This window comes from Coffea arabica, chromosome 1e (assembly GCF_036785885.1).
Source record: "Coffea arabica cultivar ET-39 chromosome 1e, Coffea Arabica ET-39 HiFi, whole genome shotgun sequence".
In the NCBI taxonomy this organism is placed as follows: domain Eukaryota; kingdom Viridiplantae; phylum Streptophyta; class Magnoliopsida; order Gentianales; family Rubiaceae; genus Coffea; species Coffea arabica.
The window spans coordinates 3,466,403-3,754,760 of record NC_092311.1 but is presented as its reverse complement, the minus strand read 5'-3'; the positions used below and the strand labels follow the sequence as shown (position 1 = coordinate 3,754,760).

The 288,358-nt window shown below is 36.7% G+C and overlaps 16 protein-coding genes, 5 long non-coding RNA genes and 8 pseudogenes across 26 annotated transcripts; 14 read left to right on the top strand and 15 right to left on the bottom strand.

Moving 5' to 3' along the window:
* The window catches only part of LOC140015564 (butanoate--CoA ligase AAE1-like), a 5,146-nt pseudogene extending 4,029 nt beyond the window's left edge, over window positions 1-1,117 (bottom strand).
* A 104-nt stretch (window positions 1,118-1,221) lies between these two features.
* LOC140007919 (disease resistance protein RGA2-like) lies at window positions 1,222-2,879 on the top strand. Its single transcript, XM_072051595.1, has 3 exons — window positions 1,222-2,600; window positions 2,671-2,710; window positions 2,809-2,879. Exon 1 carries the CDS (start codon window positions 1,474-1,476, stop codon window positions 2,302-2,304), a length of 831 nt encoding a protein of 276 aa, XP_071907696.1. The 5' UTR covers window positions 1,222-1,473; the 3' UTR covers window positions 2,305-2,600; window positions 2,671-2,710; window positions 2,809-2,879.
* A 5,220-nt stretch (window positions 2,880-8,099) lies between these two features.
* LOC140007914 (disease resistance protein RGA2-like) lies at window positions 8,100-16,697 on the bottom strand. Its single transcript, XM_072051594.1, has 4 exons — window positions 15,324-16,697; window positions 15,214-15,253; window positions 15,033-15,115; window positions 8,100-8,152 (listed from the first exon to the last, which is right to left on the bottom strand). Exon 1 carries the CDS (start codon window positions 16,448-16,450, stop codon window positions 15,620-15,622), a length of 831 nt encoding a protein of 276 aa, XP_071907695.1. The 5' UTR covers window positions 16,451-16,697; the 3' UTR covers window positions 8,100-8,152; window positions 15,033-15,115; window positions 15,214-15,253; window positions 15,324-15,619.
* Window positions 16,698-16,798: 101 nt separating this feature from the next.
* Window positions 16,799-21,952, top strand: LOC140015561 (butanoate--CoA ligase AAE1-like; annotated as a pseudogene).
* Window positions 21,953-23,319: 1,367 nt separating this feature from the next.
* On the top strand, window positions 23,320-24,187 carry LOC140007911 (uncharacterized). Its single transcript, XR_011815359.1, has 2 exons — window positions 23,320-23,649; window positions 23,752-24,187. It is a non-coding gene; the product is annotated as an uncharacterized lncRNA (long non-coding RNA).
* A 9,830-nt stretch (window positions 24,188-34,017) lies between these two features.
* On the bottom strand, window positions 34,018-34,836 carry LOC140021109 (uncharacterized). Its single transcript, XR_011825083.1, has 2 exons — window positions 34,619-34,836; window positions 34,018-34,457 (listed from the first exon to the last, which is right to left on the bottom strand). It is a non-coding gene; the product is annotated as an uncharacterized lncRNA (long non-coding RNA).
* An 11,076-nt stretch (window positions 34,837-45,912) lies between these two features.
* Window positions 45,913-46,701, top strand: LOC140015549 (F-box protein At5g07610-like). The gene is made up of 2 exons (XM_072068220.1): window positions 45,913-46,319; window positions 46,407-46,701. Exons 1-2 carry the CDS (start codon window positions 45,913-45,915, stop codon window positions 46,699-46,701), a joined length of 702 nt encoding a protein of 233 aa, XP_071924321.1.
* A 5,377-nt stretch (window positions 46,702-52,078) lies between these two features.
* Window positions 52,079-56,116, bottom strand: LOC140007909 (uncharacterized). Its single transcript, XM_072051593.1, has 2 exons — window positions 55,589-56,116; window positions 52,079-52,987 (listed from the first exon to the last, which is right to left on the bottom strand). Exons 1-2 carry the CDS (start codon window positions 56,114-56,116, stop codon window positions 52,343-52,345), a joined length of 1,173 nt encoding a protein of 390 aa, XP_071907694.1. The 3' UTR covers window positions 52,079-52,342.
* A 1,108-nt stretch (window positions 56,117-57,224) lies between these two features.
* LOC113697876 (butanoate--CoA ligase AAE1-like) lies at window positions 57,225-63,000 on the bottom strand (annotated as a pseudogene).
* Window positions 63,001-70,916: 7,916 nt separating this feature from the next.
* On the bottom strand, window positions 70,917-76,062 carry LOC140015544 (butanoate--CoA ligase AAE1-like; annotated as a pseudogene).
* Window positions 76,063-77,319: 1,257 nt separating this feature from the next.
* On the top strand, window positions 77,320-87,553 carry LOC140007907 (uncharacterized). 2 transcript variants are annotated; one of them, XM_072051592.1, is made up of 7 exons: window positions 77,320-77,545; window positions 77,616-77,655; window positions 77,754-77,836; window positions 84,717-84,794; window positions 84,908-84,961; window positions 85,181-85,315; window positions 85,454-87,553. In XM_072051592.1, exons 4-7 carry the CDS (start codon window positions 84,741-84,743, stop codon window positions 87,158-87,160), a joined length of 1,950 nt encoding a protein of 649 aa, XP_071907693.1. In that variant the 5' UTR covers window positions 77,320-77,545; window positions 77,616-77,655; window positions 77,754-77,836; window positions 84,717-84,740; the 3' UTR covers window positions 87,161-87,553. The 2 variants fall into 2 exon arrangements, with proteins under 2 accessions (XP_071907693.1, XP_071907692.1); XM_072051591.1 differs by having other exon boundaries at window positions 77,322-77,545; window positions 85,445-87,553.
* Window positions 87,554-95,273: 7,720 nt separating this feature from the next.
* LOC113688039 (F-box protein At5g07610-like) lies at window positions 95,274-96,062 on the bottom strand. The gene is made up of 2 exons (XM_072056673.1): window positions 95,656-96,062; window positions 95,274-95,568 (listed from the first exon to the last, which is right to left on the bottom strand). The coding sequence occupies exons 1-2, from the start codon at window positions 96,060-96,062 to the stop codon at window positions 95,274-95,276; spliced, it is 702 nt and encodes a 233-aa protein (XP_071912774.1).
* An 11,075-nt stretch (window positions 96,063-107,137) lies between these two features.
* Window positions 107,138-107,956, top strand: LOC140021108 (uncharacterized). Its single transcript, XR_011825082.1, has 2 exons — window positions 107,138-107,355; window positions 107,517-107,956. It is a non-coding gene; the product is annotated as an uncharacterized lncRNA (long non-coding RNA).
* A 2,516-nt stretch (window positions 107,957-110,472) lies between these two features.
* Window positions 110,473-111,570, bottom strand: LOC140021105 (uncharacterized). Its single transcript, XM_072071841.1, has one exon. It carries the CDS (start codon window positions 111,568-111,570, stop codon window positions 110,698-110,700), a length of 873 nt encoding a protein of 290 aa, XP_071927942.1. The 3' UTR covers window positions 110,473-110,697.
* A 4,154-nt stretch (window positions 111,571-115,724) lies between these two features.
* LOC140007903 (uncharacterized) lies at window positions 115,725-125,963 on the bottom strand. Of its 2 annotated transcripts, none has more exons than XM_072051586.1 (7): window positions 125,733-125,963; window positions 125,623-125,662; window positions 125,442-125,524; window positions 118,484-118,561; window positions 118,317-118,370; window positions 117,963-118,097; window positions 115,725-117,824 (listed from the first exon to the last, which is right to left on the bottom strand). In XM_072051586.1, the coding sequence occupies exons 4-7, from the start codon at window positions 118,535-118,537 to the stop codon at window positions 116,118-116,120; spliced, it is 1,950 nt and encodes a 649-aa protein (XP_071907687.1). In that variant the 5' UTR covers window positions 118,538-118,561; window positions 125,442-125,524; window positions 125,623-125,662; window positions 125,733-125,963; the 3' UTR covers window positions 115,725-116,117. The 2 variants fall into 2 exon arrangements, with proteins under 2 accessions (XP_071907687.1, XP_071907681.1); XM_072051580.1 differs by having other exon boundaries at window positions 115,725-117,833; window positions 125,733-125,960.
* A 1,244-nt stretch (window positions 125,964-127,207) lies between these two features.
* Window positions 127,208-132,361, top strand: LOC140009700 (butanoate--CoA ligase AAE1-like; annotated as a pseudogene).
* Window positions 132,362-142,884: 10,523 nt separating this feature from the next.
* LOC140009695 (F-box protein At5g07610-like) lies at window positions 142,885-143,673 on the bottom strand. The gene is made up of 2 exons (XM_072055912.1): window positions 143,267-143,673; window positions 142,885-143,179 (listed from the first exon to the last, which is right to left on the bottom strand). Exons 1-2 carry the CDS (start codon window positions 143,671-143,673, stop codon window positions 142,885-142,887), a joined length of 702 nt encoding a protein of 233 aa, XP_071912013.1.
* Window positions 143,674-154,748: 11,075 nt separating this feature from the next.
* LOC140021104 (uncharacterized) lies at window positions 154,749-155,567 on the top strand. The gene is made up of 2 exons (XR_011825074.1): window positions 154,749-154,966; window positions 155,128-155,567. It is a non-coding gene; the product is annotated as an uncharacterized lncRNA (long non-coding RNA).
* A 2,516-nt stretch (window positions 155,568-158,083) lies between these two features.
* LOC140021100 (uncharacterized) lies at window positions 158,084-159,213 on the bottom strand. Its single transcript, XM_072071835.1, has one exon. It carries the CDS (start codon window positions 159,179-159,181, stop codon window positions 158,309-158,311), a length of 873 nt encoding a protein of 290 aa, XP_071927936.1. The 5' UTR covers window positions 159,182-159,213; the 3' UTR covers window positions 158,084-158,308.
* Window positions 159,214-163,336: 4,123 nt separating this feature from the next.
* On the bottom strand, window positions 163,337-173,568 carry LOC140007900 (uncharacterized). Of its 2 annotated transcripts, none has more exons than XM_072051567.1 (7): window positions 173,345-173,568; window positions 173,235-173,274; window positions 173,054-173,136; window positions 166,096-166,173; window positions 165,929-165,982; window positions 165,575-165,709; window positions 163,337-165,436 (listed from the first exon to the last, which is right to left on the bottom strand). In XM_072051567.1, exons 4-7 carry the CDS (start codon window positions 166,147-166,149, stop codon window positions 163,730-163,732), a joined length of 1,950 nt encoding a protein of 649 aa, XP_071907668.1. In that variant the 5' UTR covers window positions 166,150-166,173; window positions 173,054-173,136; window positions 173,235-173,274; window positions 173,345-173,568; the 3' UTR covers window positions 163,337-163,729. The 2 variants fall into 2 exon arrangements, with proteins under 2 accessions (XP_071907668.1, XP_071907662.1); XM_072051561.1 differs by having other exon boundaries at window positions 163,337-165,445; window positions 173,345-173,565.
* Window positions 173,569-174,819: 1,251 nt separating this feature from the next.
* LOC140009426 (butanoate--CoA ligase AAE1-like) lies at window positions 174,820-179,973 on the top strand (annotated as a pseudogene).
* Window positions 179,974-189,587: 9,614 nt separating this feature from the next.
* On the top strand, window positions 189,588-193,818 carry LOC140009408 (butanoate--CoA ligase AAE1-like; annotated as a pseudogene).
* Window positions 193,819-202,497: 8,679 nt separating this feature from the next.
* On the bottom strand, window positions 202,498-203,595 carry LOC140021098 (uncharacterized). The gene has a single exon (XM_072071830.1). The coding sequence runs from the start codon at window positions 203,593-203,595 to the stop codon at window positions 202,723-202,725; it is 873 nt and encodes a 290-aa protein (XP_071927931.1). The 3' UTR covers window positions 202,498-202,722.
* Window positions 203,596-207,749: 4,154 nt separating this feature from the next.
* On the bottom strand, window positions 207,750-218,948 carry LOC140007887 (uncharacterized). 2 transcript variants are annotated; one of them, XM_072051526.1, is made up of 7 exons: window positions 218,372-218,948; window positions 217,648-217,687; window positions 217,467-217,549; window positions 210,509-210,586; window positions 210,342-210,395; window positions 209,988-210,122; window positions 207,750-209,849 (listed from the first exon to the last, which is right to left on the bottom strand). In XM_072051526.1, the coding sequence occupies exons 1-7, from the start codon at window positions 218,672-218,674 to the stop codon at window positions 208,143-208,145; spliced, it is 2,400 nt and encodes a 799-aa protein (XP_071907627.1). In that variant the 5' UTR covers window positions 218,675-218,948; the 3' UTR covers window positions 207,750-208,142. The 2 variants fall into 2 exon arrangements, with proteins under 2 accessions (XP_071907627.1, XP_071907620.1); XM_072051519.1 differs by having other exon boundaries at window positions 207,750-209,858; window positions 218,372-218,947.
* Window positions 218,949-224,613: 5,665 nt separating this feature from the next.
* Window positions 224,614-225,308, top strand: LOC140021096 (uncharacterized). Its single transcript, XR_011825067.1, has 2 exons — window positions 224,614-224,815; window positions 224,917-225,308. It is a non-coding gene; the product is annotated as an uncharacterized lncRNA (long non-coding RNA).
* Window positions 225,309-249,260: 23,952 nt separating this feature from the next.
* LOC140008944 (F-box protein At5g07610-like) lies at window positions 249,261-250,049 on the top strand. Its single transcript, XM_072054005.1, has 2 exons — window positions 249,261-249,667; window positions 249,755-250,049. Exons 1-2 carry the CDS (start codon window positions 249,261-249,263, stop codon window positions 250,047-250,049), a joined length of 702 nt encoding a protein of 233 aa, XP_071910106.1.
* A 10,524-nt stretch (window positions 250,050-260,573) lies between these two features.
* LOC140008941 (butanoate--CoA ligase AAE1-like) lies at window positions 260,574-265,719 on the bottom strand (annotated as a pseudogene).
* Window positions 265,720-266,976: 1,257 nt separating this feature from the next.
* On the top strand, window positions 266,977-277,210 carry LOC140007879 (uncharacterized). Of its 2 annotated transcripts, none has more exons than XM_072051489.1 (7): window positions 266,977-267,202; window positions 267,273-267,312; window positions 267,411-267,493; window positions 274,374-274,451; window positions 274,565-274,618; window positions 274,838-274,972; window positions 275,111-277,210. In XM_072051489.1, the coding sequence occupies exons 4-7, from the start codon at window positions 274,398-274,400 to the stop codon at window positions 276,815-276,817; spliced, it is 1,950 nt and encodes a 649-aa protein (XP_071907590.1). In that variant the 5' UTR covers window positions 266,977-267,202; window positions 267,273-267,312; window positions 267,411-267,493; window positions 274,374-274,397; the 3' UTR covers window positions 276,818-277,210. The 2 variants fall into 2 exon arrangements, with proteins under 2 accessions (XP_071907590.1, XP_071907587.1); XM_072051486.1 differs by having other exon boundaries at window positions 266,979-267,202; window positions 275,102-277,210.
* Window positions 277,211-281,364: 4,154 nt separating this feature from the next.
* LOC140021094 (uncharacterized) lies at window positions 281,365-282,462 on the top strand. Its single transcript, XM_072071826.1, has one exon. The coding sequence runs from the start codon at window positions 281,365-281,367 to the stop codon at window positions 282,235-282,237; it is 873 nt and encodes a 290-aa protein (XP_071927927.1). The 3' UTR covers window positions 282,238-282,462.
* The last annotated feature ends 5,896 nt before the right edge of the window (window positions 282,463-288,358 follow it).

The following is a 288,358-nucleotide window of genomic DNA, read 5'->3' as shown; positions in this document are numbered from 1 at the left end:
TTTTGTAGCGTACTTGCTAGGAAAGTAGTGTTCGACAAACTCTGTCGTAAATGGCTGCTGAGAAACCAAAATTGACCCTCAAATGCACAATTCCATAAGTTAGCAATTTCATAGTGATATCTTTACTATAATGCTCCAGACACTCAAAAGCTTCTTGATAGGTTAGCATGTCTTTTACAGGTTTCAAGTAATCTGGTTCCATTAGGTGCCAAATTCCCCTTCCCCCACCATATCCATGCGACCTTTCTTTTTTTTTTTTTAACAAAATAAAAAAGAAAAAGGTTGAAAGAATTTAGAGTTGGGTAACAGCAATAAATTGCATAATTAAACCTCCGACTACTACAAAGTCACTGAATTGAGGCATGAAAATGACCCACCAAAAAAATATATATAAGGGGCAGTTGGTCCCTTGTGGGCTCATTGAAATGGAATCAATCTATAGTAATGATGTCAATGCATGTCTATTCAACAACCCGTGCAATGATTGATAGAGACAAAAAATACCCAGATGATATCATTCCAAACAAAGGCAGAAATCATTTTTAACATTCCAACTAGCTCCCAACAACCAAGTAATCAGAAGAAAATTACAATCCAAAAAAAAAAAGATTCAATCGTGATAATTAACCAACAACAGAACAAATTGAAGGACTTTTAATTACAGAACAAATTGAAGCATAGAAATTAAAGAAAACAAAACGAACTGGACAAGAAGAAAATGCAGGTAAATTGTGAATAACAAAGAAAGCCCAGAAAATTCAAGGATTAAATGGGAACTTACAACATCATGACGGGAGATTCCGAGGGAGTGAAGAGCAGAAGCGAGTCTGGCGCACCTGCCACGAGTTTCTGCCCAAGTGAACTTTAAATCGCCATACACTACTGAAATCCTGTCTCTGTATACAATTGCCGAACGCTCCAAGAAACTTATGGGCGTCAGAGGTACATAATTTGCTGAGCATTTGACAGTACCCTCCATTGATGATTCTATCCTTTTATCTGAAAATCCAAAAGAGCGCTTCTACTATCAACAGGAAAGTAGATAAGAGAGGTTGTTTTCCTGTTGAAACTTGGGCGATGGATTGTGCAGTATCGTTGAAGTATGCTACAAATAAATGGACCCTTCCTTGCGTGGGGTGTGAATTTACCGAATGAGGCCTTTGTTGACTCAGCTGCAAATTGAAGGTTGGCTATATGCTGCAGATGTGACAACTTGTCGGCAACAAGGTGTGGCTACGAATTGTTGGCAACTTCCAGGAAGTCTCCTCTTTAGAGTGTAGCTTTGCAAAAAGTGGAAAAATTTGGAAGCGCAAAAAGTTGTGTGGAAAAATTTCATTCCCGCAAGTTTTAGCCTCCTTGCTGCCCTTAGTTGCCAAAGTTGAACCATATCCTTCCTTGTCTCATCGCAGAAAGCATCCCCCCATCACCATTGCAGAACACTTTCATCCTAATTCCAATCCCAAGCGAGAAAAAATGGCTGATACTGCTGTTAGTGCTACTATTCAGGTTGCATTGCAGTCGGTTGTTTCCCTTGCCGCTGATCATGTTAATCTGGTTCGTGAATTCCCAACGGAGCTGGAGAGACTCAACAAATCTGCTGAAATGATTCGAGGCTTCTTGGCTGGTGCCGACGAGCAAATGCATAGCTCAGACGTGAAAATTTGGCTCAAGCAGCTGGAAGAAGAGGTTTTCAAAGCTGACAATGTGCTGGACGAGCTCAACTGTGAAAATCTTCGTCGGAAGGTGAAGTATCGAAATCAACTCACGAAAAAGAAGGTATTCTTCTGCTTTTCATTCTTTAATAAAATTGGTTTTCGTTGGAGGTTGGGTTCAATGATCAGGGAGATCAACACGAACCTTCAAAGGATCCATCGGGATGCAGAAGGTTTGGGACTGGCCTACAAGCACCAAGTTGAAGATGCATTCCCTACTATTGCTTCTGGAGCCACAACAAGCCGACAGACCGACTCTACTATCGTTCGAGGAGATGTCCTAGGAAGAGACGAGGATGAATCAGAAATAGTTAAGAAGTTGTTGACCGAATCTGAAAGTGTTATTTCAGTTATTCCCATAACTGGCATGGGTGGATTAGGCAAAACAACTCTAGCTAAAGCCGTTTACAAAAATGAACAAATTGTTGGACATTTTGACAAAAAAATTTGGGTTTGTGTGGCTGAAGAAGTAGATAAAATCGAGAAGGTCTTCAAAATGATTCTTGAATCGTTAACAGGAGGAAAGGTTGAAGGGGATCGTAGGGAGGTTATAGTTCAAAAAATTCTAGAAATAGGTTGGAGGCATTTATAGACCAAATTTGGAAGCAATTTATTATTGCTGGGAGGCAATTGAAAATCTACCAGCATCCCTTGTGGTGCTAAACTGTCATTCTATTCTCTGCGAATGGTTTGCAATCACTTCTCATGCTCGGTCTGACTAAGTGATATTGCTGCCTGTGTGGCGACACAAATTTTGGGCAGACTCGGGTGGACCAAATAGCACAACAGCTGAGACTTGGAAAGTTGGAGACTGAGGAAAACCAAGATTTATCGTCACCATTTCAAACTGAGGAGCACAAATTTTCAGATCGTCAGCTTGAAGCTCAGGTAAACTTTGAAGTACACTATCTGACCTGGGTAGCTTGGGTTGCACTTACACCATTATATTTCTCTGTAGGAATTGGAGCTATTGGAGCTTGAAAGGCGCGATGCTACTGGTACCATCAACATGAATCTTTTAGATAATTCTTCCTGTATCTGTATTATGTGTGTGTGTGTGTATATATATATTTACTGTATTCTTGATGGTTTTTAGGTGAAATACTGAAGTTAAATCCGAGCTACAAGGTTCCTGCTGATTATAAACCTGTGCTGAAAGAGGCAAAAGTTCCGATCCCTGTAAGTCAGTAGAGTTTACTGATGTGATGGTTTTAGCACTTTGTTGCCTGTTTATGCATTATAACTAGAACACAATCTGGCTTTCTAGGGAAAGAAAAAGAGAAATAAGAAATAAAGATTGAAAATAGCCTTTCTCTGAATTGCGGCTATATTTGAATGTTTCAATTATTCACTGGAAACATTTGAGGTAGCAGGCAAGGAGTTAAAATTAGTAGTTGTCATGCTAGAATATAGTTGGCCTCCATATCATCTATAACTATTGCCAGGTTGATCACAATTTAATTTTGTCAGATTGGGCATTGTGGTATGAAATAGAGAATAGAAGTCTGAATCACAAAAGTGATTCTGAAGCATTAAAGTAGTGCACATCAAAGTCTTATTGTGTGATGAAAACATAATTGAAGCAATTCAAACTGGAGGTGATTTGAGGACAATAGGACCCTGGAAATATGGCTTTGTATTATGGTAATATGTTATATGTTTATTAGCTTAATTTTCTATCTATCTATCTATCTATGTTTATTCTTTGAGGTGGATGCTTCCCCTTCTGCCCCCTCGTTCCCTCTAATTGTGAGTGGATGGGACATTTTGGCTGGGGCTGTATTAATATAATTATGCTTAATCTGCTCATCTCATTCCATTAGGCTACAGACTTAGTTTATCTTTCGGAGATGGGATGCATTTCACAGTAACTGTCCTTTTGCTTCGATATCTTGGTCTCATCGAGTCATGTACTGCTACTGATTTCTTCTTGTGGTCTAATTGATGGTAAGTGGATGCTGAAAGAACAAAAAATGTGGAGAGCTAGCCTTTATGGAGTTCAGAATTTCTAAGAAGAGTATGGCTTGTCTACATTTTGGCATATAGTTGGTGAAGATAACAGCAAACTTACCATATTTGCATGATTGCAAGATTGGAAATTGTAAAAAAAAAAAAAGGAAATAAACAGAACTCTGCTTTTTTTATTTTCCCACACTCAGAATATGCTTATAAGGTAGACATTTATAGGGTAACCCTATCACAATTCTGCCACAACTTAAGGTAATAGAACCATGATTTTAGGGATTACGTAATCAACTCATAGCCTATCTTTTATTTTAGTTAATCTATTCAAACTTGATTGATCTTAAGCAATAAAATCCCATAATCATGGGAGATAATATCTTCGACACTCCCCCTCAAGTTAGTGCGTATATATTTATCATGCCCAACTTGCTTGTAAGAAGTTCAAAATTTGGTCTAGAGAGCCCTTTTGGTGAGAATGTCAGCTATCTGCTGAGCTGATGGAATGAATGACATGCAGATAATTCCTCCTTCAAGTTTCTCTTTTATAAAGTGGCGGTCAATCTTAATATGTTTGGTTCTATCATGTTGCATGGGATTATGAGCTATGCTAATTGCTGCCTAGTTATCACAATAGAGCCTCATTGGAAGTTCAATAGGTCTTTTCAGCTCCTCTAAAACTCTCTTTAGCCGTAACACCTGAGACACACCATGAGCCATAGCCGGTACTCTACCTCTGCACTAGTACGAGCTACAACACTTGGTTTCTTACTTCTCCAAGTAACCAAATTGCCCCATACAAATTTACAATACCCCGAGGTTGATCTTTTATCAATGACTGATCCTGCCCAATCAGTATCTGTATAAGCTTCAATGGTTCTTCGATCTCTCCTTTTAAAGAACAATCCCTTTCCTGGAGTGCTTTTTAAGTACCTCAGAATTCGATATACTGCATCAAGGTGCTCTTCACACAAAGAGTGCATAAACTGGCTCACAACACTCACTGAAAAGGCTATATCAGGACGAGTGTGAGCCAAGTAAATTAGCTTGCCCACTAACTTTTGGTATCGAGCAGTATCAACTGGTGTTCCATCTTTTAGATCTACTAACTTGTGATTCGGATCCATAGGAGTGTCTGCAAGTCGACATCCACTTATCCCTGTTTCCTTAAAAGATCCAAAACATACTTACCTTGGGACACAACCATGCCCTTTCTGGACCGAGTTACCTCCATTCCTAAGAAATATCGTAGTGTTCCCAAATTTTTGATTTCAAAACTAGAAGCAAGACTTTTCTTCAACCGCTCCATCTCAGTTAAGTCATATCTTGTGAAAATGATATCATCCAAGTACACAATGAGTACTGCTATCTTCCTGTCTTTGGAGTGTTTAACAAACATGGTGTGATTACTCTGAACTTGGGTATAGCCATGATCCTTTACTGACCTAGTAAATTCAAACCAGGCCCTAGGAGATTGTTTGAGACCATATATCGATTTTTTTAGCTTGCAAATTCTAAACTGAAACTTCCCTTCAAATCCAGGGGGAGAATTCATGTACACCTCTTCCTCCAGATCTCCATTTAAAAATGCATTCTTTACATCAAGTTATTGTAGTGGCCAATCAAGGTTTACTACCATTGAGAGAAGCTCCCTGATAGTGTATAATTTTGCCACTGGAGCAAAGGTTTCAAGATAGTTGATCCTGTAGGTTTGAGTAAACCCTTTAGCCACGAATTGAGCTTTGTACCATTCCAATGTCTCATCGAAATTATACTTGATGGTAGAGACCCATTTACACCCTATTGTTTTTTTTTACCTTGTGACAGGTTTGTTACTTCCCATGTTTGATTCTTCTCAAGAGCATGCATCTCCTCTTCAATAGCCTTTCTCCACTCTGGAACTTGTAATGCTTCCTGTACATTCTTTGGAATTTCCACAGAAGAAAGTTGTGAAGTAAATGTCAAGAAAGTAGGGGATCTCTTTTCATAAGAGACATAGTTAGTTATGGGGTGTTTCGTACAAGAACGCACTCCCTTTTGGAGTGCAATAGGAAGATCCAAATGAGCAATCTTTGAATCAGAGGAAACTTTATCTGAGGACTCAAACACATCAAATTCTACCCTAGGTTTGGATTCCTTGTTGTGAAGAGATGGGGGATCTTTTTCTTTTCCTCAATAATTTTTCCTGACATAGGGTTCAGGTTTTTTCCAGTTACGTTCCCATGTCTTTCACTAAAAGAATTTGACTCTATTATTGGCACTAAAGACAAGGGACCCTCTTTTAATCCTTGATCAATTTTTTCAAGTTTTTCAAAATCCTTTTGACAGGTAAATTGAAGAGTCATTTGATTTTTCAGGATTGTTATCTTGAAAAGATTTTTGTCGAGGAAATTGTGCTGTAGATTTTTCTAAAAAATTAGTAAAATCAATTCCCCCTATCAACAAAATTTGATTAGGAATTTGATTTTCAGTACAAAAAACATCATCATCTTCTCTAAGTTCTTCTATATGCCGAATCCCTGCCTGAAGAGGATCTGCAATAAGGGTTTATCTTTAAAAATTGTTACATCTATGGTTACAAACATTTTTTTGTGAAATAGGATCAAAGCATTTATGCCCATTTTGCGTGGGTGCATATCCAACAAAAATGCGTTTTCTTGCTCGAATATCTAACTTACTTTGACCCTGTTCATGATTGTGAACAAAGGCTATGCACCCAAACACCTTTTGTGAGATTTCATATGTTAATCAAGAAATGGGATAAAGTGTTTTGAAAAAATTCAAAGGAGTTTGTAAATTCAATGTTCTTGAGGGCATTTTGTTTATGAGATATGTAGCAGTTAAAATTGCTTCATCCCATAGATATTTAGGAACATTTCTTGAAAAAAGTAATGCCCTTGCCACTTCTAAAAGATGTTTATTTTTTCTTTCAATTACCCCATTCTGTTGTGGAGCATCATTGCAGGAGCTTTAATGCACAATCCCTTTTTCAAGAAAGAAACTTCCGAAAATTTTATTGAAATATTCTTTTCCATTGTCAATCTGTGCAATTTTGACTTTTTCTTGAAATTGGGTCAGAACCATGCAGTAGAAATTTTGAAACACACTTGCAACCTCTGATTTCTCTCTTAATAAATACACCCAACAAACTCTCATGTGATCAACAATGAATGTAACAAACCATTTTTTTCCAAACTGAGTTGAAATTCTAGAGGGACCCCAAACATCAGTATGTAATAGAAAAAATGGTTTTGAGGGTTGATAAGGTTGTATAGAAGATGTAGACCGATGATGTTTAGCCAATTCGTAGATTTCACATTGAAAGGAAGATGAATCCTTATTCTTAAACAAAGCTGACAATAAATATTTCAAGTAATAAAAACTAGGATGTTCTAGTCTAAAGTGCCATATCGTAATCTCTTTATTACTAGTAATAGACACAGACTTGTAACATGTGTTTTTGATTGGTATTGTCACATTTGATCCATCTTCAAGGAAGTAAAGTCCCCCATTTTCTCTAGCGCATCCAATCATTCTTCCCGTGGTCTGTTCCTGAAACTCATAGAAAGAAGGGAAAAAAATTAATCCGACACTTGAGATCCCTAGTTAATTTACTTATGGACAGCAAATTGCAAGATAAATTTGGAACATGAAGAACTCTATGAAGTGTTTGAGTAGGAGAGATGACAACGGAACCTATGCCAGCTCTAATGGATAATGATCCATTAGCAATCTTGACCCTCTTATTGCCTGCACATGGACTGTAAGTTGAAAATAATTGTGACGAATTGGTCATATGATCAGTGGCCCCAAAATCAATAACCCATAAAACTCGTGCACAAGATGCATTTGATGTTTTACATGAAAGAGGAACAATAAAATGATTACCATTTTTAGCAAAAGAGCAGAAGGGAGTGAAGCTTTTTTGCTCAGTGGTTGAAAATTGTGGAGACTTAAAGAGTTTGTACAATTGGCTTAATTGTTCCTTTGTGAAGGTCAGTGTCTCAGAGTCGGTTTGTTGCTTTTGAGAATCCTCGTTCACAGTCTGCAACGCCTTGCTATCACCTCCATTTTCTTCTTGAAATTCGAAGGTTTCCCATGTAATTCCTAGCACGTGTCCTTTGTGTGCCACGACTTTTTACAGTGTTCACACCAAGGCTTCTATCTCCGTCCAAATCTGTCCCCTTAGAAACCAATGCTGAACTCTCAACTTCACACTCTACCTTGGACTTTAGCATCACCTTATGCCTTGATTCTTCTCTCCTGACCTCAAAAAATACTTCACGAATGGAGGGAAGAGACTTCTTGCCCAAAATACGACCTCGCACCTCATCAAGTTCTTGATTTAGTTCGGCCAGGAAGACATAGACTCTGTCGTTCTCCTCCCATTTCTTATATCAAACACTGTCTCGCTTTTGAGTGTCATTTGCTGGCCCAAAAATTAAACCAACCATATTATATGCAGCATTCTCTTTAATCTGCACATAGACAGAGCAAAAACCAATACGAGGAATGTCATCAGCAAATCCCAGAAGTGTCCAATATTAGTTCTGCATGCAAGAAATTAAAAACAACTGTGACATTAGAAAAAGTGTGGCCTCTTTCTTTCTCTAGTTTCTCAAGCAAGAGTGGGATGGAGGAGACCCAAGAGTACAGTGTGTCTCTTCTTGTATCAATAAAGATTTGAAATCCAAACCAATAGGTAGGCACATGACTACATGTGTATGATCCACAAGAATGTCCATGGTCATCCTACTGCAAAATAAGTGTAAGCTTTATTCCTATTAATTTGTGAAACGAATAGACCCAACAAAACTTCAAAGGAACTCAGTAGTCAGTGATGTACTAGTTTCAAACCATCTTCACCACTCAGCAAGGCTAGAAAGTAAACAATTTCGATATCCAACATATCCACCTTTCCATATGAATGAAATCCTTATCTCTCAGCACACATAATATTAACAAATCATCTTTCTTGGAAGTCTAACTTCTTAATGATCTCACTCTAGATCCTCCAAAAAATTAAGATGTCCGCATAGATAATGTATTTCACCTAAGAGGTAACATTCAGTGTCCTTGTTAAGGTCTTGTTAAATAAAATAATAACTCAAACAGGAATTTGACCAACGGTAAACAAAGTTCTCATTTGATTATACCTCTACCCAGTATAAGAAAAGCTTTGTCACTTAAGCCCTGCTTTGAGAACCAACCATATAACTGAAGAAAATAAGTTGAAAGACTACTGCCAGACAACATATGAACAAATAGGCAAACACCAAAAAAAATTATAGAAAATTTCTGTCGAAAATATTATCCCCCATGATTATGGGAGATATTATCGCCCATGATTATGGGATTTTATTGCTTATGATCAATCAAGTTTGAATAGATTAACTAAAATAAAAGATAGGATGTGAGTTGATTACGTAATCCCTAAAATCATGATTCTGTTACCTTAAGTTGTGGCAGAATTGTGAAAGGGTTGCCCTATAAATGTCTACCTTGTAAGCATATTCCGAGTGTGGGAAAATAAAAAAAGCAGAGTTTTGTTTATTTCCTTTTCGTTTTTAAAGTTTACATAGTATCAGAGCTCCGGCTCTGTACCAATTCCTGTCCATGAATTACTGAGCAGCCATGACTGGATCCAAGGAGTCTACTGCTCACACAAGAGAAGACTCATTCTCATCTTCAGTAATTACCCAAACTACGGATTACACTGCTTCAAATTCTCCTTCCCTGCAAATAACCGTTCATAAATTAAATGGTTCCAATTATCTGGAATGGGCTCAATCCGTAAAACTTGCTATTGATGGCAGAGGTAAACTCGGCCACATTACTGGAGAAATTCAACAACCAGCTGCTGAAGATCCCAATTTGAAGAGATGGTGGTATTCAGAGAACTCTCTAGTTATTGCTTGGTTGATAAACTCTATGGAATTAGCGATAGGAAAGCTACATTTATTTTTGCCCACAGCCAAAGATGTGTGGGACGCTGTCTGGGATATGTATTCCGATGTAAAGAATTCGTCTCAAATTTTCAATCTCAAAGACGAAATTGTGGAAATTAAGAAAAGAAGACAGAGATGTTACAACCTATTACAATCCGATGGTAACTTTATGGCAGGAATTGGATCTTTGTTATGAGGACGAATCGGACTGCCCTGCAGACAGTGTTTGATATAAGAAATGGGAGGAGAACGACAGAGTCTATGTCTTCCTGGCCGAACTAAATCAAGAACTTGATGAGGTGCGAGGTCGTATTTTGGGCAAGAAGTCTCTTCCCTCCATTCGTGAAGTATTTTTTGAGGTCAGGAGAGAAGAATCAAGGCATAAGGTGATGCTAAAGTCCAAGGTAGAGTGTGAAGTTGAGAGTTCAGCATTGGTTTCTAAGGGGACAGATTTGGACGGAGATAGAAGCCTTGGTGTGAACACTGTAAAAAGTCGTGGCACACAAAGGACACGTGCTAGGAATTACATGGGAAACCTTCGAATTTCAAGAAGAAAATGGAGGTGATAGCAAGGCGTTGCAGACTGTGAACGAGGATTCTCAAAAGCAACAAACCGACTCTGAGACACTGACCTTCACAAAGGAACAATTAAGCCAATTGTACAAACTCTTTAAGTCTCCACAATTTTCAACCACTGAGCAAAAAAGCTTCACTCCCTTCTGCTCTTTTGCTAAAAATGGTAATCATTTTATTGTTCCTCTTTCATGTAAAACATCAAATGCATCTTGTGCACGAGTTTTATGGGTTATTGATTTTGGGGCCACTGATCATATGACCAATTCGTCACAATTATTTTCAACTTACAGTCCATGTGCAGGCAATAAGAGGGTCAAGATTGCTAATGGATCATTATCCATTAGAGCTGGCATAGGTTCCGTTGTCATCTCTCCTACTCAAACACTTCATAGAGTTCTTCATGTTCCAAATTTATCTTGCAATTTGCTGTCCATAAGTAAATTAACTAGGGATCTCAAGTGTCGGATTAATTTTTTTCCCTTCTTTCTATGAGTTTCAGGAACAGACCACGGGAAGAATGATTGGATGCGCTAGAGAAAATGGGGGACTTTACTTCCTTGAAGATGGATCAAATGTGACAATACCAATCAAAAACACATGTTACAAGTCTGTGTCTATTACTAGTAATAAAGAGATTACGATATGGCACTTTAGACTAGAACATCCTAGTTTTTATTACTTGAAATATTTATTGTCAGCTTTGTTTAAGAATAAGGATTCATCTTCCTTTCAATGTGAAATCTACGAATTGGCTAAACATCATCGGTCTACATCTTCTATACAACCTTATCAACCCTCAAAACCATTTTTTCTATTACATACTGATGTTTGGGGTCCCTCTAGAATTTCAACTCAGTTTGGAAAAAAATGGTTTGTTACATTCATTGTTGATCACATGAGAGTTTGTTGGGTGTATTTATTAAGAGAGAAATCAGAGGTTGCAAGTGTGTTTCAAAATTTCTACTGCATGGTTCTGACCCAATTTCAAGAAAAAGTCAAAATTGCACAGATTGACAATGGAAAAGAATATTTCAATAAAATTTTCGGAAGTTTCTTTCTTGAAAAAGGGATTGTGCATTAAAGCTCCTGCAATGATGCTCCACAACAGAATGGGGTAATTGAAAGAAAAAATAAACATCTTTTAGAAGTGGCAAGGGCATTACTTTTTTCAAGAAATGTTCCTAAATATCTATGGGATGAAGCAATTTTAACTGCTACATATCTCATAAACAAAATGCCCTCAAGAACATTGAATTTACAAACTCCTTTGAATTTTTTCAAAACACTTTATCCCATTTCTTGATTAACATATGAAATCTCACAAAAGGTGTTTGGGTGCATAGCCTTTGTTCACAATCATGAACAGGGTCAAAGTAAGTTAGATATTCGAGCAAGAAAACGCATTTTTGTTGGATATGCACCCACGCAAAATGGGCATAAATGCTTTGATCCTATTTCACAAAAAAATGTTTGTAACCATAGATGTAACAATTTTTAAAGATAAACCCTTATTGCAGATCCTCTTCAGGCAGGGATTCGGCATATAGAAGAACTTAGAGAAGATGATGATGTTTTTTGTACTGAAAATCAAATTCCTAATCAAATTTTGTTGATAGGGGGAATTGATTTTACTAATTTTTTAGAAAAATCTACAGCACAATTTCCTCGACAAAAATCTTTTCAAGATAACAATCCTGAAAAATCAAATGACTCTTCAATTTACCTGTCAAAAGGATTTTGAAAAACTTGAAAAAATTGATCAAGGATTAAAAGAGGGTCCCTTGTCTTTAGTGCCAATAATAGAGTCAAATTCTTTTAGTGAAAGACATGGGAACGTAACTGGAAAAAACCTGAACCCTATGTCAGGAAAAATTATTGAGGAAAAGAAAAAGATCCCCCATCTCTTCACAACAAGGAATCCAAACCTAGGGTAGAATTTGATGTGTTTGAGTCCTCAGATAAAGTTTCCTCTGATTCAAAGATTGCTCATTTGGATCTTCCTATTGCACTCCAAAAGGGAGTGCGTTCTTGTACCAAACACCCCATAACTAACTATGTCTCTTATGAAAAGAGATCCCCTACTTTCTTGACATTTACTTCACAACTTTCTTCTGTGGAAATTCCAAAGAATGTACAGGAAGCATTACAAGTTCCAGAGTGGAGAAAGGCTATTGAAGAGGAGATGCATGCTCTTGAGAAGAATCAAACATGGGAAGTAACAAACCTGTCACAAGGTAAAAAAAAACAATAGGGTGTAAATGGGTCTCTACCATCAAGTATAATTTCGATGAGACATTGGAATGGTACAAAGCTCAATTCGTGGCTAAAGGGTTTACTCAAACCTACAGGATCAACTATCTTGAAACCTTTGCTCCAGTGGCAAAATTATACACTATCAGGGAGCTTCTCTCAATGGTAGTAAACCTTGATTGGCCACTACAATAACTTGATGTAAAGAATGCATTTTTAAATGGAGATCTGGAGGAAGAGGTGTACATGAATTCTCCCCCTGGATTTGAAGGGAAGTTTCAGTTTAGAATTTGCAAGCTAAAAAAATCGATATATGGTCTCAAACAATCTCCTAGGGCCTGGTTTGAATTTACTAGGTCAGTAAAGGATCATGGCTATACCCAAGTTCAGAGTAATCACACCATGTTTGTTAAACACTCCAAAGACAGGAAGATAGCAGTACTCATTGTGTACTTGGATGATATCATTTTCACAAGATATGACTTAACTGAGATGGAGCGGTTGAAGAAAAGTCTTGCTTCTAGTTTTGAAATCAAAAATTTGGGAACACTACGATATTTCTTAGGAATGGAGGTAACTCGGTCCAGAAAGGGCATGGTTGTGTCCCAAGGTAAGTATGTTTTGGATCTTTTAAGGAAACAGGGATAAGTGGATGTCGACTTGCAGACACTCCTATGGATCCGAATCACAAGTTAGTAGATCTAAAAGATGGAACACCAGTTGATACTGCTCGATACCAAAAGTTAGTGGGCAAGCTAATTTACTTGGCTCACACTCGTCCTGATATAGCCTTTTCAGTGAGTGTTGTGAGCCAGTTTATGCACTCTTTGTGTGAAGAGCACCTTGATGCAGTATATCGAATTCTGAGGTACTTAAAAAGCACTCCAGGAAAGGGATTGTTCTTTAAAAGGAGAGATCGAAGAACCATTGAAGCTTATACAGATACTGATTGGGCAGGATCAGTCATTGATAAAAGATCAACCTCGGGGTATTGTAAATTTGTATGGGGCAATTTGGTTACTTGGAGAAGTAAGAAACCAAGTGTTGTAGCTCGTACTAGTGCAGAGGTAGAGTACCGGCTATGGCTCATGGTGTGTCTCAGGTGTTACGGCTAAAGAGAGTTTTAGAGGAGCTGAAAAGACCTATTGAACTTCCAATGAGGCTCTATTGTGATAACTAGGCAGCAATTAGCATAGCTCATAATCCCATGCAACATGATAGAACCAAACATATTAAGATTGACCGCCACTTTATAAAAGAGAAACTTGAAGGAGGAATTATCTGCATGTCATTCATTCCATCAGCTCAGCAGATAGCTGACATTCTCACCAAAAGGGCTCTCTAGACCAAATTTTGAACTTCTTACAAGCAAGTTGGGCATGATAAATATATACGCACTAACTTGAGGGGGAGTGTCGAAGATATTATCTCCCATGATTATGGGATTTTATTGCTTAAGATCAATCAAGTTTGAATAGATTAACTAAAATAAAAGATAGGCTATGAGTTGATTACGTAATCCCTAAAATCATGGTTCTATTACCTTAAGTTGTGGCAGAATTGTGATAGGGTTACCCTATAAATGTCTACCTTATAAGCATATTCTGAGTGTGGGAAAATAAAAAAAGCAGAGTTCTGTTTATTTCCTTTTTTTTTTTTTACAATTTCCAATCTTGCAATCATGCAAATATGGTAAGTTTGCTGTTATCTTCACCAACTATATGCCAAAATGTAGACAAGCCATACTCTTCTTAGAAATTCTGAACTCCATAAAGGCTAGCTCTCCACATTTTTTGTTCTTTCAGCATCCACTTACCATCAATTAGACCACAAGAAGAAATCAGTAGCAGTACATGACTCGATGAGACCAAGATATCGAAGCAAAAGGACAGTTACTGTGAAATGCATCCCATCTCCGAAAGATAAACTAAGTCTGTAGCCTAATGGAATGAGATGAGCAGATTAAGCATAATTATATTAATACAGCCCCAGCCAAAATGTCCCATCCACTCACAATTAGAGGGAACGAGGGGGCAGAAGGGGAAGCATCCACCTCAAAGAATAAACATAGATAGATAGATAGATAGAAAATTAAGCTAATAAACATATAACATATTACCATAATACAAAGCCATATTTCCAGGGTCCTATTGTCCTCAAATCACCTCCAGTTTGAATTGCTTCAATTATGTTTTCATCACACAATAAGACTTTGATGTGCACTACTTTAATGCTTCAGAATCACTTTTGTGATTCAGACTTCTATTCTCTATTTCATACCACAATGCCCAATCTGACAAAATTAAATTGTGATCAACCTGGCAATAGTTATAGATGATATGGAGGCCAACTATATTCTAGCATGACAACTACTAATTTTAACTCCTTGCCTGCTACCTCAAATGTTTCCAGTGAATAATTGAAACATTCAAATATAGCCGCAATTCAGAGAAAGGCTATTTTCAATCTTTATTTCTTATTTCTCTTTTTCTTTCCCTAGAAAGCCAGATTGTGTTCTAGTTATAATGCATAAACAGGCAACAAAGTGCTAAAACCATCACATCAGTAAACTCTACTGACTTACAGGGATCGGAACTTTTGCCTCTTTCAGCACAGGTTTATAATCAGCAGGAACCTTGTAGCTCGGATTTAACTTCAGTATTTCACCTAAAAACCATCAAGAATACAGTAAATATATATATACACACACACACACATAATACAGATACAGGAAGAATTATCTAAAAGATTCATGTTGATGGTACCAGTAGCATCGCGCCTTTCAAGCTCCAATAGCTCCAATTCCTACAGAGAAATATAATGGTGTAAGTGCAACCCAAGCTACCCAGGTCAGATAGTGTACTTCAAAGTTTACCTGAGCTTCAAGCTGACGATCTGAAAATTTGTGCTCCTCAGTTTGAAATGGTGACGATAAATCTTGGTTTTCCTCAGTCTCCAACTTTCCAAGTCTCAGCTGTTGTGCTATTTGGTCCACCCGAGTCTGCCCAAAATTTGTGTCGCCACACAGGCAGCAATATCACTTAGTCAGACCGAGCATGAGAAGTGATTGCAAACCATTCGCAGAGAATAGAATGACAGTTTAGCACCACAAGGGATGCTGGTAGATTTTCAATTGCCTCCCAGCAATAATAAATTGCTTCCAAATTTGGTCTATAAATGCCTCCAACCTATTTCTAGAATTTTTTGAACTATAACCTCCCTACGATCCCCTTCAACCTTTCCTCCTGTTAACGATTCAAGAATCATTTTGAAGACCTTCTCGATTTTATCTACTTCTTCAGCCACACAAACCCAAATTTTTTTGTCAAAATGTCCAACAATTTGTTCATTTTTGTAAACGGCTTTAGCTAGAGTTGTTTTGCCTAATCCACCCATGCCAGTTATGGGAATAACTGAAATAACACTTTCAGATTCGGTCAACAACTTCTTAACTATTTCTGATTCATCCTCGTCTCTTCCTAGGACATCTCCTCGAACGATAGTAGAGTCGGTCTGTCGGCTTGTTGTGGCTCCAGAAGCAATAGTAGGGAATGCATCTTCAACTTGGTGCTTGTAGGCCAGTCCCAAACCTTCTGCATCCCGATGGATCCTTTGAAGGTTCGTGTTGATCTCCCTGATCATTGAACCCAACCTCCAACGAAAACCAATTTTATTAAAGAATGAAAAGCAGAAGAATACCTTCTTTTTCGTGAGTTGATTTCGATACTTCACCTTCCGACGAAGATTTTCACAGTTGAGCTCGTCCAGCACATTGTCAGCTTTGAAAACCTCTTCTTCCAGCTGCTTGAGCCAAATTTTCACGTCTGAGCTATGCATTTGCTCGTCGGCACCAGCCAAGAAGCCTCGAATCATTTCAGCAGATTTGTTGAGTCTCTCCAGCTCCGTTGGGAATTCACGAACCAGATTAACATGATCAGCGGCAAGGGAAACAACCGACTGCAATGCAACCTGAATAGTAGCACTAACAGCAGTATCAGCCATTTTTTCTCGCTTGGGATTGGAATTAGGATGAAAGTGTTCTGCAATGGTGATGGGGGGATGCTTTCTGCGATGAGACAAGGAAGGATATGGTTCAACTTTGGCAACTAAGGGCAGCAAGGAGGCTAAAACTTGCGGGAATGAAATTTTTCCACACAACTTTTTGCGCTTCCAAATTTTTCCACTTTTTGCAAAGCTACACTCTAAAGAGGAGACTTCCTGGAAGTTGCCAACAATTCGTAGCCACACCTTGTTGCCGACAAGTTGTCACATCTGCAGCATATAGCCAACCTTCAATTTGCAGCTGAGTCAACAAAGGCCTCATTCGGTAAATTCACACCCCACGCAAGGAAGGGTCCATTTATTTGTAGCATACTTCAACGATACTGCACAATCCATCGCCCAAGTTTCAACAGGAAAACAACCTCTCTTATCTACTTTCCTGTTGATAGTAGAAGCGCTCTTTTGGATTTTCAGATAAAAGGATAGAATCATCAATGGAGGGTACTGTCAAATGCTCAGCAAATTATGTACCTCTGACGCCCATAAGTTTCTTGGAGCGTTCGGCAATTGTATACAGAGACAGGATTTCAGTAGTGTATGGCGATTTAAAGTTCACTTGGGCAGAAACTCGTGGCAGGTGCGCCAGACTCGCTTCTGCTCTTCACTCCCTCGGAATCTCCCGTCATGATGTTGTAAGTTCCCATTTAATCCTTGAATTTTCTGGGCTTTCTTTGTTATTCACAATTTACCTGCATTTTCTTCTTGTCCAGTTCGTTTTGTTTTCTTTAATTTCTATGCTTCAATTTGTTCTGTAATTAAAAGTCCTTCAATTTGTTCTGTTGTTGGTTAATTATCACGATTGAATCTTTTTTTTTTTGGATTGTAATTTTCTTCTGATTACTTGGTTGTTGGGAGCTAGTTGGAATGTTAAAAATGATTTCTGCCTTTGTTTGGAATGATATCATCTGGGTATTTTTTGTCTCTATCAATCATTGCACGGGTTGTTGAATAGACATGCATTGACATCATTACTATAGATTGATTCCATTTCAATGAGCCCACAAGGGACCAACTGCCCCTTATATATATTTTTTTGGTGGGTCATTTTCATGCCTCAATTCAGTGACTTTGTAGTAGTCGGAGGTTTAATTATGCAATTTATTGCTGTTACCCAACTCTAAATTCTTTCAACCTTTTTCTTTTTTATTTTGTTAAAAAAAAAAAAAGAAAGGTCGCATGGATATGGTGGGGGAAGGGGAATTTGGCACCTAATGGAACCAGATTACTTGAAACCTGTAAAAGACATGCTAACCTATCAAGAAGCTTTTGAGTGTCTGGAGCATTATAGTAAAGATATCACTATGAAATTGCTAACTTATGGAATTGTGCATTTGAGGGTCAATTTTGGTTTCTCAGCAGCCATTTACGACAGAGTTTGTCGAACACTACTTTCCTAGCAAGTACGCTACAAAAATGTTGACCTTTTGTATTTGAATAGGTCTAATCTTGATATCTGAACTTCAGGTGCTTTTTCAAGTTTGAATGTAGCTTCAAGCATCTCTGGTGCTAATATCTGTGTGCTTTAACCATTGGAATGTTTTGGCAAAGTTCTTTGAATCCTGCAGTCTAGCTATGTCTTGCTGTTCAGTTATGGTACAATGATGAGGTTCCTTTCTTGATAAGTATACCAGAAATTCCATCTGCTGGTTAATGATACTTCTGATAGAGGACTTGATGAGCTGGAAGTAATACTTCTGCTGGCTGAAAATATTTCTGCTGGTTTGTGATGAGGCTAAAAGTAAACGTTTTGTTATAGAACATTGAGTGCCTAGAAGATCTTCTAAATCAAGTCTTGTCACATGCTTAAATTTGAAAGTAAGGTTGAGTTTCCTAAGATATAGGTACACTGAATTAGCTAGACCTGAGGGCTTGAGCTTTATGAAAAGCTTGAAACTTTGAATTCAACTTGTCCATGGCCTATTGAATGGACTCCTCCACATTTCTCCCTAAAATATTGTCAAGTTATACACAGAGCACACTAGAACTCGTCAAGTGTAGCTGAAAACATGAACTACCTCAGAACCTTAAAACTTTTCTTTCCTTTCTTAGATTTCCCTGTATTTCATGGATTACAAGTCAAACAGTTTGCGTGCATATGCAACAGAAGACTGTGTTCTCTTGTCTAAACCACCTGATGTGGTGTGTCTAGGGATGGCAACGGGGCGGAGTTGGAGCGGGGGACCCCTCCCCCTCCCCCACCCCTTGCCCCGTTGCCTATTAATTCCCCCCGACCCCCGCCCCATCCCCCGCCTCCCACTCGCCCCGCTTCCACCTGCGGGGTTAATAAAATTGTCGTCGCGGGGTTAATAAAATTTTATTATAGTTAAATTTTAATAAATTATCAAATACTAAAATATCAATACATCATCAAGTTATTATTCATTGTAATTTTACAATTGAAACTCATAAAAACAATCAAACAAAAGTTATTTGAATACAATCCAACATGATGAAATAAATACAACTAAAATAGTCAAGTTTTCACTTTTTGTACAAATACAATCACTAATTCATTATTGTGTTTGTGCTTTTTTTCGAGAAAAAAGTGTTATTCTATTAAGTGTAATTAGAAATTTAGTATAAATGTATTAGTAAATTTAGTATAACTAATTAATAAATTATATTAGTAGACATGTCTAATTATTCATATAACTGATAATATCAATTATATTGCATACATTAATATATATTATATAATATATCTAACTAATAATATCATTATCATAAGTTTATAACTAATTAAATTACATATTATATATATTTATTTATATATATATACTTTTTTTTTGCAGGTGGCGGGGCAGGGGATGGGGCGGGGGCGGGGGGAATTTTTTCCCCTCTCAATATACGTCATGATTCAGCAATGGTGTCGACATTGCTAAAACACTCAGGTGCAAAAGCCATTTTTGTTGATTATCAGTTACTTCATATTGCAGAAGGGGCATTAGGAATTCTACTAAAGACAAGCAGCAAGACGCCTAAATTAGTTGTGATTCCTGACCAAGCTAGCTCATCTTCCAGGGTTAGTGACATGTATTTCAATAATGACAATTTAGAGTACGAATCTTTCTTGGCATCAGGAAGACCAGACTTTGAGGTTATAAGGCCACATGATGAGTGGGATCCTATTGCTTTGAATTACACTTCAGGTACAACATCAAGCCCCAAAGGTGTTGTCTACAGTAGAAGTGGCAATTTGGATTGAGATCCATTTATCCATCCATATAATCCATAATTAAATGGATAATGGATTATCCATTTATAGTATTGGTTTTAAATGGTTGATCAAAGTAAAACCATTAAATTAAATGGATTTATATGGATTATCCACAAAAATCATATATATCCATTTACTTAAAAACCAAATAAAAGAGAGGGAAAGGAAATGACTAAAAAAGGAGCCATCCTAAAATTGCTGTTGGGGTGTGAAAAAGCCGTTCCCGTGAATGGTAACCAACCCTGAAACTGAATGTTGGGGTTTACTGCTGAACTAATTAATTATTCCTTTGTTTCTTCTTCTAAACTCCACAGTACGTGGGATTTCGATTGGCTTTGAAGAGGTCAGGACAAAGGGAACATGGCCTGCTTGGTACACCCATGCACCTGATTACTAGATGTTGAGCTCAAAAGTCATCCGTGGCTTTAGTAGTAGACATTGCAAGTGTTGTGTGAGTACGAATAAAAGCCAGTGTTGGTATTTTTGTAGATACCCTACAAACGGTCTATGCAGGACTTCTATTGTTTGGGCTAGTTTGCAATATATGGCTACTCTGTAATATGTAATATATATATACATATATATATAATAATAATAATAATAATAATTTCAGATAGTTTTTTAGTGAAATGAAGGTTCATTTTGCTTGAATTTACATCCGTGGTATTTTGTGGCTTGAATTTACAAGAAATGGTAATACAAAAAAAAAAGTAACAAAAATATTTAAATGGATTATAAATGGATAATTGGTTTTTATTTAATCCATTTAGATCCATCCATTTAGATCCATTTATTAAATGGATCTAAATGGATTGGATAAATTTCATCCACCATCCATTAAGTCAAAACCAATTATGAACCATTTATCCATATTGCCACCTCTAGTCTACAGTCACAGAGGAGCCTACCTCAATTCTCTGGCAGCTGCTCTTTTAAACGAAATGCCATCCATGCCTGTTTATTTGTGTACTGTTCTGATGTTCCATTGCAATGGCTGGTGCCTTACTTGGGCCGTTGCAGCACAGGGCGGCACAAATGTTTGTCTAAGAAATGTAACTGCAAAAGGGATTTTTGAGTGCATAGCTAAGCACCAAGTGAGCCACATGGGTGGTGCACCTACAGTATTAAATATGATAATTAATGCACCGTCTGTTGATCGGAGACTGCTTCTAGGAAAAGTGATAGTGATGACAGGCGCTGCCCCCCTCCTCCTCATGTACTTTTTAAGATGGAGGAGCTGGGATTCAATGTTACTCATTCCTATGGCTTGACCGAAACATAGGATCCTGGAACAGTTTGCACTTGGAAACCTGAGTGGAATTCACTACCACCTGATGCAAAGGCCAAGGTCAAGGCTCGTCAAGGGTTGCACCACCTTGGCATGGAAGAACTCGATATCAAAGATCCAGAAACAATGCAAAGCGTACCACCGGACACAAAAACAAGGGGTGAGGTGATGTTCAGAGGCAACACCATCATGAATGGATACTTTAAGGATAGTAAAGCAACAGCTGATGCTTTTAAAGGTGGATGGTTTCGAAGTGGGGACGTGGGGGTGAGACACCCTGATGGATACATAGAATTAAAAGATCGATCCAAAGACATTATCATCTCAGGAGGGGAGAATATTAGCTCGATTGAGGTGGAATCAGTGATTTATAGCCATCCCGCAGTTCTGGAAGCTGCAGTTGTTGGAAGACCAGATGATTATTGGGGTGAAACACCTTGTGCATTTGTCAAATTGAAGGATGATTGTAATGCAAATGCAGATGAAATTATCAAGTATTGCCGTGATCATTTGCCACATTATATGGCTCCACGAACTGTTGTTTTTGAGGAATTGCCAAAAACTTCAACAGGAAAAATACAAAAATTTGTTCTCCGCCAGAAAGCCAAAGACATGGGAAGTCTTTCAAGGACCAGCAGATTATAGCATTTCCGTCATCTGCAAACTAACAATGTAAACTTCCACCACCTGGTTCTGTTTTTAATTAAGACTGTTGTCACATCACAATTGATCCCTCACCAAGAACTTGATCCTGTTGGCTTTTTGGAGTGAAGGTGGAATATTGAGGATTTGATCCGGTACAAGGAAGTGAAAGGCATTTAATATCTTCTTAATCTATTCCAAGGCGAGATTATAATGAGTTAAATGTCAAGACTTGAGTTGTATTTGATCAACCATATAATGTGCTTTAGTTTAATATGAGATCAGCATTCCATCATAGGAGAAATGTACGACTGTATTAAGGCAAACTTGTCTAACATAGTTTTGATGCAAGCTTGGGGCATATTAAAGGATTAAATTCGTCAATCAGTCTGAATGAGCAAATCTTGTTTATTCTTTGACAACATCTACTACGAAGACTTCAACTAAAAAGTGTTAGTGTTAAAATGAAGTTGTCTCAGGTAATTTAAGATTGGAGACTTGCTGCAGCAGCTTTGCCAATGATTTGCTAGTCAGTAAATCAAGAATCGAGGAGACAATGGTCCAATCACGTCTCAAAGGACTTCAGCTTGTTTGAATTACAAATGACCTAAAACATATAGGAGATTCTTTCAGTTTTACAAGTAGTTATTGAACAAACGTGCAGCGCTCTTCACATTTTCCAGCTAGTTTAGTCGCATATCATGACCATGGTTCGCCGTCGCGGGTCGCGGTCACGTCGCGGTCTCGATTGTTCCACATCCGTCGCGGCATATCGGTTAAATATCGGGTGATACGCACATTATAGTGTATAAAATTTTTTTCAAAATCTGAAAAATTGACTAAAAATAGAAAATACCATTAAAAACACAATTATCAAATTAAATTTACTAAATACCTACATTATCATATATAGTTACTGATTATTAAATAAAATAATACTGTCATTACCATAAGGGCCTATAGCATTAGTAATAAATGATTTTAGAATCAAATGTACATTCTAATTCTATTTTATATGAGATAAATAATTATATATAAGAATAAAATTATCATATCTTACATAATACAATACAAATCTCTATACACAAAGAAAATAACGGTATTTATTTAATACAATAAAAAAAATATTTATCAAATAATATTATGAAATGCAAAGATATAAAGAAACAAGCATTTTCACTTAATTACTTGGGCCAAACTTGAACTTCAGGTGCTTCCAATTTTTCCTTCTATATTTTTCCCTGATCCGGTACAAAAGCCCCAGCTTCTCTTAGCATAATAAAGCATGATACGTTAATTGCATGTTACTTCGAAGACAAAACATGCTACAACAGCTTTTTTGCACTATCCAATTGTCCTTTTTTCAAATCTTTCCAGCTTTTCTACAAAGCAGGGACCCATAAATGAGAAAGGACAAGAGAGAAAAGACATCCCAAGGAGTAGCAACAGATGATGCAGAATCCAACTCAGCAACGCTGTCTTCCACTTCTTCAGCAGCCAAGGAGAGCATACGATCATTGCAACTAGTGTTGTTCCTCTCAGATTTGGCCGTCCCTTTCTTCATTTTTTTTCCAATTTCCCTTTCGCCCTTTTTCTCCTCCTTCACGGCCAGATTGAAGACCCCTTCGCCCGGTACAGATGACGAAGAAATTGAAGCTAAATTGATTACCAGTTTTGACAGAAGTTCATAGATATAGGAACCGCTTAACTACAGAGATTGTTCAGCGACTGGAACATATCATATATCATTGTTGAACAACTCAAAAGAAGAAGGGTACAGTAATGTCAAGTTTCATCTATTAAACAACAAAACAAGGCTAACAATTTCATTAGGTTGCGAACTCTTTTAGCTTTTGATTTGAGTGGTTTATATTTCAACTGCTGGAATGCTATTCCTCTGTTGATTGTTGCTCTCTTTTTCTGCTTGCAGTTCCAAATTCTAGTATTGCATACGTTCAATGTGGGTTGGGTTGTTCTCATTTATCTTCAATGGTATGTTCAGATATGTACCATTTTATTCTGTAGTTCAAGTTTTTGCCTCTCTATTTCATTCTGAACCTCCCGTTTCTCCAATTCTTTCTTACGCTCAATCAGCTTTTGTTTCCATGCCTCTGGCTGCATGCTCTGAAGATACCTTTTCAACTGATTAGCATGGTGTCCTGCATCTTTCGTATCTCTGATTCATGTGAACGGAAGAAAGTGAGGGAAAATCAATGCAGATATTGTCACTAGTGAAAAGGGTGAAAGCGAAATAACACTGCATCAAATCATTAACAACTAAAGATATCATTCTCTGGATGTGAGGAATGAGTACACACTTTCATTATGGAATCGACCCATCTCATCATTTCGAGTCATCAAATCGAATGAGAGTATAATAGTTTCATTGTATTTACGCTCACAAACCCTGAGGGACCTGCAGTTATCTTGTATTTCCTTGGTAAAATTGTCAATAAGCCGTGAAGTTATTTGCTTCACTTCACTTCTGCTTCAATATCAGCAATAGTCGTCAAATCTGCCTTCTCTTGAAGATATTCTCCAATTAATTCTGATGAATGATAATCATCAGCACAGGCAACCCATCTATACCACTTATCACCCGGAAGCATGGTTCAAAGTCTCTGCCGAGACCGAGACAACTCGGCTAAGTTGTCACCGGAACGAACCCTCTGATATGATATCGAAATGAGATGACTCCGAGATACTTGATTCACCGAGAACTCGTCTGAAAAGTCTCCGATACTGATAGTCTCGGCCGAATTGGTCCGAGTCAACTCACAAATTTACATTTGACAAATTTTCTTTTGTTAATTTTGTTAATTATTTTTGTTCAGCATATTTTTGAATATTATTTACAATTTTTAGAATATTAAATGATTCAAAATTTGCGTCTCACCGTGACCGATATGCCAAGACTGGCGTGGAACGGTCCAGGCCGTGACCGCGACTTTGAACCATGCTTATCACCCGTTATATGCTTCATAGTAATCCCTCCTACCAAGATTCTCTGCTTCAAAATTCTCTTCAAACGCCATTGCCTGAAGACAATCCTGTCTAGTTCTTGTTGAACTCAACTATTGCATACCCTGATAATGTTGCACAGTTCCAGAATGGTTGCACAGTCATTGGATTAAACCCTTTCATAGTCAGATCATTCTTAACCTCAGAGCCACAGCTTCCAACATCTTATCCATTTCTATTGTCATCAGGAACATTTGCAACAAATCCCATCCAAGGATATACAAATTCTGCATTTACATCTGGTGTAGCAATTGAATGCAAATTCATGGTGTAGCACCTACGATTGACCTTACGTGTACCAAAACATTGGCAAAATATAATGCATTTGCTATAGTTTCTGCTATCTAACATGATTGTTGTAAAATATATAGTATTTCAAAAATATTCTTTGTCCCAGATCGAAAAAATGAGAAGTATTATTTTCTCTGTCCCACATTGAGAAGTGAGAAGGGTTGCAGTCTTTGTCCCACATCGGAAGTGAGAAGGGTTGCACCTCACTCTGAAGTCTATAAATAGGATCCACTTCTCCCTCAGAAAATCACCCCAGCAGCTTCAGTTAATATCTTTTGATAGCTGCTCTATCCCTCTCTCTCTCTCTCTTTTATTTTTTTTTTTGTTAGTTGATATCTTCCTGATAATTCTGTTCTCATCCTTTTTATATATATATCTGCTGGTTTTAATTTGCTAGTTCTGGTCCTTCTAGTTTGCAACAAGAAGAAAGTTTGTCTTTCTTGTTCGCAATAAATAGAAGAAGGCTTGTTTAATCCTGGGGAAACATTTCAATTTCATGAAATAGTTTCTTAGGACAGTGCTACGCACGACTCAAGCAGATAGTGTTAACATTGTTGTAGCCAATTATCCAACAATCTAAGAAACTAAGGCATCTGACAATGTTAGCACCCCGCAGCCTTCATCAGCAACTGTTGCAGTGGCACTACCATTCGCCAAGCCCTTTCCAGATGTATCCAAAATTGAAATTTTCGCCAATGAAAATTTCAAAAGGTGGCAAGAACGAGTACACTCACGACTCGACATCCATGGAGTGGTCTATGCACTAACGGAGTCCCAACCTGCTTCAACCACAGATGTCAAAATACAAGAATCGTGGCAATATGCCAATAAGGTATGTAGGCATACTATTTTACAAACACTCTTAAATGAATTATTTGACGTGTATTGTAGCTATATGCAAGCCAATAAGTCCCAGTATAATAGACTAAAAAATTCCAATTACAAGCCTAATATTCCCAACTTTAAGAAAAAGAAAGGCAATTGCCATTATTGTAGAAAATCAGAACATTATGTTGCCCTGTATAGATACAATAAAGGTGACAAAGCAAATGGTAATCCTCCTAAGGTTAATTTAACCGAAGGAGATGAAATAATTGCTGCAGTCATCTCTCAAGTGAACATTGCAGCTAATGTTAAAGAATGGGTGGTAGACTCTGGGGCTACTCGGCACATATGTGCAAATCGAGAAGCGTTTTCCTCCTATACTTCAATAGGGGATGATGAAAAAAATAGTCTACCTTGCAGACTCACGAACTACTAAAGTTCTGGGTAAGGGCAAAGTACTATTGAAACTCACTTCAGGAAATACTTTGGCTCTTAATGATGTGCTGCATGTTCCAAATATTCGGGCAAATCTTGTTTCTGTGGCTTTGCTTGGAAAAGTTGGGGTGAAAGTATCATTCGAATCTGAAAAGATTGTAATGACAAGAAATAATGTGTTTGTAGGGAAAGGCTATTGTAATCAGGGACTTTTTGTACTTAATATTTCCAATGTGATAAATGAAAATGCATCTTCTTCTGCTTATATTGTTGATTCCATTTCTTTATGGCATGCTAGATTAGGACATGTTAATATTGGTTATATAAAGAAAATGCAATCATGTGGTCTAATTTCTGGTATTAATGATAATATGGACAAATGTGAAATATGTGCAGAAGCTAAAATAACAAAGAAAAGTTGTATAACTGTCCATAGAGAAACTGAGTTATTAAATTTAATTCATACTGATTTAGGTGATTTAAAACAAACAATGACTAGAGGTGGGAAAAGGTATTATGTCACCTTTATAGATGACTATTCTAGATATACCAAAGTTTATTTACTTAGAAATAAAGATGATACTTATAATGCCTTTTTATCCTATAAGTCTGAAGTAGAAAATCAACTTAATAAAAGGATAAAAAGAATTAGATCAGATAGGGGTGGAGAATATTTAACTTTAGATAACCTTTGTGAACAGGAAGACATAATACATGAAATAACTCCACCTTATTCTCCAGAATCTAATGGAGTAGCTGAAAGGAAAAATAGAACATTAAAAGAAATGATGAACTCTATGTTAATTAGTTCTCATGCTCCAGATAATTTATGGGGAGAAGCTATATTATCTGCATGTCACTTACAAAATAGAATCCCACATAAAAAGACTGGCAAAACACCTTATGAGTTATGGAAAAATTATAAACCAAATTTGAAATATTTAAAAGTTTGGGGGTGTCTTGCTAAAGTCTTGTTGCCTGAACCTAAGAAAAGGAAAATAGGTTCTAAAACTTCTGATTGTATGTTTATTGGATATGCTGAACATAGTGCTGCATATAGATTTCTTGTGTTAAGAAGTGATATACTTGATTGTAATACAATTATTGAGACAAAGAATGCTGAATTTTTTGAACATATTTTTCCACTGTCTAGTAAAATTTCTCATGCACCTGTTGAAATAAATAAGGAAATTATTCCAATTGAGGAATTAAGAAGGAGCAAAAGGCCAAGAAAAGAATTTTCATTTGGAAATGAATTCCAAACCTTTCTTGTTGATAATGATCCTTTAACATACTCCGATGCTATTTCTTCTCCTGAGTGTAAATTTTGGAAAGAAGCAATTAAATCTGAAATAGATTCTATCTTGTCAAATAAAACTTGGATTTTGGTAGACTTACCTCCTGGTGCAAAACCTATTGGTTGCAAATGGATTTTTAAAAGAAAATATAACTCTGATGGCTCTATAGAAAAGTACAAAGCTCGTTTAGTAGCAAAAGGATTTTCTCAAAAATAAAATATTGATTATTTTGATACATTTGCACCAGTAACTAGAATTGCGTCTATTCGAGTTTTATTTGCTTTAGCTTCTATCCATAAACTTGTTATTCATCAAATGGATGTCAAAACAGCCTTTTTAAATGGTGATTTAGAAAAAGAAATTTATATGTTTCAACCTGAGGGATGTATTGTATCTGGACAAGAAAATAAGGTTTGTAAACTAATTAAATCTCTTTATGGCCTAAAACAAGCTCCTAAACAGTGGCATGAGAAATTTGATCAAGTATTGATGAAAGATGGTTTCTCGTCTGTAGAAGTGGATAAATGTGTATATGTCAAAATTATAAATGATCAATATGTGATAATCAGTTTATATGTGGATGACATGCTTATATTTGGTACTAGTCTAGATATTGTAAATAGTACTAAATATTTTTTGTCTTCTAATTTTGATATGAAAGATTTGGGTGAAGCCAAAATAATATTGGGTGTTAAAATCATAAGGAAATGTGATGGTATAATGTTGTCACAAGAACATTATACAGAAAGACTTCTTAGGAAGTTTGAAAATTATGATGTGACACCTGTGAGTACTCCTTATGATGCTAACACTCAATTAAAGAAAAATAATGGTGACCCAATTGCTCAGTCTAGATATGCTCAGATTATTGGGAGTCTGATGCATCTGATGAATTTTACTAGACCTGATATAGCTTATGCTGTATGTCGACTGAGTAGATATACTCATAATCCCAACCGTGAGCATTGGTTTGCATTAGTCAGACTAATGAAATATTTGAGAGGTACCATGAATTTTGGTATCCTGTATAGTGGATTTCCCACTGTATTAGAAGGTTACAGTGATGCTAATTGGATCTCTGATTCAAATGATACGAAATCCACTAGTGGTTATGTGTTCACCCTTGGTGGTGGTGCAATAGCATGGAAATCTGCTAGACAGACAATCATTGCTAGATCAACAATGGAGTCAGAGTTTGTAGCTCTGGAACTGACAGGGACTGAGGCCGAGTGGTTGAGAAATTTCTTAGCTAATATTCCTTCAACTAAGGATTTGTTGCCTCCTGTGTCCATACATTGTGACTGTCAAGCAGCGATTGCCATAGCTAAAAATAAATCGTATAATTGTAAAAGTCGACACATGAGATTGAGACATGATGTCGTAAAGCAGCTGCTTAGAGATGGAATTATTTCCATTGATTATGTAAAGTCAGAGTTGAATTTGGCCGATCCTCTGACTAAACCCGTAGGAAGAAAATTGATTCTTCAAACTACAAAAGAAATGGGACTTCGACCAACAAGTTGTCAATAGAGACAGTAACCCAACCTATGTGATTGGTGATCCCATGAAGTAGGTTCATATGGGTAATAACAAGTCAATATTGATGGTAAAGCACTTCAATTTAAGTCTCTCTAGAGATAAGTGCTTTGAGTAATTGTGAGGATGAGTTAAAACTCTTAATGAATTCATATCCCATTAGGGAGGTGTAGTTAAAGCAATATACACTTGATGAATTCACCTATATGAGAGTGGAGTGGGGCCGCTCCTATAAGAGTCATTGGTCAAATCTTTAGAGCTCTCATGAATAACCAGGCAGGCGCACGGCCAAAAAGCGCAAAATCGCGTTAACAGCAAATTATGGGTTGTAATGTGATTGATAAAATCTCTGTCATACATCAAGAGTTATTGGTTCATAGAAATTTATATTTCACCAATAATTCTGTAGATCATATTTTATCAATCTATGTTTGGTTCATAGTCCAAAAGACACCAATCTAATTACATTTCAACCAAATCCAGCAGAGTACTTTTAAAATTCTTCCTTTATTCAAAGAATTTTTTTGAAATAGGTGGGAGATTGTTGTAAAATATATAGTATTTCAAAAATATTCTTTGTCCCACATCGAAAAAATGAGAAGTATTATTTTCTCTGTCCCACATTGAGAAGTGAGAAGGGTTGCAGTCTTTGTCCCACATCGGAAGTGAGAAGGGTTGCACCTCACTCTGAAGTCTATAAATAGGATCCACTTCTCCCTCAGAAAATCACCCCAGCAGCTTCAGTTAATATCTTTTGATAGCTGCTCTATCCCTCTCTCTCTCTCTCTTTTTTTTTTTTTTTTTGTTAGTTGATATCTTCCTGATAATTCTGTTCTCATCCTTTTTATATATATATCTGCTGGTTTTAATTTGCTAGTTCTGGTCCTTCTAGTTTGCAACAAGAAGAAAGTTTGTCTTTCTTGTTCGCAATAAATAGAAGAAGGCTTGTTTAATCCTGGGGAAATATTTCAATTTCATGAAATAGTTTCTTAGGACAGTGCTACGCACGACTCAAGCAGATAGTGTTAACATTGTTGTAGCCAATTATCCAACAAGAGGATGACAAAAAATTAGCCGCTCAGTCTGAAGAAAAAGGTACAGACCAATGAATACAACCAAAATCCAAAAAGAACAATGTTCTACTTGCTGGGGTTTTAAAAATCCCAATATGAGAAAATCAAGCACATACTTGCATATCACACCAAATAATTAATCGGGAAAAATTTGTACCCAAAATGTGGTTGAGACAAATCTAGGCCGCGGTGGATCATATATAGTAGTATTATTATGGTGGTGGGCTTTATCAATTCTTATTTAGCCTTGTATTTTTGAAAAAACAAAGTTAATCAATGCCAATAAAATTACAAAATAATCTAATACTTTAATCAAAAAAGAAAAGAGGAGAAAAAAAAAACCAAGACCATTGAAAGTTGATATGGAACTGCAAGCATGAGCTGACTCAACTTGCTAAACTCACTTTACCAGGCAAGTTGACTGTGATCCAAAAAAGATTGCCAAACTGATTTTTGTACATAAGTTTACGCAGGCAATGAAGGAGTAAATGATACTTTTCTAACTCCGCTTGAACAAAGTCCATGCCAAGACGCAATTCATTTCCAGTTTGAGTTGATTTATTCTGCACATGGCTTTCAATTGAAAATGATAGAAATCTCGTAAAATGTGGTAACTGGTTTAGGCCAAGAGACACTGGAAATGAAAATGATGCTGCCTTTTCATGTACTTTGATCTTATTCCTTGATCAATTTTAAGTTGGAGCAACTCCCAAGACTCCATGCAAAAACAGTAGTATGTGGTGGGGTTGTGCATGCCCATCTGAGGTTGGTTCCCTAAACTTGGGACCAAAAGCTACTTCCATCTCTTCACTTTGTAAAACTTTGATTGGTTTTATTTTGGAAAACTATACCTGAAATTCAACTTCAAGAAATCCTGCAGCTGAGTTCAATCGAAGATACTGCAGAAATCTATTCCAATTCCTGATATATTGACTGATATACTATATATACCGACGGAAAGTAAGATCGAAACCATAAACCATGTTCAGCATCTTGCTCAGACCATTTCCTTCTAAATCATGCATCTCTTTTCATGAGATAGTACCTGTTTGCATCTCAAGTTCCTGTCCCAAACTAGCTGATCATCCTAGTCGTAAAGATGTACCTATTGAGAGATTTACAGAATTTACTAGAACAAACACTTAAACATATCCCAAAAAAGGAGTATGGATTAATCAATGTTTGCATGTAGAGTTCAATCGATACACATAGCACCTGTATAATCTTATCTTTGGAACCAGGAAAGGTGAATGTCAGGTTTGACATAATACATGAATTGCAAGATCCTTCACTAAATAAACTTCTGATAGCTTTACTTTTGCCGGCATCGATCAAACAGCTGTGAGGGTCATGATATGAGGGTCGCATCTGTACCACTTGAATTGTGTCATGATTCATGAAACCCTGGTCAGGTTCACAAGGAGACCTTACCCTATCAAAATGTTTTGAATTATGAGAGAGTTGCACCAGTCGCGTGAGCAGTCGATATTACGAGGCAGAATCTGTGAGGTTCATTCTCCAGCGGAAAATAATACCGTATGCAGTTCATACGACAGAAATCCAAAGCAGTGCGTATTCTAGTTAACTGACTAAAATTAACACTGTACCTCAGAAGAACCCATTCTTAGTAGTCCCTCTTCATCTCCAAGAAGTATGCCAAAGCAGTGTTTGACCTCCGCAATTCAATCAGATGCAGGTGCCCCTTTGAAGACCGAAAGTGCAGAATCAACCTTTTTTCACTTTCCCATATGTATTGGAGTTGCCGGCATCATTTGAACGCACTCTTTATCCGTATCAAAATGCAAAAAAGGCCCCAACTTGCTAATCCAATGCACAGAATTATTACAGAAAACACCTCTTTTAAGATAATGATCCTCATTGGTTATGTCCAAAGCATTACCAGCTTCTCTCCAGATTTTGGTTTCAGATGAGTAGATAGAGAAGCGATATTGCATTCCGACAATTGAAACACAAACAGCTTTATAGTACTGCGACACGTAAGGATCAAATGCTATAGTCATGGACAATATTCTTGATGCCAGAGGACTCTCAAGATCAGGCAGTTTGATAGATTTATTTGTGGTGGGGTTACAAATGTACTATTCACAACAACAGTACTTCCCACCAGTAAAAACGCATAAACACAGCAAGCCATTGCAAGACCATATTCTGTGTATGTCAGGATTTGCACAGCCCTTGCCAGAGCTAAATCATTGGTGAACATTCAATTTAGCTGGTATCTAGTTGGAGTTACAGTTTTTGGTATGTGTCTTTACTTGGGACTCTACAAAGTGTTCCCTGGAAAAGCTGAGTATCAATCTTTAACAAAATTGGAGGATGATGATGATTTTAGGTTCAGAAAAGAAACAAAGACGCTTTTCTAGTTAAGCCTACAATGATGCTAGCTCAGCAAAAACCAAAGGTGTCAGGGGCAAAAATTTGGAATTTGTGTTGGGATATTGTTTGTTTGTTTTGATGGCATTTGGATTGCAGTTCTTCCGTTTGTTGTAATGTATGAAGAAGAAAAAGGTTGTTTAAAAGAGGAATGTACTTTAATCTTTTGTTAAAAATTCTTCACATATTAATATTTATTCAGTATTTGGTTCAAATTCGGGAATGTATTTTTTCAAAATAGAATTTTTGATTTCAAATTCACAATTCGAAATAAAAAATCGAATACCTAATTCGATTTCAAATTCGTATGTTATATATATATATATTATATGTAATATAAAATTTATAATATATAATAATACATCTAACTAATAATTATATTATATAACAATACAATAATAAGTTTTATTAAGTTAGTTGTACACTATGTTATAAATTTAAACATATATTATACAAAAGTTAGCATTTAGTTTAGCAAAACTTATATATAATTATAATATAAAAATTAGAATTCGGTGAAATCGATTACTACCGAATTCTGAATTGACGAATTCGAATTCAAAATTTGTGAAATCGAATTTGAAATCAGCCGAATTTTCTAATGTCCAAATTTCCAAAAATTTCGAATTCAAAATTCAAAATTACCGAATTCGATTTCGATGTACATCCCTAGCCAGTACACACATAATAATGTGTTGTTTGGCTCAAGAAACACTCAAAAGATGGTGATAAGGCTAAATAAAACGTACACGTATACTTTTCAACTTGTGAGGCTCAGAATTTTGTGGATAAATCAGAAATAGCACAGCCTTCATGCGTATCATGATCGTTTCTTGGGGGCCTAGAAGACAACCAGACAATATTGATTGAAACAAAAGCGGAAGGACATGACACAATCACCGGTCTGTGGTAGACCACACCTCATTTATCCAATGTTTTGAAACTCGAACCGTTAATTAAACCGGTAAGGTGAGAGGGTCGAGGTTCGACCGGTCGAACCGGTTCAATCCTGATTCAATGATTTATATATATATATATAAATATATATATGTATTACACACATACATGTGCACAGAATAAGAAATCTCATAGACTAATTCAAGACATCACTTGATAAAAAGTTAAATATTTCAAACCACTTGACTTTCATAGATTAATTTTTTAAATTGTAAAATCAAGCAAATAATTCATCTCAGTTATACCTATCAAAAAAATAATTTTTTTTTAGCAAAATAGAAAGAACTTCATTAATGATTTGCAATGTAGCACATACACGAGGAAATCCTCAAACTACATCAGCAAAATAACACTAAGCATCGCAAACCAACAAATTGCTTAAAATCTAAGCCCCACTCTACAAGTAGAATCCAATTTTCATGAGTTCTAGGAATTTTTCCCCAACTCAGAACACCGCATTTCCTCAAATCCAGCGTACTAAGTCTTTGTTACATACCAAACACAATATAAAAACATGTCTAGGAATGTGATTTTCATACCATACTAAACTACTTCAATGTACAGCGGTACCTCGGGCCGGAATGTTTTCATAGCATCCTTTACGGTAAACATCCCTGAAGAATTTTCAAGCCACGCAATTTGATCATCATGCTCTGGAATAGGCACAAAAATTGCAAGTGTAGCCTGTTGCAATATTTTGGAAAATCCACTAAATAGTGTCCCTAACATCGTTTGTCGGCCTAGTATAAAGATTATGTTCTTGAGTATTCCTAATGGATAAGAGCAGCCAAAATAAATTATATATTTTAGTGCAAAGTACTTCAAGAATTTTCCAGTACATAATCAACAAAAATGAAGTACATATACAATACCAAAACTAGGAATTGAATCCTGAGTTTTGTGACATAATAGTTGATCAAGTAAATTAGCTTTCTGCACTGGTTTTCTCTCATGGCATTCAAATTCTTACCTACAAAAGAAAAAGAAAAAAAACTGAAATAGACAAATTGCTCTTCAAAGAAAAATCGAACAATAAAAATAAAACTACCAAAAATTGCAGACCTCAAGAATCATACAATCTGTCAAACGCCAAGTAATAAACAAATAAATGAAAAAAAAAATGAAACTAACCTGGACGATGTCTTGAGAGTTAAGATTTGTGAGATTAATCCAATCTTTTGCAAGAAAAAATAGAGAATTGAAGTTGAGAAACCCCATATTTAAGAAGCCGATACCATTGAAAATTTGGATTCTTAATTTGAAACAAGAAGAAAGAGAACTGGAGAAGAGATTAAGAATGAGAGAGAGTGTGCGGCAGCCGTCATTAGAAATTAGGGTTAGAAAGAAAAGTTGGGAAGATGCGTTTTCACCTTTCAAGACTTTTAAATTTGATTTAAAAAATTAGGAAAAAATAAAAAACCGTGGTTCAATGGGTCAATCCGGATTGAACGGTTCTAACGGTTTTGACCGGTTCTTATAACAAGTCAACTTTAGTAGTGAACCGGACCGGAGACATGACCGGTTCGTGATTCGATCGATTGAACCGGCCGGTCCAGTCCGGTTTTCAAAACATTGCATTGATAGCATAGCATGGGATAGGGTCCTAATGCATATATTTTTCCAAATATGGAATCAATGTCCCCTTGTGCTGGCGAATTACTCAGATTATGGTCGAGGAAAAAAAAATTCGGACATGTACCGATCTGACAAGGTTGTAGTACAAATCTATGGGTACCGGGCCGAGGTTGTAGTACAAATCTATGGGTACCGGGCCGTGTCAGCCCGGCACCCAAACTTCATCCAATTTTTTTTTTTTTTGACTTCTGACATCGCTGCCGGGCTATGTCAAATTTTTTTTTAAAAAAAGCTGTCGACAAGGTCTGATGGCTGCCAGGCAGAGCGGTTGAACAAAGCTGTCAAATTGTTTAAAAAGCTGTCAAATTGTTTTTTTTTAAAAAGCTGTCAAATTGTTTTTTTAAAAAAATGCAAAGCGGTTTAACAAAGGCAACTTATTAACAAGATGTCTATTTTGACATCTATATTGGGGATGCATTGAAATAATCGACTTATGCAAAGCGGTCCATCAATTAGTTGTATATAATTAGTTATGCATTTTTTTCTTTTTTTTGCCTATTTTGTTTTTATATTGCACAACAAATTTTTTTAAAAAATTAAAATTTGCTAACGCTCCACTATCTAAATTGAACAATAGGTTACGTCTACGGTGGAAAGTTCACTTTTTTGCGCATAAGAAGCAGAAGCAATGCAAGAAGGCCAACTCTACTATGTGGAGACGGACGAAGAAGTATATTCGGATACCGGAGAAAGCGAATTATGCATGGGTGAAAATATTATATATTTTAAAATCACAATAAAAGTTCTCTTAAAAATTTATTCATCATCTAATGTCCAATACTTATATTTGATAAATTAAAATAGTTAATTAAATATTCTATTATAATATAAGTAACTATATGACATTGAGTCGAATGAATAATATTTTTTTCTTTTTTTGGCATTTTAACTAGTTGTCTATTAAGTTTCAATTGAAATAAAGATTTTATAAATATTTAAATTATTCAATAAAATTATCAATTTAAGATGAACATAAATATAAATACATTAAATTGTATTATTGAAATATTTAATTTAATATGAAGGAAAGACAAGATGAAATGGCAAGAAATTTTTTTAAAATTCATATAAGTACTTTATATTAGTAATCACCTTTATTTATTATTATAATTATAATACCTGATCATAACCGATTGAAACTCATATCCTAATACTATTTACAACTAAAGTTACTGTATACTCAAATTAAAATTTTCTTTTTTGCACTAAATTTTCTTTTATATTTACGCCTCAATTATTTCAAATATGAAATTCAATTAAAAAATAAAATGTACCACAATATTTGTTTTGACATATACAAAATTCACTAAATAATTTTGAAAATTTCATCCATTTTCCAATACAACAATTTCGCCCTTATTTTTTATCCAAAATTTACGCCGCCTAACGTACTAAATCCGACTATTTTTGGAGTTAATTAAATTATATTTCAAAATTCGAACAATAGAACTAGATGAAAATAGATTTGTTAAATCAATAATTACTTCTATACGATGTTAAACTAAACAAAGGCTGTTTTAAACAAAAAAATCTCATTCATTTTACAATAAGATGCAGGTATCAAATTGTTGAGAAATTATTTGTTAAAATTGTTATATAATTTTTAATAGACTACATAATTTTATAAATATAAATTTGTTGTGCAATATAAAAACAAAATAGGCAAAAAAATGAAAAGAAGAAAAAATGCATAACATGACATTGTCAAATTGTGAATACACCCAATAGCGATAAGCATTATAATAATAAAAGATGAAAATAGCGCTAAATCCCCATATTCAAATATTTGAAATTGTAAAACATGCACTGGAAATGATCTGCTACGTACTAACTTTTTCTTTTCGTTCAGTTTTTTTGCTTCACGGGAGCTGCCAGCCAATTTTTTTTTTTTGGTCCACAAGCCTGCTGACCACTTTGCATTTTTTTTTTAGGGAAAATGACCTGTTTCATCCCTCACATTTCGTAAAAATATTCTTTTTGTCCCTCACATTTAAAACGAAGCAAATTGGTCCTTCACATTTAAAAACTGAAGCTTTTACATCCTAGAAATAAACTCTCAGTTGTGAATCAAACCATCTAACAACCCGGTTACAAATTTTGGGGGTAGAATTGGTAGATTACTCGCAAAAACATATTTCTAACAAATAAATTAAAGTAATTAAAAAATCTTAATTAAAACTCATTTGTTTCTTCAAAAGAACGAAATTGTGCTAAAGCTCTCAAGCACTAAACCCTTAGTGCAACAAAACTGAGGAATTTGTCTAAGGGTTTAGTGCTTGAGAGCTTTAGCACTATTTTGTTCTTTTGAAAAAGCAAATGGGTTTTAATTAAGATTTTTTAATTATTTTAATTTATTTGTTGGAAATATGTTTTGTGAGTGATCTACCAATTCTACCTCTAGAATTTGTAACCGGGTTGCTAGATGGTTTGATTCACAACTGAGAGTTTATTTCTAGGATGTAAAAGTTTCGGTTTTTAAATGTGAAGGACCAATTTGCTTCGTTTTAAATGTGAGGGACAAAAAGAATATTTTTACGAAATGTGAGGGATGAAACAGGTCATTTTCTCTTTTTTTTTTTAAAACAATTTGACTGGCTGCCGGGCTCCATCAGACCTTGTCGGCTACCGGGCATTGTCAGCCCGGTTGCCGACAGCCTTTTTGAAAATTTTTTTTTTTGCTGCCGGGTTGTGAGCTCGGCAGCGGTGTCAGAAGTAAAAAAAAAATTGGATGAAGTTTGGGTGCCGGGCTGACATGGCCCGGTACCCATAGATTTATACCACGACCTTGTCAGATCGGTACATGTCCGAACTTTTTTTTTTCTCGACTATAATCTGAGTAATTAGCCCCTTGTGTCGAGAAATTTGATTTTATTTGACAAAACAATTTGGAAAATAGTTTTTTTTTCTAGATATTTATCAAGAAAGAGCATAACATACTATGCACTGATTTTGAGTTTTCAACATCATTCGTATCTTAATATGAAGCTTCATATATAAGGTAAATATGCAAATCCACCTCTGGAGAGAATTCGACATGCTACTTTCTTGGTCAATCTTGTTTTCTTTCTGTGAATGAGAGTATATAGCCATGAGAAGTGAAACATAAGATGTTCCAATGTTGTCTCCAAAGAGGTGATCTATGCGGATGACTAAGCACCTTTCTTTAGAAGTACATTTTCATCCCTATTTGAAAGGTGAGTTTTTTAGAAGTCTGTCTAAAACTTTACTGTAACTTATTGTAAAAGTTTTTTTTTTAATTTTTTGAAATGTGTAAATTTTTGAATATTTTGAGAAATTTTTTAAGGTTACTGTAGTTAATGTTTTTAAAAAACTTATAGCAGACAAACTTGATAAAAAACTTGGGTTCCAAACAATACCCAATAAAGCCATATATTTGAAATTGTCTCTGAAGCACTATTGAGTAGGCCTATTTGTGAGCAGCTGTTGAGTGATTCCTAAAACATGCCAAAATTGCCTCTTCAACTATTTTGTACTTGAGTAGGTGATGCTGTTCATTTGACAATTCTAAGATCTTTTCCTTTTGCTGCTTTTTCTTTTTCTTCATATTTTCAACTTTTTGACGTCTTTTGATTTTTCTAAAAGACAGAGCTATAAATTTACCACAGACCTGCATGGACAATATCTCAGTCTCTCTTTCTCTTGCAGTGTCTATATTTTTTATTATGAACATTTATATTTAGAGCCTGGTTCGTCATCATAATCCCTTCAGTAAGTAATTGAACCTCAATAAGATTTTAAGGTCACCAGACATATTTTTAAAGTAAAACTTGTTCTTTAGCTTCCCTAATGCAGCAGAAAAAGAAGACAAATTTGGCATGGTTCAATTGGTTCATCCAGGAATTTTCAGATGTTCGATCTGGTCGAATGCAAACTCAGAGGAGACTAAAAGTCTATGAAACTTGGTGAAAACCAGCGAAGAAATTGACTAGAAACTGTCAGGAACAACGATCATACGTCGTCGTTTTAGTGAGTCTAGTTAAATGAAGCAGTTGCAAGAGAAACGGTGTCGCTTTACTATAAAATGTTAGTTAGTCGGTTGCATCAGGTTATAAATAAGGAGCTCTGTGATTGGTCAGGATATCTGATTGTAATAACAAATTTCTGTTACATTTCTCTCATTCTTGATTCTCTCTTTTCCCCTTTCCCTCCAATTTCCAAATCTGATTCACCGACCCTGACAAAGTGGTATCAGAGCTACCGATCCTTGGTAGCTCCTATGGCGGAAGGAACTGGCCTAAAATCCTTGGAGGAACACGTGAAGAAGCAGGAAGCAAGATTGCAAGAGGCTATGGAGGCATTTCACTTTTCTCAGCAGCAATTTCGAGCTGAATTTGGTAGTGAGGTTAGAGCAGAATTGGAGAATTCCAACATGAAGTTGGAGAAATTGGAGGCGGCGATGAGCGGATTAGAGCTGAAATTCAACTCCTTCCTACAGATGATGATGAACAGAGAAAAGAGCACTGCGGAGGAAGTGAGAGAAGGACCACTGCTACCTACTCCACCACCTCAACATAGGATCAACAAGGGAGGCGAAAGCAATGGTGACTTCAACCGAAGAGATGAAGGTAGGATCTATGCACCTCTTCCTCCTAGACTTGAGTTGCCTCTTTTTCATGGAGAAAATCCACAGGAATGGCTAAGAAAATGTAATAAGTATTTTCTGAACTATCATATTCCTGAGAATCAGAAGGTAGGGGTAATTGAGATGTTTTTTAGAAGGGAGGGCAGATAGATGGTTTCAAGGCCTTAAGATGGAACAGACAAGCCTAGGTTGGGCAGAATTTGAGGAATTTTTGTGCAAGAGGTTTGGTAACAAAATTTGTAAGGATATAGTGGAAGAATTTAACAAGATCCAGCAGGTTGGGAGTGTGGAGGAGTATCAAGAAAAGTTTGAGGAGCTCAAGCCATTAATGTTGATGAAAATCCCCAATTAGACGAAGGATAATTTGTGTCTAGCTTTATTAGTGGACTTAAAGAAGAAATTAAACCAATCATCAGAATGGTTAAGCCTACAGAGCTGTCTGCTGCCTATGAAATGGCTCAAGTACAGGAGTACTCCTTGCAGTTGCAGAATAGACAAGGAAGGGAAGTGCAGAAAAATCTAGTAGAAAATAAGTTCGGCTTGCATAAAAGTCAGCCTCCAAGTACCAACTCAGGCAATCTATATAGGATTCCCCCTGTTAACCAGCACAAGTTTTCCAATGCAAGAAGGACAGTTCCAGATAATAATTCCACTAGGAAAATTTCACCACAGGAAATTCAATACAGAAGGAACAATGGACTGTGTTTTAAGTGTGGAGAGAAGTATGGGGCAGGACATCAGTGTAAAATGGGACATCTAAACTTCTTCCTTGGGGATGAAGAAGAGGACACGGAATTTGAGGATGCAATGGGGGAACAAGATGAGCACACTGGTAATCCAGGAACTGTTATGGAAATGTCCTTACACACACTGTCAGAATCCCTCAAAAGAAACACTATCACAATCACAGGACATCTAGATGGAGAGGAGGTGCTAATCCTAGTGGATACATGGAGTTCTGACAGCTACATTGACAGTGAGTTGGTCATTGCTCTAGACATTTCTTACAGAATGGTTTCCCCCTTCTCTGTTATTGTGGGGAATGGAACATGTGTAACCAGCAAGGCCATCTGCCCAAGGGTCAGATGGGAAATCAATCAACATCAATTTGGTTTTGATTTGAAGGTGATGCAACTGAGTGGCTGGCATATTGTGCTAGGAGTGGATTGGATGACTCATTTTAGCCCCATCACGTTTGATTTTCATAACCTCAGGATCTCTATGGAGTATCAAGGGGAAACAGTTCACCTACAAGGGAGTTCAGAGGATTGTGAATTGGATTTAATCAGGGGTAAGGACCTTAGGCATTTCATAGAATATAAGAAGAGATGCTTTGCTATCAGAAACATGGAAGCAGAAATGGCCCCAGCAGGAGCCTCAGAAGGGACAAGAGAGGAGCAGCAGCCTCAGGAAATCAAAGATTTGCTAGAAGAATTTTCAGAAGTTTTTCAGCAGCTCGTGTCCTTACCACCTATCAGGACATGTGACCATGCAATTCCCTTGAAGTCAGGGGCTCAACCATTCAAGCTTAAGCCCTATAGATACCCCCATTCTCAGAAGGATGAAATTGAGAAGCAGGTTACAGTGATGTTACAACAGGGAATTGCAAGGCACAGCAACAGTCCATTTGCATCACCAGTTTTACTGGTTAAGAAGAAGGAAGGCTCTTGGCGATTCTATGTGGACTACAGGAAGCTGAATGAAATCACCATCAAAGATTGCTATCCCATTCCAAATGTGGACGAGCTGCTGAATGAGCTGGCTGGATCCAAGTATAAGTCTAAGCTGGACTTGACTGCAGGTTTCCATCAGATCAGGGTCAAACCTCAAGATGTGTACAAGACAGCATTTCAAACTCATTGTGGCCATTATGAGTTTTTAGTCATGCCTTTTGGGCTGACTAATGCTCTTGTAACTTTTCAGTCCTTAATGAACCAAGTTTTTCAACCTTATTTGAGAAAATTTGTTTTAGTCTTCTTCGATGACATCCTGACCTATAGTAAGACGTGGGAACTACACTTGCAGCACCTAAGGCTTGTGTTGACTGTGCTAAGGGAGAATCAGTTGTTTGCTAAAAGCTCAAAGTGTTCATTTGCACAGACTAGAGTGGATTATTTGGGACATACCATCTCAGAGAAAAGAGTTAGCATGGATTCTTCCAAGGTGAGCAGTATGCTGACCTGGCCTACACCCAAATCAGTGAAGGAGTTAAGAGGATTTCTTGGACTCACAGGGTACTACAGACGATTCATTAAAGGTTATGGGATCCTGTGTAGACCACTGACTGAACTACTGAGGAAGGATGCATTTTTTTGGACTGACACAACTCAGGAGGCCTTTGACTTGCTCAAAAGAGTCATGACCACAGCTCCAGTACTCAGGTTGCCTGACTTTAAGCAGCCATTTGTGGTAGAAACTGATGCGGGTGGAGGGGGAATTCGAGCTGTGCTTATGCAGGAGGGACATCCTATTGCATTTCTCAGTAAATCATTGAGTCCAAAGAATTTAGGGCTGTCTGCCTATGAAAAAGAATTGCTGGCATTAGTAATGGCGGTAACAAAATGGAGACACTACCTAGTAGGCTACCACTTCATCATCAGGACTGGCCATCAATCTCTAAAATACTTACTGGATCAGAAGTTGACAACAGCGATACAGCACAAATGGTTAACCAAGCTTCTGGGACTGGATTATGAAATTCAGTACAAAAGGGGCAGTGAGAATTTGGTAGCTGATGCACTTTCTGGGAGAGCTGCAATGGAAGGTAGGAAGAAGAACGAGGCAGGCACTTGCCTGGCTTTAACTACTGTTAAACCAGTGTGGATGACAGAAATAGTCAAAAGCTATGAGCATGACTCTCACTGTCAAGAGTTAATTGCCAAGATGATATTGGAACCTGAATTTCCAGACCAGTATCAACTAAGTGATGGCATCATCAGGTACAGAGGGAAGCTCTATGTGGGGTCAAGTAATGGAGTCAGGGAGCAAATCATGGAAGCGTTGCACTCTTCTTCCATTGGAGGCCATTCAGGGCAGAGAGTGAGTTGGCACAGGATCAGTAGTATATTTTATTGGCCTGAATTGAAACAGGATGTTAGGAGATTTGTGCAGGCATGTGATAACTGTCAGAGGAATAAGGCTGAGCACATTCAGCATCCGGGACTTCTACAACCTCTTCCTATACCCAGTCAAGCGTGGACACACATCTCTATGGACTTCATAGAGAAACTACCACCCTCACAAAACTTTGATACTATTCTGGTGGTTGTGGATCGATTCACCAAGTACAGTCACTTCTTGTTGCTGGTTCATCCCTTTTTAGCCAGGCAGGTGGCACAAGTTTTCATTGATCAGGTGTATAAGCTTCATGGATTGCCTGAAACTATAGTTACAGATAGAGACAAAATCTTTACTAGCCACTTCTGGAGGAAGTTATTTCGATTGGTGGGGGTGAAATTGTGTTACAGTTCTGCATACCATCCAGAGACAGACGGTCAAACTGAAAGAGTTAACCAGTGTGTAGAAGCTTATTTGAGGTGCATGACTGGAGAATTTCCCAGTCAGTGGAGTAAGTGGCTTCCCCTGGCTGAATGGTGGTACAATTCTGCTTATCACTCAAGCTTGAATGTGACTTCCTTTGAAGCCCTCTATGGCTACAAGGCATTACCCTTACCAATGGGTCCCTACTGTGACTCTACCATTCCTGCAGCAGCTCAAGCACTCCAGGACAGGATGAGGATCTCAGCCAGTATCAAGGAGCATCTGCTCAAGGCTCAGCAACGAACGAAATATTTTACAGACAGGCATAGAACCGAGAGGAGTTTCGAAGTTGGGGATTTAGTGTTTCTCAAGCTGCAACCAAATAGGCAGCAAACCATGGCCATTCGAAAGAACCTCAAGCTGTCAGCAAAATTCTATGGGCCTTTTGAAGTGGAAGAGAAGATAGGAGAGGTCGCTTATAAGCTCAAATTACCCCCTGCAGCTAGAATACACCCAGTGTTCCATGTTTCTCTATTGAAGAAGAGAATTGGTCCACCACAGCAGGTCTCCACTACCTTGCCAGAGTTCGATTTGCAGGATCAATGCCTCTTGATGCCAGAAATGATTCTGAAGAGACGAGCTATTCTGAGGAAGGGGCTGCCTGTGGTACAATATCTGATCAAATGGCAACAATTGGAGTATGAGGAAGCATCCTGGGAAGATAAGGATTTCATGGAGCAACAATTTCCTGAATTCAAGACTTGCGGACAAGTCTAAACTGAAGGAGGAGGCAATGTCAAGAACAACGATCATACGTCGTCGTTTTAGTGAGTCTAGTTAAATGAAGCAGTTGCAAGAGAAACGGTGTCGCTTTACTATAAAATGTTAGTTAGTCGGTTGCATTAGGTTATAAATAAGGAGCTCTGTGATTGGTAAGGATATCTGATTGTAATAACAAATTTCTGTTACATTTCTCTCTTTCTCTCATTCTTGATTCTCTCTCTTTTCCCATTTCCCTCCAATTTCCAAATCTGATTCACCGACCCTGACAGAAACCAGACTAGTTTGACCGAGGTTTTCTATTGGTGCTCTCGATTATATTTGTTCTCTTTTGATGGAGCCCTTGATTTATTTGACTTCTTTTTGTGTTTCTTTTGCATACTAGTTGTTTGTCAGGGGGTCTGGAACTAAGGCATGGGCAAAAAGAGTGATAGACTGGTGTTTGCAAGGCTTCTGGAAATAGATCTAAGGCTTTCATTAGTCCAATCTATGGGATTTATTCATAATTTGGGCACTAACATTTTGATTCCCCCACTAGGGTTATCTCTATTTATACAGCCCAAACCAAAGGCATATCCCGGACTCCATTTTCTTATTGCCTGATATCTGTTCCTTTTGATGCTTTCCTCGCCCACCTTCCTTTCCGCCTTCTGCCTCTCCTGTTCTTGCTCTGTCTTTTCCCTCCTATAGGAACATGTTGATTGCTGGTGGCCATCCACAGTTTTCTTGATTGAAAGATAGGTTTATAAATTTGGCATACTGAATTTGGCCTCTTGAAATTGTATTTTAATTTGTTTTAGAGTTTTTGCTTGAAAATCAGAAAAGGCATCAGGGGTTATGGTTGAGTTTGGGCTTTTGTTAGCTGCTAGAGAATTTTCAATATGTTATGTCAAATCAAATTTCAGCTCTCTTTGGTTTCCTGATCATAGAAGCTATTCTTCAATTGAACTATTGTGTTCTCTCATTATTAACCTTTTTATTGTTTGGGCCTAATGAAGATGGGATGAGAAACTGACAGAGTGGTGATACCATGCGTTAATGGATAGATTAGGTAATAGGTCATGCATCAGTAACAGTTCAGGCAACAAATCAAAGATCAAGGGTAGTTCAGCCATAGAGTTGCTATCATATAGAGAAATGCTATCTAGGCTCTCACTCTTTTTGTTTTTTTCCTTTTTAATAGATTAAGGTAAAACATAGAGAAATGCAGAAATATGGAAGAGATGCAGAAACATAACCACACAATAGGATGCACTTGGGCAATGTAATGTTATTTCTGCAAAATTTTTTTAAACACTCACCATCTATTATCTTGAATGAACCTATCAAGTCCAATCATGTAATTGGAAACAAAGAGGTAATAATCTCTATAGAATTTTCTATTCAGTTAGTATCAGTGAATATTTCACGCTTGCAGAAATAAAGGACAGATGGTTGACATGCGTGCTAACATCAGAATTCTCTCTTTCTGAGCTTGTTCCTTTCTCTCTCCATAGAATTTTCTATCTCCGGGGTTGTTCCCAGCTATACCTTTATCAGAATCCAATTCCTTTTTTTTTTTTTTTTGTCTGTTTTTCAATCTACGTGACTTAGCATGTGAATCTTATTTTGCCGAAGCAAGCTAAGTATTTTAACTCTTTCTATTTTGTTTGAAGCTCCTTTATGGTTTCAAATACTTACCCTGAGAATCTAGACGTTGCTATGTCAGAATATTCTGTGTGAGAATGACATTTTAGCTGTTGCTGTAAATCATTGTGTAATGTGTCATCCAATGAGTAGTTTTTCTAACCAGTCATAGAGAAATTGGAAAAAGAAAACGTCTTTTGATACATTGATTTTGCCAAGAAAGCTTCTGCCCGTATTAATTTTGTTTTGCATGGATTCAATCCAGATTTGATTTCCTTAACTCAGGACTTCTATCTTGACAATGTTGTCAGCTGAAAGCACTAAGATTTTCTTTGACTTGCTGAAGACAAGTGCACAGTCCATGTCAATCCCCGACATTGACCAAGTTTTGGAGGAAGTATTACTGAAGCTGCCAGTCGATGTTCTACTCACTTTCAAATGTGTATCCAAGCAATGGCTCTCTATCATCTCCCATCCAGCATTTGGCTATCTACATTTCCGAGGCAACCCTGGCATGTATTTCGTTGCTGGCTTCCTTTTCTATCATTTGTCTGAGCCTCGTAATCCCAGAAGTGCCTTCATTTACCTTGAAGGTTACAAAAAAGCATATCCATTGCGCTCGTTGAATTTTATTGGTGCAAATCCTGACATACACAGAATATGGTCTTGCAATGGCTTGCTGTGTTTATGCGTTTTTACTGGTGGGAAGTACTGTTGTTGTGAATAGTACATTTGTAACCCCACCACAAATAAATCTATCAAACTGCCTGATCTTGAGAGTCCTCTGGCATCAAGAATATTGTCCATGACTATAGCATTTGATCCTTACGTGTCGCAGTACTATAAAGCTGTTTGTGTTTCAATTGTCGGAATGCAATATCGCTTCTCTATCTACTCATCTGAAACCAAAATCTGGAGAGAAGCTGGTAATGCTTTGGACATAACCAATGAGGATCATTATCTTAAAAGAGGTGTTTTCTGTAATAATTCTGTGCATTGGATTAGCAAGTTGGGGCCTTTTTTGCATTTTGATACGGATAAAGAGTGCGTTCAAATGATGCCGGCAACTCCAATACATATGGGAAAGTGAAAAAAGGTTGATTCTGCACTTTCGGTCTTCAAAGGGGCACCTGCATCTGATTGAATTGCGGAGGTCAAACACTGCTTTGGCATACTTCTTGGAGATGAAGAGGGACTACTAAGAATGGGTTCTTCTGAGGTACAGTGTTAATTTTAGTCAGTTAACTAGAATACGCACTGCTTTGGATTTCTGTCGTATGAACTGCATACGGTATTATTTTCCGCTGGAGAATGAACCTCACAGATTCTGCCTCGTAATATCGACTGCTCACGCGACTGGTGCAACTCTCTCATAATTCAAAACATTTTGATAGGGTAAGGTCTCCTTGTGAACCTGACCAGGGTTTCATGAATCATGACACAATTCAAGTGGTACAGATGCGACCCTCATATCATGACCCTCACAGCTGTTTGATCGATGCCGGCAAAAGTAAAGCTATCAGAAGTTTATTTAGTGAAGGATCTTGCAATTCATGTATTATGTCAAACCTGACATTCACCTTTCCTGGTTCCAAAGATAAGATTATACAGGTGCTATGTGTATCGATTGAACTCTACATGCAAACATTGATTAATCCATACTCCTTTTTTGGGATATGTTTAAGTGTTTGTTCTAGTAAATTCTGTAAATCTCTCAATAGGTACATCTTTACGACTAGGATGATCAGCTAGTTTGGGACAGGAACTTGAGATGCAAACAGGTACTATCTCATGAAAAGAGATGCATGATTTAGAAGGAAATGGTCTGAGCAAGATGCTGAACATGGTTTATGGTTTCGATCTTACTTTCCGTCGGTATATATAGTATATCAGTCAATATATCAGGAATTGGAATAGATTTCTGCAGTATCTTCGATTGAACTCAGCTGCAGGATTTCTTGAAGTTGAATTTCAGGTATAGTTTTCCAAAATAAAACCAATCAAAGTTTTACAAAGTGAAGAGATGGAAGTAGCTTTTGGTCCCAAGTTTAGGGAACCAACCTCAGATGGGCATGCACAACCCCACCACATACTACTGTTTTTGCATGGAGTCTTGGGAGTTGCTCCAACTTAAAATTGATCAAGGAATAAGATCAAAGTACATGAAAAGGCAGCATCATTTTCATTTCCAGTGTCTCTTGGCCTAAACCAGTTACCACATTTTACGAGATTTCTATCATTTTCAATTGAAAGCCATGTGCAGAATAAATCAACTCAAACTGGAAATGAATTGCGTCTTGGCATGGACTTTGTTCAAGCGGAGTTAGAAAAGTATCATTTACTCCTTCATTGCCTGCGTAAACTTATGTACAAAAATCAGTTTGGCAATCTTTTTTGGATCACAGTCAACTTGCCTGGTAAAGTGAGTTTAGCAAGTTGAGTCAGCTCATGCTTGCAGTTCCATATCAACTTTCAATGGTCTTGGTTTTTTTTTTCTCCTCTTTTCTTTTTTGATTAAAGTATTAGATTATTTTGTAATTTTATTGGCATTGATTAACTTTGTTTTTTCAAAAATACAAGGCTAAATAAGAATTGATAAAGCCCACCACCATAATAATACTACTATATATGATCCACCGCGGCCTAGATTTGTCTCAACCACATTTTGGGTACAAATTTTTCCCGATTAATTATTTGGTGTGATATGCAAGTATGTGCTTGATTTTCTCATATTGGGATTTTTAAAACCCCAGCAAGTAGAACATTGTTCTTTTTGGATTTTGGTTGTATTCATTGGTCTGTACCTTTTTCTTCAGACTGAGCGGCTAATTTTTTGTCATCCTCTTGTTGGATAATTGGCTACAACAATGTTAACACTATCTGCTTGAGTCGTGCGTAGCACTGTCCTAAGAAACTATTTCATGAAATTGAAATATTTCCCCAGGATTAAACAAGCCTTCTTCTATTTATTGCGAACAAGAAAGACAAACTTTCTTCTTGTTGCAAACTAGAAGGACCAGAACTAGCAAATTAAAACCAGCAGATATATATATAAAAAGGATGAGAACAGAATTATCAGGAAGATATCAACTAACAAAAAAAAAAAAAAAAGAGAGAGAGAGAGAGGGATAGAGCAGCTATCAAAAGATATTAACTGAAGCTGCTGGGGTGATTTTCTGAGGGAGAAGTGGATCCTATTTATAGACTTCAGAGTGAGGTGCAACCCTTCTCACTTCCGATGTGGGACAAAGACTGCAACCCTTCTCACTTCTCAATGTGGGACAGAGAAAATAATACTTCTCATTTTTTCGATGTGGGACAAAGAATATTTTTGAAATACTATATATTTTACAACAATCTCCCACCTATTTCAAAAAAATTCTTTGAATAAAGGAAGAATTTTAAAAGTACTCTGCTGGATTTGGTTGAAATGTAATTAGATTGGTGTCTTTTGGACTATGAACCAAACATAGATTGATAAAATATGATCTACAGAATTATTGGTGAAATATAAATTTCTATGAACCAATAACTCTTGATGTATGACAGAGATTTTATCAATCACATTACAACCCATAATTTGCTGTTAACGCGATTTTGCGCTTTTTGGCCGTGCGCCTGCCTGGTTATTCATGAGAGCTCTAAAGATTTGACCAATGACTCTTATAGGAGCGGCCCCACTCCACTCTCATATAGGTGAATTCATCAAGTGTATATTGCTTTAACTACACCTCCCTAATGGGATATGAATTCATTAAGAGTTTTAACTCATCCTCACAATTACTCAAAGCACTTATCTCTAGAGAGACTTAAATTGAAGTGCTTTACCATCAATATTGACTTGTTATTACCCATATGAACCTACTTCATGGGATCACCAATCACATAGGTTGGGTTACTGTCTCTATTGACAACTTGTTGGTCGAAGTCCCATTTCTTTTGTAGTTTGAAGAATCAATTTTCTTCCTACGGGTTTAGTCAGAGGATCGGCCAAATTCAACTCTGACTTTACATAATCAATGGAAATAATTCCATCTCTAAGCAGCTGCTTTACGACATCATGTCTCAATCTCATGTGTCGACTTTTACAATTATACGATTTATTTTTAGCTATGGCAATCGCTGCTTGACAGTCACAATGTATGGACACAGGAGGCAACAAATCCTTAGTTGAAGGAATATTAGCTAAGAAATTTCTCAACCACTCGGCCTCAGTCCCTGTCAGTTCCAGAGCTACAAACTCTGACTCCATTGTTGATCTAGCAATGATTGTCTGTCTAGCAGATTTCCATGCTATTGCACCACCACCAAGGGTGAACACATAACCACTAGTGGATTTCGTATCATTTGAATCAGAGATCCAATTAGCATCACTGTAACCTTCTAATACAGTGGGAAATCCACTATACAGGATACCAAAATTCATGGTACCTCTCAAATATTTCATTAGTCTGACTAATGCAAACCAATGCTCACGGTTGGGATTATGAGTATATCTACTCAGTCGACATACAGCATAAGCTATATCAGGTCTAGTAAAATTCATCAGATGCATCAGACTCCCAATAATCTGAGCATATCTAGACTGAGCAATTGGGTCACCATTATTTTTCTTTAATTGAGTGTTAGCATCATAAGGAGTACTCACAGGTGTCACATCATAATTTTCAAACTTCCTAAGAAGTCTTTCTGTATAATGTTCTTGTGACAACATTATACCATCACATTTCCTTATGATTTTAACACCCAATATTATTTTGGCTTCACCCAAATCTTTCATATCAAAATTAGAAGACAAAAAATATTTAGTACTATTTACAATATCTAGACTAGTACCAAATATAAGCATGTCATCCACATATAAACTGATTATCACATATTGATCATTTATAATTTTGACATATACACATTTATCCACTTCTACAGACGAGAAACCATCTTTCATCAATACTTGATCAAATTTCTCATGCCACTGTTTAGGAGCTTGTTTTAGGCCATAAAGAGATTTAATTAGTTTACAAACCTTATTTTCTTGTCCAGATACAATACATCCCTCAGGTTGAAACATATAAATTTCTTTTTCTAAATCACCATTTAAAAAGGCTGTTTTGACATCCATTTGATGAATAACAAGTTTATGGATAGAAGCTAAAGCAAATAAAACTCGAATAGACGCAATTCTAGTTACTGGTGCAAATGTATCAAAATAATCAATATTTTATTTTTGAGAAAATCCTTTTGCTACTAAACGAGCTTTGTACTTTTCTATAGAGCCATCAGAGTTATATTTTCTTTTAAAAATCCATTTGCAACCAATAGGTTTTGCACCAGGAGGTAAGTCTACCAAAATCCAAGTTTTATTTGACAAGATAGAATCTATTTCAGATTTAATTGCTTCTTTCCAAAATTTACACTCAGGAGAAGAAATAGCATCGGAGTATGTTAAAGGATCATTATCAACAAGAAAGGTTTGGAATTCATTTCCAAATGAAAATTCTTTTCTTGGCCTTTTGCTCCTTCTTAATTCCTCAATTGGAATAATTTCCTTATTTATTTCAACAGGTGCATGAGAAATTTTACTAGACAGTGGAAAAATATGTTCAAAAAATTCAGCATTCTTTGTCTCAATAATTGTATTACAATCAAGTATATCACTTCTTAACACAAGAAATCTATATGCAGCACTATGTTCAGCATATCCAATAAACATACAATCAGAAGTTTTAGAACCTATTTTCCTTTTCTTAGGTTCAGGCAACAAGACTTTAGCAAGACACCCCCAAACTTTTAAATATTTCAAATTTGGTTTATAATTTTTCCATAACTCATAAGGTGTTTTGCCAGTCTTTTTATGTGGGATTCTATTTTGTAAGTGACATGCAGATAATATAGCTTCTCCCCATAAATTATCTGGAGCATGAGAACTAATTAACATAGAGTTCATCATTTCTTTTAATGTTCTATTTTTCCTTTCAGCTACTCCATTAGATTCTGGAGAATAAGGTGGAGTTATTTCATGTATTATGTCTTCCTGTTCACAAAGGTTATCTAAAGTTAAATATTCTCCACCCCTATCTGATCTAATTCTTTTTATCCTTTTATTAAGTTGATTTTCTACTTCAGACTTATAGGATAAAAAGGCATTATAAGTATCATCTTTATTTCTAAGTAAATAAACTTTGGTATATCTAGAATAGTCATCTATAAAGGTGACATAATACCTTTTCCCACCTCTAGTCATTGTTTGTTTTAAATCACCTAAATCAGTATGAATTAAATTTAATAACTCAGTTTCTCTATGGACAGTTATACAACTTTTCTTTGTTATTTTAGCTTCTGCACATATTTCACATTTGTCCATATTATCATTAATACCAGAAATTAGACCACATGATTGCATTTTCTTTATATAACCAATATTAACATGTCCTAATCTAGCATGCCATAAAGAAATGGAATCAACAATATAAGCAGAAGAAGATGCATTTTCATTTATCACATTGGAAATATTAAGTACAAAAAGTCCCTGATTACAATAGCCTTTCCCTACAAACACATTATTTCTTGTCATTACAATCTTTTCAGATTCGAATGATACTTTCACCCCAACTTTTCCAAGCAAAGCCACAGAAACAAGATTTGCCCGAATATTTGGAACATGCAGCACATCATTAAGAGCCAAAGTATTTCCTGAAGTGAGTTTCAATAGTACTTTGCCCTTACCCAGAACTTTAGTAGTTCGTGAGTCTGCAAGGTAGACTATTTTTTTCATCATCCCCTATTGAAGTATAGGAGGAAAACGCTTCTCGATTTGCACATATGTGCCGAGTAGCCCCAGAGTCTACCACCCATTCTTTAACATTAGCTGCAATGTTCACTTGAGAGATGACTGCAGCAATTATTTCATCTCCTTCGGTTAAATTAACCTTAGGAGGATTACCATTTGCTTTGTCACCTTTATTGTATCTATACAGGGCAACATAATGTTCTGATTTTCTACAATAATGGCAATTGCCTTTCTTTTTCTTAAAGTTGGGAATATTAGGCTTGTAATTGGAATTTTTTAGTCTATTATACTGGGACTTATTGGCTTGCATATAGCTACAATACACGTCAAATAATTCATTTAAGAGTGTTTGTAAAATAGTATGCCTACATACCTTATTGGCATATTGCCACGATTCTTGTATTTTGACATCTGTGGTTGAAGCAGGTTGGGACTCCGTTAGTGCATAGACCACTCCATGGATGTCGAGTCGTGAGTGTACTCGTTCTTGCCACCTTTTGAAATTTTCATTGGCGAAAATTTCAATTTTGGATACATCTGGAAAGGGCTTGGCGAATGGTAGTGCCACTGCAACAGTTGCTGATGAAGGCTGCGGGGTGCTAACATTGTCAGATGCCTTAGTTTCTTAGATTGTTGGATAATTGGCTACAACAATGTTAACACTATCTGCTTGAGTCGTGCGTAGCACTGTCCTAAGAAACTATTTCATGAAATTGAAATGTTTCCCCAGGATTAAACAAGCCTTCTTCTATTTATTGCGAACAAGAAAGACAAACTTTCTTCTTGTTGCAAACTAGAAGGACCAGAACTAGCAAATTAAAACCAGCAGATATATATATAAAAAGGATGAGAACAGAATTATCAGGAAGATATCAACTAACAAAAAAAAAAATAAAAGAGAGAGAGAGAGAGGGATAGAGCAGCTATCAAAAGATATTAACTGAAGCTGCTGGGGTGATTTTCTGAGGGAGAAGTGGATCCTATTTATAGACTTCAGAGTGAGGTGCAACCCTTCTCACTTCCGATGTGGGACAAAGACTGCAACCCTTCTCACTTCTCAATGTGGGACAGAGAAAATAATACTTCTCATTTTTTCGATGTGGGACAAAGAATATTTTTGAAATACTATATATTTTACAACAATCATGTTAGATAGCAGAAACTATAGCAAATGCATTATATTTTGCCAATGTTTTGGTACACGTAAGGTCAATCGTAGGTGCTACACCATGAATTTGCATTCAATTGCTACACCAGATGTAAATGCAGAATTTGTATATCCTTGGATGGGATTTGTTGCAAATGTTCCTGATGACAATAGAAATGGATAAGATGTTGGAAGCTGTGGCTCTGAGGTTAAGAATGATCTGACTATGAAAGGGTTTAATCCAATGACTGTGCAACCATTCTGGAACTGTGCAACATTATCAGGGTATGCAATAGTTGAGTTCAACAAGAACTAGACAGGATTGTCTTCAGGCAATGGCGTTTGAAGAGAATTTTGAAGCAGAGAATCTTGGTAGGAGGGATTACTATGAAGCATATAACGGGTGATAAGCATGGTTCAAAGTCGCGGTCACGGCCTGGACCGTTCCACGCCAGTCTTGGCATATCGGTCACGGTGAGACGCAAATTTTGAATCATTTAATATTCTAAAAATTGTAAATAATATTCAAAAATATGCTGAACAAAAATAATTAACAAAATTAACAAAAGAAAATTTGTCAAATGTAAATTTGTGAGTTGACTCGGACCAATTCGGCCGAGACTATCAGTATCGGAGACTTTTCAGACGAGTTCTCGGTGAATCAAGTATCTCGGAGTCATCTCATTTCGATATCATATCAGAGGGTTCGTTCCGGTGACAACTTAGCCGAGTTGTCTCGGTCTCGGCAGAGACTTTGAACCATGCTTCCGGGTGATAAGTGGTATAGATGGGTTGCCTGTGCTGATGATTATCATTCATCAGAATTAATTGGAGAATATCTTCAAGAGAAGGCAGATTTGACGACTATTGCTGATATTGAAGCAGAAGTGAAGTGAAGCAAATAACTTCACGGCTTATTGACAATTTTACCAAGGAAATACAAGATAACTGCAGGTCCCTCAGGGTTTGTGAGCGTAAATACAATGAAACTATTATACTCTCATTCGATTTGATGACTCGAAATGATGAGATGGGTCGATTCCATAATGAAAGTGTGTACTCATTCCTCACATCCAGAGAATGATATCTTTAGTTGTTAATGATTTGATGCAGTGTTATTTCGCTTTCACCCTTTTCACTAGTGACAATATCTGCATTGATTTTCCCTCACTTTCTTCCGTTCACATGAATCAGAGATACGAAAGATGCAGGACACCATGCTAATCAGTTGAAAAGGTATCTTCAGAGCATGCAGCCAGAGGCATGGAAACAAAAGCTGATTGAGCGTAAGAAAGAATTGGAGAAACGGGAGGTTCAGAATGAAATAGAGAGGCAAAAACTTGAACTACAGAATAAAATGGTACATATCTGAACATACCATTGAAGATAAATGAGAACAACCCAACCCACATTGAACGTATGCAATACTAGAATTTGGAACTGCAAGCAGAAAAAGAGAGCAACAATCAACAGAGGAATAGCATTCCAGCAGTTGAAATATAAACCACTCAAATCAAAAGCTAAAAGAGTTCGCAACCTAATGAAATTGTTAGCCTTGTTTTGTTGTTTAATAGATGAAACTTGACATTACTGTACCCTTCTTCTTTTGAGTTGTTCAACAATGATATATGATATGTTCCAGTCGCTGAACAATCTCTGTAGTTAAGCGGTTCCTATATCTATGAACTTCTGTCAAAACTGGTAATCAATTTAGAAAACAGATATTTGTCTGCTGTGTCATGATCATGGTTCGCCAACTCGGCCGAGTCATAACCAGAACAGTCCCTACCGTTCCGATACCGATACCCGAAACGCCGATTATACCATATCCGATTTGAATCGCTCCGAAACAGTTGATATTAACCGAGTTAGAACGGTGTAGAAGGATACCAGCCAAATTCTCGGATTCGACTCGGATATGAACCGGTCAGATCATAAACAGCAACAAGAACACAGAGAGTCGGCCACCCATGCTTTCTTGTTTTCTTTCTCAACCACAAAGACAAGATTTAGGGGAAAAGGAGGATAAGGGGAGAAGCATACCGTCAATTTCTGTGTGCCTTTTGCAGAGAGGGAAGGAGAAAACAGAGAGAAAGAAAAGAGAAAAGAAAGAACGAGGGTCACAGCAGTATCTAGAGTGATTATTTGGAGAAGCGAGCTGAAGGGGTTCTTCAATTTCTTCATCGTCCGGCTATGAAGGAAGGAGAGGAGAAAAACAGAGGGTGACGGCAGAGAGGGAAGGAGACAACAGAGGGAAAGGGAAAGTGAAAAAAAGAATGAAGTTGACTGCTGAATATCACATCTGGAGCTGAAGGGATCTTCAATTTCTTCGTCATCTGTACCGGGCGAAGGGGTCTTCAATCTGGCCGTGAAGGAGGAGAAAAAGGGCGAAAGGGAAATTGGAAAAAAAATGAAGAAAGGGACGGCCAAATCTGAGAGGAACAACACTAGTTGCAATGATCGTATGCTCTCCTTGGCTGCTGAAGAAGTGGAAGACAGCGTTGCTGAGTTGGATTCTGCATCATCTGTTGCTACTCCTTGGGATGTCTTTTCTCTCTTGTCCTTTCTCATTTATGGGTCCCTGCTTTGTAGAAAAGCTGGAAAGATTTGAAAAAAGGACAATTGGATAGTGCAAAAAAGCTGTTGTAGCATGTTTTGTCTTCGAAGTAACATGCAATTAACGTATCATGCTTTATTATGCTAAGAGAAGCTGGGGCTTTTGTACCGGATCAGGGAAAAATATAGAAGGAAAAATTGGAAGCACCTGAAGTTCAAGTTTGGCCCAAGTAATTAAGTGAAAATGCTTGTTTCTTTATATCTTTGCATTTCATAATATTATTTGATAAATATTTTTTTTATTGTATTAAATAAATACCGTTATTTTCTTTGTGTATAGAGATTTGTATTGTATTATGTAAGATATGATAATTTTATTCTTATATATAATTATTTATCTCATATAAAATAGAATTAGAATGTACATTTGATTCTAAAATCATTTATTACTAATGCTATAGGCCCTTATGGTAATGACAGTATTATTTTATTTAATAATCAGTAACTATATATGATAATGTAGGTATTTAGTAAATTTAATTTGATAATTGTGTTTTTAATGGTATTTTCTATTTTTAGTCAATTTTTCAGATTTTGAAAAAAATTTTATACACTATAATGTGCGTATCACCCGATATTTAACCGATATGCCGCGACGGATGTGGAACAATCGAGACCGCGACGTGACCGCGACCCGCGACGGCGAACCATGGTCATGATATGCGACTAAACTAGCTGGAAAATGTGAAGAGCGCTGCACGTTTGTTCAATAACTACTTGTAAAACTGAAAGAATCTCCTATATGTTTTAGGTCATTTGTAATTCAAACAAGCTGAAGTCCTTTGAGACGTGATTGGACCATTGTCTCCTCGATTCTTGATTTACTGACTAGCAAATCATTGGCAAAGCTGCTGCAGCAAGTCTCCAATCTTAAATTACCTGAGACAACTTCATTTTAACACTAACACTTTTTAGTTGAAGTCTTCGTAGTAGATGTTGTCAAAGAATAAACAAGATTTGCTCATTCAGACTGATTGACGAATTTAATCCTTTAATATGCCCCAAGCTTGCATCAAAACTATGTTAGACAAGTTTGCCTTAATACAGTCGTACATTTCTCCTATGATGGAATGCTGATCTCATATTAAACTAAAGCACATTATATGGTTGATCAAATACAACTCAAGTCTTGACATTTAACTCATTATAATCTCGCCTTGGAATAGATTAAGAAGATATTAAATGCCTTTCACTTCCTTGTACCGGATCAAATCCTCAATATTCCACCTTCACTCCAAAAAGCCAACAGGATCAAGTTCTTGGTGAGGGATCAATTGTGATGTGACAACAGTCTTAATTAAAAACAGAACCAGGTGGTGGAAGTTTACATTGTTAGTTTGCAGATGACGGAAATGCTATAATCTGCTGGTCCTTGAAAGACTTCCCATGTCTTTGGCTTTCTGGCGGAGAACAAATTTTTGTATTTTTCCTGTTGAAGTTTTTGGCAATTCCTCAAAAACAACAGTTCGTGGAGCCATATAATGTGGCAAATGATCACGGCAATACTTGATAATTTCATCTGCATTTGCATTACAATCATCCTTCAATTTGACAAATGCACAAGGTGTTTCACCCCAATAATCATCTGGTCTTCCAACAACTGCAGCTTCCAGAACTGCGGGATGGCTATAAATCACTGATTCCACCTCAATCGAGCTAATATTCTCCCCTCCTGAGATGATAATGTCTTTGGATCGATCTTTTAATTCTATGTATCCATCAGGGTGTCTCACCCCCACGTCCCCACTTCGAAACCATCCACCTTTAAAAGCATCAGCTGTTGCTTTACTATCCTTAAAGTATCCATTCATGATGGTGTTGCCTCTGAACATCACCTCACCCCTTGTTTTTGTGTCCGGTGGTACGCTTTGCATTGTTTCTGGATCTTTGATATCGAGTTCTTCCATGCCAAGGTGGTGCAACCCTTGACGAGCCTTGACCTTGGCCTTTGCATCAGGTGGTAGTGAATTCCACTCAGGTTTCCAAGTGCAAACTGTTCCAGGATCCTATGTTTCGGTCAAGCCATAGGAATGAGTAACATTGAATCCCAGCTCCTCCATCTTAAAAAGTACATGAGGAGGAGGGGGGCAGCGCCTGTCATCACTATCACTTTTCCTAGAAGCAGTCTCCGATCAACAGACGGTGCATTAATTATCATATTTAATACTGTAGGTGCACCACCCATGTGGCTCACTTGGTGCTTAGCTATGCACTCAAAAATCCCTTTTGCAGTTACATTTCTTAGACAAACATTTGTGCCGCCCTGTGCTGCAACGGCCCAAGTAAGGCACCAGCCATTGCAATGGAACATCAGAACAGTACACAAATAAACAGGCATGGATGGCATTTCGTTTAAAAGAGCAGCTGCCAGAGAATTGAGGTAGGCTCCTCTGTGACTGTAGACTAGAGGTGGCAATATGGATAAATGGTTCATAATTGGTTTTGACTTAATGGATGGTGGATGAAATTTATCCAATCCATTTAGATCCATTTAATAAATGGATCTAAATGGATGGATCTAAATGGATTAAATAAAAACCAATTATCCATTTATAATCCATTTAAATATTTTTGTTACTTTTTTTTTTGTATTACCATTTCTTGTAAATTCAAGCCACAAAATACCACGGATGTAAATTCAAGCAAAATGAACCTTCATTTCACTAAAAAACTATCTGAAATTATTATTATTATTATTATTATATATATATGTATATATATATTACATATTACAGAGTAGCCATATATTGCAAACTAGCCCAAACAATAGAAGTCCTGCATAGACCGTTTGTAGGGTATCTACAAAAATACCAACACTGGCTTTTATTCGTACTCACACAACACTTGCAATGTCTACTACTAAAGCCACGGATGACTTTTGAGCTCAACATCTAGTAATCAGGTGCATGGGTGTACCAAGCAGGCCATGTTCCCTTTGTCCTGACCTCTTCAAAGCCAATCGAAATCCCACGTACTGTGGAGTTTAGAAGAAGAAACAAAGGAATAATTAATTAGTTCAGCAGTAAACCCCAACATTCAGTTTCAGGGTTGGTTACCATTCACGGGAACGGCTTTTTCACACCCCAACAGCAATTTTAGGATGGCTCCTTTTTTAGTCATTTCCTTTCCCTCTCTTTTATTTGGTTTTTAAGTAAATGGATATATATGATTTTTGTGGATAATCCATATAAATCCATTTAATTTAATGGTTTTACTTTGATCAACCATTTAAAACCAATACTATAAATGGATAATCCATTATCCATTTAATTATGGATTATATGGATGGATAAATGGATCTCAATCCAAATTGCCACTTCTACTGTAGACAACACCTTTGGGGCTTGATGTTGTACCTGAAGTGTAATTCAAAGCAATAGGATCCCACTCATCATGTGGCCTTATAACCTCAAAGTCTGGTCTTCCTGATGCCAAGAAAGATTCGTACTCTAAATTGTCATTATTGAAATACATGTCACTAACCCTGGAAGATGAGCTAGCTTGGTCAGGAATCACAACTAATTTAGGCGTCTTGCTGCTTGTCTTTAGTAGAATTCCTAATGCCCCTTCTGCAATATGAAGTAACTGATAATCAACAAAAATGGCTTTTGCACCTGAGTGTTTTAGCAATGTCGACACCATTGCTGAATCATGACGTATATTGAGAGGGGAAAAAATTCCCCCCGCCCCCGCCCCATCCCCTGCCCCGCCACCTGCAAAAAAAAAGTATATATATATAAATAAATATATATAATATGTAATTTAATTAGTTATAAACTTATGATAATGATATTATTAGTTAGATATATTATATAATATATATTAATGTATGCAATATAATTGATATTATCAGTTATATGAATAATTAGACATGTCTACTAATATAATTTATTAATTAGTTATACTAAATTTACTAATACATTTATACTAAATTTCTAATTACACTTAATAGAATAACACTTTTTTCTCGAAAAAAAGCACAAACACAATAATGAATTAGTGATTGTATTTGTACAAAAAGTGAAAACTTGACTATTTTAGTTGTATTTATTTCATCATGTTGGATTGTATTCAAATAACTTTTGTTTGATTGTTTTTATGAGTTTCAATTGTAAAATTACAATGAATAATAACTTGATGATGTATTGATATTTTAGTATTTGATAATTTATTAAAATTTAACTATAATAAAATTTTATTAACCCCGCGACGACAATTTTATTAACCCCGCAGGTGGAAGCGGGGCGAGTGGGAGGCGGGGGATGGGGCGGGGGTCGGGGGGAATTAATAGGCAACGGGGCAAGGGGTGGGGGAGGGGGAGGGGTCCCCCGCTCCAACTCCGCCCCGTTGCCATCCCTAGACACACCACATCAGGTGGTTTAGACAAGAGAACACAGTCTTCTGTTGCATATGCACGCAAACTGTTTGACTTGTAATCCATGAAATACAGGGAAATCTAAGAAAGGAAAGAAAAGTTTTAAGGTTCTGAGGTAGTTCATGTTTTCAGCTACACTTGACGAGTTCTAGTGTGCTCTGTGTATAACTTGACAATATTTTAGGGAGAAATGTGGAGGAGTCCATTCAATAGGCCATGGACAAGTTGAATTCAAAGTTTCAAGCTTTTCATAAAGCTCAAGCCCTCAGGTCTAGCTAATTCAGTGTACCTATATCTTAGGAAACTCAACCTTACTTTCAAATTTAAGCATGTGACAAGACTTGATTTAGAAGATCTTCTAGGCACTCAATGTTCTATAACAAAACGTTTACTTTTAGCCTCATCACAAACCAGCAGAAATATTTTCAGCCAGCAGAAGTATTACTTCCAGCTCATCAAGTCCTCTATCAGAAGTATCATTAACCAGCAGATGGAATTTCTGGTATACTTATCAAGAAAGGAACCTCATCATTGTACCATAACTGAACAGCAAGACATAGCTAGACTGCAGGATTCAAAGAACTTTGCCAAAACATTCCAATGGTTAAAGCACACAGATATTAGCACCAGAGATGCTTGAAGCTACATTCAAACTTGAAAAAGCACCTGAAGTTCAGATATCAAGATTAGACCTATTCAAATACAAAAGGTCAACATTTTTGTAGCGTACTTGCTAGGAAAGTAGTGTTCGACAAACTCTGTCGTAAATGGCTGCTGAGAAACCAAAATTGACCCTCAAATGCACAATTCCATAAGTTAGCAATTTCATAGTGATATCTTTACTATAATGCTCCAGACACTCAAAAGCTTCTTGATAGGTTAGCATGTCTTTTACAGGTTTCAAGTAATCTGGTTCCATTAGGTGCCAAATTCCCCTTCCCCCACCATATCCATGCGACCTTTCTTTTTTTTTTTTTAACAAAATAAAAAAGAAAAAGGTTGAAAGAATTTAGAGTTGGGTAACAGCAATAAATTGCATAATTAAACCTCCGACTACTACAAAGTCACTGAATTGAGGCATGAAAATGACCCACCAAAAAAATATATATAAGGGGCAGTTGGTCCCTTGTGGGCTCATTGAAATGGAATCAATCTATAGTAATGATGTCAATGCATGTCTATTCAACAACCCGTGCAATGATTGATAGAGACAAAAAATACCCAGATGATATCATTCCAAACAAAGGCAGAAATCATTTTTAACATTCCAACTAGCTCCCAACAACCAAGTAATCAGAAGAAAATTACAATCCAAAAAAAAAAAGATTCAATCGTGATAATTAACCAACAACAGAACAAATTGAAGGACTTTTAATTACAGAACAAATTGAAGCATAGAAATTAAAGAAAACAAAACGAACTGGACAAGAAGAAAATGCAGGTAAATTGTGAATAACAAAGAAAGCCCAGAAAATTCAAGGATTAAATGGGAACTTACAACATCATGACGGGAGATTCCGAGGGAGTGAAGAGCAGAAGCGAGTCTGGCGCACCTGCCACGAGTTTCTGCCCAAGTGAACTTTAAATCGCCATACACTACTGAAATCCTGTCTCTGTATACAATTGCCGAACGCTCCAAGAAACTTATGGGCGTCAGAGGTACATAATTTGCTGAGCATTTGACAGTACCCTCCATTGATGATTCTATCCTTTTATCTGAAAATCCAAAAGAGCGCTTCTACTATCAACAGGAAAGTAGATAAGAGAGGTTGTTTTCCTGTTGAAACTTGGGCGATGGATTGTGCAGTATCGTTGAAGTATGCTACAAATAAATGGACCCTTCCTTGCGTGGGGTGTGAATTTACCGAATGAGGCCTTTGTTGACTCAGCTGCAAATTGAAGGTTGGCTATATGCTGCAGATGTGACAACTTGTCGGCAACAAGGTGTGGCTACGAATTGTTGGCAACTTCCAGGAAGTCTCCTCTTTAGAGTGTAGCTTTGCAAAAAGTGGAAAAATTTGGAAGCGCAAAAAGTTGTGTGGAAAAATTTCATTCCCGCAAGTTTTAGCCTCCTTGCTGCCCTTAGTTGCCAAAGTTGAACCATATCCTTCCTTGTCTCATCGCAGAAAGCATCCCCCCATCACCATTGCAGAACACTTTCATCCTAATTCCAATCCCAAGCGAGAAAAAATGGCTGATACTGCTGTTAGTGCTACTATTCAGGTTGCATTGCAGTCGGTTGTTTCCCTTGCCGCTGATCATGTTAATCTGGTTCGTGAATTCCCAACGGAGCTGGAGAGACTCAACAAATCTGCTGAAATGATTCGAGGCTTCTTGGCTGGTGCCGACGAGCAAATGCATAGCTCAGACGTGAAAATTTGGCTCAAGCAGCTGGAAGAAGAGGTTTTCAAAGCTGACAATGTGCTGGACGAGCTCAACTGTGAAAATCTTCGTCGGAAGGTGAAGTATCAGTATTGTTTCTTCAATGAAAATTGAGGGTTAGCACAAGTTCAAGAAGTGCTAAATCTAAAGTGTTTACTCACGAAAGTAGAGGAGCATTTTTGTGGTTTTAGTAATTTGTTTCATGTAATTTCATAGAAGAAATAAACTTGTAGTTAATTTCATAACCATAAAAGTAGGTATGGCTTAGGTACAAGTATAGTTGATTCACTACGAGAGTTGGTTTCACTTACATTAGAAAATTACACCATAACTAACTAAGATAATAATATTCAATTAATCGGTAATTTCACTTGCAAGAATAGTTAGGAATTCCACAGCTCTAAGAGCTTTCTATTGTTTTTTATATTAATTTTATTTCATATTTATAGTGTAGATTTAATTTCTTGCACTAAATAATAAAGGAATTTGAAAACCGCCAATAATTGACAATCTTTTTCATGGGGTTGACATTTAATATCCCTATACTTGACAAATGATCTATATACTTGTAGAAAATAGGGTGTTTAGTTTTATTAAAATTTGATGCATGCTAGAACCTCATCATATACCTCTAAAATCTAAATAGCCTTCTGATAATAATTTGTTAGGCTGATATGAACTCATCTAGTAAGGTTTGAACTCGTATTCGACAAGATCCTGGATCTAGACAAAGAAATCAAGTTGATGTGCGGAAGAACTCTTGACCCTTCTAAACCCCGAGTTTACGAGCTAAAATGAATTCTCAACCCACAAACTAATGATTTAGTGAACCAAGGTGTTTGGTAGATGATGCCATAACCAACTGTAGTTTATTGGTTGATAAGTTGTGAATACTCAAGAAGAATTCTCAAGTATTCAGTGAAGATCTCTTGGACAAGAGAGTTGCAAAAACATAAGATTTTTTGGCTGAAAATTTTGTTCTTATTAAGCTCCAAATAACATGTCTAAAGGCTATATTTATAGCCTTTTAGAAGACTTAAGAAACCTACTCAAATTTGAAAACGACTTACTACTTTCCTAAAACCCTAATCGGCTTTATCATTGGCCAACATGACTTAGGCTGTTTATCCTTCAACTTATGACTCAACTCAACTACCAACTAACACTAATTAACAACTAACAACGTTGGAAATTAAATAAATCAAACGACATGAAGAATTAACCATAAAACAAGCTCGGATTATTCCTCCTCCTTGCACCCAATTGCATGTTCATCACTTTGACTTGCATCAACAACTTGAATGAGCGTATAAAGTGTTGATTCATCATACTCAAGACCTTGAAAGTTACTTGTATCACCCACTTGAGTTTGTATTTCACGATCTAAGTTTCTTAGCATGCGCTCTTGTTATTAGACCTCTTGGGATAAGTTGAATGTCACTACTTGAACTTGGAACATCCCACCCTTGAGGAGCACGATCAGCCATGGATCCATCATCATTCCCCTCCTTTTGAAGGCAAATTTTTTTCAAATCAAACTCATCATCTGCAAGATTTGGACTCAAGTCAGTGACATTAAATGTAACATGCACCATACTCACCTGGCAGGTCAAGTTTATATGCATTATCATTGATCCGCTCTACAACTTGAAATGGTCCATCTCCCCTTGACAAAAGCTTGTTACGCCTATAAACTAGATACCTTTCTTTCCTCATGTGAATCACACCTAATCACTAGACTCAAAAATTATCATACGGCGTCCTTTATTAGCTTGTTGCATAAATTGGAGTGTAGGTTTTTTTTAATGTTTGCTTGAACCTTAGTATGAAGGTCTCGCACAAATTCAGCTCTTTTCTTTCCATCTAAATTAACTCTTTCAGACATAGGCAAAGGAGATAAATTTAGTGGAGTAAGAGGATTAAAACCACATACAACTTCGAAAGGTGAACATTGTGTAGTGCTGTGAATCGTGCGATTATATGCAAACTCAATATGTGGGAGACAATCTTTCCATGTTTTCAAATTTTTTTTAATGATTACATGTAATAGAGTAGAAAGAGTCCTATTAACTACCTCAGTTTACCCATCAGTTTGTAGATGACTAGAAGTAGAAAATAGAAGTTTAGTTCCAAATTTACTCCATAGAATTTTCTAGAAGTAACTTAAGAACTTAACATCTCTATCAAACACTAATGCGTGGCATACCATGTAAGCAAACAATTTCTCTAAAGAATAACTCAGCCATATGCTTTGCATTATCAATTTTAAGACATGGAATGAAATATACCATCTTAGAAAATCTATCAACTACAACATACACAGAATCATGACTATATCTAGTTCTAGGCAGATCAAGCACAAAATTCATAGAAAAATCAACCCATGGTAAGTTAGGAATTGGCAATGGAGTGTATAGACCATAAGGGTTTATCTTTGATTTTACATGATGACAAGTAACACACTTTTGAACTACCTTTTCAACATTGTGTTTCATTTTAAACCAATAGATGTGCTCTTGTAGAATGACCAAACTTTTAGCAACTCCAAAATGACCCATTAAATCTCCACTATGAGTCTCACGGGTTAGACGACTTCGAATTGAGCAATTGGGCATGCACAACTTGTCTTTGAAGAACTAGTAATCCTGTGAAATATAGTAGTACTTACGGGACTGCCGTAATAGAGATTCAAAATTTTCTCCAAAATCTGGATCATTAGCGTAACATTCCTTAAGGAGTTCAAAACCAAGAAACTTACAATCAAGTGTAGTGATAAGAGTGTACTTTATAAAAAATGCATTAGCAACAATGTTACTCTTACCAACCTTATACTTAATCACGAATAGAAAGCTATCTATGAAAGCAATTCATTTTGCATGTCGCTTGCTCAATTTAGTTTGAAACTTAATGTGCTTAAACGACTCGTAATCAGTGTGCAAGACAAACTCCTTTGGTAGCAAATAATGTTGCCACATTTGAAGAGTTTGAACCAATGCCAAGAACTCTTTGTCATAACTTGAATAGTTTAATGGAACTCCATTTTTCGCTAAAGTATGAAACAGGGCGACTTTCTTGGAGTAGAATAACTCCAATACTTATACCAGAAACATCACATTTAACTTCAAAAGTTTTGTTAAAATTAGGTAAATGAAATACGAGTGCATGTGTGAGTTTGTATTTAAGCAATTGGAAGGACTTAACTTGTTCTTCTCCCCAATGGAATGGCACATTCTTCTTGATGATAGAAGTAAGCGGTGCAACAATTGTGCTAAAATCCTTAGCAAGGCGTCGATAGAAACTAGGCAAACCATGGAAGTTTCTAATTTCACTAATGTTTGTAGGTGTCAACCAAGTCTCTATTGCTTTCATCTTGTCTTGATCAACATGTATACCTTGCGACTTCACAATATATCATAGGAAGACAATTTGATTAGTGCAAAAAGTACACTTTTTAAAATTAGCATAAAGCCTTTCCTTCCTAAGTACGTCCAGAACAGCTTGTAAATATTGAACATGTTCATCAAGATTGTTGCTATAGGCCAAAATATCATCAAAGTACACTACAATAAATTTACCAAAAAACTGGCATAAAACTTGGTTCCTTAATCTCATGAATGTATTCGGTGTATTAGTTAAGTTAAAGGGTATCACTAATCACTCATACAATCCATGCTTAATTTTGAAAGCAATTTTCCACTCATCTCCCTCTCTTATGCGAATTTGATGATACCCACTCTTTAAGTGACAGCGCCATAACGTTCATAACTATTGGTCTAGGTGTGAACAATTTTATGATGTTTTAGTGGATGTTTATTAATATGGGTCAAAGTTGAATTAAATATATGTCAATCAATTACTTTTTATCATCAACAGCATTTGATTGTTTGTTTGGTGTTGTTGCTTTCATGTCCCCATTTGGTAAGACAAAATGGCCCTAAGCTCTAACAAAGTATATCTCTAATTTTTGTAATGGGTGAAAATGGCAATGATTTTTAGCTTACTGGTAATGAGTCATGTGTTTTGTACGTGATTATAATATTATAAAATATTATATTTTTTATGCGTTAAAATTTATTTGTGAAAATTTTTTAAAATTTAGCATTTGCATATTTGCAATTTTCTATTTTTATTTAATTTTTCATCTTCTTTCATTAATTGTTCTTAAAATCGTTATTTTAAAAGCAAGAACAAAGGTTCACAAAATGTTATATCTATAAATTCATATAAAACTACCAGAAAATTTTTAACAAATATGGATGCATTTAGTGTCTTTCAATTCACAATAATGGTTCTAAGGGCAATTAATTAAAGAAGATAAAAAATTAACATTAAAAAAATAAAGATTTGACCAAATATGGAAGATTAACGTTAACGAGAAAGTTTTTTTTCCCAGTATTACGGAAATAAATCATATATATCCATTGCAACCAAATATATATATATCCATTTTATTATCAACAATTAAAGCATAATGAAAAATTTGCCAAATTGGTCCCTAACATTTACAAAAAAAAAAAAAAACTTTTTTAGTCCGTAACATTTAAAATCAACCATAATAGTCCCTCACATATAAATTATAAGCCATTTTGGTCCTAATGCTTGTATTTGCTTATTTCTCCGACTGAAAATACCACGTCTCTCTCACGTGGCCATATTTTCAAGGATAAAACCGAAAAACACACTTCTTTTCCCTCCTAAAGCAAAAGTGCATGGGACCACCACCCCCTTTTTCACATTTTCCCCTCAAATTATAGCCACAAGTAACCCTAATTCCCTGCATCCCCTAATTAACAAGCATAACCTGAAGAATTATTGTGATGATGACAACAACAAGAAAGATGTAGGCATGTGATTGAGGAACGATTGAAGCTTTGGCTAGAAAAATCATGAAATGCACGAGTGACCTAAAATGCATGAAGAAGATCATATATCAAGACCAAAGTTTAACCCCACACCCCAAATCCAAACCTACTTGAAATGTTTAGAAAGCTTACTCCATAATTTGGGCAGCCATAGAATCTTGTCCCCGAATTTGCAGGTTTCCAAGAAGTTACAATGATGGGTTCTTTTCCACAAAAACATCACTTCTTGTTTGGATCCATTGTACTCTTCAATAGGTCAGCTTCTTCTTTGCATTTTCTTGCTATTCTTCCTCCATTGCCTAGCCATCCTGTTGCAACTATGTTTTTCCTCTTCAATTTTGGTTTTGATGTGAGGCAATGAGGGTTTAAATGGGAAAATATGAAGGAAAGATGGAAAACTCAACTAGAAATGAAAGGTGTTTTTCGATTTTGCTCTTGAAAATATGCCCATGTGAGAGAGGCGTGATATTTTCAATTGGAGAAATGAATAAATATGAGCATTAGAACCAAAATGGCTCATAATTTATACATCAGGGACTATTATGGTTGATTTTAAATGTTAGGGACTAAAAAATTTTTTTTTTGTAATTGTTACGGACCAATTTGGCAAATTTTTCAAACATAATTTAATTAAGCTGAAATCTAAGATAATTGGTGTTCAGGCAAAATTCCCCAAAAGCTAATTTGGTATGTCAAACCACCCACTATGTATACTTTGGCTTGTTTTATCAATTAAATTAATTGAAAAGGACTAGGTTAATATAAGAGTCAAACCATCTAGAATTTTGATATCCAATAGAATATGTTTTCCTTCTATGTTTCATTTGTTAATGTTCATCTTAGAAGTTCAAGTTTAACATTGTATTCGTAACCCTATTCTATAGTTGGATGGACAACAAAGTTGATTATAAGAATTACATTAACGAAGCTCCATGATACATCAAATTGGCAACTTTGATAGTAAGATTTTTGAAACTATGTTAAGACACCTCTTGCCGAAATAGTTTGCAAGATCAATGAAATACTATTGCTTATCCCAACAAATTCTAAATTGGTTGCAGCTCATATATATGTCTTGGCAATTTAGGAACGATTGTAATAGATGAATCATTTTCCAATATTTTGGAAAACACGATTTAAAAGTTGAATGCCAAATTCATATTCAAATTGTTTCCAAGCACGAACGATTAACTTAGAATCTATCACACATTTTGTTTAACAATTTAACATATGAGATGGGTCGATTCCATAATGAAAGTGTGTACTCATTCCTCACATCCAGAGAATGATATCTTTAGTTGTTAATGATTTGATGCAGTGTTATTTCGCTTTCACCCTTTTCACTAGTGACAATATCTGCATTGATTTTCCCTCACTTTCTTCCGTTCACATGAATCAGAGATACGAAAGATGCAGGACACCATGCTAATCAGTTGAAAAGGTATCTTCAGAGCATGCAGCCAGAGGCATGGAAACAAAAGCTGATTGAGCGTAAGAAAGAATTGGAGAAACGGGAGGTTCAGAATGAAATAGAGAGGCAAAAACAGAGAAAGAAAAGAGAAAAGAAAGAACGAGGGTCACAGCAGTATCTAGAGTGATTATTTGGAGAAGCGAGCTGAAGGGGTTCTTCAATTTCTTCATCGTCCGGCTATGAAGGAAGGAGAGGAGAAAAACAGAGGGTGACGGCAGAGAGGGAAGGAGACAACAGAGGGAAAGGGAAAGTGAAAAAAAGAATGAAGTTGACTGCTGAATATCACATCTGGAGCTGAAGGGATCTTCAATTTCTTCGTCATCTGTACCGGGCGAAGGGGTCTTCAATCTGGCCGTGAAGGAGGAGAAAAAGGGCGAAAGGGAAATTGGAAAAAAAATGAAGAAAGGGACGGCCAAATCTGAGAGGAACAACACTAGTTGCAATGATCGTATGCTCTCCTTGGCTGCTGAAGAAGTGGAAGACAGCGTTGCTGAGTTGGATTCTGCATCATCTGTTGCTACTCCTTGGGATGTCTTTTCTCTCTTGTCCTTTCTCATTTATGGGTCCCTGCTTTGTAGAAAAGCTGGAAAGATTTGAAAAAAGGACAATTGGATAGTGCAAAAAAGCTGTTGTAGCATGTTTTGTCTTCGAAGTAACATGCAATTAACGTATCATGCTTTATTATGCTAAGAGAAGCTGGGGCTTTTGTACCGGATCAGGGAAAAATATAGAAGGAAAAATTGGAAGCACCTGAAGTTCAAGTTTGGCCCAAGTAATTAAGTGAAAATGCTTGTTTCTTTATATCTTTGCATTTCATAATATTATTTGATAAATATTTTTTTTATTGTATTAAATAAATACCGTTATTTTCTTTGTGTATAGAGATTTGTATTGTATTATGTAAGATATGATAATTTTATTCTTATATATAATTATTTATCTCATATAAAATAGAATTAGAATGTACATTTGATTCTAAAATCATTTATTACTAATGCTATAGGCCCTTATGGTAATGACAGTATTATTTTATTTAATAATCAGTAACTATATATGATAATGTAGGTATTTAGTAAATTTAATTTGATAATTGTGTTTTTAATGGTATTTTCTATTTTTAGTCAATTTTTCAGATTTTGAAAAAAATTTTATACACTATAATGTGCGTATCACCCGATATTTAACCGATATGCCGCGACGGATGTGGAACAATCGAGACCGCGACGTGACCGCGACCCGCGACGGCGAACCATGGTCATGATATGCGACTAAACTAGCTGGAAAATGTGAAGAGCGCTGCACGTTTGTTCAATAACTACTTGTAAAACTGAAAGAATCTCCTATATGTTTTAGGTCATTTGTAATTCAAACAAGCTGAAGTCCTTTGAGACGTGATTGGACCATTGTCTCCTCGATTCTTGATTTACTGACTAGCAAATCATTGGCAAAGCTGCTGCAGCAAGTCTCCAATCTTAAATTACCTGAGACAACTTCATTTTAACACTAACACTTTTTAGTTGAAGTCTTCGTAGTAGATGTTGTCAAAGAATAAACAAGATTTGCTCATTCAGACTGATTGACGAATTTAATCCTTTAATATGCCCCAAGCTTGCATCAAAACTATGTTAGACAAGTTTGCCTTAATACAGTCGTACATTTCTCCTATGATGGAATGCTGATCTCATATTAAACTAAAGCACATTATATGGTTGATCAAATACAACTCAAGTCTTGACATTTAACTCATTATAATCTCGCCTTGGAATAGATTAAGAAGATATTAAATGCCTTTCACTTCCTTGTACCGGATCAAATCCTCAATATTCCACCTTCACTCCAAAAAGCCAACAGGATCAAGTTCTTGGTGAGGGATCAATTGTGATGTGACAACAGTCTTAATTAAAAACAGAACCAGGTGGTGGAAGTTTACATTGTTAGTTTGCAGATGACGGAAATGCTATAATCTGCTGGTCCTTGAAAGACTTCCCATGTCTTTGGCTTTCTGGCGGAGAACAAATTTTTGTATTTTTCCTGTTGAAGTTTTTGGCAATTCCTCAAAAACAACAGTTCGTGGAGCCATATAATGTGGCAAATGATCACGGCAATACTTGATAATTTCATCTGCATTTGCATTACAATCATCCTTCAATTTGACAAATGCACAAGGTGTTTCACCCCAATAATCATCTGGTCTTCCAACAACTGCAGCTTCCAGAACTGCGGGATGGCTATAAATCACTGATTCCACCTCAATCGAGCTAATATTCTCCCCTCCTGAGATGATAATGTCTTTGGATCGATCTTTTAATTCTATGTATCCATCAGGGTGTCTCACCCCCACGTCCCCACTTCGAAACCATCCACCTTTAAAAGCATCAGCTGTTGCTTTACTATCCTTAAAGTATCCATTCATGATGGTGTTGCCTCTGAACATCACCTCACCCCTTGTTTTTGTGTCCGGTGGTACGCTTTGCATTGTTTCTGGATCTTTGATATCGAGTTCTTCCATGCCAAGGTGGTGCAACCCTTGACGAGCCTTGACCTTGGCCTTTGCATCAGGTGGTAGTGAATTCCACTCAGGTTTCCAAGTGCAAACTGTTCCAGGATCCTATGTTTCGGTCAAGCCATAGGAATGAGTAACATTGAATCCCAGCTCCTCCATCTTAAAAAGTACATGAGGAGGAGGGGGGCAGCGCCTGTCATCACTATCACTTTTCCTAGAAGCAGTCTCCGATCAACAGACGGTGCATTAATTATCATATTTAATACTGTAGGTGCACCACCCATGTGGCTCACTTGGTGCTTAGCTATGCACTCAAAAATCCCTTTTGCAGTTACATTTCTTAGACAAACATTTGTGCCGCCCTGTGCTGCAACGGCCCAAGTAAGGCACCAGCCATTGCAATGGAACATCAGAACAGTACACAAATAAACAGGCATGGATGGCATTTCGTTTAAAAGAGCAGCTGCCAGAGAATTGAGGTAGGCTCCTCTGTGACTGTAGACTAGAGGTGGCAATATGGATAAATGGTTCATAATTGGTTTTGACTTAATGGATGGTGGATGAAATTTATCCAATCCATTTAGATCCATTTAATAAATGGATCTAAATGGATGGATCTAAATGGATTAAATAAAAACCAATTATCCATTTATAATCCATTTAAATATTTTTGTTACTTTTTTTTTTGTATTACCATTTCTTGTAAATTCAAGCCACAAAATACCACGGATGTAAATTCAAGCAAAATGAACCTTCATTTCACTAAAAAACTATCTGAAATTATTATTATTATTATTATTATATATATATGTATATATATATTACATATTACAGAGTAGCCATATATTGCAAACTAGCCCAAACAATAGAAGTCCTGCATAGACCGTTTGTAGGGTATCTACAAAAATACCAACACTGGCTTTTATTCGTACTCACACAACACTTGCAATGTCTACTACTAAAGCCACGGATGACTTTTGAGCTCAACATCTAGTAATCAGGTGCATGGGTGTACCAAGCAGGCCATGTTCCCTTTGTCCTGACCTCTTCAAAGCCAATCGAAATCCCACGTACTGTGGAGTTTAGAAGAAGAAACAAAGGAATAATTAATTAGTTCAGCAGTAAACCCCAACATTCAGTTTCAGGGTTGGTTACCATTCACGGGAACGGCTTTTTCACACCCCAACAGCAATTTTAGGATGGCTCCTTTTTTAGTCATTTCCTTTCCCTCTCTTTTATTTGGTTTTTAAGTAAATGGATATATATGATTTTTGTGGATAATCCATATAAATCCATTTAATTTAATGGTTTTACTTTGATCAACCATTTAAAACCAATACTATAAATGGATAATCCATTATCCATTTAATTATGGATTATATGGATGGATAAATGGATCTCAATCCAAATTGCCACTTCTACTGTAGACAACACCTTTGGGGCTTGATGTTGTACCTGAAGTGTAATTCAAAGCAATAGGATCCCACTCATCATGTGGCCTTATAACCTCAAAGTCTGGTCTTCCTGATGCCAAGAAAGATTCGTACTCTAAATTGTCATTATTGAAATACATGTCACTAACCCTGGAAGATGAGCTAGCTTGGTCAGGAATCACAACTAATTTAGGCGTCTTGCTGCTTGTCTTTAGTAGAATTCCTAATGCCCCTTCTGCAATATGAAGTAACTGATAATCAACAAAAATGGCTTTTGCACCTGAGTGTTTTAGCAATGTCGACACCATTGCTGAATCATGACGTATATTGAGAGGGGAAAAAATTCCCCCCGCCCCCGCCCCATCCCCTGCCCCGCCACCTGCAAAAAAAAAGTATATATATATAAATAAATATATATAATATGTAATTTAATTAGTTATAAACTTATGATAATGATATTATTAGTTAGATATATTATATAATATATATTAATGTATGCAATATAATTGATATTATCAGTTATATGAATAATTAGACATGTCTACTAATATAATTTATTAATTAGTTATACTAAATTTACTAATACATTTATACTAAATTTCTAATTACACTTAATAGAATAACACTTTTTTCTCGAAAAAAAGCACAAACACAATAATGAATTAGTGATTGTATTTGTACAAAAAGTGAAAACTTGACTATTTTAGTTGTATTTATTTCATCATGTTGGATTGTATTCAAATAACTTTTGTTTGATTGTTTTTATGAGTTTCAATTGTAAAATTACAATGAATAATAACTTGATGATGTATTGATATTTTAGTATTTGATAATTTATTAAAATTTAACTATAATAAAATTTTATTAACCCCGCGACGACAATTTTATTAACCCCGCAGGTGGAAGCGGGGCGAGTGGGAGGCGGGGGATGGGGCGGGGGTCGGGGGGAATTAATAGGCAACGGGGCAAGGGGTGGGGGAGGGGGAGGGGTCCCCCGCTCCAACTCCGCCCCGTTGCCATCCCTAGACACACCACATCAGGTGGTTTAGACAAGAGAACACAGTCTTCTGTTGCATATGCACGCAAACTGTTTGACTTGTAATCCATGAAATACAGGGAAATCTAAGAAAGGAAAGAAAAGTTTTAAGGTTCTGAGGTAGTTCATGTTTTCAGCTACACTTGACGAGTTCTAGTGTGCTCTGTGTATAACTTGACAATATTTTAGGGAGAAATGTGGAGGAGTCCATTCAATAGGCCATGGACAAGTTGAATTCAAAGTTTCAAGCTTTTCATAAAGCTCAAGCCCTCAGGTCTAGCTAATTCAGTGTACCTATATCTTAGGAAACTCAACCTTACTTTCAAATTTAAGCATGTGACAAGACTTGATTTAGAAGATCTTCTAGGCACTCAATGTTCTATAACAAAACGTTTACTTTTAGCCTCATCACAAACCAGCAGAAATATTTTCAGCCAGCAGAAGTATTACTTCCAGCTCATCAAGTCCTCTATCAGAAGTATCATTAACCAGCAGATGGAATTTCTGGTATACTTATCAAGAAAGGAACCTCATCATTGTACCATAACTGAACAGCAAGACATAGCTAGACTGCAGGATTCAAAGAACTTTGCCAAAACATTCCAATGGTTAAAGCACACAGATATTAGCACCAGAGATGCTTGAAGCTACATTCAAACTTGAAAAAGCACCTGAAGTTCAGATATCAAGATTAGACCTATTCAAATACAAAAGGTCAACATTTTTGTAGCGTACTTGCTAGGAAAGTAGTGTTCGACAAACTCTGTCGTAAATGGCTGCTGAGAAACCAAAATTGACCCTCAAATGCACAATTCCATAAGTTAGCAATTTCATAGTGATATCTTTACTATAATGCTCCAGACACTCAAAAGCTTCTTGATAGGTTAGCATGTCTTTTACAGGTTTCAAGTAATCTGGTTCCATTAGGTGCCAAATTCCCCTTCCCCCACCATATCCATGCGACCTTTCTTTTTTTTTTTTTAACAAAATAAAAAAGAAAAAGGTTGAAAGAATTTAGAGTTGGGTAACAGCAATAAATTGCATAATTAAACCTCCGACTACTACAAAGTCACTGAATTGAGGCATGAAAATGACCCACCAAAAAAATATATATAAGGGGCAGTTGGTCCCTTGTGGGCTCATTGAAATGGAATCAATCTATAGTAATGATGTCAATGCATGTCTATTCAACAACCCGTGCAATGATTGATAGAGACAAAAAATACCCAGATGATATCATTCCAAACAAAGGCAGAAATCATTTTTAACATTCCAACTAGCTCCCAACAACCAAGTAATCAGAAGAAAATTACAATCCAAAAAAAAAAAGATTCAATCGTGATAATTAACCAACAACAGAACAAATTGAAGGACTTTTAATTACAGAACAAATTGAAGCATAGAAATTAAAGAAAACAAAACGAACTGGACAAGAAGAAAATGCAGGTAAATTGTGAATAACAAAGAAAGCCCAGAAAATTCAAGGATTAAATGGGAACTTACAACATCATGACGGGAGATTCCGAGGGAGTGAAGAGCAGAAGCGAGTCTGGCGCACCTGCCACGAGTTTCTGCCCAAGTGAACTTTAAATCGCCATACACTACTGAAATCCTGTCTCTGTATACAATTGCCGAACGCTCCAAGAAACTTATGGGCGTCAGAGGTACATAATTTGCTGAGCATTTGACAGTACCCTCCATTGATGATTCTATCCTTTTATCTGAAAATCCAAAAGAGCGCTTCTACTATCAACAGGAAAGTAGATAAGAGAGGTTGTTTTCCTGTTGAAACTTGGGCGATGGATTGTGCAGTATCGTTGAAGTATGCTACAAATAAATGGACCCTTCCTTGCGTGGGGTGTGAATTTACCGAATGAGGCCTTTGTTGACTCAGCTGCAAATTGAAGGTTGGCTATATGCTGCAGATGTGACAACTTGTCGGCAACAAGGTGTGGCTACGAATTGTTGGCAACTTCCAGGAAGTCTCCTCTTTAGAGTGTAGCTTTGCAAAAAGTGGAAAAATTTGGAAGCGCAAAAAGTTGTGTGGAAAAATTTCATTCCCGCAAGTTTTAGCCTCCTTGCTGCCCTTAGTTGCCAAAGTTGAACCATATCCTTCCTTGTCTCATCGCAGAAAGCATCCCCCCATCACCATTGCAGAACACTTTCATCCTAATTCCAATCCCAAGCGAGAAAAAATGGCTGATACTGCTGTTAGTGCTACTATTCAGGTTGCATTGCAGTCGGTTGTTTCCCTTGCCGCTGATCATGTTAATCTGGTTCGTGAATTCCCAACGGAGCTGGAGAGACTCAACAAATCTGCTGAAATGATTCGAGGCTTCTTGGCTGGTGCCGACGAGCAAATGCATAGCTCAGACGTGAAAATTTGGCTCAAGCAGCTGGAAGAAGAGGTTTTCAAAGCTGACAATGTGCTGGACGAGCTCAACTGTGAAAATCTTCGTCGGAAGGTGAAGTATCGAAATCAACTCACGAAAAAGAAGGTATTCTTCTGCTTTTCATTCTTTAATAAAATTGGTTTTCGTTGGAGGTTGGGTTCAATGATCAGGGAGATCAACACGAACCTTCAAAGGATCCATCGGGATGCAGAAGGTTTGGGACTGGCCTACAAGCACCAAGTTGAAGATGCATTCCCTACTATTGCTTCTGGAGCCACAACAAGCCGACAGACCGACTCTACTATCGTTCGAGGAGATGTCCTAGGAAGAGACGAGGATGAATCAGAAATAGTTAAGAAGTTGTTGACCGAATCTGAAAGTGTTATTTCAGTTATTCCCATAACTGGCATGGGTGGATTAGGCAAAACAACTCTAGCTAAAGCCGTTTACAAAAATGAACAAATTGTTGGACATTTTGACAAAAAAATTTGGGTTTGTGTGGCTGAAGAAGTAGATAAAATCGAGAAGGTCTTCAAAATGATTCTTGAATCGTTAACAGGAGGAAAGGTTGAAGGGGATCGTAGGGAGGTTATAGTTCAAAAAATTCTAGAAATAGGTTGGAGGCATTTATAGACCAAATTTGGAAGCAATTTATTATTGCTGGGAGGCAATTGAAAATCTACCAGCATCCCTTGTGGTGCTAAACTGTCATTCTATTCTCTGCGAATGGTTTGCAATCACTTCTCATGCTCGGTCTGACTAAGTGATATTGCTGCCTGTGTGGCGACACAAATTTTGGGCAGACTCGGGTGGACCAAATAGCACAACAGCTGAGACTTGGAAAGTTGGAGACTGAGGAAAACCAAGATTTATCGTCACCATTTCAAACTGAGGAGCACAAATTTTCAGATCGTCAGCTTGAAGCTCAGGTAAACTTTGAAGTACACTATCTGACCTGGGTAGCTTGGGTTGCACTTACACCATTATATTTCTCTGTAGGAATTGGAGCTATTGGAGCTTGAAAGGCGCGATGCTACTGGTACCATCAACATGAATCTTTTAGATAATTCTTCCTGTATCTGTATTATGTGTGTGTGTGTGTATATATATATTTACTGTATTCTTGATGGTTTTTAGGTGAAATACTGAAGTTAAATCCGAGCTACAAGGTTCCTGCTGATTATAAACCTGTGCTGAAAGAGGCAAAAGTTCCGATCCCTGTAAGTCAGTAGAGTTTACTGATGTGATGGTTTTAGCACTTTGTTGCCTGTTTATGCATTATAACTAGAACACAATCTGGCTTTCTAGGGAAAGAAAAAGAGAAATAAGAAATAAAGATTGAAAATAGCCTTTCTCTGAATTGCGGCTATATTTGAATGTTTCAATTATTCACTGGAAACATTTGAGGTAGCAGGCAAGGAGTTAAAATTAGTAGTTGTCATGCTAGAATATAGTTGGCCTCCATATCATCTATAACTATTGCCAGGTTGATCACAATTTAATTTTGTCAGATTGGGCATTGTGGTATGAAATAGAGAATAGAAGTCTGAATCACAAAAGTGATTCTGAAGCATTAAAGTAGTGCACATCAAAGTCTTATTGTGTGATGAAAACATAATTGAAGCAATTCAAACTGGAGGTGATTTGAGGACAATAGGACCCTGGAAATATGGCTTTGTATTATGGTAATATGTTATATGTTTATTAGCTTAATTTTCTATCTATCTATCTATCTATGTTTATTCTTTGAGGTGGATGCTTCCCCTTCTGCCCCCTCGTTCCCTCTAATTGTGAGTGGATGGGACATTTTGGCTGGGGCTGTATTAATATAATTATGCTTAATCTGCTCATCTCATTCCATTAGGCTACAGACTTAGTTTATCTTTCGGAGATGGGATGCATTTCACAGTAACTGTCCTTTTGCTTCGATATCTTGGTCTCATCGAGTCATGTACTGCTACTGATTTCTTCTTGTGGTCTAATTGATGGTAAGTGGATGCTGAAAGAACAAAAAATGTGGAGAGCTAGCCTTTATGGAGTTCAGAATTTCTAAGAAGAGTATGGCTTGTCTACATTTTGGCATATAGTTGGTGAAGATAACAGCAAACTTACCATATTTGCATGATTGCAAGATTGGAAATTGTAAAAAAAAAAAAAGGAAATAAACAGAACTCTGCTTTTTTTATTTTCCCACACTCAGAATATGCTTATAAGGTAGACATTTATAGGGTAACCCTATCACAATTCTGCCACAACTTAAGGTAATAGAACCATGATTTTAGGGATTACGTAATCAACTCATAGCCTATCTTTTATTTTAGTTAATCTATTCAAACTTGATTGATCTTAAGCAATAAAATCCCATAATCATGGGAGATAATATCTTCGACACTCCCCCTCAAGTTAGTGCGTATATATTTATCATGCCCAACTTGCTTGTAAGAAGTTCAAAATTTGGTCTAGAGAGCCCTTTTGGTGAGAATGTCAGCTATCTGCTGAGCTGATGGAATGAATGACATGCAGATAATTCCTCCTTCAAGTTTCTCTTTTATAAAGTGGCGGTCAATCTTAATATGTTTGGTTCTATCATGTTGCATGGGATTATGAGCTATGCTAATTGCTGCCTAGTTATCACAATAGAGCCTCATTGGAAGTTCAATAGGTCTTTTCAGCTCCTCTAAAACTCTCTTTAGCCGTAACACCTGAGACACACCATGAGCCATAGCCGGTACTCTACCTCTGCACTAGTACGAGCTACAACACTTGGTTTCTTACTTCTCCAAGTAACCAAATTGCCCCATACAAATTTACAATACCCCGAGGTTGATCTTTTATCAATGACTGATCCTGCCCAATCAGTATCTGTATAAGCTTCAATGGTTCTTCGATCTCTCCTTTTAAAGAACAATCCCTTTCCTGGAGTGCTTTTTAAGTACCTCAGAATTCGATATACTGCATCAAGGTGCTCTTCACACAAAGAGTGCATAAACTGGCTCACAACACTCACTGAAAAGGCTATATCAGGACGAGTGTGAGCCAAGTAAATTAGCTTGCCCACTAACTTTTGGTATCGAGCAGTATCAACTGGTGTTCCATCTTTTAGATCTACTAACTTGTGATTCGGATCCATAGGAGTGTCTGCAAGTCGACATCCACTTATCCCTGTTTCCTTAAAAGATCCAAAACATACTTACCTTGGGACACAACCATGCCCTTTCTGGACCGAGTTACCTCCATTCCTAAGAAATATCGTAGTGTTCCCAAATTTTTGATTTCAAAACTAGAAGCAAGACTTTTCTTCAACCGCTCCATCTCAGTTAAGTCATATCTTGTGAAAATGATATCATCCAAGTACACAATGAGTACTGCTATCTTCCTGTCTTTGGAGTGTTTAACAAACATGGTGTGATTACTCTGAACTTGGGTATAGCCATGATCCTTTACTGACCTAGTAAATTCAAACCAGGCCCTAGGAGATTGTTTGAGACCATATATCGATTTTTTTAGCTTGCAAATTCTAAACTGAAACTTCCCTTCAAATCCAGGGGGAGAATTCATGTACACCTCTTCCTCCAGATCTCCATTTAAAAATGCATTCTTTACATCAAGTTATTGTAGTGGCCAATCAAGGTTTACTACCATTGAGAGAAGCTCCCTGATAGTGTATAATTTTGCCACTGGAGCAAAGGTTTCAAGATAGTTGATCCTGTAGGTTTGAGTAAACCCTTTAGCCACGAATTGAGCTTTGTACCATTCCAATGTCTCATCGAAATTATACTTGATGGTAGAGACCCATTTACACCCTATTGTTTTTTTTTACCTTGTGACAGGTTTGTTACTTCCCATGTTTGATTCTTCTCAAGAGCATGCATCTCCTCTTCAATAGCCTTTCTCCACTCTGGAACTTGTAATGCTTCCTGTACATTCTTTGGAATTTCCACAGAAGAAAGTTGTGAAGTAAATGTCAAGAAAGTAGGGGATCTCTTTTCATAAGAGACATAGTTAGTTATGGGGTGTTTGGTACAAGAACGCACTCCCTTTTGGAGTGCAATAGGAAGATCCAAATGAGCAATCTTTGAATCAGAGGAAACTTTATCTGAGGACTCAAACACATCAAATTCTACCCTAGGTTTGGATTCCTTGTTGTGAAGAGATGGGGGATCTTTTTCTTTTCCTCAATAATTTTTCCTGACATAGGGTTCAGGTTTTTTCCAGTTACGTTCCCATGTCTTTCACTAAAAGAATTTGACTCTATTATTGGCACTAAAGACAAGGGACCCTCTTTTAATCCTTGATCAATTTTTTCAAGTTTTTCAAAATCCTTTTGACAGGTAAATTGAAGAGTCATTTGATTTTTCAGGATTGTTATCTTGAAAAGATTTTTGTCGAGGAAATTGTGCTGTAGATTTTTCTAAAAAATTAGTAAAATCAATTCCCCCTATCAACAAAATTTGATTAGGAATTTGATTTTCAGTACAAAAAACATCATCATCTTCTCTAAGTTCTTCTATATGCCGAATCCCTGCCTGAAGAGGATCTGCAATAAGGGTTTATCTTTAAAAATTGTTACATCTATGGTTACAAACATTTTTTTGTGAAATAGGATCAAAGCATTTATGCCCATTTTGCGTGGGTGCATATCCAACAAAAATGCGTTTTCTTGCTCGAATATCTAACTTACTTTGACCCTGTTCATGATTGTGAACAAAGGCTATGCACCCAAACACCTTTTGTGAGATTTCATATGTTAATCAAGAAATGGGATAAAGTGTTTTGAAAAAATTCAAAGGAGTTTGTAAATTCAATGTTCTTGAGGGCATTTTGTTTATGAGATATGTAGCAGTTAAAATTGCTTCATCCCATAGATATTTAGGAACATTTCTTGAAAAAAGTAATGCCCTTGCCACTTCTAAAAGATGTTTATTTTTTCTTTCAATTACCCCATTCTGTTGTGGAGCATCATTGCAGGAGCTTTAATGCACAATCCCTTTTTCAAGAAAGAAACTTCCGAAAATTTTATTGAAATATTCTTTTCCATTGTCAATCTGTGCAATTTTGACTTTTTCTTGAAATTGGGTCAGAACCATGCAGTAGAAATTTTGAAACACACTTGCAACCTCTGATTTCTCTCTTAATAAATACACCCAACAAACTCTCATGTGATCAACAATGAATGTAACAAACCATTTTTTTCCAAACTGAGTTGAAATTCTAGAGGGACCCCAAACATCAGTATGTAATAGAAAAAATGGTTTTGAGGGTTGATAAGGTTGTATAGAAGATGTAGACCGATGATGTTTAGCCAATTCGTAGATTTCACATTGAAAGGAAGATGAATCCTTATTCTTAAACAAAGCTGACAATAAATATTTCAAGTAATAAAAACTAGGATGTTCTAGTCTAAAGTGCCATATCGTAATCTCTTTATTACTAGTAATAGACACAGACTTGTAACATGTGTTTTTGATTGGTATTGTCACATTTGATCCATCTTCAAGGAAGTAAAGTCCCCCATTTTCTCTAGCGCATCCAATCATTCTTCCCGTGGTCTGTTCCTGAAACTCATAGAAAGAAGGGAAAAAAATTAATCCGACACTTGAGATCCCTAGTTAATTTACTTATGGACAGCAAATTGCAAGATAAATTTGGAACATGAAGAACTCTATGAAGTGTTTGAGTAGGAGAGATGACAACGGAACCTATGCCAGCTCTAATGGATAATGATCCATTAGCAATCTTGACCCTCTTATTGCCTGCACATGGACTGTAAGTTGAAAATAATTGTGACGAATTGGTCATATGATCAGTGGCCCCAAAATCAATAACCCATAAAACTCGTGCACAAGATGCATTTGATGTTTTACATGAAAGAGGAACAATAAAATGATTACTATTTTTAGCAAAAGAGCAGAAGGGAGTGAAGCTTTTTTGCTCAGTGGTTGAAAATTGTGGAGACTTAAAGAGTTTGTACAATTGGCTTAATTGTTCCTTTGTGAAGGTCAGTGTCTCAGAGTCGGTTTGTTGCTTTTGAGAATCCTCGTTCACAGTCTGCAACGCCTTGCTATCACCTCCATTTTCTTCTTGAAATTCGAAGGTTTCCCATGTAATTCCTAGCACGTGTCCTTTGTGTGCCACGACTTTTTACAGTGTTCACACCAAGGCTTCTATCTCCGTCCAAATCTGTCCCCTTAGAAACCAATGCTGAACTCTCAACTTCACACTCTACCTTGGACTTTAGCATCACCTTATGCCTTGATTCTTCTCTCCTGACCTCAAAAAATACTTCACGAATGGAGGGAAGAGACTTCTTGCCCAAAATACGACCTCGCACCTCATCAAGTTCTTGATTTAGTTCGGCCAGGAAGACATAGACTCTGTCGTTCTCCTCCCATTTCTTATATCAAACACTGTCTGCAGGGCAGTCCGATTCGTCCTCATAACAAAGATCCAATTCCTGCCATAAAGTTACCATCGGATTGTAATAGGTTGTAACATCTCTGTCTTCTTTTCTTAATTTCCACAATTTCGTCTTTGAGATTGAAAATTTGAGACGAATTCTTTACATCGGAATACATATCCCAGACAGCGTCCCACACATCTTTGGCTGTGGGCAAAAATAAATGTAGCTTTCCTATCGCTAATTCCATAGAGTTTATCAACCAAGCAATAACTAGAGAGTTCTCTGAATACCACCATCTCTTCAAATTGGGATCTTCAGCAGCTGGTTGTTGAATTTCTCCAGTAATGTGGCCGAGTTTACCTCTGCCATCAATAGCAAGTTTTACGGATTGAGCCCATTCCAGATAATTGGAACCATTTAATTTATGAACGGTTATTTGCAGGGAAGGAGAATTTGAAGCAGTGTAATCCGTAGTTTGGGTAATTACTGAAGATGAGAATGAGTCTTCTCTTGTGTGAGCAGTAGACTCCTTGGATCCAGTCATGGCTGCTCAGTAATTCATGGACAGGAATTGGTACAGAGCCGGAGCTCTGATACTATGTAAACTTTAAAAACGAAAAGGAAATAAACAAAACTCTGCTTTTTTTATTTTCCCACACTCGGAATATGCTTACAAGGTAGACATTTATAGGGCAACCCTTTCACAATTCTGCCACAACTTAAGGTAACAGAATCATGATTTTAGGGATTACGTAATCAACTCACATCCTATCTTTTATTTTAGTTAATCTATTCAAACTTGATTGATCATAAGCAATAAAATCCCATAATCATGGGCGATAATATCTCCCATAATCATGGGGGATAATATTTTCGACAGAAATTTTCTATAATTTTTTTTGGTGTTTGCCTATTTGTTCATATGTTGTCTGGCAGTAGTCTTTCAACTTATTTTCTTCAGTTATATGGTTGGTTCTCAAAGCAGGGCTTAAGTGACAAAGCTTTTCTTATACTGGGTAGAGGTATAATCAAATGAGAACTTTGTTTACCGTTGGTCAAATTCCTGTTTGAGTTATTATTTTATTTAACAAGACCTTAACAAGGACACTGAATGTTACCTCTTAGGTGAAATACATTATCTATGCGGACATCTTAATTTTTTGGAGGATCTAGAGTGAGATCATTAAGAAGTTAGACTTCCAAGAAAGATGATTTGTTAATATTATGTGTGCTGAGAGATAAGGATTTCATTCATATGGAAAGGTGGATATGTTGGATATCGAAATTGTTTACTTTCTAGCCTTGCTGAGTGGTGAAGATGGTTTGAAACTAGTACATCACTGACTACTGAGTTCCTTTGAAGTTTTGTTGGGTCTATTCGTTTCACAAATTAATAGGAATAAAGCTTACACTTATTTTGCAGTAGGATGACCATGGACATTCTTGTGGATCATACACATGTAGTCATGTGCCTACCTATTGGTTTGGATTTCAAATCTTTATTGATACAAGAAGAGACACACTGTACTCTTGGGTCTCCTCCATCCCACTCTTGCTTGAGAAACTAGAGAAAGAAAGAGGCCACACTTTTTCTAATGTCACAGTTGTTTTTAATTTCTTGCATGCAGAACTAATATTGGACACTTCTGGGATTTGCTGATGACATTCCTCGTATTGGTTTTTGCTCTGTCTATGTGCAGATTAAAGAGAATGCTGCATATAATATGGTTGGTTTAATTTTTGGGCCAGCAAATGACACTCAAAAGCGACTGGAAAAGGTTTATATCGGCATATGCCCTCTGTGCTAATATTATATTACTGCCACAATTATTTATAGTATGCAATTATAATTCTGTGTGAAAAATTCACTGGTTGTTTACTTTGAGATCAGGAAACTGGAGCTAAAGTACGAGTTTATGGAACAAGAGCAGTTACTGGAGAAAAGGTAATGTGGCTGCCCCAAGTTGCCTTGCTATATTTCTTGTCCTGTTTCACTAGGTCCTGCATGCATATGATTCTCGCCCCTTTTTTAGTAATTATCCAGAGCATCAGCTTGGGTATTTATTTCTCTTTTGTTTACGCTGGTACATGCGATGGGCTGCATGATGATATGCATGGGCTTCTCTTTATGTTTTTCTCTGCTATTATTCTTATCACTCTCCAGGTTGAAGTTACTACTCCTGATGGTAATGAAACATGTGGTAGTTATGATGAGTTGCACGTTCATGTATCAGCTGACACATATGAAAAGATTGATGCTGCGGTGGCTCTTATTGAACTGCTAGTCACCCCAGTTTCGGTGAGTCTCCTGAACTTTAAGATCGTAGAATATTAGTCAGTTATGATTGCTAATATCTTCTTAAGGTCATTTAGAGTAATTTACTTCTTCATGCCATTCTTTGTACGAAAATAACTTAGTAATTGTTAGACTTTTCAGGGGAATCCTGCTTCCATTACTGTAACATCAACTGCAACATCTGGTGACAATGTGAATAGTGGTGCTCCGAGTCAAGGCACACCTGGTACTAATGTGCCTGCTGGTGTGGCAAGTGGAGTGGCTCAGCCAAGTGTAGGATCTGGACCAGCACCTTCACCTAATCACTTTCAGCAGTACTCAGGGCCTTGGTTTCCTGTGGGTGCACCTCAGACACATGCCTTTCCATCATCAGGTTTTGCTGCGGCTCCTGTCCATTTGTCTCCATCACAGTTCAATCCCTCAAGTATGCTGCCAATATTTGGTCCTCGGCCAGTTGTCACAGTGGGATTTACTCCGGTTCCCCAGAATCCTTCACTTATTACCTCCGGGCCACAGCAACCACAAGTTCTGCAGAGGCCATACATTTCACATCCGCCACCTTTGTCAGCTTCACAACCTGCACCTATTCAATCAAATGTCACATCACCACAATTATCTACTAACCAGTCAGCACCAACTGGGCCCACCCAGTTTGGGAGTTCAATATCTATTTCTTACCAGCCACCTTATGCTGGATCATCTATAGTACCAGTGAACACTCCAACATCCATTGGAGCTGGAAATATGATGTCAATGACCCCTGCAACAACTGGTCTGCAGGGCCACCCCTCCATGGCTTCTCATCCTTTGGCTGTGTCCAGAGCTGCACCGCCAAATATCTTTCCAATTACCCAGCAATCTGCTTTGCAGTCAGCTGGTGCTGCAGTTAATCATCCCGCAAATGTCCCATACTTCAACTCTAGTTCCCACTTCCAACAGGGGCTTTCACTTTCTCCACTACCTTCAGCAGCAAAAGTACCTGGTCCCATGCAGTCTGTTATGCCACGAGCTGTGATACCTAATTCATCTCCCAATGTGGTACCAGGATCCACCCCTCTTCTTTCACCAGTGACATCTTCATCAACACTACTACATCCAGCTTCAGGAATTCCTAATTCTGGTCCTGCTGGTGCTGTCAGTTTTAATGCCATTAACCCTGCAAATATGACTGCTCCCAGACCACAGCAACCCAGCTCAAATGATTTTACTTTTCAGCCTCACCGGCCACACAATCCAGCCCTTGAAGTTGCTCATAGACCAAATACTCAACCTATACTTTTACATCCAAATCAATCAGCACAGCCATATCAGGAATCTCAGATTTCACCTGTTCAGCCAGGAATGCACATGTTGAGACTACCACCTGCAAATCCAGGGTTTTCTAGGCCTAATGTTGGCAATCAAATGATGCAGCCTAGAGCTCAAACGTCTGTTAACTTTCCCAGTAGTCCAACAGCGCTTCTGGGTCCACCTAGGCATGCACCATTTCCAGGTTCGAATGCTGCTCCTCTACTGCAACCAAGAAACTTCAATTTAGATCCCCCATTCGTCAATGCAGATGGAATTCCTCGAGCAGGGGGCCCAATGCAAATTCAGCAAAACTACCCTCCATCGGCAACTAGGCCGCCAAGTTTTGTTGCTCCAAATCAACATATTAACAGTAATATTTCCTTTCAACCTGCTGCTGGGCTATCTTCTAGAGCTTCTGGAGTACAGCAAGTGTATGATCCCTTCTCGCCAACATCTGTTTCTCTTAATACTCATTTAAGCAGTAACAGAGCAAAGATTCAGAAACAGGAGAGTGATCCAGAGTACGAAGACCTGATGGCCTCAGTCGGTGTAAAGTAATGTATGCTCGTTAGTTTTTAGATGTCAGTGGCTTATGACCAAGAAAAAGGTTCACATGATGCGGATCAATCTGTGTCGAGCTTGGATCTAATTTATGAAATCATGCATTGCCGGTTCTTACTGGTACTATTCTTAATGGGTTATTACCAACATTTAGAGGGGAAAAAATGGAAATTTTCAACTTTCAATTATTTCTAGATGTTGCAAAATACATCTGTATTCTATCACAGTTTGTATAGTTTCTTGTCAACCTCTATCAACTAAATCTTAAATCGGCCACCTCATAGCTAATTGTAATACCTATTTAAAATTGACGAATATCAAGGTAGAAAACCCTCATGTCGATTCCCTTTTCATTAGTGTTGAATGAGAATATTGCTATGAAATTCTCAATGCTGAATGTTTCTAAATACCATGGCTGTGCTTGTAGCCATTTTGTTCATCTTTTTTATACTATTCCTGTTTACTGATTTATATAACCTGTAAATGAATTGTTGTGGTTTCTCAAATTTTTCCCTTTATATGCTTCAATTATTGAAAACACTTGAATGTAGGACCCAAATTACAACCAACCAAAAAGAAAAAAAAAGGATGAGCACACCAAATATCCATAAAACAGTAAAAGGAGAGAGGTGGCAGTTGGGATAAACATTTTGTGTCATTTTTTGAACTTCCAATTTTGCTCTTAAAAAAATTAATTTTTACCCCAACCACCTAATCATATTTGCTAATATAATCTCCTATAACTCCCTTAGATACAGCAACTATCAAATTAACTATAACTGTATTAAAGAAAAAATTACTAATAAATTGTAATTTTTTTTTCATGAAGAATTTATATAAAATTTATTTTTGTAAAAATAATATTAATATATTCATAAAAATCAATAATTATTTCTAAATTGCACACACTGGGTGCGCCTTTAACACTAGTCCTTATAACGTCTAAACTAATAAAATTTCACAGAAGATAAAGAAAAAGCAAAATTTCAATAGGAATGCATTCCCATGAGCACTATATTAGTGTAACTGTAACATGATGAGCAGTATAACAGTTGGTTGTTCATAAATGTTGTTATGGTATTTCAAATAAATTTTTTGGTCCGATTCTAATAAAATGCTTCTCTATTTTTTGAGTTTCCAGTAACTGATGATATTAGGCGCTTTAAAGAATTCAAGGAACTCAAAGTTTTCATCTATTTACCGCAAAAAAAAAAGCACAAACAAATTAATGAAACTATTATCCATTGGAATCGAGGGCATTGACTTCAAGGTTCATGGTAGCATAGTAAAATATATTGTTCCTGTGAAAATAAATGCTGGGGTCTAAAGAATTTTGGTTCTGAAATTTTACAGAAAAAAAAAGAAAAAATTTGAGATACTCGTTGTCATTGATATTCTTTTAAGAACTTCTCAGATAGTCTTCTCTGATTATGCCTTTCTTGATTTTTTTAAATCAATCAATCCATAATTTTTATTTATTTATTTTCACATTCTCTTCAATGGCATGATTCCCTTTTTAATCTGTAATTAGGATAATTCTACAAGTCCTCAAATCTTTTTAATTTTGTACCCCTATTATTTGTCTTGATTATTCATTGTTACTTATAAAATTTTGACAACTTTTATTTTTATATCATTAGCATATTACTCATGCTAATCCATTTAGGTTGTCCAGTTAGTAATTTGGTTCTGAAAAATTCTCCCTGTTTTTCTTTTCCAATACATTCTGTTTGACCATCTAAGTATCGATTTGGTCAAATCCTCTGTTCTCTTCCTTTCCAAACTTTTTTGACTCCTTAAACAAATTAAAATATTGCCTTTCAAATTACTTTCCTTCTTCCAACTTCTTATTGTTTCAAGTAAATTAAGAATTCCACTCTCCTTTAATCTCTTTTTAAATTTTTTTTAAATAGATCAAATTTTAAGTGCATTTGCACGGTATTATTATTTTACTTTATATGGAGATGCTAAATTATTTTGTCTCATTTTTTTTAATGTATCCCCAAACAAAAATTAGGATCTCTATTCGGGCATTTAGAAAACCAATGAATCCATATACTTTTTTCACTATAACTATTGACTATAAACAAAAGTTGAATTGTTAGTCTTTTTGGAGTGGGAAAGGATGATGGAATTGACTATAAACATGAATGTATTTTTTTATATTGTATTTTTAGAAGTGTTTATTGTTTTATTTGTAGAAGACTTTATCGTTTTATCTCATGTTTACAACATTGATTTTATTTTCTATTGTCTAATTTTATTCATGAGTTAATCTTATATGTACTGTCAGTACATATATTATCAAAGTCAGATAGATGACACATATACGAAATTTAAATTTTAAATTCAAAATAATCGTCCTGATACACTATTGTAAAACTGTACAAACGATTCAATCTGTTTATGAAGGACATTTCTTCAACTCAAGAATGTTGGAAGGAATGTGGTTCTATCGGTGAGTCCTTTGATCAAGAAAAGAATACTAAAAAGCTAGTCCTAGAAATATATACGATTCTGACCTAGAAATGTACTCACAAGTCACAAAAAGGCCAGAAACAAAAAATTGGATGTCATGACTATTTACAATGAGATAAGATACATACAACCCAATTGGTTAAAGTGGAAAAGATACAAGAAACTTGAGACTGTTTTTATCATATGTTAATATTAGTTAGTAATCATGACAGACCCCAGCAGTTTGTGTGTCAAGTTTGGTCATTGATGCTTAACCGCAAAGTGATGGTTCTATGGTGAAGGAATCAATTATAATATCTTCAAGCTGCAAAGTCACTTCCTCAAAAAGCAAGGCAGAAAAAAAGAACATTGTTGTTTGTATGTTGTGTTATTTTAGTGTTTGTATGTTTTTTTAAAAAATTACCATGGATTTCACAAGACTAATATTTTTAGCCAATACCACTTTGGTCAATTATTGATGGATTTCACAAGACAAATATGTCATTTGGTTAGTTTTGTGTAGCATTATGTCACCTTTATAGATGACTATTCTAGATATACCAAAGTTTATTTACTTAGAAATAAAGATGATACTTATAATGCCTTTTTATCCTATAAGTCTGAAGTAGAAAATCAACTTAATAAAAGGATAAAAAGAATTAGATCAGATAGGGGTGGAGAATATTTAACTTTAGATAACCTTTGTGAACAGGAAGACATAATACATGAAATAACTCCACCTTATTCTCCAGAATCTAATGGAGTAGCTGAAAGGAAAAATAGAACATTAAAAGAAATGATGAACTCTATGTTAATTAGTTCTCATGCTCCAGATAATTTATGGGGAGAAGCTATATTATCTGCATGTCACTTACAAAATAGAATCCCACATAAAAAGACTGGCAAAACACCTTATGAGTTATGGAAAAATTATAAACCAAATTTGAAATATTTAAAAGTTTGGGGGTGTCTTGCTAAAGTCTTGTTGCCTGAACCTAAGAAAAGGAAAATAGGTTCTAAAACTTCTGATTGTATGTTTATTGGATATGCTGAACATAGTGCTGCATATAGATTTCTTGTGTTAAGAAGTGATATACTTGATTGTAATACAATTATTGAGACAAAGAATGCTGAATTTTTTGAACATATTTTTCCACTGTCTAGTAAAATTTCTCATGCACCTGTTGAAATAAATAAGGAAATTATTCCAATTGAGGAATTAAGAAGGAGCAAAAGGCCAAGAAAAGAATTTTCATTTGGAAATGAATTCCAAACCTTTCTTGTTGATAATGATCCTTTAACATACTCCGATGCTATTTCTTCTCCTGAGTGTAAATTTTGGAAAGAAGCAATTAAATCTGAAATAGATTCTATCTTGTCAAATAAAACTTGGATTTTGGTAGACTTACCTCCTGGTGCAAAACCTATTGGTTGCAAATGGATTTTTAAAAGAAAATATAACTCTGATGGCTCTATAGAAAAGTACAAAGCTCGTTTAGTAGCAAAAGGATTTTCTCAAAAATAAAATATTGATTATTTTGATACATTTGCACCAGTAACTAGAATTGCGTCTATTCGAGTTTTATTTGCTTTAGCTTCTATCCATAAACTTGTTATTCATCAAATGGATGTCAAAACAGCCTTTTTAAATGGTGATTTAGAAAAAGAAATTTATATGTTTCAACCTGAGGGATGTATTGTATCTGGACAAGAAAATAAGGTTTGTAAACTAATTAAATCTCTTTATGGCCTAAAACAAGCTCCTAAACAGTGGCATGAGAAATTTGATCAAGTATTGATGAAAGATGGTTTCTCGTCTGTAGAAGTGGATAAATGTGTATATGTCAAAATTATAAATGATCAATATGTGATAATCAGTTTATATGTGGATGACATGCTTATATTTGGTACTAGTCTAGATATTGTAAATAGTACTAAATATTTTTTGTCTTCTAATTTTGATATGAAAGATTTGGGTGAAGCCAAAATAATATTGGGTGTTAAAATCATAAGGAAATGTGATGGTATAATGTTGTCACAAGAACATTATACAGAAAGACTTCTTAGGAAGTTTGAAAATTATGATGTGACACCTGTGAGTACTCCTTATGATGCTAACACTCAATTAAAGAAAAATAATGGTGACCCAATTGCTCAGTCTAGATATGCTCAGATTATTGGGAGTCTGATGCATCTGATGAATTTTACTAGACCTGATATAGCTTATGCTGTATGTCGACTGAGTAGATATACTCATAATCCCAACCGTGAGCATTGGTTTGCATTAGTCAGACTAATGAAATATTTGAGAGGTACCATGAATTTTGGTATCCTGTATAGTGGATTTCCCACTGTATTAGAAGGTTACAGTGATGCTAATTGGATCTCTGATTCAAATGATACGAAATCCACTAGTGGTTATGTGTTCACCCTTGGTGGTGGTGCAATAGCATGGAAATCTGCTAGACAGACAATCATTGCTAGATCAACAATGGAGTCAGAGTTTGTAGCTCTGGAACTGACAGGGACTGAGGCCGAGTGGTTGAGAAATTTCTTAGCTAATATTCCTTCAACTAAGGATTTGTTGCCTCCTGTGTCCATACATTGTGACTGTCAAGCAGCGATTGCCATAGCTAAAAATAAATCGTATAATTGTAAAAGTCGACACATGAGATTGAGACATGATGTCGTAAAGCAGCTGCTTAGAGATGGAATTATTTCCATTGATTATGTAAAGTCAGAGTTGAATTTGGCCGATCCTCTGACTAAACCCGTAGGAAGAAAATTGATTCTTCAAACTACAAAAGAAATGGGACTTCGACCAACAAGTTGTCAATAGAGACAGTAACCCAACCTATGTGATTGGTGATCCCATGAAGTAGGTTCATATGGGTAATAACAAGTCAATATTGATGGTAAAGCACTTCAATTTAAGTCTCTCTAGAGATAAGTGCTTTGAGTAATTGTGAGGATGAGTTAAAACTCTTAATGAATTCATATCCCATTAGGGAGGTGTAGTTAAAGCAATATACACTTGATGAATTCACCTATATGAGAGTGGAGTGGGGCCGCTCCTATAAGAGTCATTGGTCAAATCTTTAGAGCTCTCATGAATAACCAGGCAGGCGCACGGCCAAAAAGCGCAAAATCGCGTTAACAGCAAATTATGGGTTGTAATGTGATTGATAAAATCTCTGTCATACATCAAGAGTTATTGGTTCATAGAAATTTATATTTCACCAATAATTCTGTAGATCATATTTTATCAATCTATGTTTGGTTCATAGTCCAAAAGACACCAATCTAATTACATTTCAACCAAATCCAGCAGAGTACTTTTAAAATTCTTCCTTTATTCAAAGAATTTTTTTGAAATAGGTGGGAGATTGTTGTAAAATATATAGTATTTCAAAAATATTCTTTGTCCCACATCGAAAAAATGAGAAGTATTATTTTCTCTGTCCCACATTGAGAAGTGAGAAGGGTTGCAGTCTTTGTCCCACATCGGAAGTGAGAAGGGTTGCACCTCACTCTGAAGTCTATAAATAGGATCCACTTCTCCCTCAGAAAATCACCCCAGCAGCTTCAGTTAATATCTTTTGATAGCTGCTCTATCCCTCTCTCTCTCTCTCTTTTTTTTTTTTTTTTGTTAGTTGATATCTTCCTGATAATTCTGTTCTCATCCTTTTTATATATATATCTGCTGGTTTTAATTTGCTAGTTCTGGTCCTTCTAGTTTGCAACAAGAAGAAAGTTTGTCTTTCTTGTTCGCAATAAATAGAAGAAGGCTTGTTTAATCCTGGGGAAATATTTCAATTTCATGAAATAGTTTCTTAGGACAGTGCTACGCACGACTCAAGCAGATAGTGTTAACATTGTTGTAGCCAATTATCCAACAAGAGGATGACAAAAAATTAGCCGCTCAGTCTGAAGAAAAAGGTACAGACCAATGAATACAACCAAAATCCAAAAAGAACAATGTTCTACTTGCTGGGGTTTTAAAAATCCCAATATGAGAAAATCAAGCACATACTTGCATATCACACCAAATAATTAATCGGGAAAAATTTGTACCCAAAATGTGGTTGAGACAAATCTAGGCCGCGGTGGATCATATATAGTAGTATTATTATGGTGGTGGGCTTTATCAATTCTTATTTAGCCTTGTATTTTTGAAAAAACAAAGTTAATCAATGCCAATAAAATTACAAAATAATCTAATACTTTAATCAAAAAAGAAAAGAGGAGAAAAAAAAAACCAAGACCATTGAAAGTTGATATGGAACTGCAAGCATGAGCTGACTCAACTTGCTAAACTCACTTTACCAGGCAAGTTGACTGTGATCCAAAAAAGATTGCCAAACTGATTTTTGTACATAAGTTTACGCAGGCAATGAAGGAGTAAATGATACTTTTCTAACTCCGCTTGAACAAAGTCCATGCCAAGACGCAATTCATTTCCAGTTTGAGTTGATTTATTCTGCACATGGCTTTCAATTGAAAATGATAGAAATCTCGTAAAATGTGGTAACTGGTTTAGGCCAAGAGACACTGGAAATGAAAATGATGCTGCCTTTTCATGTACTTTGATCTTATTCCTTGATCAATTTTAAGTTGGAGCAACTCCCAAGACTCCATGCAAAAACAGTAGTATGTGGTGGGGTTGTGCATGCCCATCTGAGGTTGGTTCCCTAAACTTGGGACCAAAAGCTACTTCCATCTCTTCACTTTGTAAAACTTTGATTGGTTTTATTTTGGAAAACTATACCTGAAATTCAACTTCAAGAAATCCTGCAGCTGAGTTCAATCGAAGATACTGCAGAAATCTATTCCAATTCCTGATATATTGACTGATATACTATATATACCGACGGAAAGTAAGATCGAAACCATAAACCATGTTCAGCATCTTGCTCAGACCATTTCCTTCTAAATCATGCATCTCTTTTCATGAGATAGTACCTGTTTGCATCTCAAGTTCCTGTCCCAAACTAGCTGATCATCCTAGTCGTAAAGATGTACCTATTGAGAGATTTACAGAATTTACTAGAACAAACACTTAAACATATCCCAAAAAAGGAGTATGGATTAATCAATGTTTGCATGTAGAGTTCAATCGATACACATAGCACCTGTATAATCTTATCTTTGGAACCAGGAAAGGTGAATGTCAGGTTTGACATAATACATGAATTGCAAGATCCTTCACTAAATAAACTTCTGATAGCTTTACTTTTGCCGGCATCGATCAAACAGCTGTGAGGGTCATGATATGAGGGTCGCATCTGTACCACTTGAATTGTGTCATGATTCATGAAACCCTGGTCAGGTTCACAAGGAGACCTTACCCTATCAAAATGTTTTGAATTATGAGAGAGTTGCACCAGTCGCGTGAGCAGTCGATATTACGAGGCAGAATCTGTGAGGTTCATTCTCCAGCGGAAAATAATACCGTATGCAGTTCATACGACAGAAATCCAAAGCAGTGCGTATTCTAGTTAACTGACTAAAATTAACACTGTACCTCAGAAGAACCCATTCTTAGTAGTCCCTCTTCATCTCCAAGAAGTATGCCAAAGCAGTGTTTGACCTCCGCAATTCAATCAGATGCAGGTGCCCCTTTGAAGACCGAAAGTGCAGAATCAACCTTTTTTCACTTTCCCATATGTATTGGAGTTGCCGGCATCATTTGAACGCACTCTTTATCCGTATCAAAATGCAAAAAAGGCCCCAACTTGCTAATCCAATGCACAGAATTATTACAGAAAACACCTCTTTTAAGATAATGATCCTCATTGGTTATGTCCAAAGCATTACCAGCTTCTCTCCAGATTTTGGTTTCAGATGAGTAGATAGAGAAGCGATATTGCATTCCGACAATTGAAACACAAACAGCTTTATAGTACTGCGACACGTAAGGATCAAATGCTATAGTCATGGACAATATTCTTGATGCCAGAGGACTCTCAAGATCAGGCAGTTTGATAGATTTATTTGTGGTGGGGTTACAAATGTACTATTCACAACAACAGTACTTCCCACCAGTAAAAACGCATAAACACAGCAAGCCATTGCAAGACCATATTCTGTGTATGTCAGGATTTGCACCAATAAAATTCAACGAGCGCAATGGATATGCTTTTTTGTAACCTTCAAGGTAAATGAAGGCACTTCTGGGATTACGAGGCTCAGACAAATGATAGAAAAGGAAGCCAGCAACGAAATACATGCCAGGGTTGCCTCGGAAATGTAGATAGCCAAATGCTGGATGGGAGATGATAGAGAGCCATTGCTTGGATACACATTTGAAAGTGAGTAGAACATCGACTGGCAGCTTCAGTAATACTTCCTCCAAAACTTGGTCAATGTCGGGGATTGACATGGACTGTGCACTTGTCTTCAGCAAGTCAAAGAAAATCTTAGTGCTTTCAGCTGACAACATTGTCAAGATAGAAGTCCTGAGTTAAGGAAATCAAATCTGGATTGAATCCATGCAAAACAAAATTAATACGGGCAGAAGCTTTCTTGGCAAAATCAATGTATCAAAAGACGTTTTCTTTTTCCAATTTCTCTATGACTGGTTAGAAAAACTACTCATTGGATGACACATTACACAATGATTTACAGCAACAGCTAAAATGTCATTCTCACACAGAATATTCTGACATAGCAACGTCTAGATTCTCAGGGTAAGTATTTGAAACCATAAAGGAGCTTCAAACAAAATAGAAAGAGTTAAAATACTTAGCTTGCTTCGGCAAAATAAGATTCACATGCTAAGTCACGTAGATTGAAAAACAGACAAAAAAAAAAAAAAAAGGAATTGGATTCTGATAAAGGTATAGCTGGGAACAACCCCGGAGATAGAAAATTCTATGGAGAGAGAAAGGAACAAGCTCAGAAAGAGAGAATTCTGATGTTAGCACGCATGTCAACCATCTGTCCTTTATTTCTGCAAGCGTGAAATATTCACTGATACTAACTGAATAGAAAATTCTATAGAGATTATTACCTCTTTGTTTCCAATTACATGATTGGACTTGATAGGTTCATTCAAGATAATAGATGGTGAGTGTTTAAAAAAATTTTGCAGAAATAACATTACATTGCCCAAGTGCATCCTATTGTGTGGTTATGTTTCTGCATCTCTTCCATATTTCTGCATTTCTCTATGTTTTACCTTAATCTATTAAAAAGGAAAAAAACAAAAAGAGTGAGAGCCTAGATAGCATTTCTCTATATGATAGCAACTCTATGGCTGAACTACCCTTGATCTTTGATTTGTTGCCTGAACTGTTACTGATGCATGACCTATTACCTAATCTATCCATTAACGCATGGTATCACCACTCTGTCAGTTTCTCATCCCATCTTCATTAGGCCCAAACAATAAAAAGGTTAATAATGAGAGAACACAATAGTTCAATTGAAGAATAGCTTCTATGATCAGGAAACCAAAGAGAGCTGAAATTTGATTTGACATAACATATTGAAAATTCTCTAGCAGCTAACAAAAGCCCAAACTCAACCATAACCCCTGATGCCTTTTCTGATTTTCAAGCAAAAACTCTAAAACAAATTAAAATACAATTTCAAGAGGCCAAATTCAGTATGCCAAATTTATAAACCTATCTTTCAATCAAGAAAACTGTGGATGGCCACCAGCAATCAACATGTTCCTATAGGAGGGAAAAGACAGAGCAAGAACAGGAGAGGCAGAAGGCGGAAAGGAAGGTGGGCGAGGAAAGCATCAAAAGGAACAGATATCAGGCAATAAGAAAATGGAGTCCGGGATATGCCTTTGGTTTGGGCTGTATAAATAGAGATAACCCTAGTGGGGGAATCAAAATGTTAGTGCCCAAATTATGAATAAATCCCATAGATTGGACTAATGAAAGCCTTAGATCTATTTCCAGAAGCCTTGCAAACACCAGTCTATCACTCTTTTTGCCCATGCCTTAGTTCCAGACCCCCTGACAAACAACTAGTATGCAAAAGAAACACAAAAAGAAGTCAAATAAATCAAGGGCTCCATCAAAAGAGAACAAATATAATCGAGAGCACCAATAGAAAACCTCGGTCAAACTAGTCTGGTTTCTGTCAGGGTCGGTGAATCAGATTTGGAAATTGGAGGGAAATGGGAAAAGAGAGAGAATCAAGAATGAGAGAAAGAGAGAAATGTAACAGAAATTTGTTATTACAATCAGATATCCTTACCAATCACAGAGCTCCTTATTTATAACCTAATGCAACCGACTAACTAACATTTTATAGTAAAGCGACACCGTTTCTCTTGCAACTGCTTCATTTAACTAGACTCACTAAAACGACGACGTATGATCGTTGTTCTTGACATTGCCTCCTCCTTCAGTTTAGACTTGTCCGCAAGTCTTGAATTCAGGAAATTGTTGCTCCATGAAATCCTTATCTTCCCAGGATGCTTCCTCATACTCCAATTGTTGCCATTTGATCAGATATTGTACCACAGGCAGCCCCTTCCTCAGAATAGCTCGTCTCTTCAGAATCATTTCTGGCATCAAGAGGCATTGATCCTGCAAATCGAACTCTGGCAAGGTAGTGGAGACCTGCTGTGGTGGACCAATTCTCTTCTTCAATAGAGAAACATGGAACACTGGGTGTATTCTAGCTGCAGGGGGTAATTTGAGCTTATAAGCGACCTCTCCTATCTTCTCTTCCACTTCAAAAGGCCCATAGAATTTTGCTGACAGCTTGAGGTTCTTTCGAATGGCCATGGTTTGCTGCCTATTTGGTTGCAGCTTGAGAAACACTAAATCCCCAACTTCGAAACTCCTCTCGGTTCTATGCCTGTCTGTAAAATATTTCGTTCGTTGCTGAGCCTTGAGCAGATGCTCCTTGATACTGGCTGAGATCCTCATCCTGTCCTGGAGTGCTTGAGCTGCTGCAGGAATGGTAGAGTCACAGTAGGGACCCATTGGTAAGGGTAATGCCTTGTAGCCATAGAGGGCTTCAAAGGAAGTCACATTCAAGCTTGAGTGATAAGCAGAATTGTACCACCATTCAGCCAGGGGAAGCCACTTACTCCACTGACTGGGAAATTCTCCAGTCATGCACCTCAAATAAGCTTCTACACACTGGTTAACTCTTTCAGTTTGACCGTCTGTCTCTGGATGGTATGCAGAACTGTAACACAATTTCACCCCCACCAATCGAAATAACTTCCTCCAGAAGTGGCTAGTAAAGATTTTGTCTCTATCTGTAACTATAGTTTCAGGCAATCCATGAAGCTTATACACCTGATCAATGAAAACTTGTGCCACCTGCCTGGCTAAAAAGGGATGAACCAGCAACAAGAAGTGACTGTACTTGGTGAATCGATCCACAACCACCAGAATAGTATCAAAGTTTTGTGAGGGTGGTAGTTTCTCTATGAAGTCCATAGAGATGTGTGTCCACGCTTGACTGGGTATAGGAAGAGGTTGTAGAAGTCCCGGATGCTGAATGTGCTCAGCCTTATTCCTCTGACAGTTATCACATGCCTGCACAAATCTCCTAACATCCTGTTTCAATTCAGGCCAATAAAATATACTACTGATCCTGTGCCAACTCACTCTCTGCCCTGAATGGCCTCCAATGGAAGAAGAGTGCAACGCTTCCATGATTTGCTCCCTGACTCCATTACTTGACCCCACATAGAGCTTCCCTCTGTACCTGATGATGCCATCACTTAGTTGATACTGGTCTGGAAATTCAGGTTCCAATATCATCTTGGCAATTAACTCTTGACAGTGAGAGTCATGCTCATAGCTTTTGACTATTTCTGTCATCCACACTGGTTTAACAGTAGTTAAAGCCAGGCAAGTGCCTGCCTCGTTCTTCTTCCTACCTTCCATTGCAGCTCTCCCAGAAAGTGCATCAGCTACCAAATTCTCACTGCCCCTTTTGTACTGAATTTCATAATCCAGTCCCAGAAGCTTGGTTAACCATTTGTGCTGTATCGCTGTTGTCAACTTCTGATCCAGTAAGTATTTTAGAGATTGATGGCCAGTCCTGATGATGAAGTGGTAGCCTACTAGGTAGTGTCTCCATTTTGTTACCGCCATTACTAATGCCAGCAATTCTTTTTCATAGGCAGACAGCCCTAAATTCTTTGGACTCAATGATTTACTGAGAAATGCAATAGGATGTCCCTCCTGCATAAGCACAGCTCGAATTCCCCCTCCACCCGCATCAGTTTCTACCACAAATGGCTGCTTAAAGTCAGGCAACCTGAGTACTGGAGCTGTGGTCATGACTCTTTTGAGCAAGTCAAAGGCCTCCTGAGTTGTGTCAGTCCAAAAAAATGCATCCTTCCTCAGTAGTTCAGTCAGTGGTCTACACAGGATCCCATAACCTTTAATGAATCGTCTGTAGTACCCTGTGAGTCCAAGAAATCCTCTTAACTCCTTCACTGATTTGGGTGTAGGCCAGGTCAGCATACTGCTCACCTTGGAAGAATCCATGCTAACTCTTTTCTCTGAGATGGTATGTCCCAAATAATCCACTCTAGTCTGTGCAAATGAACACTTTGAGCTTTTAGCAAACAACTGATTCTCCCTTAGCACAGTCAACACAAGCCTTAGGTGCTGCAAGTGTAGTTCCCACGTCTTACTATAGGTCAGGATGTCATCGAAGAAGACTAAAACAAATTTTCTCAAATAAGGTTGAAAAACTTGGTTCATTAAGGACTGAAAAGTTACAAGAGCATTAGTCAGCCCAAAAGGCATGACTAAAAACTCATAATGGCCACAATGAGTTTGAAATGCTGTCTTGTACACATCTTGAGGTTTGACCCTGATCTGATGGAAACCTGCAGTCAAGTCCAGCTTAGACTTATACTTGGATCCAGCCAGCTCATTCAGCAGCTCGTCCACATTTGGAATGGGATAGCAATCTTTGATGGTGATTTCATTCAGCTTCCTGTAGTCCACATAGAATCGCCAAGAGCCTTCCTTCTTCTTAACCAGTAAAACTGGTGATGCAAATGGACTGTTGCTGTGCCTTGCAATTCCCTGTTGTAACATCACTGTAACCTGCTTCTCAATTTCATCCTTCTGAGAATGGGGGTATCTATAGGGCTTAAGCTTGAATGGTTGAGCCCCTGACTTCAAGGGAATTGCATGGTCACATGTCCTGATAGGTGGTAAGGACACGAGCTGCTGAAAAACTTCTGAAAATTCTTCTAGCAAATCTTTGATTTCCTGAGGCTGCTGCTCCTCTCTTGTCCCTTCTGAGGCTCCTGCTGGGGCCATTTCTGCTTCCATGTTTCTGATAGCAAAGCATCTCTTCTTATATTCTATGAAATGCCTAAGGTCCTTACCCCTGATTAAATCCAATTCACAATCCTCTGAACTCCCTTGTAGGTGAACTGTTTCCCCTTGATACTCCATAGAGATCCTGAGGTTATGAAAATCAAACGTGATGGGGCTAAAATGAGTCATCCAATCCACTCCTAGCACAATATGCCAGCCACTCAGTTGCATCACCTTCAAATCAAAACCAAATTGATGTTGATTGATTTCCCATCTGACCCTTGGGCAGATGGCCTTGCTGGTTACACATGTTCCATTCCCCACAATAACAGAGAAGGGGGAAACCATTCTGTAAGAAATGTCTAGAGCAATGACCAACTCACTGTCAATGTAGCTGTCAGAACTCCATGTATCCACTAGGATTAGCACCTCCTCTCCATCTAGATGTCCTGTGATTGTGATAGTGTTTCTTTTGAGGGATTCTGACAGTGTGTGTAAGGACATTTCCATAACAGTTCCTGGATTACCAGTGTGCTCATCTTGTTCCCCCATTGCATCCTCAAATTCCGTGTCCTCTTCTTCATCCCCAAGGAAGAAGTTTAGATGTCCCATTTTACACTGATGTCCTGCCCCATACTTCTCTCCACACTTAAAACACAGTCCATTGTTCCTTCTGTATTGAATTTCCTGTGGTGAAATTTTCCTAGTGGAATTATTATCTGGAACTGTCCTTCTTGCATTGGAAAACTTGTGCTGGTTAACAGGGGGAATCCTATATAGATTGCCTGAGTTGGTACTTGGAGGCTGACTTTTATGCAAGCCGAACTTATTTTCTACTAGATTTTTCTGCACTTCCCTTCCTTGTCTATTCTGCAACTGCAAGGAGTACTCCTGTACTTGAGCCATTTCATAGGCAGCAGACAGCTCTGTAGGCTTAACCATTCTGATGATTGGTTTAATTTCTTCTTTAAGTCCACTAATAAAGCTAGACACAAATTATCCTTCGTCTAATTGGGGATTTTCATCAACATTAATGGCTTGAGCTCCTCAAACTTTTCTTGATACTCCTCCACACTCCCAACCTGCTGGATCTTGTTAAATTCTTCCACTATATCCTTACAAATTTTGTTACCAAACCTCTTGCACAAAAATTCCTCAAATTCTGCCCAACCTAGGCTTGTCTGTTCCATCTTAAGGCCTTGAAACCATCTATCTGCCCTCCCTTCTAAAAAACATCTCAATTACCCCTACCTTCTGATTCTCAGGAATATGATAGTTCAGAAAATACTTATTACATTTTCTTAGCCATTCCTGTGGATTTTCTCCATGAAAAAGAGGCAACTCAAGTCTAGGAGGAAGAGGTGCATAGATCCTACCTTCATCTCTTCGGTTGAAGTCACCATTGCTTTCGCCTCCCTTGTTGATCCTATGTTGAGGTGGTGGAGTAGGTAGCAGTGGTCCTTCTCTCACTTCCTCCGCAGTGCTCTTTTCTCTGTTCATCATCATCTGTAGGAAGGAGTTGAATTTCAGCTCTAATCCGCTCATCGCCGCCTCCAATTTCTCCAACTTCATGTTGGAATTCTCCAATTCTGCTCTAACCTCACTACCAAATTCAGCTCGAAATTGCTGCTGAGAAAAGTGAAATGCCTCCATAGCCTCTTGCAATCTTGCTTCCTGCTTCTTCACGTGTTCCTCCAAGGATTTTAGGCCAGTTCCTTCCGCCATAGGAGCTACCAAGGATCGGTAGCTCTGATACCACTTTGTCAGGGTCGGTGAATCAGATTTGGAAATTGGAGGGAAAGGGGAAAAGAGAGAATCAAGAATGAGAGAAATGTAACAGAAATTTGTTATTACAATCAGATATCCTGACCAATCACAGAGCTCCTTATTTATAACCTGATGCAACCGACTAACTAACATTTTATAGTAAAGCGACACCGTTTCTCTTGCAACTGCTTCATTTAACTAGACTCACTAAAACGACGACGTATGATCGTTGTTCCTGACAGTTTCTAGTCAATTTCTTCGCTGGTTTTCACCAAGTTTCATAGACTTTTAGTCTCCTCTGAGTTTGCATTCGACCAGATCGAACATCTGAAAATTCCTGGATGAACCAATTGAACCATGCCAAATTTGTCTTCTTTTTCTGCTGCATTAGGGAAGCTAAAGAACAAGTTTTACTTTAAAAATATGTCTGGTGACCTTAAAATCTTATTGAGGTTCAATTACTTACTGAAGGGATTATGATGACGAACCAGGCTCTAAATATAAATGTTCATAATAAAAAATATAGACACTGCAAGAGAAAGAGAGACTGAGATATTGTCCATGCAGGTCTGTGGTAAATTTATAGCTCTGTCTTTTAGAAAAATCAAAAGACGTCAAAAAGTTGAAAATATGAAGAAAAAGAAAAAGCAGCAAAAGGAAAAGATCTTAGAATTGTCAAATGAACAGCATCACCTACTCAAGTACAAAATAGTTGAAGAGGCAATTTTGGCATGTTTTAGGAATCACTCAACAGCTGCTCACAAATAGGCCTACTCAATAGTGCTTCAGAGACAATTTCAAATATATGGCTTTATTGGGTATTGTTTGGAACCCAAGTTTTTTATCAAGTTTGTCTGCTATAAGTTTTTTAAAAACATTAACTACAGTAACCTTAAAAAATTTCTCAAAATATTCAAAAATTTACACATTTCAAAAAATTAAAAAAAAAACTTTTACAATAAGTTACAGTAAAGTTTTAGACAGACTTCTAAAAAACTCACCTTTCAAATAGGGATGAAAATGTACTTCTAAAGAAAGGTGCTTAGTCATCCGCATAGATCACCTCTTTGGAGACAACATTGGAACATCTTATGTTTCACTTCTCATGGCTATATACTCTCATTCACAGAAAGAAAACAAGATTGACCAAGAAAGTAGCATGTCGAATTCTCTCCAGAGGTGGATTTGCATATTTACCTTATATATGAAGCTTCATATTAAGATACGAATGATGTTGAAAACTCAAAATCAGTGCATAGTATGTTATGCTCTTTCTTGATAAATATCTAGAAAAAAAAACTATTTTCCAAATTGTTTTGTCAAATAAAATCAAATTTCTCGACACAAGGGGCTAATTACTCAGATTATAGTCGAGAAAAAAAAAAGTTCGGACATGTACCGATCTGACAAGGTCGTGGTATAAATCTATGGGTACCGGGCCATGTCAGCCCGGCACCCAAACTTCATCCAATTTTTTTTTTACTTCTGACACCGCTGCCGAGCTCACAACCCGGCAGCAAAAAAAAAAATTTTCAAAAAGGCTGTCGGCAACCGGGCTGACAATGCCCGGTAGCCGACAAGGTCTGATGGAGCCCGGCAGCCAGTCAAATTGTTTTAAAAAAAAAAAGAGAAAATGACCTGTTTCATCCCTCACATTTCGTAAAAATATTCTTTTTGTCCCTCACATTTAAAACGAAGCAAATTGGTCCTTCACATTTAAAAACCGAAACTTTTACATCCTAGAAATAAACTCTCAGTTGTGAATCAAACCATCTAGCAACCCGGTTACAAATTCTAGAGGTAGAATTGGTAGATCACTCACAAAACATATTTCCAACAAATAAATTAAAATAATTAAAAAATCTTAATTAAAACCCATTTGCTTTTTCAAAAGAACAAAATAGTGCTAAAGCTCTCAAGCACTAAACCCTTAGACAAATTCCTCAGTTTTGTTGCACTAAGGGTTTAGTGCTTGAGAGCTTTAGCACAATTTCGTTCTTTTGAAGAAACAAATGAGTTTTAATTAAGATTTTTTAATTACTTTAATTTATTTGTTAGAAATATGTTTTTGCGAGTAATCTACCAATTCTACCCCCAAAATTTGTAACCGGGTTGTTAGATGGTTTGATTCACAACTGAGAGTTTATTTCTAGGATGTAAAAGCTTCAGTTTTTAAATGTGAAGGACCAATTTGCTTCGTTTTAAATGTGAGGGACAAAAAGAATATTTTTACGAAATGTGAGGGATGAAACAGGTCATTTTCCCTAAAAAAAAAATGCAAAGTGGTCAGCAGGCTTGTGGACCAAAAAAAAAAAATTGGCTGGCAGCTCCCGTGAAGCAAAAAAACTGAACGAAAAGAAAAAGTTAGTACGTAGCAGATCATTTCCAGTGCATGTTTTACAATTTCAAATATTTGAATATGGGGATTTAGCGCTATTTTCATCTTTTATTATTATAATGCTTATCGCTATTGGGTGTATTCACAATTTGACAATGTCATGTTATGCATTTTTTCTTCTTTTCATTTTTTTGCCTATTTTGTTTTTATATTGCACAACAAATTTATATTTATAAAATTATGTAGTCTATTAAAAATTATATAACAATTTTAACAAATAATTTCTCAACAATTTGATACCTGCATCTTATTGTAAAATGAATGAGATTTTTTTGTTTAAAACAGCCTTTGTTTAGTTTAACATCGTATAGAAGTAATTATTGATTTAACAAATCTATTTTCATCTAGTTCTATTGTTCGAATTTTGAAATATAATTTAATTAACTCCAAAAATAGTCGGATTTAGTACGTTAGGCGGCGTAAATTTTGGATAAAAAATAAGGGCGAAATTGTTGTATTGGAAAATGGATGAAATTTTCAAAATTATTTAGTGAATTTTGTATATGTCAAAACAAATATTGTGGTACATTTTATTTTTTAATTGAATTTCATATTTGAAATAATTGAGGCGTAAATATAAAAGAAAATTTAGTGCAAAAAAGAAAATTTTAATTTGAGTATACAGTAACTTTAGTTGTAAATAGTATTAGGATATGAGTTTCAATCGGTTATGATCAGGTATTATAATTATAATAATAAATAAAGGTGATTACTAATATAAAGTACTTATATGAATTTTAAAAAAATTTCTTGCCATTTCATCTTGTCTTTCCTTCATATTAAATTAAATATTTCAATAATACAATTTAATGTATTTATATTTATGTTCATCTTAAATTGATAATTTTATTGAATAATTTAAATATTTATAAAATCTTTATTTCAATTGAAACTTAATAGACAACTAGTTAAAATGCCAAAAAAAGAAAAAAATATTATTCATTCGACTCAATGTCATATAGTTACTTATATTATAATAGAATATTTAATTAACTATTTTAATTTATCAAATATAAGTATTGGACATTAGATGATGAATAAATTTTTAAGAGAACTTTTATTGTGATTTTAAAATATATAATATTTTCACCCATGCATAATTCGCTTTCTCCGGTATCCGAATATACTTCTTCGTCCGTCTCCACATAGTAGAGTTGGCCTTCTTGCATTGCTTCTGCTTCTTATGCGCAAAAAAGTGAACTTTCCACCGTAGACGTAACCTATTGTTCAATTTAGATAGTGGAGCGTTAGCAAATTTTAATTTTTTAAAAAAATTTGTTGTGCAATATAAAAACAAAATAGGCAAAAAAAAGAAAAAAATGCATAACTAATTATATACAACTAATTGATGGACCGCTTTGCATAAGTCGATTATTTCAATGCATCCCCAATATAGATGTCAAAATAGACATCTTGTTAATAAGTTGCCTTTGTTAAACCGCTTTGCATTTTTTTAAAAAAACAATTTGACAGCTTTTTAAAAAAAAACAATTTGACAGCTTTTTAAACAATTTGACAGCTTTGTTCAACCGCTCTGCCTGGCAGCCATCAGACCTTGTCGACAGCTTTTTTTAAAAAAAAATTTGACATAGCCCGGCAGCGATGTCAGAAGTCAAAAAAAAAAAAATTGGATGAAGTTTGGGTGCCGGGCTGACACGGCCCGGTACCCATAGATTTGTACTACAACCTCGGCCCGGTACCCATAGATTTGTACTACAACCTTGTCAGATCGGTACATGTCCGAATTTTTTTTTCCTCGACCATAATCTGAGTAATTCGCCAGCACAAGGGGACATTGATTCCATATTTGGAAAAATATATGCATTAGGACCCTATCCCATGCTATGCTATCAATGCAATGTTTTGAAAACCGGACTGGACCGGCCGGTTCAATCGATCGAATCACGAACCGGTCATGTCTCCGGTCCGGTTCACTACTAAAGTTGACTTGTTATAAGAACCGGTCAAAACCGTTAGAACCGTTCAATCCGGATTGACCCATTGAACCACGGTTTTTTATTTTTTCCTAATTTTTTAAATCAAATTTAAAAGTCTTGAAAGGTGAAAACGCATCTTCCCAACTTTTCTTTCTAACCCTAATTTCTAATGACGGCTGCCGCACACTCTCTCTCATTCTTAATCTCTTCTCCAGTTCTCTTTCTTCTTGTTTCAAATTAAGAATCCAAATTTTCAATGGTATCGGCTTCTTAAATATGGGGTTTCTCAACTTCAATTCTCTATTTTTTCTTGCAAAAGATTGGATTAATCTCACAAATCTTAACTCTCAAGACATCGTCCAGGTTAGTTTCATTTTTTTTTTCATTTATTTGTTTATTACTTGGCGTTTGACAGATTGTATGATTCTTGAGGTCTGCAATTTTTGGTAGTTTTATTTTTATTGTTCGATTTTTCTTTGAAGAGCAATTTGTCTATTTCAGTTTTTTTTCTTTTTCTTTTGTAGGTAAGAATTTGAATGCCATGAGAGAAAACCAGTGCAGAAAGCTAATTTACTTGATCAACTATTATGTCACAAAACTCAGGATTCAATTCCTAGTTTTGGTATTGTATATGTACTTCATTTTTGTTGATTATGTACTGGAAAATTCTTGAAGTACTTTGCACTAAAATATATAATTTATTTTGGCTGCTCTTATCCATTAGGAATACTCAAGAACATAATCTTTATACTAGGCCGACAAACGATGTTAGGGACACTATTTAGTGGATTTTCCAAAATATTGCAACAGGCTACACTTGCAATTTTTGTGCCTATTCCAGAGCATGATGATCAAATTGCGTGGCTTGAAAATTCTTCAGGGATGTTTACCGTAAAGGATGCTATGAAAACATTCCGGCCCGAGGTACCGCTGTACATTGAAGTAGTTTAGTATGGTATGAAAATCACATTCCTAGACATGTTTTTATATTGTGTTTGGTATGTAACAAAGACTTAGTACGCTGGATTTGAGGAAATGCGGTGTTCTGAGTTGGGGAAAAATTCCTAGAACTCATGAAAATTGGATTCTACTTGTAGAGTGGGGCTTAGATTTTAAGCAATTTGTTGGTTTGCGATGCTTAGTGTTATTTTGCTGATGTAGTTTGAGGATTTCCTCGTGTATGTGCTACATTGCAAATCATTAATGAAGTTCTTTCTATTTTGCTAAAAAAAAATTATTTTTTTGATAGGTATAACTGAGATGAATTATTTGCTTGATTTTACAATTTAAAAAATTAATCTATGAAAGTCAAGTGGTTTGAAATATTTAACTTTTTATCAAGTGATGTCTTGAATTAGTCTATGAGATTTCTTATTCTGTGCACATGTATGTGTGTAATACATATATATATTTATATATATATATATAAATCATTGAATCAGGATTGAACCGGTTCGACCGGTCGAACCTCGACCCTCTCACCTTACCGGTTTAATTAACGGTTCGAGTTTCAAAACATTGGATAAATGAGGTGTGGTCTACCACAGACCGGTGATTGTGTCATGTCCTTCCGCTTTTGTTTCAATCAATATTGTCTGGTTGTCTTCTAGGCCCCCAAGAAACGATCATGATACGCATGAAGGCTGTGCTATTTCTGATTTATCCACAAAATTCTGAGCCTCACAAGTTGAAAAGTATACGTGTACGTTTTATTTAGCCTTATCACCATCTTTTGAGTGTTTCTTGAGCCAAACAACACATTATTATGTGTGTACTGGCTAGGGATGTACATCGAAATCGAATTCGGTAATTTTGAATTTTGAATTCGAAATTTTTGGAAATTTGGACATTAGAAAATTCGGCTGATTTCAAATTCGATTTCACAAATTTTGAATTCGAATTCGTCAATTCAGAATTCGGTAGTAATCGATTTCACCGAATTCTAATTTTTATATTATAATTATATATAAGTTTTGCTAAACTAAATGCTAACTTTTGTATAATATATGTTTAAATTTATAACATAGTGTACAACTAACTTAATAAAACTTATTATTGTATTGTTATATAATATAATTATTAGTTAGATGTATTATTATATATTATAAATTTTATATTACATATAATATATATATATATAACATACGAATTTGAAATCGAATTAGGTATTCGATTTTTTATTTCGAATTGTGAATTTGAAATCAAAAATTCTATTTTGAAAAAATACATTCCCGAATTTGAACCAAATTCGTATATTTCAAAAATGGAAAACTTCCGCTTTACCGATTTCAAAAATTTCGAATTCAATTTGAATTCAATTGGTAAATCATTTTTTTTTTTCGAATTTGCATATTCCCAGTACTAACTTCAAAAATTAACGAGTTTGAGAGTCAAGACCAAGACAATTGAGCTAATTTACTTTTTGTATTTAGACATTTTTTATAATTAATTATAATTTTAAAAAAATTAATATCTAAAATTTATCTTAACGAGCACTCACTAGTCAAATCATTAACGTTACTGAGGTATGACTTTTTTTTTTATTTAAAGTCAATGAATGCAAGAAAATGTCATCATTCAATGAAGCAGTGGACAGCATTGCTACACTTGTAATAGAGAATCTATGCAAGATTTTAACGTGTACCATGCTCAAGAATTTGTTCGTTAGTGTGTTAGTTTTGAAGTGCATGGTTGAACCTTTACTGTTCAATAGAATATGTCCAAGTCAACCCGATTGTATAATTCTTATAGTATCTCGTATAAATTAGTATAACTTTAGTGTAAAAATTGAGTTTGTAACTTGTACAATTAAAGTTGTGAAGCATTCATGATTACATCGAAATTGTATGAATTTATACATGATATTGTTGGATTCACACAACCGGTTGGAATTGGAAATGCTGTATCCATTCCAGACCGCTTAGCATGTTTGGCTAGATTGTGTATGGAGATAATTTTATAAACCTCTCCTGATGTTTCAAATACTTGCATTGGCCTCCTCCCGAAATTTCCAAAATATTAGTGACCTCCCCTAAAACTAATTATCATGTAATAAATTAGCCCAATTCAAAATTTTAACAATAAAAATATGTTTCTAGGAAAGAAAAAATAAAATAATTCCACAAGTGTGCCTCATATATTGCATTAGCTAGTTAATCTATAGCATGTAAAGTAAATATGTATGTTAACAAAGTCAAACGCCAGGAGATGTAAGTGCAATTGATGGGGATTGCAAGCATCGGTTGAAAGTATATGACTTACTTTTTATCAGTTGTGGATTATGCAGATCCAAAACCCCAAACTTTGTTCTTGTATGAGTTGCAAAATAAACAAAAGTACAAAAACCATGCCTACAATTGGAAGGATTGAGGAGCATCATAGCTGAGACGTAATTTAATCTATCAATGAAGAAAATAGGACAATTATTTTCAAGATTCAAGATTCAAAATTCAACTCAGATTGATCTTAAATATGCAACTATGATCCAGAAATACTGAATAAATATTAATATGTGAAGAATTTTTAACAAAAGATTAAAGTACATTCCTCTTTTAAACAACCTTTTTCTTCTTCATACATTACAACAAACGGAAGAACTGCAATCCAAATGCCATCAAAACAAACAAACAATATCCCAACACAAATTCCAAATTTTTGCCCCTGACACCTTTGGTTTTTGCTGAGCTAGCATCATTGTAGGCTTAACTAGAAAAGCGTCTTTGTTTCTTTTCTGAACCTAAAATCATCATCATCCTCCAATTTTGTTAAAGATTGATACTCAGCTTTTCCAGGGAACACTTTGTAGAGTCCCAAGTAAAGACACATACCAAAAACTGTAACTCCAACTAGATACCAGCTAAATTGAATGTTCACCAATGATTTAGCTCTGGCAAGGGCTTCAAGATCATGGCATCTAACAACATAATGACCATCTTCCAAGTTCATAAAACAGCCTTTGGGAATGTACTCTGGTGTCCAAAGCATGATTCCCATGACCATCAGCCAAACTCCTTGGAACAAGATGCTAAGAGACCTTATAAAATTATTCAAGAAGTTCTGGGGGTAACCTATGCATAATAGGGTAGTGAAAAATGACACAAGTATGACAATTTGTAGAAGCCAGTGGTATTGGCCTTCCACACCCGTGTGATCAGTAGAGTGGAGATGGAAGAGGAGATATTCCTGGCCGAAGGCAATGGCTCCGAGCATTTGGGTCAGGCCATATTGAGCTGGGGGCTGGATTTTGTCTAGGATGATGGAGAAAAGTGCATAAATGAAGATAGTCAAGGATATGTTCGAGTGCTCAAAGTTGTGAAGATGGTTTGATGGGATGGTGCCATCAGGGTCCAATGGTTGGTGCCTGGCCGGACTAATGAAGAGTTCCATGGATATTGAGGCAATGCAGCCTCCCATGATCAAGAGAAGTTCGAAGTACCTGAATTTTGAAGTGGGAAACCATGGCAAAGATGTGTAGGATTTTGGATGGAGAAAGTGAAGCCTGATATGGTTAACTAAATGCCAGAGTCCAATCAGAAAGAAACCAAATCCAGGTATCACATGTCCTACCAAACTGCCCATTGCCTTGCCTCTCGTTCTGCTTTCTTGCTTGTTTGCTTGTTTTGTGGGTTTTGTATGTTTACTACGTAAGGAGGCTATATATATAGGACGAAAAAAATGTCTTGCTCATGAAGACAATCAACTCAAATTAAATTTGATAAAATACAACAAAATCAAATCAAATCAAATTAAATAATTATAAACTATATGCAGTTTCTTCTATTTTGTGCTCTGAATGTTCAGTATAAAAAGTGGGTCCGAAAGAGTTACAATTCAGAGTAAATGATAATTTTAGAATTTTCATAATTTGCTAACCCTTTCCTTTTTGCCCCATTTCCTCTGTGCTTCTTTTTAAAAATTTTTTTTAGTATAAGTGGAAAATCTCGAACATAGAACTTTTCACTTATATTCTCTCTTTTGTACCATCTAGTCTATCCCTCTTTCACTCGCTCTGTGCCTATCTTCAACTTGAAAAGAAAATATTAAAAACCTCTACATAAGCTAATCGCTTTCCTTGGAGACAACCTAATTGAAGAGAGTGATGGGTCATAATTGGCCATTTGAATGTGACCACCTTGAGAGTTTATGCACTGCTAGTGACCCGGACATGCACTCAACAAGTTAAATAAAGATATTTCGACTAACTAACTCTTTAGCTTAATCGCTCAATAGATGCTAAGGGTTAGGAAGAAGAGACAACGAGGTTGTTCAATATTAACAAAGTATGCTAGATTATATGAATTTGCATTATCGGAGATTCTCCCTCCTTGGTTTATATGTATATATGACGGATTTCTATATTGATCAATAAATCAGTTTCTTAAAGAAAAAGCTTCTCTTATGTGTCATCATGCTTTTCTAATTTCTAATTTATAATGTTATATTCATCTTTTTTTTCTTTACTTTTTTGTTAGTTGTTTTCATGAGTCTTAATTAGACTCAAGCGATGAAAACAATCAATTAGAAGTGATAAAAATGTAACATATTTTTTGAATATGACCAACATTTTTCTAATTGGTTGTCATATTCCCACTAACCAGTCTTAATCTTATCATTTCATGGTTCTTATGTCAATGTATAAGAGAAGTCAAGTTGAAATCAATGAAAGGAATTAAAACATTTTTTTCCCAACTGGATTTCTTAATACTGAGTAACAAATTAAGGTTAAATGCATTAAATCCCCTAAACTTTGTCTCTAATTGTACTTTTCCTCTCTAAACTTATTAAACAGGCACTTAACCCCTTTTTGATGTTTTTGGATAAAGATGCCCCCCACTATATTATTTTCTTTCTCCTTGTTTATTCATTCCTTTGTTTTTCTTTTCTACTATTTTCTTTTCCTTATCATTTTTTTCCTTTTTTTTCACTTCTCTCATCTCACTATTTCATTGCTCCTGAGATAGATAAATGTGGAGTAGCAGAGTAATTAAGAGTACTAAGTACTCTTTGGGATGTGAGAAGGGCAAATTCCATTTTGTAGACTCAAACCTACACCTATTCCCGCTTTGCATCTCAAACATTAATATGGGACATTTTGTATCATAACCTTTCTAACACATCCCACTTTTGTCCAAATATTAATGAGCTACACAAAACTAACCAAATGACATATTTGTCTTGTGAAATCCATCAATAATTGACCAAAGTGGTATTGGCTAAAAATATTAGTCTTGTGAAATCCATGGTAATTTTTTAAAAAAACATACAAACACTAAAATAACACAACATACAAACAACAATGTTCTTTTTTTCTGCCTTGCTTTTTGAGGAAGTGACTTTGCAGCTTGAAGATATTATAATTGATTCCTTCACCATAGAACCATCACTTTGCGGTTAAGCATCAATGACCAAACTTGACACACAAACTGCTGGGGTCTGTCATGATTACTAACTAATATTAACATATGATAAAAACAGTCTCAAGTTTCTTGTATCTTTTCCACTTTAACCAATTGGGTTGTATGTATCTTATCTCATTGTAAATAGTCATGACATCCAATTTTTTGTTTCTGGCCTTTTTGTGACTTGTGAGTACATTTCTAGGTCAGAATCGTATATATTTCTAGGACTAGCTTTTTAGTATTCTTTTCTTGATCAAAGGACTCACCGATAGAACCACATTCCTTCCAACATTCTTGAGTTGAAGAAATGTCCTTCATAAACAGATTGAATCGTTTGTACAGTTTTACAATAGTGTATCAGGACGATTATTTTGAATTTAAAATTTAAATTTCGTATATGTGTCATCTATCTGACTTTGATAATATATGTACTGACAGTACATATAAGATTAACTCATGAATAAAATTAGACAATAGAAAATAAAATCAATGTTGTAAACATGAGATAAAACGATAAAGTCTTCTACAAATAAAACAATAAACACTTCTAAAAATACAATATAAAAAAATACATTCATGTTTATAGTCAATTCCATCATCCTTTCCCACTCCAAAAAGACTAACAATTCAACTTTTGTTTATAGTCAATAGTTATAGTGAAAAAAGTATATGGATTCATTGGTTTTCTAAATGCCCGAATAGAGATCCTAATTTTTGTTTGGGGATACATTAAAAAAAATGAGACAAAATAATTTAGCATCTCCATATAAAGTAAAATAATAATACCGTGCAAATGCACTTAAAATTTGATCTATTTAAAAAAAATTTAAAAAGAGATTAAAGGAGAGTGGAATTCTTAATTTACTTGAAACAATAAGAAGTTGGAAGAAGGAAAGTAATTTGAAAGGCAATATTTTAATTTGTTTAAGGAGTCAAAAAAGTTTGGAAAGGAAGAGAACAGAGGATTTGACCAAATCGATACTTAGATGGTCAAACAGAATGTATTGGAAAAGAAAAACAGGGAGAATTTTTCAGAACCAAATTACTAACTGGACAACCTAAATGGATTAGCATGAGTAATATGCTAATGATATAAAAATAAAAGTTGTCAAAATTTTATAAGTAACAATGAATAATCAAGACAAATAATAGGGGTACAAAATTAAAAAGATTTGAGGACTTGTAGAATTATCCTAATTACAGATTAAAAAGGGAATCATGCCATTGAAGAGAATGTGAAAATAAATAAATAAAAATTATGGATTGATTGATTTAAAAAAATCAAGAAAGGCATAATCAGAGAAGACTATCTGAGAAGTTCTTAAAAGAATATCAATGACAACGAGTATCTCAAATTTTTTCTTTTTTTTTCTGTAAAATTTCAGAACCAAAATTCTTTAGACCCCAGCATTTATTTTCACAGGAACAATATATTTTACTATGCTACCATGAACCTTGAAGTCAATGCCCTCGATTCCAATGGATAATAGTTTCATTAATTTGTTTGTGCTTTTTTTTTTGCGGTAAATAGATGAAAACTTTGAGTTCCTTGAATTCTTTAAAGCGCCTAATATCATCAGTTACTGGAAACTCAAAAAATAGAGAAGCATTTTATTAGAATCGGACCAAAAAATTTATTTGAAATACCATAACAACATTTATGAACAACCAACTGTTATACTGCTCATCATGTTACAGTTACACTAATATAGTGCTCATGGGAATGCATTCCTATTGAAATTTTGCTTTTTCTTTATCTTCTGTGAAATTTTATTAGTTTAGACGTTATAAGGACTAGTGTTAAAGGCGCACCCAGTGTGTGCAATTTAGAAATAATTATTGATTTTTATGAATATATTAATATTATTTTTACAAAAATAAATTTTATATAAATTCTTCATGAAAAAAAAATTACAATTTATTAGTAATTTTTTCTTTAATACAGTTATAGTTAATTTGATAGTTGCTGTATCTAAGGGAGTTATAGGAGATTATATTAGCAAATATGATTAGGTGGTTGGGGTAAAAATTAATTTTTTTAAGAGCAAAATTGGAAGTTCAAAAAATGACACAAAATGTTTATCCCAACTGCCACCTCTCTCCTTTTACTGTTTTATGGATATTTGGTGTGCTCATCCTTTTTTTTTCTTTTTGGTTGGTTGTAATTTGGGTCCTACATTCAAGTGTTTTCAATAATTGAAGCATATAAAGGGAAAAATTTGAGAAACCACAACAATTCATTTACAGGTTATATAAATCAGTAAACAGGAATAGTATAAAAAAGATGAACAAAATGGCTACAAGCACAGCCATGGTATTTAGAAACATTCAGCATTGAGAATTTCATAGCAATATTCTCATTCAACACTAATGAAAAGGGAATCGACATGAGGGTTTTCTACCTTGATATTCGTCAATTTTAAATAGGTATTACAATTAGCTATGAGGTGGCCGATTTAAGATTTAGTTGATAGAGGTTGACAAGAAACTATACAAACTGTGATAGAATACAGATGTATTTTGCAACATCTAGAAATAATTGAAAGTTGAAAATTTCCATTTTTTCCCCTCTAAATGTTGGTAATAACCCATTAAGAATAGTACCAGTAAGAACCGGCAATGCATGATTTCATAAATTAGATCCAAGCTCGACACAGATTGATCCGCATCATGTGAACCTTTTTCTTGGTCATAAGCCACTGACATCTAAAAACTAACGAGCATACATTACTTTACACCGACTGAGGCCATCAGGTCTTCGTACTCTGGATCACTCTCCTGTTTCTGAATCTTTGCTCTGTTACTGCTTAAATGAGTATTAAGAGAAACAGATGTTGGCGAGAAGGGATCATACACTTGCTGTACTCCAGAAGCTCTAGAAGATAGCCCAGCAGCAGGTTGAAAGGAAATATTACTGTTAATATGTTGATTTGGAGCAACAAAACTTGGCGGCCTAGTTGCCGATGGAGGGTAGTTTTGCTGAATTTGCATTGGGCCCCCTGCTCGAGGAATTCCATCTGCATTGACGAATGGGGGATCTAAATTGAAGTTTCTTGGTTGCAGTAGAGGAGCAGCATTCGAACCTGGAAATGGTGCATGCCTAGGTGGACCCAGAAGCGCTGTTGGACTACTGGGAAAGTTAACAGACGTTTGAGCTCTAGGCTGCATCATTTGATTGCCAACATTAGGCCTAGAAAACCCTGGATTTGCAGGTGGTAGTCTCAACATGTGCATTCCTGGCTGAACAGGTGAAATCTGAGATTCCTGATATGGCTGTGCTGATTGATTTGGATGTAAAAGTATAGGTTGAGTATTTGGTCTATGAGCAACTTCAAGGGCTGGATTGTGTGGCCGGTGAGGCTGAAAAGTAAAATCATTTGAGCTGGGTTGCTGTGGTCTGGGAGCAGTCATATTTGCAGGGTTAATGGCATTAAAACTGACAGCACCAGCAGGACCAGAATTAGGAATTCCTGAAGCTGGATGTAGTAGTGTTGATGAAGATGTCACTGGTGAAAGAAGAGGGGTGGATCCTGGTACCACATTGGGAGATGAATTAGGTATCACAGCTCGTGGCATAACAGACTGCATGGGACCAGGTACTTTTGCTGCTGAAGGTAGTGGAGAAAGTGAAAGCCCCTGTTGGAAGTGGGAACTAGAGTTGAAGTATGGGACATTTGCGGGATGATTAACTGCAGCACCAGCTGACTGCAAAGCAGATTGCTGGGTAATTGGAAAGATATTTGGCGGTGCAGCTCTGGACACAGCCAAAGGATGAGAAGCCATGGAGGGGTGGCCCTGCAGACCAGTTGTTGCAGGGGTCATTGACATCATATTTCCAGCTCCAATGGATGTTGGAGTGTTCACTGGTACTATAGATGATCCAGCATAAGGTGGCTGGTAAGAAATAGATATTGAACTCCCAAACTGGGTGGGCCCAGTTGGTGCTGACTGGTTAGTAGATAATTGTGGTGATGTGACATTTGATTGAATAGGTGCAGGTTGTGAAGCTGACAAAGGTGGCGGATGTGAAATGTATGGCCTCTGCAGAACTTGTGGTTGCTGTGGCCCGGAGGTAATAAGTGAAGGATTCTGGGGAACCGGAGTAAATCCCACTGTGACAACTGGCCGAGGACCAAATATTGGCAGCATACTTGAGGGATTGAACTGTGATGGAGACAAATGGACAGGAGCCGCAGCAAAACCTGATGATGGAAAGGCATGTGTCTGAGGTGCACCCACAGGAAACCAAGGCCCTGAGTACTGCTGAAAGTGATTAGGTGAAGGTGCTGGTCCAGATCCTACACTTGGCTGAGCCACTCCACTTGCCACACCAGCAGGCACATTAGTACCAGGTGTGCCTTGACTCGGAGCACCACTATTCACATTGTCACCAGATGTTGCAGTTGATGTTACAGTAATGGAAGCAGGATTCCCCTGAAAAGTCTAACAATTACTAAGTTATTTTCGTACAAAGAATGGCATGAAGAAGTAAATTACTCTAAATGACCTTAAGAAGATATTAGCAATCATAACTGACTAATATTCTACGATCTTAAAGTTCAGGAGACTCACCGAAACTGGGGTGACTAGCAGTTCAATAAGAGCCACCGCAGCATCAATCTTTTCATATGTGTCAGCTGATACATGAACGTGCAACTCATCATAACTACCACATGTTTCATTACCATCAGGAGTAGTAACTTCAACCTGGAGAGTGATAAGAATAATAGCAGAGAAAAACATAAAGAGAAGCCCATGCATATCATCATGCAGCCCATCGCATGTACCAGCGTAAACAAAAGAGAAATAAATACCCAAGCTGATGCTCTGGATAATTACTAAAAAAGGGGCGAGAATCATATGCATGCAGGACCTAGTGAAACAGGACAAGAAATATAGCAAGGCAACTTGGGGCAGCCACATTACCTTTTCTCCAGTAACTGCTCTTGTTCCATAAACTCGTACTTTAGCTCCAGTTTCCTGATCTCAAAGTAAACAACCAGTGAATTTTTCACACAGAATTATAATTGCATACTATAAATAATTGTGGCAGTAATATAATATTAGCACAGAGGGCATATGCCGATATAAACCTTTTCCAGTCGCTTTTGAGTGTCATTTGCTGGCCCAAAAATTAAACCAACCATATTATATGCAGCATTCTCTTTAATCTGCACATAGACAGAGCAAAAACCAATACGAGGAATGTCATCAGCAAATCCCAGAAGTGTCCAATATTAGTTCTGCATGCAAGAAATTAAAAACAACTGTGACATTAGAAAAAGTGTGGCCTCTTTCTTTCTCTAGTTTCTCAAGCAAGAGTGGGATGGAGGAGACCCAAGAGTACAGTGTGTCTCTTCTTGTATCAATAAAGATTTGAAATCCAAACCAATAGGTAGGCACATGACTACATGTGTATGATCCACAAGAATGTCCATGGTCATCCTACTGCAAAATAAGTGTAAGCTTTATTCCTATTAATTTGTGAAACGAATAGACCCAACAAAACTTCAAAGGAACTCAGTAGTCAGTGATGTACTAGTTTCAAACCATCTTCACCACTCAGCAAGGCTAGAAAGTAAACAATTTCGATATCCAACATATCCACCTTTCCATATGAATGAAATCCTTATCTCTCAGCACACATAATATTAACAAATCATCTTTCTTGGAAGTCTAACTTCTTAATGATCTCACTCTAGATCCTCCAAAAAATTAAGATGTCCGCATAGATAATGTATTTCACCTAAGAGGTAACATTCAGTGTCCTTGTTAAGGTCTTGTTAAATAAAATAATAACTCAAACAGGAATTTGACCAACGGTAAACAAAGTTCTCATTTGATTATACCTCTACCCAGTATAAGAAAAGCTTTGTCACTTAAGCCCTGCTTTGAGAACCAACCATATAACTGAAGAAAATAAGTTGAAAGACTACTGCCAGACAACATATGAACAAATAGGCAAACACCAAAAAAAATTATAGAAAATTTCTGTCGAAAATATTATCCCCCATGATTATGGGAGATATTATCGCCCATGATTATGGGATTTTATTGCTTATGATCAATCAAGTTTGAATAGATTAACTAAAATAAAAGATAGGATGTGAGTTGATTACGTAATCCCTAAAATCATGATTCTGTTACCTTAAGTTGTGGCAGAATTGTGAAAGGGTTGCCCTATAAATGTCTACCTTGTAAGCATATTCCGAGTGTGGGAAAATAAAAAAAGCAGAGTTTTGTTTATTTCCTTTTCGTTTTTAAAGTTTACATAGTATCAGAGCTCCGGCTCTGTACCAATTCCTGTCCATGAATTACTGAGCAGCCATGACTGGATCCAAGGAGTCTACTGCTCACACAAGAGAAGACTCATTCTCATCTTCAGTAATTACCCAAACTACGGATTACACTGCTTCAAATTCTCCTTCCCTGCAAATAACCGTTCATAAATTAAATGGTTCCAATTATCTGGAATGGGCTCAATCCGTAAAACTTGCTATTGATGGCAGAGGTAAACTCGGCCACATTACTGGAGAAATTCAACAACCAGCTGCTGAAGATCCCAATTTGAAGAGATGGTGGTATTCAGAGAACTCTCTAGTTATTGCTTGGTTGATAAACTCTATGGAATTAGCGATAGGAAAGCTACATTTATTTTTGCCCACAGCCAAAGATGTGTGGGACGCTGTCTGGGATATGTATTCCGATGTAAAGAATTCGTCTCAAATTTTCAATCTCAAAGACGAAATTGTGGAAATTAAGAAAAGAAGACAGAGATGTTACAACCTATTACAATCCGATGGTAACTTTATGGCAGGAATTGGATCTTTGTTATGAGGACGAATCGGACTGCCCTGCAGACAGTGTTTGATATAAGAAATGGGAGGAGAACGACAGAGTCTATGTCTTCCTGGCCGAACTAAATCAAGAACTTGATGAGGTGCGAGGTCGTATTTTGGGCAAGAAGTCTCTTCCCTCCATTCGTGAAGTATTTTTTGAGGTCAGGAGAGAAGAATCAAGGCATAAGGTGATGCTAAAGTCCAAGGTAGAGTGTGAAGTTGAGAGTTCAGCATTGGTTTCTAAGGGGACAGATTTGGACGGAGATAGAAGCCTTGGTGTGAACACTGTAAAAAGTCGTGGCACACAAAGGACACGTGCTAGGAATTACATGGGAAACCTTCGAATTTCAAGAAGAAAATGGAGGTGATAGCAAGGCGTTGCAGACTGTGAACGAGGATTCTCAAAAGCAACAAACCGACTCTGAGACACTGACCTTCACAAAGGAACAATTAAGCCAATTGTACAAACTCTTTAAGTCTCCACAATTTTCAACCACTGAGCAAAAAAGCTTCACTCCCTTCTGCTCTTTTGCTAAAAATGGTAATCATTTTATTGTTCCTCTTTCATGTAAAACATCAAATGCATCTTGTGCACGAGTTTTATGGGTTATTGATTTTGGGGCCACTGATCATATGACCAATTCGTCACAATTATTTTCAACTTACAGTCCATGTGCAGGCAATAAGAGGGTCAAGATTGCTAATGGATCATTATCCATTAGAGCTGGCATAGGTTCCGTTGTCATCTCTCCTACTCAAACACTTCATAGAGTTCTTCATGTTCCAAATTTATCTTGCAATTTGCTGTCCATAAGTAAATTAACTAGGGATCTCAAGTGTCGGATTAATTTTTTTCCCTTCTTTCTATGAGTTTCAGGAACAGACCACGGGAAGAATGATTGGATGCGCTAGAGAAAATGGGGGACTTTACTTCCTTGAAGATGGATCAAATGTGACAATACCAATCAAAAACACATGTTACAAGTCTGTGTCTATTACTAGTAATAAAGAGATTACGATATGGCACTTTAGACTAGAACATCCTAGTTTTTATTACTTGAAATATTTATTGTCAGCTTTGTTTAAGAATAAGGATTCATCTTCCTTTCAATGTGAAATCTACGAATTGGCTAAACATCATCGGTCTACATCTTCTATACAACCTTATCAACCCTCAAAACCATTTTTTCTATTACATACTGATGTTTGGGGTCCCTCTAGAATTTCAACTCAGTTTGGAAAAAAATGGTTTGTTACATTCATTGTTGATCACATGAGAGTTTGTTGGGTGTATTTATTAAGAGAGAAATCAGAGGTTGCAAGTGTGTTTCAAAATTTCTACTGCATGGTTCTGACCCAATTTCAAGAAAAAGTCAAAATTGCACAGATTGACAATGGAAAAGAATATTTCAATAAAATTTTCGGAAGTTTCTTTCTTGAAAAAGGGATTGTGCATTAAAGCTCCTGCAATGATGCTCCACAACAGAATGGGGTAATTGAAAGAAAAAATAAACATCTTTTAGAAGTGGCAAGGGCATTACTTTTTTCAAGAAATGTTCCTAAATATCTATGGGATGAAGCAATTTTAACTGCTACATATCTCATAAACAAAATGCCCTCAAGAACATTGAATTTACAAACTCCTTTGAATTTTTTCAAAACACTTTATCCCATTTCTTGATTAACATATGAAATCTCACAAAAGGTGTTTGGGTGCATAGCCTTTGTTCACAATCATGAACAGGGTCAAAGTAAGTTAGATATTCGAGCAAGAAAACGCATTTTTGTTGGATATGCACCCACGCAAAATGGGCATAAATGCTTTGATCCTATTTCACAAAAAAATGTTTGTAACCATAGATGTAACAATTTTTAAAGATAAACCCTTATTGCAGATCCTCTTCAGGCAGGGATTCGGCATATAGAAGAACTTAGAGAAGATGATGATGTTTTTTGTACTGAAAATCAAATTCCTAATCAAATTTTGTTGATAGGGGGAATTGATTTTACTAATTTTTTAGAAAAATCTACAGCACAATTTCCTCGACAAAAATCTTTTCAAGATAACAATCCTGAAAAATCAAATGACTCTTCAATTTACCTGTCAAAAGGATTTTGAAAAACTTGAAAAAATTGATCAAGGATTAAAAGAGGGTCCCTTGTCTTTAGTGCCAATAATAGAGTCAAATTCTTTTAGTGAAAGACATGGGAACGTAACTGGAAAAAACCTGAACCCTATGTCAGGAAAAATTATTGAGGAAAAGAAAAAGATCCCCCATCTCTTCACAACAAGGAATCCAAACCTAGGGTAGAATTTGATGTGTTTGAGTCCTCAGATAAAGTTTCCTCTGATTCAAAGATTGCTCATTTGGATCTTCCTATTGCACTCCAAAAGGGAGTGCGTTCTTGTACCAAACACCCCATAACTAACTATGTCTCTTATGAAAAGAGATCCCCTACTTTCTTGACATTTACTTCACAACTTTCTTCTGTGGAAATTCCAAAGAATGTACAGGAAGCATTACAAGTTCCAGAGTGGAGAAAGGCTATTGAAGAGGAGATGCATGCTCTTGAGAAGAATCAAACATGGGAAGTAACAAACCTGTCACAAGGTAAAAAAAAACAATAGGGTGTAAATGGGTCTCTACCATCAAGTATAATTTCGATGAGACATTGGAATGGTACAAAGCTCAATTCGTGGCTAAAGGGTTTACTCAAACCTACAGGATCAACTATCTTGAAACCTTTGCTCCAGTGGCAAAATTATACACTATCAGGGAGCTTCTCTCAATGGTAGTAAACCTTGATTGGCCACTACAATAACTTGATGTAAAGAATGCATTTTTAAATGGAGATCTGGAGGAAGAGGTGTACATGAATTCTCCCCCTGGATTTGAAGGGAAGTTTCAGTTTAGAATTTGCAAGCTAAAAAAATCGATATATGGTCTCAAACAATCTCCTAGGGCCTGGTTTGAATTTACTAGGTCAGTAAAGGATCATGGCTATACCCAAGTTCAGAGTAATCACACCATGTTTGTTAAACACTCCAAAGACAGGAAGATAGCAGTACTCATTGTGTACTTGGATGATATCATTTTCACAAGATATGACTTAACTGAGATGGAGCGGTTGAAGAAAAGTCTTGCTTCTAGTTTTGAAATCAAAAATTTGGGAACACTACGATATTTCTTAGGAATGGAGGTAACTCGGTCCAGAAAGGGCATGGTTGTGTCCCAAGGTAAGTATGTTTTGGATCTTTTAAGGAAACAGGGATAAGTGGATGTCGACTTGCAGACACTCCTATGGATCCGAATCACAAGTTAGTAGATCTAAAAGATGGAACACCAGTTGATACTGCTCGATACCAAAAGTTAGTGGGCAAGCTAATTTACTTGGCTCACACTCGTCCTGATATAGCCTTTTCAGTGAGTGTTGTGAGCCAGTTTATGCACTCTTTGTGTGAAGAGCACCTTGATGCAGTATATCGAATTCTGAGGTACTTAAAAAGCACTCCAGGAAAGGGATTGTTCTTTAAAAGGAGAGATCGAAGAACCATTGAAGCTTATACAGATACTGATTGGGCAGGATCAGTCATTGATAAAAGATCAACCTCGGGGTATTGTAAATTTGTATGGGGCAATTTGGTTACTTGGAGAAGTAAGAAACCAAGTGTTGTAGCTCGTACTAGTGCAGAGGTAGAGTACCGGCTATGGCTCATGGTGTGTCTCAGGTGTTACGGCTAAAGAGAGTTTTAGAGGAGCTGAAAAGACCTATTGAACTTCCAATGAGGCTCTATTGTGATAACTAGGCAGCAATTAGCATAGCTCATAATCCCATGCAACATGATAGAACCAAACATATTAAGATTGACCGCCACTTTATAAAAGAGAAACTTGAAGGAGGAATTATCTGCATGTCATTCATTCCATCAGCTCAGCAGATAGCTGACATTCTCACCAAAAGGGCTCTCTAGACCAAATTTTGAACTTCTTACAAGCAAGTTGGGCATGATAAATATATACGCACTAACTTGAGGGGGAGTGTCGAAGATATTATCTCCCATGATTATGGGATTTTATTGCTTAAGATCAATCAAGTTTGAATAGATTAACTAAAATAAAAGATAGGCTATGAGTTGATTACGTAATCCCTAAAATCATGGTTCTATTACCTTAAGTTGTGGCAGAATTGTGATAGGGTTACCCTATAAATGTCTACCTTATAAGCATATTCTGAGTGTGGGAAAATAAAAAAAGCAGAGTTCTGTTTATTTCCTTTTTTTTTTTTTACAATTTCCAATCTTGCAATCATGCAAATATGGTAAGTTTGCTGTTATCTTCACCAACTATATGCCAAAATGTAGACAAGCCATACTCTTCTTAGAAATTCTGAACTCCATAAAGGCTAGCTCTCCACATTTTTTGTTCTTTCAGCATCCACTTACCATCAATTAGACCACAAGAAGAAATCAGTAGCAGTACATGACTCGATGAGACCAAGATATCGAAGCAAAAGGACAGTTACTGTGAAATGCATCCCATCTCCGAAAGATAAACTAAGTCTGTAGCCTAATGGAATGAGATGAGCAGATTAAGCATAATTATATTAATACAGCCCCAGCCAAAATGTCCCATCCACTCACAATTAGAGGGAACGAGGGGGCAGAAGGGGAAGCATCCACCTCAAAGAATAAACATAGATAGATAGATAGATAGAAAATTAAGCTAATAAACATATAACATATTACCATAATACAAAGCCATATTTCCAGGGTCCTATTGTCCTCAAATCACCTCCAGTTTGAATTGCTTCAATTATGTTTTCATCACACAATAAGACTTTGATGTGCACTACTTTAATGCTTCAGAATCACTTTTGTGATTCAGACTTCTATTCTCTATTTCATACCACAATGCCCAATCTGACAAAATTAAATTGTGATCAACCTGGCAATAGTTATAGATGATATGGAGGCCAACTATATTCTAGCATGACAACTACTAATTTTAACTCCTTGCCTGCTACCTCAAATGTTTCCAGTGAATAATTGAAACATTCAAATATAGCCGCAATTCAGAGAAAGGCTATTTTCAATCTTTATTTCTTATTTCTCTTTTTCTTTCCCTAGAAAGCCAGATTGTGTTCTAGTTATAATGCATAAACAGGCAACAAAGTGCTAAAACCATCACATCAGTAAACTCTACTGACTTACAGGGATCGGAACTTTTGCCTCTTTCAGCACAGGTTTATAATCAGCAGGAACCTTGTAGCTCGGATTTAACTTCAGTATTTCACCTAAAAACCATCAAGAATACAGTAAATATATATATACACACACACACACATAATACAGATACAGGAAGAATTATCTAAAAGATTCATGTTGATGGTACCAGTAGCATCGCGCCTTTCAAGCTCCAATAGCTCCAATTCCTACAGAGAAATATAATGGTGTAAGTGCAACCCAAGCTACCCAGGTCAGATAGTGTACTTCAAAGTTTACCTGAGCTTCAAGCTGACGATCTGAAAATTTGTGCTCCTCAGTTTGAAATGGTGACGATAAATCTTGGTTTTCCTCAGTCTCCAACTTTCCAAGTCTCAGCTGTTGTGCTATTTGGTCCACCCGAGTCTGCCCAAAATTTGTGTCGCCACACAGGCAGCAATATCACTTAGTCAGACCGAGCATGAGAAGTGATTGCAAACCATTCGCAGAGAATAGAATGACAGTTTAGCACCACAAGGGATGCTGGTAGATTTTCAATTGCCTCCCAGCAATAATAAATTGCTTCCAAATTTGGTCTATAAATGCCTCCAACCTATTTCTAGAATTTTTTGAACTATAACCTCCCTACGATCCCCTTCAACCTTTCCTCCTGTTAACGATTCAAGAATCATTTTGAAGACCTTCTCGATTTTATCTACTTCTTCAGCCACACAAACCCAAATTTTTTTGTCAAAATGTCCAACAATTTGTTCATTTTTGTAAACGGCTTTAGCTAGAGTTGTTTTGCCTAATCCACCCATGCCAGTTATGGGAATAACTGAAATAACACTTTCAGATTCGGTCAACAACTTCTTAACTATTTCTGATTCATCCTCGTCTCTTCCTAGGACATCTCCTCGAACGATAGTAGAGTCGGTCTGTCGGCTTGTTGTGGCTCCAGAAGCAATAGTAGGGAATGCATCTTCAACTTGGTGCTTGTAGGCCAGTCCCAAACCTTCTGCATCCCGATGGATCCTTTGAAGGTTCGTGTTGATCTCCCTGATCATTGAACCCAACCTCCAACGAAAACCAATTTTATTAAAGAATGAAAAGCAGAAGAATACCTTCTTTTTCGTGAGTTGATTTCGATACTTCACCTTCCGACGAAGATTTTCACAGTTGAGCTCGTCCAGCACATTGTCAGCTTTGAAAACCTCTTCTTCCAGCTGCTTGAGCCAAATTTTCACGTCTGAGCTATGCATTTGCTCGTCGGCACCAGCCAAGAAGCCTCGAATCATTTCAGCAGATTTGTTGAGTCTCTCCAGCTCCGTTGGGAATTCACGAACCAGATTAACATGATCAGCGGCAAGGGAAACAACCGACTGCAATGCAACCTGAATAGTAGCACTAACAGCAGTATCAGCCATTTTTTCTCGCTTGGGATTGGAATTAGGATGAAAGTGTTCTGCAATGGTGATGGGGGGATGCTTTCTGCGATGAGACAAGGAAGGATATGGTTCAACTTTGGCAACTAAGGGCAGCAAGGAGGCTAAAACTTGCGGGAATGAAATTTTTCCACACAACTTTTTGCGCTTCCAAATTTTTCCACTTTTTGCAAAGCTACACTCTAAAGAGGAGACTTCCTGGAAGTTGCCAACAATTCGTAGCCACACCTTGTTGCCGACAAGTTGTCACATCTGCAGCATATAGCCAACCTTCAATTTGCAGCTGAGTCAACAAAGGCCTCATTCGGTAAATTCACACCCCACGCAAGGAAGGGTCCATTTATTTGTAGCATACTTCAACGATACTGCACAATCCATCGCCCAAGTTTCAACAGGAAAACAACCTCTCTTATCTACTTTCCTGTTGATAGTAGAAGCGCTCTTTTGGATTTTCAGATAAAAGGATAGAATCATCAATGGAGGGTACTGTCAAATGCTCAGCAAATTATGTACCTCTGACGCCCATAAGTTTCTTGGAGCGTTCGGCAATTGTATACAGAGACAGGATTTCAGTAGTGTATGGCGATTTAAAGTTCACTTGGGCAGAAACTCGTGGCAGGTGCGCCAGACTCGCTTCTGCTCTTCACTCCCTCGGAATCTCCCGTCATGATGTTGTAAGTTCCCATTTAATCCTTGAATTTTCTGGGCTTTCTTTGTTATTCACAATTTACCTGCATTTTCTTCTTGTCCAGTTCGTTTTGTTTTCTTTAATTTCTATGCTTCAATTTGTTCTGTAATTAAAAGTCCTTCAATTTGTTCTGTTGTTGGTTAATTATCACGATTGAATCTTTTTTTTTTTGGATTGTAATTTTCTTCTGATTACTTGGTTGTTGGGAGCTAGTTGGAATGTTAAAAATGATTTCTGCCTTTGTTTGGAATGATATCATCTGGGTATTTTTTGTCTCTATCAATCATTGCACGGGTTGTTGAATAGACATGCATTGACATCATTACTATAGATTGATTCCATTTCAATGAGCCCACAAGGGACCAACTGCCCCTTATATATATTTTTTTGGTGGGTCATTTTCATGCCTCAATTCAGTGACTTTGTAGTAGTCGGAGGTTTAATTATGCAATTTATTGCTGTTACCCAACTCTAAATTCTTTCAACCTTTTTCTTTTTTATTTTGTTAAAAAAAAAAAAAGAAAGGTCGCATGGATATGGTGGGGGAAGGGGAATTTGGCACCTAATGGAACCAGATTACTTGAAACCTGTAAAAGACATGCTAACCTATCAAGAAGCTTTTGAGTGTCTGGAGCATTATAGTAAAGATATCACTATGAAATTGCTAACTTATGGAATTGTGCATTTGAGGGTCAATTTTGGTTTCTCAGCAGCCATTTACGACAGAGTTTGTCGAACACTACTTTCCTAGCAAGTACGCTACAAAAATGTTGACCTTTTGTATTTGAATAGGTCTAATCTTGATATCTGAACTTCAGGTGCTTTTTCAAGTTTGAATGTAGCTTCAAGCATCTCTGGTGCTAATATCTGTGTGCTTTAACCATTGGAATGTTTTGGCAAAGTTCTTTGAATCCTGCAGTCTAGCTATGTCTTGCTGTTCAGTTATGGTACAATGATGAGGTTCCTTTCTTGATAAGTATACCAGAAATTCCATCTGCTGGTTAATGATACTTCTGATAGAGGACTTGATGAGCTGGAAGTAATACTTCTGCTGGCTGAAAATATTTCTGCTGGTTTGTGATGAGGCTAAAAGTAAACGTTTTGTTATAGAACATTGAGTGCCTAGAAGATCTTCTAAATCAAGTCTTGTCACATGCTTAAATTTGAAAGTAAGGTTGAGTTTCCTAAGATATAGGTACACTGAATTAGCTAGACCTGAGGGCTTGAGCTTTATGAAAAGCTTGAAACTTTGAATTCAACTTGTCCATGGCCTATTGAATGGACTCCTCCACATTTCTCCCTAAAATATTGTCAAGTTATACACAGAGCACACTAGAACTCGTCAAGTGTAGCTGAAAACATGAACTACCTCAGAACCTTAAAACTTTTCTTTCCTTTCTTAGATTTCCCTGTATTTCATGGATTACAAGTCAAACAGTTTGCGTGCATATGCAACAGAAGACTGTGTTCTCTTGTCTAAACCACCTGATGTGGTGTGTCTAGGGATGGCAACGGGGCGGAGTTGGAGCGGGGGACCCCTCCCCCTCCCCCACCCCTTGCCCCGTTGCCTATTAATTCCCCCCGACCCCCGCCCCATCCCCCGCCTCCCACTCGCCCCGCTTCCACCTGCGGGGTTAATAAAATTGTCGTCGCGGGGTTAATAAAATTTTATTATAGTTAAATTTTAATAAATTATCAAATACTAAAATATCAATACATCATCAAGTTATTATTCATTGTAATTTTACAATTGAAACTCATAAAAACAATCAAACAAAAGTTATTTGAATACAATCCAACATGATGAAATAAATACAACTAAAATAGTCAAGTTTTCACTTTTTGTACAAATACAATCACTAATTCATTATTGTGTTTGTGCTTTTTTTCGAGAAAAAAGTGTTATTCTATTAAGTGTAATTAGAAATTTAGTATAAATGTATTAGTAAATTTAGTATAACTAATTAATAAATTATATTAGTAGACATGTCTAATTATTCATATAACTGATAATATCAATTATATTGCATACATTAATATATATTATATAATATATCTAACTAATAATATCATTATCATAAGTTTATAACTAATTAAATTACATATTATATATATTTATTTATATATATATACTTTTTTTTTGCAGGTGGCGGGGCAGGGGATGGGGCGGGGGCGGGGGGAATTTTTTCCCCTCTCAATATACGTCATGATTCAGCAATGGTGTCGACATTGCTAAAACACTCAGGTGCAAAAGCCATTTTTGTTGATTATCAGTTACTTCATATTGCAGAAGGGGCATTAGGAATTCTACTAAAGACAAGCAGCAAGACGCCTAAATTAGTTGTGATTCCTGACCAAGCTAGCTCATCTTCCAGGGTTAGTGACATGTATTTCAATAATGACAATTTAGAGTACGAATCTTTCTTGGCATCAGGAAGACCAGACTTTGAGGTTATAAGGCCACATGATGAGTGGGATCCTATTGCTTTGAATTACACTTCAGGTACAACATCAAGCCCCAAAGGTGTTGTCTACAGTAGAAGTGGCAATTTGGATTGAGATCCATTTATCCATCCATATAATCCATAATTAAATGGATAATGGATTATCCATTTATAGTATTGGTTTTAAATGGTTGATCAAAGTAAAACCATTAAATTAAATGGATTTATATGGATTATCCACAAAAATCATATATATCCATTTACTTAAAAACCAAATAAAAGAGAGGGAAAGGAAATGACTAAAAAAGGAGCCATCCTAAAATTGCTGTTGGGGTGTGAAAAAGCCGTTCCCGTGAATGGTAACCAACCCTGAAACTGAATGTTGGGGTTTACTGCTGAACTAATTAATTATTCCTTTGTTTCTTCTTCTAAACTCCACAGTACGTGGGATTTCGATTGGCTTTGAAGAGGTCAGGACAAAGGGAACATGGCCTGCTTGGTACACCCATGCACCTGATTACTAGATGTTGAGCTCAAAAGTCATCCGTGGCTTTAGTAGTAGACATTGCAAGTGTTGTGTGAGTACGAATAAAAGCCAGTGTTGGTATTTTTGTAGATACCCTACAAACGGTCTATGCAGGACTTCTATTGTTTGGGCTAGTTTGCAATATATGGCTACTCTGTAATATGTAATATATATATACATATATATATAATAATAATAATAATAATAATTTCAGATAGTTTTTTAGTGAAATGAAGGTTCATTTTGCTTGAATTTACATCCGTGGTATTTTGTGGCTTGAATTTACAAGAAATGGTAATACAAAAAAAAAAGTAACAAAAATATTTAAATGGATTATAAATGGATAATTGGTTTTTATTTAATCCATTTAGATCCATCCATTTAGATCCATTTATTAAATGGATCTAAATGGATTGGATAAATTTCATCCACCATCCATTAAGTCAAAACCAATTATGAACCATTTATCCATATTGCCACCTCTAGTCTACAGTCACAGAGGAGCCTACCTCAATTCTCTGGCAGCTGCTCTTTTAAACGAAATGCCATCCATGCCTGTTTATTTGTGTACTGTTCTGATGTTCCATTGCAATGGCTGGTGCCTTACTTGGGCCGTTGCAGCACAGGGCGGCACAAATGTTTGTCTAAGAAATGTAACTGCAAAAGGGATTTTTGAGTGCATAGCTAAGCACCAAGTGAGCCACATGGGTGGTGCACCTACAGTATTAAATATGATAATTAATGCACCGTCTGTTGATCGGAGACTGCTTCTAGGAAAAGTGATAGTGATGACAGGCGCTGCCCCCCTCCTCCTCATGTACTTTTTAAGATGGAGGAGCTGGGATTCAATGTTACTCATTCCTATGGCTTGACCGAAACATAGGATCCTGGAACAGTTTGCACTTGGAAACCTGAGTGGAATTCACTACCACCTGATGCAAAGGCCAAGGTCAAGGCTCGTCAAGGGTTGCACCACCTTGGCATGGAAGAACTCGATATCAAAGATCCAGAAACAATGCAAAGCGTACCACCGGACACAAAAACAAGGGGTGAGGTGATGTTCAGAGGCAACACCATCATGAATGGATACTTTAAGGATAGTAAAGCAACAGCTGATGCTTTTAAAGGTGGATGGTTTCGAAGTGGGGACGTGGGGGTGAGACACCCTGATGGATACATAGAATTAAAAGATCGATCCAAAGACATTATCATCTCAGGAGGGGAGAATATTAGCTCGATTGAGGTGGAATCAGTGATTTATAGCCATCCCGCAGTTCTGGAAGCTGCAGTTGTTGGAAGACCAGATGATTATTGGGGTGAAACACCTTGTGCATTTGTCAAATTGAAGGATGATTGTAATGCAAATGCAGATGAAATTATCAAGTATTGCCGTGATCATTTGCCACATTATATGGCTCCACGAACTGTTGTTTTTGAGGAATTGCCAAAAACTTCAACAGGAAAAATACAAAAATTTGTTCTCCGCCAGAAAGCCAAAGACATGGGAAGTCTTTCAAGGACCAGCAGATTATAGCATTTCCGTCATCTGCAAACTAACAATGTAAACTTCCACCACCTGGTTCTGTTTTTAATTAAGACTGTTGTCACATCACAATTGATCCCTCACCAAGAACTTGATCCTGTTGGCTTTTTGGAGTGAAGGTGGAATATTGAGGATTTGATCCGGTACAAGGAAGTGAAAGGCATTTAATATCTTCTTAATCTATTCCAAGGCGAGATTATAATGAGTTAAATGTCAAGACTTGAGTTGTATTTGATCAACCATATAATGTGCTTTAGTTTAATATGAGATCAGCATTCCATCATAGGAGAAATGTACGACTGTATTAAGGCAAACTTGTCTAACATAGTTTTGATGCAAGCTTGGGGCATATTAAAGGATTAAATTCGTCAATCAGTCTGAATGAGCAAATCTTGTTTATTCTTTGACAACATCTACTACGAAGACTTCAACTAAAAAGTGTTAGTGTTAAAATGAAGTTGTCTCAGGTAATTTAAGATTGGAGACTTGCTGCAGCAGCTTTGCCAATGATTTGCTAGTCAGTAAATCAAGAATCGAGGAGACAATGGTCCAATCACGTCTCAAAGGACTTCAGCTTGTTTGAATTACAAATGACCTAAAACATATAGGAGATTCTTTCAGTTTTACAAGTAGTTATTGAACAAACGTGCAGCGCTCTTCACATTTTCCAGCTAGTTTAGTCGCATATCATGACCATGGTTCGCCGTCGCGGGTCGCGGTCACGTCGCGGTCTCGATTGTTCCACATCCGTCGCGGCATATCGGTTAAATATCGGGTGATACGCACATTATAGTGTATAAAATTTTTTTCAAAATCTGAAAAATTGACTAAAAATAGAAAATACCATTAAAAACACAATTATCAAATTAAATTTACTAAATACCTACATTATCATATATAGTTACTGATTATTAAATAAAATAATACTGTCATTACCATAAGGGCCTATAGCATTAGTAATAAATGATTTTAGAATCAAATGTACATTCTAATTCTATTTTATATGAGATAAATAATTATATATAAGAATAAAATTATCATATCTTACATAATACAATACAAATCTCTATACACAAAGAAAATAACGGTATTTATTTAATACAATAAAAAAAATATTTATCAAATAATATTATGAAATGCAAAGATATAAAGAAACAAGCATTTTCACTTAATTACTTGGGCCAAACTTGAACTTCAGGTGCTTCCAATTTTTCCTTCTATATTTTTCCCTGATCCGGTACAAAAGCCCCAGCTTCTCTTAGCATAATAAAGCATGATACGTTAATTGCATGTTACTTCGAAGACAAAACATGCTACAACAGCTTTTTTGCACTATCCAATTGTCCTTTTTTCAAATCTTTCCAGCTTTTCTACAAAGCAGGGACCCATAAATGAGAAAGGACAAGAGAGAAAAGACATCCCAAGGAGTAGCAACAGATGATGCAGAATCCAACTCAGCAACGCTGTCTTCCACTTCTTCAGCAGCCAAGGAGAGCATACGATCATTGCAACTAGTGTTGTTCCTCTCAGATTTGGCCGTCCCTTTCTTCATTTTTTTTCCAATTTCCCTTTCGCCCTTTTTCTCCTCCTTCACGGCCAGATTGAAGACCCCTTCGCCCGGTACAGATGACGAAGAAATTGAAGATCCCTTCAGCTCCAGATGTGATATTCAGCAGTCAACTTCATTCTTTTTTTCACTTTCCCTTTCCCTCTGTTGTCTCCTTCCCTCTCTGCCGTCACCCTCTGTTTTTCTCCTCTCCTTCCTTCATAGCCGGACGATGAAGAAATTGAAGAACCCCTTCAGCTCGCTTCTCCAAATAATCACTCTAGATACTGCTGTGACCCTCGTTCTTTCTTTTCTCTTTTCTTTCTCTCTGTTTTCTCCTTCCCTCTCTGCAAAAGGCACACAGAAATTGACGGTATGCTTCTCCCCTTATCCTCCTTTTCCCCTAAATCTTGTCTTTGTGGTTGAGAAAGAAAACAAGAAAGCATGGGTGGCCGACTCTCTGTGTTCTTGTTGCTGTTTATGATCTGACCGGTTCATATCCGAGTCGAATCCGAGAATTTGGCTGGTATCCTTCTACACCGTTCTAACTCGGTTAATATCAACTGTTTCGGAGCGATTCAAATCGGATATGGTATAATCGGCGTTTCGGGTATCGGTATCGGAACGGTAGGGACTGTTCTGGTTATGACTCGGCCGAGTTGGCGAACCATGATCATGACACAGCAGACAAATATCTGTTTTCTAAATTGATTACCAGTTTTGACAGAAGTTCATAGATATAGGAACCGCTTAACTACAGAGATTGTTCAGCGACTGGAACATATCATATATCATTGTTGAACAACTCAAAAGAAGAAGGGTACAGTAATGTCAAGTTTCATCTATTAAACAACAAAACAAGGCTAACAATTTCATTAGGTTGCGAACTCTTTTAGCTTTTGATTTGAGTGGTTTATATTTCAACTGCTGGAATGCTATTCCTCTGTTGATTGTTGCTCTCTTTTTCTGCTTGCAGTTCCAAATTCTAGTATTGCATACGTTCAATGTGGGTTGGGTTGTTCTCATTTATCTTCAATGGTATGTTCAGATATGTACCATTTTATTCTGTAGTTCAAGTTTTTGCCTCTCTATTTCATTCTGAACCTCCCGTTTCTCCAATTCTTTCTTACGCTCAATCAGCTTTTGTTTCCATGCCTCTGGCTGCATGCTCTGAAGATACCTTTTCAACTGATTAGCATGGTGTCCTGCATCTTTCGTATCTCTGATTCATGTGAACGGAAGAAAGTGAGGGAAAATCAATGCAGATATTGTCACTAGTGAAAAGGGTGAAAGCGAAATAACACTGCATCAAATCATTAACAACTAAAGATATCATTCTCTGGATGTGAGGAATGAGTACACACTTTCATTATGGAATCGACCCATCTCATCATTTCGAGTCATCAAATCGAATGAGAGTATAATAGTTTCATTGTATTTACGCTCACAAACCCTGAGGGACCTGCAGTTATCTTGTATTTCCTTGGTAAAATTGTCAATAAGCCGTGAAGTTATTTGCTTCACTTCACTTCTGCTTCAATATCAGCAATAGTCGTCAAATCTGCCTTCTCTTGAAGATATTCTCCAATTAATTCTGATGAATGATAATCATCAGCACAGGCAACCCATCTATACCACTTATCACCCGGAAGCATGGTTCAAAGTCTCTGCCGAGACCGAGACAACTCGGCTAAGTTGTCACCGGAACGAACCCTCTGATATGATATCGAAATGAGATGACTCCGAGATACTTGATTCACCGAGAACTCGTCTGAAAAGTCTCCGATACTGATAGTCTCGGCCGAATTGGTCCGAGTCAACTCACAAATTTACATTTGACAAATTTTCTTTTGTTAATTTTGTTAATTATTTTTGTTCAGCATATTTTTGAATATTATTTACAATTTTTAGAATATTAAATGATTCAAAATTTGCGTCTCACCGTGACCGATATGCCAAGACTGGCGTGGAACGGTCCAGGCCGTGACCGCGACTTTGAACCATGCTTATCACCCGTTATATGCTTCATAGTAATCCCTCCTACCAAGATTCTCTGCTTCAAAATTCTCTTCAAACGCCATTGCCTGAAGACAATCCTGTCTAGTTCTTGTTGAACTCAACTATTGCATACCCTGATAATGTTGCACAGTTCCAGAATGGTTGCACAGTCATTGGATTAAACCCTTTCATAGTCAGATCATTCTTAACCTCAGAGCCACAGCTTCCAACATCTTATCCATTTCTATTGTCATCAGGAACATTTGCAACAAATCCCATCCAAGGATATACAAATTCTGCATTTACATCTGGTGTAGCAATTGAATGCAAATTCATGGTGTAGCACCTACGATTGACCTTACGTGTACCAAAACATTGGCAAAATATAATGCATTTGCTATAGTTTCTGCTATCTAACATGATTGTTGTAAAATATATAGTATTTCAAAAATATTCTTTGTCCCACATCGAAAAAATGAGAAGTATTATTTTCTCTGTCCCACATTGAGAAGTGAGAAGGGTTGCAGTCTTTGTCCCACATCGGAAGTGAGAAGGGTTGCACCTCACTCTGAAGTCTATAAATAGGATCCACTTCTCCCTCAGAAAATCACCCCAGCAGCTTCAGTTAATATCTTTTGATAGCTGCTCTATCCCTCTCTCTCTCTCTCTTTTATTTTTTTTTTTGTTAGTTGATATCTTCCTGATAATTCTGTTCTCATCCTTTTTATATATATATCTGCTGGTTTTAATTTGCTAGTTCTGGTCCTTCTAGTTTGCAACAAGAAGAAAGTTTGTCTTTCTTGTTCGCAATAAATAGAAGAAGGCTTGTTTAATCCTGGGGAAACATTTCAATTTCATGAAATAGTTTCTTAGGACAGTGCTACGCACGACTCAAGCAGATAGTGTTAACATTGTTGTAGCCAATTATCCAACAATCTAAGAAACTAAGGCATCTGACAATGTTAGCACCCCGCAGCCTTCATCAGCAACTGTTGCAGTGGCACTACCATTCGCCAAGCCCTTTCCAGATGTATCCAAAATTGAAATTTTCGCCAATGAAAATTTCAAAAGGTGGCAAGAACGAGTACACTCACGACTCGACATCCATGGAGTGGTCTATGCACTAACGGAGTCCCAACCTGCTTCAACCACAGATGTCAAAATACAAGAATCGTGGCAATATGCCAATAAGGTATGTAGGCATACTATTTTACAAACACTCTTAAATGAATTATTTGACGTGTATTGTAGCTATATGCAAGCCAATAAGTCCCAGTATAATAGACTAAAAAATTCCAATTACAAGCCTAATATTCCCAACTTTAAGAAAAAGAAAGGCAATTGCCATTATTGTAGAAAATCAGAACATTATGTTGCCCTGTATAGATACAATAAAGGTGACAAAGCAAATGGTAATCCTCCTAAGGTTAATTTAACCGAAGGAGATGAAATAATTGCTGCAGTCATCTCTCAAGTGAACATTGCAGCTAATGTTAAAGAATGGGTGGTAGACTCTGGGGCTACTCGGCACATATGTGCAAATCGAGAAGCGTTTTCCTCCTATACTTCAATAGGGGATGATGAAAAAAATAGTCTACCTTGCAGACTCACGAACTACTAAAGTTCTGGGTAAGGGCAAAGTACTATTGAAACTCACTTCAGGAAATACTTTGGCTCTTAATGATGTGCTGCATGTTCCAAATATTCGGGCAAATCTTGTTTCTGTGGCTTTGCTTGGAAAAGTTGGGGTGAAAGTATCATTCGAATCTGAAAAGATTGTAATGACAAGAAATAATGTGTTTGTAGGGAAAGGCTATTGTAATCAGGGACTTTTTGTACTTAATATTTCCAATGTGATAAATGAAAATGCATCTTCTTCTGCTTATATTGTTGATTCCATTTCTTTATGGCATGCTAGATTAGGACATGTTAATATTGGTTATATAAAGAAAATGCAATCATGTGGTCTAATTTCTGGTATTAATGATAATATGGACAAATGTGAAATATGTGCAGAAGCTAAAATAACAAAGAAAAGTTGTATAACTGTCCATAGAGAAACTGAGTTATTAAATTTAATTCATACTGATTTAGGTGATTTAAAACAAACAATGACTAGAGGTGGGAAAAGGTATTATGTCACCTTTATAGATGACTATTCTAGATATACCAAAGTTTATTTACTTAGAAATAAAGATGATACTTATAATGCCTTTTTATCCTATAAGTCTGAAGTAGAAAATCAACTTAATAAAAGGATAAAAAGAATTAGATCAGATAGGGGTGGAGAATATTTAACTTTAGATAACCTTTGTGAACAGGAAGACATAATACATGAAATAACTCCACCTTATTCTCCAGAATCTAATGGAGTAGCTGAAAGGAAAAATAGAACATTAAAAGAAATGATGAACTCTATGTTAATTAGTTCTCATGCTCCAGATAATTTATGGGGAGAAGCTATATTATCTGCATGTCACTTACAAAATAGAATCCCACATAAAAAGACTGGCAAAACACCTTATGAGTTATGGAAAAATTATAAACCAAATTTGAAATATTTAAAAGTTTGGGGGTGTCTTGCTAAAGTCTTGTTGCCTGAACCTAAGAAAAGGAAAATAGGTTCTAAAACTTCTGATTGTATGTTTATTGGATATGCTGAACATAGTGCTGCATATAGATTTCTTGTGTTAAGAAGTGATATACTTGATTGTAATACAATTATTGAGACAAAGAATGCTGAATTTTTTGAACATATTTTTCCACTGTCTAGTAAAATTTCTCATGCACCTGTTGAAATAAATAAGGAAATTATTCCAATTGAGGAATTAAGAAGGAGCAAAAGGCCAAGAAAAGAATTTTCATTTGGAAATGAATTCCAAACCTTTCTTGTTGATAATGATCCTTTAACATACTCCGATGCTATTTCTTCTCCTGAGTGTAAATTTTGGAAAGAAGCAATTAAATCTGAAATAGATTCTATCTTGTCAAATAAAACTTGGATTTTGGTAGACTTACCTCCTGGTGCAAAACCTATTGGTTGCAAATGGATTTTTAAAAGAAAATATAACTCTGATGGCTCTATAGAAAAGTACAAAGCTCGTTTAGTAGCAAAAGGATTTTCTCAAAAATAAAATATTGATTATTTTGATACATTTGCACCAGTAACTAGAATTGCGTCTATTCGAGTTTTATTTGCTTTAGCTTCTATCCATAAACTTGTTATTCATCAAATGGATGTCAAAACAGCCTTTTTAAATGGTGATTTAGAAAAAGAAATTTATATGTTTCAACCTGAGGGATGTATTGTATCTGGACAAGAAAATAAGGTTTGTAAACTAATTAAATCTCTTTATGGCCTAAAACAAGCTCCTAAACAGTGGCATGAGAAATTTGATCAAGTATTGATGAAAGATGGTTTCTCGTCTGTAGAAGTGGATAAATGTGTATATGTCAAAATTATAAATGATCAATATGTGATAATCAGTTTATATGTGGATGACATGCTTATATTTGGTACTAGTCTAGATATTGTAAATAGTACTAAATATTTTTTGTCTTCTAATTTTGATATGAAAGATTTGGGTGAAGCCAAAATAATATTGGGTGTTAAAATCATAAGGAAATGTGATGGTATAATGTTGTCACAAGAACATTATACAGAAAGACTTCTTAGGAAGTTTGAAAATTATGATGTGACACCTGTGAGTACTCCTTATGATGCTAACACTCAATTAAAGAAAAATAATGGTGACCCAATTGCTCAGTCTAGATATGCTCAGATTATTGGGAGTCTGATGCATCTGATGAATTTTACTAGACCTGATATAGCTTATGCTGTATGTCGACTGAGTAGATATACTCATAATCCCAACCGTGAGCATTGGTTTGCATTAGTCAGACTAATGAAATATTTGAGAGGTACCATGAATTTTGGTATCCTGTATAGTGGATTTCCCACTGTATTAGAAGGTTACAGTGATGCTAATTGGATCTCTGATTCAAATGATACGAAATCCACTAGTGGTTATGTGTTCACCCTTGGTGGTGGTGCAATAGCATGGAAATCTGCTAGACAGACAATCATTGCTAGATCAACAATGGAGTCAGAGTTTGTAGCTCTGGAACTGACAGGGACTGAGGCCGAGTGGTTGAGAAATTTCTTAGCTAATATTCCTTCAACTAAGGATTTGTTGCCTCCTGTGTCCATACATTGTGACTGTCAAGCAGCGATTGCCATAGCTAAAAATAAATCGTATAATTGTAAAAGTCGACACATGAGATTGAGACATGATGTCGTAAAGCAGCTGCTTAGAGATGGAATTATTTCCATTGATTATGTAAAGTCAGAGTTGAATTTGGCCGATCCTCTGACTAAACCCGTAGGAAGAAAATTGATTCTTCAAACTACAAAAGAAATGGGACTTCGACCAACAAGTTGTCAATAGAGACAGTAACCCAACCTATGTGATTGGTGATCCCATGAAGTAGGTTCATATGGGTAATAACAAGTCAATATTGATGGTAAAGCACTTCAATTTAAGTCTCTCTAGAGATAAGTGCTTTGAGTAATTGTGAGGATGAGTTAAAACTCTTAATGAATTCATATCCCATTAGGGAGGTGTAGTTAAAGCAATATACACTTGATGAATTCACCTATATGAGAGTGGAGTGGGGCCGCTCCTATAAGAGTCATTGGTCAAATCTTTAGAGCTCTCATGAATAACCAGGCAGGCGCACGGCCAAAAAGCGCAAAATCGCGTTAACAGCAAATTATGGGTTGTAATGTGATTGATAAAATCTCTGTCATACATCAAGAGTTATTGGTTCATAGAAATTTATATTTCACCAATAATTCTGTAGATCATATTTTATCAATCTATGTTTGGTTCATAGTCCAAAAGACACCAATCTAATTACATTTCAACCAAATCCAGCAGAGTACTTTTAAAATTCTTCCTTTATTCAAAGAATTTTTTTGAAATAGGTGGGAGATTGTTGTAAAATATATAGTATTTCAAAAATATTCTTTGTCCCACATCGAAAAAATGAGAAGTATTATTTTCTCTGTCCCACATTGAGAAGTGAGAAGGGTTGCAGTCTTTGTCCCACATCGGAAGTGAGAAGGGTTGCACCTCACTCTGAAGTCTATAAATAGGATCCACTTCTCCCTCAGAAAATCACCCCAGCAGCTTCAGTTAATATCTTTTGATAGCTGCTCTATCCCTCTCTCTCTCTCTCTTTTATTTTTTTTTTTGTTAGTTGATATCTTCCTGATAATTCTGTTCTCATCCTTTTTATATATATATCTGCTGGTTTTAATTTGCTAGTTCTGGTCCTTCTAGTTTGCAACAAGAAGAAAGTTTGTCTTTCTTGTTCGCAATAAATAGAAGAAGGCTTGTTTAATCCTGGGGAAATATTTCAATTTCATGAAATAGTTTCTTAGGACAGTGCTACGCACGACTCAAGCAGATAGTGTTAACATTGTTGTAGCCAATTATCCAACAAGAGGATGACAAAAAATTAGCCGCTCAGTCTGAAGAAAAAGGTACAGACCAATGAATACAACCAAAATCCAAAAAGAACAATGTTCTACTTGCTGGGGTTTTAAAAATCCCAATATGAGAAAATCAAGCACATACTTGCATATCACACCAAATAATTAATCGGGAAAAATTTGTACCCAAAATGTGGTTGAGACAAATCTAGGCCGCGGTGGATCATATATAGTAGTATTATTATGGTGGTGGGCTTTATCAATTCTTATTTAGCCTTGTATTTTTGAAAAAACAAAGTTAATCAATGCCAATAAAATTACAAAATAATCTAATACTTTAATCAAAAAAGAAAAGAGGAGAAAAAAAAAACCAAGACCATTGAAAGTTGATATGGAACTGCAAGCATGAGCTGACTCAACTTGCTAAACTCACTTTACCAGGCAAGTTGACTGTGATCCAAAAAAGATTGCCAAACTGATTTTTGTACATAAGTTTACGCAGGCAATGAAGGAGTAAATGATACTTTTCTAACTCCGCTTGAACAAAGTCCATGCCAAGACGCAATTCATTTCCAGTTTGAGTTGATTTATTCTGCACATGGCTTTCAATTGAAAATGATAGAAATCTCGTAAAATGTGGTAACTGGTTTAGGCCAAGAGACACTGGAAATGAAAATGATGCTGCCTTTTCATGTACTTTGATCTTATTCCTTGATCAATTTTAAGTTGGAGCAACTCCCAAGACTCCATGCAAAAACAGTAGTATGTGGTGGGGTTGTGCATGCCCATCTGAGGTTGGTTCCCTAAACTTGGGACCAAAAGCTACTTCCATCTCTTCACTTTGTAAAACTTTGATTGGTTTTATTTTGGAAAACTATACCTGAAATTCAACTTCAAGAAATCCTGCAGCTGAGTTCAATCGAAGATACTGCAGAAATCTATTCCAATTCCTGATATATTGACTGATATACTATATATACCGACGGAAAGTAAGATCGAAACCATAAACCATGTTCAGCATCTTGCTCAGACCATTTCCTTCTAAATCATGCATCTCTTTTCATGAGATAGTACCTGTTTGCATCTCAAGTTCCTGTCCCAAACTAGCTGATCATCCTAGTCGTAAAGATGTACCTATTGAGAGATTTACAGAATTTACTAGAACAAACACTTAAACATATCCCAAAAAAGGAGTATGGATTAATCAATGTTTGCATGTAGAGTTCAATCGATACACATAGCACCTGTATAATCTTATCTTTGGAACCAGGAAAGGTGAATGTCAGGTTTGACATAATACATGAATTGCAAGATCCTTCACTAAATAAACTTCTGATAGCTTTACTTTTGCCGGCATCGATCAAACAGCTGTGAGGGTCATGATATGAGGGTCGCATCTGTACCACTTGAATTGTGTCATGATTCATGAAACCCTGGTCAGGTTCACAAGGAGACCTTACCCTATCAAAATGTTTTGAATTATGAGAGAGTTGCACCAGTCGCGTGAGCAGTCGATATTACGAGGCAGAATCTGTGAGGTTCATTCTCCAGCGGAAAATAATACCGTATGCAGTTCATACGACAGAAATCCAAAGCAGTGCGTATTCTAGTTAACTGACTAAAATTAACACTGTACCTCAGAAGAACCCATTCTTAGTAGTCCCTCTTCATCTCCAAGAAGTATGCCAAAGCAGTGTTTGACCTCCGCAATTCAATCAGATGCAGGTGCCCCTTTGAAGACCGAAAGTGCAGAATCAACCTTTTTTCACTTTCCCATATGTATTGGAGTTGCCGGCATCATTTGAACGCACTCTTTATCCGTATCAAAATGCAAAAAAGGCCCCAACTTGCTAATCCAATGCACAGAATTATTACAGAAAACACCTCTTTTAAGATAATGATCCTCATTGGTTATGTCCAAAGCATTACCAGCTTCTCTCCAGATTTTGGTTTCAGATGAGTAGATAGAGAAGCGATATTGCATTCCGACAATTGAAACACAAACAGCTTTATAGTACTGCGACACGTAAGGATCAAATGCTATAGTCATGGACAATATTCTTGATGCCAGAGGACTCTCAAGATCAGGCAGTTTGATAGATTTATTTGTGGTGGGGTTACAAATGTACTATTCACAACAACAGTACTTCCCACCAGTAAAAACGCATAAACACAGCAAGCCATTGCAAGACCATATTCTGTGTATGTCAGGATTTGCACCAATAAAATTCAACGAGCGCAATGGATATGCTTTTTTGTAACCTTCAAGGTAAATGAAGGCACTTCTGGGATTACGAGGCTCAGACAAATGATAGAAAAGGAAGCCAGCAACGAAATACATGCCAGGGTTGCCTCGGAAATGTAGATAGCCAAATGCTGGATGGGAGATGATAGAGAGCCATTGCTTGGATACACATTTGAAAGTGAGTAGAACATCGACTGGCAGCTTCAGTAATACTTCCTCCAAAACTTGGTCAATGTCGGGGATTGACATGGACTGTGCACTTGTCTTCAGCAAGTCAAAGAAAATCTTAGTGCTTTCAGCTGACAACATTGTCAAGATAGAAGTCCTGAGTTAAGGAAATCAAATCTGGATTGAATCCATGCAAAACAAAATTAATACGGGCAGAAGCTTTCTTGGCAAAATCAATGTATCAAAAGACGTTTTCTTTTTCCAATTTCTCTATGACTGGTTAGAAAAACTACTCATTGGATGACACATTACACAATGATTTACAGCAACAGCTAAAATGTCATTCTCACACAGAATATTCTGACATAGCAACGTCTAGATTCTCAGGGTAAGTATTTGAAACCATAAAGGAGCTTCAAACAAAATAGAAAGAGTTAAAATACTTAGCTTGCTTCGGCAAAATAAGATTCACATGCTAAGTCACGTAGATTGAAAAACAGACAAAAAAAAAAAAAAAAGGAATTGGATTCTGATAAAGGTATAGCTGGGAACAACCCCGGAGATAGAAAATTCTATGGAGAGAGAAAGGAACAAGCTCAGAAAGAGAGAATTCTGATGTTAGCACGCATGTCAACCATCTGTCCTTTATTTCTGCAAGCGTGAAATATTCACTGATACTAACTGAATAGAAAATTCTATAGAGATTATTACCTCTTTGTTTCCAATTACATGATTGGACTTGATAGGTTCATTCAAGATAATAGATGGTGAGTGTTTAAAAAAATTTTGCAGAAATAACATTACATTGCCCAAGTGCATCCTATTGTGTGGTTATGTTTCTGCATCTCTTCCATATTTCTGCATTTCTCTATGTTTTACCTTAATCTATTAAAAAGGAAAAAAACAAAAAGAGTGAGAGCCTAGATAGCATTTCTCTATATGATAGCAACTCTATGGCTGAACTACCCTTGATCTTTGATTTGTTGCCTGAACTGTTACTGATGCATGACCTATTACCTAATCTATCCATTAACGCATGGTATCACCACTCTGTCAGTTTCTCATCCCATCTTCATTAGGCCCAAACAATAAAAAGGTTAATAATGAGAGAACACAATAGTTCAATTGAAGAATAGCTTCTATGATCAGGAAACCAAAGAGAGCTGAAATTTGATTTGACATAACATATTGAAAATTCTCTAGCAGCTAACAAAAGCCCAAACTCAACCATAACCCCTGATGCCTTTTCTGATTTTCAAGCAAAAACTCTAAAACAAATTAAAATACAATTTCAAGAGGCCAAATTCAGTATGCCAAATTTATAAACCTATCTTTCAATCAAGAAAACTGTGGATGGCCACCAGCAATCAACATGTTCCTATAGGAGGGAAAAGACAGAGCAAGAACAGGAGAGGCAGAAGGCGGAAAGGAAGGTGGGCGAGGAAAGCATCAAAAGGAACAGATATCAGGCAATAAGAAAATGGAGTCCGGGATATGCCTTTGGTTTGGGCTGTATAAATAGAGATAACCCTAGTGGGGGAATCAAAATGTTAGTGCCCAAATTATGAATAAATCCCATAGATTGGACTAATGAAAGCCTTAGATCTATTTCCAGAAGCCTTGCAAACACCAGTCTATCACTCTTTTTGCCCATGCCTTAGTTCCAGACCCCCTGACAAACAACTAGTATGCAAAAGAAACACAAAAAGAAGTCAAATAAATCAAGGGCTCCATCAAAAGAGAACAAATATAATCGAGAGCACCAATAGAAAACCTCGGTCAAACTAGTCTGGTTTCTGTCAGGGTCGGTGAATCAGATTTGGAAATTGGAGGGAAATGGGAAAAGAGAGAGAATCAAGAATGAGAGAAAGAGAGAAATGTAACAGAAATTTGTTATTACAATCAGATATCCTTACCAATCACAGAGCTCCTTATTTATAACCTAATGCAACCGACTAACTAACATTTTATAGTAAAGCGACACCGTTTCTCTTGCAACTGCTTCATTTAACTAGACTCACTAAAACGACGACGTATGATCGTTGTTCTTGACATTGCCTCCTCCTTCAGTTTAGACTTGTCCGCAAGTCTTGAATTCAGGAAATTGTTGCTCCATGAAATCCTTATCTTCCCAGGATGCTTCCTCATACTCCAATTGTTGCCATTTGATCAGATATTGTACCACAGGCAGCCCCTTCCTCAGAATAGCTCGTCTCTTCAGAATCATTTCTGGCATCAAGAGGCATTGATCCTGCAAATCGAACTCTGGCAAGGTAGTGGAGACCTGCTGTGGTGGACCAATTCTCTTCTTCAATAGAGAAACATGGAACACTGGGTGTATTCTAGCTGCAGGGGGTAATTTGAGCTTATAAGCGACCTCTCCTATCTTCTCTTCCACTTCAAAAGGCCCATAGAATTTTGCTGACAGCTTGAGGTTCTTTCGAATGGCCATGGTTTGCTGCCTATTTGGTTGCAGCTTGAGAAACACTAAATCCCCAACTTCGAAACTCCTCTCGGTTCTATGCCTGTCTGTAAAATATTTCGTTCGTTGCTGAGCCTTGAGCAGATGCTCCTTGATACTGGCTGAGATCCTCATCCTGTCCTGGAGTGCTTGAGCTGCTGCAGGAATGGTAGAGTCACAGTAGGGACCCATTGGTAAGGGTAATGCCTTGTAGCCATAGAGGGCTTCAAAGGAAGTCACATTCAAGCTTGAGTGATAAGCAGAATTGTACCACCATTCAGCCAGGGGAAGCCACTTACTCCACTGACTGGGAAATTCTCCAGTCATGCACCTCAAATAAGCTTCTACACACTGGTTAACTCTTTCAGTTTGACCGTCTGTCTCTGGATGGTATGCAGAACTGTAACACAATTTCACCCCCACCAATCGAAATAACTTCCTCCAGAAGTGGCTAGTAAAGATTTTGTCTCTATCTGTAACTATAGTTTCAGGCAATCCATGAAGCTTATACACCTGATCAATGAAAACTTGTGCCACCTGCCTGGCTAAAAAGGGATGAACCAGCAACAAGAAGTGACTGTACTTGGTGAATCGATCCACAACCACCAGAATAGTATCAAAGTTTTGTGAGGGTGGTAGTTTCTCTATGAAGTCCATAGAGATGTGTGTCCACGCTTGACTGGGTATAGGAAGAGGTTGTAGAAGTCCCGGATGCTGAATGTGCTCAGCCTTATTCCTCTGACAGTTATCACATGCCTGCACAAATCTCCTAACATCCTGTTTCAATTCAGGCCAATAAAATATACTACTGATCCTGTGCCAACTCACTCTCTGCCCTGAATGGCCTCCAATGGAAGAAGAGTGCAACGCTTCCATGATTTGCTCCCTGACTCCATTACTTGACCCCACATAGAGCTTCCCTCTGTACCTGATGATGCCATCACTTAGTTGATACTGGTCTGGAAATTCAGGTTCCAATATCATCTTGGCAATTAACTCTTGACAGTGAGAGTCATGCTCATAGCTTTTGACTATTTCTGTCATCCACACTGGTTTAACAGTAGTTAAAGCCAGGCAAGTGCCTGCCTCGTTCTTCTTCCTACCTTCCATTGCAGCTCTCCCAGAAAGTGCATCAGCTACCAAATTCTCACTGCCCCTTTTGTACTGAATTTCATAATCCAGTCCCAGAAGCTTGGTTAACCATTTGTGCTGTATCGCTGTTGTCAACTTCTGATCCAGTAAGTATTTTAGAGATTGATGGCCAGTCCTGATGATGAAGTGGTAGCCTACTAGGTAGTGTCTCCATTTTGTTACCGCCATTACTAATGCCAGCAATTCTTTTTCATAGGCAGACAGCCCTAAATTCTTTGGACTCAATGATTTACTGAGAAATGCAATAGGATGTCCCTCCTGCATAAGCACAGCTCGAATTCCCCCTCCACCCGCATCAGTTTCTACCACAAATGGCTGCTTAAAGTCAGGCAACCTGAGTACTGGAGCTGTGGTCATGACTCTTTTGAGCAAGTCAAAGGCCTCCTGAGTTGTGTCAGTCCAAAAAAATGCATCCTTCCTCAGTAGTTCAGTCAGTGGTCTACACAGGATCCCATAACCTTTAATGAATCGTCTGTAGTACCCTGTGAGTCCAAGAAATCCTCTTAACTCCTTCACTGATTTGGGTGTAGGCCAGGTCAGCATACTGCTCACCTTGGAAGAATCCATGCTAACTCTTTTCTCTGAGATGGTATGTCCCAAATAATCCACTCTAGTCTGTGCAAATGAACACTTTGAGCTTTTAGCAAACAACTGATTCTCCCTTAGCACAGTCAACACAAGCCTTAGGTGCTGCAAGTGTAGTTCCCACGTCTTACTATAGGTCAGGATGTCATCGAAGAAGACTAAAACAAATTTTCTCAAATAAGGTTGAAAAACTTGGTTCATTAAGGACTGAAAAGTTACAAGAGCATTAGTCAGCCCAAAAGGCATGACTAAAAACTCATAATGGCCACAATGAGTTTGAAATGCTGTCTTGTACACATCTTGAGGTTTGACCCTGATCTGATGGAAACCTGCAGTCAAGTCCAGCTTAGACTTATACTTGGATCCAGCCAGCTCATTCAGCAGCTCGTCCACATTTGGAATGGGATAGCAATCTTTGATGGTGATTTCATTCAGCTTCCTGTAGTCCACATAGAATCGCCAAGAGCCTTCCTTCTTCTTAACCAGTAAAACTGGTGATGCAAATGGACTGTTGCTGTGCCTTGCAATTCCCTGTTGTAACATCACTGTAACCTGCTTCTCAATTTCATCCTTCTGAGAATGGGGGTATCTATAGGGCTTAAGCTTGAATGGTTGAGCCCCTGACTTCAAGGGAATTGCATGGTCACATGTCCTGATAGGTGGTAAGGACACGAGCTGCTGAAAAACTTCTGAAAATTCTTCTAGCAAATCTTTGATTTCCTGAGGCTGCTGCTCCTCTCTTGTCCCTTCTGAGGCTCCTGCTGGGGCCATTTCTGCTTCCATGTTTCTGATAGCAAAGCATCTCTTCTTATATTCTATGAAATGCCTAAGGTCCTTACCCCTGATTAAATCCAATTCACAATCCTCTGAACTCCCTTGTAGGTGAACTGTTTCCCCTTGATACTCCATAGAGATCCTGAGGTTATGAAAATCAAACGTGATGGGGCTAAAATGAGTCATCCAATCCACTCCTAGCACAATATGCCAGCCACTCAGTTGCATCACCTTCAAATCAAAACCAAATTGATGTTGATTGATTTCCCATCTGACCCTTGGGCAGATGGCCTTGCTGGTTACACATGTTCCATTCCCCACAATAACAGAGAAGGGGGAAACCATTCTGTAAGAAATGTCTAGAGCAATGACCAACTCACTGTCAATGTAGCTGTCAGAACTCCATGTATCCACTAGGATTAGCACCTCCTCTCCATCTAGATGTCCTGTGATTGTGATAGTGTTTCTTTTGAGGGATTCTGACAGTGTGTGTAAGGACATTTCCATAACAGTTCCTGGATTACCAGTGTGCTCATCTTGTTCCCCCATTGCATCCTCAAATTCCGTGTCCTCTTCTTCATCCCCAAGGAAGAAGTTTAGATGTCCCATTTTACACTGATGTCCTGCCCCATACTTCTCTCCACACTTAAAACACAGTCCATTGTTCCTTCTGTATTGAATTTCCTGTGGTGAAATTTTCCTAGTGGAATTATTATCTGGAACTGTCCTTCTTGCATTGGAAAACTTGTGCTGGTTAACAGGGGGAATCCTATATAGATTGCCTGAGTTGGTACTTGGAGGCTGACTTTTATGCAAGCCGAACTTATTTTCTACTAGATTTTTCTGCACTTCCCTTCCTTGTCTATTCTGCAACTGCAAGGAGTACTCCTGTACTTGAGCCATTTCATAGGCAGCAGACAGCTCTGTAGGCTTAACCATTCTGATGATTGGTTTAATTTCTTCTTTAAGTCCACTAATAAAGCTAGACACAAATTATCCTTCGTCTAATTGGGGATTTTCATCAACATTAATGGCTTGAGCTCCTCAAACTTTTCTTGATACTCCTCCACACTCCCAACCTGCTGGATCTTGTTAAATTCTTCCACTATATCCTTACAAATTTTGTTACCAAACCTCTTGCACAAAAATTCCTCAAATTCTGCCCAACCTAGGCTTGTCTGTTCCATCTTAAGGCCTTGAAACCATCTATCTGCCCTCCCTTCTAAAAAACATCTCAATTACCCCTACCTTCTGATTCTCAGGAATATGATAGTTCAGAAAATACTTATTACATTTTCTTAGCCATTCCTGTGGATTTTCTCCATGAAAAAGAGGCAACTCAAGTCTAGGAGGAAGAGGTGCATAGATCCTACCTTCATCTCTTCGGTTGAAGTCACCATTGCTTTCGCCTCCCTTGTTGATCCTATGTTGAGGTGGTGGAGTAGGTAGCAGTGGTCCTTCTCTCACTTCCTCCGCAGTGCTCTTTTCTCTGTTCATCATCATCTGTAGGAAGGAGTTGAATTTCAGCTCTAATCCGCTCATCGCCGCCTCCAATTTCTCCAACTTCATGTTGGAATTCTCCAATTCTGCTCTAACCTCACTACCAAATTCAGCTCGAAATTGCTGCTGAGAAAAGTGAAATGCCTCCATAGCCTCTTGCAATCTTGCTTCCTGCTTCTTCACGTGTTCCTCCAAGGATTTTAGGCCAGTTCCTTCCGCCATAGGAGCTACCAAGGATCGGTAGCTCTGATACCACTTTGTCAGGGTCGGTGAATCAGATTTGGAAATTGGAGGGAAAGGGGAAAAGAGAGAATCAAGAATGAGAGAAATGTAACAGAAATTTGTTATTACAATCAGATATCCTGACCAATCACAGAGCTCCTTATTTATAACCTGATGCAACCGACTAACTAACATTTTATAGTAAAGCGACACCGTTTCTCTTGCAACTGCTTCATTTAACTAGACTCACTAAAACGACGACGTATGATCGTTGTTCCTGACAGTTTCTAGTCAATTTCTTCGCTGGTTTTCACCAAGTTTCATAGACTTTTAGTCTCCTCTGAGTTTGCATTCGACCAGATCGAACATCTGAAAATTCCTGGATGAACCAATTGAACCATGCCAAATTTGTCTTCTTTTTCTGCTGCATTAGGGAAGCTAAAGAACAAGTTTTACTTTAAAAATATGTCTGGTGACCTTAAAATCTTATTGAGGTTCAATTACTTACTGAAGGGATTATGATGACGAACCAGGCTCTAAATATAAATGTTCATAATAAAAAATATAGACACTGCAAGAGAAAGAGAGACTGAGATATTGTCCATGCAGGTCTGTGGTAAATTTATAGCTCTGTCTTTTAGAAAAATCAAAAGACGTCAAAAAGTTGAAAATATGAAGAAAAAGAAAAAGCAGCAAAAGGAAAAGATCTTAGAATTGTCAAATGAACAGCATCACCTACTCAAGTACAAAATAGTTGAAGAGGCAATTTTGGCATGTTTTAGGAATCACTCAACAGCTGCTCACAAATAGGCCTACTCAATAGTGCTTCAGAGACAATTTCAAATATATGGCTTTATTGGGTATTGTTTGGAACCCAAGTTTTTTATCAAGTTTGTCTGCTATAAGTTTTTTAAAAACATTAACTACAGTAACCTTAAAAAATTTCTCAAAATATTCAAAAATTTACACATTTCAAAAAATTAAAAAAAAAACTTTTACAATAAGTTACAGTAAAGTTTTAGACAGACTTCTAAAAAACTCACCTTTCAAATAGGGATGAAAATGTACTTCTAAAGAAAGGTGCTTAGTCATCCGCATAGATCACCTCTTTGGAGACAACATTGGAACATCTTATGTTTCACTTCTCATGGCTATATACTCTCATTCACAGAAAGAAAACAAGATTGACCAAGAAAGTAGCATGTCGAATTCTCTCCAGAGGTGGATTTGCATATTTACCTTATATATGAAGCTTCATATTAAGATACGAATGATGTTGAAAACTCAAAATCAGTGCATAGTATGTTATGCTCTTTCTTGATAAATATCTAGAAAAAAAAACTATTTTCCAAATTGTTTTGTCAAATAAAATCAAATTTCTCGACACAAGGGGCTAATTACTCAGATTATAGTCGAGAAAAAAAAAAGTTCGGACATGTACCGATCTGACAAGGTCGTGGTATAAATCTATGGGTACCGGGCCATGTCAGCCCGGCACCCAAACTTCATCCAATTTTTTTTTTACTTCTGACACCGCTGCCGAGCTCACAACCCGGCAGCAAAAAAAAAAATTTTCAAAAAGGCTGTCGGCAACCGGGCTGACAATGCCCGGTAGCCGACAAGGTCTGATGGAGCCCGGCAGCCAGTCAAATTGTTTTAAAAAAAAAAAGAGAAAATGACCTGTTTCATCCCTCACATTTCGTAAAAATATTCTTTTTGTCCCTCACATTTAAAACGAAGCAAATTGGTCCTTCACATTTAAAAACCGAAACTTTTACATCCTAGAAATAAACTCTCAGTTGTGAATCAAACCATCTAGCAACCCGGTTACAAATTCTAGAGGTAGAATTGGTAGATCACTCACAAAACATATTTCCAACAAATAAATTAAAATAATTAAAAAATCTTAATTAAAACCCATTTGCTTTTTCAAAAGAACAAAATAGTGCTAAAGCTCTCAAGCACTAAACCCTTAGACAAATTCCTCAGTTTTGTTGCACTAAGGGTTTAGTGCTTGAGAGCTTTAGCACAATTTCGTTCTTTTGAAGAAACAAATGAGTTTTAATTAAGATTTTTTAATTACTTTAATTTATTTGTTAGAAATATGTTTTTGCGAGTAATCTACCAATTCTACCCCCAAAATTTGTAACCGGGTTGTTAGATGGTTTGATTCACAACTGAGAGTTTATTTCTAGGATGTAAAAGCTTCAGTTTTTAAATGTGAAGGACCAATTTGCTTCGTTTTAAATGTGAGGGACAAAAAGAATATTTTTACGAAATGTGAGGGATGAAACAGGTCATTTTCCCTAAAAAAAAAATGCAAAGTGGTCAGCAGGCTTGTGGACCAAAAAAAAAAAATTGGCTGGCAGCTCCCGTGAAGCAAAAAAACTGAACGAAAAGAAAAAGTTAGTACGTAGCAGATCATTTCCAGTGCATGTTTTACAATTTCAAATATTTGAATATGGGGATTTAGCGCTATTTTCATCTTTTATTATTATAATGCTTATCGCTATTGGGTGTATTCACAATTTGACAATGTCATGTTATGCATTTTTTCTTCTTTTCATTTTTTTGCCTATTTTGTTTTTATATTGCACAACAAATTTATATTTATAAAATTATGTAGTCTATTAAAAATTATATAACAATTTTAACAAATAATTTCTCAACAATTTGATACCTGCATCTTATTGTAAAATGAATGAGATTTTTTTGTTTAAAACAGCCTTTGTTTAGTTTAACATCGTATAGAAGTAATTATTGATTTAACAAATCTATTTTCATCTAGTTCTATTGTTCGAATTTTGAAATATAATTTAATTAACTCCAAAAATAGTCGGATTTAGTACGTTAGGCGGCGTAAATTTTGGATAAAAAATAAGGGCGAAATTGTTGTATTGGAAAATGGATGAAATTTTCAAAATTATTTAGTGAATTTTGTATATGTCAAAACAAATATTGTGGTACATTTTATTTTTTAATTGAATTTCATATTTGAAATAATTGAGGCGTAAATATAAAAGAAAATTTAGTGCAAAAAAGAAAATTTTAATTTGAGTATACAGTAACTTTAGTTGTAAATAGTATTAGGATATGAGTTTCAATCGGTTATGATCAGGTATTATAATTATAATAATAAATAAAGGTGATTACTAATATAAAGTACTTATATGAATTTTAAAAAAATTTCTTGCCATTTCATCTTGTCTTTCCTTCATATTAAATTAAATATTTCAATAATACAATTTAATGTATTTATATTTATGTTCATCTTAAATTGATAATTTTATTGAATAATTTAAATATTTATAAAATCTTTATTTCAATTGAAACTTAATAGACAACTAGTTAAAATGCCAAAAAAAGAAAAAAATATTATTCATTCGACTCAATGTCATATAGTTACTTATATTATAATAGAATATTTAATTAACTATTTTAATTTATCAAATATAAGTATTGGACATTAGATGATGAATAAATTTTTAAGAGAACTTTTATTGTGATTTTAAAATATATAATATTTTCACCCATGCATAATTCGCTTTCTCCGGTATCCGAATATACTTCTTCGTCCGTCTCCACATAGTAGAGTTGGCCTTCTTGCATTGCTTCTGCTTCTTATGCGCAAAAAAGTGAACTTTCCACCGTAGACGTAACCTATTGTTCAATTTAGATAGTGGAGCGTTAGCAAATTTTAATTTTTTAAAAAAATTTGTTGTGCAATATAAAAACAAAATAGGCAAAAAAAAGAAAAAAATGCATAACTAATTATATACAACTAATTGATGGACCGCTTTGCATAAGTCGATTATTTCAATGCATCCCCAATATAGATGTCAAAATAGACATCTTGTTAATAAGTTGCCTTTGTTAAACCGCTTTGCATTTTTTTAAAAAAACAATTTGACAGCTTTTTAAAAAAAAACAATTTGACAGCTTTTTAAACAATTTGACAGCTTTGTTCAACCGCTCTGCCTGGCAGCCATCAGACCTTGTCGACAGCTTTTTTTTAAAAAAAATTTGACATAGCCCGGCAGCGATGTCAGAAGTCAAAAAAAAAAAAATTGGATGAAGTTTGGGTGCCGGGCTGACACGGCCCGGTACCCATAGATTTGTACTACAACCTCGGCCCGGTACCCATAGATTTGTACTACAACCTTGTCAGATCGGTACATGTCCGAATTTTTTTTTCCTCGACCATAATCTGAGTAATTCGCCAGCACAAGGGGACATTGATTCCATATTTGGAAAAATATATGCATTAGGACCCTATCCCATGCTATGCTATCAATGCAATGTTTTGAAAACCGGACTGGACCGGCCGGTTCAATCGATCGAATCACGAACCGGTCATGTCTCCGGTCCGGTTCACTACTAAAGTTGACTTGTTATAAGAACCGGTCAAAACCGTTAGAACCGTTCAATCCGGATTGACCCATTGAACCACGGTTTTTTATTTTTTCCTAATTTTTTAAATCAAATTTAAAAGTCTTGAAAGGTGAAAACGCATCTTCCCAACTTTTCTTTCTAACCCTAATTTCTAATGACGGCTGCCGCACACTCTCTCTCATTCTTAATCTCTTCTCCAGTTCTCTTTCTTCTTGTTTCAAATTAAGAATCCAAATTTTCAATGGTATCGGCTTCTTAAATATGGGGTTTCTCAACTTCAATTCTCTATTTTTTCTTGCAAAAGATTGGATTAATCTCACAAATCTTAACTCTCAAGACATCGTCCAGGTTAGTTTCATTTTTTTTTTCATTTATTTGTTTATTACTTGGCGTTTGACAGATTGTATGATTCTTGAGGTCTGCAATTTTTGGTAGTTTTATTTTTATTGTTCGATTTTTCTTTGAAGAGCAATTTGTCTATTTCAGTTTTTTTTCTTTTTCTTTTGTAGGTAAGAATTTGAATGCCATGAGAGAAAACCAGTGCAGAAAGCTAATTTACTTGATCAACTATTATGTCACAAAACTCAGGATTCAATTCCTAGTTTTGGTATTGTATATGTACTTCATTTTTGTTGATTATGTACTGGAAAATTCTTGAAGTACTTTGCACTAAAATATATAATTTATTTTGGCTGCTCTTATCCATTAGGAATACTCAAGAACATAATCTTTATACTAGGCCGACAAACGATGTTAGGGACACTATTTAGTGGATTTTCCAAAATATTGCAACAGGCTACACTTGCAATTTTTGTGCCTATTCCAGAGCATGATGATCAAATTGCGTGGCTTGAAAATTCTTCAGGGATGTTTACCGTAAAGGATGCTATGAAAACATTCCGGCCCGAGGTACCGCTGTACATTGAAGTAGTTTAGTATGGTATGAAAATCACATTCCTAGACATGTTTTTATATTGTGTTTGGTATGTAACAAAGACTTAGTACGCTGGATTTGAGGAAATGCGGTGTTCTGAGTTGGGGAAAAATTCCTAGAACTCATGAAAATTGGATTCTACTTGTAGAGTGGGGCTTAGATTTTAAGCAATTTGTTGGTTTGCGATGCTTAGTGTTATTTTGCTGATGTAGTTTGAGGATTTCCTCGTGTATGTGCTACATTGCAAATCATTAATGAAGTTCTTTCTATTTTGCTAAAAAAAAATTATTTTTTTGATAGGTATAACTGAGATGAATTATTTGCTTGATTTTACAATTTAAAAAATTAATCTATGAAAGTCAAGTGGTTTGAAATATTTAACTTTTTATCAAGTGATGTCTTGAATTAGTCTATGAGATTTCTTATTCTGTGCACATGTATGTGTGTAATACATATATATATTTATATATATATATATAAATCATTGAATCAGGATTGAACCGGTTCGACCGGTCGAACCTCGACCCTCTCACCTTACCGGTTTAATTAACGGTTCGAGTTTCAAAACATTGGATAAATGAGGTGTGGTCTACCACAGACCGGTGATTGTGTCATGTCCTTCCGCTTTTGTTTCAATCAATATTGTCTGGTTGTCTTCTAGGCCCCCAAGAAACGATCATGATACGCATGAAGGCTGTGCTATTTCTGATTTATCCACAAAATTCTGAGCCTCACAAGTTGAAAAGTATACGTGTACGTTTTATTTAGCCTTATCACCATCTTTTGAGTGTTTCTTGAGCCAAACAACACATTATTATGTGTGTACTGGCTAGGGATGTACATCGAAATCGAATTCGGTAATTTTGAATTTTGAATTCGAAATTTTTGGAAATTTGGACATTAGAAAATTCGGCTGATTTCAAATTCGATTTCACAAATTTTGAATTCGAATTCGTCAATTCAGAATTCGGTAGTAATCGATTTCACCGAATTCTAATTTTTATATTATAATTATATATAAGTTTTGCTAAACTAAATGCTAACTTTTGTATAATATATGTTTAAATTTATAACATAGTGTACAACTAACTTAATAAAACTTATTATTGTATTGTTATATAATATAATTATTAGTTAGATGTATTATTATATATTATAAATTTTATATTACATATAATATATATATATATAACATACGAATTTGAAATCGAATTAGGTATTCGATTTTTTATTTCGAATTGTGAATTTGAAATCAAAAATTCTATTTTGAAAAAATACATTCCCGAATTTGAACCAAATTCGTATATTTCAAAAATGGAAAACTTCCGCTTTACCGATTTCAAAAATTTCGAATTCAATTTGAATTCAATTGGTAAATCATTTTTTTTTTTCGAATTTGCATATTCCCAGTACTAACTTCAAAAATTAACGAGTTTGAGAGTCAAGACCAAGACAATTGAGCTAATTTACTTTTTGTATTTAGACATTTTTTATAATTAATTATAATTTTAAAAAAATTAATATCTAAAATTTATCTTAACGAGCACTCACTAGTCAAATCATTAACGTTACTGAGGTATGACTTTTTTTTTTATTTAAAGTCAATGAATGCAAGAAAATGTCATCATTCAATGAAGCAGTGGACAGCATTGCTACACTTGTAATAGAGAATCTATGCAAGATTTTAACGTGTACCATGCTCAAGAATTTGTTCGTTAGTGTGTTAGTTTTGAAGTGCATGGTTGAACCTTTACTGTTCAATAGAATATGTCCAAGTCAACCCGATTGTATAATTCTTATAGTATCTCGTATAAATTAGTATAACTTTAGTGTAAAAATTGAGTTTGTAACTTGTACAATTAAAGTTGTGAAGCATTCATGATTACATCGAAATTGTATGAATTTATACATGATATTGTTGGATTCACACAACCGGTTGGAATTGGAAATGCTGTATCCATTCCAGACCGCTTAGCATGTTTGGCTAGATTGTGTATGGAGATAATTTTATAAACCTCTCCTGATGTTTCAAATACTTGCATTGGCCTCCTCCCGAAATTTCCAAAATATTAGTGACCTCCCCTAAAACTAATTATCATGTAATAAATTAGCCCAATTCAAAATTTTAACAATAAAAATATGTTTCTAGGAAAGAAAAAATAAAATAATTCCACAAGTGTGCCTCATATATTGCATTAGCTAGTTAATCTATAGCATGTAAAGTAAATATGTATGTTAACAAAGTCAAACGCCAGGAGATGTAAGTGCAATTGATGGGGATTGCAAGCATCGGTTGAAAGTATATGACTTACTTTTTATCAGTTGTGGATTATGCAGATCCAAAACCCCAAACTTTGTTCTTGTATGAGTTGCAAAATAAACAAAAGTACAAAAACCATGCCTACAATTGGAAGGATTGAGGAGCATCATAGCTGAGACGTAATTTAATCTATCAATGAAGAAAATAGGACAATTATTTTCAAGATTCAAGATTCAAAATTCAACTCAGATTGATCTTAAATATGCAACTATGATCCAGAAATACTGAATAAATATTAATATGTGAAGAATTTTTAACAAAAGATTAAAGTACATTCCTCTTTTAAACAACCTTTTTCTTCTTCATACATTACAACAAACGGAAGAACTGCAATCCAAATGCCATCAAAACAAACAAACAATATCCCAACACAAATTCCAAATTTTTGCCCCTGACACCTTTGGTTTTTGCTGAGCTAGCATCATTGTAGGCTTAACTAGAAAAGCGTCTTTGTTTCTTTTCTGAACCTAAAATCATCATCATCCTCCAATTTTGTTAAAGATTGATACTCAGCTTTTCCAGGGAACACTTTGTAGAGTCCCAAGTAAAGACACATACCAAAAACTGTAACTCCAACTAGATACCAGCTAAATTGAATGTTCACCAATGATTTAGCTCTGGCAAGGGCTTCAAGATCATGGCATCTAACAACATAATGACCATCTTCCAAGTTCATAAAACAGCCTTTGGGAATGTACTCTGGTGTCCAAAGCATGATTCCCATGACCATCAGCCAAACTCCTTGGAACAAGATGCTAAGAGACCTTATAAAATTATTCAAGAAGTTCTGGGGGTAACCTATGCATAATAGGGTAGTGAAAAATGACACAAGTATGACAATTTGTAGAAGCCAGTGGTATTGGCCTTCCACACCCGTGTGATCAGTAGAGTGGAGATGGAAGAGGAGATATTCCTGGCCGAAGGCAATGGCTCCGAGCATTTGGGTCAGGCCATATTGAGCTGGGGGCTGGATTTTGTCTAGGATGATGGAGAAAAGTGCATAAATGAAGATAGTCAAGGATATGTTCGAGTGCTCAAAGTTGTGAAGATGGTTTGATGGGATGGTGCCATCAGGGTCCAATGGTTGGTGCCTGGCCGGACTAATGAAGAGTTCCATGGATATTGAGGCAATGCAGCCTCCCATGATCAAGAGAAGTTCGAAGTACCTGAATTTTGAAGTGGGAAACCATGGCAAAGATGTGTAGGATTTTGGATGGAGAAAGTGAAGCCTGATATGGTTAACTAAATGCCAGAGTCCAATCAGAAAGAAACCAAATCCAGGTATCACATGTCCTACCAAACTGCCCATTGCCTTGCCTCTCGTTCTGCTTTCTTGCTTGTTTGCTTGTTTTGTGGGTTTTGTATGTTTACTACGTAAGGAGGCTATATATATAGGACGAAAAAAATGTCTTGCTCATGAAGACAATCAACTCAAATTAAATTTGATAAAATACAACAAAATCAAATCAAATCAAATTAAATAATTATAAACTATATGCAGTTTCTTCTATTTTGTGCTCTGAATGTTCAGTATAAAAAGTGGGTCCGAAAGAGTTACAATTCAGAGTAAATGATAATTTTAGAATTTTCATAATTTGCTAACCCTTTCCTTTTTGCCCCATTTCCTCTGTGCTTCTTTTTAAAAAATTTTTTTTAGTATAAGTGGAAAATCTCGAACATAGAACTTTTCACTTATATTCTCTCTTTTGTACCATCTAGTCTATCCCTCTTTCACTCGCTCTGTGCCTATCTTCAACTTGAAAAGAAAATATTAAAAACCTCTACATAAGCTAATCGCTTTCCTTGGAGACAACCTAATTGAAGAGAGTGATGGGTCATAATTGGCCATTTGAATGTGACCACCTTGAGAGTTTATGCACTGCTAGTGACCCGGACATGCACTCAACAAGTTAAATAAAGATATTTCGACTAACTAACTCTTTAGCTTAATCGCTCAATAGATGCTAAGGGTTAGGAAGAAGAGACAACGAGGTTGTTCAATATTAACAAAGTATGCTAGATTATATGAATTTGCATTATCGGAGATTCTCCCTCCTTGGTTTATATGTATATATGACGGATTTCTATATTGATCAATAAATCAGTTTCTTAAAGAAAAAGCTTCTCTTATGTGTCATCATGCTTTTCTAATTTCTAATTTATAATGTTATATTCATCTTTTTTTTCTTTACTTTTTTGTTAGTTGTTTTCATGAGTCTTAATTAGACTCAAGCGATGAAAACAATCAATTAGAAGTGATAAAAATGTAACATATTTTTTGAATATGACCAACATTTTTCTAATTGGTTGTCATATTCCCACTAACCAGTCTTAATCTTATCATTTCATGGTTCTTATGTCAATGTATAAGAGAAGTCAAGTTGAAATCAATGAAAGGAATTAAAACATTTTTTTCCCAACTGGATTTCTTAATACTGAGTAACAAATTAAGGTTAAATGCATTAAATCCCCTAAACTTTGTCTCTAATTGTACTTTTCCTCTCTAAACTTATTAAACAGGCACTTAACCCCTTTTTGATGTTTTTGGATAAAGATGCCCCCCACTATATTATTTTCTTTCTCCTTGTTTATTCATTCCTTTGTTTTTCTTTTCTACTATTTTCTTTTCCTTATCATTTTTTTCCTTTTTTTTCACTTCTCTCATCTCACTATTTCATTGCTCCTGAGATAGATAAATGTGGAGTAGCAGAGTAATTAAGAGTACTAAGTACTCTTTGGGATGTGAGAAGGGCAAATTCCATTTTGTAGACTCAAACCTACACCTATTCCCGCTTTGCATCTCAAACATTAATATGGGACATTTTGTATCATAACCTTTCTAACACATCCCACTTTTGTCCAAATATTAATGAGCTACACAAAACTAACCAAATGACATATTTGTCTTGTGAAATCCATCAATAATTGACCAAAGTGGTATTGGCTAAAAATATTAGTCTTGTGAAATCCATGGTAATTTTTTAAAAAAACATACAAACACTAAAATAACACAACATACAAACAACAATGTTCTTTTTTTCTGCCTTGCTTTTTGAGGAAGTGACTTTGCAGCTTGAAGATATTATAATTGATTCCTTCACCATAGAACCATCACTTTGCGGTTAAGCATCAATGACCAAACTTGACACACAAACTGCTGGGGTCTGTCATGATTACTAACTAATATTAACATATGATAAAAACAGTCTCAAGTTTCTTGTATCTTTTCCACTTTAACCAATTGGGTTGTATGTATCTTATCTCATTGTAAATAGTCATGACATCCAATTTTTTGTTTCTGGCCTTTTTGTGACTTGTGAGTACATTTCTAGGTCAGAATCGTATATATTTCTAGGACTAGCTTTTTAGTATTCTTTTCTTGATCAAAGGACTCACCGATAGAACCACATTCCTTCCAACATTCTTGAGTTGAAGAAATGTCCTTCATAAACAGATTGAATCGTTTGTACAGTTTTACAATAGTGTATCAGGACGATTATTTTGAATTTAAAATTTAAATTTCGTATATGTGTCATCTATCTGACTTTGATAATATATGTACTGACAGTACATATAAGATTAACTCATGAATAAAATTAGACAATAGAAAATAAAATCAATGTTGTAAACATGAGATAAAACGATAAAGTCTTCTACAAATAAAACAATAAACACTTCTAAAAATACAATATAAAAAAATACATTCATGTTTATAGTCAATTCCATCATCCTTTCCCACTCCAAAAAGACTAACAATTCAACTTTTGTTTATAGTCAATAGTTATAGTGAAAAAAGTATATGGATTCATTGGTTTTCTAAATGCCCGAATAGAGATCCTAATTTTTGTTTGGGGATACATTAAAAAAAATGAGACAAAATAATTTAGCATCTCCATATAAAGTAAAATAATAATACCGTGCAAATGCACTTAAAATTTGATCTATTTAAAAAAAATTTAAAAAGAGATTAAAGGAGAGTGGAATTCTTAATTTACTTGAAACAATAAGAAGTTGGAAGAAGGAAAGTAATTTGAAAGGCAATATTTTAATTTGTTTAAGGAGTCAAAAAAGTTTGGAAAGGAAGAGAACAGAGGATTTGACCAAATCGATACTTAGATGGTCAAACAGAATGTATTGGAAAAGAAAAACAGGGAGAATTTTTCAGAACCAAATTACTAACTGGACAACCTAAATGGATTAGCATGAGTAATATGCTAATGATATAAAAATAAAAGTTGTCAAAATTTTATAAGTAACAATGAATAATCAAGACAAATAATAGGGGTACAAAATTAAAAAGATTTGAGGACTTGTAGAATTATCCTAATTACAGATTAAAAAGGGAATCATGCCATTGAAGAGAATGTGAAAATAAATAAATAAAAATTATGGATTGATTGATTTAAAAAAATCAAGAAAGGCATAATCAGAGAAGACTATCTGAGAAGTTCTTAAAAGAATATCAATGACAACGAGTATCTCAAATTTTTTCTTTTTTTTTCTGTAAAATTTCAGAACCAAAATTCTTTAGACCCCAGCATTTATTTTCACAGGAACAATATATTTTACTATGCTACCATGAACCTTGAAGTCAATGCCCTCGATTCCAATGGATAATAGTTTCATTAATTTGTTTGTGCTTTTTTTTTTGCGGTAAATAGATGAAAACTTTGAGTTCCTTGAATTCTTTAAAGCGCCTAATATCATCAGTTACTGGAAACTCAAAAAATAGAGAAGCATTTTATTAGAATCGGACCAAAAAATTTATTTGAAATACCATAACAACATTTATGAACAACCAACTGTTATACTGCTCATCATGTTACAGTTACACTAATATAGTGCTCATGGGAATGCATTCCTATTGAAATTTTGCTTTTTCTTTATCTTCTGTGAAATTTTATTAGTTTAGACGTTATAAGGACTAGTGTTAAAGGCGCACCCAGTGTGTGCAATTTAGAAATAATTATTGATTTTTATGAATATATTAATATTATTTTTACAAAAATAAATTTTATATAAATTCTTCATGAAAAAAAAATTACAATTTATTAGTAATTTTTTCTTTAATACAGTTATAGTTAATTTGATAGTTGCTGTATCTAAGGGAGTTATAGGAGATTATATTAGCAAATATGATTAGGTGGTTGGGGTAAAAATTAATTTTTTTAAGAGCAAAATTGGAAGTTCAAAAAATGACACAAAATGTTTATCCCAACTGCCACCTCTCTCCTTTTACTGTTTTATGGATATTTGGTGTGCTCATCCTTTTTTTTTCTTTTTGGTTGGTTGTAATTTGGGTCCTACATTCAAGTGTTTTCAATAATTGAAGCATATAAAGGGAAAAATTTGAGAAACCACAACAATTCATTTACAGGTTATATAAATCAGTAAACAGGAATAGTATAAAAAAGATGAACAAAATGGCTACAAGCACAGCCATGGTATTTAGAAACATTCAGCATTGAGAATTTCATAGCAATATTCTCATTCAACACTAATGAAAAGGGAATCGACATGAGGGTTTTCTACCTTGATATTCGTCAATTTTAAATAGGTATTACAATTAGCTATGAGGTGGCCGATTTAAGATTTAGTTGATAGAGGTTGACAAGAAACTATACAAACTGTGATAGAATACAGATGTATTTTGCAACATCTAGAAATAATTGAAAGTTGAAAATTTCCATTTTTTCCCCTCTAAATGTTGGTAATAACCCATTAAGAATAGTACCAGTAAGAACCGGCAATGCATGATTTCATAAATTAGATCCAAGCTCGACACAGATTGATCCGCATCATGTGAACCTTTTTCTTGGTCATAAGCCACTGACATCTAAAAACTAACGAGCATACATTACTTTACACCGACTGAGGCCATCAGGTCTTCGTACTCTGGATCACTCTCCTGTTTCTGAATCTTTGCTCTGTTACTGCTTAAATGAGTATTAAGAGAAACAGATGTTGGCGAGAAGGGATCATACACTTGCTGTACTCCAGAAGCTCTAGAAGATAGCCCAGCAGCAGGTTGAAAGGAAATATTACTGTTAATATGTTGATTTGGAGCAACAAAACTTGGCGGCCTAGTTGCCGATGGAGGGTAGTTTTGCTGAATTTGCATTGGGCCCCCTGCTCGAGGAATTCCATCTGCATTGACGAATGGGGGATCTAAATTGAAGTTTCTTGGTTGCAGTAGAGGAGCAGCATTCGAACCTGGAAATGGTGCATGCCTAGGTGGACCCAGAAGCGCTGTTGGACTACTGGGAAAGTTAACAGACGTTTGAGCTCTAGGCTGCATCATTTGATTGCCAACATTAGGCCTAGAAAACCCTGGATTTGCAGGTGGTAGTCTCAACATGTGCATTCCTGGCTGAACAGGTGAAATCTGAGATTCCTGATATGGCTGTGCTGATTGATTTGGATGTAAAAGTATAGGTTGAGTATTTGGTCTATGAGCAACTTCAAGGGCTGGATTGTGTGGCCGGTGAGGCTGAAAAGTAAAATCATTTGAGCTGGGTTGCTGTGGTCTGGGAGCAGTCATATTTGCAGGGTTAATGGCATTAAAACTGACAGCACCAGCAGGACCAGAATTAGGAATTCCTGAAGCTGGATGTAGTAGTGTTGATGAAGATGTCACTGGTGAAAGAAGAGGGGTGGATCCTGGTACCACATTGGGAGATGAATTAGGTATCACAGCTCGTGGCATAACAGACTGCATGGGACCAGGTACTTTTGCTGCTGAAGGTAGTGGAGAAAGTGAAAGCCCCTGTTGGAAGTGGGAACTAGAGTTGAAGTATGGGACATTTGCGGGATGATTAACTGCAGCACCAGCTGACTGCAAAGCAGATTGCTGGGTAATTGGAAAGATATTTGGCGGTGCAGCTCTGGACACAGCCAAAGGATGAGAAGCCATGGAGGGGTGGCCCTGCAGACCAGTTGTTGCAGGGGTCATTGACATCATATTTCCAGCTCCAATGGATGTTGGAGTGTTCACTGGTACTATAGATGATCCAGCATAAGGTGGCTGGTAAGAAATAGATATTGAACTCCCAAACTGGGTGGGCCCAGTTGGTGCTGACTGGTTAGTAGATAATTGTGGTGATGTGACATTTGATTGAATAGGTGCAGGTTGTGAAGCTGACAAAGGTGGCGGATGTGAAATGTATGGCCTCTGCAGAACTTGTGGTTGCTGTGGCCCGGAGGTAATAAGTGAAGGATTCTGGGGAACCGGAGTAAATCCCACTGTGACAACTGGCCGAGGACCAAATATTGGCAGCATACTTGAGGGATTGAACTGTGATGGAGACAAATGGACAGGAGCCGCAGCAAAACCTGATGATGGAAAGGCATGTGTCTGAGGTGCACCCACAGGAAACCAAGGCCCTGAGTACTGCTGAAAGTGATTAGGTGAAGGTGCTGGTCCAGATCCTACACTTGGCTGAGCCACTCCACTTGCCACACCAGCAGGCACATTAGTACCAGGTGTGCCTTGACTCGGAGCACCACTATTCACATTGTCACCAGATGTTGCAGTTGATGTTACAGTAATGGAAGCAGGATTCCCCTGAAAAGTCTAACAATTACTAAGTTATTTTCGTACAAAGAATGGCATGAAGAAGTAAATTACTCTAAATGACCTTAAGAAGATATTAGCAATCATAACTGACTAATATTCTACGATCTTAAAGTTCAGGAGACTCACCGAAACTGGGGTGACTAGCAGTTCAATAAGAGCCACCGCAGCATCAATCTTTTCATATGTGTCAGCTGATACATGAACGTGCAACTCATCATAACTACCACATGTTTCATTACCATCAGGAGTAGTAACTTCAACCTGGAGAGTGATAAGAATAATAGCAGAGAAAAACATAAAGAGAAGCCCATGCATATCATCATGCAGCCCATCGCATGTACCAGCGTAAACAAAAGAGAAATAAATACCCAAGCTGATGCTCTGGATAATTACTAAAAAAGGGGCGAGAATCATATGCATGCAGGACCTAGTGAAACAGGACAAGAAATATAGCAAGGCAACTTGGGGCAGCCACATTACCTTTTCTCCAGTAACTGCTCTTGTTCCATAAACTCGTACTTTAGCTCCAGTTTCCTGATCTCAAAGTAAACAACCAGTGAATTTTTCACACAGAATTATAATTGCATACTATAAATAATTGTGGCAGTAATATAATATTAGCACAGAGGGCATATGCCGATATAAACCTTTTCCAGTCGCTTTTGAGTGTCATTTGCTGGCCCAAAAATTAAACCAACCATATTATATGCAGCATTCTCTTTAATCTGCACATAGACAGAGCAAAAACCAATACGAGGAATGTCATCAGCAAATCCCAGAAGTGTCCAATATTAGTTCTGCATGCAAGAAATTAAAAACAACTGTGACATTAGAAAAAGTGTGGCCTCTTTCTTTCTCTAGTTTCTCAAGCAAGAGTGGGATGGAGGAGACCCAAGAGTACAGTGTGTCTCTTCTTGTATCAATAAAGATTTGAAATCCAAACCAATAGGTAGGCACATGACTACATGTGTATGATCCACAAGAATGTCCATGGTCATCCTACTGCAAAATAAGTGTAAGCTTTATTCCTATTAATTTGTGAAACGAATAGACCCAACAAAACTTCAAAGGAACTCAGTAGTCAGTGATGTACTAGTTTCAAACCATCTTCACCACTCAGCAAGGCTAGAAAGTAAACAATTTCGATATCCAACATATCCACCTTTCCATATGAATGAAATCCTTATCTCTCAGCACACATAATATTAACAAATCATCTTTCTTGGAAGTCTAACTTCTTAATGATCTCACTCTAGATCCTCCAAAAAATTAAGATGTCCGCATAGATAATGTATTTCACCTAAGAGGTAACATTCAGTGTCCTTGTTAAGGTCTTGTTAAATAAAATAATAACTCAAACAGGAATTTGACCAACGGTAAACAAAGTTCTCATTTGATTATACCTCTACCCAGTATAAGAAAAGCTTTGTCACTTAAGCCCTGCTTTGAGAACCAACCATATAACTGAAGAAAATAAGTTGAAAGACTACTGCCAGACAACATATGAACAAATAGGCAAACACCAAAAAAAATTATAGAAAATTTCTGTCGAAAATATTATCCCCCATGATTATGGGAGATATTATCGCCCATGATTATGGGATTTTATTGCTTATGATCAATCAAGTTTGAATAGATTAACTAAAATAAAAGATAGGATGTGAGTTGATTACGTAATCCCTAAAATCATGATTCTGTTACCTTAAGTTGTGGCAGAATTGTGAAAGGGTTGCCCTATAAATGTCTACCTTGTAAGCATATTCCGAGTGTGGGAAAATAAAAAAAGCAGAGTTTTGTTTATTTCCTTTTCGTTTTTAAAGTTTACATAGTATCAGAGCTCCGGCTCTGTACCAATTCCTGTCCATGAATTACTGAGCAGCCATGACTGGATCCAAGGAGTCTACTGCTCACACAAGAGAAGACTCATTCTCATCTTCAGTAATTACCCAAACTACGGATTACACTGCTTCAAATTCTCCTTCCCTGCAAATAACCGTTCATAAATTAAATGGTTCCAATTATCTGGAATGGGCTCAATCCGTAAAACTTGCTATTGATGGCAGAGGTAAACTCGGCCACATTACTGGAGAAATTCAACAACCAGCTGCTGAAGATCCCAATTTGAAGAGATGGTGGTATTCAGAGAACTCTCTAGTTATTGCTTGGTTGATAAACTCTATGGAATTAGCGATAGGAAAGCTACATTTATTTTTGCCCACAGCCAAAGATGTGTGGGACGCTGTCTGGGATATGTATTCCGATGTAAAGAATTCGTCTCAAATTTTCAATCTCAAAGACGAAATTGTGGAAATTAAGAAAAGAAGACAGAGATGTTACAACCTATTACAATCCGATGGTAACTTTATGGCAGGAATTGGATCTTTGTTATGAGGACGAATCGGACTGCCCTGCAGACAGTGTTTGATATAAGAAATGGGAGGAGAACGACAGAGTCTATGTCTTCCTGGCCGAACTAAATCAAGAACTTGATGAGGTGCGAGGTCGTATTTTGGGCAAGAAGTCTCTTCCCTCCATTCGTGAAGTATTTTTTGAGGTCAGGAGAGAAGAATCAAGGCATAAGGTGATGCTAAAGTCCAAGGTAGAGTGTGAAGTTGAGAGTTCAGCATTGGTTTCTAAGGGGACAGATTTGGACGGAGATAGAAGCCTTGGTGTGAACACTGTAAAAAGTCGTGGCACACAAAGGACACGTGCTAGGAATTACATGGGAAACCTTCGAATTTCAAGAAGAAAATGGAGGTGATAGCAAGGCGTTGCAGACTGTGAACGAGGATTCTCAAAAGCAACAAACCGACTCTGAGACACTGACCTTCACAAAGGAACAATTAAGCCAATTGTACAAACTCTTTAAGTCTCCACAATTTTCAACCACTGAGCAAAAAAGCTTCACTCCCTTCTGCTCTTTTGCTAAAAATGGTAATCATTTTATTGTTCCTCTTTCATGTAAAACATCAAATGCATCTTGTGCACGAGTTTTATGGGTTATTGATTTTGGGGCCACTGATCATATGACCAATTCGTCACAATTATTTTCAACTTACAGTCCATGTGCAGGCAATAAGAGGGTCAAGATTGCTAATGGATCATTATCCATTAGAGCTGGCATAGGTTCCGTTGTCATCTCTCCTACTCAAACACTTCATAGAGTTCTTCATGTTCCAAATTTATCTTGCAATTTGCTGTCCATAAGTAAATTAACTAGGGATCTCAAGTGTCGGATTAATTTTTTTCCCTTCTTTCTATGAGTTTCAGGAACAGACCACGGGAAGAATGATTGGATGCGCTAGAGAAAATGGGGGACTTTACTTCCTTGAAGATGGATCAAATGTGACAATACCAATCAAAAACACATGTTACAAGTCTGTGTCTATTACTAGTAATAAAGAGATTACGATATGGCACTTTAGACTAGAACATCCTAGTTTTTATTACTTGAAATATTTATTGTCAGCTTTGTTTAAGAATAAGGATTCATCTTCCTTTCAATGTGAAATCTACGAATTGGCTAAACATCATCGGTCTACATCTTCTATACAACCTTATCAACCCTCAAAACCATTTTTTCTATTACATACTGATGTTTGGGGTCCCTCTAGAATTTCAACTCAGTTTGGAAAAAAATGGTTTGTTACATTCATTGTTGATCACATGAGAGTTTGTTGGGTGTATTTATTAAGAGAGAAATCAGAGGTTGCAAGTGTGTTTCAAAATTTCTACTGCATGGTTCTGACCCAATTTCAAGAAAAAGTCAAAATTGCACAGATTGACAATGGAAAAGAATATTTCAATAAAATTTTCGGAAGTTTCTTTCTTGAAAAAGGGATTGTGCATTAAAGCTCCTGCAATGATGCTCCACAACAGAATGGGGTAATTGAAAGAAAAAATAAACATCTTTTAGAAGTGGCAAGGGCATTACTTTTTTCAAGAAATGTTCCTAAATATCTATGGGATGAAGCAATTTTAACTGCTACATATCTCATAAACAAAATGCCCTCAAGAACATTGAATTTACAAACTCCTTTGAATTTTTTCAAAACACTTTATCCCATTTCTTGATTAACATATGAAATCTCACAAAAGGTGTTTGGGTGCATAGCCTTTGTTCACAATCATGAACAGGGTCAAAGTAAGTTAGATATTCGAGCAAGAAAACGCATTTTTGTTGGATATGCACCCACGCAAAATGGGCATAAATGCTTTGATCCTATTTCACAAAAAAATGTTTGTAACCATAGATGTAACAATTTTTAAAGATAAACCCTTATTGCAGATCCTCTTCAGGCAGGGATTCGGCATATAGAAGAACTTAGAGAAGATGATGATGTTTTTTGTACTGAAAATCAAATTCCTAATCAAATTTTGTTGATAGGGGGAATTGATTTTACTAATTTTTTAGAAAAATCTACAGCACAATTTCCTCGACAAAAATCTTTTCAAGATAACAATCCTGAAAAATCAAATGACTCTTCAATTTACCTGTCAAAAGGATTTTGAAAAACTTGAAAAAATTGATCAAGGATTAAAAGAGGGTCCCTTGTCTTTAGTGCCAATAATAGAGTCAAATTCTTTTAGTGAAAGACATGGGAACGTAACTGGAAAAAACCTGAACCCTATGTCAGGAAAAATTATTGAGGAAAAGAAAAAGATCCCCCATCTCTTCACAACAAGGAATCCAAACCTAGGGTAGAATTTGATGTGTTTGAGTCCTCAGATAAAGTTTCCTCTGATTCAAAGATTGCTCATTTGGATCTTCCTATTGCACTCCAAAAGGGAGTGCGTTCTTGTACCAAACACCCCATAACTAACTATGTCTCTTATGAAAAGAGATCCCCTACTTTCTTGACATTTACTTCACAACTTTCTTCTGTGGAAATTCCAAAGAATGTACAGGAAGCATTACAAGTTCCAGAGTGGAGAAAGGCTATTGAAGAGGAGATGCATGCTCTTGAGAAGAATCAAACATGGGAAGTAACAAACCTGTCACAAGGTAAAAAAAAACAATAGGGTGTAAATGGGTCTCTACCATCAAGTATAATTTCGATGAGACATTGGAATGGTACAAAGCTCAATTCGTGGCTAAAGGGTTTACTCAAACCTACAGGATCAACTATCTTGAAACCTTTGCTCCAGTGGCAAAATTATACACTATCAGGGAGCTTCTCTCAATGGTAGTAAACCTTGATTGGCCACTACAATAACTTGATGTAAAGAATGCATTTTTAAATGGAGATCTGGAGGAAGAGGTGTACATGAATTCTCCCCCTGGATTTGAAGGGAAGTTTCAGTTTAGAATTTGCAAGCTAAAAAAATCGATATATGGTCTCAAACAATCTCCTAGGGCCTGGTTTGAATTTACTAGGTCAGTAAAGGATCATGGCTATACCCAAGTTCAGAGTAATCACACCATGTTTGTTAAACACTCCAAAGACAGGAAGATAGCAGTACTCATTGTGTACTTGGATGATATCATTTTCACAAGATATGACTTAACTGAGATGGAGCGGTTGAAGAAAAGTCTTGCTTCTAGTTTTGAAATCAAAAATTTGGGAACACTACGATATTTCTTAGGAATGGAGGTAACTCGGTCCAGAAAGGGCATGGTTGTGTCCCAAGGTAAGTATGTTTTGGATCTTTTAAGGAAACAGGGATAAGTGGATGTCGACTTGCAGACACTCCTATGGATCCGAATCACAAGTTAGTAGATCTAAAAGATGGAACACCAGTTGATACTGCTCGATACCAAAAGTTAGTGGGCAAGCTAATTTACTTGGCTCACACTCGTCCTGATATAGCCTTTTCAGTGAGTGTTGTGAGCCAGTTTATGCACTCTTTGTGTGAAGAGCACCTTGATGCAGTATATCGAATTCTGAGGTACTTAAAAAGCACTCCAGGAAAGGGATTGTTCTTTAAAAGGAGAGATCGAAGAACCATTGAAGCTTATACAGATACTGATTGGGCAGGATCAGTCATTGATAAAAGATCAACCTCGGGGTATTGTAAATTTGTATGGGGCAATTTGGTTACTTGGAGAAGTAAGAAACCAAGTGTTGTAGCTCGTACTAGTGCAGAGGTAGAGTACCGGCTATGGCTCATGGTGTGTCTCAGGTGTTACGGCTAAAGAGAGTTTTAGAGGAGCTGAAAAGACCTATTGAACTTCCAATGAGGCTCTATTGTGATAACTAGGCAGCAATTAGCATAGCTCATAATCCCATGCAACATGATAGAACCAAACATATTAAGATTGACCGCCACTTTATAAAAGAGAAACTTGAAGGAGGAATTATCTGCATGTCATTCATTCCATCAGCTCAGCAGATAGCTGACATTCTCACCAAAAGGGCTCTCTAGACCAAATTTTGAACTTCTTACAAGCAAGTTGGGCATGATAAATATATACGCACTAACTTGAGGGGGAGTGTCGAAGATATTATCTCCCATGATTATGGGATTTTATTGCTTAAGATCAATCAAGTTTGAATAGATTAACTAAAATAAAAGATAGGCTATGAGTTGATTACGTAATCCCTAAAATCATGGTTCTATTACCTTAAGTTGTGGCAGAATTGTGATAGGGTTACCCTATAAATGTCTACCTTATAAGCATATTCTGAGTGTGGGAAAATAAAAAAAGCAGAGTTCTGTTTATTTCCTTTTTTTTTTTTTACAATTTCCAATCTTGCAATCATGCAAATATGGTAAGTTTGCTGTTATCTTCACCAACTATATGCCAAAATGTAGACAAGCCATACTCTTCTTAGAAATTCTGAACTCCATAAAGGCTAGCTCTCCACATTTTTTGTTCTTTCAGCATCCACTTACCATCAATTAGACCACAAGAAGAAATCAGTAGCAGTACATGACTCGATGAGACCAAGATATCGAAGCAAAAGGACAGTTACTGTGAAATGCATCCCATCTCCGAAAGATAAACTAAGTCTGTAGCCTAATGGAATGAGATGAGCAGATTAAGCATAATTATATTAATACAGCCCCAGCCAAAATGTCCCATCCACTCACAATTAGAGGGAACGAGGGGGCAGAAGGGGAAGCATCCACCTCAAAGAATAAACATAGATAGATAGATAGATAGAAAATTAAGCTAATAAACATATAACATATTACCATAATACAAAGCCATATTTCCAGGGTCCTATTGTCCTCAAATCACCTCCAGTTTGAATTGCTTCAATTATGTTTTCATCACACAATAAGACTTTGATGTGCACTACTTTAATGCTTCAGAATCACTTTTGTGATTCAGACTTCTATTCTCTATTTCATACCACAATGCCCAATCTGACAAAATTAAATTGTGATCAACCTGGCAATAGTTATAGATGATATGGAGGCCAACTATATTCTAGCATGACAACTACTAATTTTAACTCCTTGCCTGCTACCTCAAATGTTTCCAGTGAATAATTGAAACATTCAAATATAGCCGCAATTCAGAGAAAGGCTATTTTCAATCTTTATTTCTTATTTCTCTTTTTCTTTCCCTAGAAAGCCAGATTGTGTTCTAGTTATAATGCATAAACAGGCAACAAAGTGCTAAAACCATCACATCAGTAAACTCTACTGACTTACAGGGATCGGAACTTTTGCCTCTTTCAGCACAGGTTTATAATCAGCAGGAACCTTGTAGCTCGGATTTAACTTCAGTATTTCACCTAAAAACCATCAAGAATACAGTAAATATATATATACACACACACACACATAATACAGATACAGGAAGAATTATCTAAAAGATTCATGTTGATGGTACCAGTAGCATCGCGCCTTTCAAGCTCCAATAGCTCCAATTCCTACAGAGAAATATAATGGTGTAAGTGCAACCCAAGCTACCCAGGTCAGATAGTGTACTTCAAAGTTTACCTGAGCTTCAAGCTGACGATCTGAAAATTTGTGCTCCTCAGTTTGAAATGGTGACGATAAATCTTGGTTTTCCTCAGTCTCCAACTTTCCAAGTCTCAGCTGTTGTGCTATTTGGTCCACCCGAGTCTGCCCAAAATTTGTGTCGCCACACAGGCAGCAATATCACTTAGTCAGACCGAGCATGAGAAGTGATTGCAAACCATTCGCAGAGAATAGAATGACAGTTTAGCACCACAAGGGATGCTGGTAGATTTTCAATTGCCTCCCAGCAATAATAAATTGCTTCCAAATTTGGTCTATAAATGCCTCCAACCTATTTCTAGAATTTTTTGAACTATAACCTCCCTACGATCCCCTTCAACCTTTCCTCCTGTTAACGATTCAAGAATCATTTTGAAGACCTTCTCGATTTTATCTACTTCTTCAGCCACACAAACCCAAATTTTTTTGTCAAAATGTCCAACAATTTGTTCATTTTTGTAAACGGCTTTAGCTAGAGTTGTTTTGCCTAATCCACCCATGCCAGTTATGGGAATAACTGAAATAACACTTTCAGATTCGGTCAACAACTTCTTAACTATTTCTGATTCATCCTCGTCTCTTCCTAGGACATCTCCTCGAACGATAGTAGAGTCGGTCTGTCGGCTTGTTGTGGCTCCAGAAGCAATAGTAGGGAATGCATCTTCAACTTGGTGCTTGTAGGCCAGTCCCAAACCTTCTGCATCCCGATGGATCCTTTGAAGGTTCGTGTTGATCTCCCTGATCATTGAACCCAACCTCCAACGAAAACCAATTTTATTAAAGAATGAAAAGCAGAAGAATACCTTCTTTTTCGTGAGTTGATTTCGATACTTCACCTTCCGACGAAGATTTTCACAGTTGAGCTCGTCCAGCACATTGTCAGCTTTGAAAACCTCTTCTTCCAGCTGCTTGAGCCAAATTTTCACGTCTGAGCTATGCATTTGCTCGTCGGCACCAGCCAAGAAGCCTCGAATCATTTCAGCAGATTTGTTGAGTCTCTCCAGCTCCGTTGGGAATTCACGAACCAGATTAACATGATCAGCGGCAAGGGAAACAACCGACTGCAATGCAACCTGAATAGTAGCACTAACAGCAGTATCAGCCATTTTTTCTCGCTTGGGATTGGAATTAGGATGAAAGTGTTCTGCAATGGTGATGGGGGGATGCTTTCTGCGATGAGACAAGGAAGGATATGGTTCAACTTTGGCAACTAAGGGCAGCAAGGAGGCTAAAACTTGCGGGAATGAAATTTTTCCACACAACTTTTTGCGCTTCCAAATTTTTCCACTTTTTGCAAAGCTACACTCTAAAGAGGAGACTTCCTGGAAGTTGCCAACAATTCGTAGCCACACCTTGTTGCCGACAAGTTGTCACATCTGCAGCATATAGCCAACCTTCAATTTGCAGCTGAGTCAACAAAGGCCTCATTCGGTAAATTCACACCCCACGCAAGGAAGGGTCCATTTATTTGTAGCATACTTCAACGATACTGCACAATCCATCGCCCAAGTTTCAACAGGAAAACAACCTCTCTTATCTACTTTCCTGTTGATAGTAGAAGCGCTCTTTTGGATTTTCAGATAAAAGGATAGAATCATCAATGGAGGGTACTGTCAAATGCTCAGCAAATTATGTACCTCTGACGCCCATAAGTTTCTTGGAGCGTTCGGCAATTGTATACAGAGACAGGATTTCAGTAGTGTATGGCGATTTAAAGTTCACTTGGGCAGAAACTCGTGGCAGGTGCGCCAGACTCGCTTCTGCTCTTCACTCCCTCGGAATCTCCCGTCATGATGTTGTAAGTTCCCATTTAATCCTTGAATTTTCTGGGCTTTCTTTGTTATTCACAATTTACCTGCATTTTCTTCTTGTCCAGTTCGTTTTGTTTTCTTTAATTTCTATGCTTCAATTTGTTCTGTAATTAAAAGTCCTTCAATTTGTTCTGTTGTTGGTTAATTATCACGATTGAATCTTTTTTTTTTTGGATTGTAATTTTCTTCTGATTACTTGGTTGTTGGGAGCTAGTTGGAATGTTAAAAATGATTTCTGCCTTTGTTTGGAATGATATCATCTGGGTATTTTTTGTCTCTATCAATCATTGCACGGGTTGTTGAATAGACATGCATTGACATCATTACTATAGATTGATTCCATTTCAATGAGCCCACAAGGGACCAACTGCCCCTTATATATATTTTTTTGGTGGGTCATTTTCATGCCTCAATTCAGTGACTTTGTAGTAGTCGGAGGTTTAATTATGCAATTTATTGCTGTTACCCAACTCTAAATTCTTTCAACCTTTTTCTTTTTTATTTTGTTAAAAAAAAAAAAAGAAAGGTCGCATGGATATGGTGGGGGAAGGGGAATTTGGCACCTAATGGAACCAGATTACTTGAAACCTGTAAAAGACATGCTAACCTATCAAGAAGCTTTTGAGTGTCTGGAGCATTATAGTAAAGATATCACTATGAAATTGCTAACTTATGGAATTGTGCATTTGAGGGTCAATTTTGGTTTCTCAGCAGCCATTTACGACAGAGTTTGTCGAACACTACTTTCCTAGCAAGTACGCTACAAAAATGTTGACCTTTTGTATTTGAATAGGTCTAATCTTGATATCTGAACTTCAGGTGCTTTTTCAAGTTTGAATGTAGCTTCAAGCATCTCTGGTGCTAATATCTGTGTGCTTTAACCATTGGAATGTTTTGGCAAAGTTCTTTGAATCCTGCAGTCTAGCTATGTCTTGCTGTTCAGTTATGGTACAATGATGAGGTTCCTTTCTTGATAAGTATACCAGAAATTCCATCTGCTGGTTAATGATACTTCTGATAGAGGACTTGATGAGCTGGAAGTAATACTTCTGCTGGCTGAAAATATTTCTGCTGGTTTGTGATGAGGCTAAAAGTAAACGTTTTGTTATAGAACATTGAGTGCCTAGAAGATCTTCTAAATCAAGTCTTGTCACATGCTTAAATTTGAAAGTAAGGTTGAGTTTCCTAAGATATAGGTACACTGAATTAGCTAGACCTGAGGGCTTGAGCTTTATGAAAAGCTTGAAACTTTGAATTCAACTTGTCCATGGCCTATTGAATGGACTCCTCCACATTTCTCCCTAAAATATTGTCAAGTTATACACAGAGCACACTAGAACTCGTCAAGTGTAGCTGAAAACATGAACTACCTCAGAACCTTAAAACTTTTCTTTCCTTTCTTAGATTTCCCTGTATTTCATGGATTACAAGTCAAACAGTTTGCGTGCATATGCAACAGAAGACTGTGTTCTCTTGTCTAAACCACCTGATGTGGTGTGTCTAGGGATGGCAACGGGGCGGAGTTGGAGCGGGGGACCCCTCCCCCTCCCCCACCCCTTGCCCCGTTGCCTATTAATTCCCCCCGACCCCCGCCCCATCCCCCGCCTCCCACTCGCCCCGCTTCCACCTGCGGGGTTAATAAAATTGTCGTCGCGGGGTTAATAAAATTTTATTATAGTTAAATTTTAATAAATTATCAAATACTAAAATATCAATACATCATCAAGTTATTATTCATTGTAATTTTACAATTGAAACTCATAAAAACAATCAAACAAAAGTTATTTGAATACAATCCAACATGATGAAATAAATACAACTAAAATAGTCAAGTTTTCACTTTTTGTACAAATACAATCACTAATTCATTATTGTGTTTGTGCTTTTTTTCGAGAAAAAAGTGTTATTCTATTAAGTGTAATTAGAAATTTAGTATAAATGTATTAGTAAATTTAGTATAACTAATTAATAAATTATATTAGTAGACATGTCTAATTATTCATATAACTGATAATATCAATTATATTGCATACATTAATATATATTATATAATATATCTAACTAATAATATCATTATCATAAGTTTATAACTAATTAAATTACATATTATATATATTTATTTATATATATATACTTTTTTTTTGCAGGTGGCGGGGCAGGGGATGGGGCGGGGGCGGGGGGAATTTTTTCCCCTCTCAATATACGTCATGATTCAGCAATGGTGTCGACATTGCTAAAACACTCAGGTGCAAAAGCCATTTTTGTTGATTATCAGTTACTTCATATTGCAGAAGGGGCATTAGGAATTCTACTAAAGACAAGCAGCAAGACGCCTAAATTAGTTGTGATTCCTGACCAAGCTAGCTCATCTTCCAGGGTTAGTGACATGTATTTCAATAATGACAATTTAGAGTACGAATCTTTCTTGGCATCAGGAAGACCAGACTTTGAGGTTATAAGGCCACATGATGAGTGGGATCCTATTGCTTTGAATTACACTTCAGGTACAACATCAAGCCCCAAAGGTGTTGTCTACAGTAGAAGTGGCAATTTGGATTGAGATCCATTTATCCATCCATATAATCCATAATTAAATGGATAATGGATTATCCATTTATAGTATTGGTTTTAAATGGTTGATCAAAGTAAAACCATTAAATTAAATGGATTTATATGGATTATCCACAAAAATCATATATATCCATTTACTTAAAAACCAAATAAAAGAGAGGGAAAGGAAATGACTAAAAAAGGAGCCATCCTAAAATTGCTGTTGGGGTGTGAAAAAGCCGTTCCCGTGAATGGTAACCAACCCTGAAACTGAATGTTGGGGTTTACTGCTGAACTAATTAATTATTCCTTTGTTTCTTCTTCTAAACTCCACAGTACGTGGGATTTCGATTGGCTTTGAAGAGGTCAGGACAAAGGGAACATGGCCTGCTTGGTACACCCATGCACCTGATTACTAGATGTTGAGCTCAAAAGTCATCCGTGGCTTTAGTAGTAGACATTGCAAGTGTTGTGTGAGTACGAATAAAAGCCAGTGTTGGTATTTTTGTAGATACCCTACAAACGGTCTATGCAGGACTTCTATTGTTTGGGCTAGTTTGCAATATATGGCTACTCTGTAATATGTAATATATATATACATATATATATAATAATAATAATAATAATAATTTCAGATAGTTTTTTAGTGAAATGAAGGTTCATTTTGCTTGAATTTACATCCGTGGTATTTTGTGGCTTGAATTTACAAGAAATGGTAATACAAAAAAAAAAGTAACAAAAATATTTAAATGGATTATAAATGGATAATTGGTTTTTATTTAATCCATTTAGATCCATCCATTTAGATCCATTTATTAAATGGATCTAAATGGATTGGATAAATTTCATCCACCATCCATTAAGTCAAAACCAATTATGAACCATTTATCCATATTGCCACCTCTAGTCTACAGTCACAGAGGAGCCTACCTCAATTCTCTGGCAGCTGCTCTTTTAAACGAAATGCCATCCATGCCTGTTTATTTGTGTACTGTTCTGATGTTCCATTGCAATGGCTGGTGCCTTACTTGGGCCGTTGCAGCACAGGGCGGCACAAATGTTTGTCTAAGAAATGTAACTGCAAAAGGGATTTTTGAGTGCATAGCTAAGCACCAAGTGAGCCACATGGGTGGTGCACCTACAGTATTAAATATGATAATTAATGCACCGTCTGTTGATCGGAGACTGCTTCTAGGAAAAGTGATAGTGATGACAGGCGCTGCCCCCCTCCTCCTCATGTACTTTTTAAGATGGAGGAGCTGGGATTCAATGTTACTCATTCCTATGGCTTGACCGAAACATAGGATCCTGGAACAGTTTGCACTTGGAAACCTGAGTGGAATTCACTACCACCTGATGCAAAGGCCAAGGTCAAGGCTCGTCAAGGGTTGCACCACCTTGGCATGGAAGAACTCGATATCAAAGATCCAGAAACAATGCAAAGCGTACCACCGGACACAAAAACAAGGGGTGAGGTGATGTTCAGAGGCAACACCATCATGAATGGATACTTTAAGGATAGTAAAGCAACAGCTGATGCTTTTAAAGGTGGATGGTTTCGAAGTGGGGACGTGGGGGTGAGACACCCTGATGGATACATAGAATTAAAAGATCGATCCAAAGACATTATCATCTCAGGAGGGGAGAATATTAGCTCGATTGAGGTGGAATCAGTGATTTATAGCCATCCCGCAGTTCTGGAAGCTGCAGTTGTTGGAAGACCAGATGATTATTGGGGTGAAACACCTTGTGCATTTGTCAAATTGAAGGATGATTGTAATGCAAATGCAGATGAAATTATCAAGTATTGCCGTGATCATTTGCCACATTATATGGCTCCACGAACTGTTGTTTTTGAGGAATTGCCAAAAACTTCAACAGGAAAAATACAAAAATTTGTTCTCCGCCAGAAAGCCAAAGACATGGGAAGTCTTTCAAGGACCAGCAGATTATAGCATTTCCGTCATCTGCAAACTAACAATGTAAACTTCCACCACCTGGTTCTGTTTTTAATTAAGACTGTTGTCACATCACAATTGATCCCTCACCAAGAACTTGATCCTGTTGGCTTTTTGGAGTGAAGGTGGAATATTGAGGATTTGATCCGGTACAAGGAAGTGAAAGGCATTTAATATCTTCTTAATCTATTCCAAGGCGAGATTATAATGAGTTAAATGTCAAGACTTGAGTTGTATTTGATCAACCATATAATGTGCTTTAGTTTAATATGAGATCAGCATTCCATCATAGGAGAAATGTACGACTGTATTAAGGCAAACTTGTCTAACATAGTTTTGATGCAAGCTTGGGGCATATTAAAGGATTAAATTCGTCAATCAGTCTGAATGAGCAAATCTTGTTTATTCTTTGACAACATCTACTACGAAGACTTCAACTAAAAAGTGTTAGTGTTAAAATGAAGTTGTCTCAGGTAATTTAAGATTGGAGACTTGCTGCAGCAGCTTTGCCAATGATTTGCTAGTCAGTAAATCAAGAATCGAGGAGACAATGGTCCAATCACGTCTCAAAGGACTTCAGCTTGTTTGAATTACAAATGACCTAAAACATATAGGAGATTCTTTCAGTTTTACAAGTAGTTATTGAACAAACGTGCAGCGCTCTTCACATTTTCCAGCTAGTTTAGTCGCATATCATGACCATGGTTCGCCGTCGCGGGTCGCGGTCACGTCGCGGTCTCGATTGTTCCACATCCGTCGCGGCATATCGGTTAAATATCGGGTGATACGCACATTATAGTGTATAAAATTTTTTTCAAAATCTGAAAAATTGACTAAAAATAGAAAATACCATTAAAAACACAATTATCAAATTAAATTTACTAAATACCTACATTATCATATATAGTTACTGATTATTAAATAAAATAATACTGTCATTACCATAAGGGCCTATAGCATTAGTAATAAATGATTTTAGAATCAAATGTACATTCTAATTCTATTTTATATGAGATAAATAATTATATATAAGAATAAAATTATCATATCTTACATAATACAATACAAATCTCTATACACAAAGAAAATAACGGTATTTATTTAATACAATAAAAAAAATATTTATCAAATAATATTATGAAATGCAAAGATATAAAGAAACAAGCATTTTCACTTAATTACTTGGGCCAAACTTGAACTTCAGGTGCTTCCAATTTTTCCTTCTATATTTTTCCCTGATCCGGTACAAAAGCCCCAGCTTCTCTTAGCATAATAAAGCATGATACGTTAATTGCATGTTACTTCGAAGACAAAACATGCTACAACAGCTTTTTTGCACTATCCAATTGTCCTTTTTTCAAATCTTTCCAGCTTTTCTACAAAGCAGGGACCCATAAATGAGAAAGGACAAGAGAGAAAAGACATCCCAAGGAGTAGCAACAGATGATGCAGAATCCAACTCAGCAACGCTGTCTTCCACTTCTTCAGCAGCCAAGGAGAGCATACGATCATTGCAACTAGTGTTGTTCCTCTCAGATTTGGCCGTCCCTTTCTTCATTTTTTTTCCAATTTCCCTTTCGCCCTTTTTCTCCTCCTTCACGGCCAGATTGAAGACCCCTTCGCCCGGTACAGATGACGAAGAAATTGAAGATCCCTTCAGCTCCAGATGTGATATTCAGCAGTCAACTTCATTCTTTTTTTCACTTTCCCTTTCCCTCTGTTGTCTCCTTCCCTCTCTGCCGTCACCCTCTGTTTTTCTCCTCTCCTTCCTTCATAGCCGGACGATGAAGAAATTGAAGAACCCCTTCAGCTCGCTTCTCCAAATAATCACTCTAGATACTGCTGTGACCCTCGTTCTTTCTTTTCTCTTTTCTTTCTCTCTGTTTTCTCCTTCCCTCTCTGCAAAAGGCACACAGAAATTGACGGTATGCTTCTCCCCTTATCCTCCTTTTCCCCTAAATCTTGTCTTTGTGGTTGAGAAAGAAAACAAGAAAGCATGGGTGGCCGACTCTCTGTGTTCTTGTTGCTGTTTATGATCTGACCGGTTCATATCCGAGTCGAATCCGAGAATTTGGCTGGTATCCTTCTACACCGTTCTAACTCGGTTAATATCAACTGTTTCGGAGCGATTCAAATCGGATATGGTATAATCGGCGTTTCGGGTATCGGTATCGGAACGGTAGGGACTGTTCTGGTTATGACTCGGCCGAGTTGGCGAACCATGATCATGACACAGCAGACAAATATCTGTTTTCTAAATTGATTACCAGTTTTGACAGAAGTTCATAGATATAGGAACCGCTTAACTACAGAGATTGTTCAGCGACTGGAACATATCATATATCATTGTTGAACAACTCAAAAGAAGAAGGGTACAGTAATGTCAAGTTTCATCTATTAAACAACAAAACAAGGCTAACAATTTCATTAGGTTGCGAACTCTTTTAGCTTTTGATTTGAGTGGTTTATATTTCAACTGCTGGAATGCTATTCCTCTGTTGATTGTTGCTCTCTTTTTCTGCTTGCAGTTCCAAATTCTAGTATTGCATACGTTCAATGTGGGTTGGGTTGTTCTCATTTATCTTCAATGGTATGTTCAGATATGTACCATTTTATTCTGTAGTTCAAGTTTTTGCCTCTCTATTTCATTCTGAACCTCCCGTTTCTCCAATTCTTTCTTACGCTCAATCAGCTTTTGTTTCCATGCCTCTGGCTGCATGCTCTGAAGATACCTTTTCAACTGATTAGCATGGTGTCCTGCATCTTTCGTATCTCTGATTCATGTGAACGGAAGAAAGTGAGGGAAAATCAATGCAGATATTGTCACTAGTGAAAAGGGTGAAAGCGAAATAACACTGCATCAAATCATTAACAACTAAAGATATCATTCTCTGGATGTGAGGAATGAGTACACACTTTCATTATGGAATCGACCCATCTCATCATTTCGAGTCATCAAATCGAATGAGAGTATAATAGTTTCATTGTATTTACGCTCACAAACCCTGAGGGACCTGCAGTTATCTTGTATTTCCTTGGTAAAATTGTCAATAAGCCGTGAAGTTATTTGCTTCACTTCACTTCTGCTTCAATATCAGCAATAGTCGTCAAATCTGCCTTCTCTTGAAGATATTCTCCAATTAATTCTGATGAATGATAATCATCAGCACAGGCAACCCATCTATACCACTTATCACCCGGAAGCATGGTTCAAAGTCTCTGCCGAGACCGAGACAACTCGGCTAAGTTGTCACCGGAACGAACCCTCTGATATGATATCGAAATGAGATGACTCCGAGATACTTGATTCACCGAGAACTCGTCTGAAAAGTCTCCGATACTGATAGTCTCGGCCGAATTGGTCCGAGTCAACTCACAAATTTACATTTGACAAATTTTCTTTTGTTAATTTTGTTAATTATTTTTGTTCAGCATATTTTTGAATATTATTTACAATTTTTAGAATATTAAATGATTCAAAATTTGCGTCTCACCGTGACCGATATGCCAAGACTGGCGTGGAACGGTCCAGGCCGTGACCGCGACTTTGAACCATGCTTATCACCCGTTATATGCTTCATAGTAATCCCTCCTACCAAGATTCTCTGCTTCAAAATTCTCTTCAAACGCCATTGCCTGAAGACAATCCTGTCTAGTTCTTGTTGAACTCAACTATTGCATACCCTGATAATGTTGCACAGTTCCAGAATGGTTGCACAGTCATTGGATTAAACCCTTTCATAGTCAGATCATTCTTAACCTCAGAGCCACAGCTTCCAACATCTTATCCATTTCTATTGTCATCAGGAACATTTGCAACAAATCCCATCCAAGGATATACAAATTCTGCATTTACATCTGGTGTAGCAATTGAATGCAAATTCATGGTGTAGCACCTACGATTGACCTTACGTGTACCAAAACATTGGCAAAATATAATGCATTTGCTATAGTTTCTGCTATCTAACATGATTGTTGTAAAATATATAGTATTTCAAAAATATTCTTTGTCCCACATCGAAAAAATGAGAAGTATTATTTTCTCTGTCCCACATTGAGAAGTGAGAAGGGTTGCAGTCTTTGTCCCACATCGGAAGTGAGAAGGGTTGCACCTCACTCTGAAGTCTATAAATAGGATCCACTTCTCCCTCAGAAAATCACCCCAGCAGCTTCAGTTAATATCTTTTGATAGCTGCTCTATCCCTCTCTCTCTCTCTCTTTTATTTTTTTTTTTGTTAGTTGATATCTTCCTGATAATTCTGTTCTCATCCTTTTTATATATATATCTGCTGGTTTTAATTTGCTAGTTCTGGTCCTTCTAGTTTGCAACAAGAAGAAAGTTTGTCTTTCTTGTTCGCAATAAATAGAAGAAGGCTTGTTTAATCCTGGGGAAACATTTCAATTTCATGAAATAGTTTCTTAGGACAGTGCTACGCACGACTCAAGCAGATAGTGTTAACATTGTTGTAGCCAATTATCCAACAATCTAAGAAACTAAGGCATCTGACAATGTTAGCACCCCGCAGCCTTCATCAGCAACTGTTGCAGTGGCACTACCATTCGCCAAGCCCTTTCCAGATGTATCCAAAATTGAAATTTTCGCCAATGAAAATTTCAAAAGGTGGCAAGAACGAGTACACTCACGACTCGACATCCATGGAGTGGTCTATGCACTAACGGAGTCCCAACCTGCTTCAACCACAGATGTCAAAATACAAGAATCGTGGCAATATGCCAATAAGGTATGTAGGCATACTATTTTACAAACACTCTTAAATGAATTATTTGACGTGTATTGTAGCTATATGCAAGCCAATAAGTCCCAGTATAATAGACTAAAAAATTCCAATTACAAGCCTAATATTCCCAACTTTAAGAAAAAGAAAGGCAATTGCCATTATTGTAGAAAATCAGAACATTATGTTGCCCTGTATAGATACAATAAAGGTGACAAAGCAAATGGTAATCCTCCTAAGGTTAATTTAACCGAAGGAGATGAAATAATTGCTGCAGTCATCTCTCAAGTGAACATTGCAGCTAATGTTAAAGAATGGGTGGTAGACTCTGGGGCTACTCGGCACATATGTGCAAATCGAGAAGCGTTTTCCTCCTATACTTCAATAGGGGATGATGAAAAAAATAGTCTACCTTGCAGACTCACGAACTACTAAAGTTCTGGGTAAGGGCAAAGTACTATTGAAACTCACTTCAGGAAATACTTTGGCTCTTAATGATGTGCTGCATGTTCCAAATATTCGGGCAAATCTTGTTTCTGTGGCTTTGCTTGGAAAAGTTGGGGTGAAAGTATCATTCGAATCTGAAAAGATTGTAATGACAAGAAATAATGTGTTTGTAGGGAAAGGCTATTGTAATCAGGGACTTTTTGTACTTAATATTTCCAATGTGATAAATGAAAATGCATCTTCTTCTGCTTATATTGTTGATTCCATTTCTTTATGGCATGCTAGATTAGGACATGTTAATATTGGTTATATAAAGAAAATGCAATCATGTGGTCTAATTTCTGGTATTAATGATAATATGGACAAATGTGAAATATGTGCAGAAGCTAAAATAACAAAGAAAAGTTGTATAACTGTCCATAGAGAAACTGAGTTATTAAATTTAATTCATACTGATTTAGGTGATTTAAAACAAACAATGACTAGAGGTGGGAAAAGGTATTATGTCACCTTTATAGATGACTATTCTAGATATACCAAAGTTTATTTACTTAGAAATAAAGATGATACTTATAATGCCTTTTTATCCTATAAGTCTGAAGTAGAAAATCAACTTAATAAAAGGATAAAAAGAATTAGATCAGATAGGGGTGGAGAATATTTAACTTTAGATAACCTTTGTGAACAGGAAGACATAATACATGAAATAACTCCACCTTATTCTCCAGAATCTAATGGAGTAGCTGAAAGGAAAAATAGAACATTAAAAGAAATGATGAACTCTATGTTAATTAGTTCTCATGCTCCAGATAATTTATGGGGAGAAGCTATATTATCTGCATGTCACTTACAAAATAGAATCCCACATAAAAAGACTGGCAAAACACCTTATGAGTTATGGAAAAATTATAAACCAAATTTGAAATATTTAAAAGTTTGGGGGTGTCTTGCTAAAGTCTTGTTGCCTGAACCTAAGAAAAGGAAAATAGGTTCTAAAACTTCTGATTGTATGTTTATTGGATATGCTGAACATAGTGCTGCATATAGATTTCTTGTGTTAAGAAGTGATATACTTGATTGTAATACAATTATTGAGACAAAGAATGCTGAATTTTTTGAACATATTTTTCCACTGTCTAGTAAAATTTCTCATGCACCTGTTGAAATAAATAAGGAAATTATTCCAATTGAGGAATTAAGAAGGAGCAAAAGGCCAAGAAAAGAATTTTCATTTGGAAATGAATTCCAAACCTTTCTTGTTGATAATGATCCTTTAACATACTCCGATGCTATTTCTTCTCCTGAGTGTAAATTTTGGAAAGAAGCAATTAAATCTGAAATAGATTCTATCTTGTCAAATAAAACTTGGATTTTGGTAGACTTACCTCCTGGTGCAAAACCTATTGGTTGCAAATGGATTTTTAAAAGAAAATATAACTCTGATGGCTCTATAGAAAAGTACAAAGCTCGTTTAGTAGCAAAAGGATTTTCTCAAAAATAAAATATTGATTATTTTGATACATTTGCACCAGTAACTAGAATTGCGTCTATTCGAGTTTTATTTGCTTTAGCTTCTATCCATAAACTTGTTATTCATCAAATGGATGTCAAAACAGCCTTTTTAAATGGTGATTTAGAAAAAGAAATTTATATGTTTCAACCTGAGGGATGTATTGTATCTGGACAAGAAAATAAGGTTTGTAAACTAATTAAATCTCTTTATGGCCTAAAACAAGCTCCTAAACAGTGGCATGAGAAATTTGATCAAGTATTGATGAAAGATGGTTTCTCGTCTGTAGAAGTGGATAAATGTGTATATGTCAAAATTATAAATGATCAATATGTGATAATCAGTTTATATGTGGATGACATGCTTATATTTGGTACTAGTCTAGATATTGTAAATAGTACTAAATATTTTTTGTCTTCTAATTTTGATATGAAAGATTTGGGTGAAGCCAAAATAATATTGGGTGTTAAAATCATAAGGAAATGTGATGGTATAATGTTGTCACAAGAACATTATACAGAAAGACTTCTTAGGAAGTTTGAAAATTATGATGTGACACCTGTGAGTACTCCTTATGATGCTAACACTCAATTAAAGAAAAATAATGGTGACCCAATTGCTCAGTCTAGATATGCTCAGATTATTGGGAGTCTGATGCATCTGATGAATTTTACTAGACCTGATATAGCTTATGCTGTATGTCGACTGAGTAGATATACTCATAATCCCAACCGTGAGCATTGGTTTGCATTAGTCAGACTAATGAAATATTTGAGAGGTACCATGAATTTTGGTATCCTGTATAGTGGATTTCCCACTGTATTAGAAGGTTACAGTGATGCTAATTGGATCTCTGATTCAAATGATACGAAATCCACTAGTGGTTATGTGTTCACCCTTGGTGGTGGTGCAATAGCATGGAAATCTGCTAGACAGACAATCATTGCTAGATCAACAATGGAGTCAGAGTTTGTAGCTCTGGAACTGACAGGGACTGAGGCCGAGTGGTTGAGAAATTTCTTAGCTAATATTCCTTCAACTAAGGATTTGTTGCCTCCTGTGTCCATACATTGTGACTGTCAAGCAGCGATTGCCATAGCTAAAAATAAATCGTATAATTGTAAAAGTCGACACATGAGATTGAGACATGATGTCGTAAAGCAGCTGCTTAGAGATGGAATTATTTCCATTGATTATGTAAAGTCAGAGTTGAATTTGGCCGATCCTCTGACTAAACCCGTAGGAAGAAAATTGATTCTTCAAACTACAAAAGAAATGGGACTTCGACCAACAAGTTGTCAATAGAGACAGTAACCCAACCTATGTGATTGGTGATCCCATGAAGTAGGTTCATATGGGTAATAACAAGTCAATATTGATGGTAAAGCACTTCAATTTAAGTCTCTCTAGAGATAAGTGCTTTGAGTAATTGTGAGGATGAGTTAAAACTCTTAATGAATTCATATCCCATTAGGGAGGTGTAGTTAAAGCAATATACACTTGATGAATTCACCTATATGAGAGTGGAGTGGGGCCGCTCCTATAAGAGTCATTGGTCAAATCTTTAGAGCTCTCATGAATAACCAGGCAGGCGCACGGCCAAAAAGCGCAAAATCGCGTTAACAGCAAATTATGGGTTGTAATGTGATTGATAAAATCTCTGTCATACATCAAGAGTTATTGGTTCATAGAAATTTATATTTCACCAATAATTCTGTAGATCATATTTTATCAATCTATGTTTGGTTCATAGTCCAAAAGACACCAATCTAATTACATTTCAACCAAATCCAGCAGAGTACTTTTAAAATTCTTCCTTTATTCAAAGAATTTTTTTGAAATAGGTGGGAGATTGTTGTAAAATATATAGTATTTCAAAAATATTCTTTGTCCCACATCGAAAAAATGAGAAGTATTATTTTCTCTGTCCCACATTGAGAAGTGAGAAGGGTTGCAGTCTTTGTCCCACATCGGAAGTGAGAAGGGTTGCACCTCACTCTGAAGTCTATAAATAGGATCCACTTCTCCCTCAGAAAATCACCCCAGCAGCTTCAGTTAATATCTTTTGATAGCTGCTCTATCCCTCTCTCTCTCTCTCTTTTATTTTTTTTTTTGTTAGTTGATATCTTCCTGATAATTCTGTTCTCATCCTTTTTATATATATATCTGCTGGTTTTAATTTGCTAGTTCTGGTCCTTCTAGTTTGCAACAAGAAGAAAGTTTGTCTTTCTTGTTCGCAATAAATAGAAGAAGGCTTGTTTAATCCTGGGGAAATATTTCAATTTCATGAAATAGTTTCTTAGGACAGTGCTACGCACGACTCAAGCAGATAGTGTTAACATTGTTGTAGCCAATTATCCAACAAGAGGATGACAAAAAATTAGCCGCTCAGTCTGAAGAAAAAGGTACAGACCAATGAATACAACCAAAATCCAAAAAGAACAATGTTCTACTTGCTGGGGTTTTAAAAATCCCAATATGAGAAAATCAAGCACATACTTGCATATCACACCAAATAATTAATCGGGAAAAATTTGTACCCAAAATGTGGTTGAGACAAATCTAGGCCGCGGTGGATCATATATAGTAGTATTATTATGGTGGTGGGCTTTATCAATTCTTATTTAGCCTTGTATTTTTGAAAAAACAAAGTTAATCAATGCCCTTTCTTTGTTATTCACAATTTACCTGCATTTTCTTCTTGTCCAGTTCGTTTTGTTTTCTTTAATTTCTATGCTTCAATTTGTTCTGTAATTAAAAGTCCTTCAATTTGTTCTGTTGTTGGTTAATTATCACGATTGAATCTTTTTTTTTTTGGATTGTAATTTTCTTCTGATTACTTGGTTGTTGGGAGCTAGTTGGAATGTTAAAAATGATTTCTGCCTTTGTTTGGAATGATATCATCTGGGTATTTTTTGTCTCTATCAATCATTGCACGGGTTGTTGAATAGACATGCATTGACATCATTACTATAGATTGATTCCATTTCAATGAGCCCACAAGGGACCAACTGCCCCTTATATATATTTTTTTGGTGGGTCATTTTCATGCCTCAATTCAGTGACTTTGTAGTAGTCGGAGGTTTAATTATGCAATTTATTGCTGTTACCCAACTCTAAATTCTTTCAACCTTTTTCTTTTTTATTTTGTTAAAAAAAAAAAAAGAAAGGTCGCATGGATATGGTGGGGGAAGGGGAATTTGGCACCTAATGGAACCAGATTACTTGAAACCTGTAAAAGACATGCTAACCTATCAAGAAGCTTTTGAGTGTCTGGAGCATTATAGTAAAGATATCACTATGAAATTGCTAACTTATGGAATTGTGCATTTGAGGGTCAATTTTGGTTTCTCAGCAGCCATTTACGACAGAGTTTGTCGAACACTACTTTCCTAGCAAGTACGCTACAAAAATGTTGACCTTTTGTATTTGAATAGGTCTAATCTTGATATCTGAACTTCAGGTGCTTTTTCAAGTTTGAATGTAGCTTCAAGCATCTCTGGTGCTAATATCTGTGTGCTTTAACCATTGGAATGTTTTGGCAAAGTTCTTTGAATCCTGCAGTCTAGCTATGTCTTGCTGTTCAGTTATGGTACAATGATGAGGTTCCTTTCTTGATAAGTATACCAGAAATTCCATCTGCTGGTTAATGATACTTCTGATAGAGGACTTGATGAGCTGGAAGTAATACTTCTGCTGGCTGAAAATATTTCTGCTGGTTTGTGATGAGGCTAAAAGTAAACGTTTTGTTATAGAACATTGAGTGCCTAGAAGATCTTCTAAATCAAGTCTTGTCACATGCTTAAATTTGAAAGTAAGGTTGAGTTTCCTAAGATATAGGTACACTGAATTAGCTAGACCTGAGGGCTTGAGCTTTATGAAAAGCTTGAAACTTTGAATTCAACTTGTCCATGGCCTATTGAATGGACTCCTCCACATTTCTCCCTAAAATATTGTCAAGTTATACACAGAGCACACTAGAACTCGTCAAGTGTAGCTGAAAACATGAACTACCTCAGAACCTTAAAACTTTTCTTTCCTTTCTTAGATTTCCCTGTATTTCATGGATTACAAGTCAAACAGTTTGCGTGCATATGCAACAGAAGACTGTGTTCTCTTGTCTAAACCACCTGATGTGGTGTGTCTAGGGATGGCAACGGGGCGGAGTTGGAGCGGGGGACCCCTCCCCCTCCCCCACCCCTTGCCCCGTTGCCTATTAATTCCCCCCGACCCCCGCCCCATCCCCCGCCTCCCACTCGCCCCGCTTCCACCTGCGGGGTTAATAAAATTGTCGTCGCGGGGTTAATAAAATTTTATTATAGTTAAATTTTAATAAATTATCAAATACTAAAATATCAATACATCATCAAGTTATTATTCATTGTAATTTTACAATTGAAACTCATAAAAACAATCAAACAAAAGTTATTTGAATACAATCCAACATGATGAAATAAATACAACTAAAATAGTCAAGTTTTCACTTTTTGTACAAATACAATCACTAATTCATTATTGTGTTTGTGCTTTTTTTCGAGAAAAAAGTGTTATTCTATTAAGTGTAATTAGAAATTTAGTATAAATGTATTAGTAAATTTAGTATAACTAATTAATAAATTATATTAGTAGACATGTCTAATTATTCATATAACTGATAATATCAATTATATTGCATACATTAATATATATTATATAATATATCTAACTAATAATATCATTATCATAAGTTTATAACTAATTAAATTACATATTATATATATTTATTTATATATATATACTTTTTTTTTGCAGGTGGCGGGGCAGGGGATGGGGCGGGGGCGGGGGGAATTTTTTCCCCTCTCAATATACGTCATGATTCAGCAATGGTGTCGACATTGCTAAAACACTCAGGTGCAAAAGCCATTTTTGTTGATTATCAGTTACTTCATATTGCAGAAGGGGCATTAGGAATTCTACTAAAGACAAGCAGCAAGACGCCTAAATTAGTTGTGATTCCTGACCAAGCTAGCTCATCTTCCAGGGTTAGTGACATGTATTTCAATAATGACAATTTAGAGTACGAATCTTTCTTGGCATCAGGAAGACCAGACTTTGAGGTTATAAGGCCACATGATGAGTGGGATCCTATTGCTTTGAATTACACTTCAGGTACAACATCAAGCCCCAAAGGTGTTGTCTACAGTAGAAGTGGCAATTTGGATTGAGATCCATTTATCCATCCATATAATCCATAATTAAATGGATAATGGATTATCCATTTATAGTATTGGTTTTAAATGGTTGATCAAAGTAAAACCATTAAATTAAATGGATTTATATGGATTATCCACAAAAATCATATATATCCATTTACTTAAAAACCAAATAAAAGAGAGGGAAAGGAAATGACTAAAAAAGGAGCCATCCTAAAATTGCTGTTGGGGTGTGAAAAAGCCGTTCCCGTGAATGGTAACCAACCCTGAAACTGAATGTTGGGGTTTACTGCTGAACTAATTAATTATTCCTTTGTTTCTTCTTCTAAACTCCACAGTACGTGGGATTTCGATTGGCTTTGAAGAGGTCAGGACAAAGGGAACATGGCCTGCTTGGTACACCCATGCACCTGATTACTAGATGTTGAGCTCAAAAGTCATCCGTGGCTTTAGTAGTAGACATTGCAAGTGTTGTGTGAGTACGAATAAAAGCCAGTGTTGGTATTTTTGTAGATACCCTACAAACGGTCTATGCAGGACTTCTATTGTTTGGGCTAGTTTGCAATATATGGCTACTCTGTAATATGTAATATATATATACATATATATATAATAATAATAATAATAATAATTTCAGATAGTTTTTTAGTGAAATGAAGGTTCATTTTGCTTGAATTTACATCCGTGGTATTTTGTGGCTTGAATTTACAAGAAATGGTAATACAAAAAAAAAAGTAACAAAAATATTTAAATGGATTATAAATGGATAATTGGTTTTTATTTAATCCATTTAGATCCATCCATTTAGATCCATTTATTAAATGGATCTAAATGGATTGGATAAATTTCATCCACCATCCATTAAGTCAAAACCAATTATGAACCATTTATCCATATTGCCACCTCTAGTCTACAGTCACAGAGGAGCCTACCTCAATTCTCTGGCAGCTGCTCTTTTAAACGAAATGCCATCCATGCCTGTTTATTTGTGTACTGTTCTGATGTTCCATTGCAATGGCTGGTGCCTTACTTGGGCCGTTGCAGCACAGGGCGGCACAAATGTTTGTCTAAGAAATGTAACTGCAAAAGGGATTTTTGAGTGCATAGCTAAGCACCAAGTGAGCCACATGGGTGGTGCACCTACAGTATTAAATATGATAATTAATGCACCGTCTGTTGATCGGAGACTGCTTCTAGGAAAAGTGATAGTGATGACAGGCGCTGCCCCCCTCCTCCTCATGTACTTTTTAAGATGGAGGAGCTGGGATTCAATGTTACTCATTCCTATGGCTTGACCGAAACATAGGATCCTGGAACAGTTTGCACTTGGAAACCTGAGTGGAATTCACTACCACCTGATGCAAAGGCCAAGGTCAAGGCTCGTCAAGGGTTGCACCACCTTGGCATGGAAGAACTCGATATCAAAGATCCAGAAACAATGCAAAGCGTACCACCGGACACAAAAACAAGGGGTGAGGTGATGTTCAGAGGCAACACCATCATGAATGGATACTTTAAGGATAGTAAAGCAACAGCTGATGCTTTTAAAGGTGGATGGTTTCGAAGTGGGGACGTGGGGGTGAGACACCCTGATGGATACATAGAATTAAAAGATCGATCCAAAGACATTATCATCTCAGGAGGGGAGAATATTAGCTCGATTGAGGTGGAATCAGTGATTTATAGCCATCCCGCAGTTCTGGAAGCTGCAGTTGTTGGAAGACCAGATGATTATTGGGGTGAAACACCTTGTGCATTTGTCAAATTGAAGGATGATTGTAATGCAAATGCAGATGAAATTATCAAGTATTGCCGTGATCATTTGCCACATTATATGGCTCCACGAACTGTTGTTTTTGAGGAATTGCCAAAAACTTCAACAGGAAAAATACAAAAATTTGTTCTCCGCCAGAAAGCCAAAGACATGGGAAGTCTTTCAAGGACCAGCAGATTATAGCATTTCCGTCATCTGCAAACTAACAATGTAAACTTCCACCACCTGGTTCTGTTTTTAATTAAGACTGTTGTCACATCACAATTGATCCCTCACCAAGAACTTGATCCTGTTGGCTTTTTGGAGTGAAGGTGGAATATTGAGGATTTGATCCGGTACAAGGAAGTGAAAGGCATTTAATATCTTCTTAATCTATTCCAAGGCGAGATTATAATGAGTTAAATGTCAAGACTTGAGTTGTATTTGATCAACCATATAATGTGCTTTAGTTTAATATGAGATCAGCATTCCATCATAGGAGAAATGTACGACTGTATTAAGGCAAACTTGTCTAACATAGTTTTGATGCAAGCTTGGGGCATATTAAAGGATTAAATTCGTCAATCAGTCTGAATGAGCAAATCTTGTTTATTCTTTGACAACATCTACTACGAAGACTTCAACTAAAAAGTGTTAGTGTTAAAATGAAGTTGTCTCAGGTAATTTAAGATTGGAGACTTGCTGCAGCAGCTTTGCCAATGATTTGCTAGTCAGTAAATCAAGAATCGAGGAGACAATGGTCCAATCACGTCTCAAAGGACTTCAGCTTGTTTGAATTACAAATGACCTAAAACATATAGGAGATTCTTTCAGTTTTACAAGTAGTTATTGAACAAACGTGCAGCGCTCTTCACATTTTCCAGCTAGTTTAGTCGCATATCATGACCATGGTTCGCCGTCGCGGGTCGCGGTCACGTCGCGGTCTCGATTGTTCCACATCCGTCGCGGCATATCGGTTAAATATCGGGTGATACGCACATTATAGTGTATAAAATTTTTTTCAAAATCTGAAAAATTGACTAAAAATAGAAAATACCATTAAAAACACAATTATCAAATTAAATTTACTAAATACCTACATTATCATATATAGTTACTGATTATTAAATAAAATAATACTGTCATTACCATAAGGGCCTATAGCATTAGTAATAAATGATTTTAGAATCAAATGTACATTCTAATTCTATTTTATATGAGATAAATAATTATATATAAGAATAAAATTATCATATCTTACATAATACAATACAAATCTCTATACACAAAGAAAATAACGGTATTTATTTAATACAATAAAAAAAATATTTATCAAATAATATTATGAAATGCAAAGATATAAAGAAACAAGCATTTTCACTTAATTACTTGGGCCAAACTTGAACTTCAGGTGCTTCCAATTTTTCCTTCTATATTTTTCCCTGATCCGGTACAAAAGCCCCAGCTTCTCTTAGCATAATAAAGCATGATACGTTAATTGCATGTTACTTCGAAGACAAAACATGCTACAACAGCTTTTTTGCACTATCCAATTGTCCTTTTTTCAAATCTTTCCAGCTTTTCTACAAAGCAGGGACCCATAAATGAGAAAGGACAAGAGAGAAAAGACATCCCAAGGAGTAGCAACAGATGATGCAGAATCCAACTCAGCAACGCTGTCTTCCACTTCTTCAGCAGCCAAGGAGAGCATACGATCATTGCAACTAGTGTTGTTCCTCTCAGATTTGGCCGTCCCTTTCTTCATTTTTTTTCCAATTTCCCTTTCGCCCTTTTTCTCCTCCTTCACGGCCAGATTGAAGACCCCTTCGCCCGGTACAGATGACGAAGAAATTGAAGATCCCTTCAGCTCCAGATGTGATATTCAGCAGTCAACTTCATTCTTTTTTTCACTTTCCCTTTCCCTCTGTTGTCTCCTTCCCTCTCTGCCGTCACCCTCTGTTTTTCTCCTCTCCTTCCTTCATAGCCGGACGATGAAGAAATTGAAGAACCCCTTCAGCTCGCTTCTCCAAATAATCACTCTAGATACTGCTGTGACCCTCGTTCTTTCTTTTCTCTTTTCTTTCTCTCTGTTTTCTCCTTCCCTCTCTGCAAAAGGCACACAGAAATTGACGGTATGCTTCTCCCCTTATCCTCCTTTTCCCCTAAATCTTGTCTTTGTGGTTGAGAAAGAAAACAAGAAAGCATGGGTGGCCGACTCTCTGTGTTCTTGTTGCTGTTTATGATCTGACCGGTTCATATCCGAGTCGAATCCGAGAATTTGGCTGGTATCCTTCTACACCGTTCTAACTCGGTTAATATCAACTGTTTCGGAGCGATTCAAATCGGATATGGTATAATCGGCGTTTCGGGTATCGGTATCGGAACGGTAGGGACTGTTCTGGTTATGACTCGGCCGAGTTGGCGAACCATGATCATGACACAGCAGACAAATATCTGTTTTCTAAATTGATTACCAGTTTTGACAGAAGTTCATAGATATAGGAACCGCTTAACTACAGAGATTGTTCAGCGACTGGAACATATCATATATCATTGTTGAACAACTCAAAAGAAGAAGGGTACAGTAATGTCAAGTTTCATCTATTAAACAACAAAACAAGGCTAACAATTTCATTAGGTTGCGAACTCTTTTAGCTTTTGATTTGAGTGGTTTATATTTCAACTGCTGGAATGCTATTCCTCTGTTGATTGTTGCTCTCTTTTTCTGCTTGCAGTTCCAAATTCTAGTATTGCATACGTTCAATGTGGGTTGGGTTGTTCTCATTTATCTTCAATGGTATGTTCAGATATGTACCATTTTATTCTGTAGTTCAAGTTTTTGCCTCTCTATTTCATTCTGAACCTCCCGTTTCTCCAATTCTTTCTTACGCTCAATCAGCTTTTGTTTCCATGCCTCTGGCTGCATGCTCTGAAGATACCTTTTCAACTGATTAGCATGGTGTCCTGCATCTTTCGTATCTCTGATTCATGTGAACGGAAGAAAGTGAGGGAAAATCAATGCAGATATTGTCACTAGTGAAAAGGGTGAAAGCGAAATAACACTGCATCAAATCATTAACAACTAAAGATATCATTCTCTGGATGTGAGGAATGAGTACACACTTTCATTATGGAATCGACCCATCTCATCATTTCGAGTCATCAAATCGAATGAGAGTATAATAGTTTCATTGTATTTACGCTCACAAACCCTGAGGGACCTGCAGTTATCTTGTATTTCCTTGGTAAAATTGTCAATAAGCCGTGAAGTTATTTGCTTCACTTCACTTCTGCTTCAATATCAGCAATAGTCGTCAAATCTGCCTTCTCTTGAAGATATTCTCCAATTAATTCTGATGAATGATAATCATCAGCACAGGCAACCCATCTATACCACTTATCACCCGGAAGCATGGTTCAAAGTCTCTGCCGAGACCGAGACAACTCGGCTAAGTTGTCACCGGAACGAACCCTCTGATATGATATCGAAATGAGATGACTCCGAGATACTTGATTCACCGAGAACTCGTCTGAAAAGTCTCCGATACTGATAGTCTCGGCCGAATTGGTCCGAGTCAACTCACAAATTTACATTTGACAAATTTTCTTTTGTTAATTTTGTTAATTATTTTTGTTCAGCATATTTTTGAATATTATTTACAATTTTTAGAATATTAAATGATTCAAAATTTGCGTCTCACCGTGACCGATATGCCAAGACTGGCGTGGAACGGTCCAGGCCGTGACCGCGACTTTGAACCATGCTTATCACCCGTTATATGCTTCATAGTAATCCCTCCTACCAAGATTCTCTGCTTCAAAATTCTCTTCAAACGCCATTGCCTGAAGACAATCCTGTCTAGTTCTTGTTGAACTCAACTATTGCATACCCTGATAATGTTGCACAGTTCCAGAATGGTTGCACAGTCATTGGATTAAACCCTTTCATAGTCAGATCATTCTTAACCTCAGAGCCACAGCTTCCAACATCTTATCCATTTCTATTGTCATCAGGAACATTTGCAACAAATCCCATCCAAGGATATACAAATTCTGCATTTACATCTGGTGTAGCAATTGAATGCAAATTCATGGTGTAGCACCTACGATTGACCTTACGTGTACCAAAACATTGGCAAAATATAATGCATTTGCTATAGTTTCTGCTATCTAACATGATTGTTGTAAAATATATAGTATTTCAAAAATATTCTTTGTCCCACATCGAAAAAAATGAGAAGTATTATTTTCTCTGTCCCACATTGAGAAGTGAGAAGGGTTGCAGTCTTTGTCCCACATCGGAAGTGAGAAGGGTTGCACCTCACTCTGAAGTCTATAAATAGGATCCACTTCTCCCTCAGAAAATCACCCCAGCAGCTTCAGTTAATATCTTTTGATAGCTGCTCTATCCCTCTCTCTCTCTCTCTTTTATTTTTTTTTTTGTTAGTTGATATCTTCCTGATAATTCTGTTCTCATCCTTTTTATATATATATCTGCTGGTTTTAATTTGCTAGTTCTGGTCCTTCTAGTTTGCAACAAGAAGAAAGTTTGTCTTTCTTGTTCGCAATAAATAGAAGAAGGCTTGTTTAATCCTGGGGAAACATTTCAATTTCATGAAATAGTTTCTTAGGACAGTGCTACGCACGACTCAAGCAGATAGTGTTAACATTGTTGTAGCCAATTATCCAACAATCTAAGAAACTAAGGCATCTGACAATGTTAGCACCCCGCAGCCTTCATCAGCAACTGTTGCAGTGGCACTACCATTCGCCAAGCCCTTTCCAGATGTATCCAAAATTGAAATTTTCGCCAATGAAAATTTCAAAAGGTGGCAAGAACGAGTACACTCACGACTCGACATCCATGGAGTGGTCTATGCACTAACGGAGTCCCAACCTGCTTCAACCACAGATGTCAAAATACAAGAATCGTGGCAATATGCCAATAAGGTATGTAGGCATACTATTTTACAAACACTCTTAAATGAATTATTTGACGTGTATTGTAGCTATATGCAAGCCAATAAGTCCCAGTATAATAGACTAAAAAATTCCAATTACAAGCCTAATATTCCCAACTTTAAGAAAAAGAAAGGCAATTGCCATTATTGTAGAAAATCAGAACATTATGTTGCCCTGTATAGATACAATAAAGGTGACAAAGCAAATGGTAATCCTCCTAAGGTTAATTTAACCGAAGGAGATGAAATAATTGCTGCAGTCATCTCTCAAGTGAACATTGCAGCTAATGTTAAAGAATGGGTGGTAGACTCTGGGGCTACTCGGCACATATGTGCAAATCGAGAAGCGTTTTCCTCCTATACTTCAATAGGGGATGATGAAAAAAATAGTCTACCTTGCAGACTCACGAACTACTAAAGTTCTGGGTAAGGGCAAAGTACTATTGAAACTCACTTCAGGAAATACTTTGGCTCTTAATGATGTGCTGCATGTTCCAAATATTCGGGCAAATCTTGTTTCTGTGGCTTTGCTTGGAAAAGTTGGGGTGAAAGTATCATTCGAATCTGAAAAGATTGTAATGACAAGAAATAATGTGTTTGTAGGGAAAGGCTATTGTAATCAGGGACTTTTTGTACTTAATATTTCCAATGTGATAAATGAAAATGCATCTTCTTCTGCTTATATTGTTGATTCCATTTCTTTATGGCATGCTAGATTAGGACATGTTAATATTGGTTATATAAAGAAAATGCAATCATGTGGTCTAATTTCTGGTATTAATGATAATATGGACAAATGTGAAATATGTGCAGAAGCTAAAATAACAAAGAAAAGTTGTATAACTGTCCATAGAGAAACTGAGTTATTAAATTTAATTCATACTGATTTAGGTGATTTAAAACAAACAATGACTAGAGGTGGGAAAAGGTATTATGTCACCTTTATAGATGACTATTCTAGATATACCAAAGTTTATTTACTTAGAAATAAAGATGATACTTATAATGCCTTTTTATCCTATAAGTCTGAAGTAGAAAATCAACTTAATAAAAGGATAAAAAGAATTAGATCAGATAGGGGTGGAGAATATTTAACTTTAGATAACCTTTGTGAACAGGAAGACATAATACATGAAATAACTCCACCTTATTCTCCAGAATCTAATGGAGTAGCTGAAAGGAAAAATAGAACATTAAAAGAAATGATGAACTCTATGTTAATTAGTTCTCATGCTCCAGATAATTTATGGGGAGAAGCTATATTATCTGCATGTCACTTACAAAATAGAATCCCACATAAAAAGACTGGCAAAACACCTTATGAGTTATGGAAAAATTATAAACCAAATTTGAAATATTTAAAAGTTTGGGGGTGTCTTGCTAAAGTCTTGTTGCCTGAACCTAAGAAAAGGAAAATAGGTTCTAAAACTTCTGATTGTATGTTTATTGGATATGCTGAACATAGTGCTGCATATAGATTTCTTGTGTTAAGAAGTGATATACTTGATTGTAATACAATTATTGAGACAAAGAATGCTGAATTTTTTGAACATATTTTTCCACTGTCTAGTAAAATTTCTCATGCACCTGTTGAAATAAATAAGGAAATTATTCCAATTGAGGAATTAAGAAGGAGCAAAAGGCCAAGAAAAGAATTTTCATTTGGAAATGAATTCCAAACCTTTCTTGTTGATAATGATCCTTTAACATACTCCGATGCTATTTCTTCTCCTGAGTGTAAATTTTGGAAAGAAGCAATTAAATCTGAAATAGATTCTATCTTGTCAAATAAAACTTGGATTTTGGTAGACTTACCTCCTGGTGCAAAACCTATTGGTTGCAAATGGATTTTTAAAAGAAAATATAACTCTGATGGCTCTATAGAAAAGTACAAAGCTCGTTTAGTAGCAAAAGGATTTTCTCAAAAATAAAATATTGATTATTTTGATACATTTGCACCAGTAACTAGAATTGCGTCTATTCGAGTTTTATTTGCTTTAGCTTCTATCCATAAACTTGTTATTCATCAAATGGATGTCAAAACAGCCTTTTTAAATGGTGATTTAGAAAAAGAAATTTATATGTTTCAACCTGAGGGATGTATTGTATCTGGACAAGAAAATAAGGTTTGTAAACTAATTAAATCTCTTTATGGCCTAAAACAAGCTCCTAAACAGTGGCATGAGAAATTTGATCAAGTATTGATGAAAGATGGTTTCTCGTCTGTAGAAGTGGATAAATGTGTATATGTCAAAATTATAAATGATCAATATGTGATAATCAGTTTATATGTGGATGACATGCTTATATTTGGTACTAGTCTAGATATTGTAAATAGTACTAAATATTTTTTGTCTTCTAATTTTGATATGAAAGATTTGGGTGAAGCCAAAATAATATTGGGTGTTAAAATCATAAGGAAATGTGATGGTATAATGTTGTCACAAGAACATTATACAGAAAGACTTCTTAGGAAGTTTGAAAATTATGATGTGACACCTGTGAGTACTCCTTATGATGCTAACACTCAATTAAAGAAAAATAATGGTGACCCAATTGCTCAGTCTAGATATGCTCAGATTATTGGGAGTCTGATGCATCTGATGAATTTTACTAGACCTGATATAGCTTATGCTGTATGTCGACTGAGTAGATATACTCATAATCCCAACCGTGAGCATTGGTTTGCATTAGTCAGACTAATGAAATATTTGAGAGGTACCATGAATTTTGGTATCCTGTATAGTGGATTTCCCACTGTATTAGAAGGTTACAGTGATGCTAATTGGATCTCTGATTCAAATGATACGAAATCCACTAGTGGTTATGTGTTCACCCTTGGTGGTGGTGCAATAGCATGGAAATCTGCTAGACAGACAATCATTGCTAGATCAACAATGGAGTCAGAGTTTGTAGCTCTGGAACTGACAGGGACTGAGGCCGAGTGGTTGAGAAAATACATTCCCGAATTTGAACCAAATTCGTATATTTCAAAAATGGAAAACTTCCGCTTTACCGATTTCAAAAATTTCGAATTCAATTTGAATTCAATTGGTAAATCATTTTTTTTTTTCGAATTTGCATATTCCCAGTACTAACTTCAAAAATTAACGAGTTTGAGAGTCAAGACCAAGACAATTGAGCTAATTTACTTTTTGTATTTAGACATTTTTTATAATTAATTATAATTTTAAAAAAATTAATATCTAAAATTTATCTTAACGAGCACTCACTAGTCAAATCATTAACGTTACTGAGGTATGACTTTTTTTTTTTATTTAAAGTCAATGAATGCAAGAAAATGTCATCATTCAATGAAGCAGTGGACAGCATTGCTACACTTGTAATAGAGAATCTATGCAAGATTTTAACGTGTACCATGCTCAAGAATTTGTTCGTTAGTGTGTTAGTTTTGAAGTGCATGGTTGAACCTTTACTGTTCAATAGAATATGTCCAAGTCAACCCGATTGTATAATTCTTATAGTATCTCGTATAAATTAGTATAACTTTAGTGTAAAAATTGAGTTTGTAACTTGTACAATTAAAGTTGTGAAGCATTCATGATTACATCGAAATTGTATGAATTTATACATGATATTGTTGGATTCACACAACCGGTTGGAATTGGAAATGCTGTATCCATTCCAGACCGCTTAGCATGTTTGGCTAGATTGTGTATGGAGATAATTTTATAAACCTCTCCTGATGTTTCAAATACTTGCATTGGCCTCCTCCCGAAATTTCCAAAATATTAGTGACCTCCCCTAAAACTAATTATCATGTAATAAATTAGCCCAATTCAAAATTTTAACAATAAAAATATGTTTCTAGGAAAGAAAAAATAAAATAATTCCACAAGTGTGCCTCATATATTGCATTAGCTAGTTAATCTATAGCATGTAAAGTAAATATGTATGTTAACAAAGTCAAACGCCAGGAGATGTAAGTGCAATTGATGGGGATTGCAAGCATCGGTTGAAAGTATATGACTTACTTTTTATCAGTTGTGGATTATGCAGATCCAAAACCCCAAACTTTGTTCTTGTATGAGTTGCAAAATAAACAAAAGTACAAAAACCATGCCTACAATTGGAAGGATTGAGGAGCATCATAGCTGAGACGTAATTTAATCTATCAATGAAGAAAATAGGACAATTATTTTCAAGATTCAAGATTCAAAATTCAACTCAGATTGATCTTAAATATGCAACTATGATCCAGAAATACTGAATAAATATTAATATGTGAAGAATTTTTAACAAAAGATTAAAGTACATTCCTCTTTTAAACAACCTTTTTCTTCTTCATACATTACAACAAACGGAAGAACTGCAATCCAAATGCCATCAAAACAAACAAACAATATCCCAACACAAATTCCAAATTTTTGCCCCTGACACCTTTGGTTTTTGCTGAGCTAGCATCATTGTAGGCTTAACTAGAAAAGCGTCTTTGTTTCTTTTCTGAACCTAAAATCATCATCATCCTCCAATTTTGTTAAAGATTGATACTCAGCTTTTCCAGGGAACACTTTGTAGAGTCCCAAGTAAAGACACATACCAAAAACTGTAACTCCAACTAGATACCAGCTAAATTGAATGTTCACCAATGATTTAGCTCTGGCAAGGGCTTCAAGATCATGGCATCTAACAACATAATGACCATCTTCCAAGTTCATAAAACAGCCTTTGGGAATGTACTCTGGTGTCCAAAGCATGATTCCCATGACCATCAGCCAAACTCCTTGGAACAAGATGCTAAGAGACCTTATAAAATTATTCAAGAAGTTCTGGGGGTAACCTATGCATAATAGGGTAGTGAAAAATGACACAAGTATGACAATTTGTAGAAGCCAGTGGTATTGGCCTTCCACACCCGTGTGATCAGTAGAGTGGAGATGGAAGAGGAGATATTCCTGGCCGAAGGCAATGGCTCCGAGCATTTGGGTCAGGCCATATTGAGCTGGGGGCTGGATTTTGTCTAGGATGATGGAGAAAAGTGCATAAATGAAGATAGTCAAGGATATGTTCGAGTGCTCAAAGTTGTGAAGATGGTTTGATGGGATGGTGCCATCAGGGTCCAATGGTTGGTGCCTGGCCGGACTAATGAAGAGTTCCATGGATATTGAGGCAATGCAGCCTCCCATGATCAAGAGAAGTTCGAAGTACCTGAATTTTGAAGTGGGAAACCATGGCAAAGATGTGTAGGATTTTGGATGGAGAAAGTGAAGCCTGATATGGTTAACTAAATGCCAGAGTCCAATCAGAAAGAAACCAAATCCAGGTATCACATGTCCTACCAAACTGCCCATTGCCTTGCCTCTCGTTCTGCTTTCTTGCTTGTTTGCTTGTTTTGTGGGTTTTGTATGTTTACTACGTAAGGAGGCTATATATATAGGACGAAAAAAATGTCTTGCTCATGAAGACAATCAACTCAAATTAAATTTGATAAAATACAACAAAATCAAATCAAATCAAATTAAATAATTATAAACTATATGCAGTTTCTTCTATTTTGTGCTCTGAATGTTCAGTATAAAAAGTGGGTCCGAAAGAGTTACAATTCAGAGTAAATGATAATTTTAGAATTTTCATAATTTGCTAACCCTTTCCTTTTTGCCCCATTTCCTCTGTGCTTCTTTTTAAAAATTTTTTTTAGTATAAGTGGAAAATCTCGAACATAGAACTTTTCACTTATATTCTCTCTTTTGTACCATCTAGTCTATCCCTCTTTCACTCGCTCTGTGCCTATCTTCAACTTGAAAAGAAAATATTAAAAACCTCTACATAAGCTAATCGCTTTCCTTGGAGACAACCTAATTGAAGAGAGTGATGGGTCATAATTGGCCATTTGAATGTGACCACCTTGAGAGTTTATGCACTGCTAGTGACCCGGACATGCACTCAACAAGTTAAATAAAGATATTTCGACTAACTAACTCTTTAGCTTAATCGCTCAATAGATGCTAAGGGTTAGGAAGAAGAGACAACGAGGTTGTTCAATATTAACAAAGTATGCTAGATTATATGAATTTGCATTATCGGAGATTCTCCCTCCTTGGTTTATATGTATATATGACGGATTTCTATATTGATCAATAAATCAGTTTCTTAAAGAAAAAGCTTCTCTTATGTGTCATCATGCTTTTCTAATTTCTAATTTATAATGTTATATTCATCTTTTTTTTCTTTACTTTTTTGTTAGTTGTTTTCATGAGTCTTAATTAGACTCAAGCGATGAAAACAATCAATTAGAAGTGATAAAAATGTAACATATTTTTTGAATATGACCAACATTTTTCTAATTGGTTGTCATATTCCCACTAACCAGTCTTAATCTTATCATTTCATGGTTCTTATGTCAATGTATAAGAGAAGTCAAGTTGAAATCAATGAAAGGAATTAAAACATTTTTTTCCCAACTGGATTTCTTAATACTGAGTAACAAATTAAGGTTAAATGCATTAAATCCCCTAAACTTTGTCTCTAATTGTACTTTTCCTCTCTAAACTTATTAAACAGGCACTTAACCCCTTTTTGATGTTTTTGGATAAAGATGCCCCCCACTATATTATTTTCTTTCTCCTTGTTTATTCATTCCTTTGTTTTTCTTTTCTACTATTTTCTTTTCCTTATCATTTTTTTCCTTTTTTTTCACTTCTCTCATCTCACTATTTCATTGCTCCTGAGATAGATAAATGTGGAGTAGCAGAGTAATTAAGAGTACTAAGTACTCTTTGGGATGTGAGAAGGGCAAATTCCATTTTGTAGACTCAAACCTACACCTATTCCCGCTTTGCATCTCAAACATTAATATGGGACATTTTGTATCATAACCTTTCTAACACATCCCACTTTTGTCCAAATATTAATGAGCTACACAAAACTAACCAAATGACATATTTGTCTTGTGAAATCCATCAATAATTGACCAAAGTGGTATTGGCTAAAAATATTAGTCTTGTGAAATCCATGGTAATTTTTTAAAAAAACATACAAACACTAAAATAACACAACATACAAACAACAATGTTCTTTTTTTCTGCCTTGCTTTTTGAGGAAGTGACTTTGCAGCTTGAAGATATTATAATTGATTCCTTCACCATAGAACCATCACTTTGCGGTTAAGCATCAATGACCAAACTTGACACACAAACTGCTGGGGTCTGTCATGATTACTAACTAATATTAACATATGATAAAAACAGTCTCAAGTTTCTTGTATCTTTTCCACTTTAACCAATTGGGTTGTATGTATCTTATCTCATTGTAAATAGTCATGACATCCAATTTTTTGTTTCTGGCCTTTTTGTGACTTGTGAGTACATTTCTAGGTCAGAATCGTATATATTTCTAGGACTAGCTTTTTAGTATTCTTTTCTTGATCAAAGGACTCACCGATAGAACCACATTCCTTCCAACATTCTTGAGTTGAAGAAATGTCCTTCATAAACAGATTGAATCGTTTGTACAGTTTTACAATAGTGTATCAGGACGATTATTTTGAATTTAAAATTTAAATTTCGTATATGTGTCATCTATCTGACTTTGATAATATATGTACTGACAGTACATATAAGATTAACTCATGAATAAAATTAGACAATAGAAAATAAAATCAATGTTGTAAACATGAGATAAAACGATAAAGTCTTCTACAAATAAAACAATAAACACTTCTAAAAATACAATATAAAAAAATACATTCATGTTTATAGTCAATTCCATCATCCTTTCCCACTCCAAAAAGACTAACAATTCAACTTTTGTTTATAGTCAATAGTTATAGTGAAAAAAGTATATGGATTCATTGGTTTTCTAAATGCCCGAATAGAGATCCTAATTTTTGTTTGGGGATACATTAAAAAAAATGAGACAAAATAATTTAGCATCTCCATATAAAGTAAAATAATAATACCGTGCAAATGCACTTAAAATTTGATCTATTTAAAAAAAATTTAAAAAGAGATTAAAGGAGAGTGGAATTCTTAATTTACTTGAAACAATAAGAAGTTGGAAGAAGGAAAGTAATTTGAAAGGCAATATTTTAATTTGTTTAAGGAGTCAAAAAAGTTTGGAAAGGAAGAGAACAGAGGATTTGACCAAATCGATACTTAGATGGTCAAACAGAATGTATTGGAAAAGAAAAACAGGGAGAATTTTTCAGAACCAAATTACTAACTGGACAACCTAAATGGATTAGCATGAGTAATATGCTAATGATATAAAAATAAAAGTTGTCAAAATTTTATAAGTAACAATGAATAATCAAGACAAATAATAGGGGTACAAAATTAAAAAGATTTGAGGACTTGTAGAATTATCCTAATTACAGATTAAAAAGGGAATCATGCCATTGAAGAGAATGTGAAAATAAATAAATAAAAATTATGGATTGATTGATTTAAAAAAATCAAGAAAGGCATAATCAGAGAAGACTATCTGAGAAGTTCTTAAAAGAATATCAATGACAACGAGTATCTCAAATTTTTTCTTTTTTTTTCTGTAAAATTTCAGAACCAAAATTCTTTAGACCCCAGCATTTATTTTCACAGGAACAATATATTTTACTATGCTACCATGAACCTTGAAGTCAATGCCCTCGATTCCAATGGATAATAGTTTCATTAATTTGTTTGTGCTTTTTTTTTTGCGGTAAATAGATGAAAACTTTGAGTTCCTTGAATTCTTTAAAGCGCCTAATATCATCAGTTACTGGAAACTCAAAAAATAGAGAAGCATTTTATTAGAATCGGACCAAAAAATTTATTTGAAATACCATAACAACATTTATGAACAACCAACTGTTATACTGCTCATCATGTTACAGTTACACTAATATAGTGCTCATGGGAATGCATTCCTATTGAAATTTTGCTTTTTCTTTATCTTCTGTGAAATTTTATTAGTTTAGACGTTATAAGGACTAGTGTTAAAGGCGCACCCAGTGTGTGCAATTTAGAAATAATTATTGATTTTTATGAATATATTAATATTATTTTTACAAAAATAAATTTTATATAAATTCTTCATGAAAAAAAAATTACAATTTATTAGTAATTTTTTCTTTAATACAGTTATAGTTAATTTGATAGTTGCTGTATCTAAGGGAGTTATAGGAGATTATATTAGCAAATATGATTAGGTGGTTGGGGTAAAAATTAATTTTTTTAAGAGCAAAATTGGAAGTTCAAAAAATGACACAAAATGTTTATCCCAACTGCCACCTCTCTCCTTTTACTGTTTTATGGATATTTGGTGTGCTCATCCTTTTTTTTTCTTTTTGGTTGGTTGTAATTTGGGTCCTACATTCAAGTGTTTTCAATAATTGAAGCATATAAAGGGAAAAATTTGAGAAACCACAACAATTCATTTACAGGTTATATAAATCAGTAAACAGGAATAGTATAAAAAAGATGAACAAAATGGCTACAAGCACAGCCATGGTATTTAGAAACATTCAGCATTGAGAATTTCATAGCAATATTCTCATTCAACACTAATGAAAAGGGAATCGACATGAGGGTTTTCTACCTTGATATTCGTCAATTTTAAATAGGTATTACAATTAGCTATGAGGTGGCCGATTTAAGATTTAGTTGATAGAGGTTGACAAGAAACTATACAAACTGTGATAGAATACAGATGTATTTTGCAACATCTAGAAATAATTGAAAGTTGAAAATTTCCATTTTTTCCCCTCTAAATGTTGGTAATAACCCATTAAGAATAGTACCAGTAAGAACCGGCAATGCATGATTTCATAAATTAGATCCAAGCTCGACACAGATTGATCCGCATCATGTGAACCTTTTTCTTGGTCATAAGCCACTGACATCTAAAAACTAACGAGCATACATTACTTTACACCGACTGAGGCCATCAGGTCTTCGTACTCTGGATCACTCTCCTGTTTCTGAATCTTTGCTCTGTTACTGCTTAAATGAGTATTAAGAGAAACAGATGTTGGCGAGAAGGGATCATACACTTGCTGTACTCCAGAAGCTCTAGAAGATAGCCCAGCAGCAGGTTGAAAGGAAATATTACTGTTAATATGTTGATTTGGAGCAACAAAACTTGGCGGCCTAGTTGCCGATGGAGGGTAGTTTTGCTGAATTTGCATTGGGCCCCCTGCTCGAGGAATTCCATCTGCATTGACGAATGGGGGATCTAAATTGAAGTTTCTTGGTTGCAGTAGAGGAGCAGCATTCGAACCTGGAAATGGTGCATGCCTAGGTGGACCCAGAAGCGCTGTTGGACTACTGGGAAAGTTAACAGACGTTTGAGCTCTAGGCTGCATCATTTGATTGCCAACATTAGGCCTAGAAAACCCTGGATTTGCAGGTGGTAGTCTCAACATGTGCATTCCTGGCTGAACAGGTGAAATCTGAGATTCCTGATATGGCTGTGCTGATTGATTTGGATGTAAAAGTATAGGTTGAGTATTTGGTCTATGAGCAACTTCAAGGGCTGGATTGTGTGGCCGGTGAGGCTGAAAAGTAAAATCATTTGAGCTGGGTTGCTGTGGTCTGGGAGCAGTCATATTTGCAGGGTTAATGGCATTAAAACTGACAGCACCAGCAGGACCAGAATTAGGAATTCCTGAAGCTGGATGTAGTAGTGTTGATGAAGATGTCACTGGTGAAAGAAGAGGGGTGGATCCTGGTACCACATTGGGAGATGAATTAGGTATCACAGCTCGTGGCATAACAGACTGCATGGGACCAGGTACTTTTGCTGCTGAAGGTAGTGGAGAAAGTGAAAGCCCCTGTTGGAAGTGGGAACTAGAGTTGAAGTATGGGACATTTGCGGGATGATTAACTGCAGCACCAGCTGACTGCAAAGCAGATTGCTGGGTAATTGGAAAGATATTTGGCGGTGCAGCTCTGGACACAGCCAAAGGATGAGAAGCCATGGAGGGGTGGCCCTGCAGACCAGTTGTTGCAGGGGTCATTGACATCATATTTCCAGCTCCAATGGATGTTGGAGTGTTCACTGGTACTATAGATGATCCAGCATAAGGTGGCTGGTAAGAAATAGATATTGAACTCCCAAACTGGGTGGGCCCAGTTGGTGCTGACTGGTTAGTAGATAATTGTGGTGATGTGACATTTGATTGAATAGGTGCAGGTTGTGAAGCTGACAAAGGTGGCGGATGTGAAATGTATGGCCTCTGCAGAACTTGTGGTTGCTGTGGCCCGGAGGTAATAAGTGAAGGATTCTGGGGAACCGGAGTAAATCCCACTGTGACAACTGGCCGAGGACCAAATATTGGCAGCATACTTGAGGGATTGAACTGTGATGGAGACAAATGGACAGGAGCCGCAGCAAAACCTGATGATGGAAAGGCATGTGTCTGAGGTGCACCCACAGGAAACCAAGGCCCTGAGTACTGCTGAAAGTGATTAGGTGAAGGTGCTGGTCCAGATCCTACACTTGGCTGAGCCACTCCACTTGCCACACCAGCAGGCACATTAGTACCAGGTGTGCCTTGACTCGGAGCACCACTATTCACATTGTCACCAGATGTTGCAGTTGATGTTACAGTAATGGAAGCAGGATTCCCCTGAAAAGTCTAACAATTACTAAGTTATTTTCGTACAAAGAATGGCATGAAGAAGTAAATTACTCTAAATGACCTTAAGAAGATATTAGCAATCATAACTGACTAATATTCTACGATCTTAAAGTTCAGGAGACTCACCGAAACTGGGGTGACTAGCAGTTCAATAAGAGCCACCGCAGCATCAATCTTTTCATATGTGTCAGCTGATACATGAACGTGCAACTCATCATAACTACCACATGTTTCATTACCATCAGGAGTAGTAACTTCAACCTGGAGAGTGATAAGAATAATAGCAGAGAAAAACATAAAGAGAAGCCCATGCATATCATCATGCAGCCCATCGCATGTACCAGCGTAAACAAAAGAGAAATAAATACCCAAGCTGATGCTCTGGATAATTACTAAAAAAGGGGCGAGAATCATATGCATGCAGGACCTAGTGAAACAGGACAAGAAATATAGCAAGGCAACTTGGGGCAGCCACATTACCTTTTCTCCAGTAACTGCTCTTGTTCCATAAACTCGTACTTTAGCTCCAGTTTCCTGATCTCAAAGTAAACAACCAGTGAATTTTTCACACAGAATTATAATTGCATACTATAAATAATTGTGGCAGTAATATAATATTAGCACAGAGGGCATATGCCGATATAAACCTTTTCCAGTCGCTTTTGAGTGTCATTTGCTGGCCCAAAAATTAAACCAACCATATTATATGCAGCATTCTCTTTAATCTGCACATAGACAGAGCAAAAACCAATACGAGGAATGTCATCAGCAAATCCCAGAAGTGTCCAATATTAGTTCTGCATGCAAGAAATTAAAAACAACTGTGACATTAGAAAAAGTGTGGCCTCTTTCTTTCTCTAGTTTCTCAAGCAAGAGTGGGATGGAGGAGACCCAAGAGTACAGTGTGTCTCTTCTTGTATCAATAAAGATTTGAAATCCAAACCAATAGGTAGGCACATGACTACATGTGTATGATCCACAAGAATGTCCATGGTCATCCTACTGCAAAATAAGTGTAAGCTTTATTCCTATTAATTTGTGAAACGAATAGACCCAACAAAACTTCAAAGGAACTCAGTAGTCAGTGATGTACTAGTTTCAAACCATCTTCACCACTCAGCAAGGCTAGAAAGTAAACAATTTCGATATCCAACATATCCACCTTTCCATATGAATGAAATCCTTATCTCTCAGCACACATAATATTAACAAATCATCTTTCTTGGAAGTCTAACTTCTTAATGATCTCACTCTAGATCCTCCAAAAAATTAAGATGTCCGCATAGATAATGTATTTCACCTAAGAGGTAACATTCAGTGTCCTTGTTAAGGTCTTGTTAAATAAAATAATAACTCAAACAGGAATTTGACCAACGGTAAACAAAGTTCTCATTTGATTATACCTCTACCCAGTATAAGAAAAGCTTTGTCACTTAAGCCCTGCTTTGAGAACCAACCATATAACTGAAGAAAATAAGTTGAAAGACTACTGCCAGACAACATATGAACAAATAGGCAAACACCAAAAAAAATTATAGAAAATTTCTGTCGAAAATATTATCCCCCATGATTATGGGAGATATTATCGCCCATGATTATGGGATTTTATTGCTTATGATCAATCAAGTTTGAATAGATTAACTAAAATAAAAGATAGGATGTGAGTTGATTACGTAATCCCTAAAATCATGATTCTGTTACCTTAAGTTGTGGCAGAATTGTGAAAGGGTTGCCCTATAAATGTCTACCTTGTAAGCATATTCCGAGTGTGGGAAAATAAAAAAAGCAGAGTTTTGTTTATTTCCTTTTCGTTTTTAAAGTTTACATAGTATCAGAGCTCCGGCTCTGTACCAATTCCTGTCCATGAATTACTGAGCAGCCATGACTGGATCCAAGGAGTCTACTGCTCACACAAGAGAAGACTCATTCTCATCTTCAGTAATTACCCAAACTACGGATTACACTGCTTCAAATTCTCCTTCCCTGCAAATAACCGTTCATAAATTAAATGGTTCCAATTATCTGGAATGGGCTCAATCCGTAAAACTTGCTATTGATGGCAGAGGTAAACTCGGCCACATTACTGGAGAAATTCAACAACCAGCTGCTGAAGATCCCAATTTGAAGAGATGGTGGTATTCAGAGAACTCTCTAGTTATTGCTTGGTTGATAAACTCTATGGAATTAGCGATAGGAAAGCTACATTTATTTTTGCCCACAGCCAAAGATGTGTGGGACGCTGTCTGGGATATGTATTCCGATGTAAAGAATTCGTCTCAAATTTTCAATCTCAAAGACGAAATTGTGGAAATTAAGAAAAGAAGACAGAGATGTTACAACCTATTACAATCCGATGGTAACTTTATGGCAGGAATTGGATCTTTGTTATGAGGACGAATCGGACTGCCCTGCAGACAGTGTTTGATATAAGAAATGGGAGGAGAACGACAGAGTCTATGTCTTCCTGGCCGAACTAAATCAAGAACTTGATGAGGTGCGAGGTCGTATTTTGGGCAAGAAGTCTCTTCCCTCCATTCGTGAAGTATTTTTTGAGGTCAGGAGAGAAGAATCAAGGCATAAGGTGATGCTAAAGTCCAAGGTAGAGTGTGAAGTTGAGAGTTCAGCATTGGTTTCTAAGGGGACAGATTTGGACGGAGATAGAAGCCTTGGTGTGAACACTGTAAAAAGTCGTGGCACACAAAGGACACGTGCTAGGAATTACATGGGAAACCTTCGAATTTCAAGAAGAAAATGGAGGTGATAGCAAGGCGTTGCAGACTGTGAACGAGGATTCTCAAAAGCAACAAACCGACTCTGAGACACTGACCTTCACAAAGGAACAATTAAGCCAATTGTACAAACTCTTTAAGTCTCCACAATTTTCAACCACTGAGCAAAAAAGCTTCACTCCCTTCTGCTCTTTTGCTAAAAATAGTAATCATTTTATTGTTCCTCTTTCATGTAAAACATCAAATGCATCTTGTGCACGAGTTTTATGGGTTATTGATTTTGGGGCCACTGATCATATGACCAATTCGTCACAATTATTTTCAACTTACAGTCCATGTGCAGGCAATAAGAGGGTCAAGATTGCTAATGGATCATTATCCATTAGAGCTGGCATAGGTTCCGTTGTCATCTCTCCTACTCAAACACTTCATAGAGTTCTTCATGTTCCAAATTTATCTTGCAATTTGCTGTCCATAAGTAAATTAACTAGGGATCTCAAGTGTCGGATTAATTTTTTTCCCTTCTTTCTATGAGTTTCAGGAACAGACCACGGGAAGAATGATTGGATGCGCTAGAGAAAATGGGGGACTTTACTTCCTTGAAGATGGATCAAATGTGACAATACCAATCAAAAACACATGTTACAAGTCTGTGTCTATTACTAGTAATAAAGAGATTACGATATGGCACTTTAGACTAGAACATCCTAGTTTTTATTACTTGAAATATTTATTGTCAGCTTTGTTTAAGAATAAGGATTCATCTTCCTTTCAATGTGAAATCTACGAATTGGCTAAACATCATCGGTCTACATCTTCTATACAACCTTATCAACCCTCAAAACCATTTTTTCTATTACATACTGATGTTTGGGGTCCCTCTAGAATTTCAACTCAGTTTGGAAAAAAATGGTTTGTTACATTCATTGTTGATCACATGAGAGTTTGTTGGGTGTATTTATTAAGAGAGAAATCAGAGGTTGCAAGTGTGTTTCAAAATTTCTACTGCATGGTTCTGACCCAATTTCAAGAAAAAGTCAAAATTGCACAGATTGACAATGGAAAAGAATATTTCAATAAAATTTTCGGAAGTTTCTTTCTTGAAAAAGGGATTGTGCATTAAAGCTCCTGCAATGATGCTCCACAACAGAATGGGGTAATTGAAAGAAAAAATAAACATCTTTTAGAAGTGGCAAGGGCATTACTTTTTTCAAGAAATGTTCCTAAATATCTATGGGATGAAGCAATTTTAACTGCTACATATCTCATAAACAAAATGCCCTCAAGAACATTGAATTTACAAACTCCTTTGAATTTTTTCAAAACACTTTATCCCATTTCTTGATTAACATATGAAATCTCACAAAAGGTGTTTGGGTGCATAGCCTTTGTTCACAATCATGAACAGGGTCAAAGTAAGTTAGATATTCGAGCAAGAAAACGCATTTTTGTTGGATATGCACCCACGCAAAATGGGCATAAATGCTTTGATCCTATTTCACAAAAAAATGTTTGTAACCATAGATGTAACAATTTTTAAAGATAAACCCTTATTGCAGATCCTCTTCAGGCAGGGATTCGGCATATAGAAGAACTTAGAGAAGATGATGATGTTTTTTGTACTGAAAATCAAATTCCTAATCAAATTTTGTTGATAGGGGGAATTGATTTTACTAATTTTTTAGAAAAATCTACAGCACAATTTCCTCGACAAAAATCTTTTCAAGATAACAATCCTGAAAAATCAAATGACTCTTCAATTTACCTGTCAAAAGGATTTTGAAAAACTTGAAAAAATTGATCAAGGATTAAAAGAGGGTCCCTTGTCTTTAGTGCCAATAATAGAGTCAAATTCTTTTAGTGAAAGACATGGGAACGTAACTGGAAAAAACCTGAACCCTATGTCAGGAAAAATTATTGAGGAAAAGAAAAAGATCCCCCATCTCTTCACAACAAGGAATCCAAACCTAGGGTAGAATTTGATGTGTTTGAGTCCTCAGATAAAGTTTCCTCTGATTCAAAGATTGCTCATTTGGATCTTCCTATTGCACTCCAAAAGGGAGTGCGTTCTTGTACCAAACACCCCATAACTAACTATGTCTCTTATGAAAAGAGATCCCCTACTTTCTTGACATTTACTTCACAACTTTCTTCTGTGGAAATTCCAAAGAATGTACAGGAAGCATTACAAGTTCCAGAGTGGAGAAAGGCTATTGAAGAGGAGATGCATGCTCTTGAGAAGAATCAAACATGGGAAGTAACAAACCTGTCACAAGGTAAAAAAAAACAATAGGGTGTAAATGGGTCTCTACCATCAAGTATAATTTCGATGAGACATTGGAATGGTACAAAGCTCAATTCGTGGCTAAAGGGTTTACTCAAACCTACAGGATCAACTATCTTGAAACCTTTGCTCCAGTGGCAAAATTATACACTATCAGGGAGCTTCTCTCAATGGTAGTAAACCTTGATTGGCCACTACAATAACTTGATGTAAAGAATGCATTTTTAAATGGAGATCTGGAGGAAGAGGTGTACATGAATTCTCCCCCTGGATTTGAAGGGAAGTTTCAGTTTAGAATTTGCAAGCTAAAAAAATCGATATATGGTCTCAAACAATCTCCTAGGGCCTGGTTTGAATTTACTAGGTCAGTAAAGGATCATGGCTATACCCAAGTTCAGAGTAATCACACCATGTTTGTTAAACACTCCAAAGACAGGAAGATAGCAGTACTCATTGTGTACTTGGATGATATCATTTTCACAAGATATGACTTAACTGAGATGGAGCGGTTGAAGAAAAGTCTTGCTTCTAGTTTTGAAATCAAAAATTTGGGAACACTACGATATTTCTTAGGAATGGAGGTAACTCGGTCCAGAAAGGGCATGGTTGTGTCCCAAGGTAAGTATGTTTTGGATCTTTTAAGGAAACAGGGATAAGTGGATGTCGACTTGCAGACACTCCTATGGATCCGAATCACAAGTTAGTAGATCTAAAAGATGGAACACCAGTTGATACTGCTCGATACCAAAAGTTAGTGGGCAAGCTAATTTACTTGGCTCACACTCGTCCTGATATAGCCTTTTCAGTGAGTGTTGTGAGCCAGTTTATGCACTCTTTGTGTGAAGAGCACCTTGATGCAGTATATCGAATTCTGAGGTACTTAAAAAGCACTCCAGGAAAGGGATTGTTCTTTAAAAGGAGAGATCGAAGAACCATTGAAGCTTATACAGATACTGATTGGGCAGGATCAGTCATTGATAAAAGATCAACCTCGGGGTATTGTAAATTTGTATGGGGCAATTTGGTTACTTGGAGAAGTAAGAAACCAAGTGTTGTAGCTCGTACTAGTGCAGAGGTAGAGTACCGGCTATGGCTCATGGTGTGTCTCAGGTGTTACGGCTAAAGAGAGTTTTAGAGGAGCTGAAAAGACCTATTGAACTTCCAATGAGGCTCTATTGTGATAACTAGGCAGCAATTAGCATAGCTCATAATCCCATGCAACATGATAGAACCAAACATATTAAGATTGACCGCCACTTTATAAAAGAGAAACTTGAAGGAGGAATTATCTGCATGTCATTCATTCCATCAGCTCAGCAGATAGCTGACATTCTCACCAAAAGGGCTCTCTAGACCAAATTTTGAACTTCTTACAAGCAAGTTGGGCATGATAAATATATACGCACTAACTTGAGGGGGAGTGTCGAAGATATTATCTCCCATGATTATGGGATTTTATTGCTTAAGATCAATCAAGTTTGAATAGATTAACTAAAATAAAAGATAGGCTATGAGTTGATTACGTAATCCCTAAAATCATGGTTCTATTACCTTAAGTTGTGGCAGAATTGTGATAGGGTTACCCTATAAATGTCTACCTTATAAGCATATTCTGAGTGTGGGAAAATAAAAAAAGCAGAGTTCTGTTTATTTCCTTTTTTTTTTTTTACAATTTCCAATCTTGCAATCATGCAAATATGGTAAGTTTGCTGTTATCTTCACCAACTATATGCCAAAATGTAGACAAGCCATACTCTTCTTAGAAATTCTGAACTCCATAAAGGCTAGCTCTCCACATTTTTTGTTCTTTCAGCATCCACTTACCATCAATTAGACCACAAGAAGAAATCAGTAGCAGTACATGACTCGATGAGACCAAGATATCGAAGCAAAAGGACAGTTACTGTGAAATGCATCCCATCTCCGAAAGATAAACTAAGTCTGTAGCCTAATGGAATGAGATGAGCAGATTAAGCATAATTATATTAATACAGCCCCAGCCAAAATGTCCCATCCACTCACAATTAGAGGGAACGAGGGGGCAGAAGGGGAAGCATCCACCTCAAAGAATAAACATAGATAGATAGATAGATAGAAAATTAAGCTAATAAACATATAACATATTACCATAATACAAAGCCATATTTCCAGGGTCCTATTGTCCTCAAATCACCTCCAGTTTGAATTGCTTCAATTATGTTTTCATCACACAATAAGACTTTGATGTGCACTACTTTAATGCTTCAGAATCACTTTTGTGATTCAGACTTCTATTCTCTATTTCATACCACAATGCCCAATCTGACAAAATTAAATTGTGATCAACCTGGCAATAGTTATAGATGATATGGAGGCCAACTATATTCTAGCATGACAACTACTAATTTTAACTCCTTGCCTGCTACCTCAAATGTTTCCAGTGAATAATTGAAACATTCAAATATAGCCGCAATTCAGAGAAAGGCTATTTTCAATCTTTATTTCTTATTTCTCTTTTTCTTTCCCTAGAAAGCCAGATTGTGTTCTAGTTATAATGCATAAACAGGCAACAAAGTGCTAAAACCATCACATCAGTAAACTCTACTGACTTACAGGGATCGGAACTTTTGCCTCTTTCAGCACAGGTTTATAATCAGCAGGAACCTTGTAGCTCGGATTTAACTTCAGTATTTCACCTAAAAACCATCAAGAATACAGTAAATATATATATACACACACACACACATAATACAGATACAGGAAGAATTATCTAAAAGATTCATGTTGATGGTACCAGTAGCATCGCGCCTTTCAAGCTCCAATAGCTCCAATTCCTACAGAGAAATATAATGGTGTAAGTGCAACCCAAGCTACCCAGGTCAGATAGTGTACTTCAAAGTTTACCAATAGAATGACAGTTTAGCACCACAAGGGATGCTGGTAGATTTTCAATTGCCTCCCAGCAATAATAAATTGCTTCCAAATTTGGTCTATAAATGCCTCCAACCTATTTCTAGAATTTTTTGAACTATAACCTCCCTACGATCCCCTTCAACCTTTCCTCCTGTTAACGATTCAAGAATCATTTTGAAGACCTTCTCGATTTTATCTACTTCTTCAGCCACACAAACCCAAATTTTTTTGTCAAAATGTCCAACAATTTGTTCATTTTTGTAAACGGCTTTAGCTAGAGTTGTTTTGCCTAATCCACCCATGCCAGTTATGGGAATAACTGAAATAACACTTTCAGATTCGGTCAACAACTTCTTAACTATTTCTGATTCATCCTCGTCTCTTCCTAGGACATCTCCTCGAACGATAGTAGAGTCGGTCTGTCGGCTTGTTGTGGCTCCAGAAGCAATAGTAGGGAATGCATCTTCAACTTGGTGCTTGTAGGCCAGTCCCAAACCTTCTGCATCCCGATGGATCCTTTGAAGGTTCGTGTTGATCTCCCTGATCATTGAACCCAACCTCCAACGAAAACCAATTTTATTAAAGAATGAAAAGCAGAAGAATACCTTCTTTTTCGTGAGTTGATTTCGATACTTCACCTTCCGACGAAGATTTTCACAGTTGAGCTCGTCCAGCACATTGTCAGCTTTGAAAACCTCTTCTTCCAGCTGCTTGAGCCAAATTTTCACGTCTGAGCTATGCATTTGCTCGTCGGCACCAGCCAAGAAGCCTCGAATCATTTCAGCAGATTTGTTGAGTCTCTCCAGCTCCGTTGGGAATTCACGAACCAGATTAACATGATCAGCGGCAAGGGAAACAACCGACTGCAATGCAACCTGAATAGTAGCACTAACAGCAGTATCAGCCATTTTTTCTCGCTTGGGATTGGAATTAGGATGAAAGTGTTCTGCAATGGTGATGGGGGGATGCTTTCTGCGATGAGACAAGGAAGGATATGGTTCAACTTTGGCAACTAAGGGCAGCAAGGAGGCTAAAACTTGCGGGAATGAAATTTTTCCACACAACTTTTTGCGCTTCCAAATTTTTCCACTTTTTGCAAAGCTACACTCTAAAGAGGAGACTTCCTGGAAGTTGCCAACAATTCGTAGCCACACCTTGTTGCCGACAAGTTGTCACATCTGCAGCATATAGCCAACCTTCAATTTGCAGCTGAGTCAACAAAGGCCTCATTCGGTAAATTCACACCCCACGCAAGGAAGGGTCCATTTATTTGTAGCATACTTCAACGATACTGCACAATCCATCGCCCAAGTTTCAACAGGAAAACAACCTCTCTTTAAAACTTTTCTTTCCTTTCTTAGATTTCCCTGTATTTCATGGATTACAAGTCAAACAGTTTGCGTGCATATGCAACAGAAGACTGTGTTCTCTTGTCTAACCACCTGATGTGGTGTGTCTAGGGATGGCAACGGGGCGGAGTTGGAGCGGGGGACCCCTCCCCCTCCCCACCCCTTGCCCCGTTGCCTATTAATTCCCCCCGAACCCCCGCCCCATCCCCCGCCTCCCACTCGCCCCGCTTCCACCTGCGGGGGTTAATAAAATTGTCGTCGCGGGGTTAATAAAATTTTATTATAGTTAATTTTAATAAATATCAAATACTAAAATATCAATACATCATCAAGTTATTATTCATTGTAATTTTACAAATGAAACTCATAAAAACAATCAAACAAAAGTTATTTGAATACAATCCAACATGATGAAATAAATACAACTAAAATAGTCAAGTTTTCACTTTTTGTACAAATACAATCACTAATTCATTATTGTGTTTGTGCTTTTTTTCGAGAAAAAAGTGTTATTCTATTAAGTGTAATTAGAAATTTAGTATAAATGTATTAGTAAATTTAGTATAACTAATTAATAAATTATATTAGTAGACATGTCTAATTATTCATATACTGATAATATCAATTATATTGCATACATTAATATATATTATATAATATATCTAACTAATAATATCATTATCATAAGTTTATAACTAATTAAATTACATATTATATATATTTATTTATATATATATACTTTTTTTTGCAGGTGGCGGGCAGGGGATGGGGCGGGGGCGGGGGGGAATTTTTTCCCCTCTCAATATACGTCATGATTCAGCAATGGTGTCGACATTGCTAAAACACTCAGGTGCAAAAGCCATTTTTGTTGATTATCAGTTACTTCATATTGCAGAAGGGCATTAGGAATTCTACTAAAGACAAGCAGCAAGACGCCTAAATTAGTTGTGATTCCTGACCAAGCTAGCTCATCTTCCAGGGTTAGTGACATGTATTTCAATAATGACAATTTAGAGTACGAATCTTTCTTGGCATCAGGAAGACCAGACTTTGAGGTTATAAGGCCACATGATGAGTGGGATCCTATTGCTTTGAATTACACTTCAGGTACAACATCAAGCCCCAAAGGTGTTGTCTACAGTAGAAGTGGCATTTGGATTGAGATCCATTTATCCATCCATATAATCCATAATTAAATGGATAATGGATTATCCATTTATAGTATTGGTTTTAAATGGTTGATCAAAGTAAAACCATTAAATTAAATGGATTTATATGGATTATCCACAAAAATCATATATATCCATTTACTTAAAAACCAAATAAAAGAGAGGGAAAGGAAATGACTAAAAAAAGGAGCATCCTAAAATTGCTGTTGGGGTGTGAAAAAGCCGTTCCCGTGAATGGTAACCAACCCTGAAACTGAATGTTGGGTTTACTGCTGAACTAATTAATTATTCCTTTGTTTCTTCTTCTAAACTCCACAGTACGTGGGATTTCGATTGGCTTTGAAGAGGTCAGGACAAAGGGAACATGGCCTGCTTGGTACACAACATGCACCTGATTACTAGATGTTGAGTCTCAAAAGTCATCCGTGGCTTTAGTAGTAGACATTGCAAGTGTTGTGTGAGTACGAATAAAAGCCAGTGTTGGTATTTTGTAGATACCCTACAAACGGTCTATGCAGGACTCTATTGTTTGGGCTAGTTTGCAATATATGGCTACTCTGTAATATGTAATATATATATACATATATATATAATAATAATAATAATAATAATTTCAGATAGTTTTTTAGTGAAATGAAGGTTCATTTTGCTTGAATTTACATCCGTGGTATTTTGTGGCTTGAATTTACAAGAAATGGTAATACAAAAAAAAAAGTAACAAAAATATTTAAATGGATTATAATGGATAATTGGTTTTTATTTAATCCATTTTAGATCCATCCATTTAGATCCATTTATTAAATGGATCTAAATGGATTGGATAAATTTCATCCACCATCCATTAAGTCAAAACCAATTATGAACCATTTATCCATATTGCCACCTCTAGTCTACAGTCACAGAGGAGCCTACCTCAATTCTCTGGCAGCTGCTCTTTTAACGAAATGCCATCCATGCCTGTTTATTTGTGTACTGTTCTGATGTTCCATTGCAATGGCTGGTGCCTTACTTGGGCCGTTGCAGCACAGGGCGGCACAAATGTTTGTCTAAGAAATGTAACTGCAAAAGGGATTTTTGAGTGCATAGCTAAGCACCAAGTGAGCCACATGGGTGGTTGCACCTACAGTATTAAATATGATAATTAATGCACCGTCTGTTGATCGGAGACTGCTTCTAGGAAAAGTGATAGTGATGACAGGCGCTGCCCCCCTCCTCCTCATGTACTTTTTAAGATGGAGGAGCTGGGATTCAATGTTACTCATTCCTATGGCTTGACCGAAACATAGGATCCTGGAACAGTTTGCACTTGGAAACCTGAGTGGAATTCACTACCCACCTGATGCAAAGGCCAAGGTCAAGGCTCGTCAAGGGTTGCACCACCTTGGCATGGAAGAACTCGATATCAAAGATCCAGAAACAATGCAAAGCGTACCAGCCGGACACAAAAACAAGGGTGAGGTGATGTTCAGAGGCAACACCATCATGAATGATACTTTAAGGATAGTAAAGCAACAGCTGATGCTTTTAAAGGTGGATGGTTTCGATAGTGGGGACGTGGGGGTGAGACACCCTGATGGATACATAGAATTAAAAGATCGATCCAAAGACATTATCATCTCAGGAGGGGAGAATATTAGCTCGATGAGGTGGAATCAGTGATTTATAGCCATCCCGCAGTTCTGGAAGCTGCAGTTGTTGGAAGACCAGATGATTATTGGGGTGAAACACCTTGTGCATTTGTCAAATTGAAGGATGATTGTAATGCAAATGCAGATGAAATTATCAAGTATTGCCGTGATCATTTGCCACATTATATGGCTCCACGAACTGTTGTTTTTGAGGAATTGCCAAAAACTTCAACAGGAAAAATACAAAAATTTGTTCTCGCCAGAAAGCCAAAGACATGGGAAGTCTTTCAAGGACCAGCAGATTATAGCATTTCCGTCATCTGCAAACTAACAATGTAAACTTCCACCACCTGGTTCTGTTTTAATTAAGACTGTTGTCACATCACAATTGATCCCTCACCAAGAAACTTGATCCTGTTGGCTTTTTGGAGTGAAGGTGGAATATTGAGGATTTGATCCGGTACAAGGAAGTGAAAGGCATTTAATATCTTCTTAATCTATTCCAAGGCGAGATTATAATGAGTTAAATGTCAAGACTTGAGTTGTATTTGATCAACCATATAATGTGCTTAGTTTAATATGAGATCAGCATTCCATCATAGGAGAAATGTACGACTGTATTAAGGCAAACTTGTCTAACATAGTTTTGATGCAAGCTTGGGGCATATTAAAGGATTAAATTCGTCAATCAGTCTGAATGAGCAAATCTTGTTTATTCTTTGACAACATCTACTACGAAGACTTCAACTAAAAAGTGTTAGTGTTAAAATGAAGTTGTCTCAGGTAATTTAAGATTGGAGACTTGCTGCAGCAGCTTTGCCAATGATTTGCTAGTCAGTAAATCAAGAATCGAGGAGACAATGGTCCAATCACGTCTCAAAGGACTTCAGCTTGTTTGAATTACAATGACCTAAAACATATAGGAGATTCTTTCAGTTTTACAAGTAGTTATTGAACAAACGTGCAGCGCTCTTCACATTTTCCAGCTAGTTTAGTCGCATATCATGACCATGGTTCGCCTTCGCGGTCGCGGTCACGTCGCGGTCTCGATTGTTCCACATCCGTCGCGGCATATCGGTTAAATATCGGTGTGATACGCACATTATAGTGTATAAAATTTTTTTCAAAATCTGAAAAATTGACTAAAAATAGAAAATACCATTAAAAACACAATTATCAAATTAAATTTACTAAATACCTACATTATCATATATAGTTACTGATTATTAAATAAAATAATACTGTCATTACCATAAGGGCCTATAGCATTAGTTAATAAATGATTTTAGAATCAAATGTACATTCTAATTCTATTTTATATGAGATAAATAATTATATATAAGAATAAAATTATCATATCTTACATAATACAATACAAATCTCTATACACAAAGAAAATAACGGTAATTTATTTAATACAATAAAAAAAAATATTTATCAAATAATATTATGAAATGCAAAGATATAAAGAAACAAGCATTTTCACTTAATTACTTGGGCCAAAACTTGACTTCAGGTGCTTCCAATTTTTCCTTCTATATTTTCCCTGATCCGGTACAAAAGCCCCAGCTTCTCTTAGCATAATAAAGCATGATACGTTAATTGCATGTTACTTCGAAGACAAAACATGCTACAACAGCTTTTTTGCACTATCCAATTGTCCTTTTTTCAAATCTTTCCAGCTTTTCTACAAAGCAGGGACCCATAAATGAGAAAGGACAAGAGAGAAAAGACATCCCAAGGAGTAGCAACAGATGATGCAGAATCCAACTCAGCAACGCTGTCTTCCACTTCTTCAGCAGCCAAGGAGAGCATACGATCATTGCAAACTAGTGTTGTTCCTCTCAGATTTGGCCGTCCCTTTCTTCATTTTTTTTCCAATTTCCCTTCGCCCTTTTTCTCCTCCTTCACGGCCAGATTGAAGACCCCTTCGCCCGGTACAGATGACGAAGAAATTGAAGATCCCTTCAGCTCCAGATGTGATATTCAGCAGTCAACTTCATTCTTTTTTTCACTTTCCCTTTCCCCTCTGTTGTCTCCTTCCCTCTCTGCCGTCACCCTCTGTTTTCTCCTCTCCTTCTTCATAGTCCGGACGATGAAGAAATTGAAGAACCCCTTCAGCTCGCTTCCCAAATAATCACTCTAGATACTGCTGTGACCCTCGTTCTTCTTTTCTCTTTTCTTTCTCTCTGTTTTCTCCTTCCCTCTCTGCAAAAGGCAACACAGAAATTGACGGTATGCTTCTCCCCTTATCCTCCTTTTCCCCTAAATCTTGTCTTTGTGGTTGAGAAAGAAAACAAGAAAGCATGGGTGGCCGACTCTCTGTGTTCTTGTTGGCTGTTTATGATCTGACCGGTTCATATCCGAGTCGAATCCGAGAATTTGGCTGGTATCCTTCTACACCGTTCTAACTCGGTTAATATCAACTGTTTCGGAGCGATTCAAATCGGATATGGTATAATCGGCGTTTCGGGTATCGGTTATCGGAACGGTAGGGACTGTTCTGGATATGACTCGGCCGAGTTGGCGAACCATGATCATGACACAGCAGACAAATATCTGTTTCTAAATTGATTACCAGTTTTGACAGAAGTTCATAGATATAGGAACCGCTTAACTACAGAGATTGTTCAGCGACTGGAACATATCATATATCATTGTTGAACAACTCAAAAGAAGAAGGGTACAGTAATGTCAAGTTTTCATCTATTAAACAACAAAAACAAGGCTAACAATTTCATTAGGTTGCGAACTCTTTTAGCTTTTGATTTGAGTGGTTTATATTTCAACTGCTGGAATGCTATTCCTCTGTTGATTGTTGCTCTCTTTTTCTGCTTGCAGTTCCAAATTCTAGTATTGCATACGTTCAATGTGGGTTGGGTTGTTCTCATTTATCTTCAATGGTATGTTCAGATATGTACCATTTTATTCTGTAGTTCAAGTTTTTGCCTCTCTATTTCATTCTGAACCTCCGTTTCTCCAATTCTTTCTTACGCTCAATCAGCTTTTGTTTCCATGCCTCTGGCTGCATGCTCTGAAGATACCTTTTCAACTGATTAGCATGGTGTCCTGCATCTTTCGTATCTCTGATTCATGTGAACGGAAGAAAGTGAGGGAAAATCAATGCAGATATTGTCACTAGTGAAAAGGGTGAAAGCGAAATAACACTGCATCAAATCATTAACAACTAAAGATATCATTCTCTGGATGTGAGGAATGAGTACACACTTTCATTATGGAATCGACCCATCTCATCATTTCGAGTCATCAAATCGAATGAGAGTATAATAGTTTCATTGTATTTACGCTCACAAACCCTGAGGGACCTGCAGTTATCTTGTATTTCCTTGGTAAAATTGTCAATAAGCCGTGAAGTTATTTGCTTCACTTCACTTCTGCTTCAATATCAGCAATAGTCGTCAAATCTGCCTTCTCTTGAGATATTCTCCAATTAATTCTGATGAATGATAATCATCAGCACAGGCAACCCATCTATACCACTTATCACCCGGAAGCATGGTTCAAAGTCTCTGCCGAGACCGAGACAACTCGGCTAAGTTGTCACCGGAACGAACCCTCCTGATATGATATCGAAATGAGATGACTCCGAGATACTTGATTCACCGAGAACTCGTCTGAAAGTCTCCGATACTGATAGTCTCGGCCGAATTGGTCCGAGTCAACTCACAAATTTACATTTGACAATTTTCTTTTGTTAATTTTGTTAATTATTTTTGTTCAGCATATTTTTGAATATTATTTACAATTTTTAGAATATTAAATGATTCAAAATTTGCGTCTCACCGTGACCGATATGCCAAGGACTGGCGTGGAACGGTCCCAGGCCGTGACCGCGACTTTGAACCATGCTTATCACCCGTTATATGCTTCATAGTAATCCCCTCCTACCAAGATTCTCTGCTTCAAAATTCTCTTCAAACGCATTGCCTGAAGACAATCCTGTCTAGTTCTTGTTGAACTCAACTATTGCATACCCTGATAATGTTGCACAGTTCCAGAATGGTTGCACAGTCATTGGATTAAACCCTTTCATAGTCAGATCATTCTTAACCTCAGAGCCACAGCTTCCAACATCTTATCCATTTCTATTGTCATCAGGACATTTGCAACAAATCCCATCCAAGGATATACAAATTCTGCATTTACATCTGGTGTAGCAATTGAATGCAAATTCATGGTTGTAGCACCTACGATTGACCTTACGTGTACCAAAACATTGGCAAAATATATGCATTTGCTATAGTTTCTGCTATCTAACATGATTGTTGTAAAATATATAGTATTTCAAAAATATTCTTTGTCCCAGATCGAAAAAATGAGAAGTATTATTTTCTCTGTCCCACATTGAGAAGTGAGAAGGGTTGCAGTCTTTGTCCCACATCGGAAGTGAGAAGGGTTGCACCCTCACTCTGAAGTCTATAAATAGGATCCACTTCTCCCTCAGAAATCACCCCAGCAGCTTCAGTTAATATCTTTTGATAGCTGCTCTATCCCTCTCTCTCTCTCTCTTTATTTTTTTTTTTGTTAGTTGATATCTTCCTGATAATTCTGGTTCTCATCCTTTTTATATATATATCTGCTGGTTTTAATTTGCTAGTTCTGGTCCTTCTAGTTTGCAACAAGAAGAAAGTTTGTCTTTCTTGTTCGCAATAAATAGAAGAAGGCTTGTTTAATCCTGGGGAAACATTTCAATTTCATGAAATAGTTTCTTAGGACAGTGCTACGCACGACTCAAGCAGATAGTGTTAACATTGTTGTAGCCAATTATCCAACAATCTAAGAAACTAAGGCATCTGACAATGTTAGCACCCCGCAGCCTTCATCAGCAACTGTTGCAGTGGCACTACCATTCGCCAAGCCCTTTCCAGATGTATCCAAAATTGAATTTTCGCCAATGAAAATTTCAAAAGGTGGCAAGAACGAGTACACTCACGACTCGACATCCATGGAGTGGTCTATGCACTAACGGGAGTCCCAACCTGCTTCAACCACAGATGTCAAAATACAAGAATCGTGGCAATATGCCAATAAGGTATGTAGGCATACTATTTTACAAACACTCTTAAATGAATTATTTGACGGTGTATTGTAGCTATATGCAAGCCAATAAGTCCCAGTATAATAGACTAAAAAATTCCAATTACAAGCCTAATATTCCCAACTTTAAGAAAAGAAAGGCAATTGCCATTATTGTAGAAAATCAGAACATTATGTTGCCCTGTATAGATACAATAAAGGTGACAAAGCAAATGGTAATCCTCCTAAGGTTAATTTAACCGAAGGAGATGAAATAATTGCTGCAGTCATCTCTCAAGTGAACATTGCAGCTAATGTTAAAGAATGGGTGGTAGACTCTGGGGCTACTCGGCACATATGTGCAAATCGAGAAGCGTTTTCCTCCTATACTTCAATAGGGATGATGAAAAAATAGTCTACCTTGCAGACTCACGAACTACTAAAGTTCTGGGTAAGGGCAAAGTACTATTGAAACTCACTTCAGGAAATACTTTGGCTCTTAATGATGTGCTGCATGTTCCAAATATTCGGGCAAATCTTGTTTCTGTGGCTTTGCTTGGAAAAGTTGGGGTGAAAGTATCATTCGAATCTGAAAAGATTGTAATGACAAGAAATAATGTGTTTGTAGGGAAAGGGCTATTGTAATCAGGGACTTTTTGTACTTAATATTTCCAATGTGATAAATGAAAATGCATCTTCTTCTGCTTATATTGTTGATTCCATTTCTTTATGGCATGCTAGATTAGGACATGTTAATATTGGTTATATAAAGAAAATGCAATCATGTGGTCTAATTTCTGGTATTAATGATAATATGGACAAATGTGAAATATGTGCAGAAGCTAAATAACAAAGAAAGTTGTATAACTGTCCATAGAGAAACTGAGTTATTAAATTTAATTCATACTGATTTAGGTGATTTAAACAAACAATGACTTAGAGGTGGGAAAAGGTATTATGTCACCTTTATAGATGACTATTCTAGATATACCAAAGTTTATTTACTTAGAAATAAAGATGATACTTATAATGCCTTTTATCCTATAGTCTGAAGTAGAAAATCAACTTAATAAAAGGATAAAAAGAATTAGATCAGATAGGGGTGTGAGAATATTTAACTTTAGATAACCTTTGTGAACAGGAAGACATAATACATGAAATAACTCCACCTTATTCTCCAGAATCTAATGGAGTAGCTGAAAGGAAAAATAGAACATTAAAAGAAATGATGAACTCTATGTTAATTAGTTCTCATGCTCCAGATAATTTATGGGGAGAAGCTATATTATCTGCATGTCACTTACAAAATAGAATCCCACATAAAAAGACTGGCAAAACACCTTATGAGTTATGGAAAAATTATAAACCAAATTTGAAATATTTAAAAGTTTGGGGGTGTCTTGCTAAAGTCTTGTTGCCTGAACCTAAGAAAAGGAAAATAGGTTCTAAAACTTCTGATTGTATGTTTATTGGATATGCTGAACATAGTGCTGCATATAGATTTCTTGTGTTAAGAAGTGATATACTTGATTGTAATACAATTATTGAGACAAAGAATGCTGAATTTTTTGAACATATTTTTCCACTGTCTAGTAAAATTTCTCATGCACCTGTTGAAATAAATAAGGAAATTATTCCAATTGAGGAATTAAGAAGGAGCAAAAGGCCAAGAAAAGAATTTCATTTGGAAATGAATTCCAAACCTTTCTTGTTGATAATGATCCTTTAACATACTCCGATGCTATTTCTTCTCCTGAGTGTAAATTTTGGAAAGAAGCAATAAATCTGAAATAGATTCTATCTTGTCAAATAAAACTTGGATTTTGGTAGACTTACCTCCTGGTGCAAAACCTATTGGTTGCAAATGGATTTTTAAAAGAAAATATAACTCTGATGGCTCTATAGAAAAGTACAAAGCTCGTTTAGTAGCAAAAGGATTTTCTCAAAAATAAAATATTGATTATTTTGATACATTTGCACCAGTAACTAGAATTGCGTCTATTCGAGTTTTATTTGCTTTAGCTTCTATCCATAAACTTGTTATTCATCAAATGGATGTCAAAACAGCCTTTTTAAATGGTGATTTAGAAAAAGAAATTTATATGTTTCAACCTGAGGGATGTATTGTATCTGGACAAGAAATAAGGTTTGTAAACTAATTAAATCTCTTTATGGCCTAAAACAAGCTCCTAAACAGTGGCATGAGAAATTTGATCAAGTATTGATGAAAGATGGTTTCTCGTCTGTAGAAGTGGATAAATGTGTATATGTCAAAATTATAAATGATCAATATGTGATAATCAGTTTATATGTGGATGACATGCTTATATTTGGTACTAGTCTAGATATTGTAAATAGTACTAAATATTTTTGTCTTCTAATTTTGATATGAAAGATTTGGGTGAAGCCAAAATAATATTGGGTGTTAAAATCATAAGGAAATGTGATGGTATAATGTTGTCACAAGAACATTATACAGAAAGACTTCTTAGGAAGTTTGAAAATTATGATGTGACACCTGTGAGTACTCCTTATGATGCTAACACTCAATTAAAGAAAAATAATGGTGACCCAATTGCTCAGTCTAGATATGCTCAGATTATTGGGAGTCTGATGCATCTGATGAATTTACTAGACCTGATATAGCTTATGCTGTATGTCGACTGAGTAGATATACTCATAATCCCAACCGTGAGCATTGGTTTGCATTAGTCAGACTAATGAAATATTTGAGAGGTACCATGAATTTGGTATCCTGTATAGTGGATTTCCCACTGTATTAGAAGGTTACAGTGATGCTAATTGGATCTCTGATTCAATGATACGAAATCCACTAGTGGTTATGTGTTCACCCTTGGTGGTGGTGCAATAGCATGGAAATCTGCTAGACAGACAATCATTGCTAGATCAACAATGGAGTCAGAGTTTGTAGCTCTGGAACTGACAGGGACTGAGGCCGAGTGGTTGAGAAATTTCTTAGCTAATATTCCTTCAACTAAGGATTTGTTGCCTCCTGTGTCCATACATTGTGACTGTCAAGCAGCGATTGCCATAGCTAAAATAAATCGTATAATTGTAAAAGTCGACACATGAGATTGAGACATGATGTCGTAAAGCAGCTGCTTAGAGATGGAATTATTTCCATTGATTATGTAAAGTCAGAGTTGAATTTGGCCGATCCTCTGACTAAACCCGTAGGAAGAAAATTGATTCTTCAAACTACAAAAGAAATGGGACTTCGACCAACAAGTTGTCAATAGAGACAGTAACCCAACCTATGTGATTGGTGATCCCATGAAGTAGGTTCATATGGGTAATAACAAGTCAATATTGATGGTAAAGCACTTCAATTTAAGTCTCTCTAGAGATAAGTGCTTTGAGTAATTGTGAGGATGAGTTAAAACTCTTAATGAATTCATATCCCATTAGGGAGGTGTAGTTAAAGCAATATACACTTGATGAATTCACCTATATGAGAGTGGAGTGGGGCCGCTCCTATAAGAGTCATTGGTCAAATCTTTAGAGCTCTCATGAATAACCAGGCAGGGCGCACGGCCAAATAAGCGCAAAATCGCGTTAACAGCAAATTATGGGTTGTAATGTGATTGATAAAATCTCTGTCATACATCAAGAGTTATTGGTTCATAGAAATTTATATTTCACCAATAATTCTGTAGATCATATTTTATCAATCTATGTTTGGTTCATAGTCCAAAAGACACCAATCTAATTACATTTCAACCAAATCCAGCAGAGTACTTTTAAAATTCTTCCTTTATTCAAAGAATTTTTTTGAATAGGTGGGAGATTGTTGTAAAATATATAGTATTTCAAAAATTTTCTTTGTCCCACATCGAAAAAATGAGAAGTATTATTTTCTCTGTCCCACATTGAGAAGTGAGAAGGGTTGCAGTCTTTGTCCCACATCGGAAGTGAGAAGGGTTGCACCTCACTCTGAAGTCTATAAATAGATCCACTTCTCCCTCAGAAAAATCACCCCAGCAGCTTCAGTTAATATCTTTTGATAGCTGCTCTATCCCTCTCTCTCTCTCTCTTTTTTTTTTTTTTTTTGTTAGTTGATATCTTCCTGATAATTCTGTTCTCATCCTTTTTATATATATATCTGCTGGTTTTATTTGCTAGTTCTGGTCCTTCTAGTTTGCAACAAGAAGAAAGTTTGTCTTTCTTGTTCGCAATAAATAGAAGAAGGCTTGTTTAATCCTGGGGAAATATTTCAATTTCATGAAGATAGTTCTTAGGACAGTGCTACGCCACGACTCAAGCAGATAGTGTTAACATTGTTGTAGCCAATTATCCAACAAGAGGATGGTCAAAAAAATTAGCCGCTCAGTCTGAAGAAAAAGGTACAGACCAATGAATACAACCAAAATCCAAAAAGAACAATGTTCTACTTGCTGGGGTTTTTAAAAATCCCAATATGAGAAAATCAAGCACATACTTGCCATATCCACACCAAATAATTAATCGGGAAAAATTTGTACCCAAAATGTGGTTGAGACAAATCTAGGCCGCGGTGGATCATATATAGTAGTATTATTATGGTGGTGGGCTTTATCAATTCTTATTTAGCCTTGTATTTTTGAAAAAACAAAGTTAATCAATGCCAATAAATTACAAAATAATCTAATACTTTAATCAAAAAAGAAAAGAGGAGAAAAAAAAAACCAAGACCATTGAAAGTTGATATGGAACTGCAAGCATGAGCTGACTCAACTTGCTAAACTCACTTTACCAGGCAAGTTGACTGTGATCCAAAAAAGATTGCCAAACTGATTTTTGTACATAAGTTTACGCAGGCAATGAAGGAGTAAATGATACTTTTTCTAACTCCGCTTGAACAAAGTCCATGCCAAGACGCAATTCATTTCCAGTTTGAGTTGATTTATTCTGCACATGGCTTTCAATTGAAAATGATAGAAATCTCGTAAAATGTGGTAACTGGTTTAGGCCAAGAGACACTGGAAATGAAAATGATGCTGCCTTTTCATGTACTTTGATCTTATTCCTTGATCAATTTTAAGTTGGAGCAACTCCCAAGACTCCATGCAAAACAGTAGTATGTGGTGGGGTTGTGCATGCCCATCTGAGGTTGGTTCCCTAAACTTGGACAAAAGCTACTTCCATCTCTTCACTTTGTAAAACTTTGATGGTTTTATTTGGAAAACTATACCTGAAATTCAACTTCAAGAAATCCTGCAGCTGAGTTCAATCGAAGATACTGCAGAAATCTATTCCAATTCCTGATATATTGACTGATATACTATATATACCGACGGAAAGTAAGATCGAAACCATAAACCATGTTCAGCATCTTGCTCAGACCATTTCCTTCTAAATCATGCATCTCTTTTCATGAGATAGTACCTGTTTGCATCTCAAGTTCCTGTCCCAAACTAGCTGATCATCCTAGTCGTAAAGATGTACTATTGAGAGATTTACAGAATTTACTAGAACAAACACTTAAACATATCCCAAAAAAGGAGTATGGATTAATCAATGTTTGCATGTAGAGTTCAATCGATACACATAGCACCTGTATAATCTTACTTTGGAACCAGGAAAGGTGAATGTCAGGTTTGACATAATACATGAATTGCAAGATCCTTCACTAAATAAACTTCTGATAGCTTTACTTTTGCCGGCATCGATCAAACAGCTTGTGAGGGTCATGATATGAGGGTCGCATCTGTACCACTTGAATTGTGTCATGATTCATGAAACCCTGGTCAGGTTCACAAGGAGACCTTACCCTATCAAAATGTTTTGAATTATGAGAGAGTTGCACCAGTCCGCGTGAGCAGTCGATATTACGAGGCAGAATCTGTGAGGTTCATTCTCCAGCGGAAAATAATACCGTATGCAGTTCATACGACAGAAATCCAAAGCAGTGCGTATTCTAGTTAAACTGACTAAAATTAACACTGTACCTCAGAAGAACCCATTCTTAGTAGTCCCTCTTCATCTCCAAGAAGTATGCCAAAGCAGTGTTTGACCTCCGCAATTCAATCAGATGCAGGTGCCCCTTTGAAGACCGAAAGTGCAGAATCAACCTTTTTTCACTTTCCCATATGTATTGGAGTTGCCGGCATCATTTGAACGCACTCTTTATCCGTATCAAAATGCAAAAAAGGCCCCAACTTGCTAATCCAATGCACAGAATTATTACAGAAAACACCTCTTTAAGATAATGATCCTCATTGGTTATGTCCAAAGCATTTACCAGCTTCTCTCCAGATTTTGGTTTCAGATGAGTAGATAGAGAAGCGATATTGCATTCCGACAATTGAAACACAAACAGCTTTATAGTACTGCGACACGTAAGGATCAAATGCCTATAGTCATGGACAATATTCTTGATGCCAGAGGACTCTCAAGATCAGGCAGTTTGATAGATTATTTGTGGGGGGGTTACAAATGTACTATTCACAACAACAGTACTTCCACCAGTAAAAACGCATAAACACAGCAAGCCATTGCAAGACCATATTCTGTGTATGTCAGGATTTGCACCAATAAAATTCAACGAGCGCAATGGATATGCTTTTTTGTAACCTTCAAGGTAATGAAGGCACTTCTGGGATTACGAGGCTCAGACAAATGATAGAAAAGGAAGCCAGCAACGAAATACATGCCAGGTTGCCTCGGAAATGTAGATAGCCAAATGCTGGATGGGAGATGATAGAGAGCCATTGCTTGGATACACATTTGAAAGTGAGTAGAACATCGACTGGCAGCTTCAGTAATACTTCCTCCAAACTTGGTCAATGTCGGGATTGACATGGACTGTGCACTTGTCTTCAGCAAGTCAAAGAAAATCTTAGTGCTTTCAGCTGACAACATTGTCAAGATAGAAGTCCTGAGTTAAGGAAATCAAATCTGGATTGAATCCATGCAAACAAAATTAATACGGGCAGAAGCTTTCTTGCAAAATCAATGTAATCAAAAGACGTTTTCTTTTTCCAATTTCTCTATGACTGGTTAGAAAACTACTCATTGGATGACACATTACACAATGATTTACAGCAACAGCTAAAATGTCATTCTCACACAGAATATTCTGACATAGCAACGTCTAGATTCTCAGGGTAAGTATTTTGAAACCATAAAGGAGCTTCAAACAAAATAGAAAGAGTTAAAATACTTAGCTTGCTCGGCAAAATAAGATTCACATGCTAAGTCACGTAGATTGAAAAACAGACAAAAAAAAAAAAAAAAGGAATTGGATTCTGATAAAGGTATAGCTGGGAACAACCCGGAGATAGAAAATTCTATGGAGAGAGAAGGAACAAGCTCAGAAAGAGAGAATTCTGATGTTAGCACGCATGTCAACCATCTGTCCTTTATTCTGCAAGCGTGAAATATTCACTGATACTAACTGAATAGAAAATTCTATAGAGATTATTACCTCTTTGTTTCCAATTACATGATTGGACTTGATAGGTTCATTCAAGATAATAGATGGTGAGTGTTTAAAAAAATTTTGCAGAAATAACATTACATTGCCCAAGTGCATCCTATTGTGTGGTTATGTTTCTGCATCTCTTCCATATTTCTGCATTTCTCTATGTTTTACCTTAATCTATTAAAAGGAAAAAAACAAAAAGAGTGAGAGCCTAGATAGCATTTCTCTATATGATAGCAACTCTATGGCTGAACTACCCTTGATCTTTGATTTGTTGCCTGAACTGTTACTGATGCATGACCTATTACCTAATCTATCCATTAACGCATGGTATCACCACTCTGTCAGTTTCTCATCCCATCTTCATTAGGCCCAAACAATAAAAAGGTTAATAATGAGAGAACACAATAGTTCAATTGAAGAATAGCTTCTTATGATCAGGAAACCAAAGAGAGCTGAAATTTGATTTGACATAACATATTGAAAATTCTCCTAGCAGCTAACAAAAGCCCAAACTCAACCATAACCCCTGATGCCTTTTCTGATTTTCAAGCAAAAACTCTAAAACAAATTAAAAATACAATTTCAAGAGGCCAAATTCAGTATGCCAAATTTACTAAACCTATCTTTCAATCAAGAAAACTGTGGATGCCACCAGCAATCAACATGTTCCTATAGGAGGGAAAAGACAGAGCAAGAACAGGAGAGGCAGAAGGCGGAAAGGAAGGTGGGCGAGGAAAGCATCAAAGGAACAGGATATCAGGGCAAGAAGAAAATGGAGTCCGGGATATGCCTTTGGTTTGGGCTGTATAAATAGAGATAACCCTAGTGGGGGAATCAAAATGTTAGTGCCCAAATTATGAATAAATCCCATAGATTGGACTAATGAAAGCCTTAGATCTATTTCCAGAAGCCTTGCAAACACCAGTCTATCACTCTTTTTGCCCATGCCTTAGTTCCATAGACCCCCTGACAAACAACTAGTATGCAAAAGAAACACAAAAAGAAGTCAAATAAATCAAGGGCTCCATCAAAAGAGAACAAATATAATCGAGAGCACCAATAGAAAACCTTCGGTCAAACTAGTCTGGTTTCTGTCAGGGTCGGTGAATCAGATTTGGAAATTGGAGGGAAATGGGAAAAGAGAGAGAATCAAGAATGAGAGAAAGAGAGAAATGTAACAGAAATTTGTTATTACAATCAGATATCCGTTACCAATCACAGAGCTCCTTATTTATAACCTAATGCAACCGACTAACTAACATTTTATAGTAAAGCGACACCGTTTCTCTTGCAACTGCTTCATTTAACTAGACTCACTAAAACGACGACGTTATGATCGTTGTTCTTGACATTGCCTCCTCCTTCAGTTTAGACTTGTCCGCAAGTCTTGAATTCAGGAAATTGTTTGCTCCATGAAATCCTTATCTTCCCAGGATGCTTCCTCATACTCCAATTGTTGCCATTTGATCAGATATTGTACCACAGGCAGCCCCTTCCTCAGAATAGCTCGTCTCTTCAGAATCATTTCTGGCATCAAGAGGCATTGATCCTGCAAATCGAACTCTGGCAAGGTAGTGGAGACTGCTGTGGTGGACCAATTCTCTTCTTCAATAGAGAAACATGGAACACTGGGTGTATTCTAGCTGCAGGGGGTAATTTGAGCTTATAAGCGACCTCTCCTATCTTCTCTCCACTTCAAAAGGCCCATAGAATTTTGCTGACAGCTTGAGGTTCTTTCGAATGGCCATGGTTTGCTGCCTATTTGGTTGCAGCTTGAGAAACACTAAATCCCCAACTTCGAAACTCCTCTCGGTTCTATGCCTGTCTGTAAAATATTTCGTTCGTTGCTGAGCCTTGAGCAGATGCTCCTTGATACTAGCTGAGATCCTCATCCTGTCCTGGAGTGCTTGAGCTGCTGCAGGAATGGTAGAGTCACAGTAGGGACCCATTGGTAAGGGGTAATGCCTTGTAGCCATAGAGGGCTTCAAAGGAAGTCACATTCAAGCTTGAGTGATAAGCAGAATTGTACCACCATTCAGCAGGGGAAGCCACTTACTCCACTGACTGGGAAATTCTCCAGTCATGCACCTCAAATAAGCTTCTACACACTGGTTAACTCTTTCAGTTTGACCGTCTGTCTCTGGATGGTATGCAGAACTGTAACACAATTTCACCCCCACCAATCGAATAACTTCCTCCAGAAGTGGCTAGTAAAGATTTTGTCTCTATCTGTAACTATAGTTTCAGGCAAATCCATGAAGCTTATACACCTGATCAATGAAAACTTGTGCCACCTGCCTGGCTAAAAAGGGATGAACCAGCAACAAGAAGTGACTGTACTTGGTGAATCGATCCACAACCACCAGAATAGTATCAAAGTTTTGTGAGGGTGGTAGTTTTCTCTATGAAGTCCATAGAGATGTGTGTCCACGCTTGACTGGGTATAGGAAGAGGTTGTAGAAGTCCCGGATGCTGAATGTGCTCAGCCTTATTCCTCTGACAGTTATCACATGCCTGCACAAATCTCCTAACATCCTGTTTCAATTCAGGCCAATAAAATATACTACTGATCCTGTGCCAACTCACTCTCTGCCCTGAATGGCCTCCAATGGAAGAAGAGTGCAACGCTTCCATGATTTGCTCCCTGACTCCATTACTTGACCCCACATAGAGCTTCCCTCTGTACCTGATGATGCATCACTTAGTTGATACTGGTCTGGAAATTCAGGTTCCAATATCATCTTGGCAATTAACTCTTGACAGTGAGAGTCATGCTCATAGCTTTTGACTATTTTCTGTCATCCACACTGGTTTAACAGTAGTTAAAGCAGGCAAGTGCCTGCCTCGTTCTTCTTCCTACCTTCCATTGCAGCTCTCCCAGAAAGTGCATCAGCTACCAAATTCTCACTGCCCCTTTTGTACTGAATTTCATAATCCAGTCCCAGAAGCTTGGTTAACCATTTGTGTTGTATCGCTGTTGTCAACTTCTGATCCAGTAAGTATTTTAGAGATTGATGGCCAGTCCTGATGATGAAGTGGTAGCTACTAGGTAGTGTCTCCATTTTGTTACCGCCATTACTAATGCCAGCAATTCTTTTTCATAGGCAGACAGCCCTAAATTCTTTGGACTCAATGATTTACTGAGAAATGCAATAGGATGTCCCTCCTGCATAAGCACAGCTCGAATTCCCCCTCCACCCGCATCAGTTTCTACCACAAATGGCTGCTTAAAGTCAGGCAACCTGAGTACTGGAGCTGTGGTCATGACTCTTTTGAGCAAGTCAAAGCCTCCTGAGTTGTGTCAGTCCAAAAAAATGCATCCTTCCTCAGTAGTTCAGTCAGTGTCTACACAGGATCCCATAACCTTTAATGAATCGTCTGTAGTACCCTGTGAGTCCAAGAAATCCTCTTAACTCCTTCACTGATTTGGGTGTAGGCCAGGTCAGCATACTGCTTCACCTTGAAGAATCCATGCTACTCTTTTCTCTGAGATGGTATGTCCCAAATAATCCACTCTAGTCTGTGCAAATGAACACTTTGAGCTTTTAGCAAACAACTGATTCTCCCTTAGCACAGTCAACACAAGCCTTAGGTGCTGCAAAGTGTAGTTCCCACGTCTTACTATAGGTCAGGATGTCATCGAAGAAGACTAAAACAAATTTTCTCAAATAAGGTTTGAAAAACTTGGTTCATTAAGGACTGAAAAGTTACAAGAGCATTAGTCAGCCCAAAAGGCATGACTAAAAACTCATAATGGCCACAATGAGTTTGAAATGCTGTCTTGTACACATCTTGAGGTTTGACCCTGATCTGATGGAAACCTGCAGTCAAGTCCAGCTTAGACTTATACTTGGATCCAGCCAGCTCATTCAGCAGCTCGTCCACATTTGGAATGGGATAGCAATCTTTGATGGTGATTTCATTCAGCTTCCTGTAGTCCACATAGAATCGCCAAGAGCCTTCCTTCTTCTTAAACCAGTAAAACTGGTGATGCAAATGGACTGTTGCTGTGCCTTGCAATTCCCTGTTGTAACATCACTGTAACCTGCTTCTCAATTTCATCCTTCTGAGAATGGGGGTATCTATAGGGCTTAAGCTTGAATGGTTGAGCCCCTGACTTCAAGGGAATTGCATGGTCACATGTCCTGATAGGTGGTAAGGACACGAGCTGCTGAAAAACTTCTGAAAATTCTTCTAGCAAATCTTTGATTTCCTGAGGCTGCTGCTCCTCTCTTGTCCCTTCTGAGGCTCCTGCTGGGGCCATTTCTGCTTCCATGTTTCTGATAGCAAAGCTTCTCTTCTTATATTCTATGAAATGCCTAAGGTCCTTACCCCCTGATTAAATCCAATTCACAATCCTCTGAACTCCCTTGTAGGTGAACTGTTTCCCCTTGATACTCCATAGAGATCCTGAGGTTATGAAAATCAAACGTGATGGGGCTAAAATGAGTCATCCAATCCACTCCTAGCACAATATGCAGCCACTCAGTTGCATCACCTTCAAATCAAAACCAAATTGATGTTGATTGATTTCCCATCTGACCCTTGGGCAGATGGCCTTGCTGGTTACACATGTTCCATTCCCCACAATAACAGAGAAGGGGGAAACCATTCTGTAAGAAATGTCTAGAGCAATGACCAACTCACTGTCAATGTAGCTGTCAGAACTCCATGTATCCACTAGGATTAGCACCTCCTCTCCATCTAGATGTCCTGTGATTGTGATAGTGTTTCTTTTGAGGGATTCTGACAGTGTGTGTAAGGGACATTTCCCATAACAGTTCCTGGATTACCAGTGTGCTCATCTTGTTCCCCCATTGCATCCTCAAATTCCGTGTCCTCTTCTTCATCCCCAAGGAAGAAGTTTAGATGTCCCATTTTACACTGATGTCCTGCCCCATACTTCTCTCCACACTTAAAACACAGTCCATTGTTCCTTCTGTATTGAATTTCCTGTGGTGAAATTTTCCTAGTGGAATTATTATCTGGAACTGTCCTTCTTGCATTGGAAAACTTGTGCTGGTTAACAGGGGGAATCCTATATAAGATTGCCTGAGTTGGTACTTGGAGGCTGACTTTTATGCAAAGCCGAACTTATTTTCTACTAGATTTTTCTGCACTTCCCTTCCTTGTCTATTCTGCAACTGCAAGGAGTACTCCTGTACTTGAGCCATTTCATAGGCAGCAGAGCAGCTCTGTAGGCTTAACCATTCTGATGATTGGTTTAATTTCTTCTTTAAGTCCACTAATAAAGCTAGACACAAATTATCCTTCGTCTAATTGGGGATTTTCATCACATTAATGGCTTGAGCTCCTCAAACTTTTCTTGATACTCCTCCACACTCCCAACCTGCTGGATCTTGTTAAATTCTTCCACTATATCCTTACAAATTTTGTTACCAAACCTCTTGCACAAAAATTCCTCAATTCTGCCCAACCTAGGCTTGTCTGTTCCATCTTAAGGCCTTGAAACCATCTATCTGCCCTCCCTTCTAAAAAACATCTCAATTACCCCTACCTTCTGATTCTCAGGAATATGATAGTTCAGAAAATACTTATTACATTTTTCTTAGCCATTCCTGTGGATTTTCTCCATGAAAAAGAGGCAACTCAAGTCTAGGAGGAAGAGGTGCATAGATCCTACCTTCATCTCTTCGGTTGAAGTCACCATTGCTTTCGCCTCCCTTGTTGATCCTATGTTGAGGTGGTGGAGTAGGTAGCAGTGGTCTAGATGAAAATAGATTTGTTAAATCAATAATTACTTCTATACGATGTTAAACTAAACAAAGGCTGTTTTAAACAAAAAAATCTCATTCATTTTACAATAAGATGCAGGTATCAAATTGTTGAGAAATTATTTGTTAAAATTGTTATATAATTTTTAATAGACTACATAATTTTATAAATATAAATTTGTTGTGCAATATAAAAACAAAATAGGCAAAAAAATGAAAAGAAGAAAAAATGCATAACATGACATTGTCAAATTGTGAATACACCCAATAGCGATAAGCATTATAATAATAAAAGATGAAAATAGCGCTAAATCCCCATATTCAAATATTTGAAATTGTAAAACATGCACTGGAAATGATCTGCTACGTACTAACTTTTTCTTTTCGTTCAGTTTTTTTGCTTCACGGGAGCTGCCAGCCAATTTTTTTTTTTTGGTCCACAAGCCTGCTGACCACTTTGCATTTTTTTTTTAGGGAAAATGACCTGTTTCATCCCTCACATTTCGTAAAAATATTCTTTTTGTCCCTCACATTTAAAACGAAGCAAATTGGTCCTTCACATTTAAAAACTGAAGCTTTTACATCCTAGAAATAAACTCTCAGTTGTGAATCAAACCATCTAACAACCCGGTTACAAATTTTGGGGGTAGAATTGGTAGATTACTCGCAAAAACATATTTCTAACAAATAAATTAAAGTAATTAAAAAATCTTAATTAAAACTCATTTGTTTCTTCAAAAGAACGAAATTGTGCTAAAGCTCTCAAGCACTAAACCCTTAGTGCAACAAAACTGAGGAATTTGTCTAAGGGTTTAGTGCTTGAGAGCTTTAGCACTATTTTGTTCTTTTGAAAAAGCAAATGGGTTTTAATTAAGATTTTTTAATTATTTTAATTTATTTGTTGGAAATATGTTTTGTGAGTGATCTACCAATTCTACCTCTAGAATTTGTAACCGGGTTGCTAGATGGTTTGATTCACAACTGAGAGTTTATTTCTAGGATGTAAAAGTTTCGGTTTTTAAATGTGAAGGACCAATTTGCTTCGTTTTAAATGTGAGGGACAAAAAGAATATTTTTACGAAATGTGAGGGATGAAACAGGTCATTTTCTCTTTTTTTTTTTAAAACAATTTGACTGGCTGCCGGGCTCCATCAGACCTTGTCGGCTACCGGGCATTGTCAGCCCGGTTGCCGACAGCCTTTTTGAAAATTTTTTTTTTTGCTGCCGGGTTGTGAGCTCGGCAGCGGTGTCAGAAGTAAAAAAAAAATTGGATGAAGTTTGGGTGCCGGGCTGACATGGCCCGGTACCCATAGATTTATACCACGACCTTGTCAGATCGGTACATGTCCGAACTTTTTTTTTTCTCGACTATAATCTGAGTAATTAGCCCCTTGTGTCGAGAAATTTGATTTTATTTGACAAAACAATTTGGAAAATAGTTTTTTTTTCTAGATATTTATCAAGAAAGAGCATAACATACTATGCACTGATTTTGAGTTTTCAACATCATTCGTATCTTAATATGAAGCTTCATATATCATCCCTATTTGAAAGGTGAGTTTTTTAGAAGTCTGTCTAAAACTTTACTGTAACTTATTGTAAAAGTTTTTTTTTTAATTTTTTGAAATGTGTAAATTTTTGAATATTTTGAGAAATTTTTTAAGGTTACTGTAGTTAATGTTTTTAAAAAACTTATAGCAGACAAACTTGATAAAAAACTTGGGTTCCAAACAATACCCAATAAAGCCATATATTTGAAATTGTCTCTGAAGCACTATTGAGTAGGCCTATTTGTGAGCAGCTGTTGAGTGATTCCTAAAACATGCCAAAATTGCCTCTTCAACTATTTTGTACTTGAGTAGGTGATGCTGTTCATTTGACAATTCTAAGATCTTTTCCTTTTGCTGCTTTTTCTTTTTCTTCATATTTTCAACTTTTTGACGTCTTTTGATTTTTCTAAAAGACAGAGCTATAAATTTACCACAGACCTGCATGGACAATATCTCAGTCTCTCTTTCTCTTGCAGTGTCTATATTTTTTATTATGAACATTTATATTTAGAGCCTGGTTCGTCATCATAATCCCTTCAGTAAGTAATTGAACCTCAATAAGATTTTAAGGTCACCAGACATATTTTTAAAGTAAAACTTGTTCTTTAGCTTCCCTAATGCAGCAGAAAAAGAAGACAAATTTGGCATGGTTCAATTGGTTCATCCAGGAATTTTCAGATGTTCGATCTGGTCGAATGCAAACTCAGAGGAGACTAAAAGTCTATGAAACTTGGTGAAAACCAGCGAAGAAATTGACTAGAAACTGTCAGGAACAACGATCATACGTCGTCGTTTTAGTGAGTCTAGTTAAATGAAGCAGTTGCAAGAGAAACGGTGTCGCTTTACTATAAAATGTTAGTTAGTCGGTTGCATCAGGTTATAAATAAGGAGCTCTGTGATTGGTCAGGATATCTGATTGTAATAACAAATTTCTGTTACATTTCTCTCATTCTTGATTCTCTCTTTTCCCCTTTCCCTCCAATTTCCAAATCTGATTCACCGACCCTGACAAAGTGGTATCAGAGCTACCGATCCTTGGTAGCTCCTATGGCGGAAGGAACTGGCCTAAAATCCTTGGAGGAACACGTGAAGAAGCAGGAAGCAAGATTGCAAGAGGCTATGGAGGCATTTCACTTTTCTCAGCAGCAATTTCGAGCTGAATTTGGTAGTGAGGTTAGAGCAGAATTGGAGAATTCCAACATGAAGTTGGAGAAATTGGAGGCGGCGATGAGCGGATTAGAGCTGAAATTCAACTCCTTCCTACAGATGATGATGAACAGAGAAAAGAGCACTGCGGAGGAAGTGAGAGAAGGACCACTGCTACCTACTCCACCACCTCAACATAGGATCAACAAGGGAGGCGAAAGCAATGGTGACTTCAACCGAAGAGATGAAGGTAGGATCTATGCACCTCTTCCTCCTAGACTTGAGTTGCCTCTTTTTCATGGAGAAAATCCACAGGAATGGCTAAGAAAATGTAATAAGTATTTTCTGAACTATCATATTCCTGAGAATCAGAAGGTAGGGGTAATTGAGATGTTTTTTAGAAGGGAGGGCAGATAGATGGTTTCAAGGCCTTAAGATGGAACAGACAAGCCTAGGTTGGGCAGAATTTGAGGAATTTTTGTGCAAGAGGTTTGGTAACAAAATTTGTAAGGATATAGTGGAAGAATTTAACAAGATCCAGCAGGTTGGGAGTGTGGAGGAGTATCAAGAAAAGTTTGAGGAGCTCAAGCCATTAATGTTGATGAAAATCCCCAATTAGACGAAGGATAATTTGTGTCTAGCTTTATTAGTGGACTTAAAGAAGAAATTAAACCAATCATCAGAATGGTTAAGCCTACAGAGCTGTCTGCTGCCTATGAAATGGCTCAAGTACAGGAGTACTCCTTGCAGTTGCAGAATAGACAAGGAAGGGAAGTGCAGAAAAATCTAGTAGAAAATAAGTTCGGCTTGCATAAAAGTCAGCCTCCAAGTACCAACTCAGGCAATCTATATAGGATTCCCCCTGTTAACCAGCACAAGTTTTCCAATGCAAGAAGGACAGTTCCAGATAATAATTCCACTAGGAAAATTTCACCACAGGAAATTCAATACAGAAGGAACAATGGACTGTGTTTTAAGTGTGGAGAGAAGTATGGGGCAGGACATCAGTGTAAAATGGGACATCTAAACTTCTTCCTTGGGGATGAAGAAGAGGACACGGAATTTGAGGATGCAATGGGGGAACAAGATGAGCACACTGGTAATCCAGGAACTGTTATGGAAATGTCCTTACACACACTGTCAGAATCCCTCAAAAGAAACACTATCACAATCACAGGACATCTAGATGGAGAGGAGGTGCTAATCCTAGTGGATACATGGAGTTCTGACAGCTACATTGACAGTGAGTTGGTCATTGCTCTAGACATTTCTTACAGAATGGTTTCCCCCTTCTCTGTTATTGTGGGGAATGGAACATGTGTAACCAGCAAGGCCATCTGCCCAAGGGTCAGATGGGAAATCAATCAACATCAATTTGGTTTTGATTTGAAGGTGATGCAACTGAGTGGCTGGCATATTGTGCTAGGAGTGGATTGGATGACTCATTTTAGCCCCATCACGTTTGATTTTCATAACCTCAGGATCTCTATGGAGTATCAAGGGGAAACAGTTCACCTACAAGGGAGTTCAGAGGATTGTGAATTGGATTTAATCAGGGGTAAGGACCTTAGGCATTTCATAGAATATAAGAAGAGATGCTTTGCTATCAGAAACATGGAAGCAGAAATGGCCCCAGCAGGAGCCTCAGAAGGGACAAGAGAGGAGCAGCAGCCTCAGGAAATCAAAGATTTGCTAGAAGAATTTTCAGAAGTTTTTCAGCAGCTCGTGTCCTTACCACCTATCAGGACATGTGACCATGCAATTCCCTTGAAGTCAGGGGCTCAACCATTCAAGCTTAAGCCCTATAGATACCCCCATTCTCAGAAGGATGAAATTGAGAAGCAGGTTACAGTGATGTTACAACAGGGAATTGCAAGGCACAGCAACAGTCCATTTGCATCACCAGTTTTACTGGTTAAGAAGAAGGAAGGCTCTTGGCGATTCTATGTGGACTACAGGAAGCTGAATGAAATCACCATCAAAGATTGCTATCCCATTCCAAATGTGGACGAGCTGCTGAATGAGCTGGCTGGATCCAAGTATAAGTCTAAGCTGGACTTGACTGCAGGTTTCCATCAGATCAGGGTCAAACCTCAAGATGTGTACAAGACAGCATTTCAAACTCATTGTGGCCATTATGAGTTTTTAGTCATGCCTTTTGGGCTGACTAATGCTCTTGTAACTTTTCAGTCCTTAATGAACCAAGTTTTTCAACCTTATTTGAGAAAATTTGTTTTAGTCTTCTTCGATGACATCCTGACCTATAGTAAGACGTGGGAACTACACTTGCAGCACCTAAGGCTTGTGTTGACTGTGCTAAGGGAGAATCAGTTGTTTGCTAAAAGCTCAAAGTGTTCATTTGCACAGACTAGAGTGGATTATTTGGGACATACCATCTCAGAGAAAAGAGTTAGCATGGATTCTTCCAAGGTGAGCAGTATGCTGACCTGGCCTACACCCAAATCAGTGAAGGAGTTAAGAGGATTTCTTGGACTCACAGGGTACTACAGACGATTCATTAAAGGTTATGGGATCCTGTGTAGACCACTGACTGAACTACTGAGGAAGGATGCATTTTTTTGGACTGACACAACTCAGGAGGCCTTTGACTTGCTCAAAAGAGTCATGACCACAGCTCCAGTACTCAGGTTGCCTGACTTTAAGCAGCCATTTGTGGTAGAAACTGATGCGGGTGGAGGGGGAATTCGAGCTGTGCTTATGCAGGAGGGACATCCTATTGCATTTCTCAGTAAATCATTGAGTCCAAAGAATTTAGGGCTGTCTGCCTATGAAAAAGAATTGCTGGCATTAGTAATGGCGGTAACAAAATGGAGACACTACCTAGTAGGCTACCACTTCATCATCAGGACTGGCCATCAATCTCTAAAATACTTACTGGATCAGAAGTTGACAACAGCGATACAACACAAATGGTTAACCAAGCTTCTGGGACTGGATTATGAAATTCAGTACAAAAGGGGCAGTGAGAATTTGGTAGCTGATGCACTTTCTGGGAGAGCTGCAATGGAAGGTAGGAAGAAGAACGAGGCAGGCACTTGCCTGGCTTTAACTACTGTTAAACCAGTGTGGATGACAGAAATAGTCAAAAGCTATGAGCATGACTCTCACTGTCAAGAGTTAATTGCCAAGATGATATTGGAACCTGAATTTCCAGACCAGTATCAACTAAGTGATGGCATCATCAGGTACAGAGGGAAGCTCTATGTGGGGTCAAGTAATGGAGTCAGGGAGCAAATCATGGAAGCGTTGCACTCTTCTTCCATTGGAGGCCATTCAGGGCAGAGAGTGAGTTGGCACAGGATCAGTAGTATATTTTATTGGCCTGAATTGAAACAGGATGTTAGGAGATTTGTGCAGGCATGTGATAACTGTCAGAGGAATAAGGCTGAGCACATTCAGCATCCGGGACTTCTACAACCTCTTCCTATACCCAGTCAAGCGTGGACACACATCTCTATGGACTTCATAGAGAAACTACCACCCTCACAAAACTTTGATACTATTCTGGTGGTTGTGGATCGATTCACCAAGTACAGTCACTTCTTGTTGCTGGTTCATCCCTTTTTAGCCAGGCAGGTGGCACAAGTTTTCATTGATCAGGTGTATAAGCTTCATGGATTGCCTGAAACTATAGTTACAGATAGAGACAAAATCTTTACTAGCCACTTCTGGAGGAAGTTATTTCGATTGGTGGGGGTGAAATTGTGTTACAGTTCTGCATACCATCCAGAGACAGACGGTCAAACTGAAAGAGTTAACCAGTGTGTAGAAGCTTATTTGAGGTGCATGACTGGAGAATTTCCCAGTCAGTGGAGTAAGTGGCTTCCCCTGGCTGAATGGTGGTACAATTCTGCTTATCACTCAAGCTTGAATGTGACTTCCTTTGAAGCCCTCTATGGCTACAAGGCATTACCCTTACCAATGGGTCCCTACTGTGACTCTACCATTCCTGCAGCAGCTCAAGCACTCCAGGACAGGATGAGGATCTCAGCTAGTATCAAGGAGCATCTGCTCAAGGCTCAGCAACGAACGAAATATTTTACAGACAGGCATAGAACCGAGAGGAGTTTCGAAGTTGGGGATTTAGTGTTTCTCAAGCTGCAACCAAATAGGCAGCAAACCATGGCCATTCGAAAGAACCTCAAGCTGTCAGCAAAATTCTATGGGCCTTTTGAAGTGGAAGAGAAGATAGGAGAGGTCGCTTATAAGCTCAAATTACCCCCTGCAGCTAGAATACACCCAGTGTTCCATGTTTCTCTATTGAAGAAGAGAATTGGTCCACCACAGCAGGTCTCCACTACCTTGCCAGAGTTCGATTTGCAGGATCAATGCCTCTTGATGCCAGAAATGATTCTGAAGAGACGAGCTATTCTGAGGAAGGGGCTGCCTGTGGTACAATATCTGATCAAATGGCAACAATTGGAGTATGAGGAAGCATCCTGGGAAGATAAGGATTTCATGGAGCAACAATTTCCTGAATTCAAGACTTGCGGACAAGTCTAAACTGAAGGAGGAGGCAATGTCAAGAACAACGATCATACGTCGTCGTTTTAGTGAGTCTAGTTAAATGAAGCAGTTGCAAGAGAAACGGTGTCGCTTTACTATAAAATGTTAGTTAGTCGGTTGCATTAGGTTATAAATAAGGAGCTCTGTGATTGGTAAGGATATCTGATTGTAATAACAAATTTCTGTTACATTTCTCTCTTTCTCTCATTCTTGATTCTCTCTCTTTTCCCATTTCCCTCCAATTTCCAAATCTGATTCACCGACCCTGACAGAAACCAGACTAGTTTGACCGAGGTTTTCTATTGGTGCTCTCGATTATATTTGTTCTCTTTTGATGGAGCCCTTGATTTATTTGACTTCTTTTTGTGTTTCTTTTGCATACTAGTTGTTTGTCAGGGGGTCTGGAACTAAGGCATGGGCAAAAAGAGTGATAGACTGGTGTTTGCAAGGCTTCTGGAAATAGATCTAAGGCTTTCATTAGTCCAATCTATGGGATTTATTCATAATTTGGGCACTAACATTTTGATTCCCCCACTAGGGTTATCTCTATTTATACAGCCCAAACCAAAGGCATATCCCGGACTCCATTTTCTTATTGCCTGATATCTGTTCCTTTTGATGCTTTCCTCGCCCACCTTCCTTTCCGCCTTCTGCCTCTCCTGTTCTTGCTCTGTCTTTTCCCTCCTATAGGAACATGTTGATTGCTGGTGGCCATCCACAGTTTTCTTGATTGAAAGATAGGTTTATAAATTTGGCATACTGAATTTGGCCTCTTGAAATTGTATTTTAATTTGTTTTAGAGTTTTTGCTTGAAAATCAGAAAAGGCATCAGGGGTTATGGTTGAGTTTGGGCTTTTGTTAGCTGCTAGAGAATTTTCAATATGTTATGTCAAATCAAATTTCAGCTCTCTTTGGTTTCCTGATCATAGAAGCTATTCTTCAATTGAACTATTGTGTTCTCTCATTATTAACCTTTTTATTGTTTGGGCCTAATGAAGATGGGATGAGAAACTGACAGAGTGGTGATACCATGCGTTAATGGATAGATTAGGTAATAGGTCATGCATCAGTAACAGTTCAGGCAACAAATCAAAGATCAAGGGTAGTTCAGCCATAGAGTTGCTATCATATAGAGAAATGCTATCTAGGCTCTCACTCTTTTTGTTTTTTTCCTTTTTAATAGATTAAGGTAAAACATAGAGAAATGCAGAAATATGGAAGAGATGCAGAAACATAACCACACAATAGGATGCACTTGGGCAATGTAATGTTATTTCTGCAAAATTTTTTTAAACACTCACCATCTATTATCTTGAATGAACCTATCAAGTCCAATCATGTAATTGGAAACAAAGAGGTAATAATCTCTATAGAATTTTCTATTCAGTTAGTATCAGTGAATATTTCACGCTTGCAGAAATAAAGGACAGATGGTTGACATGCGTGCTAACATCAGAATTCTCTCTTTCTGAGCTTGTTCCTTTCTCTCTCCATAGAATTTTCTATCTCCGGGGTTGTTCCCAGCTATACCTTTATCAGAATCCAATTCCTTTTTTTTTTTTTTTTGTCTGTTTTTCAATCTACGTGACTTAGCATGTGAATCTTATTTTGCCGAAGCAAGCTAAGTATTTTAACTCTTTCTATTTTGTTTGAAGCTCCTTTATGGTTTCAAATACTTACCCTGAGAATCTAGACGTTGCTATGTCAGAATATTCTGTGTGAGAATGACATTTTAGCTGTTGCTGTAAATCATTGTGTAATGTGTCATCCAATGAGTAGTTTTTCTAACCAGTCATAGAGAAATTGGAAAAAGAAAACGTCTTTTGATACATTGATTTTGCCAAGAAAGCTTCTGCCCGTATTAATTTTGTTTTGCATGGATTCAATCCAGATTTGATTTCCTTAACTCAGGACTTCTATCTTGACAATGTTGTCAGCTGAAAGCACTAAGATTTTCTTTGACTTGCTGAAGACAAGTGCACAGTCCATGTCAATCCCCGACATTGACCAAGTTTTGGAGGAAGTATTACTGAAGCTGCCAGTCGATGTTCTACTCACTTTCAAATGTGTATCCAAGCAATGGCTCTCTATCATCTCCCATCCAGCATTTGGCTATCTACATTTCCGAGGCAACCCTGGCATGTATTTCGTTGCTGGCTTCCTTTTCTATCATTTGTCTGAGCCTCGTAATCCCAGAAGTGCCTTCATTTACCTTGAAGGTTACAAAAAAGCATATCCATTGCGCTCGTTGAATTTTATTGGTGCAAATCCTGACATACACAGAATATGGTCTTGCAATGGCTTGCTGTGTTTATGCGTTTTTACTGGTGGGAAGTACTGTTGTTGTGAATAGTACATTTGTAACCCCACCACAAATAAATCTATCAAACTGCCTGATCTTGAGAGTCCTCTGGCATCAAGAATATTGTCCATGACTATAGCATTTGATCCTTACGTGTCGCAGTACTATAAAGCTGTTTGTGTTTCAATTGTCGGAATGCAATATCGCTTCTCTATCTACTCATCTGAAACCAAAATCTGGAGAGAAGCTGGTAATGCTTTGGACATAACCAATGAGGATCATTATCTTAAAAGAGGTGTTTTCTGTAATAATTCTGTGCATTGGATTAGCAAGTTGGGGCCTTTTTTGCATTTTGATACGGATAAAGAGTGCGTTCAAATGATGCCGGCAACTCCAATACATATGGGAAAGTGAAAAAAGGTTGATTCTGCACTTTCGGTCTTCAAAGGGGCACCTGCATCTGATTGAATTGCGGAGGTCAAACACTGCTTTGGCATACTTCTTGGAGATGAAGAGGGACTACTAAGAATGGGTTCTTCTGAGGTACAGTGTTAATTTTAGTCAGTTAACTAGAATACGCACTGCTTTGGATTTCTGTCGTATGAACTGCATACGGTATTATTTTCCGCTGGAGAATGAACCTCACAGATTCTGCCTCGTAATATCGACTGCTCACGCGACTGGTGCAACTCTCTCATAATTCAAAACATTTTGATAGGGTAAGGTCTCCTTGTGAACCTGACCAGGGTTTCATGAATCATGACACAATTCAAGTGGTACAGATGCGACCCTCATATCATGACCCTCACAGCTGTTTGATCGATGCCGGCAAAAGTAAAGCTATCAGAAGTTTATTTAGTGAAGGATCTTGCAATTCATGTATTATGTCAAACCTGACATTCACCTTTCCTGGTTCCAAAGATAAGATTATACAGGTGCTATGTGTATCGATTGAACTCTACATGCAAACATTGATTAATCCATACTCCTTTTTTGGGATATGTTTAAGTGTTTGTTCTAGTAAATTCTGTAAATCTCTCAATAGGTACATCTTTACGACTAGGATGATCAGCTAGTTTGGGACAGGAACTTGAGATGCAAACAGGTACTATCTCATGAAAAGAGATGCATGATTTAGAAGGAAATGGTCTGAGCAAGATGCTGAACATGGTTTATGGTTTCGATCTTACTTTCCGTCGGTATATATAGTATATCAGTCAATATATCAGGAATTGGAATAGATTTCTGCAGTATCTTCGATTGAACTCAGCTGCAGGATTTCTTGAAGTTGAATTTCAGGTATAGTTTTCCAAAATAAAACCAATCAAAGTTTTACAAAGTGAAGAGATGGAAGTAGCTTTTGGTCCCAAGTTTAGGGAACCAACCTCAGATGGGCATGCACAACCCCACCACATACTACTGTTTTTGCATGGAGTCTTGGGAGTTGCTCCAACTTAAAATTGATCAAGGAATAAGATCAAAGTACATGAAAAGGCAGCATCATTTTCATTTCCAGTGTCTCTTGGCCTAAACCAGTTACCACATTTTACGAGATTTCTATCATTTTCAATTGAAAGCCATGTGCAGAATAAATCAACTCAAACTGGAAATGAATTGCGTCTTGGCATGGACTTTGTTCAAGCGGAGTTAGAAAAGTATCATTTACTCCTTCATTGCCTGCGTAAACTTATGTACAAAAATCAGTTTGGCAATCTTTTTTGGATCACAGTCAACTTGCCTGGTAAAGTGAGTTTAGCAAGTTGAGTCAGCTCATGCTTGCAGTTCCATATCAACTTTCAATGGTCTTGGTTTTTTTTTTCTCCTCTTTTCTTTTTTGATTAAAGTATTAGATTATTTTGTAATTTTATTGGCATTGATTAACTTTGTTTTTTCAAAAATACAAGGCTAAATAAGAATTGATAAAGCCCACCACCATAATAATACTACTATATATGATCCACCGCGGCCTAGATTTGTCTCAACCACATTTTGGGTACAAATTTTTCCCGATTAATTATTTGGTGTGATATGCAAGTATGTGCTTGATTTTCTCATATTGGGATTTTTAAAACCCCAGCAAGTAGAACATTGTTCTTTTTGGATTTTGGTTGTATTCATTGGTCTGTACCTTTTTCTTCAGACTGAGCGGCTAATTTTTTGTCATCCTCTTGTTGGATAATTGGCTACAACAATGTTAACACTATCTGCTTGAGTCGTGCGTAGCACTGTCCTAAGAAACTATTTCATGAAATTGAAATATTTCCCCAGGATTAAACAAGCCTTCTTCTATTTATTGCGAACAAGAAAGACAAACTTTCTTCTTGTTGCAAACTAGAAGGACCAGAACTAGCAAATTAAAACCAGCAGATATATATATAAAAAGGATGAGAACAGAATTATCAGGAAGATATCAACTAACAAAAAAAAAAAAAAAAAGAGAGAGAGAGAGAGGGATAGAGCAGCTATCAAAAGATATTAACTGAAGCTGCTGGGGTGATTTTCTGAGGGAGAAGTGGATCCTATTTATAGACTTCAGAGTGAGGTGCAACCCTTCTCACTTCCGATGTGGGACAAAGACTGCAACCCTTCTCACTTCTCAATGTGGGACAGAGAAAATAATACTTCTCATTTTTTCGATGTGGGACAAAGAATATTTTTGAAATACTATATATTTTACAACAATCTCCCACCTATTTCAAAAAAATTCTTTGAATAAAGGAAGAATTTTAAAAGTACTCTGCTGGATTTGGTTGAAATGTAATTAGATTGGTGTCTTTTGGACTATGAACCAAACATAGATTGATAAAATATGATCTACAGAATTATTGGTGAAATATAAATTTCTATGAACCAATAACTCTTGATGTATGACAGAGATTTTATCAATCACATTACAACCCATAATTTGCTGTTAACGCGATTTTGCGCTTTTTGGCCGTGCGCCTGCCTGGTTATTCATGAGAGCTCTAAAGATTTGACCAATGACTCTTATAGGAGCGGCCCCACTCCACTCTCATATAGGTGAATTCATCAAGTGTATATTGCTTTAACTACACCTCCCTAATGGGATATGAATTCATTAAGAGTTTTAACTCATCCTCACAATTACTCAAAGCACTTATCTCTAGAGAGACTTAAATTGAAGTGCTTTACCATCAATATTGACTTGTTATTACCCATATGAACCTACTTCATGGGATCACCAATCACATAGGTTGGGTTACTGTCTCTATTGACAACTTGTTGGTCGAAGTCCCATTTCTTTTGTAGTTTGAAGAATCAATTTTCTTCCTACGGGTTTAGTCAGAGGATCGGCCAAATTCAACTCTGACTTTACATAATCAATGGAAATAATTCCATCTCTAAGCAGCTGCTTTACGACATCATGTCTCAATCTCATGTGTCGACTTTTACAATTATACGATTTATTTTTAGCTATGGCAATCGCTGCTTGACAGTCACAATGTATGGACACAGGAGGCAACAAATCCTTAGTTGAAGGAATATTAGCTAAGAAATTTCTCAACCACTCGGCCTCAGTCCCTGTCAGTTCCAGAGCTACAAACTCTGACTCCATTGTTGATCTAGCAATGATTGTCTGTCTAGCAGATTTCCATGCTATTGCACCACCACCAAGGGTGAACACATAACCACTAGTGGATTTCGTATCATTTGAATCAGAGATCCAATTAGCATCACTGTAACCTTCTAATACAGTGGGAAATCCACTATACAGGATACCAAAATTCATGGTACCTCTCAAATATTTCATTAGTCTGACTAATGCAAACCAATGCTCACGGTTGGGATTATGAGTATATCTACTCAGTCGACATACAGCATAAGCTATATCAGGTCTAGTAAAATTCATCAGATGCATCAGACTCCCAATAATCTGAGCATATCTAGACTGAGCAATTGGGTCACCATTATTTTTCTTTAATTGAGTGTTAGCATCATAAGGAGTACTCACAGGTGTCACATCATAATTTTCAAACTTCCTAAGAAGTCTTTCTGTATAATGTTCTTGTGACAACATTATACCATCACATTTCCTTATGATTTTAACACCCAATATTATTTTGGCTTCACCCAAATCTTTCATATCAAAATTAGAAGACAAAAAATATTTAGTACTATTTACAATATCTAGACTAGTACCAAATATAAGCATGTCATCCACATATAAACTGATTATCACATATTGATCATTTATAATTTTGACATATACACATTTATCCACTTCTACAGACGAGAAACCATCTTTCATCAATACTTGATCAAATTTCTCATGCCACTGTTTAGGAGCTTGTTTTAGGCCATAAAGAGATTTAATTAGTTTACAAACCTTATTTTCTTGTCCAGATACAATACATCCCTCAGGTTGAAACATATAAATTTCTTTTTCTAAATCACCATTTAAAAAGGCTGTTTTGACATCCATTTGATGAATAACAAGTTTATGGATAGAAGCTAAAGCAAATAAAACTCGAATAGACGCAATTCTAGTTACTGGTGCAAATGTATCAAAATAATCAATATTTTATTTTTGAGAAAATCCTTTTGCTACTAAACGAGCTTTGTACTTTTCTATAGAGCCATCAGAGTTATATTTTCTTTTAAAAATCCATTTGCAACCAATAGGTTTTGCACCAGGAGGTAAGTCTACCAAAATCCAAGTTTTATTTGACAAGATAGAATCTATTTCAGATTTAATTGCTTCTTTCCAAAATTTACACTCAGGAGAAGAAATAGCATCGGAGTATGTTAAAGGATCATTATCAACAAGAAAGGTTTGGAATTCATTTCCAAATGAAAATTCTTTTCTTGGCCTTTTGCTCCTTCTTAATTCCTCAATTGGAATAATTTCCTTATTTATTTCAACAGGTGCATGAGAAATTTTACTAGACAGTGGAAAAATATGTTCAAAAAATTCAGCATTCTTTGTCTCAATAATTGTATTACAATCAAGTATATCACTTCTTAACACAAGAAATCTATATGCAGCACTATGTTCAGCATATCCAATAAACATACAATCAGAAGTTTTAGAACCTATTTTCCTTTTCTTAGGTTCAGGCAACAAGACTTTAGCAAGACACCCCCAAACTTTTAAATATTTCAAATTTGGTTTATAATTTTTCCATAACTCATAAGGTGTTTTGCCAGTCTTTTTATGTGGGATTCTATTTTGTAAGTGACATGCAGATAATATAGCTTCTCCCCATAAATTATCTGGAGCATGAGAACTAATTAACATAGAGTTCATCATTTCTTTTAATGTTCTATTTTTCCTTTCAGCTACTCCATTAGATTCTGGAGAATAAGGTGGAGTTATTTCATGTATTATGTCTTCCTGTTCACAAAGGTTATCTAAAGTTAAATATTCTCCACCCCTATCTGATCTAATTCTTTTTATCCTTTTATTAAGTTGATTTTCTACTTCAGACTTATAGGATAAAAAGGCATTATAAGTATCATCTTTATTTCTAAGTAAATAAACTTTGGTATATCTAGAATAGTCATCTATAAAGGTGACATAATACCTTTTCCCACCTCTAGTCATTGTTTGTTTTAAATCACCTAAATCAGTATGAATTAAATTTAATAACTCAGTTTCTCTATGGACAGTTATACAACTTTTCTTTGTTATTTTAGCTTCTGCACATATTTCACATTTGTCCATATTATCATTAATACCAGAAATTAGACCACATGATTGCATTTTCTTTATATAACCAATATTAACATGTCCTAATCTAGCATGCCATAAAGAAATGGAATCAACAATATAAGCAGAAGAAGATGCATTTTCATTTATCACATTGGAAATATTAAGTACAAAAAGTCCCTGATTACAATAGCCTTTCCCTACAAACACATTATTTCTTGTCATTACAATCTTTTCAGATTCGAATGATACTTTCACCCCAACTTTTCCAAGCAAAGCCACAGAAACAAGATTTGCCCGAATATTTGGAACATGCAGCACATCATTAAGAGCCAAAGTATTTCCTGAAGTGAGTTTCAATAGTACTTTGCCCTTACCCAGAACTTTAGTAGTTCGTGAGTCTGCAAGGTAGACTATTTTTTTCATCATCCCCTATTGAAGTATAGGAGGAAAACGCTTCTCGATTTGCACATATGTGCCGAGTAGCCCCAGAGTCTACCACCCATTCTTTAACATTAGCTGCAATGTTCACTTGAGAGATGACTGCAGCAATTATTTCATCTCCTTCGGTTAAATTAACCTTAGGAGGATTACCATTTGCTTTGTCACCTTTATTGTATCTATACAGGGCAACATAATGTTCTGATTTTCTACAATAATGGCAATTGCCTTTCTTTTTCTTAAAGTTGGGAATATTAGGCTTGTAATTGGAATTTTTTAGTCTATTATACTGGGACTTATTGGCTTGCATATAGCTACAATACACGTCAAATAATTCATTTAAGAGTGTTTGTAAAATAGTATGCCTACATACCTTATTGGCATATTGCCACGATTCTTGTATTTTGACATCTGTGGTTGAAGCAGGTTGGGACTCCGTTAGTGCATAGACCACTCCATGGATGTCGAGTCGTGAGTGTACTCGTTCTTGCCACCTTTTGAAATTTTCATTGGCGAAAATTTCAATTTTGGATACATCTGGAAAGGGCTTGGCGAATGGTAGTGCCACTGCAACAGTTGCTGATGAAGGCTGCGGGGTGCTAACATTGTCAGATGCCTTAGTTTCTTAGATTGTTGGATAATTGGCTACAACAATGTTAACACTATCTGCTTGAGTCGTGCGTAGCACTGTCCTAAGAAACTATTTCATGAAATTGAAATGTTTCCCCAGGATTAAACAAGCCTTCTTCTATTTATTGCGAACAAGAAAGACAAACTTTCTTCTTGTTGCAAACTAGAAGGACCAGAACTAGCAAATTAAAACCAGCAGATATATATATAAAAAGGATGAGAACAGAATTATCAGGAAGATATCAACTAACAAAAAAAAAAATAAAAGAGAGAGAGAGAGAGGGATAGAGCAGCTATCAAAAGATATTAACTGAAGCTGCTGGGGTGATTTTCTGAGGGAGAAGTGGATCCTATTTATAGACTTCAGAGTGAGGTGCAACCCTTCTCACTTCCGATGTGGGACAAAGACTGCAACCCTTCTCACTTCTCAATGTGGGACAGAGAAAATAATACTTCTCATTTTTTCGATCTGGGACAAAGAATATTTTTGAAATACTATATATTTTACAACAATCATGTTAGATAGCAGAAACTATAGCAAATGCATTATATTTTGCCAATGTTTTGGTACACGTAAGGTCAATCGTAGGTGCTACACCATGAATTTGCATTCAATTGCTACACCAGATGTAAATGCAGAATTTGTATATCCTTGGATGGGATTTGTTGCAAATGTTCCTGATGACAATAGAAATGGATAAGATGTTGGAAGCTGTGGCTCTGAGGTTAAGAATGATCTGACTATGAAAGGGTTTAATCCAATGACTGTGCAACCATTCTGGAACTGTGCAACATTATCAGGGTATGCAATAGTTGAGTTCAACAAGAACTAGACAGGATTGTCTTCAGGCAATGGCGTTTGAAGAGAATTTTGAAGCAGAGAATCTTGGTAGGAGGGATTACTATGAAGCATATAACGGGTGATAAGCATGGTTCAAAGTCGCGGTCACGGCCTGGACCGTTCCACGCCAGTCTTGGCATATCGGTCACGGTGAGACGCAAATTTTGAATCATTTAATATTCTAAAAATTGTAAATAATATTCAAAAATATGCTGAACAAAAATAATTAACAAAATTAACAAAAGAAAATTTGTCAAATGTAAATTTGTGAGTTGACTCGGACCAATTCGGCCGAGACTATCAGTATCGGAGACTTTTCAGACGAGTTCTCGGTGAATCAAGTATCTCGGAGTCATCTCATTTCGATATCATATCAGAGGGTTCGTTCCGGTGACAACTTAGCCGAGTTGTCTCGGTCTCGGCAGAGACTTTGAACCATGCTTCCGGGTGATAAGTGGTATAGATGGGTTGCCTGTGCTGATGATTATCATTCATCAGAATTAATTGGAGAATATCTTCAAGAGAAGGCAGATTTGACGACTATTGCTGATATTGAAGCAGAAGTGAAGTGAAGCAAATAACTTCACGGCTTATTGACAATTTTACCAAGGAAATACAAGATAACTGCAGGTCCCTCAGGGTTTGTGAGCGTAAATACAATGAAACTATTATACTCTCATTCGATTTGATGACTCGAAATGATGAGATGGGTCGATTCCATAATGAAAGTGTGTACTCATTCCTCACATCCAGAGAATGATATCTTTAGTTGTTAATGATTTGATGCAGTGTTATTTCGCTTTCACCCTTTTCACTAGTGACAATATCTGCATTGATTTTCCCTCACTTTCTTCCGTTCACATGAATCAGAGATACGAAAGATGCAGGACACCATGCTAATCAGTTGAAAAGGTATCTTCAGAGCATGCAGCCAGAGGCATGGAAACAAAAGCTGATTGAGCGTAAGAAAGAATTGGAGAAACGGGAGGTTCAGAATGAAATAGAGAGGCAAAAACTTGAACTACAGAATAAAATGGTACATATCTGAACATACCATTGAAGATAAATGAGAACAACCCAACCCACATTGAACGTATGCAATACTAGAATTTGGAACTGCAAGCAGAAAAAGAGAGCAACAATCAACAGAGGAATAGCATTCCAGCAGTTGAAATATAAACCACTCAAATCAAAAGCTAAAAGAGTTCGCAACCTAATGAAATTGTTAGCCTTGTTTTGTTGTTTAATAGATGAAACTTGACATTACTGTACCCTTCTTCTTTTGAGTTGTTCAACAATGATATATGATATGTTCCAGTCGCTGAACAATCTCTGTAGTTAAGCGGTTCCTATATCTATGAACTTCTGTCAAAACTGGTAATCAATTTAGAAAACAGATATTTGTCTGCTGTGTCATGATCATGGTTCGCCAACTCGGCCGAGTCATAACCAGAACAGTCCCTACCGTTCCGATACCGATACCCGAAACGCCGATTATACCATATCCGATTTGAATCGCTCCGAAACAGTTGATATTAACCGAGTTAGAACGGTGTAGAAGGATACCAGCCAAATTCTCGGATTCGACTCGGATATGAACCGGTCAGATCATAAACAGCAACAAGAACACAGAGAGTCGGCCACCCATGCTTTCTTGTTTTCTTTCTCAACCACAAAGACAAGATTTAGGGGAAAAGGAGGATAAGGGGAGAAGCATACCGTCAATTTCTGTGTGCCTTTTGCAGAGAGGGAAGGAGAAAACAGAGAGAAAGAAAAGAGAAAAGAAAGAACGAGGGTCACAGCAGTATCTAGAGTGATTATTTGGAGAAGCGAGCTGAAGGGGTTCTTCAATTTCTTCATCGTCCGGCTATGAAGGAAGGAGAGGAGAAAAACAGAGGGTGACGGCAGAGAGGGAAGGAGACAACAGAGGGAAAGGGAAAGTGAAAAAAAGAATGAAGTTGACTGCTGAATATCACATCTGGAGCTGAAGGGATCTTCAATTTCTTCGTCATCTGTACCGGGCGAAGGGGTCTTCAATCTGGCCGTGAAGGAGGAGAAAAAGGGCGAAAGGGAAATTGGAAAAAAAATGAAGAAAGGGACGGCCAAATCTGAGAGGAACAACACTAGTTGCAATGATCGTATGCTCTCCTTGGCTGCTGAAGAAGTGGAAGACAGCGTTGCTGAGTTGGATTCTGCATCATCTGTTGCTACTCCTTGGGATGTCTTTTCTCTCTTGTCCTTTCTCATTTATGGGTCCCTGCTTTGTAGAAAAGCTGGAAAGATTTGAAAAAAGGACAATTGGATAGTGCAAAAAAGCTGTTGTAGCATGTTTTGTCTTCGAAGTAACATGCAATTAACGTATCATGCTTTATTATGCTAAGAGAAGCTGGGGCTTTTGTACCGGATCAGGGAAAAATATAGAAGGAAAAATTGGAAGCACCTGAAGTTCAAGTTTGGCCCAAGTAATTAAGTGAAAATGCTTGTTTCTTTATATCTTTGCATTTCATAATATTATTTGATAAATATTTTTTTTATTGTATTAAATAAATACCGTTATTTTCTTTGTGTATAGAGATTTGTATTGTATTATGTAAGATATGATAATTTTATTCTTATATATAATTATTTATCTCATATAAAATAGAATTAGAATGTACATTTGATTCTAAAATCATTTATTACTAATGCTATAGGCCCTTATGGTAATGACAGTATTATTTTATTTAATAATCAGTAACTATATATGATAATGTAGGTATTTAGTAAATTTAATTTGATAATTGTGTTTTTAATGGTATTTTCTATTTTTAGTCAATTTTTCAGATTTTGAAAAAAATTTTATACACTATAATGTGCGTATCACCCGATATTTAACCGATATGCCGCGACGGATGTGGAACAATCGAGACCGCGACGTGACCGCGACCCGCGACGGCGAACCATGGTCATGATATGCGACTAAACTAGCTGGAAAATGTGAAGAGCGCTGCACGTTTGTTCAATAACTACTTGTAAAACTGAAAGAATCTCCTATATGTTTTAGGTCATTTGTAATTCAAACAAGCTGAAGTCCTTTGAGACGTGATTGGACCATTGTCTCCTCGATTCTTGATTTACTGACTAGCAAATCATTGGCAAAGCTGCTGCAGCAAGTCTCCAATCTTAAATTACCTGAGACAACTTCATTTTAACACTAACACTTTTTAGTTGAAGTCTTCGTAGTAGATGTTGTCAAAGAATAAACAAGATTTGCTCATTCAGACTGATTGACGAATTTAATCCTTTAATATGCCCCAAGCTTGCATCAAAACTATGTTAGACAAGTTTGCCTTAATACAGTCGTACATTTCTCCTATGATGGAATGCTGATCTCATATTAAACTAAAGCACATTATATGGTTGATCAAATACAACTCAAGTCTTGACATTTAACTCATTATAATCTCGCCTTGGAATAGATTAAGAAGATATTAAATGCCTTTCACTTCCTTGTACCGGATCAAATCCTCAATATTCCACCTTCACTCCAAAAAGCCAACAGGATCAAGTTCTTGGTGAGGGATCAATTGTGATGTGACAACAGTCTTAATTAAAAACAGAACCAGGTGGTGGAAGTTTACATTGTTAGTTTGCAGATGACGGAAATGCTATAATCTGCTGGTCCTTGAAAGACTTCCCATGTCTTTGGCTTTCTGGCGGAGAACAAATTTTTGTATTTTTCCTGTTGAAGTTTTTGGCAATTCCTCAAAAACAACAGTTCGTGGAGCCATATAATGTGGCAAATGATCACGGCAATACTTGATAATTTCATCTGCATTTGCATTACAATCATCCTTCAATTTGACAAATGCACAAGGTGTTTCACCCCAATAATCATCTGGTCTTCCAACAACTGCAGCTTCCAGAACTGCGGGATGGCTATAAATCACTGATTCCACCTCAATCGAGCTAATATTCTCCCCTCCTGAGATGATAATGTCTTTGGATCGATCTTTTAATTCTATGTATCCATCAGGGTGTCTCACCCCCACGTCCCCACTTCGAAACCATCCACCTTTAAAAGCATCAGCTGTTGCTTTACTATCCTTAAAGTATCCATTCATGATGGTGTTGCCTCTGAACATCACCTCACCCCTTGTTTTTGTGTCCGGTGGTACGCTTTGCATTGTTTCTGGATCTTTGATATCGAGTTCTTCCATGCCAAGGTGGTGCAACCCTTGACGAGCCTTGACCTTGGCCTTTGCATCAGGTGGTAGTGAATTCCACTCAGGTTTCCAAGTGCAAACTGTTCCAGGATCCTATGTTTCGGTCAAGCCATAGGAATGAGTAACATTGAATCCCAGCTCCTCCATCTTAAAAAGTACATGAGGAGGAGGGGGGCAGCGCCTGTCATCACTATCACTTTTCCTAGAAGCAGTCTCCGATCAACAGACGGTGCATTAATTATCATATTTAATACTGTAGGTGCACCACCCATGTGGCTCACTTGGTGCTTAGCTATGCACTCAAAAATCCCTTTTGCAGTTACATTTCTTAGACAAACATTTGTGCCGCCCTGTGCTGCAACGGCCCAAGTAAGGCACCAGCCATTGCAATGGAACATCAGAACAGTACACAAATAAACAGGCATGGATGGCATTTCGTTTAAAAGAGCAGCTGCCAGAGAATTGAGGTAGGCTCCTCTGTGACTGTAGACTAGAGGTGGCAATATGGATAAATGGTTCATAATTGGTTTTGACTTAATGGATGGTGGATGAAATTTATCCAATCCATTTAGATCCATTTAATAAATGGATCTAAATGGATGGATCTAAATGGATTAAATAAAAACCAATTATCCATTTATAATCCATTTAAATATTTTTGTTACTTTTTTTTTTGTATTACCATTTCTTGTAAATTCAAGCCACAAAATACCACGGATGTAAATTCAAGCAAAATGAACCTTCATTTCACTAAAAAACTATCTGAAATTATTATTATTATTATTATTATATATATATGTATATATATATTACATATTACAGAGTAGCCATATATTGCAAACTAGCCCAAACAATAGAAGTCCTGCATAGACCGTTTGTAGGGTATCTACAAAAATACCAACACTGGCTTTTATTCGTACTCACACAACACTTGCAATGTCTACTACTAAAGCCACGGATGACTTTTGAGCTCAACATCTAGTAATCAGGTGCATGGGTGTACCAAGCAGGCCATGTTCCCTTTGTCCTGACCTCTTCAAAGCCAATCGAAATCCCACGTACTGTGGAGTTTAGAAGAAGAAACAAAGGAATAATTAATTAGTTCAGCAGTAAACCCCAACATTCAGTTTCAGGGTTGGTTACCATTCACGGGAACGGCTTTTTCACACCCCAACAGCAATTTTAGGATGGCTCCTTTTTTAGTCATTTCCTTTCCCTCTCTTTTATTTGGTTTTTAAGTAAATGGATATATATGATTTTTGTGGATAATCCATATAAATCCATTTAATTTAATGGTTTTACTTTGATCAACCATTTAAAACCAATACTATAAATGGATAATCCATTATCCATTTAATTATGGATTATATGGATGGATAAATGGATCTCAATCCAAATTGCCACTTCTACTGTAGACAACACCTTTGGGGCTTGATGTTGTACCTGAAGTGTAATTCAAAGCAATAGGATCCCACTCATCATGTGGCCTTATAACCTCAAAGTCTGGTCTTCCTGATGCCAAGAAAGATTCGTACTCTAAATTGTCATTATTGAAATACATGTCACTAACCCTGGAAGATGAGCTAGCTTGGTCAGGAATCACAACTAATTTAGGCGTCTTGCTGCTTGTCTTTAGTAGAATTCCTAATGCCCCTTCTGCAATATGAAGTAACTGATAATCAACAAAAATGGCTTTTGCACCTGAGTGTTTTAGCAATGTCGACACCATTGCTGAATCATGACGTATATTGAGAGGGGAAAAAATTCCCCCCGCCCCCGCCCCATCCCCTGCCCCGCCACCTGCAAAAAAAAAGTATATATATATAAATAAATATATATAATATGTAATTTAATTAGTTATAAACTTATGATAATGATATTATTAGTTAGATATATTATATAATATATATTAATGTATGCAATATAATTGATATTATCAGTTATATGAATAATTAGACATGTCTACTAATATAATTTATTAATTAGTTATACTAAATTTACTAATACATTTATACTAAATTTCTAATTACACTTAATAGAATAACACTTTTTTCTCGAAAAAAAGCACAAACACAATAATGAATTAGTGATTGTATTTGTACAAAAAGTGAAAACTTGACTATTTTAGTTGTATTTATTTCATCATGTTGGATTGTATTCAAATAACTTTTGTTTGATTGTTTTTATGAGTTTCAATTGTAAAATTACAATGAATAATAACTTGATGATGTATTGATATTTTAGTATTTGATAATTTATTAAAATTTAACTATAATAAAATTTTATTAACCCCGCGACGACAATTTTATTAACCCCGCAGGTGGAAGCGGGGCGAGTGGGAGGCGGGGGATGGGGCGGGGGTCGGGGGGAATTAATAGGCAACGGGGCAAGGGGTGGGGGAGGGGGAGGGGTCCCCCGCTCCAACTCCGCCCCGTTGCCATCCCTAGACACACCACATCAGGTGGTTTAGACAAGAGAACACAGTCTTCTGTTGCATATGCACGCAAACTGTTTGACTTGTAATCCATGAAATACAGGGAAATCTAAGAAAGGAAAGAAAAGTTTTAAGGTTCTGAGGTAGTTCATGTTTTCAGCTACACTTGACGAGTTCTAGTGTGCTCTGTGTATAACTTGACAATATTTTAGGGAGAAATGTGGAGGAGTCCATTCAATAGGCCATGGACAAGTTGAATTCAAAGTTTCAAGCTTTTCATAAAGCTCAAGCCCTCAGGTCTAGCTAATTCAGTGTACCTATATCTTAGGAAACTCAACCTTACTTTCAAATTTAAGCATGTGACAAGACTTGATTTAGAAGATCTTCTAGGCACTCAATGTTCTATAACAAAACGTTTACTTTTAGCCTCATCACAAACCAGCAGAAATATTTTCAGCCAGCAGAAGTATTACTTCCAGCTCATCAAGTCCTCTATCAGAAGTATCATTAACCAGCAGATGGAATTTCTGGTATACTTATCAAGAAAGGAACCTCATCATTGTACCATAACTGAACAGCAAGACATAGCTAGACTGCAGGATTCAAAGAACTTTGCCAAAACATTCCAATGGTTAAAGCACACAGATATTAGCACCAGAGATGCTTGAAGCTACATTCAAACTTGAAAAAGCACCTGAAGTTCAGATATCAAGATTAGACCTATTCAAATACAAAAGGTCAACATTTTTGTAGCGTACTTGCTAGGAAAGTAGTGTTCGACAAACTCTGTCGTAAATGGCTGCTGAGAAACCAAAATTGACCCTCAAATGCACAATTCCATAAGTTAGCAATTTCATAGTGATATCTTTACTATAATGCTCCAGACACTCAAAAGCTTCTTGATAGGTTAGCATGTCTTTTACAGGTTTCAAGTAATCTGGTTCCATTAGGTGCCAAATTCCCCTTCCCCCACCATATCCATGCGACCTTTCTTTTTTTTTTTTTAACAAAATAAAAAAGAAAAAGGTTGAAAGAATTTAGAGTTGGGTAACAGCAATAAATTGCATAATTAAACCTCCGACTACTACAAAGTCACTGAATTGAGGCATGAAAATGACCCACCAAAAAAATATATATAAGGGGCAGTTGGTCCCTTGTGGGCTCATTGAAATGGAATCAATCTATAGTAATGATGTCAATGCATGTCTATTCAACAACCCGTGCAATGATTGATAGAGACAAAAAATACCCAGATGATATCATTCCAAACAAAGGCAGAAATCATTTTTAACATTCCAACTAGCTCCCAACAACCAAGTAATCAGAAGAAAATTACAATCCAAAAAAAAAAAGATTCAATCGTGATAATTAACCAACAACAGAACAAATTGAAGGACTTTTAATTACAGAACAAATTGAAGCATAGAAATTAAAGAAAACAAAACGAACTGGACAAGAAGAAAATGCAGGTAAATTGTGAATAACAAAGAAAGCCCAGAAAATTCAAGGATTAAATGGGAACTTACAACATCATGACGGGAGATTCCGAGGGAGTGAAGAGCAGAAGCGAGTCTGGCGCACCTGCCACGAGTTTCTGCCCAAGTGAACTTTAAATCGCCATACACTACTGAAATCCTGTCTCTGTATACAATTGCCGAACGCTCCAAGAAACTTATGGGCGTCAGAGGTACATAATTTGCTGAGCATTTGACAGTACCCTCCATTGATGATTCTATCCTTTTATCTGAAAATCCAAAAGAGCGCTTCTACTATCAACAGGAAAGTAGATAAGAGAGGTTGTTTTCCTGTTGAAACTTGGGCGATGGATTGTGCAGTATCGTTGAAGTATGCTACAAATAAATGGACCCTTCCTTGCGTGGGGTGTGAATTTACCGAATGAGGCCTTTGTTGACTCAGCTGCAAATTGAAGGTTGGCTATATGCTGCAGATGTGACAACTTGTCGGCAACAAGGTGTGGCTACGAATTGTTGGCAACTTCCAGGAAGTCTCCTCTTTAGAGTGTAGCTTTGCAAAAAGTGGAAAAATTTGGAAGCGCAAAAAGTTGTGTGGAAAAATTTCATTCCCGCAAGTTTTAGCCTCCTTGCTGCCCTTAGTTGCCAAAGTTGAACCATATCCTTCCTTGTCTCATCGCAGAAAGCATCCCCCCATCACCATTGCAGAACACTTTCATCCTAATTCCAATCCCAAGCGAGAAAAAATGGCTGATACTGCTGTTAGTGCTACTATTCAGGTTGCATTGCAGTCGGTTGTTTCCCTTGCCGCTGATCATGTTAATCTGGTTCGTGAATTCCCAACGGAGCTGGAGAGACTCAACAAATCTGCTGAAATGATTCGAGGCTTCTTGGCTGGTGCCGACGAGCAAATGCATAGCTCAGACGTGAAAATTTGGCTCAAGCAGCTGGAAGAAGAGGTTTTCAAAGCTGACAATGTGCTGGACGAGCTCAACTGTGAAAATCTTCGTCGGAAGGTGAAGTATCGAAATCAACTCACGAAAAAGAAGGTATTCTTCTGCTTTTCATTCTTTAATAAAATTGGTTTTCGTTGGAGGTTGGGTTCAATGATCAGGGAGATCAACACGAACCTTCAAAGGATCCATCGGGATGCAGAAGGTTTGGGACTGGCCTACAAGCACCAAGTTGAAGATGCATTCCCTACTATTGCTTCTGGAGCCACAACAAGCCGACAGACCGACTCTACTATCGTTCGAGGAGATGTCCTAGGAAGAGACGAGGATGAATCAGAAATAGTTAAGAAGTTGTTGACCGAATCTGAAAGTGTTATTTCAGTTATTCCCATAACTGGCATGGGTGGATTAGGCAAAACAACTCTAGCTAAAGCCGTTTACAAAAATGAACAAATTGTTGGACATTTTGACAAAAAAATTTGGGTTTGTGTGGCTGAAGAAGTAGATAAAATCGAGAAGGTCTTCAAAATGATTCTTGAATCGTTAACAGGAGGAAAGGTTGAAGGGGATCGTAGGGAGGTTATAGTTCAAAAAATTCTAGAAATAGGTTGGAGGCATTTATAGACCAAATTTGGAAGCAATTTATTATTGCTGGGAGGCAATTGAAAATCTACCAGCATCCCTTGTGGTGCTAAACTGTCATTCTATTCTCTGCGAATGGTTTGCAATCACTTCTCATGCTCGGTCTGACTAAGTGATATTGCTGCCTGTGTGGCGACACAAATTTTGGGCAGACTCGGGTGGACCAAATAGCACAACAGCTGAGACTTGGAAAGTTGGAGACTGAGGAAAACCAAGATTTATCGTCACCATTTCAAACTGAGGAGCACAAATTTTCAGATCGTCAGCTTGAAGCTCAGGTAAACTTTGAAGTACACTATCTGACCTGGGTAGCTTGGGTTGCACTTACACCATTATATTTCTCTGTAGGAATTGGAGCTATTGGAGCTTGAAAGGCGCGATGCTACTGGTACCATCAACATGAATCTTTTAGATAATTCTTCCTGTATCTGTATTATGTGTGTGTGTGTGTATATATATATTTACTGTATTCTTGATGGTTTTTAGGTGAAATACTGAAGTTAAATCCGAGCTACAAGGTTCCTGCTGATTATAAACCTGTGCTGAAAGAGGCAAAAGTTCCGATCCCTGTAAGTCAGTAGAGTTTACTGATGTGATGGTTTTAGCACTTTGTTGCCTGTTTATGCATTATAACTAGAACACAATCTGGCTTTCTAGGGAAAGAAAAAGAGAAATAAGAAATAAAGATTGAAAATAGCCTTTCTCTGAATTGCGGCTATATTTGAATGTTTCAATTATTCACTGGAAACATTTGAGGTAGCAGGCAAGGAGTTAAAATTAGTAGTTGTCATGCTAGAATATAGTTGGCCTCCATATCATCTATAACTATTGCCAGGTTGATCACAATTTAATTTTGTCAGATTGGGCATTGTGGTATGAAATAGAGAATAGAAGTCTGAATCACAAAAGTGATTCTGAAGCATTAAAGTAGTGCACATCAAAGTCTTATTGTGTGATGAAAACATAATTGAAGCAATTCAAACTGGAGGTGATTTGAGGACAATAGGACCCTGGAAATATGGCTTTGTATTATGGTAATATGTTATATGTTTATTAGCTTAATTTTCTATCTATCTATCTATCTATGTTTATTCTTTGAGGTGGATGCTTCCCCTTCTGCCCCCTCGTTCCCTCTAATTGTGAGTGGATGGGACATTTTGGCTGGGGCTGTATTAATATAATTATGCTTAATCTGCTCATCTCATTCCATTAGGCTACAGACTTAGTTTATCTTTCGGAGATGGGATGCATTTCACAGTAACTGTCCTTTTGCTTCGATATCTTGGTCTCATCGAGTCATGTACTGCTACTGATTTCTTCTTGTGGTCTAATTGATGGTAAGTGGATGCTGAAAGAACAAAAAATGTGGAGAGCTAGCCTTTATGGAGTTCAGAATTTCTAAGAAGAGTATGGCTTGTCTACATTTTGGCATATAGTTGGTGAAGATAACAGCAAACTTACCATATTTGCATGATTGCAAGATTGGAAATTGTAAAAAAAAAAAAAGGAAATAAACAGAACTCTGCTTTTTTTATTTTCCCACACTCAGAATATGCTTATAAGGTAGACATTTATAGGGTAACCCTATCACAATTCTGCCACAACTTAAGGTAATAGAACCATGATTTTAGGGATTACGTAATCAACTCATAGCCTATCTTTTATTTTAGTTAATCTATTCAAACTTGATTGATCTTAAGCAATAAAATCCCATAATCATGGGAGATAATATCTTCGACACTCCCCCTCAAGTTAGTGCGTATATATTTATCATGCCCAACTTGCTTGTAAGAAGTTCAAAATTTGGTCTAGAGAGCCCTTTTGGTGAGAATGTCAGCTATCTGCTGAGCTGATGGAATGAATGACATGCAGATAATTCCTCCTTCAAGTTTCTCTTTTATAAAGTGGCGGTCAATCTTAATATGTTTGGTTCTATCATGTTGCATGGGATTATGAGCTATGCTAATTGCTGCCTAGTTATCACAATAGAGCCTCATTGGAAGTTCAATAGGTCTTTTCAGCTCCTCTAAAACTCTCTTTAGCCGTAACACCTGAGACACACCATGAGCCATAGCCGGTACTCTACCTCTGCACTAGTACGAGCTACAACACTTGGTTTCTTACTTCTCCAAGTAACCAAATTGCCCCATACAAATTTACAATACCCCGAGGTTGATCTTTTATCAATGACTGATCCTGCCCAATCAGTATCTGTATAAGCTTCAATGGTTCTTCGATCTCTCCTTTTAAAGAACAATCCCTTTCCTGGAGTGCTTTTTAAGTACCTCAGAATTCGATATACTGCATCAAGGTGCTCTTCACACAAAGAGTGCATAAACTGGCTCACAACACTCACTGAAAAGGCTATATCAGGACGAGTGTGAGCCAAGTAAATTAGCTTGCCCACTAACTTTTGGTATCGAGCAGTATCAACTGGTGTTCCATCTTTTAGATCTACTAACTTGTGATTCGGATCCATAGGAGTGTCTGCAAGTCGACATCCACTTATCCCTGTTTCCTTAAAAGATCCAAAACATACTTACCTTGGGACACAACCATGCCCTTTCTGGACCGAGTTACCTCCATTCCTAAGAAATATCGTAGTGTTCCCAAATTTTTGATTTCAAAACTAGAAGCAAGACTTTTCTTCAACCGCTCCATCTCAGTTAAGTCATATCTTGTGAAAATGATATCATCCAAGTACACAATGAGTACTGCTATCTTCCTGTCTTTGGAGTGTTTAACAAACATGGTGTGATTACTCTGAACTTGGGTATAGCCATGATCCTTTACTGACCTAGTAAATTCAAACCAGGCCCTAGGAGATTGTTTGAGACCATATATCGATTTTTTTAGCTTGCAAATTCTAAACTGAAACTTCCCTTCAAATCCAGGGGGAGAATTCATGTACACCTCTTCCTCCAGATCTCCATTTAAAAATGCATTCTTTACATCAAGTTATTGTAGTGGCCAATCAAGGTTTACTACCATTGAGAGAAGCTCCCTGATAGTGTATAATTTTGCCACTGGAGCAAAGGTTTCAAGATAGTTGATCCTGTAGGTTTGAGTAAACCCTTTAGCCACGAATTGAGCTTTGTACCATTCCAATGTCTCATCGAAATTATACTTGATGGTAGAGACCCATTTACACCCTATTGTTTTTTTTTACCTTGTGACAGGTTTGTTACTTCCCATGTTTGATTCTTCTCAAGAGCATGCATCTCCTCTTCAATAGCCTTTCTCCACTCTGGAACTTGTAATGCTTCCTGTACATTCTTTGGAATTTCCACAGAAGAAAGTTGTGAAGTAAATGTCAAGAAAGTAGGGGATCTCTTTTCATAAGAGACATAGTTAGTTATGGGGTGTTTGGTACAAGAACGCACTCCCTTTTGGAGTGCAATAGGAAGATCCAAATGAGCAATCTTTGAATCAGAGGAAACTTTATCTGAGGACTCAAACACATCAAATTCTACCCTAGGTTTGGATTCCTTGTTGTGAAGAGATGGGGGATCTTTTTCTTTTCCTCAATAATTTTTCCTGACATAGGGTTCAGGTTTTTTCCAGTTACGTTCCCATGTCTTTCACTAAAAGAATTTGACTCTATTATTGGCACTAAAGACAAGGGACCCTCTTTTAATCCTTGATCAATTTTTTCAAGTTTTTCAAAATCCTTTTGACAGGTAAATTGAAGAGTCATTTGATTTTTCAGGATTGTTATCTTGAAAAGATTTTTGTCGAGGAAATTGTGCTGTAGATTTTTCTAAAAAATTAGTAAAATCAATTCCCCCTATCAACAAAATTTGATTAGGAATTTGATTTTCAGTACAAAAAACATCATCATCTTCTCTAAGTTCTTCTATATGCCGAATCCCTGCCTGAAGAGGATCTGCAATAAGGGTTTATCTTTAAAAATTGTTACATCTATGGTTACAAACATTTTTTTGTGAAATAGGATCAAAGCATTTATGCCCATTTTGCGTGGGTGCATATCCAACAAAAATGCGTTTTCTTGCTCGAATATCTAACTTACTTTGACCCTGTTCATGATTGTGAACAAAGGCTATGCACCCAAACACCTTTTGTGAGATTTCATATGTTAATCAAGAAATGGGATAAAGTGTTTTGAAAAAATTCAAAGGAGTTTGTAAATTCAATGTTCTTGAGGGCATTTTGTTTATGAGATATGTAGCAGTTAAAATTGCTTCATCCCATAGATATTTAGGAACATTTCTTGAAAAAAGTAATGCCCTTGCCACTTCTAAAAGATGTTTATTTTTTCTTTCAATTACCCCATTCTGTTGTGGAGCATCATTGCAGGAGCTTTAATGCACAATCCCTTTTTCAAGAAAGAAACTTCCGAAAATTTTATTGAAATATTCTTTTCCATTGTCAATCTGTGCAATTTTGACTTTTTCTTGAAATTGGGTCAGAACCATGCAGTAGAAATTTTGAAACACACTTGCAACCTCTGATTTCTCTCTTAATAAATACACCCAACAAACTCTCATGTGATCAACAATGAATGTAACAAACCATTTTTTTCCAAACTGAGTTGAAATTCTAGAGGGACCCCAAACATCAGTATGTAATAGAAAAAATGGTTTTGAGGGTTGATAAGGTTGTATAGAAGATGTAGACCGATGATGTTTAGCCAATTCGTAGATTTCACATTGAAAGGAAGATGAATCCTTATTCTTAAACAAAGCTGACAATAAATATTTCAAGTAATAAAAACTAGGATGTTCTAGTCTAAAGTGCCATATCGTAATCTCTTTATTACTAGTAATAGACACAGACTTGTAACATGTGTTTTTGATTGGTATTGTCACATTTGATCCATCTTCAAGGAAGTAAAGTCCCCCATTTTCTCTAGCGCATCCAATCATTCTTCCCGTGGTCTGTTCCTGAAACTCATAGAAAGAAGGGAAAAAAATTAATCCGACACTTGAGATCCCTAGTTAATTTACTTATGGACAGCAAATTGCAAGATAAATTTGGAACATGAAGAACTCTATGAAGTGTTTGAGTAGGAGAGATGACAACGGAACCTATGCCAGCTCTAATGGATAATGATCCATTAGCAATCTTGACCCTCTTATTGCCTGCACATGGACTGTAAGTTGAAAATAATTGTGACGAATTGGTCATATGATCAGTGGCCCCAAAATCAATAACCCATAAAACTCGTGCACAAGATGCATTTGATGTTTTACATGAAAGAGGAACAATAAAATGATTACCATTTTTAGCAAAAGAGCAGAAGGGAGTGAAGCTTTTTTGCTCAGTGGTTGAAAATTGTGGAGACTTAAAGAGTTTGTACAATTGGCTTAATTGTTCCTTTGTGAAGGTCAGTGTCTCAGAGTCGGTTTGTTGCTTTTGAGAATCCTCGTTCACAGTCTGCAACGCCTTGCTATCACCTCCATTTTCTTCTTGAAATTCGAAGGTTTCCCATGTAATTCCTAGCACGTGTCCTTTGTGTGCCACGACTTTTTACAGTGTTCACACCAAGGCTTCTATCTCCGTCCAAATCTGTCCCCTTAGAAACCAATGCTGAACTCTCAACTTCACACTCTACCTTGGACTTTAGCATCACCTTATGCCTTGATTCTTCTCTCCTGACCTCAAAAAATACTTCACGAATGGAGGGAAGAGACTTCTTGCCCAAAATACGACCTCGCACCTCATCAAGTTCTTGATTTAGTTCGGCCAGGAAGACATAGACTCTGTCGTTCTCCTCCCATTTCTTATATCAAACACTGTCTGCAGGGCAGTCCGATTCGTCCTCATAACAAAGATCCAATTCCTGCCATAAAGTTACCATCGGATTGTAATAGGTTGTAACATCTCTGTCTTCTTTTCTTAATTTCCACAATTTCGTCTTTGAGATTGAAAATTTGAGACGAATTCTTTACATCGGAATACATATCCCAGACAGCGTCCCACACATCTTTGGCTGTGGGCAAAAATAAATGTAGCTTTCCTATCGCTAATTCCATAGAGTTTATCAACCAAGCAATAACTAGAGAGTTCTCTGAATACCACCATCTCTTCAAATTGGGATCTTCAGCAGCTGGTTGTTGAATTTCTCCAGTAATGTGGCCGAGTTTACCTCTGCCATCAATAGCAAGTTTTACGGATTGAGCCCATTCCAGATAATTGGAACCATTTAATTTATGAACGGTTATTTGCAGGGAAGGAGAATTTGAAGCAGTGTAATCCGTAGTTTGGGTAATTACTGAAGATGAGAATGAGTCTTCTCTTGTGTGAGCAGTAGACTCCTTGGATCCAGTCATGGCTGCTCAGTAATTCATGGACAGGAATTGGTACAGAGCCGGAGCTCTGATACTATGTAAACTTTAAAAACGAAAAGGAAATAAACAAAACTCTGCTTTTTTTATTTTCCCACACTCGGAATATGCTTACAAGGTAGACATTTATAGGGCAACCCTTTCACAATTCTGCCACAACTTAAGGTAACAGAATCATGATTTTAGGGATTACGTAATCAACTCACATCCTATCTTTTATTTTAGTTAATCTATTCAAACTTGATTGATCATAAGCAATAAAATCCCATAATCATGGGCGATAATATCTCCCATAATCATGGGGGATAATATTTTCGACAGAAATTTTCTATAATTTTTTTTGGTGTTTGCCTATTTGTTCATATGTTGTCTGGCAGTAGTCTTTCAACTTATTTTCTTCAGTTATATGGTTGGTTCTCAAAGCAGGGCTTAAGTGACAAAGCTTTTCTTATACTGGGTAGAGGTATAATCAAATGAGAACTTTGTTTACCGTTGGTCAAATTCCTGTTTGAGTTATTATTTTATTTAACAAGACCTTAACAAGGACACTGAATGTTACCTCTTAGGTGAAATACATTATCTATGCGGACATCTTAATTTTTTGGAGGATCTAGAGTGAGATCATTAAGAAGTTAGACTTCCAAGAAAGATGATTTGTTAATATTATGTGTGCTGAGAGATAAGGATTTCATTCATATGGAAAGGTGGATATGTTGGATATCGAAATTGTTTACTTTCTAGCCTTGCTGAGTGGTGAAGATGGTTTGAAACTAGTACATCACTGACTACTGAGTTCCTTTGAAGTTTTGTTGGGTCTATTCGTTTCACAAATTAATAGGAATAAAGCTTACACTTATTTTGCAGTAGGATGACCATGGACATTCTTGTGGATCATACACATGTAGTCATGTGCCTACCTATTGGTTTGGATTTCAAATCTTTATTGATACAAGAAGAGACACACTGTACTCTTGGGTCTCCTCCATCCCACTCTTGCTTGAGAAACTAGAGAAAGAAAGAGGCCACACTTTTTCTAATGTCACAGTTGTTTTTAATTTCTTGCATGCAGAACTAATATTGGACACTTCTGGGATTTGCTGATGACATTCCTCGTATTGGTTTTTGCTCTGTCTATGTGCAGATTAAAGAGAATGCTGCATATAATATGGTTGGTTTAATTTTTGGGCCAGCAAATGACACTCAAAAGCGACTGGAAAAGGTTTATATCGGCATATGCCCTCTGTGCTAATATTATATTACTGCCACAATTATTTATAGTATGCAATTATAATTCTGTGTGAAAAATTCACTGGTTGTTTACTTTGAGATCAGGAAACTGGAGCTAAAGTACGAGTTTATGGAACAAGAGCAGTTACTGGAGAAAAGGTAATGTGGCTGCCCCAAGTTGCCTTGCTATATTTCTTGTCCTGTTTCACTAGGTCCTGCATGCATATGATTCTCGCCCCTTTTTTAGTAATTATCCAGAGCATCAGCTTGGGTATTTATTTCTCTTTTGTTTACGCTGGTACATGCGATGGGCTGCATGATGATATGCATGGGCTTCTCTTTATGTTTTTCTCTGCTATTATTCTTATCACTCTCCAGGTTGAAGTTACTACTCCTGATGGTAATGAAACATGTGGTAGTTATGATGAGTTGCACGTTCATGTATCAGCTGACACATATGAAAAGATTGATGCTGCGGTGGCTCTTATTGAACTGCTAGTCACCCCAGTTTCGGTGAGTCTCCTGAACTTTAAGATCGTAGAATATTAGTCAGTTATGATTGCTAATATCTTCTTAAGGTCATTTAGAGTAATTTACTTCTTCATGCCATTCTTTGTACGAAAATAACTTAGTAATTGTTAGACTTTTCAGGGGAATCCTGCTTCCATTACTGTAACATCAACTGCAACATCTGGTGACAATGTGAATAGTGGTGCTCCGAGTCAAGGCACACCTGGTACTAATGTGCCTGCTGGTGTGGCAAGTGGAGTGGCTCAGCCAAGTGTAGGATCTGGACCAGCACCTTCACCTAATCACTTTCAGCAGTACTCAGGGCCTTGGTTTCCTGTGGGTGCACCTCAGACACATGCCTTTCCATCATCAGGTTTTGCTGCGGCTCCTGTCCATTTGTCTCCATCACAGTTCAATCCCTCAAGTATGCTGCCAATATTTGGTCCTCGGCCAGTTGTCACAGTGGGATTTACTCCGGTTCCCCAGAATCCTTCACTTATTACCTCCGGGCCACAGCAACCACAAGTTCTGCAGAGGCCATACATTTCACATCCGCCACCTTTGTCAGCTTCACAACCTGCACCTATTCAATCAAATGTCACATCACCACAATTATCTACTAACCAGTCAGCACCAACTGGGCCCACCCAGTTTGGGAGTTCAATATCTATTTCTTACCAGCCACCTTATGCTGGATCATCTATAGTACCAGTGAACACTCCAACATCCATTGGAGCTGGAAATATGATGTCAATGACCCCTGCAACAACTGGTCTGCAGGGCCACCCCTCCATGGCTTCTCATCCTTTGGCTGTGTCCAGAGCTGCACCGCCAAATATCTTTCCAATTACCCAGCAATCTGCTTTGCAGTCAGCTGGTGCTGCAGTTAATCATCCCGCAAATGTCCCATACTTCAACTCTAGTTCCCACTTCCAACAGGGGCTTTCACTTTCTCCACTACCTTCAGCAGCAAAAGTACCTGGTCCCATGCAGTCTGTTATGCCACGAGCTGTGATACCTAATTCATCTCCCAATGTGGTACCAGGATCCACCCCTCTTCTTTCACCAGTGACATCTTCATCAACACTACTACATCCAGCTTCAGGAATTCCTAATTCTGGTCCTGCTGGTGCTGTCAGTTTTAATGCCATTAACCCTGCAAATATGACTGCTCCCAGACCACAGCAACCCAGCTCAAATGATTTTACTTTTCAGCCTCACCGGCCACACAATCCAGCCCTTGAAGTTGCTCATAGACCAAATACTCAACCTATACTTTTACATCCAAATCAATCAGCACAGCCATATCAGGAATCTCAGATTTCACCTGTTCAGCCAGGAATGCACATGTTGAGACTACCACCTGCAAATCCAGGGTTTTCTAGGCCTAATGTTGGCAATCAAATGATGCAGCCTAGAGCTCAAACGTCTGTTAACTTTCCCAGTAGTCCAACAGCGCTTCTGGGTCCACCTAGGCATGCACCATTTCCAGGTTCGAATGCTGCTCCTCTACTGCAACCAAGAAACTTCAATTTAGATCCCCCATTCGTCAATGCAGATGGAATTCCTCGAGCAGGGGGCCCAATGCAAATTCAGCAAAACTACCCTCCATCGGCAACTAGGCCGCCAAGTTTTGTTGCTCCAAATCAACATATTAACAGTAATATTTCCTTTCAACCTGCTGCTGGGCTATCTTCTAGAGCTTCTGGAGTACAGCAAGTGTATGATCCCTTCTCGCCAACATCTGTTTCTCTTAATACTCATTTAAGCAGTAACAGAGCAAAGATTCAGAAACAGGAGAGTGATCCAGAGTACGAAGACCTGATGGCCTCAGTCGGTGTAAAGTAATGTATGCTCGTTAGTTTTTAGATGTCAGTGGCTTATGACCAAGAAAAAGGTTCACATGATGCGGATCAATCTGTGTCGAGCTTGGATCTAATTTATGAAATCATGCATTGCCGGTTCTTACTGGTACTATTCTTAATGGGTTATTACCAACATTTAGAGGGGAAAAAATGGAAATTTTCAACTTTCAATTATTTCTAGATGTTGCAAAATACATCTGTATTCTATCACAGTTTGTATAGTTTCTTGTCAACCTCTATCAACTAAATCTTAAATCGGCCACCTCATAGCTAATTGTAATACCTATTTAAAATTGACGAATATCAAGGTAGAAAACCCTCATGTCGATTCCCTTTTCATTAGTGTTGAATGAGAATATTGCTATGAAATTCTCAATGCTGAATGTTTCTAAATACCATGGCTGTGCTTGTAGCCATTTTGTTCATCTTTTTTATACTATTCCTGTTTACTGATTTATATAACCTGTAAATGAATTGTTGTGGTTTCTCAAATTTTTCCCTTTATATGCTTCAATTATTGAAAACACTTGAATGTAGGACCCAAATTACAACCAACCAAAAAGAAAAAAAAAGGATGAGCACACCAAATATCCATAAAACAGTAAAAGGAGAGAGGTGGCAGTTGGGATAAACATTTTGTGTCATTTTTTGAACTTCCAATTTTGCTCTTAAAAAAATTAATTTTTACCCCAACCACCTAATCATATTTGCTAATATAATCTCCTATAACTCCCTTAGATACAGCAACTATCAAATTAACTATAACTGTATTAAAGAAAAAATTACTAATAAATTGTAATTTTTTTTTCATGAAGAATTTATATAAAATTTATTTTTGTAAAAATAATATTAATATATTCATAAAAATCAATAATTATTTCTAAATTGCACACACTGGGTGCGCCTTTAACACTAGTCCTTATAACGTCTAAACTAATAAAATTTCACAGAAGATAAAGAAAAAGCAAAATTTCAATAGGAATGCATTCCCATGAGCACTATATTAGTGTAACTGTAACATGATGAGCAGTATAACAGTTGGTTGTTCATAAATGTTGTTATGGTATTTCAAATAAATTTTTTGGTCCGATTCTAATAAAATGCTTCTCTATTTTTTGAGTTTCCAGTAACTGATGATATTAGGCGCTTTAAAGAATTCAAGGAACTCAAAGTTTTCATCTATTTACCGCAAAAAAAAAAGCACAAACAAATTAATGAAACTATTATCCATTGGAATCGAGGGCATTGACTTCAAGGTTCATGGTAGCATAGTAAAATATATTGTTCCTGTGAAAATAAATGCTGGGGTCTAAAGAATTTTGGTTCTGAAATTTTACAGAAAAAAAAAGAAAAAATTTGAGATACTCGTTGTCATTGATATTCTTTTAAGAACTTCTCAGATAGTCTTCTCTGATTATGCCTTTCTTGATTTTTTTAAATCAATCAATCCATAATTTTTATTTATTTATTTTCACATTCTCTTCAATGGCATGATTCCCTTTTTAATCTGTAATTAGGATAATTCTACAAGTCCTCAAATCTTTTTAATTTTGTACCCCTATTATTTGTCTTGATTATTCATTGTTACTTATAAAATTTTGACAACTTTTATTTTTATATCATTAGCATATTACTCATGCTAATCCATTTAGGTTGTCCAGTTAGTAATTTGGTTCTGAAAAATTCTCCCTGTTTTTCTTTTCCAATACATTCTGTTTGACCATCTAAGTATCGATTTGGTCAAATCCTCTGTTCTCTTCCTTTCCAAACTTTTTTGACTCCTTAAACAAATTAAAATATTGCCTTTCAAATTACTTTCCTTCTTCCAACTTCTTATTGTTTCAAGTAAATTAAGAATTCCACTCTCCTTTAATCTCTTTTTAAATTTTTTTTAAATAGATCAAATTTTAAGTGCATTTGCACGGTATTATTATTTTACTTTATATGGAGATGCTAAATTATTTTGTCTCATTTTTTTTAATGTATCCCCAAACAAAAATTAGGATCTCTATTCGGGCATTTAGAAAACCAATGAATCCATATACTTTTTTCACTATAACTATTGACTATAAACAAAAGTTGAATTGTTAGTCTTTTTGGAGTGGGAAAGGATGATGGAATTGACTATAAACATGAATGTATTTTTTTATATTGTATTTTTAGAAGTGTTTATTGTTTTATTTGTAGAAGACTTTATCGTTTTATCTCATGTTTACAACATTGATTTTATTTTCTATTGTCTAATTTTATTCATGAGTTAATCTTATATGTACTGTCAGTACATATATTATCAAAGTCAGATAGATGACACATATACGAAATTTAAATTTTAAATTCAAAATAATCGTCCTGATACACTATTGTAAAACTGTACAAACGATTCAATCTGTTTATGAAGGACATTTCTTCAACTCAAGAATGTTGGAAGGAATGTGGTTCTATCGGTGAGTCCTTTGATCAAGAAAAGAATACTAAAAAGCTAGTCCTAGAAATATATACGATTCTGACCTAGAAATGTACTCACAAGTCACAAAAAGGCCAGAAACAAAAAATTGGATGTCATGACTATTTACAATGAGATAAGATACATACAACCCAATTGGTTAAAGTGGAAAAGATACAAGAAACTTGAGACTGTTTTTATCATATGTTAATATTAGTTAGTAATCATGACAGACCCCAGCAGTTTGTGTGTCAAGTTTGGTCATTGATGCTTAACCGCAAAGTGATGGTTCTATGGTGAAGGAATCAATTATAATATCTTCAAGCTGCAAAGTCACTTCCTCAAAAAGCAAGGCAGAAAAAAAGAACATTGTTGTTTGTATGTTGTGTTATTTTAGTGTTTGTATGTTTTTTTAAAAAATTACCATGGATTTCACAAGACTAATATTTTTAGCCAATACCACTTTGGTCAATTATTGATGGATTTCACAAGACAAATATGTCATTTGGTTAGTTTTGTGTAGCTCATTAATATTTGGACAAAAGTGGGATGTGTTAGAAAGGTTATGATACAAAATGTCCCATATTAATGTTTGAGATGCAAAGCGGGAATAGGTGTAGGTTTGAGTCTACAAAATGGAATTTGCCCTTCTCACATCCCAAAGAGTACTTAGTACTCTTAATTACTCTGCTACTCCACATTTATCTATCTCAGGAGCAATGAAATAGTGAGATGAGAGAAGTGAAAAAAAAGGAAAAAAATGATAAGGAAAAGAAAATAGTAGAAAAGAAAAACAAAGGAATGAATAAACAAGGAGAAAGAAAATAATATAGTGGGGGGCATCTTTATCCAAAAACATCAAAAAGGGGTTAAGTGCCTGTTTAATAAGTTTAGAGAGGAAAAGTACAATTAGAGACAAAGTTTAGGGGATTTAATGCATTTAACCTTAATTTGTTACTCAGTATTAAGAAATCCAGTTGGGAAAAAAATGTTTTAATTCCTTTCATTGATTTCAACTTGACTTCTCTTATACATTGACATAAGAACCATGAAATGATAAGATTAAGACTGGTTAGTGGGAATATGACAACCAATTAGAAAAATGTTGGTCATATTCAAAAAATATGTTACATTTTTATCACTTCTAATTGATTGTTTTCATCGCTTGAGTCTAATTAAGACTCATGAAAACAACTAACAAAAAAGTAAAGAAAAAAAAGATGAATATAACATTATAAATTAGAAATTAGAAAAGCATGATGACACATAAGAGAAGCTTTTTCTTTAAGAAACTGATTTATTGATCAATATAGAAATCCGTCATATATACATATAAACCAAGGAGGGAGAATCTCCGATAATGCAAATTCATATAATCTAGCATACTTTGTTAATATTGAACAACCTCGTTGTCTCTTCTTCCTAACCCTTAGCATCTATTGAGCGATTAAGCTAAAGAGTTAGTTAGTCGAAATATCTTTATTTAACTTGTTGAGTGCATGTCCGGGTCACTAGCAGTGCATAAACTCTCAAGGTGGTCACATTCAAATGGCCAATTATGACCCATCACTCTCTTCAATTAGGTTGTCTCCAAGGAAAGCGATTAGCTTATGTAGAGGTTTTTAATATTTTCTTTTCAAGTTGAAGATAGGCACAGAGCGAGTGAAAGAGGGATAGACTAGATGGTACAAAAGAGAGAATATAAGTGAAAAGTTCTATGTTCGAGATTTTCCACTTATACTAAAAAAAATTTTTAAAAAGAAGCACAGAGGAAATGGGGCAAAAAGGAAAGGGTTAGCAAATTATGAAAATTCTAAAATTATCATTTACTCTGAATTGTAACTCTTTCGGACCCACTTTTTATACTGAACATTCAGAGCACAAAATAGAAGAAACTGCATATAGTTTATAATTATTTAATTTGATTTGATTTGATTTTGTTGTATTTTATCAAATTTAATTTGAGTTGATTGTCTTCATGAGCAAGACATTTTTTTCGTCCTATATATATAGCCTCCTTACGTAGTAAACATACAAAACCCACAAAACAAGCAAACAAGCAAGAAAGCAGAACGAGAGGCAAGGCAATGGGCAGTTTGGTAGGACATGTGATACCTGGATTTGGTTTCTTTCTGATTGGACTCTGGCATTTAGTTAACCATATCAGGCTTCACTTTCTCCATCCAAAATCCTACACATCTTTGCCATGGTTTCCCACTTCAAAATTCAGGTACTTCGAACTTCTCTTGATCATGGGAGGCTGCATTGCCTCAATATCCATGGAACTCTTCATTAGTCCGGCCAGGCACCAACCATTGGACCCTGATGGCACCATCCCATCAAACCATCTTCACAACTTTGAGCACTCGAACATATCCTTGACTATCTTCATTTATGCACTTTTCTCCATCATCCTAGACAAAATCCAGCCCCCAGCTCAATATGGCCTGACCCAAATGCTCGGAGCCATTGCCTTCGGCCAGGAATATCTCCTCTTCCATCTCCACTCTACTGATCACACGGGTGTGGAAGGCCAATACCACTGGCTTCTACAAATTGTCATACTTGTGTCATTTTTCACTACCCTATTATGCATAGGTTACCCCCAGAACTTCTTGAATAATTTTATAAGGTCTCTTAGCATCTTGTTCCAAGGAGTTTGGCTGATGGTCATGGGAATCATGCTTTGGACACCAGAGTACATTCCCAAAGGCTGTTTTATGAACTTGGAAGATGGTCATTATGTTGTTAGATGCCATGATCTTGAAGCCCTTGCCAGAGCTAAATCATTGGTGAACATTCAATTTAGCTGGTATCTAGTTGGAGTTACAGTTTTTGGTATGTGTCTTTACTTGGGACTCTACAAAGTGTTCCCTGGAAAAGCTGAGTATCAATCTTTAACAAAATTGGAGGATGATGATGATTTTAGGTTCAGAAAAGAAACAAAGACGCTTTTCTAGTTAAGCCTACAATGATGCTAGCTCAGCAAAAACCAAAGGTGTCAGGGGCAAAAATTTGGAATTTGTGTTGGGATATTGTTTGTTTGTTTTGATGGCATTTGGATTGCAGTTCTTCCGTTTGTTGTAATGTATGAAGAAGAAAAAGGTTGTTTAAAAGAGGAATGTACTTTAATCTTTTGTTAAAAATTCTTCACATATTAATATTTATTCAGTATTTCTGGATCATAGTTGCATATTTAAGATCAATCTGAGTTGAATTTTGAATCTTGAATCTTGAAAATAATTGTCCTATTTTCTTCATTGATAGATTAAATTACGTCTCAGCTATGATGCTCCTCAATCCTTCCAATTGTAGGCATGGTTTTTGTACTTTTGTTTATTTTGCAACTCATACAAGAACAAAGTTTGGGGTTTTGGATCTGCATAATCCACAACTGATAAAAAGTAAGTCATATACTTTCAACCGATGCTTGCAATCCCCATCAATTGCACTTACATCTCCTGGCGTTTGACTTTGTTAACATACATATTTACTTTACATGCTATAGATTAACTAGCTAATGCAATATATGAGGCACACTTGTGGAATTATTTTATTTTTTCTTTCCTAGAAACATATTTTTATTGTTAAAATTTTGAATTGGGCTAATTTATTACATGATAATTAGTTTTAGGGGAGGTCACTAATATTTTGGAAATTTCGGGAGGAGGCCAATGCAAGTATTTGAAACATCAGGAGAGGTTTATAAAATTATCTCCATACACAATCTAGCCAAACATGCTAAGCGGTCTGGAATGGATACAGCATTTCCAATTCCAACCGGTTGTGTGAATCCAACAATATCATGTATAAATTCATACAATTTCGATGTAATCATGAATGCTTCACAACTTTAATTGTACAAGTTACAAACTCAATTTTTACACTAAAGTTATACTAATTTATACGAGATACTATAAGAATTATACAATCGGGTTGACTTGGACATATTCTATTGAACAGTAAAGGTTCAACCATGCACTTCAAAACTAACACACTAACGAACAAATTCTTGAGCATGGTACACGTTAAAATCTTGCATAGATTCTCTATTACAAGTGTAGCAATGCTGTCCACTGCTTCATTGAATGATGACATTTTCTTGCATTCATTGACTTTAAATAAAAAAAAAAAGTCATACCTCAGTAACGTTAATGATTTGACTAGTGAGTGCTCGTTAAGATAAATTTTAGATATTAATTTTTTTAAAATTATAATTAATTATAAAAAATGTCTAAATACAAAAAGTAAATTAGCTCAATTGTCTTGGTCTTGACTCTCAAACTCGTTAATTTTTGAAGTTAGTACTGGGAATATGCAAATTCGAAAAAAAAAAATGATTTACCAATTGAATTCAAATTGAATTCGAAATTTTTGAAATCGGTAAAGCGGAAGTTTTCCATTTTTGAAATATACGAATTTGGTTCAAATTCGGGAATGTATTTTCTCAACCACTCGGCCTCAGTCCCTGTCAGTTCCAGAGCTACAAACTCTGACTCCATTGTTGATCTAGCAATGATTGTCTGTCTAGCAGATTTCCATGCTATTGCACCACCACCAAGGGTGAACACATAACCACTAGTGGATTTCGTATCATTTGAATCAGAGATCCAATTAGCATCACTGTAACCTTCTAATACAGTGGGAAATCCACTATACAGGATACCAAAATTCATGGTACCTCTCAAATATTTCATTAGTCTGACTAATGCAAACCAATGCTCACGGTTGGGATTATGAGTATATCTACTCAGTCGACATACAGCATAAGCTATATCAGGTCTAGTAAAATTCATCAGATGCATCAGACTCCCAATAATCTGAGCATATCTAGACTGAGCAATTGGGTCACCATTATTTTTCTTTAATTGAGTGTTAGCATCATAAGGAGTACTCACAGGTGTCACATCATAATTTTCAAACTTCCTAAGAAGTCTTTCTGTATAATGTTCTTGTGACAACATTATACCATCACATTTCCTTATGATTTTAACACCCAATATTATTTTGGCTTCACCCAAATCTTTCATATCAAAATTAGAAGACAAAAAATATTTAGTACTATTTACAATATCTAGACTAGTACCAAATATAAGCATGTCATCCACATATAAACTGATTATCACATATTGATCATTTATAATTTTGACATATACACATTTATCCACTTCTACAGACGAGAAACCATCTTTCATCAATACTTGATCAAATTTCTCATGCCACTGTTTAGGAGCTTGTTTTAGGCCATAAAGAGATTTAATTAGTTTACAAACCTTATTTTCTTGTCCAGATACAATACATCCCTCAGGTTGAAACATATAAATTTCTTTTTCTAAATCACCATTTAAAAAGGCTGTTTTGACATCCATTTGATGAATAACAAGTTTATGGATAGAAGCTAAAGCAAATAAAACTCGAATAGACGCAATTCTAGTTACTGGTGCAAATGTATCAAAATAATCAATATTTTATTTTTGAGAAAATCCTTTTGCTACTAAACGAGCTTTGTACTTTTCTATAGAGCCATCAGAGTTATATTTTCTTTTAAAAATCCATTTGCAACCAATAGGTTTTGCACCAGGAGGTAAGTCTACCAAAATCCAAGTTTTATTTGACAAGATAGAATCTATTTCAGATTTAATTGCTTCTTTCCAAAATTTACACTCAGGAGAAGAAATAGCATCGGAGTATGTTAAAGGATCATTATCAACAAGAAAGGTTTGGAATTCATTTCCAAATGAAAATTCTTTTCTTGGCCTTTTGCTCCTTCTTAATTCCTCAATTGGAATAATTTCCTTATTTATTTCAACAGGTGCATGAGAAATTTTACTAGACAGTGGAAAAATATGTTCAAAAAATTCAGCATTCTTTGTCTCAATAATTGTATTACAATCAAGTATATCACTTCTTAACACAAGAAATCTATATGCAGCACTATGTTCAGCATATCCAATAAACATACAATCAGAAGTTTTAGAACCTATTTTCCTTTTCTTAGGTTCAGGCAACAAGACTTTAGCAAGACACCCCCAAACTTTTAAATATTTCAAATTTGGTTTATAATTTTTCCATAACTCATAAGGTGTTTTGCCAGTCTTTTTATGTGGGATTCTATTTTGTAAGTGACATGCAGATAATATAGCTTCTCCCCATAAATTATCTGGAGCATGAGAACTAATTAACATAGAGTTCATCATTTCTTTTAATGTTCTATTTTTCCTTTCAGCTACTCCATTAGATTCTGGAGAATAAGGTGGAGTTATTTCATGTATTATGTCTTCCTGTTCACAAAGGTTATCTAAAGTTAAATATTCTCCACCCCTATCTGATCTAATTCTTTTTATCCTTTTATTAAGTTGATTTTCTACTTCAGACTTATAGGATAAAAAGGCATTATAAGTATCATCTTTATTTCTAAGTAAATAAACTTTGGTATATCTAGAATAGTCATCTATAAAGGTGACATAATACCTTTTCCCACCTCTAGTCATTGTTTGTTTTAAATCACCTAAATCAGTATGAATTAAATTTAATAACTCAGTTTCTCTATGGACAGTTATACAACTTTTCTTTGTTATTTTAGCTTCTGCACATATTTCACATTTGTCCATATTATCATTAATACCAGAAATTAGACCACATGATTGCATTTTCTTTATATAACCAATATTAACATGTCCTAATCTAGCATGCCATAAAGAAATGGAATCAACAATATAAGCAGAAGAAGATGCATTTTCATTTATCACATTGGAAATATTAAGTACAAAAAGTCCCTGATTACAATAGCCTTTCCCTACAAACACATTATTTCTTGTCATTACAATCTTTTCAGATTCGAATGATACTTTCACCCCAACTTTTCCAAGCAAAGCCACAGAAACAAGATTTGCCCGAATATTTGGAACATGCAGCACATCATTAAGAGCCAAAGTATTTCCTGAAGTGAGTTTCAATAGTACTTTGCCCTTACCCAGAACTTTAGTAGTTCGTGAGTCTGCAAGGTAGACTATTTTTTTCATCATCCCCTATTGAAGTATAGGAGGAAAACGCTTCTCGATTTGCACATATGTGCCGAGTAGCCCCAGAGTCTACCACCCATTCTTTAACATTAGCTGCAATGTTCACTTGAGAGATGACTGCAGCAATTATTTCATCTCCTTCGGTTAAATTAACCTTAGGAGGATTACCATTTGCTTTGTCACCTTTATTGTATCTATACAGGGCAACATAATGTTCTGATTTTCTACAATAATGGCAATTGCCTTTCTTTTTCTTAAAGTTGGGAATATTAGGCTTGTAATTGGAATTTTTTAGTCTATTATACTGGGACTTATTGGCTTGCATATAGCTACAATACACGTCAAATAATTCATTTAAGAGTGTTTGTAAAATAGTATGCCTACATACCTTATTGGCATATTGCCACGATTCTTGTATTTTGACATCTGTGGTTGAAGCAGGTTGGGACTCCGTTAGTGCATAGACCACTCCATGGATGTCGAGTCGTGAGTGTACTCGTTCTTGCCACCTTTTGAAATTTTCATTGGCGAAAATTTCAATTTTGGATACATCTGGAAAGGGCTTGGCGAATGGTAGTGCCACTGCAACAGTTGCTGATGAAGGCTGCGGGGTGCTAACATTGTCAGATGCCTTAGTTTCTTAGATTGTTGGATAATTGGCTACAACAATGTTAACACTATCTGCTTGAGTCGTGCGTAGCACTGTCCTAAGAAACTATTTCATGAAATTGAAATGTTTCCCCAGGATTAAACAAGCCTTCTTCTATTTATTGCGAACAAGAAAGACAAACTTTCTTCTTGTTGCAAACTAGAAGGACCAGAACTAGCAAATTAAAACCAGCAGATATATATATAAAAAGGATGAGAACAGAATTATCAGGAAGATATCAACTAACAAAAAAAAAAATAAAAGAGAGAGAGAGAGAGGGATAGAGCAGCTATCAAAAGATATTAACTGAAGCTGCTGGGGTGATTTTCTGAGGGAGAAGTGGATCCTATTTATAGACTTCAGAGTGAGGTGCAACCCTTCTCACTTCCGATGTGGGACAAAGACTGCAACCCTTCTCACTTCTCAATGTGGGACAGAGAAAATAATACTTCTCATTTTTTTCGATGTGGGACAAAGAATATTTTTGAAATACTATATATTTTACAACAATCATGTTAGATAGCAGAAACTATAGCAAATGCATTATATTTTGCCAATGTTTTGGTACACGTAAGGTCAATCGTAGGTGCTACACCATGAATTTGCATTCAATTGCTACACCAGATGTAAATGCAGAATTTGTATATCCTTGGATGGGATTTGTTGCAAATGTTCCTGATGACAATAGAAATGGATAAGATGTTGGAAGCTGTGGCTCTGAGGTTAAGAATGATCTGACTATGAAAGGGTTTAATCCAATGACTGTGCAACCATTCTGGAACTGTGCAACATTATCAGGGTATGCAATAGTTGAGTTCAACAAGAACTAGACAGGATTGTCTTCAGGCAATGGCGTTTGAAGAGAATTTTGAAGCAGAGAATCTTGGTAGGAGGGATTACTATGAAGCATATAACGGGTGATAAGCATGGTTCAAAGTCGCGGTCACGGCCTGGACCGTTCCACGCCAGTCTTGGCATATCGGTCACGGTGAGACGCAAATTTTGAATCATTTAATATTCTAAAAATTGTAAATAATATTCAAAAATATGCTGAACAAAAATAATTAACAAAATTAACAAAAGAAAATTTGTCAAATGTAAATTTGTGAGTTGACTCGGACCAATTCGGCCGAGACTATCAGTATCGGAGACTTTTCAGACGAGTTCTCGGTGAATCAAGTATCTCGGAGTCATCTCATTTCGATATCATATCAGAGGGTTCGTTCCGGTGACAACTTAGCCGAGTTGTCTCGGTCTCGGCAGAGACTTTGAACCATGCTTCCGGGTGATAAGTGGTATAGATGGGTTGCCTGTGCTGATGATTATCATTCATCAGAATTAATTGGAGAATATCTTCAAGAGAAGGCAGATTTGACGACTATTGCTGATATTGAAGCAGAAGTGAAGTGA

What these genes read in the sequence shown, in the direction of transcription:
- LOC140007919 (XM_072051595.1), top strand. Translation starts at nt 1,474, where the DNA reads ATGGCTGATACTGCTGTTAGTGCTACTATTCAGGTTGCATTGCAGTCG.
- LOC140007914 (XM_072051594.1), bottom strand. Translation starts at nt 16,450, where the DNA reads ATGGCTGATACTGCTGTTAGTGCTACTATTCAGGTTGCATTGCAGTCG.
- LOC140015549 (XM_072068220.1), top strand. Translation starts at nt 45,913, where the DNA reads ATGTTGTCAGCTGAAAGCACTAAGATTTTCTTTGACTTGCTGAAGACA. An exon ending in TGCGTTTTTACTGGTGGGAA is followed by an intron (nt 46,320 to 46,406) that starts GTACTGTTGTTG and finishes TCTGGCATCAAG; the next exon opens with AATATTGTCCATGACTATAG.
- LOC140007909 (XM_072051593.1), bottom strand. Translation starts at nt 56,116, where the DNA reads ATGAGAAAGGACAAGAGAGAAAAGACATCCCAAGGAGTAGCAACAGAT. An exon ending in AAGGCACACAGAAATTGACG is followed by an intron (nt 52,988 to 55,588) that starts GTATGCTTCTCC and finishes AGCACCCCGCAG; the next exon opens with CCTTCATCAGCAACTGTTGC.
- LOC140007907 (XM_072051591.1), top strand. Translation starts at nt 84,741, where the DNA reads ATGGTTGGTTTAATTTTTGGGCCAGCAAATGACACTCAAAAGCGACTG. An exon ending in CTCAAAAGCGACTGGAAAAG is followed by an intron (nt 84,795 to 84,907) that starts GTTTATATCGGC and finishes CTTTGAGATCAG; the next exon opens with GAAACTGGAGCTAAAGTACG. An exon ending in TGCTAGTCACCCCAGTTTCG is followed by an intron (nt 85,316 to 85,444) that starts GTGAGTCTCCTG and finishes AGTAATTGTTAG; the next exon opens with ACTTTTCAGGGGAATCCTGC.
- LOC113688039 (XM_072056673.1), bottom strand. Translation starts at nt 96,062, where the DNA reads ATGTTGTCAGCTGAAAGCACTAAGATTTTCTTTGACTTGCTGAAGACA. An exon ending in TGCGTTTTTACTGGTGGGAA is followed by an intron (nt 95,569 to 95,655) that starts GTACTGTTGTTG and finishes TCTGGCATCAAG; the next exon opens with AATATTGTCCATGACTATAG.
- LOC140021105 (XM_072071841.1), bottom strand. Translation starts at nt 111,570, where the DNA reads ATGGGCAGTTTGGTAGGACATGTGATACCTGGATTTGGTTTCTTTCTG.
- LOC140007903 (XM_072051580.1), bottom strand. Translation starts at nt 118,537, where the DNA reads ATGGTTGGTTTAATTTTTGGGCCAGCAAATGACACTCAAAAGCGACTG. An exon ending in CTCAAAAGCGACTGGAAAAG is followed by an intron (nt 118,371 to 118,483) that starts GTTTATATCGGC and finishes CTTTGAGATCAG; the next exon opens with GAAACTGGAGCTAAAGTACG. An exon ending in GAGCAGTTACTGGAGAAAAG is followed by an intron (nt 118,098 to 118,316) that starts GTAATGTGGCTG and finishes ATCACTCTCCAG; the next exon opens with GTTGAAGTTACTACTCCTGA.
- LOC140009695 (XM_072055912.1), bottom strand. Translation starts at nt 143,673, where the DNA reads ATGTTGTCAGCTGAAAGCACTAAGATTTTCTTTGACTTGCTGAAGACA. An exon ending in TGCGTTTTTACTGGTGGGAA is followed by an intron (nt 143,180 to 143,266) that starts GTACTGTTGTTG and finishes TCTGGCATCAAG; the next exon opens with AATATTGTCCATGACTATAG.
- LOC140021100 (XM_072071835.1), bottom strand. Translation starts at nt 159,181, where the DNA reads ATGGGCAGTTTGGTAGGACATGTGATACCTGGATTTGGTTTCTTTCTG.
- LOC140007900 (XM_072051561.1), bottom strand. Translation starts at nt 166,149, where the DNA reads ATGGTTGGTTTAATTTTTGGGCCAGCAAATGACACTCAAAAGCGACTG. An exon ending in CTCAAAAGCGACTGGAAAAG is followed by an intron (nt 165,983 to 166,095) that starts GTTTATATCGGC and finishes CTTTGAGATCAG; the next exon opens with GAAACTGGAGCTAAAGTACG. An exon ending in GAGCAGTTACTGGAGAAAAG is followed by an intron (nt 165,710 to 165,928) that starts GTAATGTGGCTG and finishes ATCACTCTCCAG; the next exon opens with GTTGAAGTTACTACTCCTGA.
- LOC140021098 (XM_072071830.1), bottom strand. Translation starts at nt 203,595, where the DNA reads ATGGGCAGTTTGGTAGGACATGTGATACCTGGATTTGGTTTCTTTCTG.
- LOC140007887 (XM_072051519.1), bottom strand. Translation starts at nt 218,674, where the DNA reads ATGGCTGATACTGCTGTTAGTGCTACTATTCAGGTTGCATTGCAGTCG. An exon ending in AGGCAAAAGTTCCGATCCCT is followed by an intron (nt 210,587 to 217,466) that starts GTAAGTCAGTAG and finishes GTCTATGTGCAG; the next exon opens with ATTAAAGAGAATGCTGCATA. An exon ending in CTCAAAAGCGACTGGAAAAG is followed by an intron (nt 210,396 to 210,508) that starts GTTTATATCGGC and finishes CTTTGAGATCAG; the next exon opens with GAAACTGGAGCTAAAGTACG.
- LOC140008944 (XM_072054005.1), top strand. Translation starts at nt 249,261, where the DNA reads ATGTTGTCAGCTGAAAGCACTAAGATTTTCTTTGACTTGCTGAAGACA. An exon ending in TGCGTTTTTACTGGTGGGAA is followed by an intron (nt 249,668 to 249,754) that starts GTACTGTTGTTG and finishes TCTGGCATCAAG; the next exon opens with AATATTGTCCATGACTATAG.
- LOC140007879 (XM_072051486.1), top strand. Translation starts at nt 274,398, where the DNA reads ATGGTTGGTTTAATTTTTGGGCCAGCAAATGACACTCAAAAGCGACTG. An exon ending in GAGCAGTTACTGGAGAAAAG is followed by an intron (nt 274,619 to 274,837) that starts GTAATGTGGCTG and finishes ATCACTCTCCAG; the next exon opens with GTTGAAGTTACTACTCCTGA. An exon ending in TGCTAGTCACCCCAGTTTCG is followed by an intron (nt 274,973 to 275,101) that starts GTGAGTCTCCTG and finishes AGTAATTGTTAG; the next exon opens with ACTTTTCAGGGGAATCCTGC.
- LOC140021094 (XM_072071826.1), top strand. Translation starts at nt 281,365, where the DNA reads ATGGGCAGTTTGGTAGGACATGTGATACCTGGATTTGGTTTCTTTCTG.